Source organism: Alligator mississippiensis, chromosome 2, assembly GCF_030867095.1.
Source record: "Alligator mississippiensis isolate rAllMis1 chromosome 2, rAllMis1, whole genome shotgun sequence".
NCBI lineage: Eukaryota > Metazoa > Chordata > Crocodylia > Alligatoridae > Alligator > Alligator mississippiensis.
Window position 1 is genome coordinate 102,437,891 of NC_081825.1, and position 214,061 is coordinate 102,651,951.

Here is a 214,061-nt window from a genome sequence, read left to right on the forward strand (position 1 = left end):
CCCCATGATGAACTTATAGGCAGCCACAAGGTCGCCTCTCAACCTTCTCTTGCGGAGGCTGAAAAGGTCCAGTTTCTCTAGTCTCTCCTCGTAGGGCTTGGTCTGCAGGCCCTTGACCATACAAGTTGCCCTTCTCTGGACCCTCTCCAGGTTATCCGCATCCTTCTTGAAGTGTGGCGCCCAGAATTGCACGCAGTACTCCAACTGCGGTCTGACCAGCGCCCGATAGAGGGGAAGTATCACCTCCTTGGACCTATTTGTCATGCATCTGCTGATGCACGATAAAGTGCCATTGGCTTTTCTGATGGCTTCGTCACACTGCCGACTCATGTTCATCTTGGAGTCCACTAGGACTCCAAGATCCCTTTCCACCTCTGTGCCACCCAGCAGGTCATTTCCTAGGCTGTAGGTGTGCTGGACATTTTTCCTCCCTAGGTGCAGCACTTTGCATTTCTCCTTGTTGAACTGCATCCTGTTGTTTTCTGCCCACTTGTCCAACCTATCCAGGTCTGCCTGCAGCTGTTCCCTGCCCTCCTGCGTGTCCACTTCTCCCCATAGCTTTGTGTCATCTGCAAACTTGGACAGAGTACATTCGACTCCCTCGTCCAAGTCACTGATGAAGACATTAAAGAGTATCGGTCCAAGGACCGAGCCCTGCGGGACCCCACTGCCCACACCCTTCCAGGTCGAGACCGACCCATCTACCACGACTCTTTGGGTGCGACCCTCCAGCCAATTCACCACCCACTGGACTGTGTAGTCATCCAAGTCACAGCCTCTTAACTTGTTCACCAGTATGGGGTGGGATACCGTATCGAAGGCCTTCCTGAAGTCTAAGTATACGACATCCACCCCTCCTCCTGTGTCCAGGCGTTTCGTAACCTGGTCATAGAAAGAGACTAGATTGGTCAGGCACGATCTGCCTGCCACGAACCCGTGCTGGTTTCCCCTCAGCATAATTTGCCCTGCCAGTCTCTCACAAATGTGAGCCTTGAAGCAGTTATTATCAGTAGCAGTAGCAGTTATTATAAGAATACCCTCTTGTGGGGGCTTCAGGCGTTCTTATTGGGTAGGTGGTATTAAAGGGCTATCAATGGCTTCTTGTGTTTCTATGGAAGTCCCAAGTGAGGAGAGGAGAAGCTGGGAAAGGTTGTTGATGGACTCTGTCCACAAAGATCCTGGCTTTTTCTCTGTACCTATGATCATGTTGGCTGCCCATCACAGGACACTGGGAGCTCTTCAGGAGGTGTTAGCTCTGGGACAGGAAGTCTTCCTGGGTACCATTGGATCTAGGGAAGGGACAAGGAGGGAAAGGACAGAACATGAGAGGAGAAATGGGCTGGATCCAAGTGCAACCACAGATGAATCCAACTTCAGTGCCTGCATCTAGTTTCTTCCAGAGCACTCATTTGGAGCCAGCTCTTCAAACAGTGCTCAGGTTGCCAAAGCATAACATTATCTGAAGAAGAAGGAGAACTTTTCTGGGGCCTCAGCAGAGATGAGAGCCATGTGATGGTAGATGAGGTGCCCCAAGGGGACAGGGGAAAATCCACCCCCAGGAACAGTAAAAACTAGACCAAATGGAGCAAAGGCTTAGTCCAATGGCAGACAGAAAATGTGGAGAGGTTCTTGCCTTTTCTCAGTTTCTAGTGTCTGTGATTCTGATGGAGATCATCTGCATCCAGACAGCCAGAGGGTTGGATAAGTCAGTGGTACAACCCATGGACTTATGGCTTCAAGGTTGATGCCCAGGCCTTTTACTCATGTCTTCTGCTGCTGCCTAAGCCCAGTGAACAAAGAACTACTTTTAGAAAGTTGTCTTATATCTTAAGTATTCTATGGCAGGGTCTCACCTAGAAAAGCCAACACTGTGCAAGAGTCAGTGTGGGGCAGAGGGTCACCTAGACTGCAAAGAAGAATTTCATGGGAGATGCAGCTGTCCAACACTTTCACAAGATCATAATTTTGATTAGATCATCCTGTGCTAAGGAAAGCCAGTGTTCCTTTGTAAGGCAGAATGTGCACAAGGCCTGCTGGGTGTCAGCATGAGCCATCTTGAAAGTCTCCTGCAGTTTCCATCCTGTGAAGTCACAACATTATGCTCAAGTCCACTTTCAGCTTTGCAGGGCAGGAGAGGGAGGAGGAAGTCAGGAGAACACAGGACAGGTCTTGGTAGGGAGGTCTGAGGCCAGCAAGTCCAGTTCCCTTCTACACGGGTGACCACATCATTCTATTCCCTTTGTAAACATACCATATTCTGTCTGAGATCTGGTTGGATTGCTAGCATTGCAGAAAAATAGACAGGGAACAGTGTCAAAAAAACAATAGGAAGCTGACAAAGGCAATGACTCCTGACTCGTAGAGAGGGCTCATAACTTCTCCTGGGCTCATGCAGTCACTGCATTCCTATCTGACATAAAAAGGACAGCATCCAGGGCCATGTATTTTCCTTCCATGTTTTTTTGGCAGGCAGCTGCAAATCCAGTGGCTCAGCCTGCAGATACTTGGCTAACAGAGTTCTGCAAGGAGCATTTGTGGATGCTGTCTGGAAATGTGGACTGAATGTCCCTGCTTTCCTGTTAATGACATCTGAAGTCGGTGCTTCTCATGCCAATGAGAATCCTTTGTCTAGCAGGCAATCCTGGCTACTGCTATAGCAGCCCTCACCAGAGGGTCTGTACTCATGCTGGCAAAGGATGCTGAAAACAGGATGGGATGGTGGCCTAGGTCCTGCAGATTAGGTGAACCTTAAAGTCCCATCTGGCCTGGAGACCTCTCTTTCCACGACCAGGGGGTAGTGTAACAGTGTGCACCTCTAGAGATAACTATTGTGTTCCTTGGTGGTCCCACCAGCCCCGTTCTCTACTCCAGTTCACCAGTTTGCAGGCCCCACAGAATCAGAGTTTGGTTGTTGGTACTTTGTTCCAGACTGCTCATCATCAGGCTGCCTGAATCCTGACACCTAGCCTGAGCACACCTCTGTCTGCCTTCTCAGCTTGAGGACCTGGCCCCTTCTCACTGATCTGGCCTTCTGCCCCTCCCCAATGTCCACCTTTCTCACTCTCACTGGGCTTCCTTCCCTCTCCCCAGACCTTAGCCCTTCCCAGCTCACCCCAGCCGCAGGCCCCCGTACTGTCTCTGTCCTCTGGTCCCCCTGGCCTAAGCAGCAGGGCTGTGTGAAACGGCACCGTTTCATTTCGCCTTGAGTTTTGAGGTTTCGACGGAATAGTGTTCTGTTCTGAATTTCATTTAGATTCAAAACAGCTGTTCCATTTTGCTTCGTTGAAACAGTGAGGCTGTTTCGACCCTGTTTCAAAGTTTTGCTAGATCAGGCTGGGGGCGTGGAGTCCGCTGGGCTCAGTTCCTTTCCCCAGCTCAATCGCAGCACTGGGGAGGGGAGTTCCCTTCCTCTGCACTGTTATCGGCTTCCCGCAGCCCGGCAGCAGCCGGGAGTGCAGCCCTGGCTCTCCCATGTCTGTCGCCACCTCGCTGCTGGCTGCTTCAAAACCTGAAACGTTTCGAAACTTTTGAAACATTTTGACTAGCCTCATTTTGTTTCAAGGCTGTTCTGAAGCCCTTCATTTCGATTCGATTTCACTGTTTTGAGCTTGAAATGAGTCGAAACAGTGTCAAATCGAAACAGCCAGCAAAATTTCACACAGCCCTACTACGCAGGGCTAAAACACCAAGTGGTGTTTCTCAGGCACCCCCATGTGTGGCCTCCACACCAGCCTCCAGCCACAGTCCAGTCATCCAGTTACTTAAACACAAAATACAAACGTGCCAATGTGGGGCCTATGATCCCTCCCTGACTTGAGTCATACTCTACTCTGCACAATCTCTCCCCCACAGACAGGTTTCTTGGCACAATTTCCTTCTCCAGATTTTTGTCCATGAAGGTCAGAGATTGTAAGGGATCTTGAGGCAGGCATGAAGAGGGGGACATCAGGGTGCAGGAGTTGTCCTTCTGTAGAGTTCTCTGAAGAAGTCCTCTCCCTGTGAGACTTGCGTGTCAGAAAGGTAACAGCAGAGGAGGATGCAAACTTAGCTCATGCACCCAATCCTTTGCTTCCCCTTCCCTTGTGTACTCAGTTCCTGGGAATGACTCTGGAGACCATCGATAATGACAGCTGAGCTTGGAGCTGCAGCAGCAGGTGGCCAGCTACACCAGCCCCTCCCCAGAGAAGGTGCTTAGTCTTGGCAATGCCAGGGTTTCTGCATCTTCTTCATGGGGCTCTGGTAGGAAACTGCATAGGGCTTCTTTCTGGCGCTTGTGGTTTTCTGTTCTGTTTTCCCAATCAAAGGTATTTTCTTTGGTTCCCTCCTGTCTTCACTGAGCCAGATGGAACTGCAGGGAGGGACTGTTTCACTCCCTTTATTGACTGGACAATATAACCAGCTCTAAGCACCTAATCCCCATGCACATGTGTGCTTGCTCACACATGTGCACACGTGCATGAATGCATGCATGCATGCATGCATTCACACATGTGCACACGTGCATGAATGCATGCATGCATGCATGCAAGTGGCAGCACATGTACACACATACCTGCCTCCCTTTTGAGGGTCCAGAGAGCCCAATGGAACCTATGTTTACTGGGAAATGTCCAGAGGAGCCTATGGCTCTGCACCAGGGCAGGTCTAGTCCACAAGTGCTACCACTGTGGCTGAGCTGAGCATCTCAGCACCCTCAGCTGTTTGAGCCCAGCAGGTGCACTCACAACAAGCCGAATGTCTGCTGGGAGCTTCAGCTTCAGCCCAAAGCACAGGAGCTAGGGCCATCTCCCTTCCCATGCACAGCTTTGCAGGGGGCTCATTATGGCCAAATGCATGAGAACACCCAGGAGCAGAGAGCAGAATCCAGAACTCCCTTCCCTCTGAGGCCTCCTGCCCACCCACTTTAGGGATTGAGAGATTCCCTCAGGTCTGATGCAGCCCCAGTTCCTGTCAGTCACAAACCCCACCTGACTTCCATGGCACAGGGTGGCACGGCAGCTCTCTCTGCCGCAGTTATTGATGATGGAGGACTCATGATGAGGCCTCTCCGAGGTGGTGCGCGTCTAAAACAAAGCCCCAGTGCTAGGGTTCTGAGAGCTCTGGGTCTCTTGTGATTGTCAGGGCCGAGCTGCTATTACTGCTGGCATAGCTACTTGGTCACCTGCAATTCCTGCTTTGGGGGCAAAGTGTATCGGCAGCAAGGGTGACCACCCATCCCTAATTGGGTGGGACACTCCTGGAATGTGAACCTCAAGTCCTGGTCCCAGGCTGCATAACTCCGGGACAGCATTTGTTCTGGATTCACACCATCATGCAGGGATCTGTGGGAAACACTAGGTTTCCCCTTGCAGGTTGGCAGTGTTCCAGCCTGCAAGGGGCTGCTAGTAGTTGGAGGAAGGGGGTGCCATGTGCATGTGCACGCTCATACGCAGGCACATGGGCAGTAACATTGCCAAGCAGCCTGGAGAGCAGCTCCCTGCAGGTAAGTCTATGGATCGGGGAGAGGGTATGGGAGGAGCAGAAGGCATAATAAGGGAGTGGGACAGGTGCTGGGAGTGCTGTACAGCCAGGGCAGTACATGGGGCTGGGACATGGTGTGGAATGGAGCCATGGGCAGCTTGTCCAGGGGGCAGGGGGCATGGGCAGCTGCAGGCTCGAGGCTCCCCACCCTGTTGCTCTGCTTCAGTAGGCCCTGCACTGGCCACGCTGCCATGGTGAGGCACCCCCTGCCCACCCAGTAGTGGTGGGGGCAGCAGCAGCGGCATGGAGTTGTGCCCCCTGCTGTTGCCAGGTGGGCAGGGGTCACGTGGCCAGCACAGGTCTCCTGGGGGAAAGGCAGCAAGGCAGGGAGCCCTGAGACCTCAGTGAGCAGCCTGCACTCACACCACACTTGGCTCTAGTCCACCTGTGCTGCCGCCAGCAGCACGGGGGTGGGCGCAAGGTGGGCATGACCAGACAATAGTCTCTTGCTGGGAGCCAGGGCTGAAAGGGTGTAGAACCTGAATTCCATCCAGTTGTGCTCTCTGACACCCTTAGTGTCTCTGTAGTTGGTGGGGTTTAACTGGTGTCATTATGGTGCAGAAGTGGGAACCTTGGGGTCTCTAAGACACCCTGGAATGTAGCCAGGGTGGCTGGATCAGATGAAATCCTGAATGCTCCATGAATGGGAAAGCCCAGAAGTGAGAAGTGTAAGCACTGATCAGTGTGTAATGTCTCCTGTGTGTACAGCTGAAAAAACACGGGAGGGTGCTCCTTGATGTGCTGTTCCAGGTCTCATGTCTACCTTCTAGTCACCAGCTCATTCAGGAAGGCATGAAGACATTGGTCAAAGTCCTCAGGCACCTAAGGATGGATGTGGGGCCTGTGGTCTTGGATGTGAGCACGCATATCAGGGCATTCTCTGAACATGTGATTGAGAAGAACTCCCCATTCCCCTATTCTAGTGATCTTCCTTCAGGGCCATTCCAGAGGTGCAAGGTGCCCTCACTGCTTATTGTTTCTGTCTGAACTGGAGGGGTTTTTTTACATGAAAGAGAGAAGTTTTCAGGAAGGAAAGAAAATTAAGAGAATGGGGTTACAGGGATGCCCCTGCCTTTTGCTCCTGCCCTTTATACTTCATCTTGGAAACACAGAGAAACTTTCAGGAGACTGGGCTAGGCTGCAGCTGCTGTCACAGGGCTCTGCAGAGTTCTGGGACTCTTCCCTGCCAGTTTGACTCCTCCGAATTGCAAGCAGAGCTGGGCAGAGATGAGCGATCAGGGGTGCTGAGGGATTTGGTTTTGTTTGGCTTCAGAACTGGGCCCCCCAGCAACAACACATTAAGTGAATTACACTTATGGTTGTTGCCCCAGCTCTGCTGAATGTCCTGGCTCCTGGGCAGCCCATGTAAAGGAGGGACCATGGGAGCCCTGACTCCTTAGCAGACCACAAAGCTGGGCCCTGGAAGCCTTGGAAACCAGAAGTTCCTGCTGGGAGCTGTGCTGGGTCCAGGAAAAGGACTGGTTATGACCAAGCTATGGGGTTTCCTGGTTGCAGGAGGATGACACCCTTTGGTTATTAGCTTTCTCCTTCCTTGGCATCCTGGCAGGCTATGTTGGGAGAAGATGGAAGGGGCACTGCAAGAGCCAGGTGAGGCAATGCCTGATGCCATGGATCCTTCACCTGGAGAACCTGAACCCTCAGATTGCCAAGGTAAAAACCAGAAACCCTGATTTCCTCAGCCCAGTCCCAGGGCTCTGCCATTCCTGCCTGCAATAATTGCAGGAGTTGGGTCCAGAACAGATCAACCTGGCCCAGATGCCAAGATTACTTCTTCTAGTCCCTCAGTAGTCCTATTTCCTCCTGATTGGTACCAGTGTGTGGTGTGAAAACAATTCTCACCAAGAAGAACTCACTTATCCCTGGTTCTCTCTAGGCCAAGGAGAAACCTGCCATCCTAGAGGGTCTCTGCTATGTGGCCAGGAGGTACTTGAACAGTATGTGGCTGGAGATGAGGGCAGCAGCCATCAAGTTCACAGGTGAGAGAAGATACCTGGTGAAAACTCTCTCTGACCTATAATTAGCCTGTGCCTCAGGTTCCTCAGAAAGGAACTGGAAAGAATGATGTTTCCAACTTGCCAAAGCTGGTGTTGAGAGGGATTCAACTGCTGATAGTGCAGCTAGGGGTTCAGGATAGCTCAGGATTGGTTAGTGCCTCTTCGTGGGAATGTCAACTGGGAAGCAGGGGCTTCTGGGGCCACAGGGTGGAAGGTCTTGCTCCTCTGAGCAGCCCTGTCAGAGTTCCCCACATATCGTTATTGAGCCTGTTGTGGAACTCTTTGTGCTTCTCTTCCTTCTGGAAGAGAAAAGGTGAATGCAGTTTTGGGATGCATCAGTAGAAGCATTACGTGCAAGACAATGGAGGTGATAGTGCTTCTCTATTCGGCATTGGTTAGGCCTCATCTGAAGTAGTGTGTGCAGTTCTGAACTTCACATTTTAGAAAAGGATGTGAAGTTAGGGGTACACTGTTTTGGAAGGACAGGATTGGGAGAAAAGGCAGTGGTGCTACCTTGTATGTCAAAAACACACAGAACTTGTTCCCTGGTTCAGAAGGAAGATGATGATAAAGCAGAATGCATTTGGGTGAAGATGAAAAGTCAAAGACGTGGCACTGATATAATAGTGAGAATTTATTATAGGCCACTGTAACAGGGAACCTTGGGCTAGCCCTGACACTAGAAAGCCGGCCCGCTCCTTTAAAGCCCAAACCTTCTGGGCCCGAAGAACTGGTGCGGAAGAGGTTAACAGCTGGGGCAGGACTATAAGAACCCAGGGTAGAACAGCAGTAGGGAAGCAGGCAGCTGAAGGGGAGGGGGTGCATCCCAGAGCTCCAGGGAGAGGCTTGGTGAGCAGTCCAAAAGTTGGAAGAGGGGACCGTGGAAACCCTCAGAGACAGCAGACGCCCTGGAAGCCAACAGATGGGATCCGAAACACGAACCCAGCGTAAACTTAAGATGATACGATCACGTGTATTTTTATTATTATTTTATTGAGGGCAGTTATTGCACCCAGATGGGACTGTCCATATTTCTTTTGGTTATTGAGAACCAGAGGTTTGGGAGAGGCTATTAGGAAACGGAGGAGGCCTTATTTTGGGGACCCTCTATGGAGTGGGTACCCTGGCACCACTGAGGGCGCACAGACCCTGGTGCCAGTGAGGGCACAGTTTTTTGGGGGGGACACAAACTCCGGTACTTGAAGGACTATCTTAAAAAGGCCAGGAAGGTCTGTTGCACCTGAGTGCAGTTATATTTTGTCTTTTTTCATTTGGACTGGCAGAGGGAGGTTTGGGGTTGCACCCGGGTTTTGAGCCCATGACCCTCTGGTTGTGGGGCCAGCTTCTGTGCCTCTGGGCCAGGGAGTTCTGGGCTCCATAAAGGAGCAGGAAAGGGGGCCCCGAGCCTCCAGGCAGTGGAAGGAAAAAAAAGCTAGAGCCTCAGAGTCAAGCCTTGTTTAGTGGGTTCAGACAGGGAGGCCTAGCCAGAGAAAACAGGGGTCAAGCCTTAATAGGAGAGACCCCAACATACCCAAAATAATAGGCAGTCTCCCGCGCAAAAAATAAAAAACCCAACCCCCCCACCCCCCCTTATCAAGATGTGGCAGGCAAGATTAGGGCGGGACTAAAGAATTACAAAGCAGACCCCAAGGGCGCCCCACGTAAGGCATGGATAACCAGAAACATGGTGCCGGGGAGGGCAACCTGTTAGAGCCACCTAATCAGGAAGAGGTGGTGGATGAGGCACTCTTCAAGAAGGTGACAAATATATCCAAAAGGTATGGGGTAGTACAGTTTTCCAGACATCTGCTAGAAGAACAATGTAGCCAAATATAAAATGTCAAGCCAGTTCCTAACTTGTATGGAGGACAACTTTCTTTTCCAGAAGATGGAGGATACAACTAGGCTATCATTTATCTTGGAACCTGAACAAACAGGAACTGGTGGAGGATGTGAAGGTAATGGATAACTCGGGAGGAAGCAATCACGATATGACAAAATTCCGGATCCTGAGAGGGGAAGAATGAGGTCAGCAAAATTAGGATGCTAGGTTTCAAAAAAGCAGATTTCATTTGACTCATTGAGTAAATAGGCAGGGTGTTATGGGAGGACGGATTGAAGGATAAAGGTACCCAGGGTGGCTCGGAGCTTCTAAAGGGTACAGTACTGGAAGACCAACAAGAAACTAGCCTGGCATGACGGAAGTACAGGAATGGCAAGAGATTAAATGTGGCGGAACAAGGGTCTTCTAAAATGCCTCAAATGCAAAAGGAAAGCATACAGACAATGGAAAAATTGGCAGGTCACCAAAGATGTATACCAGGAAGTATCAAGAACCTGTAGGGACAAAATCAGGAAGGCAAAGATAAAGAATGAGCTGCACCTGGCAAAGAAGGTCAAAGACAACAAGAAGAGGTTCTATAAGCAAAGAAGGATGAAAGAAGCTGTGGGTCTTCTGTTAACAAGCCAGGGGGAACTCCTGACCAAAGATGCAAAGAAGATGGATCTACTCAACAGCTACTTTGCCTCAGTTTTCACAAAAAATTTAAGCTGCAGCCAGATAATAGGGATTAGCTGGATAAAAACGGGGGCATGTCGAGGGAGGAGGTAAAAGAGACAGTTAGAGAGCTTTTGTTGGGTCATAATGAATTCAAGTCAGCAGGGCCAGATCAGCTTCCTCCCAGGGTCCTGAAGGAACTGGCTGAAGAAATCTCGGAGCCCTAAATAATTATCTTCATGAAGTCATGGAAGACAGGCCATGTACCAGAGGAGTGTAAAAGGGCTAATGTAGTGCTCCTCTTTAACAAAGGCAAGAAGGGGGACCCGGGGAGCTAAAAACCAATTAGCCTCACCTCAATACCTGTGAAGTTACTAGAGAATATCCTAAGGAAGGCCATTTCCAAACATCTGGAGGAGGAAAAGCTGATCACATGCAACCAGAACAGATTTATGAAAAATAAATCATGTCAAATACACTTTGATCTCCTCCTCTGACAAAGTAACTAGTTGGGTGGATGAAAGCAATGCTGTATCTGGCCTTCAGCAAGGCTTTTGGCAAGGGCCCACATAACCTTCTCATAAACAAATTGATGAAATGTTGGCTAGATAAAACTACTATAAGGTGGATAGATAACTGGCTCAATAGCCACATACAATAGGTAATTATTAACAGGTCCATGTCAGAATGGCAGGAGGTTTCAAGTGGAGTCTCACAGGGGTCTGTCCTGGGCCCAGTGATGTTCAACATGGTTATTAACAATTTGGATGCTAGCATAGAAAGCTTCTTGAGCAACTTTGTGGATAACATGAAACAGGCTGGAATGTTGAGCTAGAGATAACAGGATGAAGTTCAATGGAGACAAATGCAAGGTGCTACACTTCAGGAGGAATAATCAAAAACAGAAATATAAAGTGGGTAGCACCTGGCTGAATGGCAGCTCTATAGAAAAGTACTCGGGAGTCTTGTTAGACCACAGACTCAGTATGAGTCTGCAACGTGATGCAGCTGCACAAAAGGTGAATGCAGTTTTGGATGCTTCAATGGAAACATTAGGTGCAAGACACCAGAGGTAATAGTGCCTCTCTACTTGGCACTGGTTAGGCCTCGTCTGGAGTAGTGGGTACAGTTCTGGTCTCCACACTTTAAAAAAGGACATGGAGAAGTTAGAGAGGGTCCAGAAGCAGGCAACAAGAATGATCAAGAGCTGGGAAAGCAAATCATACAAGGAAAGGCTGAAGGAACATGTTCAGCTTGCGGAAAAGGTGCTTAAGAGGGGATATGATAGCAGTCTTCAAATACTTGAGGGGCTGCCATAAAGAAGAGGGAAAGCATATTTTCTTTCTTGCTGCAGACAGAAGGATGTGGACCAATGGCTTGAAGACGCAGCAAAGTTTGGATTGGATCTCCAGGGAAAAACTACTTCACTGTTAGAACATTGAGGCAGTAGAATAAACTGCCTAGGGAAGTTGTGAACTCTCCCTCATGGGAGGTGTTCAAGAAGGTGGGGATGATCTAGGTGTAGCTATACCTATGTTCTACTGTCAGTATTTCCCTTGTTTCTGGACTTTGCTGGCTATGCTCCCCACAGCCCTTTTCTGCTACATGTGTCGGGGTGTTTTTAAGCCTTCCCAGAACCATTGGGTTTTGGCTATAGTTAAGGCTGGGGACTTTGACTGGGATGTGCCAATATTCCTGCTGGGACCAAAGCTAGAGGGTCCCGGCTCGAGGGTCTTGCCATTCTGCTCAGGGTCAGACCGATCACTATATTTGAAGTCCGGAAGGAATTTAACCAAATGGTCAGACTGGTAGACTGTAGGGTTTTTTGCCTTCCTCTGTAGCAGGTGTCATGGCCCTCTACCTCTCTTTAGTGTATCTTGACATGTTATAGAAGCAGGATGTTGCCTACTGTGGTTCCCCTGCTTTACCTGTGGCAGGTTAGGATGTTAGGTCTATGTTGTTAGGGTTAATGGTAGTCTAAGAGTTTAGATTATGGCTGTATGGGATGGCTTGGATAGGGATGATCCTGCCTCAGGCAGGAGGTTAGACTAGATGACCTCTGGAGATACCTTACAGCTCTACCTTTCTATGACTTTATGAATCTATAACTCTTCTTGCACAACACAGGGACCTCTTACAGGACGCTCATATTACTAGGCCTCCAGAGTGTAAAGATGCCATGCCAAACCCTAGGTCTTGGCCTGTACTTCAGTTGGTGCCCTGCAAGCATTTCTAAGCATTTCGATTTATTTTTGTTGGTTTTTTTGTTCTGGTGGCGTGATGTGGTGTGTGCTTGCAGTCTGGCCATTCATACTATATGAAAGAGGGTGTCTGTGGCTCAGGAGCCTATGTGCCAAGTTATTAAACAAAAAGGAAGTGAGTTCAGGGCTCGGTATGGGCCTCAATGTCAACGTTAGAGGAGGCTTAAGAGTTTTTTTCCAGCCGACATGACAAACTCACATGGGCTCCAGAGCCCACCTGATCAGGAGAGGGGGAGGAAGGGGCTAAGTGGGGCCCACAGGGGGCTAAATATAGCCCAGTGCTGGGGGTGGACAGGTTGTAGGAAAAGCGCAGCCTTGGGGCTGGGGTTAGCAGCTGGACTGAAAACTATACATATGTTCAGTTAGATCAGTCTCATCTGACCTCATGTAAATTAGATTACCTCCAAGGTACAGCTAACTTGGATTGGGCCTGCCATTTTCAGACTGATCTGAACTTCCTGAACTTGTTTAGCTTTTGCACTTTGATCTCTAGTTAGGTCAATCTAAGTGTGAGGTCTGCACCTGGGCAAACTAAGCTAGATCGGGTAGTTTTTTTTAATGCCATCTAAGATCCTTCTAACTGCCCCAAATGTCTGTACCTAGCCTAAATGAAGTAGTTGACTGGCCGACACTTTTCAAATGTGTGTCTATTCAACTTAACTCCAGGCCAGAGAGCCAAGAAGCAACTTTCCCTTTGAATTATATCTCCTCATTATAGCAAAAACTCTGCAAAACTTGAGAACCTCTTCACATGCAAAAACTAAATTTAGGAAAACTGGTTCCAGAACAGCAAAAGTGTGGTATTAATTATGTGAACAGTCTCCTGTTTTGCCAATTTGATTCTAGCAACAATGGAAATAGGAAGACTATCTTTCAGCTAAATGGTTAGCATTCTGTCAACTTTCAGCAGCAATGCTCAGTGTTTTGGACATCAGACCCTTTTCTGAAGCGATTTTAAAATAGAAGGCTGAACTTGAAGACACTTTTAAAGGAATGTCCTTACACTGGAGTTATTGCTAGCTGTGGAAGTATAGACCCCAATATGGGCTCATTTATGCTACTAAGGTAGATTCTGCAGTCCATGATATGTTCCAGGCTGCCATGGTTAGACTGCTACCAGTTTCCAGGGTAGTTGGTTTCTAACTAACTCAGTGATGTATACAGTATACCAGAGTGACTCTAGACACCCTTAGGTAAAAGTATTACATATTTATTAAAGTACTAAATAAATAATAAATATTAATACTTAAATAAGTCTTTATATGAGCCTTTCCCCCCAATTAAAACATTTACATTTTTTCATTTAAAAAAAAAGTAAAATAATTTGTAACACTAGTAACACATTGAGAAGTCTGATTTTATTTGACATTGTATCTCTTTTATAGGTGAAGAACTTTGGCTTTCTACATCACATCAAGTCATCTGGGTAAGTGATATAAAACTGCACTTTCTCTCCACACCCACACAACACCCAAGGGCAATTGGAAAACAGCTCAGACAGCATGTATAAAAATTTTTATTTAATTACATTTACATAGATCCTTTTCAACTTGAATATATAGCAAGTTCTCACTTCTTTTACTGCAGACATATTTTACCAAGAAAATGCTTGGAAAGAGTGATGAGTGCTATAAAAATCTTAAAGAAATATAGAAAATGTGCTGATTAGCTTCAGCTAAACTTCTTACACTTGAAAGAAAATTAACTTTGACAGACTTAATTTTACCAGCTTTGATTTCCAAACATTGAGTCTCTGTTAAAGTCTTGATTTTACCTTACACCAACACGGTCAAGTAAATTACCTTCCTAATAAAAGGGTTTTTTTGTAAGGTGCAAGTTCATGCTTTGTGGTTTAGAAAGAGGAAAATTGTTCTTTTGGTGCTCGGATTCTGCACTGTGTCAAATAATAGCTTATTTATTTGACTTTAGCAAAGTGTCTACTGTTTATTGAGTTTTAGGTGTTATGTATTATTGCAAAATTACAAAATACAAGGAAATATTTTTAAATCATTAAAAGAAGTCAACCAAACCAAAGCAGGCAGTAAATTTTCCCATATTATATATTTTAATCTGCTGCTTCTGTAAGAAAATTTCTCAATGAAATCTTGAGATCTATTAAGCATTTCCTAAAAGGAGTTCTAGAAGTGTATCCTTTTTCTGATGACAAACTCTCAGAATGTCTCATTGTCCAAACAGCTACTGTCATCCTACCATTTTATTACAAATTAATGTAATAAAATTGAATAATAAAAAATAGATTGTGGGAAACAATTCATATAAAAAGAATTAATCACACAACATCTCAAGTTTCCTTCCTTTGTTTTTATTGTGTTCCACCCTTCGGGCCTGACAGGTTGAGCTCCACACCCAGAGACACTAAATTACTTGTTCAGTTAAAAAAAACCCCAAAACCTCAGCTTGTTCTATATTTCATGCATGTCAGTCAACAAACCTATCTACAAACGTGTAATGCTTGATCATGCCTTCCAAAACGCACTTTCTAGATCTTCTACATTCTACACTATTAATATTTTCACATGTTAAGTAAGAAAGAACTAGAAGGAAACCCTCATAAAAACTGATCCATATTCACGCAGAAACCAGAAAGCAGTAGAGAAAGGCTGCACTTCAAAACCCAGATTGGGTTTGGATACTAATTAGCTGACCTGATTTAGGAAAAAAATCCCAGACAGATTAAATGGTAATACTACAAAATTATATTAACTCAGTCATAATAATAACTAATTTTTGATGGGCTAGTATCTTTCATTCTTCATGACAGTTTTTTTCCATAGAAAAAGTTGATTTGTTCCTGGGTTGGTAAATTTCCAGAACAGTGTTGCAAGAGTACAATTTAACATTAACTGCTGGTGGCTTTACTTAAGAGTCAGCAATACTTTCCACCCAATTGTCTACTGCAATCGGTAATAGCTAAGCTTAAATTTAATTGTGATAAAAATCTCACTTAGCTCATAGTGCAGTACAAGGGCTTTAGACTTTCCTATGGTTCCCATGTAGCTAAATGGAGCAATGAGATTTAAATTACATAATTAGAATGGTCAGATTTGTCTATAAGCTACACATGTGGCACTGTGTCAAAACTGCCAGTGTACAGAACTGAAAAAGCCCAATTTAAAATGTTTACAAAAGAAATGTTTACAAAGAAAATCAGCTTTCCCACTAAAGAGAGACATCCCAATTTTGGAAGGTTGGGAAAAATGGCTTGTGTGGTATGTAGGTAAATATGGCACGTCAAGAACATCTCAAGCAAGGGGAAAGTTATGAGGAAGTTTCACGTTGAAGTGTCAAATTTTAATTGCTGAGAAGGAACCAAGTCTTGGATGACTGATGCATCTTACCTTGAAATAGAATCCCATTTCTGAGTCACTCAGGAGATTCAAATTGCATTTACTTTAAAGTCACTGATGCATATTTAATAGATAGTTTTGTGCCTTATATTATCTTTGTTCAATGTGGCTAATGTGATGAACAATGGATCCATGATTCACAATGTACTATGCTAATGGAAGCAAGCTAGAGCTTACCTGTTCTTTGAATAAAGAGCACTCAACCCGCCTTGTGGACAAATTCTTTTGCATCAACATTTATTGTCATCTCCTAGTGAAATCCATCATTGGACTATCCACATGCCTCCATAAAGTTAATAACAATAGATCTGTGGGCCCAAGCTTTACCTATACTTTCTCCAAAGCTAGAGTTCAGCACTTTTTAAATATCAGATTAACAAAATGCATTAGCATGATTAAAAATAGGCAGCACACAACCCTACCTCATCTGTGTTACTTCAAATGAGATGCTATTAATACCTCTTTTCTCTCTTTGGATGTCCTTGGGACAAGGCAACTGATAAAAATAAAAATCAATCAAAATCCAAAACAGTTGAAAAAATTACTATACTATGAAATTTAAAAGCACTATGTCTACAATTTCTGCAGTGTCTAGAAACTGGTGCTTGACAAGTTTCTTTTTTAAAAAATACCAAAAAAATATACTTACTCAATTTTTTTCCTAATTGAAACTATGATTACTTAATAAATAAAAAAATAAACTAAAACATATTCTGTAACTCCAGTGGTGACACCAATAAGCACTTACCAGATACATCAGGCACCAGTGTGATAACTTGGAAACCTAAAGAGATGCGTCAAGGTCAAAAGGAATTGCTGGTACTCAGGACCTCTGAAAAAGGAGGCAGAAGAAAAGAGGTGGAAACACATATGTATATTAGGTATATAAATATGAATACAGGTGCCTAAATCTGGGGAAACCCCTTGGGTTTCAAACATGAATGACTGAATGACTTAAGTAGTTAAAAGGTTCAAAGAAATCTTCAGATTCTTATTTGTGTATTAAGCAGCGCAGCAGAATAAAACTGTCAGTCTGATAATTTTGCTCAAACACAATTCAAATTAAAAAGTCATGTGAAGGACAGATGAGCAGGACCCAGCGGGAATGAAAGATTCCCTTTCATAGACACCTCTGCTTCCTCTCCAATTCTTCTGAACTCTCCCCACCTGTTGGGTAAATAAGGAAACTCCATGTCTCAAGGCCATTTCAATCCCTCCCTGTGTAGATCTTTGTGTGAGGGTATGCTATATTTACCTGAATCCAAGATGAGGTGGGGGGAAGCTCCACATCCTGGATTTGAGTACAAATGGGGTGGGGGGAGGGGGAGCAAATAGGGAGCAGGCAGCTGCTGCAGTTCTAACCTCAGCTCAGGATCAGAGCTGGAGCCACTGCTGCTGCCTCCACCACCTTCCCCTCTGCTCTTGCCTCCTGCTGCCTGTCCCATTCCCACCCTGACCCCACTGCTGCTTACCCTCCAGCATAGGCAGAGGGAGAAAATTTTTTTTGCGGGGTGGGGAGCACTGAGCCTGTGTGCCCTGCCCAACAGGAAAGTCTCCAAGGGAAGGGGTGGGAAGAGGGGAAAGAGCCCGGGAGACCAGAGCTAGGCCTAGGGTCGGGGATGTGGCCCGCTGCACCCACCCCTTTACCTGTGCCTGGGGGTCATTACCTGGCACTGGTGGCCCCTGCAAATTCACCGTTACCCAGCTCCGCAGTGGCCCCAGCTGCCTCCCTGCACTGGCCCTACGCTGCCTGGGGGTGGCCTGGAGCCGGGGGCCTTGCACTGCCAGGCCAAAGGAGATGGAGCCCACAGGACCCCTGCGCCTACCTCACATCATCCCTGGGAAGAGCCTGATGTAGCCCAGTGGCTCCTCCAGAGGTACGGTGTTGGGGAGCCAAGGAGGGGGCACATAGCCCCCCCCCCCGATTTTTGCACAGGGCAAGGGCAGGCTGCAGCTGCAGGTTGGGTTCTGCCTGCTCCCTGCATGTGTGCCTTGCTGCTACCTTGAAAAGCGGTGTGGCTTCACGAGCAGCGAGGCATAAGGTGCCATGCCGTGCCGCTTTCAAAGGCAGTGAGGCGCACAGGGAGCAGGCAGATCCCAGCCCACAGCTGCAGCCCGCCCTTGACCCATGCACAGATCAGGGGGCCACGTGTCCCCTCCTTGGCTTCCCCCCTTGGCATTCACTGTGAATGGAGCCCCAGCTGGGCCAAGTTGTGGGGCAATCAGAGCCCGGAAGATCGTCCAGAGGCATGGCGCAAGGGAGCCAAGGGTGGGGGGCATCCTGTGAATAGGGCCCTGGCCAGGCCGGGTCATGGGGCAATCTTCACAGTGCAGCAAGGGAGTGAGGTATGGGCGAATCATTCGCCTCACTCCCTCCTACACTGTGGGGGGTTCTCTATCTGCCCCCCCTCCCCCAAGCCCAAGTAGAAAGGAGACTGAAAGAAACTTACCTGCCTGCTGAGCCGGCTGTGATCCTGGCTGCGCAGTGTATGAGTGTGCATGCCCCTCCCCCCCTCCGCTGCAACAGCCTGCAGCTAGGCTGCCATGGGGACCCTACCTGCTGCCCTATGTTTGGGGGCCTAAGCCCAGTTAGCCCCCCCGCCCCCCTTCCACTGCCTATGCCCTCCAGCTCTGGCTCTGGCCTAGGACACAGAGAACATGGTACTCTGGCCCTGCCAGACCATGCAACAGCAGTGATAGTGGCAGCAACTGCAGTTGCAGCTTTGACTCCAACCTGGGGCCAAGGTCAGGACTCAAGGAGGACCAAACCCAGAACCGGGATGGAAGGTAAATGATGGTAAGGTGTGCGGGAGAGGGGGTGGGAGGGAAGACACGGTGAGGGGGGAGGACAAGTGGTAAAGGGCAAGGTGCAGGTGTGGGCGCAGGAACCATGAGGGGAGCAGAGAGGGCATTCAGGCACTGGTGGGGGGCAGGCACCAGGGAAGGCAAGTGTTGGGGGGCAGACAGCAGTGGGTGGACAGAAGGCAGTAAGCAAGGGGCAGAGGTCAGGCCACTTGATCCCTGCACTGCCTGCCCCTTACCACCTGCCCTCCCTGCTGCTGCTTGCCCTGCTGCAGTGGTGGAGGGGACAAATCTAAGATGATCCTCTAAAAATTAGATTCTATACACGGAAAAATAAAATAAATTAAATACATTTTCCATATATATAGAACTTACTTATTGATCGTCTTAAATTATCTTCTTGAATTTAGGTTAATACAGTAATTTGTTTCCATTCTCAACAATGTCTGATAAGCACCAGCCATTATTCAGGAAAAACTTGAGGTGCAATTCCAGTTTAAAAAGGAGGAACTCCACTGAAGCCAGTGGAGGGATGCTTGTATAAAGACTGGCACAGGAGGAAAAAAAGCTCACCAGCCCTGCTGCAATAGTACAATTGAAACTTTTGGAACTAATATGCCAAAATAAGACTACTCTTTTACTGACCACCAAATGCTATACTTAAGGAAATTTCAGTTGTAGTGCTGGTAAAGGAACATTTGCTAACATTGAATAAGAATGATAAATAAGAATGCTTCAATTCTTCAAATTATTTCCTATTTGATGTATCTGCTCCTATTTCTATAAAGACATGCTGGTTTAGTAATAAGGGCAGCCTCTACATGTGCAATTAATGTGATGCAGTAAACTCTTGGGGCATATTGCACTGGAGTTTATTGCTGCTGGGTGCTGCGTTTACACGTGTGCTCGGGACTGCAGCACATTAAGCCAGGTTGGAGCAGCCCTGGCTGGCAGCGGACCCGGTGGGGGTCAGCCTGTCAGTCCGGGGCTGCTCCCACCCAGGTCAATGTGCTGCAAAGAGGCTGGCTGTGACATGATGATGCTCTAGTGTTGGGCTAAGCAGCAAACACCTCCCGCACTGAAGCACCCTCATGCCCTAGCCAGTCCCGTCAGCGTTTACATGTGCATTGCTGCACGCTAAATGATGCTACTGTAGGACAGTACTTGTGTTGACAAGTACTAACCTACAGCATCATTTATTAGTTTACTGCTGCCTAATAGGGCCACACGTGTAGATGCTGAGACTTTACTGTGGAGCTAATTAGGCAACTCCTCAGTACACATCTTATGTAGATATACCCAAACAGTCCAATCTTAGTTTGAATATATTCCATTGCAGCACTCCCGTTCAATTCAAAATGAGAAAGATTTGGCCTAACTTTTGCTGTTCAGAGATTTTTCTCTGCGATTCACTTTTGAAAACATTTTGGACTCAGATGTTTATAAGAGCCGTGTACTGTACCCACAGTCTGGCCGTTTTATAGAAGAAAACTGTATTTTATAATTTATGCACTTTGCCATATATTTTTTATATTTATGGGTCTGTGGCTTCACTGGATAGAGCATACACATTGAAACTGAGCAATCTGATTTATTTAAAATTCACCTCAAAATGCATTGTGTTTAGTTGTTTTTTTAAAAAAAACACAAACATTCAAAGCATCAAAATATTGCTAATTTAAAAAGAACCCTTATTAAGAATAAGACAATTTACATACTGTAGATTGGGGGAAAATATTGTAAGTTAGGCACCGTACTGAGGCCAGCATGCCAGAAAAAAACAACACATCTGTATGTTCATTCAACATTTTAAAAGTCTGGACCAAAAACAAAGAAAACAAAACAAAATCCATCAAGGAGTTACTCAAGGGTATTTGTGTAAAAAAGTGTTAGTAAATTTTCAACCCAGACATAATAAATTTAACAAATCATCTACATAATTAAAGACCTCTATTTGCTTCTTGACAGCTAAGTTAATTCTAAACCAAGGCAGACCATTATTTGAAACTGGCATAGTGAAAATGAAAGGATCACAGTACATAAAGCTTTAAATCCTGTACCAGGAAAGAGCAACACATGGTGTATGAGGGGATCAGGTATAGTATCTATTTTTAGAAAAACACAGATATAAAATATCAGTTGCATAGGGATTTAAATATAAGGCCAAGCAGGAGATTAAGTAAAATAAAGATCATAGGAAGGGCACTATGGTGTCAATACATAGTATTTCCATTTGAATTACTATCTAATTCAAAATCACAGTATCTTGCTAGTACTACGAACAGTGAATGTCAAACTGTCCTGTTAATCTCAAACTGAAAACCAAAAGTAGGACTTCTAAATAGTACAAAACTAAAGCTCATCGTCTAAACCTGATCAGTGTATTAGCACAACAGTGCTTGGTACGTACCTGATTATTTATATATTCTACCTTCTGTAAATAATATAAAGGTTATTTCTGTTAATTAGTATGAGATCACAACATTACTGCATGCCGTCAGTGGTTTGCAGGCTTACTTGATATTTAATTATTTAGTCTTTAAAAGTGTAAGATCCTACCCTGCAGAATCTTCACCCAATGAACACAGAACACTGTCATTAATAAAATACAATAGAAGTTCTACCACTAACAACTAACGTATAAGCCAAAATTCTAGGTCTAAAACCAATAACGTTCATTATTATTAACTCACAGCAATTTTTGTTAGGAAGGTAACCTGTAGACTTCCAAAGATTCCTTGCATGTATTAAATATAAAACAGTATGTAACTAATGGTCGTCTCTTGCCATTTCAAGTAGATTATTAAATTGTGAAACTATTTCTGCTAAATCAATTTTAAACTGTTAAAATCAAGTTCAAACATTAATTTCCCATATCTACAAGTAGCTTAATTAACCTAGAATTGTAATGCATAGTAGTGTAAGAAAAAAATCTCAAAATGAATTAGGCATTACGGTACACTAATTAGGAATACCTGAACCAACACTGTAACTGAAAAAGTGCATAAACTTAATAATACTACAAATGTGTTAAGTACAGGACAAAAAGTTTCTGGGAGCTCAGGAATACTATTTTACAAGCTATTTACATTTTGTGAGTTATCCAGATGCCACAGAGCACAATACAGGATCTTAACATTTTTGCTGTATTTGAAGAGTCCTTTAGCTCCCATCCTGTTCAGGTAGGAAGCTGTACACCGGTGAACTGTCAAGTACTGTACAGTCAAGCAACATTGCAGTTGTGGTTCAGTGTTTCTTCAAAATGCAGAATGACAAATGACACTTTTTTTGTTCTATGAAGAAAAAGCTGTATTTTCATTTTACATTTTTACTTGGTGTTTCAGATTCTGTAGACTGCCTCCCATCAGTCCATGCTTCTCGTGTACTCTTCAGTGCTAGTGTTTTCTGCTGGTCAACCACAACATAATCCACTCTTTCATCAGCCACACTGCTACCAGAACCACTGCTTTTTTTCTGGAAAAGAAATGGAGAGTGAAAAAGGAGGAAAATTAAAGATAAATACACAATAAATTATAGCCAGTTTAATTTTTAATGAAGCTATGCATTTAATAAGGGCTAATCAGTCTTTTTAAAAGGAAGTAACACTGTATTACAAACAGTGAAAGTATTTTTATTTTTTTTTAAATAATCTCACCTATCCAAATGGACAGTTAAGTGCTGAAAGTCCTTGCATATAAAAACCTGGGCTTTGTAACAAGATAGCAGGCAACACATAGAACAGCTCACAATTTTTGTTTATATTGGAAAAACATATAGTTGAGATTTGAAAGATGTGAGGACAGCCAGCATTGGGATGGTATGTGTTTAATGCCTGATAACTAAAATCTTAAAAAGGTTATATTTGGTTTTGGGGGTTTTTTTGCAGGAAAGGAGAGACAGCCTGTATATAATATTTAAAAGCTATGGGGAAGAACCCTCCAAAAGGATGCTTTGCTTAGTTAAACTTGCTCCAGGAGATGAAGAAACTTAGCTACCTGGACATGTGGAAATCTTATGCCCTCACAGACCAGTAAAATCCCAAGAGGGATCTGGAACAAGAATATCTCATATACATTCCACAAGTCAGCATCTGTGGTCATGGAGAAGCACTCATTTCTAACAGCACAAATTTCTGTGAAATTTTGCACAGCAGGGTCCCTATGGGGCTCTCTGACAGCTCACTCCTTAGTAGACTATCAGGGGACCGGTGTTTTACTGCCCTCCATCTATACTGGAGGCAGGGAAGGAAGAAGAACAGAAGACTGTCGAATATTCCTGGATATTAGAATAGCTCTAACTTCCTCATGGGAGAGTCAATTCTCTTCCACAAAAAATCCCTTGAATGGCGGCACACTCTCTTTCTCTGCCAGGAGAAAGGCTTTTCTCCCAGCATAAATACAAAGCCTGTCAATGGCCTATGACTGACCACAAGCAGAGGTGAAGCTGCTGAGTAGGCTTCCTTTCTGAGACATGAGGAGTGAGTAGAAGAATCGTACCTAATCTAGCAAACCTTAAGACACCTTCATTTTGAATATCAGAGCAACTTAAAAAAAAAAAACATTTAAAGTTTTAAATTTTGTGTACCTTACGAGGTGGAGTAGATTTTCCAGAATCTAGATCCAAATCTAAATATTCTACTTGTTTATCTCCTTTAGGTTTTACCATAGGACTGCTTCCTCCATCAAGGCTGTTGCTAGCAAACAGAATCTGAAATTATAATACAAATACAAATCAGCAACCATGAAAATGCTAAGTAGTTCATGTACATGGAAGTAGTATGTCCATGCCTGTTAAAAACTGCCTTGACAGACAAGATTTGGGAACTGCTCAAAGAGCTGGTAAGCAATGCAGATTTTATAACTTGCCATTAATGAACTAGTATACTAAACAGAAGTTAGGCTTAATTAATGTTAAGCCTGAGACACAGAATCAAAAGACCAGTTTAAGGCAGATGCTCCAAAACAGCTGTGCCTTCTACCTACGCTACACATCCCTTTCAACAGTGTGAGTTAAAGACATAGTAAGGATTTTTGGACTGGCATACCGTGTCTCAAGTTTAACATTACTTAAAGGAAGACTCTTATATTTTATTATATTAGTAATACAAATCATTTAAGGAACACCTGGCCTTTTAAAATTGTTAAATTTTGAAAGATGCTTTTGCATTTCATTCAAAAACTATCATGGTTAATTTAAAAATCAAAAGGAATTATTATTCAGTTTATAAAACTTCAGGATTAAGATAACCAGGGAAACTTTGGGAAAGGCTACCTGACATGAACTAAATCATATGGCATGTACCTAGTTTTCAGTCAGCCCAGATTTTTACCACCTCACCTCCTCTGTCCTCTCCCATTCTGATCCCTCCCTCTTAACAGGTGTTATAGGAACAGTACAATAGAAGGACTCTTCTCTAAAAGATAAAGAAAAAAAGGAAGACAGAGGGCAGCAGTCAGCAAAAAATGAAGAGCAAGGCAGAAGGAAAGACAGAAAGGGTACGGCTGACAGCAACTTGAAAGAAAAACCTGAACATTGCTCATTTTACGAAATCAAACTGAAATATGACAGGTGGGAGCAGTATATTTAAGACGATGACAGAAAAGGATGAGAAAGTTAACACAACTATTTCCCAAACCTCCAAGAAAATATTAGTGCAGTTTAGAATAATGATCCTGAAACTTGATAGATATTACATGATCACTAGGAAATAAAATGCTTAATGGATTAAATGCAGTTTTTATGTTTGCATGTTTGTTTTGAATTTCATTTTATTCCAGTATCATCAACTCTTTTTTTTCCACTGTTGGGACAACATAAACAAAACATACAAATGGGTGGGATTTAAAACAAAAAACAAGAAAACCCGAGTTAATTAATATTGGATTTCTTTGTCAGGATATTCTTTGAAAATTGTTTTTCTTTTAAGTTTCTGGTATTGTATATTTCATATTTAAATTATTAATGCTGTAGTTATATCACTGTTTGGGGAATGAGTGAAAAGATATTACTCTGAATACAGAAAAGGACCTATACATATGATCAGACAAGCAGGAAATGTCTATTAAAAACAAAAACTTAAAATTTAGTTAAATGAAAACAAAAATGTATTTTTGTACCACACTCAAGGAAAATTAAAAATGCAAGAAAGCAGAAAATATGCATAAATGGCTAGTACATCTAGATATGGTATTAAAACAAATCATTTAAGGATTAACATTAATCTTCTTAAGTGGCATTTTAAGAACACGGACGGTGCATCTACAAGTGCAATTTACTGTGGAGTAGAATCATTAGCTCCGCAGTAAAGTGTCAGCGTCTACATGTGCATCGCTATTAAGGTGCAGTAAACTAATTAACTCTCCCATAAGATAAGTACTGTCGGGTACAGTACTGTTTTATGGCAGAGTAATTAACTGCACTGGAATGCACCTGTAGACACTGACCAGGGGCATAAATTGAGTATGGTCAGCCCAATCAGCCAGGGGCCTAGTCTGCTCTGGCTCAATAGCTGCTGTCTTGGGTTCACGTGTAGACACTGGGCCCAGGAGCAGTTTACTCCAACTTGAACTGCTCTGGAGTTTATTGTTTGCATTATTCGCATGTGTAGATGCACCCAGTAATACTAATTCTCAATTTCTAATTCTGCTAATTATTTACTTGTTGCCATAGTCAATTCATAATCTCAGTATTTCAATTTTTTCACCTGTAAAATGGAATATTATTTCTTACTTACCCGTATCTCCCTCATGGGACTGCTAGAATTAGTTAATTTTATAGTGCTATGAAGATGAAAAATGTTTGGAATTTTTTTTTTTTACTATAAATCTCCACTAAATAGGGTTCTAAACAGTAAAAACTTGTAACAGCTAAACAGAGACAAGCCTAGGCTGAAAGTTTATGGCTACAGCTATGAACTTTTCCAAAGTGGAGGGCCATTCTGAACTAGGTTTTTGTTTAAGAAATGGGATGTTTTTATTACTATGATGTTATTTTAAAATACTATTGCAAATTCTTGTTTCTGTTTGTGAGACTCATGCATTATTCAGATACATTTCAAAGAATATTTATAAAGTAACATACCAAGAGCTAATAGAGTCAACACTCTAAGTAAAATTAAACTAATTTTACTTTTCCCAACATGTTCTTGAATGTCTATACTGTAACTAATTCTTAAAAACAATGTCCTATCAGAAATAAAAGATAGAAAATTTGAACATGAAATATTAATAAAGATTTCCTATGATTCTCATTCTTTCCATTTTTCTTTGAAATACGTTAACTTGTAAATTAAATTTTAAAAAGCCTGTAAATGTAGTTGAAGAACACTGGCATAATTTTTTCCCTTCTGATAATGTGCAACTGTCCTGACACAGTTTAGAAGCAAAGATGACAGAAAGAAGAAAGTCCTTGGGAAAGAATATATTTTAAACACTTCGAGCAAAAGGTCTTCAGATTTGTTCCATGCACATGAACCTGGCCTTTTACTAAATGAGCAATTCTAGCTTTAAATTGCTTAATAATACCATATTAAAATAAAGAAAGCATTCTAATTCATTGAAGTATGTATCTAGAAAAAAGAAAAGAAAGGGCTGTTGGTTGACAAAAAGGATTTTTGTTTGCATGTTTTAAAAGTAAGGACTGCACCGGAAGAGTAGTTAAGATGTAGATATTACATACTGGGTCTTCACTGGACTGATTGGGATTCATGGAAACATAATTCTCTTCACTGTCGTGCGAGTCACTGCTGGAAGTTGTGCTATGAACTGAATCCGGTCTGGGAGACATAGGAAACCTGGAGGAGCTAATTACCAGGAATTATTTTACAAACAATAAAACTTGAATATTTTAAAACTCCTGGTAAACAAAAAAGAAATAAGTATATTAGAGTTTAAATTCTTACATCAGGTTTACCAGAGTTGCATTTTCCAGTTATACACTGCTCTTTATATTCAAAACACTTCACTGTACAACAAACACACATACAGCTGACATGTTTATGGGCACACATGCATACATACTTCAAAAGGAAATAGTCTCTGCTACAGAAGCTAAGAAAAAGGAAAGATCATACAGATGTTCATTAACACACTGTTCAAAGAAAACAAATAATCTAAAATAAGAAAAGTTATGAGACTTACTCTCGTGCAAAACTTCTGGTGATAGGAGATCTAACGGGGGCTTGTAATTCCTCCCACTCGGGCAGAGGTTTTATTTCTAGTGGAGCTGGTTTTACTATATAAGAAAAAGACAATTTTAAAGTATAGAATATTTCAAAACAAATTCAAGTTCATCAGTTTTTGAAATATTAAGTTGTCTAGACGTAAATATGTTTTATAATTTGCCAGTGAGTAAGATTTCTCAATTAGACCCAAAATACCCACACTTATCACTAAAAGTTGTTTGGTTCTCAAAGAGATTTCTGAGCCACTGTATGTTGTCCATATTTTTAAGTTTTCCCAAATAATTAATTAGAGTCCTGCTAATAACAAGAGCTACTATAATTTAAGAATTTGGAAGTAGCACGTTTATATGCAGTTCTATTCTGAAAAGAGAACTTGAATATGACACGGGAATGTTTTACATATATTGTGCTACGTTACTGTATGGGCTCAGTTCACAAGTAAAAAGGTGGGGTTGGTTGGTTGTCTTTTCTTAAAGTACCAGTATGCATCTCTAGGTCTGAAATATTCTCTCATGGACTTTTGGTACTGAAAATATTTTGCAGACCCAGTTGTGCCCTCATGCAGGTGAAAGTGATGGCAGAACCAAGCTCTGAAATTGGAATTTAGTTAAAGAATTCGAGGTGCGAGTCAGAGATGTTCTGGCTCTCTTCAGTGCTTAACTGAAAAGAAGAAGGAACATGTCTGCCTCAGTAGTATCAGATGAAAGGATTCTTAAAAAGATGTAATTGTTAATATATTTTTCAGGGTAGGACCACACCTTCCTAATGACAAGTTAAATTAAGCATAATTGAATTCAAAATAGGAAAAAGGCCTCCAAACATTGTACAAGTATTTGTATTAATTTCAAAAACTCAATTTCACTCTTGCAAGACTCTTAGGGAAGTACGTATAGTCAGACTTGAGAAGGTAATTATTCTAAAGTATCTAATGCTTTTCCTCCCCACAAAATACACAACATTCAATATAAACTACAAAAGAATTGATGCAGCTGATCAATTTCTATAGATCAAAATGTTTACTGGGAACAAATTTCAGACAGATAAAAATTAGTTCATACACAGTAAAATCCATAGTAAATGACCATATAAGGGAAAGACAAAAATGTTGATTAAAAAAGGTAGTTTTCTTCCAAGGGAGAAAAACTTGTACTTGATATATCTGTCAATACTGTGAGGTAGTCTTTTAAGATATAGGACTAATCTTAACAGGTTTCTTACATTTCAGTGTAACTATTTATTTAAATTAAATTTTATGGACCACATCATTGGAATTAATCACACTGAACTACTCTTCAGTGCAACTGAAATGCTGTAGGAGTGGCCAATTTGAAACACAAGATGCACTAGTATACTTGAGTAATTTATGGTGAAACAGATTTTGCCACCTTAACTCACATGTCCTGGTGCCTTATTCATCAGGTAGTCCTACCGATTTTTTAAAAAGGTTCTCAAATAATTTATTTCCAAAGGACTAAACAAGGAATGGGGTGTTATTCCACAGGAGTTAGGGTGACAGAAGTGGAGTTTATGCAAGTCATGCCATGATATGGATGAGTGGCATTAGAAGATACTAGAACAGCTCATGTGCTTTATAAAGGGACAGTGAACCAGCACTTGTGGCAGAGGTGGTATCTTTTATTAGACCAACTAGATATTTGCAAAAAACATCTTTATAAAGGGACATCACGGCAACTGCACTCAATAGCCCAAGTACAACTCTGTAGTAGAAATGAGTATGGGCTGGATCCAATGCCAGGTGAAGCTAGTTTTTGCATAAGCTTCAGAGGTTTTTAGATTAGCTGTAAGTGCATCTTATAAAGTGATCAAATGTGCCGTTATAAAATGCTTGACAATTTAAAATTTCTCATTATCCATATGATTGTGACGGGGACCAGCTCTGTTAGTACATACAATAAGCCAGTCAAACTCTACAACTGTAATGATTATTTTTAAAGTATAAAACAAATCACTGTACTAATATACAGGATCAATTTCTTTGGCTGCACTTCAATGTTTAGTCAATGGCAAGAGAACATTAAACTGCAATATCAGCATTAGCTCTTAACCATAAATTATTTGAAGTGATACATAGGTAGGCCATATAGACTTACTTCTAAAGAAACAGATACAAAACTAAATCCAAAATATGAGCAGATCAAAGCTTGTATATTACTGTATTTACTTGAATCCAAGAGGCGGGGAGAATTCCCTCACCTTGGATTCCAGTACAAAGCGGGATGTAGTCAGCTGCTGCAGCTCATGCTCTGGCCTAGAGTCAGAGTCTCCAACCCCTCTGTCACTTGCCTCCTACCTCCTCTGTCCCACCACCTGCCCCTTTTCCTCTGCCATTGCTTACCCTCAGTCACGTCTCCAGCTCTGGCCCTGCTCTGGCCCAGGGCATCGAACACGTGGTGGTTCTGGTCCCTGCCTGGCCAAGCAACCATGGCAGTGGTGTGACAGCTCCAGCCCTAGCTCCAGCTCCACCCAGGGCCGGGGCCAGAACCAGCATGTGTTCCGTGCCTCAGGCCAGAGCCAGAGTGGTGGGAAGTGGTGCAAGGATTGGAAGGGGGTAAGCCAGGAGCTGGGAGGTGCAGGCACCAGGGGTTAGGCAGCAGGAAGGGGAAATGGCAGGGGGCACAGTGGCAAGTGGCCAGGGGGGCAAGGGGCATAGATCAAGCCACTCTGACTTTGACTTCCCAGCCACTTGCCCCCCTACCGCCTTCCCCTTAACATTGCTTGCCACCCTGCAGTGATGGCAGGTGGGGGGAGAATTTAAGCTTGATCCTACAATAATTAGGTTCTAAACATGAAAAATTATAACAAATTTATACATTTTTCATGCACAGAATCTAATTATTGGGGGTCATCTTACATTTGAAGTTACCTTGGTTTGGGTAAATACAGTAATTTCTGGTACCGCTTTAAATACACTATTTAGGATATAAGGATGTTTTCCCTTGCATAGGAAAAAAAAAAGTTTTCAAGAAAAATGTGTCCATGGTCTCAGCTTATAACAGTAGTCATGATAATGCCTTATGAGAGCTTAACCTATAGAAAAACATTCTTACAAAGCTCCGTACAACATGCAATGCTAAAGTACATACCCTTTCTTCTTGTAGTAAAGTCACCTATGGTTTGTGAATCAGTTCGCTCTAAACCATGTGGTTTAGGTCTTAAAATTTTAGGACTTTGACCTAATTGGTAAAAAGAAGACTCGCTTAATATAATGTTATTTTTATAACTGGAAAAACGGAATTCTTTAAATAGGCAGCAGAACCCCTTGCAGAAAGGTTAACTTTGGAAGCATAAGCAAGCTGCTGAGGGAGAGTTTTACAGCCTGGCTAGGTCTCATGCTAGCACTTAAGCACCACACTTGAAAGGAGCAAAACATTGCATGCAAGAAGCTCATCTGAAGTAAGCAAGATTTATGTACCAGGTACTTAGGCAGTTTAGTTATTTCTGTGTTAATTAGGATTTTCAAAAGTAGAATATTTTTTAAAATATCATGTTAGACAAATATCTAACATGATGTGAAGAATGGTTATCCTTCATATACAGCAGAAGAAATAGTTATGGCTAATTTAAATTACTTTAAACTATATTAAAAACTTCTTAGCCTGTGATATTCTTCTTAGCATAGATATTCCTTTAGAGACCCTATGGAGGTCCTATTATATTTCGTCTAGAAGATGATATCCTTTAGTAGTCCTTTCACATATTGTATCTGTTGACTCTGTTCTCAAAGCCCTGTATTCTGTCCGGGCCACTGGCTGTGTATAAGTGGCACACTACTGCAGATCCATTGAAAATCTCCCCTGAGGTCAATGGGAGATTTGCATAAAGGTGAGTCTTTATGTAGTAAATAAAAACAAATTTCTGAAGTCTGGGTGTCTAAAATTAAGAAACCCAAATGTTAGGTGCTAATTTTCAGACAGCTAATTTTAAGCACCCAGGTTTGAACAATTTTGACAGAAACTTTTAGCTATGTATTAATTATTCTGTACCTCACTGATATTCATCTTTTATTGTTATGCCGAGACACAGCAAGCATATGTTTACTGGTCATCTTAAGGACCATGTGTTTTCTACCTTTCTTATTCTTATCCTTCTTTTCTCCCTTTAAGTTCTCTTTCCCTTCCTTGTCTTTGTGATTTAAGAAAATCTCAATATTGTTCTTTTTTTGCCTGGGGGCAATCATTACAACCTCATTCACTGTCCTATCTGCAATACTAATAATCAGCAATAAAATAGTTACTTCTTAAGTTTAAAGCATCACCACCAGCAATTTAAGTGAATTAGATTAGTAGAGGGCAGTAAGGCATTCACAGCTTTTGTTCTAGGCTGTCTGCACACCCAGGAAGAACAGCACTGCCTTGGTGCATTTTTGGTTCATGTATAAAACGTTCAGTTTTAACCCTGAAACTGGGTATAGCTTATTTAATTTAAAGCTTGAGATTCAGTATAATTCCAGATGTCCCACAGGACACAAATAGATGCAGTCAATGATGCACATTATATACATCCAGGCACCAGCTGGACTTTTGGCTTAATGTAAGCACTGGACTTTAAAACATGTCAAATAATAGGTGCTGTTTTTGGTGTTTCACATGGATAGAATTACTACAAAACTAACTATAATATTACCTAGCTCCAGGGGTGGTGCCAGCCTCTTTCTGGTGGGGGGGGCTGAGCTGGGAGCACCACGCCTCTGCGGACAGGAACGGGGTGGGCTCAGCTGCATGGGGCTAGTGGGCAGCAATGGTGGCACTAGAAGGGGGGGACTATGGGGCAGGGGGCTAAGGTGAATTTTGGGGTGGCTATAGCCCTTCCCAACCACACCCCCTCCCAGGCCACCCCTGCCTAGCTCTCATACTGCACTTTTCATTTACAGATCTCAAGCAGTTTTGAAGGCAGTCATTATCATAAGAATCTGTAAAATAGGAGAACTATGACAAAAATTACTTTCCAAAGATCATCTAGTAGTTCACTGGTAAATTGCTTCATAAATATAAAAGAATTCCTCCCAGTTCTGCAGGGCTGGGCCAAAGCATCCCCAGTCTTTTCAACTCCTGTGACTGAAAGAGTTTGGGGCCAAAGCAATGGTTTAAGGAACATATTGAGCTGTAATCAAATTGCCAGAGTGATGCAGTCTCTCCATGTTAGTACATTAAACATTTAAAGTTTTTGTACAACTTTTTGCAATGAAAATCATATTGGACCCCATCCTACTTTGCCTCTAAGACATCTGAGTGGCGCTTAAACCCCTCTTAGGCACTTAAGTCACTTAAAACAATCCAGATTCACTCAGCACTACAGCCTGAATTTCAATGAGCAAACAAATGGTGAAAAATTTCTTTTTAATAACACACAGTATTAGTAATCCTGTTTAATATAATTTTAAGTTGGTTTTACACCATTCCACAAAGATTCCATTCAATCTATGTATCAAATATTTTGGAATATTAATATTTGCAATGGGGCTTTTGGGATATTAATACTTGCAATATGATTTTAAAGCAGGAGTGTAAATAATGAAGTTTAGTTTTCTGAAAAAGGATGTTAAAACTGTCAAAAAGAAAGAGTACTCATGGGTCTGGTGTCAGAGTATACCCAAAGATGCATGATTTCTTCCCATGGCATTTCAGACTGAGTATCAATGCTCCTTTTGTCTGAGAAATTGTCAGGCCCTACCCTATTTGGCACAGTCTATTTCTATATCCAACAATGATTTAAATTAAAAAACAGAAGCCTTCCTCATGTGTTTCTCTTCCTTAGTTTTCTGTAGTAAACACAGAGGGAAAGTTAGTATTCAAAAGTACAACTGTACATTCTTAAATTGAAACAGTTGTAACCTAACATTTTTAGTTTTATAACATAAGCTCTTTGGGGTAAATGGCCAGTCGTCCAGGGGTAAACTTCAGGGGACAGTCCCAGACACTCCAAAGACCTTCAAAACTAGAGGTCCATTTATATCACTACTGTTTCCAGTTAGTGATAGCTACCTCCCAAGCCAGAAACAGTATAACTGTGTCCACACAACACTGTACAGTTCTTCTGAGGCAGAACTGCCTAGTCTAGGTTCAGCCTCACATTCATACAGCTATGCTGTTTCCAGTTCAGGAAATAACCTGTGGCTACCTTTTGAAGCCTGAAGTAGTATAGCTGCAGCCATGCGGCATTTAGCGGCATTGTGTTGTGCCCTCTCCACAGATGCAGCCTGGCACTCATCTTGGACCAGTTTTTCAAATTCATGACAATGGCAGAGAGAAACTGCAACCTTTAAAACTAGGGAAGTTTTGGAAGGTTTAGGATGGTCACTTCATCTTTTTGTTTTTGGGTATAGTTTGAAGCACAGTGGGCTACATGAGATGCTAATAGCACTGTGTAGTCGAGTGCTAGGCAAAAACTGTGCTAACACACTACTACACAGTAGTATTAGACTACTGCACAGTGTCACTAAAAACCCCAGCATCAGCGCTACTGTGCAGTAGCGTGAGTCACCGCACATTAATTTAGTACTTGGTTATCCAAGTACTAAACTTAATGTGCCGTAACTACGGTGCATTAAAGAACATGCAGACATGCCCACTGACACTTAAACAAAATAAAACAAATAAAGAGTAAAAATCAATGAATTTTGTTAAAGGAGGACATTTTCTGTTTAGATATTATTGAATGTTCTGACACAGCCATTGCCTACAATGGATTTCATATCAGGAACAAGGACCTGTACATGCTATTTAAGTTGCCAGTTATTTGGAACTTAAATTAAAAAGTTAATCTAACAGTATGATATAAAATATAACAAATACACAATTTGATAACAGTTTCCTGGCCAAAAGGGCTCCCTTTCTCCCAAACCGATAAGGAGATTGCAAGCAGAATGCTATGGAACTGCTTTATTTGGAATGGGACTGCAGGGAAGAAAGCTTGTATTCAGCAATATAGGCATGCCAAACAACTGGTAATTTGTCTCTCAATGTTTTCAGGGGAAAACTGCATTCTCAGAAGATACAGGAATTCAGAGTCTCTATTTGAAAAAAATGAAAAAAACAAAAATATATATAAGGGAAACTGCAATTTGCACTTGGGGGTCTTGGCATTCCAGCACAGCATTCTGAATTTTCTACTGCTCTTTGACTTTAAAACATAGTTCAAGGTCTTTATTCTATAGATTTTATGATCTAGTATCTATTCTGTGAAGTCCTCTCATAAGAAGTGTCAGATCCTGGGCACATGGTCCTAAATAAAGAACTAAAAATATTCCAAAGCTGGCTTCCTCTACAGCAATATCCTGCCAAGGTGGATACAATTAATAGCAGGTATTGGCCCTCTGTACCACCAAACTAATAACCATTTTCTTAATAGGATCAGACACCAAATGGAGGTAGAATTATGATGTCTGGGCAACAGTCTTAGATGGATCCCATTTTCTGTTTGCCTTAAAGACAGCCAGAAAAGCTAGAAATCAGTCATCAACAACCCAAGCAGATGGAACCAACTAAAGTAAGTTATCTAAAGACAAAAAATGTATGTCACTTCCAGGATCTCTATTTTATTTGTCTAAAATTTCTCAAAATACTTTCCTTCACAGCATCAGCTACTTTTAGATATTCCAGAAATGAAGAAGAATGAGTTTGGAATGGAAGACTCTGAATCTAAATAAGCCTATTCACAGAAACTTGTATCTAAAGTTCATTGGTATTCATAAAGTATTTGTTAAATGCCACAAAAACTATTCAGTGAATACCAATGCATTTAATCATGAAGTTTCCTAATCTGCTAGTAATTCTACGTATGTCCATATTTAAGTAAGCCTCAAAACTGTAGTGTTCATTGGTCAAGAGTACTGGAGCTTCACATCAGGTTCATAAAGCATGTGGGATATTACTTTGAGATAGCTCCTCACGTTCTATACAACTGTGTGGAATGGTTGATTTGCTAGGAAACAGTTCTGTTTTTTTAAATGTTTTTAATGAAACACTGTGTTAAGGGTATATAAAACCTGAGGGCAAACATGCTAACTTGCAGGCTAGGAATATTACCTAGCCTGTTTCATGCTAAAGAAAAGGAACCCACTTATCTAAATACATGAGAGGAAAATCCTATCAAAGGAAGCGTTATCAGTATTCTTTCATTCCTTCTCTCCCTGATACTTTAAAGTTATACGTTTGTATCTTTAAAAACAATTAGTAAAACAAGGTCTAAAGGGCTTGTAGATTTTGTTTAGTCTGTTTAAGCCACATTTTCTTTATTTGATACCTTTTGTCTCTATCCATCTAACTTCACTTGCATCTGGAATTCATTTAACTGTGATGTAAAAAAATCTCTTGGAACTGTTTAATCTTTAGGATTAAACTTTTCGTAAGAGCAACTCATAGCTGTAGGTAAAGAATTGCTTGACCACAGCAAGGAGCTATGCAAACTACAGAGAAATTACCTTTAAATCTTATTTCCTAGAAAACAGTCTACTGCAAGTAACCTTAAACTGCCATGGGAGAAGCCTGGATTCACTTCTAAATATTTGCTGTTGGGCCCACAGACTAGTTAAAAAGGGCTGGCCCACTCAGGGACTGGGAGGAGGCACTAAATATGCATCTTTTTATCTCTAAACAGAAAAAAAGCAGTACCTTGACTGGAAAAGTATCATTTGAAAATGCTAGATACTTTTCTTAAAAAACAAACAAACAAAAAAGATAAAAATTAACTGCATCCTACTGTGAAAAATAACAGCAACACTAAAAGCTTCATACTTCAAATCTGCAATTCAAATTAGCTTTGCTAATTAACATTAACGTTTACTGCAGTTTTACTTCTGCTGTGTTCTACCCTAGAACATGCATTGTTTTCAATTCTGTAGGTTAGAATCCAGAATTCTGCATTCTTGCAGTGTTGCCAAATCTCAATGATTTTACTGAAGTTTTCCTAAAGTCCCAGCATCTTGTATCACACTATGTAAGAGCTTCAACTTTGATCCCTTTAAAAAAAAGTGAGGCACTATTATATGGAAGGCTCAACAATCCAACATAAAAAATAAAAAAACCTATTTTTTAAAGTTCTCATTAACTGAGAATACTTAGTTGCTAAAACTGTTGTTTGTGATGCAGAGGCAACAAAAGAATGTAGTTTTGAGTACTCTGCAAAATGTTAAGTTATGAAATCAAAACAACCACCACCACCAAATCATTTATATATACTGAAAACATAATTTTGACTGCTATTTGTACAGTCATTTTTCAGACTAACACCCCCCATTTAAAGATGTATTTTAGTGATGCATTAGCACACTGACTTGGGCAAGAAAAAAAATACTATGTTGGCATCTTTGACTTTTTTAGAATGCTGCTTCTGACACCAAAATAGTCATACTGTATAAAACTGGATGCAAGTATGTAATGTGAAAACTGTACAATGGGATGCTTATAACAACATTTCATGACTGATCGGGGTTCCAAAATGCATCATAGTCGATATTTTTCTTGTGTGCTTTTCAAAAAATACATGTACTGTAAAAATTAACAACTATCCACAAATGAGGAAGACTGTTATTACAACAGGATCAAGTGTAGTACTTCTAAACAATACCAATACTTCTAGTTGGCATGTATAAGAGATTTCATTTAAAATTCCTTCTTTAAATGGTGGTTATAACCTAAATTACATTTTAAAATATTGGCAACTTCTACAGAATGAAATCCAATGAGAAGACATCAGTGAATAGACATAAAAAAGAAACAGCTACATTTTAAAGGAAGTCCTCATATTTGTGGCCTGACCAGATATGAATTGTGTCAAATAACAGCTTAGACAAGAAAAATACATAAAGAAAGAACCAGCTTTAGCATCCCTGTTTTAAAATTACCCAGAAGCAAGCCACACTTGAAAAAGCAACCACAAGAACCAACTCAAAAAGAAAAGTCTGTTTCATCTTTTTCTCCATAGGTACAACTGGGTAGGTTTTCCTTTCTAGGAACAGAAATATGTTTAGCACTGCCTCTAAATGTGGCAAGGCAAAATTCTGCATCAAATTCTGTTGTCCACAAGTCACTATTGCAACATTAGGATCTATACTGGGGGAAACTCAGAGCAAAATTTGGCCTCATACTTTTTTAGGTGGCCTTTTTGAAAACCAAATAAATCACAGTCTTCTTTGCATGCGTCTTTATATTTACATATGCTACATAAGTAGGGACCTACTTAACTCAAAGCCATTGTAGCACCTTGCTCACAGAAAGAAAGGTTGATTTTGCGGGCATTTCCCAGTGGGCCTACCCCTCACTGTTGACTGGTGGAGAGGCCATGCCATCAACCACAGATGGTTGGAGAGGTCCCACTATCAACACAGACAGTCAGTGCCAGATTTAGGCTTAAGATACTTAAGCTACAGCATAGGACCTCACAATATGAGGGGCGTCTAACTAAGAAAAAACCCCCACTGGATGTTTTCATTCTAACATGATAAAAATATACATATATTGGCTCCACAGTTACTATATATATTGAGTTCACAAATTTGTGCAAAAGAACAATAATTCATCTTAAAATTTCACGAAAATCCATTTTTGTGGATTTCATGGATTATTTTTATCGTATGGGGCCTCTTAAACTGGATATAGTTTAGGGTCTCAGCATGTCAATCTGGCACTGCAGGCAGTCACTAAATCTCAAACATGCAAGACAATGCATTGTCTAAGTACTGCAGTAAGTATTGGGAGATTCTAAAATAGTTTATTATATGAACGATACGCTTTTTTTTTCTGGGTTGATTTCACAGGAAATCGCAGCTGATGGAATGATCCTGGATACCACCAGTTTTTAGATGTCTACCTGGCCATTTTTAGCCCTGCCCATACTCAGTGGATGTGTGAGTATGCAAATATGTGCAGTAGATCTACTGAATGGATGGGCATGTTCATGGCTACATGGACAAGTCCCAGAAAAAGAAAGGAGGGTGGAGAAGGGGGAGCTGTCCCCTGTTGCTAAAGCAGTTATGGCACTTGCTCAAGAAGCTGGAAGTCCAAGGTTCAGACTCTAGGCCTCTCTCACCCAAACAGGATTTGAACCTATATTTATCAGACTTTCCTGCATAAATGCTCCATCCACAACACCACAGACTAGGCATTAACTAGATGCTTCTCAAACACCCCATTAGTCATGGGTTTGTGGCTGGCTACATTTTTGTGACTTAGATGTATGTATACATGCAGAATCAGCGCTTGTGTAGCCACATAATTGCCCAGCCAGTGCGTGCTTAGGCTATGTGACATGTTTACATTGCCACTTTGCAAAGAGAAGTAGAATTGTTACCTGCAAATAAGTGCTACAACTGCCACTGATGAGGTTAGAAAACTGCCATTTAGGCCCCTGACAAATATTAAAGTAACGCCATGATAGGATTTGATGTGGAATCCCAACAATCATGCTTCCTGCCATGCCAGACATGCATTGCAGGAGGTACAACTATGGCATCACACATCAGATCTCATTGGACCATATTGCCAGTACAAAGACAGCCCAATCCCAGGCTCCCCCTGCACCAGCAAGTAGCAAGCTTGGCTCCTTGCACTTCCAGCTGAAGGGCAATCCCAGCCTCTAGGGCACATGGGAGTCTTGAAAGGCTCTCATGCGCTCCAAAGGCTGAGCAGTGGCCATAAGTGCAATTGAAGGAGTGATAGGAACCAGGCACAAAGTTATTACACATATTTTGTGTAATAAATTTGTCGCTTATTCCTCATTTTATCATGCCCTTAATTGATTGAACATGTGGCCAAGTCACTACATAAGATGTGATTAACCTGTTAATCACATCTAAAGTGCAACATATGTCAGGGGCCTTAGACCCACAAAGGGTACAGAATTCAATCCTTTGGGTTCTACCTCTATTTCTGCCACTGACTTAAACCATTCACGTTACTTGCTATCTCCATGCCAGAGTTTTACTATATCTGAAGTGGGAATAGGGAGACCATTTATAAAGAACTTTGACGGGAAGTACTATGCATGCTATACTGCACTTACATAATTTCTGTAGTTGAGTCCTTGATCATCTTTGAAAAATCATGCCTTTTTATGAGGGTTTTTTTATTGATTTTTTTGATCATGTTGAAAGATCATGCAAGTTTGTTTTTTTTTAAATAAATTGCTTATCACTTAGTATGGATTTTAATATCAAGTTTGTATGCTCCTCCAGGTAACAGACCTCCAGTAAAAATCCTGTCCTTCTTCAGGGTAACAGAGGTACTGCCACTGACTTCAGAAGAGTCAAGTTTCCACCCACAAACCATGTAGCTGGCGCATAGAAGCTATGCACACTTACATTACTATGGAAATCATAACTATTTTTCCCAGCAGTTAAAACTTCCCTGTTCCCTGGCCTACATAACTTTATTCCAGTGGTTCTCAACCCATCCACCATAGTGGACCACACTTGCAGCTCTCAATGTGTTACATGGGCCGCACTCATGCAACTTACTTCCTATGTATCCATTTTAAAATGTTTTGTATCTGTTATCTGACAGGAATACAATACAAATCAATATTCTGTAATGCCTCTCATTTCTACACTGTCAAATGTCTTTACTTTTTTTTTTTTTTTAAACAGGATGTCACATGGGCTACAGCAGTGTGCTGATTGGGCCTCTGGTTGAGAACCACTGCTCTAATCCATCACCAAAGCCCACTGTGGTCTATTCAGCTGTGCTGAAGAGAAAAAGAAAACAGAAAAGTATGGTTGTTCATCAGAGGAGTCCCTGTTTTCATCTCTAGGGGAACCTAAATATGAGCAGCAAGCCTGCTCCAACGTGCTATAATTACAGCGCATCGGAGCAGGCTCGATTAATCGACTCTGCTGAAGCATGGAAATCACCACGGTCCAGCAGACTCCAGCATCTCATGTATCAGCATCCCAGCACAGAAAAATGGTGATGGCAGTGGCACTTTAACTAAAGCTCATTCAACAAGCTTTATTAAAGTGCCCGCACTGCCATTTTTCAGAGCAGGGATGCTGATACACAACATGCTCCAGGGACTTTAATTGCAGTGGTTCCCAGAGTTGCTCTAATTAAAAACAAGCCCCCCCCCCCCCCCCCACTAACTCCCTGCTGTCTCCTAAATTAGGGTACATTTCCTTCTGTTTTTGTTTTTCTTTAATAAACAGTAGCTCAAGGAAGGAATAATTTATGGATCCAGAGAACAAGAGGCTCTGGTATAGCTTGAGGCAGAACTAGTCAAATATCTTTTGATTCAGAGGAACACTACCCAGTTGTGCTGAGGGAAACAGATATTTCTTCAAGGTGAAACCCTTTTGCTAGCAATAGTGCTTCTAACTTAGCATCACCACTACATGCAAACATAGCAGGCTACAGCAGCAAAAAGCATAAACACAAAACTATGAAAATGAGAAAGATTCTTTAAAAAACCCCTGCATATACAAAATATACATTTAACACTCAATTCAGATAAGTACAGAAAAACTACAGCTGGCTGAACACATTGGATTTTGGTCCAAAGAGCAGAGCACTTACCTAAAGGAAATAACATGCATTGATTCAGGCTGTTGGGGCATGAGGCCTCCAGCCATGCTTCAAAAGGGTTCTCAAAGCTTCAAGAAATTACTGAAAGCTCCCTCATTTTTGGAAGCAGCTGTGAGCCAGGAGAGGGAGTGAGGTGACACAGAATGCATTATAACCTCAAACTATTTGATCTTCCTTGACTCAAAACTAAAGTAAATCCTTGTTATAAAACAGAGGGATGAGGTATAAGTCCCATCTCTCTCCCATCTTAGGGATGCCTCTTCAAATAAGAAATCTGCAGCCTGCTAAGTGGTCAACTATCAGGAAGGAAGAGTGTGAATGTCTACATAAAAGTCTGTGTGGTGGGTCTTTTTGTATGTGTGTGGGAGAACTAATATCAATTAAATATCAAACACATAACATGAATGTTACCACCCACAATTTGCCCTTTTTTAACATATTAAACCTATTTCTATATTTCTGTCCCCATTCCCCAAAACTAGTATTGAGAGAATTTTAGAGGATAAGAAATATCCACAAGTCAAGATGTTTTTACCTGAGTTTCATACATTCTCCTTTTTAGCTGTGACAATGAATCATGGTTCAGAAGGCCAGGTCTCTGTCAGCTAACTTGCTGTTCTCCAGAGATGGGATAACCACAGGAGGCATTAAAAATACACTTCAAACCTCATTTTCACCAAGAAGATTTCTTTTTGAGGGGAAAAGTTATCTGGAATTAGTGGATCGAACTTCTGCCCCATTGAATTTTATGGCAGAACTCTCACAGTCTTCATTGAACCTAGAATTATGGCTCATTCTGAAATTACTATCCTGTAAAAGCTTTCTGGTTCTCCCTTAAACTAAACAAAAGGAAAGGGATCTGTTGCCAGAAGAACTAAACCTTCAACAGCACACAGCATCTTATCTATGAACTTCCATATCACTTATTGTTAGCACTGTAAAGATGCTAACTTAAGTAAATGGTGTTTACAATATTATTTTGTTTGCACATTACATTCTTTTAACTTGAAGTAAATTTTTATGTACATGTGCATCCAGAACAGCTGGAGAGCAGGTGTACTGAAACTCCAGCAGTCTTCCAGTTTTGGTCACCCTTCAGAATACAAGCAAATCAGAACACAGAGCTTAGGGTATCCTTTAAAAAATTAAATCTTCATCAGATTTCAGATGCCCTTCTCCCCAGCCCCACAAATTTTCCTTAGCTAGGACCATACATAAGAAGTTTCAGCAAAATACACTGTTAACAGTGATTTTAAAAACGCATTAGAAACAGAGGTTTACCCTATTAAGATGAAACTACCTTAGGCATGGCTCATCAATGGGTCTACTAACACAGATTCCTATGCCTTTGTACAGTCCATCTAAGGCCAGACTGTACATGGCTGCATAAATCTATGCTAAACATCACTCCCAGAACTTCTACAAATGTATATATACAACTACTGTAAAAGGTATCCAAGGGAACAACAGATCTCCATAAGCAAGACATTTTATCACCCGTACCAAAGAGGAAGATTCGGATAGTTGGGTACTTAGATACAAAGATTACGTCTCAGAAAATGTATGCATGTGTATGTATGGGTATTTATGTATAAAATCAACACCTATATACATAGATATAGATGTATCTCTACATATATATGTGCATGGATAAAATAAAGGCTCACAGCTGCTTCCTCAGACAGTGGAGGGTGTGGTTCAGACATTTATGGAGGCCTTATAGCACAACATTGTGGATCTCTGCACCAGTACTTTATTTTAAATAAACAACAGTACTTTCCAAAACAAACTCTTAATGCAACCACAGATAGTGTATTGAATTTCACTTCTAATTAAGAGAACAACTATCAGTAGTTAGATATTTTACATTTTACATAGTCATCACATTCCCCCACCTCCCCCATCACCCAAATTCTGGCAGGATCTTTTGAAATGTTTGCATTATTTATTAAGTTCTAGCTACCTGAAGTAATTTAAAATGGATTATTGTCATAATATTTTTAAATTACCCACGAAGAAACAGTGAAACAGTAGTTGCTACAATAATTTGAAAGCTCAAAAAGCACCCTTCATAGCAAAACTTTGTACCGTATGCTCACTTAAGTTAAAGGGCCCCTAAAATGTATAGATTTATTTTATGTTCATTAATAGAAATTCTAATGCCTTAAATGTTTTTCATCTGTTTACCACTGAACATGAAAAAACGGAGTCATCTGATGTTTTACCATGTTAACCTTTCACAATAGGATATGACAACTTAATGTTGAATATAGGTTCAGAATACAAAGTTTGTAAGGACTCATATTTAAAAGCAATGGAGACAACTCGTTTATTTGACCAAAGTTGTATTTTTTATGATTTATCCAATAAGGTGTTTTATAGTGGTAAATAAGGTATAATATTGTCCTTGATTGCTGACGTCAGATTTCTTTAAAAAACAAACAAAACAACATATTTCTTATTTTCTTCCATTTCCTTCAACACATAAAAAAATACTTTTAATAGATATTTATAAAAAGAATAGGAAGTATTTGACTTTCTATATATTTTATAATAAAAAAACATTTATTTAAAAAAAAAATCTCTTTTCAAAATACGTTATAGTCAATCTGACAGCAAAAATGCGCAGAGCCAATTAATATGGGCACTGCTGTATACAGCACTTTTGCTTACAATTCATTTTCATTAGTAAGCCTGATAGTCATCCTTTTCTATTCACTGAAGTTAATGGGACTTTTAACATGCTTTAAAAATTTATATGCTTTGTTTCCTTGGGAGGCTGGTATCACTTTTCAGAATGTTGAGCTTAACCCAGTTTCATGAAGACATATATATATAAGAAAAGTCATTTTTTCAAGAAAAGGGTATACCACTGTGGCTAACTTTTTGGTGTAATCAATTTATCTTTAACATCTTTAACTCTCATTAGAGTTTAGATTTTATATATAAATGCGAAAACTGTCGAGCAAGAAATAAATAAACCATTTGCCTGCAATTCCTATATGCCATTTCACATTACTGAAAATCAGCAGTTAGTTCTGTTTCTTTTTGCAAGCATCTCACATTACAACAGAGTTTCTGTTTATTCTTAGAAAGTCAAGCATTTGAGCCCCCAAAATATACATTTTTAAGTGGTAAGTAAATCTAGTTCATTCAAAGGGTAATAAGTGTTTGGGCCCCCTTACATTTTGCTTTGTTCAAATACTTTGTCACTGAAGTTGTAATGTCATCAAACTCTAATTAGAGTTCTTCATACAATAAATAGTTTTTAAAATCAAAATACAAATGGAGATGTTTTCCTGTAGAAAATTAGGTAAGACCTAGCCAACTCCATAACAGGATGGAAATTCAGAATCAAGGCCAATATTACATCCTAACCCTGTACATTTTACATACATTACAAGTGTTAGGGCCAGATTCTAGCACCACTTTTTATATGGGGTAAATTCAGTACGAGAGCAACGGGCTGGCCTGATTTACCGTATTTACTCAAATATAAGGCTCTGAGTAGAAGACAATTCCATTAATTAGATAGATCTTACATGGAAAATTTATAAATTATAAAATGGATGGTGGTCTACTGGCTGACATCATCTGAACAAGACCTGGGGGTCACGAATCGACTGGAAGGTGAATATGACCCAACAGTGTAACGAGGCTACAAAAAGGGCCAATAAAACTCTGGCATGCATCAGCCGCTGTACTCCTCCCTCTCTGTTCAGTGCTGGTGATGCCTCAGCTGGAGTGCTGTGTCCAGTTCTTGGCCCTGCACTTCAAGAAGGACATGGATAAACTTGAGATTATGGGCATGGAGGGTAAGCCCTACAATAAGAGATTCTGGAAAGTGGGCCTGTTCAGCCTGAGGAAGAGAAGGTTGAGAGGTGACTTGACAGCTGCCTACAAGTACCTCAGGGGGAGCATCAAGAACTAGGAGAGCAACTATTCAGGACAGCGTCTCAAGAGAGGATGAGGACCAATGGGCATAAACTAACAGAGGGTAAATTCAAATTGGATACAAGGAAAAACTTCTCTGCAAGGGTCACCAGAATTTGGAACACGCTTCTAGCAGAAGTGGTGCAGTCGCCCTCCTTGGAGGTGTTCAAGACGAGGCTGAAAAGGCACCTTGCTGAACTCATCTGAGCCCAATACTTGCTGCCCAGGGCAGGGGACTGGACTTGGTAATTGTACAATTGACTTGGACGAGGGGGTGGAAAGCACGCTGTCCAAGTTTGCTGATGACACTAAGATGTGGGGCGAGGTGGACATACTTGAAGGGAGAGAGAGGCTGCAAATAGATTTAGACAAACTACAAAAGTGGGCAGATGAGAATAGGATGGGGTTCAACGTAGATAAATGCAGGGTGCTGCACCTTGGGAGAAGGAATCCACAGCATACATACAGGCTGGGGAGTTCCCTTCTTGAAAGCACAGAGGTGGAAAGGGATCTTGGAGTCATTGTTGACTCCAAGATGAACATGAGCCACCAATGCCAGACCGCAGCCAGCAAGGCCAGCCATACCTTGTCATGCATCCAAAGGTGCATCTCAAGCCAGTCCAGAGAGGTGATACTCCCCCTCTGTGAGACTTTGGTCAGGCCGCAGTTGGAGTACTGCGTCCAGTACTGGGCACCGCACTTCAAAAGGGATGTGGCCAGCCTGGAGAGGGTTCAGAGGAGGGCCACCTGCTTGGTGAGAGGGCAGCAGGACAGGCCCTACCAGGAGAGACTGAGGGAGCTGAACCTGTTCAGCCTCAGCAAGAGGAGGCTGAGGGGAAGCCTGGTGGCTGGCTACAAACTCATCAGGGGAGATCAACAGCAAATAGATAGAGCCCTTTTCTCCCCAGCACCACCTGGGGTGACAAGGAACATAGTAATAAGCTGATGGAGAATAGTTTTAGGTTAGAGACCAGAAGGCAATATTTTACAGTTAGCGTGACCAAAATCTGGAACCAACTTCCCGGGGAAGTGTTCCTCACCCCTACCTTGGGCAAATTCAAGAGGAGGTTGGACGATCACCTGTCTCGGGTCTTGTGAACCCAGCATTCATTCCTGCCTGTGGCAGGGGGTCAGGCTAGGTGATCTGTTCAGGTCCCTCTTGACACTAGCTACTATGAAACAGGTCCCTTCCGGTTCTATGATTCTATAATTTTCCAGGTATAGAATCTAGTTTTTGGAGATTTGCCTTAAATTTGTCCCCTTCCCACTGCTACAGAAAGGAACCTAAATCTGAGAGGTCAGTTAGCCCCCTTGCCCTGCGCAACTTCTTCCCCCACCCCTTCCTGTCAGATCTTGCTCTCCCTGAGCACCTGGAAATGAGGGAAAAATGTAAAAACATGGACTTAGAAGTAAACATGCCTGTATTAATTTAGCTCATTTGGAACTGATGCACTTTACCTTTTTTAAAAGACCTGCACGTTTTAGCACAGGTACTCCATAAATGTTTAAGCAACACTTTTGTACCTATTTATACAGAGTATAAACTATGCATGATATTAGGCCAAAACCAAAAAGCTCATGATTTACCACATAGTTTACTGGGCTATGCCCCACCAAAGTTAACAGTATTTAAAGCCATGGTGACCCCACAGATCAACACTGCTCAGTACATGCATATAAGGATCCAGGGGTGTAGGTTGTAGCTGTATTGGTCTAAGGACATAGGCAGACAAGGTTCTTTGGGTGAATCTAATATCTTTTATTAGACCAACTTAAATAGTTGGAAAATATTTTAGCAAGCTTTTGGGTTTAAAAACCCTTCATCAGGCTGAAGATGTCTCTGCAGTTGGTGTATGCTCTTCCTGGATAGAATGAATAGAAAAGAAGCCAGAGGCTGGTCTGCATGCAAGAAAGCCAGTCATCGAAGATGTAAATCGAGGAGTCAGTGGGTGAGAGACAGGCTGGGTGTGGGGCAGAAGGGGTGTGAATGTAGCACTTAACCAGTGGAAAGGTACCACTCCTCTCCACTATTTAACTGGATCTAGGTGCAAATCAGCTCTCACTCATGACTTGAACCAGGTGTTCTTGTCACAAGTCCTGAGATCTTCTAAAAAAATTATATGCAGATGAGGTGCAGGGCAACTTGGTTCAACTCCACCTCATGAAGGGCAGGGCCACACTAACCATGTGACAGGCTGAGAGGGGGTGGCAGAGGGATTCAGGGTGAACTGTTTGGGGCCCCATTTGGTGATTTTTGCCAAATATTTAAGATTGGTTAAGAAACAAGAATCAGTGGAAATGGAAAAGAAAGGCACAGATCAGCTGTGGGAGTGAAGAGGAAGTTGAAATGTACTCAGTATAGTGGTCACCATGACTTAAAAAACTTGGCACTGAGAGGGACTACACAGAATGGGCACTACCCTGTATCTTATTCAGATGGGTTGCACTAACTTATCTTTCTGGTAGGTTACCATTAGCATATTAAAAAAAATTGTCCAATATAAGCTATGTGTTTTAATCATGCTTAGTGTTGGCTGCATTTAAATCAACTTCATACTTGATTTTTATTAGTTAGCACACTGCTTTTGACAGCAGCTTAATGACAGACAGTGTATTTAATGAGCTTTTTCCCCCCATGCTGATTGAAGGTGGAGGTAGGGGGAAGACCTTGTCTTATATTTGAGTAAATACTGTAGTAGTCTCCAAGTCCTATTTGGATTCCAAGGGAGGATTGTATTGTAACTCTGTGCCAGCAAATAATCATCTTCTTGGTTGTGATTTTTATGACCCTGCCACCTGAAGGCACTGATCTTAAACAGTCCCAATTAATCCCCAGACCTAATTTCCTTGCTTTTACAGACTGAATTAAGGCCTTAAAATATTTATTTATTTAATATTGTTGGATTCAATCTAACAAATTATTGTTTTTGTTTTATAAAGGAACATTTAAAGAAGAAATGTTTTATAATTGCAGTACACTTTAAATGGCATTGTTTTTAAAAAAGAAAACAGTGTGATGTACGATCCATCCTCTGTGGTACAATTAATTTCTATCACACTGCAACAATATTAACTATAACTTGTATATCTGAAATTATTTTAAAAGTTAAAAGCATTTTAAGCATTAAATTATACAAAAAAAGCTTTTATTATATTCTTTATTATTAACTAGGAAAATGCTAGTTTTACAAATATACCCGTATTCATGTGCTCTCCCTTCACCATGAGCTGGCCATCTATATTACATGCATAAGACCTAAATCACAGTTTTAGTCTATTTAGAGTAACTTTGTAAGTTATGGTGTACCTTCTTTCTATTAATGTATGCTGTAACTTCTAACCCTATAGATACATTCTGTTCTATTTACATATTTTAAAATGTGTCAAGGCTTGCTTTTAAAATTCTTAGGAAACTATTAGAATTCTTAGAAAATAATACTTTTATACTATCTACCTCAATCTTGTTAAGAAAAACAGAAACATTTAAGTCATTATACTGGAAAATATGAGCAACTTCTACTGCATATTTTGCTCACCTTTTCTGTCTGGCTTGAGATTCCGATCCACTGGTGGTGGTTCACATTCTGCAACAGGTACTGACCTTCTGGGAGGCGTCTTTGGACTGGACCTGAAACCCATGTGAGCAGGAGGCGGCACTTGCATTCCAAATAATGAAAAATCAAATGTGCCTGGGGTCATTGGTACATAGTTTGTTTCTTGAATGGGTTCAGTGAAGCTGCTGGAATGCTGCCGTGGTGGAGAGTTGGGATTCATTGGGACATAATTTTCATCCAGTTCTTCACTTGAAACACTTCCCACTGTTAACATGCTTCTGTTCTTCTAGAAATAACATACATTTCCTTTCATAAAGCAATCATTTATGTTATCTGCTGTAAATTAATTAATCTTTTAGCATCATATATTCAGTGTAATTTATTTTAAGATGCATCACTCCACATCATTGCTTTGTAAAAGGGAACAAAGACTGTGCAAGTGCTTTCCCATTCCCTAGTCCCACATGAGATCAAATCATACTTACAAAGTGATTGTGGAAACCTTCCAATGAGCTAGATCTGTCATTTGGAAATGTTCGTGGAATATCATAGCAGTCTTGAGAACTAATGTCTAAAGAAGTAGAAGGAGACAAAGTAAACATTTATTTCCTCAGCTCAGCTGCTGTTACATAAATGTGCTGCACCAAATATTTACTATCTGTTATTTTAAATCTATAATCAAATGCAGTTGGGAAGATGCACATGCTCTACATGACAGTGCAGTATAGTCTAAAAGATTTTATCAATATACATTTGGGATGAATGCATTATTTTTTGAGCAGACAAGGTTCTTTGGATAAATGTGATATCTTTTATTAGACCAACTAAATAGACAGAAAAAGTGTTCTTTGCAAGCTTTCAGGTACAAACACTTCTTTGTATTACAAGTCATGATTTTAAGATTTGCCATTGGCATTTTCTAGGGTGAGAAACTGAAGGAATGTTGATGCTGCTCGTTTACTGTGCAAGACAGCAGTGCCCTTAAAAACACTGCTGCTCCACACAACTGCCTTCTAACTGGAAGTAACATGGAATCATTTGAGTTGCACTGCAAACAGCCTAGTTAGAGCATTCCCTGAGCCTGGCATAGTATATTTGCAGTATAAATATACCCAAAGTAGTGTACCTTATTGAACACTTGAAAATTTCCATAATCGCATAAAACACCCATGTCTGTAAAGAGTGGATTTTAAGACACTGGGCCTTAAACTTTAATTCTACTCCAGAAAGTGACTTAAGAATAGAATTGCCTAGTAGAGTTAGTCAGAAGTTTTCTGACAGAACAGTTTTCTATTGACACCCTGATCTAGTGGACTGCCCGAAAACCAGGGTTCCTAGGACTTCCAGGCTCACTTTTCATTCTGCTCACCTAGTGCTCTTTGGACTGTCCAGCTGGTAGGGTCCTGACTGGCTTGATGAGGGTCATCAAGCCAGTCAGACAGCCAGAGAGCTAGCCTAGAAAACATTTAAACATTTTTCCATTTCCTTTTTTCAGAGCTGCCTGTTTTGAAAAATTCTATTCCACAGGAAAAGCTGTATTTTTGAGTTTATGGATCTTTAATTAATCTAAGCTCAGAAGAAAAAAAAATACCGGCAGAAAAACTAAAAAGTAAAATGTAAAAACAGGTTCTTGTATGTAGTGTGTACAAATGCAGAAACATCCAGGAACACAAAAAGGCTTGCTGGAGAAATATACCAAAAAGTTCAGGAATACATAACTATTACAATAATTAAAAAGAATATTTCCACTTTTATGCTGCAATCCATATACACTTGATCAGAATGCACTGCACTGTATTACCAGAGAGAAGATCCAAGTTTATCTAGCAACACCTGGCCTAACACAGCTACCATAGAAATCACAGGACTCTCTTAATTGAATTCAGCATGACTGGGCCACTTATACTGGTGGTTCTAAAAGACTGGCACTGGAACTCTTGAACTCTTCTAACAAGCTTAATGGCAGCAAAAAGAATTATCCACAAAACAAAGACAAATCCAATATTTGAAGTTGTAAAATTGAGTGATACAGATTGATACATTGCACATAGACATACCTTCAAATGCCCTACCTTTTGCTGCACTAAGGCCATGTACAGGTATTACAATTCTACTGGGAGAAATTGCCACTACCCTAGTAGAAACTAGGAGCATACAAATGTTTGTTCAGTATTTCCTGAAGGAAACATGCCCTCTCTGGAAGAAAGATCCTCCAGGTTGACATGAGTTTCTCTCGCTAAAATGAACACCTGTACACTTCTGCTCAACTCCTCTGTGATCAGGAAGAGACAAGCAGTAGCTCTAGCAGCTCCCCCTGTGCCTTCCCCAGACCAGGGTGACTTTGGTCTGGAGGGGTGGTATTTCCCCACAGCTCAACTCCTCCCAGTCATGGAGGACTTGAGCTGCTATTACCCCTTGATCCTTCCCAAGACTGGGGACACCCTGATTTGGAAAAGGCACTGGTGTGGGGTGGGGAGCATCGCCCCACTGCTCCCTCTCCTCCCACGCACTACCTGCTGTTCCCCACACTTTCCCCAGACTCACGTCCCCATTCTGGGGAATGGGCAGGGAGCATTGCCCTGCTGCTCCCTCTTCTGTGCTCTCAGAGACCGGAAACAGAGCAGAGAAGCACCCTCTTCATGTATCAGGGGATGTCTCTAGTCTGAACATTGCCCTGGCTGCTTCCTTTCCTCCCTCCATGCTTCCCCAGACCAGCACAGTCCCAGTTTGGGGAAAGTACAGGGAGTCTTTTGCTGTCACTGCTCCAGTCTGGAAGGTACAGGGAGCAAGATAGTGGGAATTTCTGAGAAAATTCTAGTGCTATGAAAAAACACCCTAAATGATCTGTGATGTCCTTTCTGACACCACAATTTGATTCTATTTGATGACTAGATTCTAGTCACCACCCCTGAAAGAACATCATCCCAATATGCCCTGTATATAGAAGGACTATGTGAGAGGACTCACATGAGGCTGACTCCTCTAAACTGAATGCTACCCAAGTCTTTCCCTGTCAGAGGGATTTTGTAGATAGCACTTTGAGACAGCTTTCTAGCTGTATACTGACAAAGCATTCAATGATTCAGCCCACAAGCTTTTTATTCACTAGTCAGAGGCTGTAACTCCTCCTGCTGTTAGACCATTACTCATATTTTTCTATTAATCAATCTTGTAAACATTCTGAAAAGTCAAGCTGAAATATTTTTCCTTCTTGTGTAAAAGAGCGTGCAAGAGAAATTATATTGAAACTATACTCGTGCAAATAGTGTCTGCCTTGAGTTATAGCTGCCGCATTCTACAAATGACTTGGCCAACTGGATCTTTATTACTGGTGATGATGCATAAAGAAAAATTGACAAGCTGGAAGGACTTTCAGAAACTAAAGTAACTTTAACAAGTAGAGAAAAAAAGCATGTGAGTTTTAGTACATTTGACGTGGTACCACTGAAACTCAAATAAACATGGAGCATGTTATTTTTTCCAGAAACATTCTGAAACTGACTTTACACTTGTCAGTGGTGCAGAACAGAGTATTGCTAGTGCTGACCATAGGGACCACTGGACAGGTATGGAGATCTTTGCCTGCAAGGGGAAGAGGATAAACTTTCTTCAGTGGTTTGGCCTGAAAACTGTTTGAAGCTGCTACCTGTTGGTATGGAACACGGATGGATCAACAGGGGAGGTGGTGCAATGGAAATTCTATGAAAAATGCAAGTTTTCATGGGGTTCTCATTATCACATGAGGGGGCATGAAACGTGACTGAAACATAACATATAAAATGCAAAGAAATACTAATAACTCATATCAGAACATAATTTGATTGACTATACACAAAAGCTGTCCTAGACAATTTTAACAAATTCCTGACACACGGTCAGGCCAGCAAAAGCTAACAGAACAGCCATGGTGTAGAAGCAGTTTCTCTACAACACATAAAAAAAAAAAAGTGTTATTAGTCATTTAAAATGAACAACATTTATACAGCCTTCCTTTTATACCATCACCTTTTATACTCTTTGTTTTGGTTGAGAATTTCAAAGAATGAAGGGAATTAAGCCTCTTATTCTCAGCAGAAAGTGGAAGCACAACTCCTTTCAATTCCTTTGAAAATCCAAGCCTTCACCACTTATTGCACACGATAATTTAAACAAAAGAGTTCTTTAAAAGCAGGCTGAGACATAAATACTAACCTTTTCGAAATATATTCAAATCTACAGTGGAAACGGTATTACTGCGTGAAGGTGGCATTCCCATTGTAGGAATGCAATAACTACTGTCAGTGTCTGACGCAGTACGAGTAATGCTACAGGTTTCCACAGGAGATCGATCTGAAGAGTGATGAGGTTTTGGAGGCCGAGGCGGAGGAATATCTGGAATAGTCTCTAGCTTTGAAGTCTGAGCCAATATTCCTTCTGGAAAAGTTCGTGGAATCTGATAAGTACCTCCAGGTGTTGGGGGAATGTCATAACTAATGGAGATATGTCTCATCTGCACATCTAATGATGTTGCTGATGGGGCACTGAAAATGTGCTGCTCTCCTTCTGCGTCAGTCCCGGATGGAGATGCTGCCTTTGGTAAAACATCCTGTGAGTAACTTCTAGGCAGATTATAAAGGCTGCAGTCTACAGACACCATTGTAGATCGAGGTGGTGGAGAGTCATAGACACTTTGCTGCTGAAAAAAACCATTCACGGCATGCTTGCTTACCGATGGAGCAGGATTTTTATGAGAGGGTACATTATCATTGCAGTCTGTTTCAGAAGAGGTGGATTTTGCTGAGTCAGCTTGAGATCTACACATAAAATAATAAAATTGGCATAGGGATTTTTATGTATGGTTATAAGACAAACGTTAACAATTAAGGAACAACATAACATTCAAATGTAAGCAACTGAAAGTCATTTAATCCATTAATTCTGAGAGAAAATCAAGGAACTTTGTTACTAAACAAAAGATCTTAAAAAAAATCTCAAGTACTGTCTCAACTACACGCACTGGTGTGTGTATATTTATCACAAGAGCTCAGCAACATGGGGTTTTCATAAGCAAGTCACTTCTAACAAGACACAATACCAGTTTGGATCTCCTCTTTGTTTGTATTTTAAACTACATATCACACTGTAAGTGAACTCTGTTAAGCAGGGGTTTAGGTTGTAGCCGTGTTGGTCTAAGGATATAGGCAGACAAGGTTCCTTGGGTGAATTAGACATATTTTATTAGACCAACCCAAATGGTTGGAGAATAGTTATTAAGCAAGCTTTCGGGTTCAAAAACCCTTTGTCAGGCTAAGGAAGCTGCAGCAGTTGAAACACTGTGGTGCAAATACGGACCTATACCTGGGTTTATGGTACTTGCTTCCCCTCATGAATATGGAAGAAATAAAATTTTAAAATAAAACTTTTTGGAACTTGCAGTATTGGAGGTGCATGCCTAAAGATATACACTGGGTGTGTGTACACATTCATTATGTGCTTTAACTAATGTGCATTAAATCTAGTACCTCCATTGTGAGGTACTACAAAAATGCACGTTAGCCTATTTTAATGCGCATTAGCTAAAGAGCATGTTTTTGCAACACTTTAATGCACATTAATATAGGCTAATATGCATTCAAGCACATGTGTAGATGCACCCACTGTCAACAAACACAGGCCTTAAAAGAAAAGGATACAAGAGACAACACATATAAATAAAAGCAGAAACTGAAAGCAGAAATGTTCAACTAATTATTGTGGAGAAAAAATTTACAGAACATGTGGAACAAACTAATTTTTGTCTTGATCCAGACTACTTTACAAGTACACAGTAGGTTCCACATGGCTGCTCTGGAAATTATGTCTCTGGTGAAAGGAACAATCAATCAATTGTTACCAACAATACACATAAAAAGAAGAGTACAGCCATGGCATTCTCTCACTTGGCAAAGAAATTTTCTTGATAATATGACTATTTTAACACAAATCAAAATGACTGAAAATAGCAACAGATAAATTAAACGGATAGCATTAAAACCTTACCATGGCATCCACACACTGGTATCAATCATCCCATGGTATTCCTACTTTAAGTATCACATGAATGTACCATTGCACAGAAGGTACACACTACACTGTTACAGTTATACATCTATCTTTTTCTTTCTTCAAAATAACTATAAAAAAAATCACATAAACTTACACACAATCAAACTTTAATCAGGCCCCATTCAGTCCTGACTTTTGTACTTGCTATTTTTATTGCATGCACAAAAATATTGCAAATTAGAACTTATTTTAGCATTGTTAGTGCATTTAACCCTTTAGATGCTTCCATTGGTTATTTGATTATTTTGTAAGGGTAATAGCAAGCAGGATTTTGTAAAGGACAATAACAATTCAACATCTTTATCTGTAGTTATCTACTTAAATTTTGGAAAAGGCGTTTTTTCCTAAAATTGAACCTGAGAACATAAAGCCAATTTACATGCAGGATCAACTTATAACTGGAATGATGCAGTAATTTCAAAATGTATATATGTCACTCCAAACAATACTTCTATTGCCCTTATTATTCCATTATGTAACAGATTAAGGGCAGTTTATGATACTGTTGGAATAAGTATTCCCTAAAAAGATAAAACAATATTTAAAAAAGGCAATGGTTCTTAGAGGTTGTTACACCCTTGCTAATATGCATCCTGAGTCTAAACAGCTTACTCAAACCGCGTGCCAAATGAAAGCAATAAATGTAAAGATGAGTAAGAATGACAAGAAACTGTCCCTTAATTACATATGCTACACCAGTGCGAGAAAAAGGTATCAATCTGATACTTTTCTACATTGTAGACAGCATTCCACCCACACAAATAAAGGTAATGTTAATTGTGCCTAATGACCTTAAGAGATCTCTCTCTCTCTCTCTCTCTCTCACTTAAAAAAAAAATACAAACGGAGTAACAAACCTCGGATCACAGCCAGAACACAAAATAAAGTGCACATAGTGAGAAATGAAGCACTTTTTTCACTTTTCCATATAGTTATGGCAAACACCATCATTTACCTATTTCCCAAAACCTACCTCCCTGGTCTTTGAAATTAGATTCCTTTAAAAGAATGAGACGCCTTCAAAATCTTATGTACCAGCTCTGAGCACTTAATGACCTTTTAACAAGGGCTTCTGAGAGGGCTCAGAAAAAGTCAAATTTTGTTTGAGATGTGCCACATACAGTTAAACCATAAGTGAAATTAGAAGTTTAATGAGAGCATATGAATCCCACTCAACAGAATACTAATAATTCTAATCCAGATAACTCAATGAATTGGCAAGATATTCTTCCTCACTGTTTCTTGGCCGTATGAATTTGTGAAAACTGAAATGAAGTCAAGTCAGCTTTGGACTACCTTGAGGCAGCCTCACCAGTCATTCTTTTAGCTCAGTGGCATCCAACATCCTTAATCCTGATGGTGTTGGAACAAAGAAGAGATTTAACACTATTATTTTTCTATGCTGACCCCAAAAGCAGGATGTCTGAGAGTGGTGACTTTCCAGTAGGTAACTACTTTGCAGAATTTGTTATAATTTTCAAATGCATGGTTAAAGCAAACCATGGAAATGGAAACTGTTTTTTGTCTCCGACAGTGTATCAGAGCATCACTGTTCGTGTTTAGTAGTATACACCTCTAAAGGCAAAGTTAGTATAACAACAACAGGAAAACAATTAGCACATCATAAACTGGAGTATAACTGTGACACCAATCTTTTGGTGTCATGGTCCTATCACACATGCTCCTTAAATTGCTTTATTAACAGTTTCAAGTCCTGGTAAACCTAATCCTTACCCATGCTTAGAGACCCTCTAATATCATGGATATAAATGGTGCTACATCAATCTAGCTGCACAGGGGACAGGGAAATTGGTTCCAGCTCTCCAGATGGCTCATGCACATCCCTGAAAAGCCTCTGAACTACCACATAGATTTGCCACTAAGCTGGCTCATCCTCTATCTCTTGAAAACTAGTTAGTGCCAGAGGACGAGAAGCAAATCAAAATCAAGATAAAAAAAATATTCCATCTCAAAGCTGAAAACTTTGAATTATCATTTCAATAGTACAATCCATTATTGTACTATTTCGTTGTATACCTTACTTTTCCTCTGCAACAAGCCCTACAGGAGGGCAGGACTTGCTAAGTCAGGTGTAGTGCTGGGGCCACACTGCTTCCAGTGCAGAGCTTGCTCTAGATATCTGCATGGTGCTACCTCATGCTACTCAGACATGCACAAAGATGCATATGCATAGATGAGAGATGGCAGCAGCACACTTCTTATGTACCAGCACTCAGGGAGGGTAAAAAGGTGGTGTTGGGAGTAAGTGTGGTAAAAATAAGACAAGGATCATGACAGGTGTTATCACAATCTTATCTTAGTGATAGTTATTTCCAAACAACTAAAGTTGGGTTTACGTTGTTTCTTCTATAGAAAACTCAAAGTTGATCATGCAGGACACATTTGAAAAACACGAAAATCCAGCATTTTCAAGCAGGTTATGCCCTGTGATTAATTTCTCACAAAAATTCAAAAACAACTCTAATACACTCACTGCAATGGAATCTTTTTACTTTCAAAATCTTCCAGTAGTAGGTATTCTTGCCCTTCTTCAGAGATAAAAGATGACCCTTGGCTGATTTATGAACACAGGAAAAATGAAGCAAGGTCAGGCAAGATTCCTGTACCACTGTCAACCAACCAGAAATGTAAACTTTGCAAAGATTTCACATACAATGTTTCTTATAAATGCAAAGATCAACTCTCAGTCTTATTAAATGCTACAGTCAAACTCAATGATGGTTTACTAAGAGATGACTATTAATGTTTAAGTTCAGAAATTATCAGATCATAAAATGTCTTAGAAAAAAGTGTGATGATTAATACAGTCATTACTTTATTATTATGAAATAGAATGCAGTGACTGAAGTAATGTTTTATAAAGAAACATGTTAGGAAAAGAAAAGAAGATATCTTCTGCTCTGATTTTGTTAGGACACAAGTTACTCCTGAATGATGGGGTTCAAAAGCAAATAAACTCAAGTAAAAAAAAAATGAAAACTTAAAACATTTTTATTATACCAAGTTTATTAAAAAATTCCTCTTGTGCAAGGGTGCTCAACCTCTGGCCTGCAAGCTCCCCTCCTCCCTCTGCATGGCCATATGGGGCTCCGCTGGATTTTGGCCCGCAGAGGGATCCAGCACTGTCCATCCAGCCCACCAGCCAAAAAGGTTGAGCACCACTGCTCTAGTGTTATGACGTCTGTCTATTGTAGTATAAGAGCTGGCATGTTGTTGTATTTTGGGGGTTTTACTCTAAAAACATTAAAGCTGAAAGTGTGAATCAATACAACCCACCAATCAGCCAGAGTGGATGTATGCAGGTTACCCTACTTAAAAAAAATTGTAAAAACAATCTGCTAAAATATGAACCCTCTCAATTTTCCCCACCCCCTAATTATTATTATGACCTCTTATAATGTGCATCAATTATAAGAACATATTTCAAAACACTGTGAAGTTCTAGTTTCTTTTTAAAGAGGTTATATCCCATGTACTCTAGTCCAACTTCAGCGAGATGATTATGCTTAATGTTGAACACATGCTTAAGTAACTTCCTGAACTGGAACCAAAATATAAAAATCATTACCTTGTTTGCAATAACATTATTTGATAAAAGTTGCACAGAGATAGTGGCTAAACAGTAAAGGGCCACACCATAACATGTCACCTCACAAGGTCTTCAAATACTCACATCACTTAACCCACCATTGATTTAACACATCCTTTAAATCTAAAGATAAAGCACCAGAGTACCTCAAACCCTTTTTATTTCCTTTACTCTCCCTTCTCCATTCCTTACCGTGTTTAGTCTCCCCACCCAAATACTTTCCATCCTCTTAGACTCCTAATACAATCCAATCCCTCGGTTCCTCCCAACTTTGGCTCACATCACCAGCCAGCATCAGAAAAGGTCAACTTACATATTTAAACATTTCTGTTTCTAAACATGTTCTTCACATGCTTTCACAACTCTCATGAAAACTAGACTCCTAAAAATATGAGGAGATACTTATCAGCTAGGCTAATGGAACAAAACTAAATTGGAATTTCTATGCCAAGGCATTTTGGACATGCAAAAGTCTAAAAAGGATTAAAATACATTTTTAAAGATGTGAATTACAGCTACATCTTAAAACACTAATATTTTACTGCTACTACAAACTTTGCTCATCAAACTGTCCAGGAGAATTCTACCCTGGGAAGAGATCTGACACAAAATTCAATATTGATTGATTTATTCATGGGAAGTTTATCAGAGGACTGTCTAAAGCAGGCTTACCACCATCTGGGTCAACCACAAATTGGAGGACAGGAGGTTTATTTACCTACCCTAGGAAAGACAAGGCACTGGCCTTCACCCTCTGAGTCAGCAACAACCAGACTAAGAAATTCTTCTTTTCTCATGGCCATTTTATCTTAGTTTTTTGTCCTTCCGAATGCTTGATTCAGTAACAGGAAAACTTGGCGTACAGACTAGGTATAGACAGAGAAAGCAGTACCATTGACAAGTCTGGCCCTAGGGGAATGCACTGCAAATTCAGGAAAACACTTTCAACAAAACTTTCCTCAGTCTTTAATATGCCTCCCTGCAATCACGATAATAATGAGCAGGCTTTTCTGGAAATGCACGGGGGGCCATTACTTCTAACTGTTACAGCAAAACATCTCTGCAGAGAGTTTCCTAATGTTTTCCGATGACCATTCTCAGAAACAAAGTGATGGCTCCTGTACATTTGCCACTACATATTTCACCCTCCTAAACAGGAGGCAAATATGTTTCCAGTTAAGCTTAAGTAGTTGTTACTTGAGTATGTAAAAGTTTCCGTAACAAGACATTTTTAATGTTTTTTCTCAGCTTATCTTCCTACTCTTCCAGAGGGATAATACTGTGGCTGATCTCTACTTAATATTAAATTGCACGTAGTTAGACCTTAAAAATAACAACAACATTTTCTATATAGGAAAAAGAATATTGAGAGTTTCTAAGCACTAGAAGGTTCATTAAGACCCCTGGAAAAGCAATCTATCTTTACCCTATATATAATCTTGTTTAAATCTGATTCAAACAGTAATAATCAAAAGATGATTTGTTGGCCTATGGTAAATGATTTAATTGAATTGAGTCCATGTTTTGGTCCACTACTATTGTAACTGGCTTTCCTCTCAGGAGTCATGTTAGAAACGTCAGATAGTGCAGAAGCACAGAGCTGGAAAACAGCTTCTCCTGTTCCTAGACCTGGTTTGATGTACACTGGAAAATGAAGGAAAAAGTATGTCTTGGCTATCCAAGCTGTACCTACGCTGAAAGTTTACAGAGAAGCCCAGGCTCTGGGGCTGTTAATCTGGCAATTTTATTACATAAAGCTATAAGTAGAGCACAAGTTCTGATGTGACAACTTACTATGGCTAACACAAGAAGTTTTGAGTGCAGAAAACAGGCAAAGGAACAGCAGAAGTCTGGGTAAAGATAATCAAGTCTAGTGAATCTGAGTTGTAAATGACTTGAACAAAAAAATACAAGAAAAATGCCTGGCAGCAGTAAAAATTTTTGGCATATACACATGAACAACTATATCACAAGAAGAGAGAGAGAAAGAAACAGAGAGAGAAAGAAAAAAGAGAGAGAAAAATTAAAACAGCCATTTACCTCATAGGTTCTGGCTTCTTGCTTTGACAGTTTATTAGCAATAAGTAGTCCTGAGGATCTTCTTGACTACATGAGGACTCCAAAGAGGGGATATTAATTAGCTGGTATGGAGGAGGTAGGGATGATTCGGCTTGCACAGAAGGTGGTGAAGTATTAACTGCTAAGGGCAAGTCAGCAGATGCTTGTAAAGAACTACCAGGTGGCTTCACAGCATCTGCAAACAGAAACACAATAATGTTAAGTCTTTCTTTTTATATTTTATTGAGCTCTTTACAAATGAATGCTGCTACAGACAGATGAACATTCATTTGAATAAGACAGTAAGCAGATTTAAGATGATCCTGTCATACCAATCATTTCTGACACAAAGACAAAATAAGCCAAGCTTGCAGGACATTAGAAATTGTCTTCTAAACATACATATATGTATTTTTTCAGATGCACATAGGAAACCAGTAAGAGAGTATCCTTCATTCTAGGACACTCAAAAAGGTTTTCAGTTCATTAACTCTTAGATGTTATTAATCCCATGGCTGCTCATGAACCTTAGAAGTCAACCCTTTCTGTTATTTAGTCCAGTGGTGCTCAACCTTTTTGGCCAGTGGGCCAGATGGGCAGTGTCCGATTCTTCCATGGGCCAAATCTGACAGGACCCCATCCAGCCACACAGAGCGGGGAAGGAAGCCCAACCCTGATCCAGCCACATGGTGGAAGGGATCTTGAGCTGGCCCCAACCTGGCCCCGCTGGGTGAAAGGGGTATGGTGTGGACTGGCCCCGATCCCACCGTGCAGGGGAAAGAGGCATGGCCTAGCTCCGCTGGAGGAAGGGGCCATGGCCCAGCCCTATTTGGAGAGAGGGGAGTAGCCTGACTCCAATCTGGCCATGAGGGAGGAGGGTCCTGGCGCAGCTCCACCCTAGCCTGTGGGACTTGGAATTTGGGCAGTAGAGAGAGGTGGCAGTATTGCCCCTGCTCCCCCACAGCCATATTTCCCAAACCATGGGGAGCCCTCCAGACCAGATTCCAAGTCTTTGCTGAAGCATCTGGCCTGCAGGCTGGAGGTGGAGCATCCCTGGTTTAGTCATTTTCTAGTCACAAAATGAGGATGCGGGCTGATGCAGTAGAACCAAGCATACAAATCTGCTGTTTTAAATCAAGATCAGCCAAGGTTTAATGGGTTAAAATTCTGCTGTGGTCACCTAAGTCAGTATTTTTGTGTGTGCATATTTATTGTTTTTCTTAATTCCCACCACTTTGCTATTTGATATTAAAAATAGGGCACAATTATCCACTCACTAAATCTGAAAAGCAACAGAGAAAAGGGGCAAGCAAACAAGAAGACTTTGTTCACGTAATGGAGTATTCACTGCTGAATGCAAGACCTTGCAAGAAGATGTGGTGTATGCCAGGTTCCCAAAGAATCCTCCTTTTGTATCCCAACCCTGATGATCTATCCCAGGGAAGGACTATAAAACTAAGGACAGATTGGTCCCTTGTTGTTTTATCCCTCCCCGTTATAATTTTTTTTTTACCTTCCATTTGTGAATATTTTTCTCTTGAGAAGTTTAACCCTTTGGGCTAGTTTTCCCTCTCTCTCTCTCTATAGGTTAGAGTATGGAGGAATATACACTTGTAGCAGCTTCAAAGGGGGAGTTGTTGTTATGGTGAAACTGTCTGCAAGATTTTGTAGCGAGGCAAGTGTAGCACAACTACTTCAACTTTAACCTTCTTCTAAGGTCAATGCTGGGGTGATTCACTCACTTATACTGGTACAAGATCATGCATGTGCAAAAGTTACAACATAATGGCTGCTGCAAATTCCTGAGAAGCAGCTCCCACCCCGCTTCTGAAGCCACTACAAGTGTGTGTTTGTCCCTACCCCTTTACCTGACAGTCTGGACAATGCTAAGGCCAGAAGATAACAATAAACCTCTACTCTGGTTTTTTAAATTAAGATATTTCATTTTATTACATTATTAGGTCATCCATAATTCATGCCTGGTTGAATATCAAGACTTTTTACATTGCAATTTGTCAGTTGCTGCATTTGTGCATCTTTCCAAGACAATCTGAACAGGAGACTGGTTCTAATTCATTACTTACAACACAACTTAGGAGAAAGTATGCAGCTGCCTAGCAGCCTAACTCACTAAACAGTGTAGCACGAGAGAGTCCCAAAAATAGTAATGCTGTATGCAGCACTCATTCTGTACAGGGTTTGGCTTCTACCATATTAAACAAAACAAACTGGATATGACATGATCACTACTTTCACCTGTTTTCTTCTTGAGAGACTCCAAATAGATTTTAGTTTTCCACAACATGTTATGCAACCAACACCTTAATTCCCTTGATGTTTGTTTTAAGTTGATAACTGCAAAAGCATCCCCACATTCATCTCTGTTGGGGAGAAGGTTTGAGTAGGCTGGTAGGATAGACAGTCCTGTGGCTCTTGACAAAAGGTGGATTGGATCAGCCACTCCAGAGCCTTTCCTCTCCTCTCCCCACAGCACCCCATAATAGACATGGAGATTCTGCCTATGCAAAGAATGAAGCAAGGGAGCAGATAGTATTTTACATACACACACACACACACACACACACACACACACACGCAACTACTCCTCAGCCCTCCTGACATGGAGGAAGAGAAACAACTGATGCCTTTTGTGTTCCCCTATCTTATCCCTAGCTATATACAAAGCCCTCATGAGCATGAGCTACAAGGTCACAGGGTCTTTTTGGTACTAAGTCAGTGACAGGGTTTCCATTTTGGGGTCCTATACAAAGGTTCAGTTTCAAACTCCTACTCCATAACTAAATCATAACCATACCAACCTCTGTCCACCTCACAGCCCTGAGCTTTTTGCATTGTTCACTGGCCCACAGTTTACACTGATCTACCACCCTCTTGCATGAAGTGCAGAGATCACACACAAGAAAATCAAATACAATGACCCTGAACTTTGCAGGGAAGACTGGTGTCACTTAGATACAGGAGAACTTAGTGGATTGAAAGGGGATGGCTAATGGACAATGTGTATTGTGGTGCGGGCATACTTTACCCTAAACTATGTGACCTGAGGTTCACAAACTCAAAAAAATGAGCTCCCAGCAGTAAACACAAGACATCCAAAACATGGATGAGGTGTCCTCTTGGCTGAAGGAAGAAGGGGCATATTTAAGTCTGCAGACCAACGAACCCTTTGCAGGGGTGGACAAAAGAATTCACAGGTGGGCTGAGTCCTTATTAGGCTGAAGGCTGATTATGGTAAAGAGGGACAAGGTTGAAAACTATTTACTCGAAAGAAGCTAGTTAACAAATGCACCAAACACAAATACATGCCTGGTAACTAGGGTGGGTGAAACATCAAACAATTAATATCAATAACATCGCAGCTTTCTGCTTTGAAACCTATTTTTATGTAAGCACTGCATTCTTTTAGTCACCCGAAATAGTTATATATAATCAATACATATAAAATACTGCATTCATATTTTAAATATTCAAATATTCTCTTTAGCCACTAAAATATATTTAGGAAGCTGACACTGGGTTAAAAGTTTAGCCTTGCTGCTTGTTATGCTTTAAAATGAGCTTCAGTGATGATCTTAATTCATTTTGAATTCTCACATTTTGGAGAAAGAGATCATCTGAACGCTTAAAAAAAAAAAAAATCCAAATCTTTATATTTGGTTTCAGAGCTAAGACACCTGGTTGACTGCGAGCTGGAAAAGCATTCCAGATATTTAACATGCAAATGAACATAACAAGAATCCCATTTTTTTTTTAGAATTCTTGTATTCAGGACAGCTAGAACAAGTAGCTTTTTTATAAACTGGACTAGTGTTTTATTATTTTAATTTTTTTTCCTGACTGATTTGGTAACAGCAGACAGATGTGTCACAACATTCAGAGTATGTCAGCCTGCTAAATAGAAGGCCGAGTATGTAAGCAAAATTATCCACAAAATACTTACAAAAATTAACCAGTGGTAAAAAGGACCTTTTACAAGCAAAGCTAACAAATAACAGAGGCTGCCATTCATCCACTTAGTTATTTATATCTTATTTACAATGTTGTTGTGTCTGCACTCTGAGAATGCAAACTCTGAAAAGGACTGAATGTGGGTTTGGGATTGAAACTAAACTATTTTCTACACTGCAGCTGAAGACAGTGGAATCTTCCCTCAACTTTTTTTTTTCTTTTGAGTATGTAAATACTGATGTATAAATTGTTTACACGATGTGAACAGACTATAAAAGCTACAAGAGCCTTTAATGAAATGTCAGCCTCATGCTGACTTAGAGGATGAGAAAGCACTCTTCAGAGAATGTAGGTAGAAGTATTGGAAAGCAAAAATGGAATTTTCCCATTGTATGAATGAATCAGAAACAGCCACGCAATTGCCTGGCTCTGAGATCCTCATTGGTGATGATGAGTCATTCGAGCCATTTGCTACTGTGTGGCTATCCCAATTAAAATAACTTAAAGGCCCAGTAATTACTACAGTAAACAAAACAACAGGCCCATGGTGATGGGGTCATATGAGAACTTAGGTTTCCCATTGTAAACGGCTGTACATAAATTCTGTAGGGAGTCTGTAGGGTTTTGTGTTCCACACACATATATGGTATGCTAGAGGACAAATGAATAATAAAGTAACTTCAAAGCGTATGAAGGGATTACATACATCAAGTATAAAATATTTATCCTTTTAAAGATTTAATGAAGGACACTGCTTCTGCAATATTTAGGCTAACCATGACTATTTTAATATAATGTAAGACTCCCAAAATATGCAGTGCTTTAGTTTCCCCTTTCCTACTCCCAATGCCAATTTCTATCTGTTTTGAAATAATGAGCCTTATTTTAAATAAACAGCTCATAGTAAAAAACTTACACAAATAGTCAAACCTTCCTCTTCCCATCACTCTCTAGGTTCCCTTCCTTGATGGAAGAAACACGCTTTAGTTGATTTCATCTTTAAAACCTCTCCCCGACCCTGTCTACTAGTTTAGAGCATATGAAATAGTTTTAAAAGCACTTTTTGGAATCCGGCCCATCAAACCCAGTTCCATCCCAGATCCTCTCCAAATCATCGTCCACTCCAGGACCTTCCTGATCCAACTCTGTTTGGTAAGAGAGACTTTGATATCTCTAGCAGTTTATTCTTAATCCAGAAACACTGAATGCTCTCTTCAAGCCCATCAGCCACACTCTTTTTGATATTCTGTCACGCTTGGACTTCCATGATTCAGTCCTTTTCTGGTTCTCCAATTACTCCACCAGTGTCATTCTCCTCATTAACTTTTCCTGTTTTCTGGGGGGTTTCACAGAGCTTAGACCTTGTGTCAACTCCTGTTCTGCTCTTACAATTTATTTCTGTGTAAATCTCATCCATAAACCTATCCAATACCACTTCCATGTTGATAACTCACAGAAGTGTGTGTAGTGTAGTGTAGTGTAGTGTGTAAACCTGCCTCCTCCTGTCTAAAGTAAAATCTTTGTCCATCTCTGACAATGCCTGATGAATGTCCAGCTGTTAGCCTATGTCCAAAATGGACAAAGCACTCTTAACCTATTCCCATCCCACATTAACACTCCTCCTCTCTCAACATTGGTGACCACCACCATCCTCCTGGTCAATCATATGAGATCTTGCAGACCTCATATGAGATCTTGCAGACATCTTCAAATCCAGGCTGCATCAAAATCTTGCTAAATTTCTTCTCCATGTCATCTGTAAGATACGTCTTTTCCTAGGTCTCCACATATCTAAAAAAATCTCTCATTCAGGCTTCCATTACCTTGAGCTGCAATAAGTGCAATATCCTAATCTGGAAAAAAATTCATTCACGCCTGTAAATCTCCACTCATATCAGTACATAATGACAAAGGTTATTTTTCTAGGTTATCTATCGTTTTGACCACATCACTCTTTTTTCCATTATTACCAGCTGCTTCTTCTCCATCTGAAAACGGAAGCTACATAGCTTTTCTTTCAAGATCCTTCATGTTCTAACCCATACTACCAAGATACCTGTTCCCAGATCCAATAGGCAAATAAGCTAGTTTCCACTGCCCTCAAGTTAAATTTCTAAAAAAGTACCTTTGTTTTTCCTCCCATGCTACCCCTCCTCAAGCAGTCTCAATGCCTACCATATTGGTCATCCTTTCTTATATCTTTGTTTTTCCAATGCTTACAAAAAACTCGACAGATTAAATAGCTGATGTGCTGAGACCATTGCCTATCATCCTGACCAATGCTGTTTCATTTTCTTATGCTTTCCAGAGTGTCTGTGCCCACATCTTATCTCATGTTATTGTAGGCATTAAGGTCTTAGAGGCAGGGACTGTCTTTTGTTCTCCACTTACATAGTGGCTAAAACAATGGAATCCTGGTCTGTAACTAGGACACAAAAAGGCAATACCAACAAAAAGTAATAATAAAGTCTTGTTTAATCCAGTTGACACCACAGAAGCAGGTATAACTAGAGAAAGTTTCAGGAGGACCAGCATTCCTCTACTGCCAGTAACTGATTCTTCCCCAGAGCTATAAGCAGGATATTTCATCACAAAAATGGTGCAAAAATGGTAGGTAAGAGAAGAAAAATGAAATTGCTAAATTAGAGTTTGTACCAAATATCAGGCTTTGAAAAGTCTGCTTGTGTGTGTAACAAGTTGTAATTTTAATCAACTTGTAAACACCTTGCTTGTGTGTGAAACAAGTTGCAATTCCTTTGAAGAAATGTGATCAACATTTTTAGAATTTATAGTTTAAATGGGACAAGGAAAATACAACCATGGACTACTGGGCATAATAAAGGATGGGAAATTTTACTATTTTCTGCTGCCTTTCTCTTGTCTTCTTCTCTACTTCCTACACTTTTCCTGGTCCTTTTTTCCCCTATCACCTTTACTCAGCAGGTGACCATATTAATCCTTTATATCATGGTTATTAGCAAACCTATTATCACTAATCATGGAAATCACAGAAATGTAAGACACGAGGTACTCCGCTCAATGCCGAGGCAAGATATGAAACAATACTGACAGATGTTTTTTCAAATCTGCAATGTTCCTGCACTTAACTACCCTTATATTAGAAACTTTTTCCTAATACCTAACCTAACTCTCCCTCACTGCAAATTAAGCCAATTACTTTTGGTCCAACTCACGGTGAGCATGGGTTGGACCAACAAAAAATATTATTTATTACAATAACTTACAATAAATTACAGTGTTATTGTAATTTATTGTAAATTATTATAATTTTCCAAATAGAACTTTGATAATGTGCATAAATTATTGATTTTTGGTTGGAAGATGTGTTCTGGAACACCACACTGCAAGATGTGTGTGGAAGTTAATTAAAAGAAAATACCTGCAAGCATCATACAATTTCTAAGAGCATCACCAATTAGCATAGAAAAAACAGCATAGTGCTAGCCTGAGCTGATGTTTCCTCCACTCTCCAAATTAATCTTTACATACACACATTTCCACTACAAAGCAATCTAATGGCAGCACTAAGCAACCCCACTCCCTTTCAAATCAATAGAAGCACTTATCATTAACTTGAAGAAGACCAGGAGTAAAATCCTGGCACTGCTCCTCTAGTCTTACTCTAGTAGAGTCTGGTAATAGAGTCATTTGGTCATAGCTGAGGTACAGAGCTGCCAAACTTTGAAGGGAACAAGCTATAACAAGGAGGAAGATTGCAACTCTCACAACCCTTACATCTCATCCTATAAAGGAACAAAGCATGGATACTTTTGTTTTCAAAAGCAGATTTAAGCTATCTTCAGTTTGAATCCCCAAAATAATTCATAAATTAGCAAAGAAATAAAGGTATAAAGTGTAAAAACTTGAAGTTGTTCTTTAATGTGCGAGTCTTGGTGTACTAACGTATGAGGAAGCCCAGTGGTTGATTTGCCAGTATTCTAAAATTATGTAGGATCTAGGCAGGATTAAGATCAGAAAACATACAAACAATATCTCAATTCACAACTAGAAAAGCCATGAATGAAATCTGAGTATAGATAGCTGATCCAGGGCTTGCTATAATCTAATCTGTGTCTCAGACAAATAATCTTCCCCAACTGTGCTCTTTATTGAAACGGTTAACCAGAGGAAAGGAAGTCAAATCAAAACATTTCACCAGAATGTCCCAGAATAAGAACTAAGAAGGAAAAGCATCCTTGTTTCAGGTGGCAAGTTCTTAAAGTTAATCACTCCTAGTGAACATGATGGAATAGGCTGTGCGAGTCCACATCCCAATAAAACAAACAGAAGTTTGGCTCTCAATAGCCCACTAACCAGATATACTTTATCAGACATGTATAATTTAATTTTCTCTTAGGGCTATAAACAGGGCTGTAGTAAATACTGCTGCCTACACAGACCCAACAGGATTCTGGGTTACGAGATTCAGGATAAGGAAAAATTATTCAAAAAGGGTGTGTCCAGATGAGTGCAAATGTGCAGGGGCATGCGTTTCCCATGGCACAAATAGCAGCGGCCCATATTGACCTGGGTGGGTACAGGAGGCTGAGGCCAGCACCTGTGCTAGCCTCAAAAGCCTTACCTGGGGTTCTGGGGGCCTCCTGAGACAGCAGAGGCATAGATCCAGCCACACAGATCCTGGCTGGCAGCCAGAGTATGGCCCTTCATGGCCAGGCTCCGTTTCTGTCAGTGCATGCTGCTGCTGCATGCACTGAACCACTTTTAGTGGCAATTTTTTTTGACGCTGGGATCTCCCAGTGTCAAATTCTAACACTGCGGTGCAAATTAGCAGTGCGGCGAATGGGTGCACGTGTGCAGTTTGCGGTGCCTCAAACAGCTCACCTGGATGCACCCAAAAGTCTTTACTTGAATTTGCCCCAGTGCCCCAGTGACTCCATTACTATCCAAGCTGTTCTGTGAAAAGGTCTACTGGCAGAATTTGGGTTTGAGGCGCAGGGCAGAAGTAAAGGAAAGGATGGAGTTAAAGCTCTTGAATTTCACAGTAGTACTCCGGTTTCCACTGCTTGTGCAAACATGGATTTTACAAACTGTACAAAACTTCTTAGATAGGAATATATTTCAGTCATGAACATAAGAGTTTATTTTCATATATGAGAAATGGTAAAACAGACTAGGTCTGAAGTTCTAGAAAAAAAATCATTAAGCTAAACCATTAGAACAAAATCATTTCAGCATATTACTAATTTCCTTATTTGCCACAGATCATAAAAATTCAACTCCAAAGATATCTTCTGCTATCCTATTTGCATGTTTGCATGCATGTACAGCAAAAAAACCTATATAGCTGTACACAAGTTTTGTACTGAATTCTACTGACAGCTCTTTGCTCTTTAAAGATTCCCTTGTGTAGGGACAAAGGAGTTCTCAGAAACAGGCAAAATGTTAAACTTACCTTCATCTGTAGGGTTGAACCCACAGATATCACAAATACATCGAACCCACTTATTCATCTCCTCCTCGCTGTCTGCAACCAAGTAGAAAACTCTGTCTATAGTGTTGATGTCAAAAATATAGCTATTTTCAAACTCTTTCTTGTTAAATGTCAATCCAGCATCTACTTGTTGACATAAGTTTAAGTCAATAATGCGGATAGGCTTTTTAGCATGGTCATTTTTGTAATATTCCAATACATCCGGATCTCCTGTTAGACGGCCGCTACGAAGCACGAACCATCTCCTCTTCCATGCCTGAAAATTCAGAAAAGTCAAAAAAGTAAAATTAAACATGTGATTGAAGGTATATTGAAAGAAAGTAATACCTGATCTCCATAATTCAAACTGTGTAATAACAAAGGTTGAATACAATACATATGTCAAATTGTTTTAAAAAGGCTGCATAACAAATACAAACTTAGGAGGGTGAAGTTACCAACTGATGGAAATGGATTTCTGTGTTGGAAACTTTTTTTTTTTTTTTTAATTCAAAAGAAGTTCTTTCCTATATTTAAGACTAGAGAACACATAATCAAAATCAGGCATATATATTTGCCAAAAATTAATTCAGTAGGGAAAGAAACTAAAGCTAGTAGATGTTATTACAGCCAAGGGAACAAAAAAACATAACATAATAAGTACTTCAAAGTTGTTTATTCAGTCTGAGCACTGACACGCTTCAGGAGTCACTTGCATTTATAGCACAGACAATGCTCATACATGTGTACTTCTCTGGATCTTAGGACTATAAAAAGTTCATGACCTAGCAGTATTTTAAGGAACTGTTTTTACAGAAAGAGAGCTACATTATGAGTTGGCAAAGCTTTACATGAAAAAATACATTTCACTTGGTTACAAAACAATAGGACAACACTTTGCGTTTTCTGCATTTCCCTCCTTTTACTTTAGAAACAGGAAGAAACCCTTGTGCATTTAAGGTACATTCTTGAAAGAAATCTATTTGTGTTCCACCAGGCATTTCAGCCAAATCTTACACCAACCCTGATAGATGCCAATACAAGCGATATGGCTAGGGAAGGGGGTCGGCCTAAATATTGTATACCCCATCTCTGAGCCTGGACTATTATTCAGTATAATTCATATCAGAGCACTCTCTGATTGTCATATTTCAAGCCAAGGAAGCAAACCTTGCACAGGGCTGGTTTAGGAGTTAGGAGCCCACGGTTATCTTCGCAGTCCTGGTCTTTCACTCTCAGCCCCTCAATTGTAGCTAAAGATGTGGGCTATTCCCTTAAAGAGAAGCAGCATCCTCAAACATGCTCCAACTCTGCCACCTGAACTTAAAGGCTAGGGGCAGGCATTACACATAAACCGGCTTAAGTGATCAGAAACTGGTTTGAACCTGTAACAGAACAGATTTTCAAACTGGTTTATATGCACTGAACATGGTTGAAACCAGTTTGAGATAAACCTGGCTGAATGCAGTATCAGACGTAACTAATTTGGCTCAAACCAGTTTATGTAATGTCTGTCCCAGACCCTTGTGCTCAGACACCCGAGTCAATAGAAGCAGGCAACCGCAGATCCTTCTGGATCATAGTGTATGTGTGAGAGGTCACTAGGACCTTCAACATTTACACCTAGGCACGAGTATGGAGGAGTGGAGATGCCCAGACCTTCCATCCTCTCTTTAGACTATTGAGACAGTATCCAAAGGCCAGACTGAGTGTAATGTAAATGGCATTAAAAAAACCCTGAAAACAAAACAAAAAAACCCAAGACAGTTTACTACTTTCACACCTAGAACTTTTGCTCAAAGGCAGGGGTGATGCATGGGGGGGCACCCCCTGAGTGTGGTGGTGTACCCCCTACAAAAAGGACACTGCTAGCAGCACCTGTGAGTGGTCGCTGACCCCTGGTCACCACTCTCCACCCCATCCCCCCGCCACTGACAGCGCCAGCGGCTTCTGCAGGAGCTCTGTGCTTAGCGCTGCCGTGCTCCTGCTGCTGCCAGCGCAACCGTCCCCTGCAGCTGCTGGGAGCAAGCATCATTCATGCTCAAAGGCACTGGGCCAGATTCTATTCCCCCATCATGAATCTAAGTGGACTTGATCACCTAAGTGTGATTGTATTCCACTGGTTTTAAGTTCCTTAAAATACATTAATAGATCTCCTTTTGTAATACGTCACCATCTTACCCTTACGATTACATCACAAAAAAGCAGCAAGGAGGAGGAAATTAACTGATCTCACAATGACATTACCCCTGAACTTTTTCCTCCTTTTTAAGCAAGGAAGGTGACTCTAGTCTAACCTTAAGAGTCAAAACCAATATCTGTTATCAATGTATTTTCTGAAATTTGCATTTATGTTGTTTAAAATAAGGATGCGAGTAAGTCCAAGATGGAGCAAAAAATCCAGCCATGTTCTGTACGTGGTACACAGCCAGAAAGGCTGAACCACGTTCTAACAGAAAAAATAATTAAAAAAAATGAGAGAAAGGGGAAGTGCAAGACATTCTAGCTAGGAGTGGTGGATATGAGTAGCAATTAAGTACTAAAGCACATCAAAGCTTTACACAATACTTGTAATTACAAGCATTGTGCCTTTAATATATTTAATCTAATTTGCCTTTAAATACAGAAAAGTACAATCCAAGTCAGTTTTAAGTCACTTTTCTTACTGAATTAACAAGTTAGTCATTCTCCTAAATACAATACGTACAGAAGCACTGAAGAAAAACAAACATGCAAACAAATAATAATAAATAAATTAGCAGAAACTAAAAATAGTAATTATAATATTGCACTACTCAGAAAAATCTAACCAATTTTATTTTGCTTCCTACCAAAGTATCACCTACTCGTAAACAAACAGTTTAGATACTAGTATGACATCAACTTAGATATTTTCCACACAGAATGCCTCGGGGTTGATAATTCACTGATAATTAATCAGTCCTGAAACACAAGAGTGAAAACTTTAGCTGTTTCAGAAACTGGAATTTTCTTCCCCTGAGCTTCTATTTCTTCAGATGAGATTTTTTCCCCCAAAAAACTGTGGATGAAAATAAAAAGCATCTCTAATATCCAAATGTATGTGCCTCAGGAATCATGCAATGCAAGTAAGATCAGTACACATGAAATTTAGTAACTTGGGGGTTTATTTCTAATTTCATGTTAATGGATGGGTTAATGTTCTTCACAGTGTCAGTGCTAACACAAATCCTATTCAATATTTAAGAGTGAAATATGACTCTTAGTCCAATTTCATATAGTCATCATCAAAACAGAATTTCTTTCAGACTTTCACACTGCAAAATACCAACAATTAAGTACTTAAAACATTGCATTTAGCCTACCAGCACCTGCTAGCATTTTTAAAAGAATTTTTGCATGGTGAATATGTGAATGTTTATTTCAGGCATATAATGAGTCACTCTCACTGAAATTGGCACAGATTAAACTCAAAAACAAAAGCAATTCCATAAACTACACAGTAATAAGGCAGATACAAAGGTTCTCTGGAGTATAGTACAAAGCACAATTTAACAGCAGAATAAAGCTTGAAGCTAGACAAGAGAACTGACATCAGCACCCTTGCTAATCATAGCACAAAAGCTCCTCTATGTTTTGTCACAGTGCAAAATGAGCCCACATAAATCACTCTTTGTTATCTGAAAATATCTGGGATTCTTAAAGCTTGTTCTATTTTTAACATTTCAGTTTTTGTTGCCCAATTGAAAGCTGTATGTTGCCTCACTGAGCCCACAGAATACTGCACTATATAACGAATTAAGAGAGCTTCTTCAGTAATTGCTTTCTAAAACTTAAGTCTCTGAAGAACTGTGTGTGTATGTGTGCATATAAGTGAGTGAGCAAGCAAGTATTTATGCAAATGCATCCGCCTTTATTTTTCCCCTTTTGGGTATTTTTGTTTGAAGAATTTTTATCTTACTTGACAGCTGTATGGTCTGTAACATGTTGTATCCCACAAAAATCACCAAAAATGTGAAGCTGAGTTATGCTTCAGTGATGTTACCAGAACAAACAAGCTGTGTCATTTCAATGATTTTATCAACAATGCATTTTAAGCAATTTGATGTGTGCTGTATTAATAAAGGTGAATCAGACACAGCTGAAGTTTAGCTGGAAATCAGATGAGAAAAGATTAATATTTAATAAATTATTGGTTTTCAAACTCATTCTCCCAAATATTAACCAATAAGACAAGCAGATTAATAAAACAGTGTTTGAACCCCCTCCTCCCCCCCCCACAAATATAATAAAAATGCCCTTCTCTAGAATAATCTTTTTTCTAGATGAAATGTCCTTTATGTCTGGTTCCAAAATAGTCTACAAATCAAGCATTGATTAAGCACAGAAAATACAGTTTTTACTATTAAAATAATAGGTAGCACTTTATATCAAGAGAATATAATTGTGCAAAAACCCTGCTGAGCTTTTAAATGCAGTTATTAGAAAAGATAATAAAAAGATAAAGGAGGTATTTAAAGTAAATCAAAGATATAAGTTGGTATGCAGCAGCTAAAGACAACTTGTGCACAGGAGTGTTTATAAAACAAAAAATCATTAAAAAGTTAAGTACTTTGCCCTTTATTTCTTGTTAGGGTGGGAAAGGAAGGAGAGAAAAAAAGCACCATGAGTTATTTCAGCAGTTGTAAATTTTATGGAATATGAGTAATTCTGATTTCAAGGTAAGCAATTCAGCAGAGTGCTAGGAAAATGGAGGGCAGCATTATATTCCTGCTGAAAACCTGCATGTGACACAGGAGAATTTGCAGTACAAGTTTTAGTAGTGTTGAGGTGATGTTGTTGCCATCATGATAGTCCAGGAGATATGTGAAAGGTAAGAATTCTTGGACGTGTTATCTTTTATTGGACCAACTATATAGCTGCTATGGACCAGTGGTTCTCAACGTCTTCAGATTCGAGACATCTCTCATTAGGCTTGAGGTACCCCTCATTAGACTTGAGCCACTGCTTGGAAAATACTAGCTCTTAGTTTTCACTCATTTTTTGATTGTGGAAAAAAATGCTAGAACAGTTTTTCTTTGCAAGGAACTCAGAAAGACCACAACAGGTCATAAGGTTTTTAATGCTATGGATTCCTATCTGAAATGTCTGGGTTTATCTTGTGAATCATGTTTGCAGACCTAACAGTGCTAATACTGTGTAGCAGCCTGGGACAACCTCAAAAGGATCTCAAGTCACCCCAGAGTACCATGGCACCCTGGTTGAGAATCACTGGTACAGACATAGGCAAGCTTTTGGGTATCACAGTTCCCTTCCTCAGGCCTAAAAGAAAGAAGCAGTCACAGCTGAGAAGTTTGCTTTTTGACAAAAGTTGTCAAACCTAGGTTAGCAGTCCAGGTACATGTGCATTTTTTGACTATCCAAAATTTAACTTATCCAGCCATCAGCTAAGGTTTAAGAATACACTTCAAAATGTTTAATCAAAAATGTCTTATACAACACCCTACTGTTGTTACTGAAAGACTCATATAGTCTTTTTAGGAAGTTAATAATCTTTAAACCTGTAGGAGATAAATAAAATGAAGAAAAAGGCAGGTTCCTCTGTGTAATATTTAAGAGGATTTCCTCTCACAAGTCTACTTTGTTTGGCATGCTGTTAATTATCTTTGTATACTACAGACACACACTACACACAATTTCCTGCAATCCACAAGTATCTGACCAGCATCCAACACAATCATTGCTTATCTCCCTTTGGTAGGATCCCTTCAAGAATGCAGGCTGTAGATGGGCTTGGAGGTTAATTATATCTCCCTATACTATTTAGAGCAGTGATTCTCAATCCGGGTGCTGCAACGTTAGCACTTTGAAGAGTAAAAATGTGATTCACACGATAAACCCAGAGATTTCAAATAGGAATTCATAGCATCGAAAACATTTGGACCTGTTGTGGTCTGTGTCCTCTGCAGCAGAAGAATTACTCTGTAGTCAAAAAACGAGTGAAAACTAAGCTGACATTTTCTGGGAGGTGCCTTGAGTGTGATGAGGAGTGCCTCAAGTCTAACGTGGTTGAGAATCACTGATCTAGAGCAAGATTGTCCCTGTGAATGACAAACAGGGTTCATCTACACGTGGCCCTATGGCACCGCTGTTACTGCACCATCATTTAGCACTTCCTTTTGGAAGTACTAAATGACAGCGCAGTAACAGCCTGTACTGTGCTGTACCAGTAGCGCACGGTTATTTTTAGCCACTACACCATCGTAGCAATGCACTATACTGAGGGAACGCATTCCTATGACAGCGTAGCTGTGGCATTATGGTTTGTGCCCGCTGATGCTATGTTGCCATAGCGCGTTGCTACAGTGACATAGCGTCACATGTAGACATGTCCAGAATCAGAATAAAACCCATGACTCCTTGATCCTTCCGTCAGTCTATAGATATGCGGCTATTATTTAAAAGTTTTAAGTTATACCAATTAGGGATGACAAACAATAAAAAAAAAAAATAATAATAATTGCAACTGATTGTGAGATTTTAAAAAATAGTCACAATTAATTGCAATTTTAATCACATAGTTAAACAATAATCAGCACCCCCCCACCCAACAGCCTGGGCGGCCCAGAGGCAGCAGTGACAGCAGCAGAGAGAAGCCGCAGAGCAGCCCAGGTATGGGCTCTGGGCAACTGCAACAAGAAGGCCCTGGCAGCAGTGAGGGAGACGGACCGCTTTTCCCCTCCATGCTGAATAGAATAGCAGCTTCTGCCTGGCCATTGCCACTGCTCAGCATGGGTGGGTGTGCTTGCAGCAGACAGGCTGGCAAAGGGTGGGGCTGCATGCATGGGTTCCAGCCAGTCCAGAGCTGGTCTGTTCCACTGTTCAAAATGATGTGCGTGATTAACACAATTAAAAAAAAAAATGTATTAATTTGTTTTTGCATGAATTGTGTAAGTTAACTGCAATTAACTGACAGCCCTAATACCAATATGTTCCAATGCTCTTTATGCACAAAAGAGCAATTGTTACAATCATCCTATCACAGACATGGAAACTGAGGCACAAAGTGTTTAAGTGACTTGCCCAATGTTACTTGGCAGTTTCCACAAGTGCACTAGAGGTGTCAGACATGCAGCAAGACATATCCTTACCCTTATACTTGAAACGGAAAACTGGCAAAAATGACAGCTGAGAGTGTGGCAGGAGACACTGCACAAGGTGTTTTTTTAAATCTTTCACGTATGGACCCTATACCCTAAGCTAATCACCAGTTCTTAGACTTGTGACAATTTATCCTTTTTATAGTTCCTTGAATATTTCCGTTGATATTTGCTATTCTATTTACAACTGGTAATTGTATCATATTTCCCATTTGATTTTACTCCTGCCTATTTCCTTCCATTTAACCTATAGGGTTATTTGGCTACTTCACTGTTTGTTATTTAGTTTTGATCCAAACAGCAGGAAGAACAACGGAATTTAATACTTATCCGCTTCTTTTTTTTCCATCTTTTGATCCTCCAAGTGCTCAGTTAATCAAACAGCCAAATCCATTCCTGGTGTCACCCCGTTGGTCTGGAGTTACACCAGGGCAGGACTGGGTCTAAGATATCTTAGCAAAACAACACAATGAAACATGGTTCTCTACAATATGCTTTTTTTTTTTTTAAACCCTTTTTTTCTTAAAGCACAGAACCAGTTTCATTGTCACCATTAAACTTCATATCGCAAGGTAGAAATGGGAAAACCATCCATTAGGAAGGCATTTAGAAAGGTCACAAAGTAATTTGAAGTAATTAACTTTTTTCAAAAGGTCATAACAGTAAAAGTCTCTCAGAGGTGAACAGTGATTTTGAAAGATGAAATCGAAATACTTTAACAGTTCTGATTCTCAGAAGCTAGAAACTCAACAAGTGTTGGACATTTTGAAGTGTCAGGTTAAATATCCAAAAGCTAAAATACCTAAAAATTACTGGTCATTTCTAAAAAAAAGTCTTGGCTACAACAGCTCCTTGCACCCACTACCCACTTCCTTTTAAAAGTTGTTTTCTACCTGTTTTCTGATGTGTTCCATTACACTTTTAACTTTTTTACATTTTTAAAACAGATGACAATGTGGATAAAAGTAAATATAACACATGGTGTTTAACCACCTTAATAATAATAATTAATGATGCACCCATATTAGTCACAAAGCTATATTTTTAAATAACATTTCAAAAAACAAACAAACATATTTATACAATAGGAGTAAAGTAAATGTGAAATGAGGTTAAACACTGGATGCACTGCTGCTTTCTTTAAAATACTTAAGACTTGTTTTCCAGGAAGCACCATCTTTTCTCACTGAGCAAAATAAGGAAAAAACAGTCTCAGTGGAAGTTTCCACTATACTGGCTATCATCCTGATCATCTGTTCCAAATACACACAAGGCTAAAATTTCCTGTTTTCAAACTATTGTCACCATTTTCTAGTCTTGTGCTGTCGGTTCTAACTTTAGCTTTGTTAAATAAACAAAAGAAAAAACATTGAAAATAAAACAGAACAATACTTCCATGCAGATTTACTACAAGCCATATTTCAGAACTTATATTTAACCATTTAAACTTAAAATCAATTTAGCAGCAATGTGCGTTTAAATAATGCCTTGAAAAATGCAGAGGTTAAAATAAAACTGCCAACAATTTATCACAGTGTAAGGGTCTCTGCCATTTTAACACATCAAAAACCACTAGTTCAACAGTCTAGTTCTTACACTGCATTTTTTATGGTCCCATCTTTCTACTAGTCCAACTGTGTTAATCATTCTTTATCCATCACCCCTGCTCAGACTGATAGTGTCATTTACACTCTCCTAAAAATCTTGCCATCTTTTTGCTTCCCTGGTGTTGCTCTCTCCTAGTTCTGCCCCCATCTCTGAGGCTATTACTTCAGCACATCTTTATTCTTCTTTCTACCACTCTTCTTTGGGATTTTGCAGGGCTTCTTAGGGCAGAAGTGTCAAACATACAGCCTGTGGGCCAGATCTGGCCCGCAGAACCCTTCCATCTACCCCTGGGTCTGATTAGACCAGGGGCAAGCAATTATTTTGGGCGGAGGGCCACTTACCCAGTTTTGGCAGGCTGTTGAAGGCCCATGGGTAGCCCTGCCCCCTGACAGGTGCCTCACCCCTTGACAGGTGCCCTGGCCCCTGGTCACCATCTTAGGACCAATGTCCCAGGGCCAGCACCGGTGGGGCCTAAAGCAGGGTGCAGGCTGGCAGGAGTCCGTGGAGCTGCACTGGGCTGCACCAGCAGGGAGGGGGGAGCTGGCCCAGCTCCATAGAGCCCCTGCCAGCTGGGACCTCTGTACTCCTGCCGCCCTGCTCTGGGCCCTGCCAGCACTGGCCCTGGGGCACCGGTGCGGGCCCCGTGCTCCCACTGGCTTCCCACCCACTCACACCCAGTGCCCCCCAGCCCCGCGGTACAGGCGGGGGGTAGCGCACAGCCCCAACCCCCTGCTCGCCAGCAGGGAAGAAGCTGGTGCTGAGCACAGGGAAAAGTGGCCCCTCGCCTGCCCCATGGCTGGCACCCTGTGCTGCAGGTGCTTGCAGCCCAAGGGGCTGTCCAGAGCAGGCCCAAGCAGCCCCAGGCAGGCTGCAAGCAGCTGCACTGGCCATGGGGCAGGCGAGGGGCCACTTTTCCCCACGCTCAGCACCAGCTTGTAACCTGCCCCACTGCCAGCCTGGCAGTGGGGCCAGGTTACAAGGTGATGCTGAGACCAGGGGGAGAAAGCAGCCCCTCGCCCGCCCCATGCCTGGCGCCCCACGCTGCAGCTGCTCGCAACCCGTCTGAGGGTGCCTGTGCCTGCTCTGGACAGCCCTGCACAGGCTGCGAGTGCCTGCAACGTGGGTCACCAGGCATGAGGCAGGCAAGGGGCCGCTTTTTTCCACACAGAGAAGGAGCCCGGGGAAAAGCTGAGCGGGGGGGGGGAGCAGCCCCTCCCTGGCCCCATGCCCAGTGCCCCACGCTGCAGGCGCTCGCAGCCTGCCTGGGGCTGTCCAGAGCGGGCACAGGCAGCCCCATGCGGGCTATAAGCAGCTGCAGTGCAGGGCACCAGGCATGGGGCAGGAAGGGGCAGCTCCCCCCCGTGCTCCTTCCTTGCCCGGGGTCCCCCCTCCCACCCCCACTTACCTGAGCTTCCTGCGCTGAGGCAGCCACGTGCTTCCAGACCAGAAACGCCAGCTGGGGATTCTGGCTGGGGGGCGGGGCCAGGCAGGTCCCGCTGTTGTGGGAACCCACCAGGCTTCCCCTGGGTCCTACTGCCCTTGGTTCCTGTCATTTTTGACAGGAACCAAGGGCAGAGAAATATTAATTTTCCAAACCTTTTTAGAGGCCCCGCAGGCTGGACAGAATGGCCTCATTGGCTGGATGCATCCCATGAGCCATATTTTGCCCACCCCTGGATTAGACCCACATGGGGCACAGCATGCATCCATGGTGCAGGGCTCATCCACAGGCTGGACCCCTCCCCCAACATACTTGATCTAGTGGTTGCTCCAGCCAGTCTGGGACCCACACTGCGTGTGACCTGTATCCCAGAGCGGCCAAAACAGATACTGCATATGACTCAATCTGGCCAGAGGAGCAGTTGCACTTGTTCCAGCTGGTCCATGCAGCATGGATCCCCAGCTGGCTGGAGCACACAGCACATTCAGTGCAGTCCCAGAGCTGCCAGAATAGGCGCTGCATGTGGTGCAGTTCTGCCAGGCTACCCACTGCATACAGCACAGCTGCCACTCTGGCCAGACTGAGTTGCATGTGGCACCCATTTCAGCTGCTCCAGGACCCCTGAAACATGCAGCACAGGTTCCAGACTGGCTGGAGCAGCTGGCAGATCAGATATGTTGGGGGAGAGGGAGCAGGAGATGGTCCACAGACTGGCCTCATGCCACTCATCCAGCCCACAGGGCCAGGGGTTGTGCAGGCCTCTCTGCCTCCATCAACATCATCACAACAGCTCAGTACCATGTAAGCATTAATTCCTTTATCCTCACAACCCTTTTGCATGGTACAGAAGTGATGCCATCTCTATACAATTGGGGCACTGAACCAGAGACTGAAAAATTTAACCAAAAGTCACAAAATAAAATCTGTAGCACAACCAGGAATTGAATCCTTATCTCCCGCTTTCTAGACTCTCACCACAAGACCATCCCTTCTCTTAAGCGATTTTATATTTTTGAGTGAACTTACCCACTCACCAACCTTCAGTCATCATGGTTCTCCTTATCACTTGTAAATTTATCTTTTCACTCATGGCATCTCTCTATCAATCTCAGTTCCATGTCTTGACCTAAAAACCCAAGATCTCTTCCTGACAATCATGTCAACAACAAATGTAACCAGGTTGAAAGTGATATTTGTCATCTGCCCTCTCCTCCCTTTTCTGTTATTGCTGAAAACAGCCCCATTGTCCCTATCACTTTTGCTCATAACCAGGAAGATGGGAGTAACATAAAAGGTGACTAACCCTTTTCCTTTCTTCCCACACATCCAGGCCCTGTTGATGTTTTGCTGCTCCTTCCTCTGCAAGATTTCCAAAACTTGATTTTTGCTCTCTGCACACACTTCCAAACCTTAGTGCAAATCCTCATCCCCACCTCTCAAGTCTCTTCATCTCCCATTACAGCTATTCTGCAGCTGCTAAGACTGCCTTTCTGTCTGATCACATCACTCCCCTTGACTCGTTCAACCAGCACCCTGATTCGCCACAATTTTAAGCCTCATCCCCACTCTTACAGCTTTTCTTATCTATACGCCTCCCTACTTTCTTGCTTCTCTTTTGTCTTTCTCTTTGCTCTACGAACAATGCAAACATCATCTGTCCATATCCACCCACATATGTCTGCATTTCTCCTGTCCTTGAAAAGCCCTTCCTGCATCAATATGTATGGCATCTACTTGCTTCTGATGCCCTTTCACAATATAGTTCTGCTGTAATGCTTACAGGCCCATCAGCCAAGCAATTACACTTTGTACAATTTAGTTTCAAATAGTTTTGTGCTTTCAAAAACCTCAGGTTATGCAAGACAGCTGTATGACTCTGGTTCAATTCCTGTTGCCATTCAGTGCCTTCTTCTGGCATGCTCTCTTGTGTGATGTCCCAAATAAACATTTTTTTTATTAAGCTATTAAATGTTTTTATTAAGACAGGAAGCTGCCCAGGGCAGGGTCTTTCCCTAGCTATGTGACTACATTATCTAGACCAGGAATGCCCCAATGGGACCTCAAAGAAAGACAGGCTATACCACAAAAAGCCAGCAACAGCGGTTCTTGGCAAGAGTACCACAGTTTTTACTGAATGTACAGGAATTAAGAATGTGGAAAACGATGAAAAAATGATTTACAAAAAAAAAAAAAAAAAAAAATCAAAGTCTGGGAGTTACAGAGATGTGCTCAACTTGAAACTTATAGGTGAAACTGTGGCTCCAGATACCAATGGGATTTTGACACTGACTTCAGTGGACCTAGAATTTCTCTACACATTTTTGTATGAACATTTATTACTTCATTAGAGTTACTCTACCCTCAAGCATTGTTTGCAATGGAGAGCTGGCTGGGAAAAGGGAGGGAAGAATCTTTCTTTTCCTTCCAGTCCATTTATTTTGTGCATTTTACAACATCTTGCATCTTATTTGATTTTACTACTTGCCTGGTTCAATATCAATATCAACTGGCTGTGCAAGACTAGGAAAAAAAAAAACAACAACAAACAACTATCTGAGAAAACCAAGACAAAAATTCATTTAAAATGTGCGAAGAAGATCACAGGTACCAGCAGGGACACACAAAAAACCTTGCACTAGCTGAAAGTTTAGATTTTAACTCATCAATACCCTTTAAAAAAAGAAAAAAAGGAAGGAGAGAGGTTACTCCAAACTTTAATCTGCTTGGCATGTTTGTGATGCATTAAAATACTTCCACAGATGAAAACAAAGGTCAGACATTTTCACTTTTTTTTTCTTTTTTTTTTTTTTTTTTTAAGTAGTGGCTTAGTTAATATGCTGTGTACTATTCCACAGGAGAGAAAGGTTTGATCTGTAGAAGCAACAAAAGTGGTTTTGTCCCTACTTCAGTGGAGTATATTGCAGATAAGAAGGAGATGATGAAGTTGCAAAGGTGCCCACAATCTTCAGTAATGGCTTATCCAACCAATGGTTTTGCTAAGCTCAGCTAGGTATGTGCATGATGGGAGAATTCACTTGCACTCAATTAAGGAATACAAAGAAGGAGAATTCAAAACACATAAAAAATAAAGTCCTGATGGAATTAAATTTAAAACACTCGCCATGCAGGTCTTCTCTCCTCTTGAGATAATGCACATTGGCCTTCTGTAAATTCAACAGCACACGCAGACTCGTGCTCCCATGCAGTCTCACAGAAATCCATGGGACTCCATGTGTGAGCAAAGCTATATATATGCTAACGTTTAGAAAAACAAAGACCTAAATCTTTAAATGTACCCACAGGTCTAAGGCATTAGTGTTAATAGGAACTGCCTGTGTGAAAAACAACAAAATACTACTGCTAAATTCCTCCAATGATGGAAAAACTGATGCTTGCTTGAGCTGCTTTACCTAGATACAGAGGAGGGAAAACAGAAGGGTTTCTATTGTTCTGCCAAAGCAAAACAATGAAAATCTAACACAGTATATCTTTAATACTGTGGGAGAAGTATAAGCAACTCTTTATTCCAGTAAGAGTGGAAATTGGGCTAAATGCATTCAGACAGCAGTGAATGCATTTTAATACTCCAATTATTAGCATTTACACTGCAAGATTCCATTTCTACAGTCTACATAAACTGAGCTTTGAGGGGGAGAGACAAAGAATGGAGCAAAAACGGTATTATTTATATTCAACTAAAATTCACTGAGAATAGGTAGGAACCATGCCTCAGTATAACATTTCCAAATAAATAAAAAACAGTTAGTGAACTCCAGTGCAGATAAATGTAGTTCCAAATGAAACAGAACAAAGTCTCAAATTATTTGTAATGTATTTGTAATGTGAAAATTGCCTTTTCCTGGTTAGAGGACCTGTTCTGCAGGAGCTGCAATTATAATAAAAACACCAAGACCACTATAGTTTTTCCAGCATTATAAGGTATAAACCCTCTCTTTTAGAAGCAAGCAAACTACTGAAAAGAAGTGCAAATTGATAAAAGAACATTTTACAAAATCAAGATCAAACACCACTGACATTTAAAGTTTTCAGGCATACTTATAAAATATAAAATATGTTTCCATGTAATTTCGGTTCATTTAACAAAACTTAATTTATAAAATGCTCTTTATTACAACATCCACCAGTTCAAGTAGCAAAGCACTGCTATTTTTTCCATCCAGGAAGAGCACATACCAACTGCTGAAGCTTCCTTAGCCTGACGAAGGATTTTTGAACCCGAAAGCTTGCTTAATAACTATTCTCCAACCATTTGGGTTGGTCTAATAAAAGATACCAAATTCACCCAAGGAACCTTGTCTGCCTATGTCCTTAGACCAACACGGCTACAACCTAAACCCCTGCTACTTTTTCCTACACTCTTTAAGAATACAGTCAAGTAATATGTTAGATGAACAGCCTGCAGAACCAAATCACTATATCTTACTTCGTTGTCACCTTTTCCTTTCATGCACACGAATCCTATGAATCAATGTTTACTAAGCCTTTGAATAACTGTCACAGCAACCTGACACAGAAGTTAATGATCATGCCACTGAAAAGCCTGAAAGAAAACAAAATCAATCCCTCAGATTTTAAGCATTTGCTTAAAAGTATTCAATATAAATTTGTCTATTTTACTATAAATACCATATTTTATTTGAACAACCAAACTTCAACCCTGATATACCTTCTATACTAGGACACATTATATAGTTTAGAACAGTGCTATATTAAAACACATATCTAAATTCACACTTATACATTTACAGAAGCATGCACACCCAGAGATGCATTCAAAAAAGGACTCTAAAAAAGATGATTTGTACTTTGTGATATTAACTCTTTGAAACGTTACAACTGTTTTCTAAACAATCCTATAAGTTACCAAATTGGCTGAATATGTATTTAGTGTTTAAGAAAATACCCCAAATACCAAATTAAAATTATCTCTCTTTTTAGACCATGGTAAGCGTTCTAAAGAAAACAAAGAAGTGCTTCCTCAAATAATGTATTTGCTTCATCTAATCAATTTTCCATACGAAGAGATTAAAAACAGAGGAGTGAATATAATGAAGAACAGTTAATTTCCAGGTTACCTTTTTATGTCTTCAGCAAAGACATGCAATGTCCTGGTCATGTCTGAAGTTGTATCTACCCCACAATAAGTACAGCTTTCTTTTTCCTGTCAGCTTTCCATCTCACTATACACCACCCTATCCTTATAACCTTTGACCAACAGGAAGTAGACACAATGGACTGAAAATAACAGCAATTGTAAGATTTAGAATGATTTAATACATAAGGGGTGGGATTACTACATGAAAAAAACCCTAAAAACCTCACTTGCTATTTCTTGGTTTCTAAACAATTTGCTTGGAAAGCATCTTATTTCCAACATACTCATGGCATCAATCAGAGATTCTAGACTGTATGCTACTCTAAATACGTGAAATACACACTAGTAATATAGTGCATACTTTTGCCAGGGGTTTTCTGTGCATCAAAATTCCTGAAAAGAAGTCATTTGCCTGTGCTAGAGCATCTAATTTAATTCCTCAGATCTGTGGATAGTGCAATGGTAAAAAGGCAATGGAAGCTTCCTTATTACACACACAAGTTATTTTTTAATTGCCTAGAATTGGAAATATTTTTTCCTAAAAAAAAATCTGGAAATTATTTCTCAACTGAAGCTACAAACCAGGGAAAACACTCATTTATGGTTATATACATGGAGCATAGGACCAATTATACCAGTTAAGACGAGTGATCTGGCTAGTTTGACATGCAATTAACAATAATGGTGCATATAAAATGCTTCAGCAAAAAGGCACAAAAATGACAACCATAGAAAAATCTGTTCATAGGAGATGGTTCATTCAAACATAAGGAACTCAGAAACTGCTTTATGTCCTGAATCCTGACAGCTTGTATAACTTCATCATTTTAAAACCCTAGGTAACTCATCTGCTGAAGTCCTTATTATCCATAAAAAATGCTAAGGATGTACACCCCCTTCTTCCCCACTTAGTTTTACTAAGGTCTTGCACTTAGTAAAGGTCAGCACTTGAAGGCAGTGACTTCCAAAGATCAGCTACATGTTTTTAAACAAAATCATTTTTACTTGTTTTAAGTTTTGCTGCCTTTTATGTTTAAAAAGGTTGCTTTGTTCGTGTATTAGGAGAAAAGATAAACATGAACCTCCAACTCTCCTTTTTGATACCAACTGCTGCTTTGTACAATTTTAACATAATCTCTGACACTCTGAAGTCAACAAACCTAATCTTTTCAGTCTCTCTCAAATCTTCTGAATATTTCTATTTACCTTTACCAATCAAAAGAACTCGCATAATGGAAGTAATCTATTTAGATTGATTTCTCACAATGTCCAGTACCAAATGGTTCAGAAGGTGCAAGCATTGACATGCAGTAAGTTTCACTCCCCCTACCTCCACCACCATTAAAATTTGCTCTCCTCCTGTTGCCTAATACAATGAGATTGGCTTGAACCCTTCAGCAAAAAGATGGGGGCAGGGAGGAGGAAGCCAAGCCTAGTCTACTTGTGGGATGTCTAAGTAGACCTCCTTGCTTAAGTCCTTGAAATAAGTTAATATGAAAGGTAGGTAGGCAGGGTCTTTATGCTGCTTCCTGCCTTTTATGACTTAATTTTAAAGGAAACAGGATGGCATGTTACAAAAGTAAGAGGATTCAACTTTTTTTTCAGAGACTAGTAGGATGCAATAAGATCTGGTCCAGGGTCACCAGATCAAAAAATGACATTCCAGAGGAGAGCCTTATGATCTATACTTAATATTTTCAGGATTGGGGAACCACTAGTTACATCTGCCCTCTATCATTCCCTTTCCCCTTAAGTACAACTTGGCCAGACAAAAATGATTCTGCACTTAAGTCTTAAAGTTGATAAACACCCCTTCAGTAAAAAGCTACCCTGGCAATGAAAACAGAAATTTCATTCCAAAATGTGCATGTCAGAAGGTTGTGAGCAGGCCAAAAGAGGTGGTAATAACTATTACTTCAACATGACCTTTAGAGTGTTCACTATCCTTTCCTCCCCACACATACTCTTAATCCTAGAAAACCACAGCCTATTTACTTTAGAACATCTGCAGTCTTAGTAGGACAGTACGAGAGGCCACAAAAACCATATTAAAAAAAAAAAAAAGACTCAAGATTCAAAAATCAGGTATTATAAACTGAGATTGGATCTAGCTTGCCAAAACAGTCATTCAGGAAGATCTAGGGAAGCTAAAAATAACTACATAAAGAAGATACTAATGACACAAAGAATCTACTGTAACTTGTAATTATAAACTTTTATAGTTTCATACTGCATTTTCCAGGGCCGGCAGAAGAACCCGCTGCTTCTTTGTACCACTCACGTGCATTTTTCACGTCAAAATTTCTACCGTCTTTTGAAGTATAATTAATTCAACATGAAGGAGAGACCTTCTTCATCTCCATAATCTGGGAGCCAGCTGAAACCACGCGCCTGTTACTACTACAAACACTGCTTCCCCTGCCCCCAATCCTAAGAAAACCTTGATGCCGTAACACCAAGGAATAACAGAAAAAGGATATCCTGCTTAGATTTTCTATTTTACAAATCATATCATCAATCCGAAGGGTTCTTAGCTTACACAGAGGATAAAAGAAGATGCTTCCAACTGATAAACTCTGAAAGGAAACAAGATTGGCTCCACAGCCATTCTTAAGTGATTAGTGTTCACACAATAGTTTAAAATTAATGGCTGATCAGCCATAATTTGCACATTTCTGGGTAAGTACAGACATTAAAAAAGCCGAATCCTGAATTGATTCACTCTTTGCAGGTTAGTCTAACCTGCACAGATTGAACCAATAAGCAAGTGAACAGACATTCACTTTTGATTCTGGAAATAAAGGCACATGCCTGCAGTGGCTCAGGCTAGAAGCTGGGGGAGGCTACAGAGAGCCCTCCCTTCCTTTCGCAGTGGCCAAAAGGCTGAAGGGAAGCTGAGTTGTGAGGGGGAGGAGGTGTGGCCAGGCCCTGCCAGACCTGAGTAAGATTGGGGAGGGTTTTACATCCCCACCCTAGTCCGCAGGGTCCCCAGCTAGGATATGCCTGGAGGGGGAGGGGGAAAGCAGCCCCTGCCAGGGGTCCTCAGTCCCCCCTCCCCACCTGCTCCATCAGCAGAAGCATGGACACCAATAGGCTCTACTTGTGCACCCAGGGCCATGGTGGCAAGATGCTGGTAGCCTGAGGGAAAGGGGGAAGTGGTGCAGGCACCGACATGGTGCTAGTTTCGTCCCATGCTAAAGATGCTGTCAGGCAGGGTCCGTGCTGCAGCACCTGGGCCAAGTCCCTCAAAGGAGCAGCGAGCAGCGCCCCATGCCAATGTGGGTCCAGCCACGGGGAGAGGGCGGAAGGGGACATGTGACCTGGCTGCAGGTGCGGGTGTAGGGGGCAGCTGTGGCTAATCACAGAACCTGACTCACCACTGTCTCCTGCTGCAGCAGCGCAGCTCAGGCTGGGACATCCCTAGCGGATGGGGGTAAGCACCCACCACCTCCAGCCCTGCATGGGGGCCACGGTTTGCAGGCAGACTACAGCTGGAGCACAGCCCCCTGCCCTCTTGCGGCAGCAGAGCAAAGCATTGCAGAAGGCATTGAGGCACCCATTGACTGCTCGCAGCTGCCATGGGCTAGTCACTGCCCATGTCCCTGGGCCACAGGGCCAGGCTGGACCAGGCTGCAGTGGTCCATTACCTCCTTCCACTGCTTCCCATGTCCCTGGCCCATGGCAGCCTGCCCTGAACACCCAGCAAGTGACAGGTTCCTCACCTCTGCCTGCCTGCAACAGTTCACTCTGCCACCACCGCCAGGAGAGGGAAGAGGGCATGGAGCTGTGCTCCAGCTGCATTATGCCTGCAAACCATGGTTCCCCCACAGAGCTTGAGGCAGTGGCCTCTGACCCTCACCCCCTAGGGCCACCCCAGCCCAAGCTGCGCTGTTACAGCAGGAGGTAAGTGGTGAGTCAGGCTCTGCGATTAGCCCCAAATCCACCCCACCCCCCACGCCTGCAGCCAGGTCACATCCCTCCTCCCCACCTCCGCCCTGAAGCTGGATCCACATCGGCATCAGAAGCCGCTCACCACTCCTTCGATGGACTTGGCCCAGGCACTGCAGCGCGGGCACTGCCCAACAGGATCTTCAGCGTGGGATGGATCCAGCACTGTGTCAGTGCTTGTGTTCCTGCTGTCTGCAATAGGGGGATTAAACCCACCCTTCCCCTCAGGCTACCCGTGTCTGGCCGCTGTGGCCCTAGTGGATGAGCAGAGACTATTGGTGCCCACCCCCGCCATGGGGGGATTAAATCCCCCCCTTCCCCTTAGGCTCTAGTGTCTGGCCATGCCCCTGCTCCTACCACTGGAGCAGCAAGGTGGGGTGGGGGACTGGGGATGCTTGACAAAGGCTGCTGTCCTCTTGCCAGGCAGACCTGGCTACACTCCAGAACAGGGTTTTGCACACCCACCCCCTTCTCCTCCAGCTGGGGAAGTGATAGTGCTCCAGCTAGGTAGGAGAGGGGTGGATCCAACTATGATTGGCTGGAACAGGCAACACAGCCCAGCCCAGGGCTGTAAAGCATGCTAGGATGCTGGGGGACTGAGTTAACTTAAACCAGGAAGAGGTCTGGGATAGAAGTTCTATAACCTAAATCAGTCAAGTCTGATACTACATTCAACCAGATTCATCTTAAACAGGTTTCAATCATTTTGAATCTGGTTTATGTACACTGAACTTCTGTTCTATTACACATTTAAACCAGTTAACTTAAACTGGTTTATGTGTAACTTCTGTCCTAAACCCTTAAGCGGAAATCATACAGAATCATAGTCTTTTCACAAACTCTAAAAAAATAGAAGATGAAGGGTAAAACCCATGCATCTTCCCAGAATCACTTGATATAAACTACATTCACAGATTCAGAGCAGACAGACCTCAGCCTTGCATTCACAGCTTTAATAAGCAAAACATCATGAAGTTACAGGATGCGTTCTCTAGTGTGAAATACCTTCCCAGAGAAAACAGCTACTTCTAACTCAGATAAATTTCACAGGCTATATGACAAAAATAGAGACAGACCGAACGAGCTGCATATCTTTGCACTGGTATGACATATACAGAAGAGAAGTTTGCCTACTATCCTTTCCTATTTAATGGAAAAAAGGCTCTATATCCAGGGTGACCAAACTGGCTCAAAAACCTCATGAGGCTCCAGGGCAGTTTAAATGTGGTTTTTCTTTACCTGTTCACTTTTTCTATTTTTAAATTTTCTTCAATTCTTGCTTATTATTTATTATAGAAAATTATTTAACAACAAATAATTTGAGATGGGCTGGTAAGGGCAGATCACTGATTCTAGGACATTTGTACCTCAAATGCAATGCGTCTTCTGCCTTTTGGCCATGTTGAGATTTTGGCTTTCAGCTAGAGGTGTTAGAAAGTTTGGCAGTCCCAGCTCTATATCACAGCTAGGGTAGATAATAATCTTTTTTTTATTATTTAAATCAGGTTTTTTTATTTAAATCAAAACAATGGAAACAATCTTTTCAATACCAAGTATTTCTTCTAGATATATGACTGAAGGTGAAGCATATGGCTGGAGTAAAAAACATTTCCGTCTAGTCACTGCATCCCAAGAAACACTTCAAAGTTCTAAGTACTTGTAAAACATCAAACATTTTAACACTATTAACATTTTGTCCTACTTATTTATCATGCATTATTTATTTCCTTTTAAAAAAAAAGAAAGAGGTTGTTTTATGAGTCATTCATGCTAATAAATACTAAAGGGCTTTATACAAATCAAAAACACCACCAAATTGTTGCTGTTATCACTCAAGACTACTATAACAGAGAAAAATAACTGTGTTTTTTCATCCTATTCACAAAGTGCTGTCAAATGGATAAAATTAAACAATTAGTTGTTTTGTTTTCCCGGTACAGTCAGATATTTCTCCTTAAATGTCTTTTAAATGACAAAAGGAAAGGAAAAAAAATGCTAAAAACTAGAAAATGTGATTCTAAAACACCACCACAAGTAAAAGGACTTTGGGTTGGTTAGGCTTTCAAGATGATGGTGTCTTTCATTTTATTTAGCTTGCAACTACAGTACATTTTCAGCTTTTTTCACTTGATACTAAAAGCAAGCATTGCTACTTTATTACCCAACTCCTTTTCACGCCTTGTAGGAGTTTCATAACAAGTTTCAGCATTACTGGACAGGTTACAAGGGTGGGCGGATGACAATAGGATGGGTTTCAATACTGACAAGTGCAAGGTACTGCACCTGGGGAGGAAATACCAGCAGCATACCTACAGGCTGGGGAACTCCCTTCTTGTCAGCACAGAGGAAGAAAAGAATCTTGGAGACATTGTTTCCAAAATGATCGTGAGCTGCCAATACGAGGACGCAGTCAATAAGGCTAACCGCACCTTGTCACGAATGCACAGGTGCATCTCAAGCAGGTCCAAGGAGGTGATCCTCCCCCTCTATGCGACATTAGTCAGGCCACAGTTAGAGTACTGCATTCAGTTCTGGGCACCACACTTCAGGAGGGTTATGGACAGCACTGAGAGGGTCCAAAGGACGGCCACTCACATGATCGGGGGTAGCAGGGCAGACCCTATGAGGAGAGGCTACGGGACCTGAACCTGTTCAGCCTCCACAAGAAAAAGGCTGAGAGGGGATCTGGCGGCCGTCTATAAACTTAACAAGGGGGATCAGCAGGGAACAGGAGAGACCCTGTTCCCCTGAGCACTACCAGGAATAATGGCCACAAGTTGATTGAGAGTAGGTTCAGGCTAGACATCAGAAGGCACTACTTCACAGTCAGGGCATCTAAGATCTGGAACCAACTTCCAAGAGAAGTGGTGCTGGCTCCTACCCTGGGGGTCTTCAGAAGGAGGCTGGATAATCACCTAGCTGGGGTCATTTGACCCCAGCATTCTTTCCTGCCCAGGGCAGTGGGTCGGACTTGATGATCTGCTCAGGTCCCTTCCGACCCTGCCAACTATGAAATTATGAAACTATTACAAAAATTAGCAATTCTTAATTTTTTAATTGTAGACAACAGAAGACCTTTAAAAGATAGGCATTTGTTTCCTTGTTCATCTGCCTCCTATACATGTGATTTGTTTAAATACTGAACGTTTTCGCTACTTTCAGCACCTGAACCTGGAGCTACACTGTTCTCAGTGGTGGAATTTCTCCAAAATTCTTACTAGTAGAAAAACAGTCCAGGATCTGAAGTGTACATACATTTCAGCTTCCTGACTGGAGAACTATACAGTTGCCTATACAAGCAAGCTCTCAAGCCAATGGGCACTAGAAATGTGTTATGTGGGCCACCAGGGAGTCAGGGCAAAGCAGTTGCTGTTCTCCTTTCCCAGACCAGATGGGGAAGGAAGCATACAAGTGTTTACCCCTGTAAGAGAAATTCTCTCACAAGAGATCTTCCAGGTTGAGACCTGGAAGAGCTCCTGGAAGGGGCATTTACTTTCACTTACATTCTCCCAGGGAGAAAACAAGTGAATGCTTGTACGCTTTTCATTTCTACAAGAAGAATGGCAATTTTCCCAGTAGAAATGTAATACTTTTGCCTGGTCAAGGTTACCATTTACACTCTAGATTGCCAGTATAGCAAACATCCTCTTGTTTAGAAACACTGAAGAGACGAAGCAGTTAACACACAAGCTAGATCAGGGTCAGGCAATTATTTTGGGTGGAGGGCCGCCTACTGAGTTTTGGCAAGCTATTGAGGGCCACATAGTTATCAAGGGATGAGGCTACCCGTCTCACACCCAGGTCACCATCTTGTGAAGTCCCGCCCCCGAACACCTGACCTTTGCCACCAGAAGTCCCTCCCCTTGCCCCCACAAGTACTCCTTTCAGCAAGGGGTTTTGCCATCTCAGAACCAGAAAAAATACCAAATTATATTCTAAAAAGTGAACATCTACAACATTCATTAATTTGGTTTAAAAAAATATTTTTGTCCCGATTTACATGCATTTGTGTAGTGTACACAGAGGTGATTGTATATAACAGCTTAAAATTAAGTCTTACTCTCATATATTGTGGGGAGAGAGCATGGGGTGTTGGTATAGGTTTGTGGGAGGCTGTGGGTGTGGGGTGTGGGGGATGAAAATGTGTGAGGGGTGTGGGGTGAGGGAGCATGTGGTGTATGTGTAGATATGTGGGATGTGGGTAGGTAGGTATGGAGTTTGTAGGGGGCTGTGTGGGGGGAGTGTGGCTGGGATGTGTGAGGGGGTGTAGGTCTGTGTGTATGGCAGTGCGAGGGGGTGTGTGGGTGCCTGTGTATGGTGGGGTGCGAGTGTGGGACTCACCCTAGGAACACACACGCACACACCTCCCGCTCCTGGCCCGGTACCTGGAGAGGCCAGCAGCCAGCATGGTAGTGGGGAAATGGCAGCTACAGATTGGAGAGGTGGGAGGGGGAGCGGGAGCAAGCAGGCCCAGGGGAGAATAACGACAGCTGGGCTGGAACACAGGGCCCATGCCAGTGTCCTGGGACCAGTGCTGGCAGGGCCCAGAGCAGGGTGGCAGGAGCACAGGACCCTGGTACCAACCTTACTTCTAAGTCAGTTTTCAACCATTCTTCTAGATCAACGTTCCTCAACCCACGGGTAGCAACCCAAAAGTGGGTTGCAAGAATATATGAAAGGGTCATTGTGAGAGGGGCAGTGATAGCCCCTCTAAGGGGTACCGGACCCCCACCTCATTAACCCCGGTACTCACCACAGGGATCCTGAAAAGCAGCAGCCGGGAGGAATTGCTGGCATTGGCCCCGCAATTCCAGAGCTCCCTACAGCTGCAGATCGGCAAGGGATGTGGGCGGAACCTCCGGAAACCGCGGGCTGCTCAAATAGCAGCCAGAAAAACAGCTGGCGGTTGGTAAACAGCGGGAGGAAGGGATGCCAACCCAGAGACGTCGGGGGAAGAAGAAGAGGACGCCGACCCAGAGATGCAGGTGGAGGAAAAATAAGATGCTGACCCAGAGACGCTGGTAGAAGGAGAAGAGGACGTCAACCCAGAGAAGCCGATAGTGAGGAGGAAGGTTGCCCAGCTGAAGGCAAGAGAGGGGGAGCTGAGGGCCCTGACACAGGAGGCAGGAAGTTCTAATCAGGGGAGACAGGCATCTCCCAGGGACGACACCACAGCCTCTTCAGGGAACCCAGGTACGGTGGTGGGAGGCACTGACAGAGAGCAGTTACCCCACGCGGGGGGCACGGCGGGAAGGCATGAACAACTCAGCATGGGAACCACACACCCTTCCAAGCCGAGGAAGACCAGGAGCGACTCCAGGTCAGCTGGGGGCCAGTGCTGGCCAAACTGAGAAGCCAGACCAGAGTGAGGCACGGGACAGTGGCCTGCCCCCATAGTCACCTGGGGTGCAGGGACAAGTGGGTCCCTTGTCCAGTCCATCAAGTTTCTTTGTTTCTTTGGACTATAAAAAGGGCACTGGGGCGCTCCGGCAGAGATCCGGGTGTTGATTTCTGTTGAGTTCAACAAAAGCCCCAGCTAGCCCGAGACAGGGCCGGCTTATATGTCTTAACTGGCCTAAAGTCAAGGAACTGGCTACGGTGAAGGACAAACTGACTGGGAATGCCCGACCGGCTCGGAAGTGGGTGAGCCGAGCGAAGAGGGAAAGTTGTCCAAGGGGATGCCTGCAGAGGGTAGTATCCATCCTGGCCATGGACGTGGTAAGGGTGGGGAAAAGGGGAGGTTTGGAGCCCCACAAAGCAAGAACAGGGATTGAGGCATCTTCATCCTCTGGGGGGCCACCTGAGGGGAACTGCTTCCCCAACAAAAACAAAGTCATGGCAGGCAAGTAAGGGCAGCACCAACACCACTCAGGTGGCATCCAAGCTCAAACTTCACCCTGACGTCCCTTGGGGGCAAGGTGCCCAGCAAGAGAAGGCCAAAGCCTTACATCACCTTCCAGTGACAGTCATGAACAAACTTTAAAAACTGATCAACAAATTTTAAAAATGGATTCTCCTTTAAAAGAGAAAAACGTAAGAAACCATGGCTTTTTCTTTTCAGGTCCTCAGAGTTCCCACCTGCAAGGGGCTGCTTGGGGCTCCCCCTGCCCCAAACATGCCTCCCTGCCCCACACACTGGGGAGCTGGGGTCTGGGGGTAGGGTGTCAGGAGTGAGGGGCACTGGTTGGGACTGGCTATCAATGTTTACAAAAAAGGATGAGAACCACTACTGTAGATTGAGCTCAACTGGTATAACTATGGGGCTTGTAACCTCACTTCTTATGTGCTACAACCCTATTTAGAACCGACTCCCATCTTGGAACCACTGCTGCAAGGTTTGAAGAAATTGGGACTTGTCATCCTAATTTTGGACTGATGCCATCCAAGTCATGCAGACTTGAAGAAGACAAGTTTAGGTGATTTTACAAAGCTCAAACAAGATGACTTTAAACCCCATTCTAATCTCTTTGTGTAGGTCCTTAAAACAAAAGAAATAAATAGAACAATAAAAGTATACATTCCAAACCCCTTGAACCTTTAAAAACTATATCAATAAACCAAACCAACAAAATCATGCAAGAATACCTTGGGCTAATTAAAAGCACCCAGAGCATCATGTGCATCAGCATCCCCACACTGAAAAATGGCAGTGGCGCGTTTTGAACCAAAGCTTGTTGAACAAGGTTTAAAGTGCCCCGCTGACATTTTTCAATGCAGGGACACTGATACATGTGACACTGGTGTCTGCTGGAGGACAGTAATTATCATGCTGCAGCAGACTCAATTAACCGAGTCTGCTCCAACACACTGTAATTAGTGTGTCGCAGGGAGAGACAAAAGGGAGGACCCAAAAGAGCAAGGGGGGAACCCCGGGAACAGGAGTCCAGGGAAGAACATGAAGGAAAAAACAAAAGGAAAAGGGAACACTCACCTGCAACGACACCCACGACGAAGCTGGAACACCCGGAGGAGCCCGCGCAAATCATCAGCCGCGCCTTCATACAGCTGCGGCCAGCCGGTGACATCAGCAGCGATCACCGGTCGGCGGAAATAAAGCGGGTCGCCAGCAAAGAGGTGCGGGGACAGATGCCGGCAGAAACCCCAGCCGGAGGGGTCGCCATCAAGCTCCGAATGGAGCGAATGGGGCCGGAAGCGGTGTTCCCCAGCAGGGAAGGATCCGGGTCCTTGTGCTGCGAGCCAGAAGCCGCCGGCTGAGGCAAAGACAACACCACACTAGGAGCAGGAACTCCTGTGCAAAGACCAGAAGAACAGGACGGAAGAGCCTGGAGGGACCCTGATTCCAGTGACCACCATGGAGGAGGGGGAGGCGCTGACCCAGCACCCAATCAGGTGGGACTGTGGAGGGCACCAGGGGGCCCGAAGATATAGGAGCCAGAGCGGCGAGGGAGAGGAAGTCCGTGGAAAGCCACAGGATCCCACAACCATGTGGGGAGCCTAAGATAGCCCCATAAAAGTCATGGGGAGTGGGCTGTGTGTGATTGGGCCTTAGGGGCCGGATGTGGGTACAGAGGGGTCCTTCTGGGTGTGTCAGGAATGCTCTTTTCTTTTAGGGTTTTTTTGTGATCTAGTTTGCGTTTCCCTCTTCTGAAGGGGTTGAGTATCAGGGCACAGGGGGAGGCCCAATTGTGGTGTGAGCCTCAGGATTGGGGTTAACATTAAGGAAAGTCAGCGGGCACGAAAACTGAGGAGACGCTAGGGGTCCGTCGCTCGGGAGTTTGGCCACAAAAACAGCAGGTGACCCGCCACGCTGGGTATAAGGGCGAGGTAGAAGGGAGGTGGAGCCTCGCAGAAGACCGCCCAAAAGACAGTGCACCCTCGAGGGAATCCGAGTGGTCCCACCCCCCCACTGTATTAAGATTCAAAGTCGTGGCAGGCAAGATAGGGGAGGACCACGTCAGGAGCAAACATCTACTCGACGGGCCACCCGGGGTAACAAGGCAGACACCATCGTCTATCCGGACCAAAGCCGCCCGGGACAAGATGTTCGAGGCCAGGCGGGTGCACAGTGCATTGGAGCAGCCTCCCTGCATGTGTATAGGAGCCCCTTACGTTAACTACTTACTCACTACCTTTATAATTGTGATCAAATGCTATAGTAATTCCACAGCAAAATGTTTATAATTTCTCTAGATAAACAGTATTACTGCAACATGCAACTGTACTTCACATATAAGGGTCACAGAGCTTGCAGAAACATTAATTTGACACTGCATATTTGAAATACAACAACTGAACTTGTACTTAAAAATATTTTAAAAAGCTGGTATGTGTCTCATGTTATTTCTAAACTGATACAAGTCCTTTAAAAAGTAAAGCCATTTCTGTTATTTAATCAGATACAATCTAAAAGCTCTGTTAAAGAAGATGCATAGATACAAATGCCTACTGTTTCTTTAACTCACAACATTTATATTGTAATTTCCAACCCAAGTCAAAACACATTTGGTATTATGATACCATTGTTAGATTACACACAAACATGCTCTAACATTCCTGGAACCACTCCAAGTAACATAACAAACATGTTACAAAAGAAACAAAAACAGTTACAAAGCAGAACATTTCACCTCTGCCCCCCTCAGATTTATACAAAGTTATGTTCAATAAAAATCATCTCTGCATAAAAAAGTTACCTTAAAAAAAACACCCTATGAACATTAAAACAAATCGGTTTCTCTGTTGCACTACAAGTATGTCATTTGAAGTGTTAAAAAAAAAATAAATGAGAACTCAATCATATTAAAGAACATATTTCTGAACATTTTACAAACTCAAGATATATGGACTAAAAACTTAAATTTATTAAATGAAAGAAAACAGCGAAGTAGGACACAATTGATCTGTAGTAGGATCTACATTCGAACTATGAATAATAGTTCAACATGACATTGCTTTACAGAGCAATTTTTCTTTTTCCTTCGTAGACTCAGAGTAGGCCAGAAAATACTATCTGGGTCATTAAAAAATGACCTACTTTTTCTGCTGACCAATTTTGTCTTTCAAATCTCCAGTATTGGTGGCTCAACCACTTCTTCCTACACTCCATGTTAAAAACTCATAATCTTCTACCTAACCATATCAAGAAAAGATTGTGTGATCTGCAAAATCTTCCACTTAAGACAAAAAAAAAAGTGAAGAGTTCTGAGACTGGATGGATAACTACAATAGCTCAGCAGAAACACCACTGAAAGTGGATGAGAGTTGAATGCTTGTAGCACTTACAAACTAGACATTTTACAAATGGCATACACATACTGATGTCGCTCAAAGAATGCAAGCTTCTCAGACAGGAGACAAAAATTTAAATTAGGAATTATAAGCTAGATATTACTATCATTTGGAAAAGATTCCTTTAAATGTATAAAAATATCTACAAGTACATATCCAATAAATTAGGGTTTCTAGTAAACTAAGATAGGAGGCACATATTAAATGCAAGTGTATACTGAATTCAAAGAGAAGTTGTAAGCTGGACACAGAAGCTTTAAAATTAACAAATGTCAATGATAAGTAATAACTTTCTATTTGTAAAATAAAATTTAGCTTGGCTAGAAAAATAAATTAGTACCTTTAAGATACAAAGTTGTATGCTGGAACCAAAAATCATTTTACTAGGTTACCATGGAATTATATAAGTGTATCACTTCGTGAGAAAACTTATGTTCCAATAAATGAATTGTTTCTAGATGCACTTTAAATATCCTTCTAATATATGTATTCACTATCCATTTATTTCCGTATTTCATGGTGTACAAGTCGAGGTTTGAAGGCCAATTTTTTACTCTTAAAATTCAACCTTGACTTATACACCATACCCTGCAAGCAGTGCCAGGCTTGGGGCACCAATAGGAGCTGACCTATACACCTTGTTGAATCTATATACTGTGAAATATGGTATTTAAGATATTCTAAACAGTAACACATTTCCATCCATTTTATTTCTGTAATCTCTTATATCATTTTAAAATTTCTATTTTGAACAGTAAAACTGGCATAAGAATCCACTGGTCTGAATCTTAGCCAGAGCAATGCAAAATAAAACAAATTTGTCAGAATCATGGAATGGGAAAGTGGTTAACAAGTGTACATGTCACTGTCTTTCTCAATGTTCTCACACCTCTCCTATCCAGATGTCCAGGTTTTTCCAAAAGCTCCTAAGTAGTAGAGTAGACAATAGTCTCAAAAGCTGAACAAGTAAATTAGGAAAGTAAAAGCTCTTTATTTTCTTGCCAGTATTTTTATTACTAGTGTAAATGAACTAATATCACAATACTATGCTGTAGAAACTGCAGTGATTCAGGACAAGTGGCATCCATGGTCTGGCAAATGGCTCTGTGGTTTTCCACTGGCCCAGAGGCGATGCAAGTCTCTGAATAAAGCAGCAGTATTTTCTCCCTTACGTGAACTTGTTTGCAAGCTTTATATATATTTGTGCAGCAAAGAGGCACTCACTAGAGTGTCTGGTTTGTAATCATTAAAATGGGTTGATTTACAACTAAATATAGCTTTTACAGTAAATTATATACTTCTTTTAATTTACCAGGAAGCTATTCTATGCACCCATTTTTCTAAGTGAGTATGCATCTTTACATTTTATATTCTTAAATTTTTACTTTTTATTACATTAGAACTTACATGATACCTTTTACTTATGCTTTTAATCAAACTACTTTTATATGGAGATTGAAATTCAATTCCAAATTCATAAAAATAGCATTCTATTTTAAGTTACATAAAAATACCCTTTAAGTTTTTTAAGTTACATAAAAATAGTTAAATGTCCAGGATATATAAGAGAAGACAAGTTTATGTAAACATCTTTTGCATTAACGTGCAAATTAACAAGCTAATTTGATTTATTAAGCAAAGAAGTATTACCTGTAAAGAGGGAAGTATTATTTCCAGTCACCATGACCTTTAAGATTATTAAAAAAAAAAAATAGACCTCATCCTCTTACACTTCATTTCACAGATAAGAGGAGGATAACACATGTTTCTGATTTTTCAACACCTTCTTGGTTTCTCAACTTAGAATGAACTAGGCACTAAAGGTAGGGGAATAAACTGAAAAGAAGAAAACATTCCCTCTGCACCTGAAGAGGCTACTGCCATCAAAAGTTAGTTTAGCACTTCAGTAAACACTGTTGTCAAGTGTTTAACCAGTAGGTGGCTTAATTTTCTCTAATACATGCCAATGAAATTTTAGATTATAGAAAGGTTAGATCTTAATTTTTAATACAGAATCACCCCCTTTTACCTACCCTAGTCTGGGTCCCTGAACATATTCTCACAAGACAGTATTCATTATCTCATGGGTAAAAACTTGCTTTTTAAAAATTAATAGCCCAAATGCTGTACTCCCTCTTCCTTTTCCAAGTGCAAAAGCAGGAGCTCTTTTGTGATGCATCTGGGGCCTTTTGACTGCTGCAACAGAAGTGAAGGACTAGAGGTATCCTCTCAGGGTATATAAAAATCAACCATTAAAAAAAATTTTTTTTAATGGATTTTTGAAAAATTTAAATCATATTTTTATTTTGTTAAGATGCTTTTAAAAAATAAATGTATATATAGTTTTAATTATAAGATATGTTAAAGCTCAAAGATATCATCATGGAATAGGGATCATAACTTCTAATTATATACTATTTGCTACAATATATTCATGTAACCTTTTTTAGAAGTTTTATAAATAGGTCACAACAGACTATGAACTATATTAGGGGCCCAATCTTATCCCCATAAAATTCTCAGAGGCTCCACTATAGGTTAGTAAAGATTAAAGAAAACCACTCTACCCAGTGGGACTCAGTGCTCAGTCTCAAACAGTGGTTCTCAACCTTTTTTGCATCAGGACCCATTTATAAACATCAATGACCAGTCCCGACCTGGATCCCCTCACTCCCGATCCACTGCCCCCCAGTGTGTGGGGCAAGGGGTGGGTGTGTGGGGCATAGGGGGTCCCAAGCAGCCCCTTGCAGGCTAGAACTCTGTCAGCCTGCAAGGCAAAAGCCACGGTTTCCCACATTTTTCCTTTAAAGGAGAATCCATTTTTAAAAAGTTTGTTCATGACCCTTTCATATATTTTCTTGCAACCCACTTTTGGGTCGCGACCCACAGGTTGAGAAATGCTGGTCTAGAAAATCCCATTAAGCATCTCTGTGATGCTTATTTTCAGTTCTCAAACTGAATTTGTCTCTCCAGAGATAATAGGCAGACAAGGTGCTTTGGGTAGACATGATATCTTATTAGACCAACTAAATAGTTGGAAAAATTGTTTTTTGCAAGCTTTTGGGAACAAACACCGTTCTTCAGGCATAGGGAGAGCTTGTCGTTTCCAGAGATAACATCCCCGTTAACAGCAGTATATGGAGATGAGAGATAACAGACCTGGTTAACCCACTTGTCAGCCCCACTCCCTCTGCAAGTTTGTATACACAGAGTATACAAGGTAAGAAGCTCTTACCTTCTCTAAAAGTGCAGTTTCAAGAAGTTAAATGAATAAAGGATATAAAACAACAAGAATGCACCTTTTGTAGAAAACAATGATTAAATTGAGGCTTTCTGACCAAAGATTTCAACCATGATTTAAGTCATGATTTAAATCTATCCGATTTAAATCAAAGCCACCATGAATCCTTCTTTTACACTAAGGTATAGCCCAACCTCCGCATGAGCCTCTTTCAGGTAGAGAACAAAATGGAGGGAAAAAGGGAAAAACACTGCTCTGGGAATAAAATTGGATGTACTTCCCATAGGAAAAACTTCATGCAAAAATTTCTCCTACAGGGAGCAAAAGAGGAAATAACTGCTCATCGTCTACTACTCTGAAACTACAAAGACAGATGCACTGAACAAGAGCAAGGTTGTTTCAGCAAATAAACAGAATAGGGAACTTTCTCTTTTAACAAGGAAATGGTATTAGCTGTACAGAAATGCCCAAGTGTCTTACCCAGAGCAGATCTACAACAGGAAAAATTAAGATGGTCATTCAAGGTCAGGATCAGATCAAAGAGCAGGTGCAGCGGTGCAGTCACACCCCGTTTTTGGACCACGCTGTAAGAGCAGCAGCCAGTGACTTTAAGTCCTTGAAGCAAATAAGAAACCTCCCTTGCCTACTTGCAGAACCCCCTCCTTACCCTTACGTTCTCAGTGGCATTTCCTCTTTCCTCCCATGACCACCACAGCCGGTGCCCCTGGCTGAACCAGGAGTAAGAGGGAGTCACTTCTACCCTGCTCCAGCTAAGCTGCAGGGAAATCAGGCTTGGCTGGGGACTGTGTCAGCAGGAGGCAGGTTCCTCCTCCCTGCCTCCAGGTGTTCCCCACCAGCCTGGGAGCAGGCATAGGGAGAGGAGAACCCACCACCACAACTGCTGCTGCTGCTGTCCTTAGCCAAGCACAGCTCCCCATGCAGCTGCTTTCCATAGTCCCAGATGGAGCAGGGCGGATGAGGCTGGGACAGCGGCAGCAGTAGAAGGCAGATCTCCCTGGCCCTTTCCTGCACCCAGAGGACTAAGTAGAGAGGGTGAAGGGGGGGACTTGGGAGGGCAAAGGAGGTGATGCTGAGCATGAAGAGGTAGGGAGGGGGTGCTGAGAGTGGAAGGTTGGAGGGAGAAAGAGATTCTTACCTGATTTTGTAACTTTAAAAAGTCCCTGGCTGCTGCTCCCATGGTGTGGTCTGCCTTCCCCGGGGGTGCTGGGAGGGCCGGGTGGAGAAAAGATGACCATGACCACCCCTGCAGCATCAGTCATTACTCCCCCACCACCCTTCTGAAAATCCTGGATCCACTCACATTCAAGGCATTGCTTTCCCTATGCAGTAACAGGTATCCAAGTTGGCCTGGGAACTTCAAAGATTTTTGATTTAACACACTTAGGAAATTATGCAAAATAGTCATAACTCATGTCTCTATAAATGATAGATAGTCTATGGCTATGTCATTCACTTTTATTCACTGTGTGCAATAGAACAGTCAGACACTGATGAACCAATGTACAGCATTTAAAATGTCATAATTTTCATAAATTTCATAGAATTTCTTCAAAAGGAGGCTAGACAGACACCTTGCCGGGGTTGTTTGACCCCAGCATCCTTTCCTGTCCATGGCAGGGGGTCGGACTTGATGATCTGCTCAGGTCCCTTCCGACCCTACCAACTATGAAACTATAAAACAAGAACCTTTTGTTTACTCACAAAAAAGTCTTGAATTCATCTACTTTCTTATCCACCAGTACCTGAAAAAATTCAATTTGATTTTGCTATTACATTCTCTATACATCTCTGCCTCTTGTCTGCAGGTTGTTCATGTCCAGTAGAACTTCATTATTTTCTGATGATTTTATCATTTCTCTCTCACCAGTCTTGGTTTTGTTTTTTTTATACAACTTAAAGCTTAAGCTAAATTTCTACTGCTCCCCATTATATTCTTATGACAAGAAGTCTACAGTTTCTTAACATGCACTTGCACATGTTTTTCATCTGGCTTTTTTGTCAAACATAAGAATAATTGTTTATTTTTTGTTTGACTTTCTTGCAAATTATCTTAAGAAAAACAGACACTGGTTAGGTGATCAGCATTTGTATAAGTGCTTTACAAATCTCTCAGACATGATGTTAATCTCTCTGACATTTCATTGACAGAGTAGAGAATATCTGTGCTGTCTCACTACTGTTACTCATTGTAAGTACATATGTGCTTACTAAGTGTTACATTGGATTTATTCTTAATCAGCAGTTTAAGCAGACATCAACCTGCTGTTCCCCATATTAAGTAGACGTTCCGTATGTTGTTACTAGTGAATTCTGAATAGTAAAACCAACACTTATCTCATGTTTTCCTGACCATCTTATACCAGCCTCAGAAAGTTGGCCTTTCACTGCTTAACATGTTTAACAAAGTTTGCTATATCAATACCATGGAATGCAAGTTTCTCTAGTGCAAGTAGTTTTTCTCCATTTGTCTTACTGAGCTGTTCCAGGCAGCAATGTAAATAAATATCTTATTATTTTTTATTTATATTCACAAGTTTGAATTCACTCTCTATGGACTCCTTTCAGCAACAGTGTATATCGCATTAAGTGGACTTTCTGTAAATCAGTCTTTCTGGGCACCCCATACACGTGCCTGGAGCCTGTTCTGATGTGTTCTACCTAGAACATATCGGAGCAGACTCGCCTAAACGAGTCTGCTGGAGCACTCCAGGTAAAATGTTCCAGCAGCCTTGACGTCATGTATATTCAGTATCCCCGCATTTCAAAATGGCAGTGGGGGTGCTTTAACTAAGGATCATCAAACAAGCTTTAGTTAGAGAGCCCCCACCACCATTTTGAAGTGTAGGATGCTGAGTACGCAAGCTGCTGCGGGAGTTTTAATTAGAGCTGCTCTAATTAAAACACTGTCCCCCGAAACACGTGTAAAGACGTCCTCGAGGCACAGGAAAAATAGTACACCCATCTGCACTATTCCTAAATAGCGCAGCTGGTTTATTCAGTGTTGCTTATAAAAGGCTATGTCTTTTATCAATATGAAACAGTCCTTCAACAAATTGCTTACCTCCTGGATTGAGATTACCACTACCAATTATGCTACACCTGTTGCTTCTCCCCTTATAAACAAATACATGATCCAAGCAAACACATGGTCTATAAGGGTAATACCACGCAACCCTAACACAGAAGTGACTAAAGCAACATAAACCATTCTGATGCTGAATGGAAAGCCAAATTCATTCCATTATTCTGAGCCTTATTTGAAAATAAGATAAAATGGTCTATTCTGTATGGGCCTTCTGCAGTTGTAACTTTTCTCCAAAACAAAAACAAAATAATCGTGTCAGCATCATCCCAAGGAAAATGAAAGTGCTACGCTCTTAGCATCAGTTCCCAACTGCAATACAACTGAAAGCTCTGCAATCTTGTAGACTCAATGAAGGTTTCAATCATCTAATGAGATGAGGTCATCTCTGTGTGGTTTCACAGTACAGTCTCAATGGCAGCCCATTATGTCAGTCCCCTGGCAGGCTGAAGTATCAATCACAACACTAATCAGTTTATTATTCACCATAGAACTAAACTACTGCAGAACAAAGAAGAAAAAACAAAAGGATAGAGACATGGGATTATAGTCCATTTCTAAAATAAATTCACAAGAGAGCTCATAAGATTTTAAATTCAGTAATATTAGTACAGAAAAAAATTCTAAGTCATACGATCAAAGGAGGAACTTGAAGTTATATTCACATTGAGCTACTTAGTAGATTTCACATTTTATTAATCCATTCTCTATCTTAACCATGTAATATGCAAACACCTACCTATATACCTATAGAATCTTAAATTAATAGATTTCCACTTACATTATCTTTAGAATGTATATATGATTTATAATATGCAGATTTAAAAGTTGTTAAATTACAGTTTGAAGTCTCTATATACTTATGCTTCTTCATGAATGTCCATAGACATCAGCAAAAAGGTCACACAGCGCTGGCTATCTTAGTATCATCAACATTAAACATGTTATAGTTACTAATTTTACTAATCTGTCAAATCAAAACATGCACATGTTCCCATCTCACAAATGTTTAAATACACTTTAAATCAGCTCATTTTTTAAGAACAGGACTGTCTTGAACATACAAAAAACAGGGCTATAAATAGCAAATCCTGTACATATTAAATATATGATAGTCTTAAGAGATCTGAAAATAACTGTAAGCTTAAAGGAAAGGATTTTACTTGCCAAGTCCAGAAGTTGTCTGTCTATTCAATCAACACAGAAGCTGCATCTCGGGTACTTTAAAAGATTTATCCTTTCCATATATCCAAAGGGCAAGGTAGTACTATCACCATCATTTTAAAGGTGCTGAACTGAAATTGGGAGATTAAAATGACTTGTCCAAAGTAACATAAAATTTATCACCAAGAATCTAAGGCAGATTCCTGAACCCTGTGCTACTGCCTTAACTAAAAGATCAGCTTCCTCGCCTTTCCAGAAGCACTTGAAAAAGATAACTAATCCCAGGGGGTTTATGAGTTTTCATTCACTATGCTGCTGAAAGGTTCACTCAACTGCTGAAAAATTCAAGCATAGGTTCAGGTTTGGAGATATAAAAATGTTTTTATAAAGCATGTATTTTTAATGCTGCACTCATTTTTCCAGATTTGGGTCTGTGAAAGTGTCCCCCTGTAGCCCCAAGACAAAAGCTTTTTCAATGCACCTTTGTTGCTGAGGTTTCAATGCCTTTTCTGAGCCAAGCATAAATTAGTTATTTTTTCCAGAAGAAAAGATGAGATGGATAGAGGTCAGGACAGTACAGGTGAAATCAGTAGCTTTCTAATGTGCTTAAGAATGAAATAGGTCATCTCATCTGAAACTGAAAAGCCTGAAAACAGTGACAACAAAAAATAAAAGAAATTCAACAGATTTGGACCTTACTGCACAAGATAAGCCCATTTTGCTGGGCCAAGCAATTCCAAATTTCTCCTAAAGAGTACCTCAAACCACAGCCATGAAGTTAAATTAAAAAATGAATGGATAAGGAGAGAAAAAAAAACATCAACTTCCAATGACAAATTCAAATGGTTTTTCTCTAAATTAAACTGCTTTGGAGATCTCTGACTTGGCTGGTACAATCCAAGCCAAGACCTGACTCTGGACCTTTGCCTTACTGAAAAATCCTCCCATTATAAAACATACCTTGACCAAAAAGGTAGTTTTCTGGCATCTGACATTTCAGCTAAAAGACATCATTTTGAAAAACTGATGAGATTATCCTCTGGACTTTTACACCAATATAACTACTTAATTCAATGCAAATCAAGTGCTAAGCATTTATTTAGGTTTTCTATGGATTTTCAACTCGAGCATAACTATCCCCAGATGGGAAAACTGAGGCCCTGAAACAATTTAGCCACATAGCAGAAAGGTGGCAAACCTGGGAACAGAATGCAAAAGGGGATAAAACTGTCACAGAAAAACTACTAGAGTGGAATCATTAGTCTGCAGAGAGCCTTAAGATATGATTCCTTTTACTAATCGGTTACCAGCCTTGATAAACCAAATACTAGACAGTTAATATATAAACACTCAAGATCTTGGCAGCTAATATGTTATTTACTTGCAAGCATTAAGAAATATGTACGCGAGTCAAGACAATGGGCAAGGTTTGTACATAAAGGCTATAGGGCTGGTCACTCAGGCCTTTCTGCTCTAAAGAACAGGATCTCCACCCTGGTAGAATGACCACCAGTGGTTTGATGAGCCTTTTTTCACTGGCCCCAAAGGTCACCAGAATAAGAGATGAAGGTGGAGCTTCTCTAAGGGGAGACTGGTAGGTGCTTAACAAGTAGCCTCTCTTCTAAAGCAGTCATAATGAAAAAATTCTACTATACGACAGAAAACCAAAATGCGTCTTAATAGATGTTTTGGTGCCTCTAAAATGAGTTAACAATTAAAAGAGAAACACTGGCCTGGGACTCCAGAGACCCAATTTCTATTTTCACATTTGCCAGGTCATCTTGGACAACTCAGCCATTTCATGCCTCGGCTTTCCCATTGGTAAAATGGGAAAAATTATACCCGACTCCTTTCTAAAGAACTTCGAAATCTACTCCTGCAGTGTCATAAAGTAGCTAATTACTATTATTATTACATTATGACCATTTCGTATGGATACTCTAAGGTCAATCTCACAGTAATAACTGAGAGGTAGAGAACAGAATGTCAGTAATTTTGGAATTGTTTGGAATTTGTTTGGAATGGAAACAGGCCCTAACCAACTATGAACATGTAATCATATTTTCCCTACCCCTGTAACTCTGCCAATTTTGTATTTCTTTTTTTTTTTTTTTTTTTTTTTTTTTTTAGGGGACAGCAAGTCACCTTTATCCCTTGCCAAATTTCACACATGCTCTTTAAAGCGTGAAAATGCTAGGACTTCTCAGTGAAACTGTGCTAAAGATTTAATATGGCCAAAACAACATATTTTTCTCCTAATGTTTTAGGAAGGAGTTGATCACTTGCTGAATCTCAGGGGGGGGGGGGGGGGGTATGCTTGAGGCTTCAGCACAATCAATTAACATTTGGCTAAAATATATGTAAGTAAATGCAGCTTTGTAATGGAAAATGTTAGGCAATTTTAACTATAGAACATGCTGCTGGCTTCATCCTGTAGCCTTCATTTTATCATGCTAAAAACACCATAGAAACTTCAATAAAAATAACTATAAATGTTAGATTTGAATTATTTTTATAAAGTGATTTAATATTGGGGGCCCCTGTAGAAGGACATGTCCCACTTTCCAATAAATAGCCTGGCTTTACAATACAAACTAAATTCTTCTAAAGCATCTGATAATATTAAGAACTGTTTACAGAAAATTCCCGTGTTGTTTTTAAAGATATTTCTTTGGTTATGTTTGTTCTGTGCTAACCAGGTGATGGCACTCGAGGCAGTCTATTACAAGACTTTTTATAGGGTCTTGCCTGTGTAGCATGTTTTGCATGCCTCAAATTTTTCCTTAGGTTAAAGGAATTATAAGTCTCTGCGGCAGTTATGGATGTTTTTAAGTGTGCCTCCCTTCATTTCTAGCTGCAGAGTACAAACTTGTATTTACCTTCTGTGATCCAGCTGCCTACACTACCAACTGCTTCCCAAATAACCTTTTTTTTGTTATTTATATATTAGCAAACACAAACATTCAGAATGTTAATTGCATTACGTTCAAGCCAGGTTTAGCGAGCAAAAAATCACGTCAATTTGCAACCAACTGCATGTTTCACTGATAGATTTCTATACAAGCTCAATGGTTGCTTTTAGTTATAAAAAGACAACCCAGACTAGACTATGTTTAGTGCTGTAAAGTAAAAACTATTTATTAAGTTCTTTATTGCTATTCCATTTGACAGAACATACTTAGTGCTTCAGAGTTTCAAAGAATACAAATGTTAGTATCTTTTACTAAGCACTTTAGTTTCATGTGTAGGAAAATGTAGAAGAAAATAGAAAATAATTTTAATACCAAGATATATTCATTTCATTGTATGCTTTTTTGCTGCTAATTAGAGCTTTCCTCACATATGGATACTGACTTATCCATCAGCAAATTTCAAAGAAACATTTTTCTTATTAGCCAAAACTAAGTGATGTTTTCATGCAGATCTTGAATTTATTATTTCCTTCTGGAATTTTCATAGTGCCAACAATGTGGTAGGCACTTCCCAGATATTGAAAAAGTCAGGATTCTTCTCAAAGACCTTACTTTTGAGGTATGTAGCATACAAATGAAGTAAAGGAGAAGAAACAATTAAAAAAAAAAAATCACCGTGTATGACAATGAAGTACATACAGCATGCTCAGTAAGTTCTGTGATGTTAATATTGCACTGAGGAAGGAATCAGTTTGTAGGAAGAATTTGCCAAGTGACAATTGAAAAGGATGAATTTCAAGATCAGCACATAAAAATCTCATTTCAATTACCAGTTTAATCAAAAAACAAAAGAAACAAATCATTTTCTGCTGCAAAAATATGCCCTTTCTGCCTGTTAGAACTTGTGGAGTGCACATTTTTCCAATCAGTACAATGCAATAGACTGAAATGTTGAAAGGGGATTGTAAGGAACATCTACCCACCCAACTCCATTACACCGAGACAGACTGATTGAGATTATGGTGGTGTGTGAAACAGCACCCTTCCGTTTTGACTTGAGTTTCAAGGTTTCAATGGAAGAGTGGTTCATTTCGAATTTCATTTTGATTAGAAACAGCTGTTTCGTTTCGCTTTGTCGAAACAGCGATGCTGTTTCAATGTTTCACCCATTCACTATAATGGGGAAGCTCAAAACAGCCTCCCTCATCTGGCAGGCAGATGGGGGCCCGCAACTCTGGGAGGGCTGTGGGGCTGTGCCAGTCCTCCTGGGGTGGCGAGCCCTAATCTGCCTGCCAAATGAGGGAGAGAAGCCGGGTGCTGCCGCCTGGGACCAGGGAGCTGGGAAAGGGAACTGAGCCTGATCGCTCAGTTCCCCTTCCCAGCGCTACAATTGGGCTAGAGATAGGAATTCAGCCCAGCTAGCTAAGTTCCCATCTCCAGCCCAATCATAGTGCTGGGGAGGGGAACTGGGTTCAGTTCCCTTCCCCTGCACTGTGATCGGCTTCCCGCAGCCTGGCCACGGGAGACAGGGAGAGCCAGGGCTGTGCTCCCAACTGAGCCACATGGGGCTGCGGAGCCCCCGGAGCGCAGCCCTGGTTCTCCCACCCATCTCCCACCACCTGGCTGCTTCAAAACTCAAAATGTTTTGACAGTTTTGAAACGTTTTGACTATTCTCGTTTTGTTTTGAGGCTGTTTCAAAGCCCTTGGTTTCAATTTGATTTCGCTGTTTTGAGCTCGACATGAGTCGAAGCAGCTGGCAAAATTTCACACAGACCTAGTGTTTACACCCTTAGACCAGTTACAGAACAGGAAAAAGTTTTGGGCATTTGCTCCTGTAATGATCAAATCTGTTATATGAATTGTGGGGAAAAGGTGGGAGATGAATCTAGATTTATGCATTAGGAGACTCCCTGGGGAAAATGAAGGAGCTCCTCTGGCTAGTACTTCACTTGTGGGATTTACAGGTTATGCAGCTCAGAACTACAAATATCACTCACAAATATCAATGAGTGTAGCTTACAGCACCACCAAGACCACACCTGCAGAATGGCATATCTCAGCCTTCCTCTTCAGTTCTTGTCTAGAATTAAGCGGGCAGGAAAGAAACCTATGTAAACAGCCATGGATAAAGAGAAGGTATCGGTCAATAAAAGCAACAGAACAGCAGCTTAGTACAAGGAACCCACATAGCCTTCACTAATACTGTGTCCAGAGGTTCCTACTCCTTCAGAATGGCAAGCAGCAAGCAATCGTTATCAGCATAAAATGCTAATAAACTCCATGGTCCCGCCTAACAAAGAGCTGACACAAGCCTTTAGAGACACCACAGCTCTAGCAAATGGACCTTAGACTTGGGCTACTGGCCCTACCATAATAACTTTCAAAGCTTTGTACTTCACCGCCAGATCTCAAAACAAAGAGCCATATCTCCTTTGGACTCCCCTCTGCTCCCAAATTCAGTTAAATATCATTATATCCATGCTATAAAAGTATTTCTGACACTGCACAGTGATTGATCTATGCCACACAGATATGAGTCTTAAATATCTTGTTCAGTCCACAAGCACAAGAGAGCACAATACTGCACAATTCAATAAAGGACAGAGTGTGATAAGAGACAGATAACTGGAATGCTTCACAGAATAGATGAGGTTTTAGAAGCACGTGAAAGGACATGGGAACAGAACTTTCTATTCCTGGCACAGGAGGCAGCATGGAAGAAGGGAACTGAGTAGGAGGCAAAAATAAGTAGCCTTGAAAGCAGCTTTTATGAGATGCTTTCACATCATCAAGCAGAACACATTCAATACCTCGTTTGTGATGAAAGATGACTGCACTACAGAATTATTGGGCTGGATCACCAGGTGTGCCAGAGCAGTACTCAGCATGCCTGCTGTCCTCTACCATCTGTGATTACCAGAGCACAGTCTGTTCTGGAATACCAACCAACAGTGGGCAGGTGGGGGATGGCAGCACAGTGCTGGGCATGCCAGCTGAGGGTTCTCCTACTGTTCAGGGATGCTTCAGCAGATGTCTTGAGGCAGGTTTAAGTCCAATTTTTGTCTCTCTGTCCCTCAACTACGTAGCGACCTGTGCTGTAAGACTTCAGGGACCTCATGCAATTAAACACTAACCCAGAAGTTATGGAAAATTGTTTCTGATTCACAATTCTGTCTAACAAATAAAAGTCCCAACCCCTTCTTTGTGCAGTCTCACTTACCTTGGATCATGCACACACTTACCAGATTAGGCCTGAGAAAGGAAACAAAAACAATCTTTGACCATGCACTAAGTAATTACAGCTGGCTGCATGTGTGCATGTGCACACGTGCTTAAAGGATAAAGGGACAAGGAGAACCACAGTTTTGTGCCTTCAAGGGTAATGTCTTGTTTTTTTTGTCATGATGGTTTGGAAAATTATCACCATCCCAGATGTTGGCAAACATCAGAGATCACAGGCGGGAGTAGATAGTTTACAGCTGAAGTTATTTCTGGTTTTAGATTAAGCCTGGAATTTTTCTATAGAGGCTATGAAATCAAAGTCCTGGAATTCCAAGTCTTTCAACATTACAAATGTTCATTTGATTTTCCAGTCAATTCAAGTGCTGTCTTTGAGGCAAAATACTTTTACTATAGTATTTTTAGACTTCCTGCAAACTGCCCTCCCCACATTGCTCCGCATGACCCACACATTGTAGGAATTAGTCATTTTTGCCATCATATTCTCTAATCAGTTTTTTAAATTTTCAAAACTGGTCAGCATGGGCAGACTAAGTACCACTGTAACCATCCTGAAGCTGAACCAGGAATCTTTTTGTGAACTCTAGGCTTCTGTTTGTCCCTGAATTTATTCTACGTATTCTTTTTCTCCAGTTAGAGTGTTACTGAAAGGACTGAACTCAAGGCTGGACATCCTGAGTTGGATTATGTTAAAGATTTTTGTTTGCCAACTTGCATTATGAGGACAGCACTGAGGTGGTGAGTACAAGAGAAAAGACAGAGTACACTTACACAGCAAGCAGTCCCGTGCCTTGCCTCAGTCTGGATGGACTCAACCTGGAAGATGAGCAAAGACCATTTCTCTTCAACAAATGGTCACACAGGGGACCGCAAAGGATATTCACAGAATCTGGAATCTTATGTATGGGATATCGGGGAAACTCGACTCCTGAAGCCCTACAAAGTATTTGAGAAGCCTTTATATTTTCAATTAGGGCGGTCCAAGTTCAGAGAGACTGGAGGATGCACACTGCATGGGCTAAATGCCACGTGGGCCACTTGCTACGCTGGTAGCGCAAACACACACACACACCCCAACGTGCTGTGCTGTACTATACAGGCACCCCCCACAATGCATTTTGACATATGGGTGCACCCCTGCCACTCCACCCCACCCCACCCCAGGTGGAACCTGGAGGGCAGGAGCCTGGAGACTGTGGGGGCGGCAACAGCCAGAGCAGTGGGAGGAAGTTGAAAGGGAGGCTAGCACCTGGGTGGGAGACCATGGGCCATAAATTAACTTTTCACAGCCCACGAGTTGGACAGTCCTGTTTTAAATGAATATTTAATTCTGTAGCACACAAACCAAGCACACAATTCCATTACTACTTCCTATGGTGTGAACAGACACAAATTAGACTGAGCTAAAATTGGGGGCAGGAGAGAAGGACGTACTACCCATCAATTTGTCTGCTTTTAACTCTTTGGCGTGTCTGCTCCACTCCACTTATGCCCATAAGGTGACTAGACTGGCACAACTGCTAAGTTGCTACAGTTCAGCTTCCACTTTCTGAAGGCTAGAGCAATGTACTTACTATGGATGATATAGGGTAAGTCCCCCCCCAACTTCATTTCAACATTATTTTTGTCTGAAACAAGTTCATTCTACTGAGAGATCAGTAACTCTAGACTTAAAAACAGGCTAAACAAATCAGGAGTTGAATGCTACAGATGTTAGAGTCACCGAGACCTTTTTCTGTAGTTTTATTATTGGAGAGTAGGGCACATGTTCTCCAGAGTCAGAATAACTGATTTTAAAGGGGAATGGGTACATCTCCGCCATTTGGGTTTTTGAATCTCCCTCCCTCTCGCTGTCTGTGAGGTGTGCTGCACAGACACTAAGAGCAGAATCTCCCAAAACAGGTTTCACAATTGAAAATAGTCGTATATGCTAGAGAAACTCAGACAATTCAAAGTACAGTAATCTTATACGCAGAAGTTCACCAGAACAGGAAAATCCTTTTTTCCTCTTGCCTATGGTATTTCCATTCTTTTCACATAAAACACCAGGACTTTTTTATGAACTGTTTTCTAAAGGCAAGACATCTTCAAAAGTAAAATACCAACAAGAAAAACGGTTAGCTGGATAATAAAGGTAGAATTCTGTTTCATGTAAGAACATTTATTACTATAGTTTTGAACTTAAATGTACTATAAGTTAGTTAGGAAGCCAAACGGTCTAGAAAACTAGTCATAAAATATGAGCTCATCAACTCCATAGCAACGATTCAAATACAGCCAGAACTAGCAGCTATCAGAAGTTTCTGCGGTCTAACAACTGCTCCTCCACTAATGTGAACTTAGGTGGTGGTCTCAGTTCCGTTCTAAAGGAATGTGCATCCACATCATCTTACCCTTGCTCCTTTTTTTCTACACTTAAACTATGCAAAGGAACTCTGCAAACTATACAAAGACTCAGAGTTGGAAGGAGCCATCTAGTCCAGTGATTCTCAACCTTTTTAGACTCAAGGCACCCCTCAAAAATAACAGCTCTTAGTTTTCACCTTTTTTAACTACAAAGCAATTTTGTTACAAAAAACTTGGATAGACCACAACAAGGCATACTGTTTATGACGCTCTGGATTCCTATTTGAAATCTCTGGGTTTCTTTTATGAGTCATGTTGGCATACCTAACAGTACTAACACCCTGTGGCACCCTTGAAAAAATCTCAGTGCACACTGGTTGATAATCCCTTACGTAGTCTAACCCTTTGAACAGATGCAGCAAGTCCCATTTCTAAACTGCACCAGGCAGATACCCACCCAGCCTGTTCCTGAAAATCTCCAATGAAGGAGACTCCACAACTTCCCCAAGCAGCTTGCGCTACAGTCTTACTCTACTTACAGTTAAGAAGTTTATCCTCCATCTGCTTTGCTGCAATGGAAACCTCAGGTCCTGCCCTCTGAGGCAAGGAAGAACAGTTATTTTCCCTCTTCCTCATGGCAGCCTTTCAAATATTTGGAAATTGCCATCATATCTCTTGATCTTCTGTTTCTGCAGACTAAACATAACCTAGTTCTCTCAACTTTTCCTTATACAGTGCATATTCCCTTTATCATCTTTGTCACTTTTTTTGTATCCTCTCTGGCTTTTCTGCATCGGTGGTTCTCAACTGGAATGCTGCAAGACCCCTCCAGGGATGTCACAGCAACCAGATAAAAGTACCCTGAGCAACAGAAAGGGCTGCAGCATGCAGCCCGATGTCTTGCCTCATTAGGGTTAGCTGATAAGCCTAATGCAGAAGAGTCAGTTTGCCCTGCAGCCATTCCCCATCCCGCACCCCCGTCATGCTCCTCCTGGCAAAATAGGTATGAGGGACAGTTCCATATGCCCGTGGTCCCTGTTTTTTGGAGAGGCCATGCAGGGTCAGACCAAGAAGGGTAACAATGCAAGCTGGCTTTCCTTCCTATTTTAGACTTGACAGAAAACCCTAACGGGGCAGGAGACAAAGCTGGCTGTGCACAAGGTACAAAGCACTTTTATCTGGCAGCACTGACAGCAGCTGAGCCAGCTGAGAACCACTGAGAGACATTAAGGCAGCACCAACAGTGTTCTCAACTGGGGGATACTGACAAATTCAAAAAAGTTTGGGAGGGTGCCATAACGCTAAGGAAGTTGAAAGTCACTGCTCTACACCCTTCTTAAAAAATGGTGCCCAGAATAGGTCACCGTTCTCCAGCTGAAGACTAACCTGCCCAAATAAAGTGGTGTTAACACCTCCCGCATCTCACATATGCTGCAGCAAAAACTCAGCATGCTTCCTTTTTGGCACTCTTGTTGCCAAGCCATTTATCACCCATTCCGTACATGTACACTTGCTTTCACTCCTGTGTCACACTTTACACCTGTCTTTGTTGAACTGCATTTTGTTGTCTGTACTCTGAAGCTCTCTAATACCTTGAGATCTTTTTGAATTGTAATCCTGTCTACAATACTTGCTGAGTATGCAGAAGACAGAATATAATCTAGTTTACTAGTTTTTCCTATAGCTGGGCTGGGATTGCAGTATTAACAACAATAAAACATTCCCTTTTTGGCAAAAAATACGACACAAAAGTAGTCAATATGTGGATCAAGAAGGTGCCAAACCAAACAGTATTCAACTAACTTCTGCTTTAGATAAGCAGAAACGAGGAGAAGCTTAGTCAGAACATACATATTACACAGAAAAATTATAAAGAAAAATGTTTTCCATAATTTCTGTTATTAATGAAATAGGCAGCTATCGTAAGGCCTACCATTCTGAAAAACAGTGCCTAACCGAAACAAACTGATGACCAATGAAGATGGCAAGGCTAGTGCTGAAATCAGTAGGACTGGGTATATTTGTGATAAAGCTAAAAGTGTATTTGTTAATACTCCTAGATTTATGGATCTAACAGAAGTGTTCACATACCCACACATGGTCTCTCTTTCTAAATCTCTGCCTCTATCACACAAGAGTTAACTATTCTATTCTATTACTCCAAGAACAAGCTCCCCAGCCACAAAACAACCATCAGAGGAACAACACCAACACCTTACAACATTCCAACCTCAGACTCGATAAAACTGAAAGCAGCAACCAACCCACAAATATTATCAATCTCTCCACACACACGCTTACCAAAACTGAAAAAACTGTCCTTTCTAAAGGCCTAAATTTCTGTCCAGAAAAATACCCTAATAAAATACTTCAGACCAGCCTCTGGCTTCTTTACTTTTCATTCCATCCAGGAAGAGCACACACCAACTGCTGAAACTTCCTTAGCCTAACAAAGGGTATTTGAACCCAAAAGCTTGCTTAATAATTGTTTTCCAACTATTTAAGTTGGTCTAATAAAAGATATCAGATTCACCCAAAGAACCTTGTCTGTCTATCACACATGCACACACAAAAGCAACTTTACCCTATCTGGAGAGAGACATATGCTGGTGACAGTAGCTATGCAAGCTGACAGGAAGAACAAGCTGTGGAAACCTCCTAACATTCCCTGGCTCTCTCGTTGCTTCATTGCTTCAGATTTAACTTTTCCTTTTTAAACATTCAGAGCTTTGAAAAGAACTAATTGCTAGAGATTTATTCATACACTATGTTATAACACGAGTCTGGAAATGTTTTTTCCACTGCCATTTTCCTTTTAAATTAAGATGCCCCTGCAGAAGAAATCTGAATGGTATTTGATATGCATTACATACATATCTTCGTAAAGAAATAAGTGTATTTGCTATGTAAAATCTACGTTTTAGATTAGCCTACAGCTGTACACTCATGACTTTAAAATGGGCTGTTCTACTAACTTAGAGTTTTTCTATGGAATTTGCAAATATATATGTTTTTAAAGAAAACAGTTGCATGCAATTTTAAACCTGAGAGAGGGTGAATCAAACACCTGCCATGAAACTAGTCTAACTCAGATAGGGGTCTGTAAAGCTACCAATATGCACACACTGGGTACATCTATATATGCAATTAATGTGACACAATAAACTTCAACACACTTTGCACCACAGTTTATTGCTCCCAGGCGCAGGATCCTCATATACACATGGGGGCCACAGAATATTGAACCAGGTCGGAGCAGCCCCAGATGGCAGACGGCCTGGGAGATCAGCCTGCCAGCCTGGGGCTGCTTCAACCCAGCTCAACATGCTGCAGAGGGGCTGGCTGGGACACAAGGGTGCTCTAGCATGGGGCTAGCTAGCAGGCAGCCCCCACACTGAAGCACCCTTGTGCCCCAGCCAGCCCCATCAGCATCTACACATGCATTGCTGCACGCTACATAATACCGCTGTAAGATAGTACTTGTGTTTACAAGTACTAACCTATGGCAGAGTTAATTAGTTGCCTGCAGCTTAACACAGATGCACGTGTAGACCCTGAGACTTTACTGAGGCGCTAATTAGGCAGCTCAGCAGTACAAGTCTCATGCAGATGCACCCACTATGTAGTGACTAGCCATTTACCATATCTGCAGATATTTTAACTGTATAACTAAACATAAAAATGCTTGTAACTACTTGCAGGACTAAGGTTTTGCTCCTATGCAATTAGTTCAATGGATTTCAATAGGCAGACAGTGAAGAGAGGTGCTACGTCTTTAGTGAGAGTTATGGTGCTGAATCATACTGATACAGGGCACATTGGCTAGGGACAGAAGTTACACATAAACCGGTTTAAGTGATCAGAAACTGGTTTAAACTTGTAACAGAGCATAACTACAGGGCATATAAATCAGTTTCAAAATGGCCAAAACCAGTTTGAGATAAACTTGGCTGAATGTAGTATCGGACTTAGGCGATTAAGGTCAACCCAATTTATGGAACTTGTGTCACCGACCCCTTCCTAGTTTAAGTTAAATCACAGTCATCCAGCATCCCAGCATGCTCTGAAGCCCTGGGCTGGGCTGTCTATTCCAGCCAAGCAGGGTTAGCCACACCCCTCTCCTCCATAGCCAGAGCACTATATCACAGCTCTGGCTGGCTGAGAAAGGGGTGGGGGTGCGAAACCCTGCTTTGGAGTGCTCAAGGTGTCCCCAGCCCCCCACCCCCTTCACTGCTCCAGCAGCAGAAGCAGGGGCCGGGCTAGACCCCCTGGTAACCTTAGGGGAAGCAGAGATTTATTCCCCCATTGCAGGGGGGGAGGGCGCATGGGCATCAATAAGCTCTACTCGTGCACTTGGGGCTGTGCACCCAGGCCCAAGGTGGCGAGATGCCAGTAGACTGAGGGAAGGGCGGGTGTTTAATCCCCACACTGCAGACAACAGCAGCAGAGGCACCAACATGGTACCCTGAGCCAAGTCCCTCTGAGGAGTGATAAGCCAGCTGCGGGGAGGGGGATGTGACCTGGCTTCGGGGGGGGAGAGGGGGGTGAGGGGAGAGCCGAGGATAGTTGTGGAACCTGACTCACTGCTGCCTCCTGCTGCAGTAGCGTGGCCCAGGCTGGGGCAGTGCCCACTGCCTCCTGTCCCATGCAGGGGCCACAGGTTGCAGGTGGGCTGGAGCTGTAGCACAACTCCCGCCCCCCTCCCCGCAGCGGTGGAGCGAACTTACGCAGCGGGCAGAGGTGACACACCTGTTGCTTGCCACCTGCTCATGGTGGCGCTAGGAGCTCAAGACATGCTGCTGCAGGCCAGGGACATGGGCAGTGGTGAAGGGAGGCAATGGACTGCCATCCCAGCCCAGCTGCACAGCCCAGGAGTGCAGCCCAATCCAGCACAGCCCAGTTCCACCCCAGGGCCCAGGGGCATAGGCAGCGAGTGTCCCGTGGCAGCCTGCCCCAAGCACCCAGTGCCTCACCTCTGCCTGCTGCAATGGTTCGCTCCGCCACCAGCAGGACCTAACCAGTCCTGTCACCCGGCCCCGCAGCTCAGGGGTGTATGCAGTGACAGGCCTGTGGTAGCCAGCCCCTGCTCCTCTCCCATTGCGGTGGTGGAACAAACTGTCACGGCAGGTAGAAGTGAGGCAGCTGTCACCTGCTGCCTGCTTGCAGCGATGCCAGGCACTCAGGGCAGGCTGCCACAGGCTAGTCACTACCTACATCCCATGGGATAGGGCCAGACTGGTCTGAGTTGCACACCTGGGCCACAGTGCTGGTCTAGGCCGGGCCGCAATCCTGAGCTGCAGGGCTGGGCCACACCAGATTGGGCTGCAGCAGTCCATTGCCTCCCCCCACCGCTGCCCATGTCCTTGGCCTGCAGCAGCCCACCCCAAGCTCCCAGCACCACTACAAGCAGGCGGCAGGTGACTGGTGCTTCACCTCCACCCTCCACAATAGTTCACTCCACCACCACCACTGGGAGAGGGAGGGAGGCACGGAGCCATGCTGCAGCTGCAACCCACTTGCAAACCGCAGCCCCCCCGCATGGGGCTAGAGGCAGCATGCACTGACGCCTGTCCCCTGAGGCCACCCCAGCCCAGGCCGCTCTACTGCAGCAGAAGGCAGCAGTGAATTAGACTCCTTAAGTAGCCCTAACAACCCCCACCCTGTAGCCAGGTCACATACCCCGTCTCCACCCCTTCCCCACAGCTGGCTGGCTACTCCTCAGAGGGACTCGACACAGGGCGCTGTGTCGGTGCCCCTGCCACTGCTGCCTGCAATGGGAGGATTATAAACTCCCCTGCTTCCCCTCAGGCTACTGGCATCTGGCCACCACAGCCCTGGTCCCAGGTGCACAAGTGGAACCCATCAGTGCCTGCACCATCCCTCCCTGCAATGGGGGGGATTAAACCCTCGCTTCTCCTCAGGCTACCTGGGTTTGGCCCCATTCCTGCTCCTCCTGCCAGCCAACATGTGAGCAGGGTAGTGGGGGGCTGGGAACCCCTGGCAGTGGCTGCTTCCCCTCTCCCCCTCCAGGCAGACCCCAGCTGGGGTCCCTGCAGGCCAGGGTGGGGGTTTAAACCTCTCCCCAATCATACTCAGGCCTACCAGGGTCTGGCCATGCCCCTTCTCAGCTTAGTTTCCTTTTAGCCCAGGACTCGCTCTAGTACCCACAGCTTCTGGCCTGAGCCACTGCAGGCATGTGCCTGCATTTCCGCAGTCAAAAGTGAATGTCCATTCACTTGCAAATTGGTTCAATCTACACAAGTTAGACTAACCTGCAAAAATTGAATTAATTCAGGCTCTGGCTTTTTGAATGTCTGTCTCTAGCCATTGGCTAAGCATATTTTCTAACTCTGACTATACCAATGACTTGAAAAATGTAGTAGAATTCAACTTGCAAAATGTTCTTTGGTATACAGTGCTAGCTCTTACCATTAATCATGTGAGGAGATATCTAAAAACGAAGTATTTCTTGGAGAACACACTGCTTCACAGTTACTTCTACAACACTGATGAAGAGAAGGAAGAAAAAAGGAAAACTCCTACAGGGTATTAACTTGAGGTCAAAGTTGTATAAATAGCAGCAAAGATGCATTTTTTCTAGTTACCTATGGCAACATTTTTCTTAAATGAATTAGGAAACATTTCATTTGTAAAAGGTATCAGAGATCATTTTTCTGCCTTATTAGAAGTACTTCTAATAATGGCAAGACCTTTCTGAAACAAGCCTTACTAACCTGTACCTAATAAAAGTGCAAAAACAAACACATCAACCAAGATTTACATCAATTCATACAGTCGTTGCTATTAATAAATAATGGAAAACCCATAAAACACTGAAAATTGAGAAGTAAGGAATCAATTAGTAAACAGCCAAAAAAAGCATGAGAAGAGTTTTTGTATTAGAAATGCAAAACTTCCCGTACATTTTTAGCGCAACACAAAAAATTCCTACCAAACTATTTGAAGTATGTTTCAAAACAACTTGGGTACCCTTTTTTGCTTTTACTATTTTTATTCTTCCATAGGAAAGCGTACAGCCATGAAAAAAAAAGTTCTTTGAAAGAGGATCAACCTAATATTCTAAAAGTAAAATGCTAGGAGATATTATCTAATCTAGTTATTTTTTTTCCTCTTGCCACCAGCTGAAAATTTTATGAACCTTATTGTAAGTCTCCAGACAACAGGATTCGAAGATGAAACTTCATTCTATGTTTGTAAACATTAATTATAATATATTAAGACATAAAATTTACAGAGCTGGTTTTAATGTTACTATGATTCATCACCGCAGTTTAATCACTTACAGAATTTTAGAAAAAAGGTTGGCGATTGAAGTTCAAAAGAAAACATACACAAATGTAAATGTAGACACTGATGAGGTTAATGTAAGTTAATATATTTCTATTTTATATCAGTAATTGTAATGTATAATTTAACTGTGGTTAAAAAAAAAATCTTGGCATAAAAAAAAAAAAAAATCTTGAAAACAACACACCTGCCTTTATATTATAGAGATACTCTGCTGACCTTAAATGCCAAATCTGTTGAACAAGACTTTCATCAATGAAACAGTGTTACTTAATGGTTTAATGGAGACAGACCATTAGCTTACAAAACAGCGTCGGTCTGTCTAACCAGAAAGCAAGCAAAGTTATCCCGGTGGGATAAAACGGAGGCTGGCGGGGAAAGAAGAGAGGAAACATCAAGTACATAAGCAGGACTGTGACATATTGAAGAAAGCAAGGCAAAAGAAGAAAACATACCTTTCATCTGAACTAGCTTTCTCCATATCGCAAAATCACATCATCACACTGTTCATTAGAGAGTGGTCATCACAGAAGCTACACACAGCACAAACTGGCCTACATCCAAGTTAGTGACTTCAACTGCTCCATATTAATACAGTGCAGAAGCAATGCACAGGGGACAAAGATAGAAAATGGAGTATATCAGATAGCCTGGTCAAGCATCCCACTGCTAAAAAGATAATGAAGCTGCAGCACAGAAATCCAAGAAACCACACAGAATGGATCAGCACCAGTACCTCATTTAGCATACTAGTCAATGTTAAAAGACTATCAAGGAAAAAGTTCTCTTCTCTTACACTTACGAACACTGACAAGTATACAGCAAGATTTTATCCTATTTTAAGAAGAGTAACACCAAAAGGCACAATCTAGTCACAATAAGAATCTCAAGATATACTGAACTGAGTCATTACCATCTTCCTAATAATATAGCTGACAAACTTTAAAATTAAGAAAAATTAAAATGATAATTTTTAAAAGGTGGAATACAACACACAATTTGAAAAGTTTCTGAAAGTGATAGTAAGTTTCTTGCAGGAACTCTCTTGTGCATTCAGCACTATTTCCTAATACATTAGCTGTTCATTCAAAAATCTTAAAAGGTCAAATTTGCATTGATAGTCTTGCCAAGAACTTTTCAAGAAAGAAGGAAGGGAGACAGAAGCAGACAAGACCAAAAATAATTTCTATATTTACATAAAAGATAAAAATCAATGAGCATTGCAAACACATCTTAAAAAATAAGATACGGACAACACTAACTAACCAAATTATTTTTTTCCCCAATTAATTTTAAAAAACACACAACCAACACAGTAAAAAAAAAAAAAAAATAGTCTCTCCTATATAGTTTGGGAAGTCATATTTTCCCAAATCAATATAATCTGCCAAAACAAATTTTCCAAACCCTAATACTTCCTCACATGCAAAGACAGAGAATATGCTTTCATTAAGGACAACCCATAAGAAATGTTATTCCTTTTTTTCAGCATATAAATTACACAGAACTATACATCCCACTTTTTAACAAATTCAAGCAGTGCCTAGTCTTAACTCTGACACTACTGCTGTTAGATGACCTCAGAACATACACGTTAAAGTACTGTGCTAAGTCATCCAGACAAATGAAAACACCAAGTATGATTTCTTATCTGTAGACCTTGTTACACACTATCCAGAGGTGGGCAATTATTTCGGGCAGAGGGCTGCTTACCGAGTTTTGGCAAGCCACTGAGGGCCACATTTCCCTCTCTGGCACAGAGAAGCAGGAACAGCCCCATGGTCCCAGGCCAGAAACCTCTGCTAGGCAGGGGTTTCTAGTTGGGGGAGGGCTGGGCAGGCTTTGCTGCTGGGTCCTGCCACCAGTTTCCTCTGGGCCCTACTGCCCCTGGCTCCTGTCATCTTTGATAGTCAGCTAGGAGCAAATAAATATTTATCTTCTAAATTTTTTAGGGGCCCTGTGAGCTAGATAGAATGGCCCCCAGGGCCGTATTTTACCCATCCCTATGTTATACTGTGCGCTGCAAAAATGGTGATCGGCTTAGTGCTAGTTTGCAGTCACACCTTCAACTTGAGCAGCACATCTGTAGGGAATGACCCCACCTTAATGGAACAGGAGCTAAAATGTGCAGATCAAGAGATAATCCTGCCCTGGAGTGGGGTAACTTCGAGCTGCACAATGAATACTTTAAGCCACTTAAAAGTGGTAAAATACACACAATCCAGGGGTTAAGAGCTCCAGGATCTACTCAGAATTAATGTACAGCAAGGCCCTATATTACTTCCCAAACTACTGAGTCAGAGTGGATTTATTATGCTGTCTCTGTCAGAAGAAAGTACACCCATGTTATGTGACTGACAATGCAAAAATTGAAAAGCTTAAGAACATTTTTTATTTTCCTCCTAAACAAGACCATGTGACATTAAAAGTTCTAAACCTCCATTCTGGTTTCCCCACTTCTCCAGATAAGGAGTAAACCACGCAGTCTGCTGTATCCAGAATAGCTCAGGCCTGCCAATGAACCTGTGCAGCTTTGATAACTGGAACATTAAGGACAATTCCTGCATCTATCCCTTCCCAGTCTGTGCTTTTTTATCTACCTGTGTAAAGGATTGGGAAGCATGCTGCCTCTTCCACACTGCTACTAAGATGGGGGTTCCTGGCACAGGGATATATCCTGTTACCTGGCCCTTAGCTCTATAAAGAACTGCTATGTGCTAGAAAGTGCAGCTGAAATTCCCTGCAGCAACATAACTGGGGGGGAATCCAGCAGGGTACCAGCCCCAGGCACCAACTTAGTAGAGATGTCAGAATGGCACACTCACCCCAGGAGAGTCAAGGATCCAAATCATCAGAAGACCAGTGCTACCAATGTGGTAGCAGCTGGATGCACGGGCACTGTACTGCTGATATAGGAGCAATAACAGGGGCATGCAGACCATACCATGGCAGCAGCAGCTGGGAACTGTTTTTTGAATCCCTGGAATAGGTAAGACCCCCCCCCCCCCCAAACATACATACACCCAACAGGCCTTGTTCTTGGTACTCCCTCCCCTCTAGCACTCCGCTTTCCCCACCTTTCCCACACCGTTTGTCCAGGGCACAAATCCTGCTTTTCATTGCCTCTGGTTCCTCCAGCGAATAGATTGAGGACATTTACTGTAATTTTCAGGTAACCATTTAAAAGCTGAATCAACTGAATGAACTTAAGACTAGAAAACTAAAGCTATGGTTTAATCAGCAAGCTCCACTCCAGTTTTTTAAAAGATCAGATTTTTAAAGGGCAAATTTAACAGTCAATTGCTACATTGAGTAAGATAAAAAGCAAAATTGCACCCCAAATAACTACTACTTTGTGACAGTTCCATGATTTTATAATATTCTTACACTAGTCTGGAGCTCTTTAGATGGGGGCAGGTGGAAACTGGTGAGCTTCCCTTTGGCAGAAGGATATAATTTAAAAACCATTTTTCTTATTCCTTAAGCTTAAATGATTCCATCAGCCCCTCCCCACCAGGTGCAGGCTCATTTCTGAAGCTTGCCGCCAAGACCTCCCCTCAAGCACACAGTCACAAGCCAAATGTTCTTTAAATCAATAGAAATTTCACATTCACAAAGCAGCAGGAGACACCAGACAACAGTATGAAGTGGGTCACAGCCATCAAGCTAAGAGAATCCATTCCAAGAGGGTTAGAGGTAAGAAGTGGTAAGAGGTAATCCAGTTAAAAAGAAAGAGTCATTATTGCACAAAAAGTCCAAAAAGAGTCAGCCAGTGCAGGAGTGATCTGTGTTCCTGCTGTAGAGGACAGAACACATCTGAGCAGTGAAATAAACCACCACCTGAAAAGAGGATCATTTTAACTAGAGTCTAGAACAGCCGTTCCCAATGTGTGGTATGGGTACCAGCAGTGGTACACAGATGACTTGTCAGTGGTAAACATTAACAGATTCATTATAATTACTTTATATGACAAAAGTGTGCTGGTGGTACTTAAGGTTGTATTGTTTTAAATTGGTGGTGCGCAATCTGTCAGTTTGGGAACCACAGGTCTAGAAGGAAGAGGAGGAATTTGGGAACAAACTGCATTAGCATCGCCTTTTCAATCCTAAACTATTTTTGATGACTGGAAAGGCAGCATCAACTGAGGACATGTAATCAACTTCTCAGTATACATGGAGGCTCCTCAGTACAGGTACAGAGGACTACATATCCAGATTATCATATGTGTCAGTCTATTGAGTGGATTTCAGATTGAGAATTCTCCTATTTTTAACTGAGATTCCCCCAATCTAACTCTGGTTTGGATTTTGCCCAAGAGAATATATGTTGTGATAGTGAAATATCTCAGAGGGGGTCATGGTGCTGTTACTTTAAAGAAAGTCATCCATAGAGGCCTGAAAAGCCTTACTTCAGTCTTGCATTTTGTAACTGTAATTCAGTGTCTAATGTTTTTTTGCTGAAATCCTAAACAACACTGACAGTAAAGTTCCACAACTTAAAGTTGGGGCTTGATTCACTGCAGGACAATGATTAATAGCAATGGATAAAGAAGGCCTAGTTTGTTGCCTATATTGGATTCATTGTTAGATTCTCCATCTCCAGTTGCTATCATATACAGTTAATGCCAAACCCCAATAACTGGAATAAGTCTGCCATGGGATCCTACAAAACTCCAGTGGGCAGTCAGCAATGGAGGAAACTGGTTCAATAAAGACAAGTGCAAAGTCCTGCACTTAGCAAAGAACAATCCCATGCACCAGTACAGGCTGGGGCCAGACTGGCTAAGCAGCAGCTCTGCAGAAAAAGACCTGGAGGTTACAGTGTACAATAAGCTGAGCCAAGTGTGCCCTTGTTGTGAAGAAGGCTACCAGCATACTGGGGTTCATTAGTAGGAGTGTTGCCAGCAGATCAAGGGAAGTGATTATTCCCCGCTATATGCTACTGATAAGGTCACATCTGGAGTACTGTGTCCAGCTTTGGGCTATCCACTACAGAAAGGATATAGACACACTGGAGAAAGTCCATCAGAGGGCAATGAAAATGGTTAGGGACTTGGGGCACAAAACTTATGAGAAGCTGAAAAAAACGGGGCTTATTTAGTCTGGAGAAGAGAAGACTGAGACAGGATTTGATAACAGCTGTCAGCTACCTAAAGGGGGGGATCCTAAGAGGATGGAGCCAGTTGGTTTTCAGTAGTGGCAGGTAACAGAATAGTCTCAAGTTGCAGCAAGGTAAATTTAAGCTAGATGTAAGAAAAACCTCTCACAAGGAGGGTAGTAAAGCACTGGAACAGGTTACCCAGAGAGATTGTGGAAACTCCATCCTCGGAGGTTTTTAAGACCTGGGTAGACAAAGCCTTGGATGGGATGATATAGTTGGGGATGGTCCTATTTTGAGAAGGAGGGGTTGGACTAGATGACCTCCTAAGATCCCTTCCAACCCTCATTTTCTAGGATTCCATAAAACCTCCACTTTCTCAAATACTGCAGTCTGTCCCAAATGCAAAATTTCTTTGAAAGACAACAAGTTGGAATAGTAAAAGGAGTGGAAGAAGAGAATGCTAATTCTATGTACCCTCTCCCTCCCCCAATATACCCTAACCCATAATGCTGAGAGTAAACCTATAAAAATGCCAATCTGGAGTCCTATACTACAGCCTAATATATGTGTGAAATAAAAAAGGGAATAATTTCCCAAGAGAGATGAATCTCTTCCAAAAAATTATATTGCAGAGAGCAGAAGAGGATGCACGTGTGTGCTCTCTTCCAAATATACTGAGAGACTGAGGAAGCAGTGGTTAGGTCAGAAAGCATGTCAGCAGGAAAAGTTTCATATTTCAGCATAAAAACAAAAAAAAGGAATGATCCTTCCATTCATCTGGACTAAGCAGGAATATTCATTATTAAACTAAGCTTCTGTCTCAAGGTGTAGCTTCAACAGAAGAGAAGAGAAGTCTTCACAAGTTAGTTTTTTTGAGTACTCCCTCAGAAAGGGCTTGCTGTTTACATTTAGGTCAAAATTAAGAAAATCCTTCAAAGAGCCTACCTTTCCCTCCATGCCAAAAGTTCACAAATCTTAGGTTCTGGCCACATCTCGGATTAACAATTTACTACTTCGTTAACAAGTCATATTGTGCATTGGCCTGATTGTATCTGTAGCAAGAATGTCTATAAATCCTCAGGCTGCTAAGACCTTTTCTGATACTAAAGCTGCACCCATTTAAACTAACAAAGACTTCCAGCACAGGCTGAAGGCAAAGATACACAACTCTACCGATCCGATAACTGCCAAGAGCCCTGATATTTTTCTACTTCTGCTACAGAATTGCCCCTTCTTACCAAGCAGAGTTGGTGAGGCTGAGAGTTTCATGACATATCAGTAAGTCTGAAAAGAGCTGCTTTTAAAATGGTCACTTAAACCAAACAGGAACGGAGCCAACAAGTGGCTTATGTGGGTTTTGAATCAATAAAATCTTAGGTCTCATTCTGCCCTTTCCCCACAATGCAAGGTTGATAGAAAGAGAAGCCATTACCTGCAACTCTCACCCAAGAATGCATTATATTTTGCATATTGCTTGTGCAAAAACCCCTGTGGCAGGTTTGGCATGGATACCAACAGAGAGAAATCACTCTCAAAAGCACGGCACTTTGGATTACTGCATAAGTGCTTTATACAATGCACGGAGTGGCTAATTTTTGTTTGTTCCTTTTGAAAACATTTTATAAGATTTGTTCCCTTAGATAATGCAAACTGCTCAACTTTTGGCCTTCATGCACATTGAAAAAACTATGAAAATGTTACAAACAGTTATTTTGTTACCTATAAAAGTTAAAGTATTGGACAGCACGTGTACTCCAAAGATTTTAAGTTGGAGCATTCATTTTTATAGAAATCCTAATTGCTTTTTTATGAAAATATGAATTTCCAAGATGAAGTGCTCTAGATGGTTACAGGAAGCACAGCTCTTAGGAAACAACATGACAAAGGAAGTATATTTATAGGTTTGCAAAGCGGGGGAAGAAAAATCACTGGTAACAGCTGTGTAGTTCTTATGTAGATGACAAAAACAACCTAAAAAAAAAAAAAAAAAAAACAACACAGGGGAAAGAAAAAACTGAGAAAAAAGAATTTTGTTAACAAATGTGATAACTTTTCCCTATCTCTGATATTATGGAAAACAAATTTTCTGTTTTTTAAAACTAGTTTCTCTCTTTAATTGATCCAGTTTTCATAAAATGCCTTTCCCAGGTTTCATAATTAAACCTATTAAATAAATAATTATGTGGCTATGACGCATGTTGCTATGGCAAGGATTTCAGCAGCGAAGATTCAAGCTTTTATGACTTCACTGCAAGGTCACATAGAAGATAGACTCCAAGCAAAAAAAACCTGCGACTAAAAAGCCTGATTTCATTCATATCAATTGCTAGGAGAGGCATTAAGACAAAGTAAGGATTCTGTAGGTTGGAAAGTTTTCTAAAGTACAAGAGCAGAGGTGGGCAATTATTTGGGCTGAAGGGCCACTTAACGAGTTTTGGAGAGCTGCTGAGGGGTGCACACATAAAATGAATGCTGTTTAACAACAGCTATACTTAAAAATAGTTATGGCATTTGTAGTATAAACTTTATACTACAAATGCCATAACCAGTTTTCTGCACAGCATCACTATATTTCCACACACAATCCCAGAAAAATTTCCCAAATTATTCTACAAAATTACCAGTTTTCCACATAAAAAACCTCAACATTTCTAGAAAAGGCTCCCAAATTACCATATCATTTTCCAAATATCAGATTTTCATAAACATTTCCACAAAACTACTCCCAAATCATCCCAGACCATCATGTTGCCATCGTTTCCACACACACACCTCCTGTGCGGTGGCAGTGCTCAGCATCGGGTCCTGCCTGTGGCCCCTGGAGCCCCCACCTGGACCGTGCTGCCACTGACCTGGTGCAGGCCATGCTGTGCTCCCTGCTGGAGAGCAAGGCTGGGTGGTGCCAGGCTGCGCCAGGCGTGCCATGTCTGCCACCACCTGGAGCCCAGCCCAGCCTCTGTGGGCTCCCCAAGAGCGGCAAATCCACATGGACGTAGGCAAGCAGCAGAGCCGGGGTGGACGGCATGGAATGGCGTTCCACTGGCATCGGCTCCACGGAGAAGTCGCCCATGTCCGCCTGCTGCTCAGCCATGACCCTCAGCACTCAGGGGAGCTCAGGGAAGGGAGTGGTGTAGCGGGGTTGCCACGTTTTCCTTGGCAGGACATTTTTGGGCTGCTTTGCCACCTCCGTCCACACACAAAAGTCCCCTGGGTGCAGGCTGCTGCTCTCCCTGCCACTGCACGGGGCTGCTGCAGACCACGTCTGATGAGCTGCTGCCCTCCTGTGGGCAAGGGCAGGGATGAAGCATTGGGCCCTGCTGCCCTCTAGTGGACAAGTGCGGGCATAGCTGCCAGAAGGGCCATACGCAGCAGCGGTTCTCCATCCTTCGTCGTTTCCATACTTAATCAAAGTAACATTAATTAACATGCCAACGAATGTGATACAGGTCTACCCAAAATTTATCTGCAGGCCTGACAGAATCAACTGGTGGGCCAGATATGGCCCACAGGTAGGGTGGCCATCATAGAGGGCATTCTGGTTTTCTGCTACTCTGTCCTCTACTGATACGAAACCCAATGCCTTTACGTCCTCTATTTTTCTCATCAAGAGAAAAACAGAGGGCATAAAGGTGTCCGGTTTCGTATCAATAGAGGACAGAGGACAACCAGACCATCCTCTACGATGGCCACCCTACCTGCAGGCCATATTTTGCCCACCCCTGCACAAGAGTTCTAATTTTTATTGCTACCTTTGCAGCAAACTGTATAAGGATGGAAGCCTAATGTCTCTTTCTCACCCATCTTTTTGGTTTAGTCCAATAGTGTTCAACCTTTGTGGCTGGTGGGCCAGATGGACAGTGGCCAGGCCATCCACGGGCTGGACTGAGTTGATGATTCTGATCTGGCATTTGGGGGGGGGGGGGGGGGTTGCAGCAGGGCGCCACCGAATCATGCGGTGTGGGGCAGGGGGCATCCCAGCTCCAACCCGGCCTCTCAGGGGGAAGAGGGGCTTGAGCCAGCCCTGTAGAGGTGGGGAAAGGGGGCTTGAGCAAGCCCCACAGGGGAAAGGAGATGTGACCCACCTCCCACAAAGCTGCGGGGGCAGGAGAGAGGAGGTGTAGCCTGGCTCCAACCTACCACGCAGGTCTCAGGGTTTAGGAAGTTGGCAGCATTTACTGCTACCGCTTCCCCACCAGCAAATTTCCCAAACCACAGGCTCAAGGTTCAGCACCCCTGGCCTAGTCTCGTTAAGCTGTGCTTTGGTACAGTGATTCAGGGAACATTACAGTAAGTGGTCTGATGTCCACTTGGATTGCATCTACCCCATGCCTTGCCTTCCAAAATACCCATACTAGAGAAAAAACCTCCTTCAATTGCTCAGTTATTCTTAAAGAGGTGCTCACTAGTAATACAGACGATAATTTTCTCTCCCACAGGTTTATGAACTTCTTTTAGATGACACAACCAGTGAGCAATGACTTAGAGTGGAAAAAGCTAGCATTTTACAGATCTGTGAAGCGTGGAATGTTGCATAACCAGGCAAGACATCCTGTTGTCATCAACTTTTCTACAGACGCTGACAACTCTGAGAATGACAATAATGCCATGCTCAAATACAGTGAAACTAAGCAAAGAATGGCAGGTATAACCCACATGAGAAAAATCCTTTGCTTGTCTTAAGGTTCCTTCATGTAAGCCTTTAAAAACTAAAGTTTATCTAGTAGTTTGACTTGTAATCTTGTCCTAAATATTTCAGGACAGCAGCTTTCTAAAAAGTTTTCAAAAATAAAGGACAATCAAGCATGTGTTTCTACTCAAATACATGAATTTGCTTCAAGACAGCCATGGAGCAACTTCAAAGCCATTTAGCTAAGGCTGTAATTTGCTAGAACTGTCTATATAAACTTTCAAATTAAGAAAAGTGAAAGATTTAAACTTGGAAATACAAAAAACAAAATGAATATATTCAGGCTGAACTTTCAAACAAATTATTTTAGTTTAACATTTTGCTTCCTGAATTCAGGTTCTATAAACAAAATATGATAAAATTAAAGTAACGCAAAGTTTATCCTGAGGCATGAAGGTAGAAGTACTATAATGATGTTGTTTGCTAATTTTAGACATTTCAAAATGTGGAAGAAAGATCACATTATTCTAAAAACAATATAGGTCTAACATACATAGACAATTAAATTAGTTCCCAAGCCCTCCAATCATTAAGACACCACTCCCAACCTCATTCTCTCGGATCCCTCCCTGCTCCTTGAAATTCAGGCAGTGAGAATAGCGAGAAATTCCTGCCGCCACCTCCATCTTGCCAGATGATTGAATCCATTCCACTTGGATGAAGGAAAAGTGTAGGTAAAGGGGTACAATCACAGATGTTTGAAAAAGGAAAGTTTCAAAAGGGGAGTAGCTGATCCGTTCTAATAGTTACTTGCGGACAAGCCAGGATACAAATGTAGCAAGGCCGTTCCAAGTTTGAGCCTGGAGGAACCAGAGTTAAAGTTGAAGTAGTTTTGCTACATTTGTGTCTCCCGGCTTGTCCACATATAACAATGAGAATGTAATACTTGCGGGCCTTTTGTAACATTTCCCTTTTGAAACAGCTCCAAGCATATATACATGCATGGAAATGCAAAGAATTTTCTGTGAAAATTGTGATGAATTCAGTATATTCCTGAAAAATGTTTTGATTTCACCAAGTCAGCATCCTCTACATGGAAAACTGTTCTGTCAGAAAGTCGGAGCAATTCTAGCTTCTGACATTAATATGTACGTGCACCTATATTCAACAGAAAAAGAACAAGAGAACAAGAGTTTTTAAACATAAAACAAAAATATATGAGTCTTTTACTCAGGGCAAAACAGCAACCTTTACTCAGAGCAAACACAAAACATTTGGAAGTGTGGCCCCAAATAAAACTGCAAAATTAAGAAGCAGATCTAGATTTATCTTACTTTATATAAAGAAACCAAACAGACAGAAAAATTCTCATGCCGTTAGCGGTTCTGAATTATCGGTTTAGGTAAAAAAAAGAATTACCTAAATCCCACTAAATTTAATTGATTTATTTGATGCTAAAATAAGAATTTAAAATCAGGACAATTTCCTCTACTAGTGAAAATGTTATGCTGACTGAATACTAGTTTCCTCTAAAATAGGACTTTTTGGTAAACTAATTTGCTCATAGTAATCACTGCAGCAAATATTTAATTAACAGATAGCAAAAACCTACCAGTAAGCACAGGAAGAAAGTAACAGACTTGGTAGGTCCATTTAAAAAAACAAAGGAAAGGAAAACTAGATGTTGTAAGATTAAAGAGCTCACTTGAAATAATTTTCAGCCAACACTTAAAATCTCTCTTAAACCATATAAAACAGTAATAAGGACTGTAACTTCTATTCAGTTGACTTAAGAGCATCAATTTTTATGTTATAGGAAGTGGCAGTGATAACATACTATGAACATATTTCCCACAATACGTTGAGAATTGTAATATCACCTTTGTGAGGTGTGTCTCATAAGCATATGGATTTGCTGTGCTATCGATGTGTCATGCTGTAAGAGCATTTTTTGCTAATGTTCTTTAAAATATTACAGTACACTTCCTTAGCTTTGCAGCCTTTCTTTAAAACACGCTCACCTAACAAGATGGGCAAGTTTGGATCATACCATACATAAACAAGCCTTAGAGCAAACATGTAGTAGGGCATGTTGGAACATTGGTTAAATTAGTTAAACCTCACTATGCCTGAGTAACCTCTTTATAACCGTTTTTACCACAAAGACTGCATCATAAGTTATGTTAAGACCTAATCAGGTACCAGCATCTTTTTCTGGGGTATCTTACTTAGACAGCTGTCACAGAACTGCTATAGCAATATATAGAGTTCTCAGATTTTCTGAATCCCTTTCAACTTTGTTTTATGCCTTGCTATGGCCTGGTTGTGGTATATAGATGGCCCTACTTTTGTTGGCCGCAGACTTGCTGCTGATGATGGCAGAAGTCAAGCAGTACAATTCAGTTTGAAGGGACCTCACAGGTCATGTAGACCTATCCCCTCCCAAGAGGCAGGTTTTATTTTATTGATCATTTTATCTGGATTGGCAACCTTTGCTATCCTGGATTGTGTTTACAGACATGTGGATCCTCTAACATGTATATTAAGGATGAAATTCAATTTTCCCTCGTGCATTTAAATGGCAGCATCTAGCCATGGAAGTGGCACTTACCATCAATGCCTGCCTGTATTCCCCTGCAGTGTGGACACAGAGATAACAGACCTATAAGTGTGCATGCCCAGTAGCTGCACAATGGCTGGGCAGGTATGCAGCTATATACTCACACCCATCCTAGACATGCACCTGCATCTAAGTCACGAAAACGTAACTGGCCAGAAACCCATAAATACTAAGTGTTAGACAACAGGGGAGGAAGAAGATATTCCTACATTTCAGTCCCAACAGCTGAGTAGGAAACCAAGGAACTGAATCCTCCCTAGCCCACAGAGAATTTGAACCTCTCCGATTTCTCTACACGGTACTCTAACCACCACACCAAAGGTCTGGCATTATCCAAATACCTCTCCAGCTGTGCTACCTTCCCTCCACTCCCACCACAGCCAAGAGAAGGAGACGTGTGAGGCCAGGAGGAAGAGAACAAGCTCAGCAAAATGGGTGCTGCCCTAGAAGGAAGCAGGTCTGGGATTTTAGCCCTGGTCCTTGCAATCACTTCTACAATGCACTATTCTCCATCTATGTTATGGCAATCTGAAGTTGGTGTATGTTCCCTCAAGGCAAGCGGTTTCCCTCCCAGGTGTTATCAAATTGTGGTATCTGGAGAATCTACTGGATTCAGTTATACTGAGCGTTAGGTTATCATCGATTGTGAGGAAACTGCTTCCAGCATCCCCCTTATCCATGTTTGGCTAGGATCTTGTGCCATGTCCTTTCAAACACTGATGTCCACAGCGCCATTACCCCCTCTTGACTAGATTACTGGCATGAACTCTCTTTGAGGCTTTATCTGAGGATAACCAGGAAGAAACTTTATAACTGATCGAGAATATGGCAACTGATATTAACAAGATTCCCCACAGGGACCAGATGGCTGCTTTGCGCCATGGCCTGTACTTGCTGGCCATTAACTTCCAGATACAATAAAAGTTGTTCTGTTTGACTTATAAAATGCATCTCCTTAGATTTTTAGCTATGGGAGAATCCACTTCTCTGTATGTTAGTGAGGTAATTGATATAACTACTAAAAAGTGTACTAAGTGCTTTCTAGGCAAAGAGGCAATCAAAGCCATGTTCAAAAATCTCAATATCTTTGAAAATATTATGCTTAGTCCCTGCCCTGAAAATTGTAAATACAGGGGGAATGATGAATAAATATTAAATGTACACACACAAAAGAGCTACAGCAATGAGAGGGAGTTGTCTTACGACATACAAGTATGAAATGTTACAACACTGCAATACCCCCGATCAACAACAGGGTCCCAATATCCTTCCTGAATAACTCTGGGCCTCTTCCCTCCAAAACCATTGTCACTTGACCCATAAGATAAATAAACAAAATGGATAAAACAACAAGCTAGCCAGTCGCTGGTATATGCCACCAAAAAGTCCTAATGAGGGGCTTAAAAGAGAAGGTGAGGCTTTGCAACCAGCTCAGAAAGTCATTCTATATTTAGGTGGCAGCATAAAGGGGAAAAAATTGCTGGAGCAGAGAAGGAAAACAGTAAGGTACACATTTGGATAAGTAGTCAGAAACATTATGAAAAGCCTTGAACATTACTGTAAGAAGATTAAAGTCAATGTAATGGAGAAGGAGGGCCCCAGTGATTTGATTCAAAGAGGAGATCTATGACATATTTAGCAGGACTGGTTAGACAGATAATCTTAGCAGCTGTATTTTATATTTACTGGAGAGGGGCAATGTGGGTCTCAGGAAGACCATCAAGGATGGTACAGTAATTAAGGAGGGAGATGACAACCCAAATGAAAAATATAGCAGTATCCAGAGAGGAAAAGACAGGTCTTAAAGGAAATTGTGAAAAGGCTACATGGCAAAATTCACACTGACTCTTCAAGAGAGGAATCTGGGGATTTGGGCCTGAGGAACAGGGAAGCTGTTTGGTCATGTAAGAAGGGCAGAGAAAAGAGACAGCAAAAAAGACTAAGGGAAAGACTACGATAAGTAATTTTGTTGGTAAAGCCTTTGTGACAGCAGGTCACAGATGACAACTCAGATGTGGAAAAGGCCAGGGTCAGGAACAGTGGCAGATTTGTTCTCCATCAGCAAAGAGATTGCAGCTGAAGTCATATAAGAAGATGAAGTCAGATAGATGTGGACTGGGGAGAGAAAGAAAGAGAAGGGGACAGATGGAGCCTAACAGAGAGTGTGTGAAACCCAAAAGGAAAGGGAGAAAATGTCAGAAGATGACCCATGGAAAGAGTAAATAAATGAGTAATCAAGGAAGTAAGAGAGGACAGTGGCACAAAATCCAAGGAATATCAATAATTTCACAGAAAAAAAGTCTAGGGGCAGGGGAGTGGGAAGGGAAAAGATGAAGCAGAGACAGAAATTTGCTAGGAAGCCACTGAGGACAATTACAACAGACTGAAAGGGGCAAAAATTAAGATGCTAAATCTGAGAGCCTTCAAATGAAAATGAGGGGCAAGCGACCAGCAGACAGCTTTCAGGGAAGGCCCCAAGTTCTCAAATCCCACCCCTACTGTTCCACTGCTCTGAGCAGATGACAGATCTGCAGACCTCCTGGGCACACTGCAAGGCCTGTTTATGTGTTTAGGCTTTTGCCTGAAGAATAAGGGAACAGGTTTGAGATTTTCTCTTTTAGGAGAGCAGTCAGATCCCTTTGTTGGCATGATGCTAACATATGCATTGCTTGGTAATTGTTTCTATTATCTTACACTCAACAAGAGAGTATTTTAATAAGAGCAAGTATGTTGCCTCTGGACTCTAAAGGGCGTTCTAATTTGAGTTTTAACAGGACATTGAAAGGTGTCATTTATCAGGAGGGAGCAATAAAAATTGCCTAATTTTAACAACAGGACTCAAGTTCTGAGCTACCCACCCTTTGTGCTTTTTACAATTTCCCCACAATGTCCTTAACACAGAAAAGCTACATAGCATGCCACACTAAAAGCAAGCTCTAGCAGTATTTAAAATAAAAAATAGCCCAAAGAAAATTCTGAATTATGCCTTTAAAGTCTTAAAAATGTGTTGGCTTAATCCTAAAACTGCAAGATGTGCCCTTGAACAAGTTTCTGAGTTTACCCTTCAAAAACAAGGGCCAGAGTCCTGCAATGATGAGATCTGCACACAAGTACTTTATTCTTGGAAGCCTACAAAAACACAGTCTATCTTTAAAGTTTTGAAGGTGGATAATTACAGGTCAGAAAGGTAAGAACATGTCTGGTGTTCCTTCACTATGTCCAAGTTTGTTTGGGGGTTTTTTGGCCTTATTCTTTTTTACTACCATTACAGTAGTTTTGGGATCAACTTAGAAAACAAATTCGGTTTAGGGATTTTCACTTCTTTCAGAAGAGCCAGGAACTTCATATGGGGTAAGTAACTTCTACCCTAAAACAGCTGTATTCTCTAGCTGGGTGACTGTTTCCCTCAAAAGATGCAAACGGGTATCTATCATTGTTATGCAAGAGGATTCAGAAATTAATATTATTTGTTCCACTGCTCCAGGCTGATTCTGACATGAGCCTACCATTTTGTTTAGTTGTAGAGACCTTATAGCCACATTTATGGGAACTTGTGACATCTCTATTTTTCTTTGTAGACTTTATGGCTCCACCACCTTGGCTATTTTTCTGATCTGTACCCATTCTTTGACCAACAAAGTTCGACAGTAAGTTTGGCCAGTAATTTTTAGACAGCTTTATAAAAACTATAAAAAGCTTAAATTAAATAGGGAACCAAAATTAGTACTTGAAATGGAAATCTTAAAATGATCTGACAGGGAGCTTATGGAGACACTACTTAGTTGCTAGCCTGAACCAATGACCCCTCTATATGGTTCTATTTTAATGCTGTTTATGATTCATTTAAAAAACAAAAAACTTTCTAAGAAAGGCAAGTTCTGTCATTCGTCTTACTAGATCATATAATATAATCACTGAAATTCCATGCAAGCTTGCTATAACTTAATAATTTCAATTTGAAACAGAAAATTAAATTTACATGCTAATGTGATATTTATTAACTAGAACTGATGAACTATTACCATGACACACTGTGGCACGATATTAGATAGCGTGAAAAAAAATTGATCAAACAAAGCATAATGACATCAATACCGTCTTTATTCTAGTTACAGAGCCTTCATAATAGAAACTAAAATTGAAAGGCACATGTAATAATACTATAATTAAAGGACTCAACCCATTCATTTTTGTTTCTGATTCAGCAAGAATCTCAACGTACAATTTAAGAAGGAGATGTAAGTAAGTAGTTTATGGATTCTTTAATAGGGTACTTATTTTAAAGCATTCTGTTTGTAACGTCATCTTTAGACAACTCAGGACTAAAGAGGACATCTTTAAGGACAAAAAATCTCTCTCATATTGCACTGGTTCCTTTGCACTGCCATTGTATTCAAAACCCAGTTGCTAGCCTTTTAAACTAGTATTTATAAGCACATCTAACTGGTCACTAGTGAGACTGGCAGCGATGAGACACAGGCAAGGACTTTAAAGTTCAAGTATTAGGAAAGGAAAGACTGCTAGCTCATAACTATTTGCAGACAGCCTCTAAAGTTGCTAACAGTTACAGGGACTGGCTTCCAGAGGTAAATGCAGCCTGGGATATTTGCTGGACAAAGTCCCACTTGATACTTTCCAGTCTCCTGACAGGATGAAAGCAAAGAGTATTCAAAAGTGAGTGGCTACTCAGGAATGGGCCGAGGAGGGCCTATTCCAAATTACTGGTTATATAATGAAAGCCCTGTACCCTTCCTATGAACCCAGTTTTGACTGCAAGGGTGAACATGCAACATCTCTCCCCTGTGCTGACCCATTGTTTATATGCCACCCTTTGTCATGTGCTGTTTACTGGCCTGTGTAGTCCTGACAATAAAGCACTATGTTAATTTAGAAGAAAAGCAAGGAACTGAATTGGCCATAGAAAAGTGTGTGTGTTAGTAATCTCACTAGCCAGTTGGGAGGCTTTATGTGCATGTATTTTTAAGAAGTAATTTCCACATTTTCATAGACAACCTTTCATAAAGCCAACTTCAACTTACAGAAAAAAGGGAAAGTTATACTCAGGCTAGGGACAGACAAACACCCAAAGTGCTCCAATTCTTTCTCAACAGATGGGCATCCCCTCCAATGCCCCACTCCCCCGATGTGGGGGGACGTGCAACCCCCCACTGCCCCACTCCAGTGCATTAGGGGCTGCGCTCCTCCCACCCCAACCACAGCAAGCCAAGAGATCAGAGACCCTGCACACCCATGATGGAACCATGAGATCCCGCATGCCCCAACTGCAATTGGGAAGCCGGAGGTGGAGGAGAAGCATGATGGGATTCCTGCTTTCCAGCCCTGGGGCTCAGAGATTTCCTGCAGAGCTCTCAGGCTCTGGAGATTGTTAAGGACAAACGAGCACAGTGGAAAGTACTCACTGGTCGCCTGCCCACTCTTCACTACATCCGTGTGTATGTGTGTGCATGTGTGTGTGCGCGCACGCACATGCGTCTCTTCCCTCCACCCCGGGGGGGGGGGGAGGGGGGAAGTATGCATTGGTTGCCTGCCCACTCTTCCCTCCATCCCGGTGTGCACGTGTGCGAGCAACCCCCCCCGTCACATTCTGTGGACTTCAGAAGTTGTATCTGCCCAGGGCCTCAGAAACAAAACAGCAGCACTTGTTTACTGCATGCAGAAAGATCTACAAGTTATTATTCAGGCACTGGACAGTGGCAGGAAGGGCTAAATTACCTAACCTTAGGTGGGAAAATGAACACAAAATATTTAAAATAAATAGGGAAAGGAGAAATGGACAAAACTGTACTCAGAGCGTTCACCAAGGTGGTTCTTGCTTATGCACAGGGCAAGGCTGACTGTCAAATCTGGTGACCTTCAGCATTTTTCCATGCTTTGCCCCTTCCCCACATGGTATGTGGCCAGGGACCTTCCCCTGGTGTACTGAGCAGGGTACATCTGTCCAGATGAATCCCACAGTTAGAAAAGGTGCATCATGGTGTTTCCTATCTTCTGCTTTTGCAAAAGTGCATACTTGTTGTATCCAATTTTCAACAAGAGAAGCCTCCTGCCTTCCCCCCTCTCCAACATCCTTTACCTAGTTTTGAGATTCAAAATATTCCAAAAACTATGCTCCTTCCTTTTGAGACCACTCTTTCTCCTTCTCCACATTAAAGCTAATGTTTACTTGGAGCACTCAACTTCAAGACCATAAGATCCACAATCACAGACTTTCACTGTCACAAAGGTATTGTCAAACAGGAAATGTATACTTTGGAGGTAAGGGGAGAGGAGGAGAGAAAGAATAGAAGGAAAGAGAAATTCATGAACAGAAATCCTTGACAATTTCCCTGCATTAAAGTCATAAAAGCAAAGGAATTCAGTGACACCTTTCACTATATTCAGTGTGTCAGGCTGTGATACTTCAATGTCCAGCACCTCAACCAACCTGAACAATGCTTTCTGCTTTCCTACATAGAGTCTGAAAGAAATGGAAAAACAGGCTAATTTACATTAACCTGTACCATTACACCATTTGATATATATTAAAAAGGCATCAATCTTCTATTCCACTTATGCTACTGCCACCCCTTTTTTGAAGGTAGATGCTGAAAGTTTACAAAAATGTATGATTCAAAGTGAATGGCTTCTGCCAGAGGAACTTTATTTCCAGCTCAGTTTCTAGATCATAAGAAAGATAGTCATCTCAGGGAAATAATAAATTAAAAAGCAGACAGTTATAATCATTATTATATGGGAGCTATAGGGCTAGAAAAATCCACTCAGTGACAAAAAAGACACACATTTCTGGAAAAAATGTAAAAAACAAAAAAAACCTGGATTTTTTCATGCACAGAACAGATTTCCATATCTGAGGGCAGTGATCTCAAACAGATCCACTAAATCCAGCAACTTTTACTTTACCAGGTAATAACAGAGTGAAATTAAAAACATAAAATACAATACAACCTCATTATAAACAAACCCCACTTTTGCAAATCCAAACAACAGAAACCTTTTTCCCCCCCATTATTATGATGCAGTAATGTATTAGGTACCTTGCGGTAGTGACCCCAGTAAAGGAAATACCCTTTTTAATGAGCTCTTCTCTCAGTCCCCTGAGGGTTCATTATAATGAAGCTGTACTGTAATTTTTTTAAGTGATTTCACAGCAATGACACTGACAAAAATTCTGTTGATTTCACTCTTCTGCTATTATCCAGCAACAGTAGCCACAGTGGATACTTACAGGAACATTTCCCATAAACCCCTCCACCACTCAGTCCCACTCTCCTCCTAAAAAATAAAGGAGGTGGGAGCCTGCTGAGAAGCAAATAAACATACACACGTGCCCCTGCAGTAGCTGGAGAACGGTAATGTACCAGAGACTTAAATGCCTAAGAGCTAGGCTCCGGAGTAGAAAATGAAGAGGTAGAGACACCTTATTTTCCTTTCTAGGACCCAAAGAAGAGGGGTAGGGATGCTTCAGACAACAGTCAAAGAGAGATGGGTACAAAAGACACGGTCCATGAGCAAAGTCCAGGAACAGCACACTGGAAGGTACCGCATTGCTATCTGTCCTATAGTAGCTGTTGAAAGCAGCAAGGCTTCTCACCAGGGTGTTACTAAATGCTTTTCCTCATCCTTTCTCCTACCCTCTCTTCCTCACACAGGGTGCAATTAATGCAAATGCAATGCAATTAATGAGAAGCAATAAACTCCGGAGAAGTTTGAGCTAGAGTAAACTACTCCTGGGCGCAGCATCTACATGTGCACCCAGGACAGCAGCAACTGGAGCTGGGGTGGATCAGTTTATACCAGGGCCCTGCTCTGCCCTGGGCTCTGGGCAGTAGCATCAAAAGGGCTGGCTGGGGCATGAGGGTGTTGAAAGTGCAAAGCTGTATAACTAGGTGGCAGGCAGGAGTCTGGCCCCCTGCTGGCTGAGCTGACCAGGAGCAATTTACACTCGTGGTCAGCATCTACACATATGTTTAATTACAGTTATTTATTCTCCCATAAGGTAGTACTTTCCCCGGTGGTGTTAATTTACTGCAGCCTAATACCTCCACATGTGTAGATGGTGATGCTTTACTCCATCTAATATTTGTCTCTGGCCCATAAGCACATGGTAAAGTTTTTCAAGCTTTGCTTAAACAGAATACTATTTCATTAAAATAATTCCAGGAGCAAATTCCAGTATTCTGGACGGAGATTATTAAAATTAAACTGGCCAATTGGAAGACTTAACTTGTTTTATGGATTAGAGTCAGACATGACTATACCCTAGTACAGCAGTGTCATCACACAATATTCTCTAAAATTATACATTGTGGTCCTTCCTTTTCTCAAAAATTAAGGAGTCCTTATGCTGCTCTCACTTGTAAAATGTAATTGTTTGATAATTCAGTCACAATTCTTGTAAATTCTGGGAATCCTTCTGATCTCAGAGCATTAAAAACTATACCAGTTAAGTAAACCAGCCATGTTAGAAGAGGGCACAAAACATATTGGAAAGCAGCTGGCGAATCACTGGGGTACAGAGATGCACACGCACTCTGGTCCAGAGTTATTTGCCCAGAGACATTATCCCGACTAGGATCAGGGAAAAATATCCCCAATTTACACTGATTTAATAAGCTGTCATGTGGATGCTCCACACACACACACACACACACACACACACACACACACACACACACACACCCCCCCAGAACAGGGAATCCTAGCATAATCTATTCCTGTAGACCAGTGGTTCTCAATCAGGTGACCTGGCACTCAGGGGTGCACAGAGATCCTTTCAAAGATGCCACACAACGGTAGTACTATTAGATGTACAAATATGATTCACAAGATAAACTCAGAGGTCACGTCCACACAAGTGTGGATGTTTGGCTCCCCGGGGGCAACCAGCAGTGGGATACCTTGTGCCACTGCTAGTTGTCTCCAGGGAATGCCTGTGCCACATGCCCTCTAGTGCGCAACAGTTTATCCTGGGTAGGGGAGGCTGGGGCTAACACTTGGCTGGTGTCAGCAGCCTTACCTGGGACCCTGGGGACCTTCTGGGGCTGCAGCAGCAGCAATCCTGATGCTCAGAGCCTGGCTGGCAGCCAGAACGTGGCTTCAGCTGGCCAGGCTTCATTTTGAGCAGCGCGTGCTGCCCCCGTGTGCACCGCTACACTTTCTTTTTTTTTTTGCGCAGGGTTTTTTTTTTGACCCCAAGATATAATATACATAAAACTGCAGGATAAATTGCTACCATTTTGTTATTTAAATTCAAATTAAACAAACACCACTTTTAGGAACATAAGAACTGCCAGACTGGATTATACCTAGGGTCCTCCTAATCCAGGATCCTGTCTCTGATACAGCTTCATAGGCATTAAAATAAACCCAGGCTAACCAGAATGTTTTAAGCATGAAATTGTAAATACCTCAACTTTTTCCATGTATTTATCATAATCTCTTTGTCCATATAAATGTTGAATTCTTCTTTGACTCCTACTAAATCTTGATTTCACTGTCTTCATGAGATAGCAAACTCTACAGCCTAATTATCTCTTTTGCGAAAGACAGCTTGGACTGCTTTTCAATTTTACAGATTGTCCTCTTTTTATTCTGTGACTAGGTGGACAGAAGTTTACAATCCACCTTACCAATTCCATTTATCCTACACACTTTTACCAGGTGCTGTTTTATTCATCTACTTTCCAAAATAAACAATCCTAGTCTTTCCAATCTCTCTTCAGAGGTGTTTCCCCCCCCCCCCCATGAGCTTGATCAATAACATCCATCCCTGAACAGCGTCTTACTCTGAAATAAGTCTTTGAAATGTGTACAACAAATGAAAATGAACTATTAGTTTCTAGGCAGACAAGGTTCCTTGGGTGAATCTGATATCTTTTATTAGACCAACCCAAATGGTTGGAGAATAGTTATTAAGCAAGCTTTCAGGTTCAAAAACCCTTCGTCAGGCTAAGGAAGTTTCAGCAATTGGTGCGTGCTCTTCCTGGATGTACATACAGTATTTCTATATTATACTCAGTCCCATATTTTATACATTCTAGCAGTCTGAACTTTTGACCACAGCTAGAATTTAACACCTATATGACTCAGCACTAAATCAAGAAGAGCCTTTGCTGCATGTGCTCTAAAATTAGCTGTTCCAACAAGTGATCATTTAAAGTATGAAGGAATCACTCGCTTCTTTACACTTTGTCCGACTTAAAAATCTGCATGCCAATCCAAACATTCTAAAGGCACAGAAGAAACAGGCATTAAATTTTAATAGCAACTTTCATCTTGTACGGTAAATGAGTCAGTGATGCAATTTCTTTCAGCAGACAATATAAAAGATGAAGGCCACTGTTTAAAGTTTTATGCACAGTTAAGACATACCTTCAAAAATCTGAAAGTTAAAAATCTTTTCTGCTCATTCCACATTCAGTGGTATCCGCTCATTTAATCATTAACCCAGCCGAAAAACAACACACAAAGTCACAACATGTCAGAGATTCGTTTGTGAGTGGCAATTGTAATTGAATAACTTCCTGCATTCTTATCTCATCCCCAAAAACCACGCACAGGAATTCTTACTGTCAGTAATAAACTCTTACATGAAGCCAATTTAAAAAAAAAAAAAAATGCTAGGCAATATACAGGGATAGATCTCAGACTTTGAATTGTGTGGCGATAGAAAAAAAGAATAAAAGTTGGTAAACTAGTTCCATTCTAGCTGCACCAAACGTATTTCCTTGAGTCACTGAGACCCACTGCATTCCATTAGGGGTGGAGACAATTTTACCCTCAAGGAAGGCAGGCAGCTATTCCACCATCGCCCTGCCCGGAGGGCTGTGTTTGGAGGTGGGTGTGGAGAGGTAGCTTTAGCTTGTGACAATAGCTGTCTTCACTGACATAAGGGTCTGCTGTTGGCTGCTTTCATAAAGCAAGATAACTGACCTGCAATAGTTACCCCTCTGTAAAATCCTACTGGAGACAATGTACGAGGAAACAAGGTCACTTTTTTACCCCCAAGTAGCTAAGCAAGTTCAATACTATACCACTCCCTCCAACAGCTGACCACACAGAAAAAAAATCACACTGCTCTGTCTCCAGTGAATTTTATAGCAGGATAGCTGTGTGTTAGCTACCTGCTATAAAACACACCTTTTTAAGCAGTGAAGACAAAGAGTCCACAGAAGGCCCATCAGGAAAATGTGCTGAAGAGAAGTGCACTGACTTCCTAAACCATTTTCATTTCTGACCAAACACAGTAGTTGAACCCAGATTTCCAGACCTGAAAAGGCTCACTTATCATACTATTTAGGAGAAGTACTGTGATCTCCTCATTACTATGCCATTTTTGTTTTATATAACCATTTACATTATAATGTACATGTATTTCTATGGGCTGCATGGATGGCTAATTCTATGGAACTATAATTCACACTATAATGCCCAAATTGTAGCTGGACACAACTGACATTAAAATAAATGGTTATTCCAGTAGCTCCTGGTGAACTGACCACTAATTTTCATATATTCAGAGAAGTTACCTTCACCTGGCACGAGTTGAGGCAGTAAAAAGAAAAACATGCCCTACCAACTGTTAAGAGGTGTTGGTTAGGGAATGATACTTATGTTAAGTCTTCACGATGCAATTAGATGCATTCTTTCATATATTAACATCTATCAAATCTCACTGAATACATATTCAGACAGGATCATTAGGGGACTTCATGGTTAATTCAATCATATGGATTCAGTTGAAAATTAGTCCACTGTTTTAGCCACATACAGTTATGCTGCATCATATTAAATTATTCCTTACCTAAAAATATTCTGAGGTACTCCAAAAAGATTTCCAAAGCTAATCAAGATAACAAAAAACTAGTCATCATTTGAAGAAGTGTAAAAAACAGCTGTGAAAGTCAGATAATATTATACTAGAAGCCAAAAAATTTACAACCAGAGGAGCACACTGAGCAATACTGACCCAGTTAGCTCTGTCTGCAATCATGATCAAACTGTACACTGAAGGAAACAAATAATCCAAAAGTTTTGTGGGGGAAAAAAAAGGAACTGCAGTAATCCAGCCAGGAATTAATAAAAAAAAGCCTGAATTAAGAATGAATCAGCATAAGCAATTATGGATGAATCAGCGTCCTCCTGAGACACCACTGTTTGTGTTTTGCTTGGCTGAAGGATGACAGACAATTTTTTTTCCTACAGAAAATGCTATCTTAGAAATAAAAGCTTGTACATTTTAGCAGTTAGATTCCCACTGAAAGTCCTTAATCAAGCCAAAAAACTCTTCTATAATAATAATTTTCAACTGTATATATACACACATGCACTTTGATAATCTTTTCTCTTCCTGTCCAATCTCCCTCTGTGCCAGTCTTGATTAAGTAACCTGCATGGAATAAAGTAATTCACTCTTAACAAAGCCCTACAATCAGACTGTGATAGACTACATTGCTTCTCTTTAACAATTAGAAGGCTATTCATGGTATTAAACAGGCTCAAAGGGCCAATTTTTTAAAAGAAAATTGCTTGATTTCTTTAACACTCCACCAACCTTTTACATTACTAGGAATGAAAAGTTTAGAGGAAAAATATTTCGCTTTGTTTTTAAGTGCGTTTGCTGTCTACACTTGACTGCAATTTTGTGTAGTCTGTTCCATTGCTTTCCCTGCCTTGACAGTATTGCACACAACAGAGAAGGAAAACTACATTAAACAAGAATATGTGATAGCAAAACTAAAAGAAATACAAGCTGTCTAGCAAAAGCAAAGGACAGCTGTAGTACATGAAATTGCTTGCCTTTTTTTAGATGACTACATTTGAACTATACTGTGTTCCTTTAATCTGTACCACTGGCTTTTCTCAAAGCAAAAACAGTGAGAGAGAAAGAGAGACATGTTATGGGGCTAGGCTGAGGAAGAGACTATATTTCACTCTAATCATCAGAGCAAAGAAATGACTGCAAAGAAATACTTTAAAGGCACCATCAAAGCTAGAAAACAAAGCAAAATGTGTCCAAGCAACCACTCCAATATATAAATTTTAATTAGAAAGAGTACATTGTAAACAACTTGCTGGCTTCTTTTAGCAGAAGGCTAACAAATGAAGCAGAAAAAAACCTAAGGTAAAAAAAAAAGGATCATACCCCTTCTCTGATAGTCTGCTAGCTATCTGATGAAATAACATTACTGGCTATTGATGCAATCTGGCTGTCTAGGAGCAGTAAGCATTCCAGAGGACTCAAAATTGCAGCTCACTTTGATAATCAAGGGCTGCATAATACAGAACAATATAAGGCTTTATCCAGTCCTCCAAACCATTTTTCTCTTACAGTTAAGTCAGCTGCTTCCTTCACTCATGTCCTGGAAAACACAGGTGATAAGGTTCTCTTACAATTGACAAAAAAGGAATGAAAAACAAGACGTCTGCACATAACCAAAATTTCACAATCTCATCTGATTATACATGTAAATATGACATTTAGTGATATTCATTAATATTCAAAGAATCTGGCTAGGGACTCTGGCTTACTGGCTGGTGAATTTTTGCCACCGGCATAGGTCACGAATGGAATCCATATTTCTAAATATCTATCCCTCTTTTGTCTCTTTTCTATTAATCCAGCTAAAGAAAATTCCACTCTCTCAGATGAAGCCTCGCCAACATTCTTATAAGCTGTTTATTAGCACCAATGATAGTAACAAATATATTAGCTGAAACTGCCTTCACTTCTTTACAATATAAGAAATAAAGCATATTTAGGTTACATCTAGTCAATATGCCTATATTACATTTTTGGGTCATATGTATTCTCTTATACATTGTAGACCTAAAATTAATTTTAACTTTACTTACTAAAACCCTCACCCACCCTCTCCCTGAACCCTACTTACCAGTATTTAGCCAATCCAATTTCTCTCCCATTTGGCTCTCCAAACATCCCTTACTGTTATACCCCTTGTCCTTTTTCCAAAATATGGGCATTCACCCTAACCCTCAAATGGAAAGTGATGTTTAACCCCACTATCCCTACCTAAGATGTTAACGCCTTCCTGGAAGGTCCCCAGGGGAGTCATGGTACTGTAATATAATTTGTCAGATACTGTTTTCTGAAGGGAGTCGCATAAAGCCCTATTTCAGGCATTTCTTCCAGTCTCTTCCCATGTTACATTATATTTATACCCATCCTCTACCCCCCATAATCTCTTCTAATGGCTCAACACCTATGGTGAACAGGATGGGAGACTTAATGTTCACGTAGTCCTACACGGAAGAAAAGCTGCTGTTCAGTATCTCAGAGTGTGGAGACACGTTAACAACTGAACTGTTCCCAAATGTCATGGGTTAACTGGTTCACAACTGCTGAAGGCCAGAAGTATCTACAAGTACAGTGCTCTAGCATTTCAGGAAGAAGTCACCTTTTAGGCACTGAAGTGCTGTGGTTCCAACATGATGGGGTGAGAGTGAGCAACCAGCCTAGGCAAGCACCAGGGACTGTGCCTTGCAGCAGGCAAAAGGCAGGAACTGTGTTTGCACTCACAGTCTGCAGGTCCTAGGAAGTGGGCTACCTGTGGCTGGAAGCATTTTCACTTTTCTTCTTTCCCTTTCCTCCTAAACACAAGGTCAGTAAAGTTCACTAGCCTGCACTTGACCAAACTACAAACACCCTTCTTCAAGCACAGGGATAGCGATACACTCTCCCTGTGCCTGAAGAAAGGTATTTGTACCCAAAAGCTTGCAAAGAACAATTTTTCCAACTATGTAGTTGGGCTAATAAAAGATATCACATTTACCCAAAGAACCTTGTCTGCCTATGTCCTCAGACCAACACAGCTACAACCAACAACCCTGAACCACAAATCTGTATTTATAATTTGCAGTGGGAGGAAAGTTTGGACTTATATTTCTGGACTTCCAGAGGCTGGCAGAAACTTGATGGAGAACCATGGTCACATAGGGAATGAGAACATGGCTGGCCATTAGTAAGATGGCTTTTATTGAGCAATCAGTGCAAGGGAGCTATTTGATTTTTTTTAAAGTTCTAACAAAAGAGGAAAAACAGGGGCAGTTCTGGCCATATTCCAGAGTGGCCAGTTTCAGCAGTGGGGGCTTGAGGTGCAAGGCAGTGTGGGATGCCTGGAGGACCAACCTGGCCCATGTCACATAATGCTTGGTCTCCACACTCAGCATGTACCCAGTTCACAGTGAACTAGTTCAAAGGCTATCTGATTTCCCAGGAGGCCTCAAGTCACTTTAACCAGCTTATATGCCTGTCAATTCCAGGTTTAAACTACATTTAAACCAATCTAAGCATTACAGGTGTCAATCTCTAGAAAGAGGAGAGCCAGGGGCACTAACCACTGCTAGGTTCTAAGTGACCTAGTAGTCTCTCATGATCAGCTGTATAATACATTTCCAACAGACCTAGCAAAAAGGAGGGTGGCAACTTCTCCTCTTAAAAGGAGATGCCAGACCATCAAAGAAGCAGCCAGTGCCATGTCCCAGTCTAAAGTCTGATGAGTGGTCTCATGTTGAAAGAGGGCAGAGGGTTTGAAGAAATCTCTTCTTCCCAACCACATTGCCAAAGAATGGAAAGTTAATGGTTACTGATGGATATCTAAGACCACAGTCTCTCCCCTATACTACCTCACTAGCTTGAACACAGGTAGCAATCTAGACACAGCAGCACAAAACTTACTGTTGGCTGCAAAATGCATCCAAATTGCTGGGTAAATAAAAGGAATATAATCCTATGCTGAGCTCCATGATAGATGCCTACCAGTATAGCAGTGACTGCAGAGAAGGCATAACCTCAGTCCTTTACTTTATGTCAGCATTTTGAAACCAGCAGCTACAACTTTAACTAGGATCATGAGTCTCACAATAACCCAGACTTGTTCTAAGGGAGCCCAAAAACTATGGGGACCACTACCTTTTGTGACACTGTATCTTCACTTCGTGCACAAAACAATATTAACTCTGTTTTTATGAACAAAGGGGATAAGGAACAAGTTATGTTTACCCGTGCTTTCAAGTGCAAAGTTTGGGGTCCATCTAGTTTACACGTTCTTCAGGAGTATCAAAATGCAGCAGGCTGACTTCCCTAAAGCACACAGAGAAAGGGGAGGGAATGAATACATATTGTGCCGATTCTAGCTGAAACATGAAAACGAGAATATTTGCTAAATTGCATAAGTACTAGTGCTTTGCCATATAAGAAGAACAATAAATCTGTAATATTTACTGAAGAAAGACAAGCATAGAGTCATACACTGATTAAATTAAGCAGCAATTAACACGGTCTACCACCTGATGACCTCTGCCATACCCAGATGCAACTTAGCATGGTAAGTCAGCATTAGCCTCAGTTTAAAAATGTATTTATTTGTTTTTGTCACTTTGTATCACAATGTTAAGTAACTGCAATTTATTTTTGTTTAAAAAACAGGTCAACCAAAAAATAAAAAGTGAAATACACATCTGGGAGAACAATCACAGTTCATCTACTCAACTGCTATAGCTTGTTGGTCCCATGTTGCCTTCATTTTCGATCCCCAGTTATTTTTTTGAAACCCTCTTTTTAACTTAAGTTTAACATAGGAAGAAACTAAGAAAAGGCAAAGATGTTTGTACAGATTACTGCCATTTTTTAAGTTAAATTAAGGCTCTAAGATAGAGAAGGAAAACATTTTTAGATATATTTCTCTAAAGTCTTGGAAGAAGCATCTAAAGTGTAGCAAAATATATGAAGGGAGGTTTATTTGAAGAGCTCTAGGTAACAGCCACTTCCCACAACCTACATCATCAAAAGCATGATAAACAACATAAAAAGCCTACCTTCAGAAACCAGTCATCTCCTACAGAGATGTATGTTCATGTTTATATAGAAAACATGAATATTTAAACAAACAAACATTTCTTTTTTCTATCCTGACAGTTCCCAGCTGAAGTCTGCCCAGAATCTATAAATACCGATTTGTGGTTCAGGGTTGTTGGCTGTAGACGCGTTAGTCTAAGGACATAGGCAGACAATTCTTTGGGTAAATGTGATATCTTTTATTAAACCAACTAAAATAGTTGGAAAATTTGTGGTTTGCAAGCTTTTGGATACCAACACCCTTCTTCAGGCACAGGGAGAGTGTGCCTCTCTCCCTGTACCTGAAGAATGGTGCTGGTATCCGAAAGCTTGCAAAGCACAATTTTTCCAACTATTTAGTTGGTCTAATAAAAGATATCACCTTTACCCAAAGATTTGTGGTTCATGCATTCAGAGCACACATTCATTCTGTAGACTAAATTTCATAGGAAAAATTACAGGCTGTACTGTAAAGCCCTACAGTAAAGAGACAAGTTAGCTTCCAAGTTGCACTGTATTAATGATGTTCAACCTACGTACTCAATATCTAGAAGAGCGTAGGTAGGATCAAGTCCAAAATATCAAGGCATCTCACAGGATTACTAGACTATGCTTATTCATTTTGAGGTATTTGACATCACTGACTTTAATACCACCATGATATCCTTAAAGTTTATTGTGATCTTGCACTAATTTTACACAGGTATAAGTCAACTGATGCTAGTGGACTTGCTCAAAATTTGTGGTGCTGCAAGATCATGACAGTTCTTCACAACTAATAGATGCTTTGCAAAAAGGTTCTCTCAGCCACTTCACTTTGTACCTCATCACAATTATTCTGATGAAGAAAGGCTTCTTTGATCTATTTCTGAGCATCAAAATACTATTTAAGACATATAATTAATACTGATGAAACAGAGTTACCTGAGGAGTAACTTCTGACTATGTTACTAAAATAGTCCACTTCTACTGCTTTCAATACCTAGAGTATCTAAGAATGGAATCCACAGCACTAATAGATCGTGAATAAGATAATTTTTAATCACAGGCCTGAGCTGCCTAAAATACATATTTTAACATGTAATACTGCAATATGTTTTGAGTTGTGAAATTTAACTATTTAAAAATATTTTCAGGATTGTCCTATGTTGCCTAGACTTCTCCTTGCTACATATATAGTGCAATTCATGACCAACAGCACTCAAAAAGTGCTTACTACTCTTCTACTATAAATTATTTGGTCTTCCTGGCAAAACTTTCATGCACTACAAAACAAGCATTTCACACAAACTAGGCTGTTTTACAAAAACAAAAACAAGGCTGGATTGCTATTTCTGACTTTAAAACAAACAACTCCATGTGATAAAACAGTCCGTGTGATACTTACAATTTTTATTTTTTGTTATTATGTACCAGAAGTACCAAATACTGTACTTTATGATGCACCCACTGGAGAACCATCTATGCACAAAGCAAGTGTTGAAAAATACAAGACAAGGATGCAATTTTCAGCAGATATAATGCAGGAGTTGTCACACAACCCTAAATTTAGGAGCAATGAAAAGTAAAATTGAATATTTTGCCATTAGACTAATAAAAAACATAGTAGTGATGAGTTCTGCTAAGGACTCATAGCTGTCCTTCTCACTCCCTGCCAAGATTCCCTTCCCAAAGCAGAAAGGACTGCATCTGCTACTTGGTTAACATACGGATTGTAAAAATCCTCTATGCTATGCTTCTCCCACAAAGATCATCTGATGTTTGAACTGGCAAAGGCAGAGCAGAACTGCAACATGGCAATAAATGATCCAAGCAGTTATTTTTAGTATATTTTTAAGACAGATTGGATACTTCTTTGTGTTTTAAAAATGGAGAACATGAAGCAGAGAAGCATGAAGTGAATGACAGAAGGTACAGTCAAACTGTAAAACTTTTACCAAAATAAGGAAGACTAGATGAAACAAGAAAGTGGCACAAAGGCAAACAGAAAAAAAGGCTCAGTTTTGAGTCCATCTGAAACCAGGAGTTAATTCTACACACCTTCCTCCTGATAACCCAGGGGTGGGCAAAGTCTGGCCCATGGGCCAGATTCAGCCCACAACAGATGCCATTTCCCAGGACCCTCTGCCTGTATCGCGGCAGCAGCGCAGGGCTGGGGTTTCCATGGAGATCAGCCCAAGCAGCACTGGCAGGGCACGTGGCTGGGCGAGGAGCTGCTTCGGGGCTGGGATTTTGCAGCAGTGACAGCCTGGTCTGGAGCCGGGGCAGAGCCATAGTACTCCCTGCCTGGGCTATGCATGCAGTGGATCTTGGATCTGGCCCAGCTCTGGACCACATGGTCACCATTGCAAAATCCTAGCCCCAGCTCCCCACCAAGCCACACACTCTGCCAGCACTGCTTGGGCTGGTCTCCATGGAAACCTTGGCCCCGTGCTGTCACGGCCCCAACCCTCCTGGGGCCTCCATGGAAACCAGTTGCAGGGCCGCAGGCAGGGGCTGCTGGGAAATGGAGTTGGGCTGCAGCCCGGATGTGCCATTTTGCCCACCCCTGCGATAACCTGTGCAGAGTACAGACCCAATTTTCCCCCTTCTCTTGCTTCCTCCACACCCTTTAACCCACCAAACCCTTCACAGAGCTGAAGCAGATGACTCAAGAGGGATTCTTCCATGTTTTCAACACAGATCCTCCTGAATAAGCAATCACAATCTCTGTCATGCTGCTGAAAGTAACCAATGCCGTCAACTAAACCGCTTGCAATACCAGCCTGAGTGAACTCACTGCAATTACTGGTAAACACGCTAACTCCACACAAACATGCATAAAAAAAACCCAAGGAAACCGTTCTGCCTCTTAAAGGGAAAAGGTATGCATGTGCTTCTTTAAGAAATACATCCAAACAACAGTGATTTTCCATTCCCAAAATGCTTGCTTCTTATTATAGCTTCACATGGCTTGTAATTTGACTTCAATACTGTGTCAAACAGTTTACAAAATGAAAATCCCCATGGAACAGATGCTTGTCCCCTAGTTTCGAAGTGTTCTTCTTCATTCTCCTTCAGCACTGAAACTGGATTTAGCCATCATTTCAGGCTTCCTAGCTCCCTTCCCAGATGGATTGGGGCAAATCCAGGATCCTCGAATGCATTAACTAATCGAGCATGAAGTTACAGTTTTCCATATATGTGTACAAAGCACGTGCTGCAAAAAGTACTTTCCACTGAAAATATATTCCCTTCTTGTGAGACCCTTCTGCGACGTCACCAGTACAAAACTCAGCTTTATATAACTCCTTTCTTACAGTATTATAGAAGTGTGATACTGATAATACAGAGCATAGGCCAATGTATCAATAGCGTGCCGAGTAGAAACTCCCTGCTCACACCTTCACTGTTTTGGATCCTGACCACTGATCAAGAAATCAAGGTTACCTTCATGTTCCTCTTTGAAATGAACAACAATCTTCAGTCTATTACTTGCCAAACATCATTCCCTCTAGACATCGCCTTCCCTTCCCAGTGTAGTGTCAGCAAGTAACAGTCTGCAGCTATGAGTAGGATTTAAACTCATGACCTTTTGCCTTCAGTGCAAAGTGGTAGCAAATGAGTCACTCGGGCACGAATGTATATTTGCTTGTACCCCCCATTCTCATCCTGGTATGATACATCCGCAAAAGGCAGATTTTCACTTTCAACACAAAGGCATTAAAGAAACACTGCGGTGGAATACAGAAGTTATCTTAGCGCCACATAAAGAGTATAAAAATGCCTTCTTTTCAGTCACTTTATTTAAAAGCAAAAACAGTTACATCAACCTGAATTTTAAGAAGCGATCTGGAATTTGCATTAACTCTGAAAGTCTGATTTATGATTTGTAGTGCCAAAGGAAGTTATAGCACTCCTACTTGATATCACCTAACAGAGATCTTCCTGGAGAGCAGCATTAAGATGTCTGTCTCACAGATCTACTGACAGTCCCACTGACTGGAGTCCAGAGTGTATATATGCTGACGTATATCATACTTTAAATAGCTAAATAAATATTAGTTGGCCACTGGAGCTTTCTTGTATTGGAACATTATTTTTTTTATTAAAGTTGGTTATGTAGACACCTTTGCCTTCAGAAAAAGCTAAACAACATGGACACATCTAATACTACTGGAGGGGTTAACTGTGATTTATAGTTTTGAACTTTTTACTGTTGAAAGCACCTTCCATCAAGGAACAGCAGAGCTGTGTATATCTTACAATTCCGGACTCCAGAGGTCAGCTAAGTCAAACCTAAAACTTTAGCTCACTTGATGCGTCATCACCAATGTTATGCTACACATTTACCAATAATGAAGGAACCCTAAAAGTGGCTGTAGAGGAAGACATGGATATCTGTCCAGCCCACGTCCAATTCAGCAGGAGAGGTACAGCAATCGATCTCTCATTTAAACACCACTAGAGCAAATGAGATTTCTGACATTCACTTCAAAGTGAACAGAAGTGGGGCCTTTAGTGCCTTTGATTTTCAAAAGAAAGAAGAGTTCCATTTGTGACATTTAACAACTCAATAATAGCAACACAACGCTGCTTTTCCCTTTTTCCCCTCTCACTAAAGTGGTCACAGAACGCCAATAAATAATACTACCATCTGAAGTGGTTCATCTGCCTCTGTAAGACTAGCACCTCAGCAAAAACTATTCTCTGCTGGAGCGATACCTAAAATGGCCAATTTAAACAAACAAACAAACCCCAAAACATCTTGCATCAATTACACAGATACCAGGAAAGTCACTTTGGTGCCATGGGAAAGGACCTCAGCAAAGAGGAGTTCTGGCACCCTCCATCCCTCCTACGTGACTTGACAGCGTCTCAGAGAGCGCTGAAGAGCTCCCAGAGCACAAGAGCTGAGCCGTTCCTGCGTCCAGAGATCTGCGCTCTCAGTCAACAAGCCCCATTTTCATGCCACTTTCACATCACCCTTGCTGCCACCTGGTAAAATATGTACCTCTGAGCAAGAGCAAAGGGCTGGGGGGTGAAAGTGGGAAACCCCTCTTGCCCAGTAGCTTTTTCCTTCCCGATTTGGAAGCTCCCCGGGCCTGAACAGCACCAAGCAAGGAGGGAGCGGGCGTCTCAGATGTCTGGAGGAAAGATCATGGAATCCTGTTGCAGCAACTTGAGCGATTCTCTTGCTGGGAAAAGAACTTGGGATTTCTGACACCGGCGAAGAGGGAAATGATCATCCTCCTGCCCATTCCCCTTGCCTCTGAGCTGCTGGGGTGGGGGCAGGGCTGACAATTTAAAATACAGATATAGATGATATAGATATCAAAGTGGAACTACAAGGGAGCTGGGGGTAGGGGAGGAGGCCTGGAAGGGGCAGGAACCGCAGAGCCAGGATCTGCAGCACCAGAGGCACGAGCCCCTGAGCTGCATGCCTGGCGATGGGGGAAAGGAAAGTTGTTGGGTGTCAGTGGCAGCGATCCCCCCGTGCCCCAGCAGCAGAGAAGCCGAGGGAGGAGGAGGATCGGGGGGAAGAAGGGCCAGGGCTGGGAGGGGAAGGAGAAGCGGAGCGGCGAGAGCACTCACGTAGCGTTTCAACTTCTTCTCCGGCGGGGACTTTCGGAGCCAGCCCGAGCAAACCACCTCCCCGCCGCTCATGGCTCCGGCGACTTCCCGCAGGGGAGCGAGTCCTCCTCGTCCAACAGCAGCAGCAGCAGCGCGGCCGAGCCGAGCCGGGCCGGACCGCGACAACCCCAGGCTCCGGCCTCCTGGCGCGGGAGAAAGGGCACGGGAGTGAGGCGGGGGGCGTGTGCGCCTCGCACACAAACAAACAGCCCAAGCTGGGAGGGGGGCGGGGGGGAGAGGCGGCAGCCGGCCCGAGCCGCCAGGCGCTGCCCCCTCCCCGCCGGCTCACGCAAACATCAGGCAGGCGGAGCGCGGCCGCCGCCCCGCCCGGGCCCGGCAACTTCCAACTCCTGCGTCCCAGGCAGCAGCGCTGGGAAGGGGTGGTGAGGAGGCTTTCCCTGCCCTCCCTCTGCCGCCGGCTTGGCAAATCTCAGCGCGGCTGCAGCCGCCAGCGCCGCTCCTTCCCCTTCCTCCGACAGCGGGAGGAGGGGAGCGGGCGGCAGGGGTGTCCCCTGGCCTCCACCTCCCGCCGGCGCTGGCAGGGCGGAGCGCGCCGAAGTTGGCAGATCGCCGCCGGGGCTGCGCCAGCCAGAGTTCGACAGATCGAACTTTGCGCTCGCCGGAGTTCGACGGATCGAACGCTGAGACTTTAACGGGGCGCCAGAGTGGGGGGGATCCCAGGCTCGGAGTCCCGTGCAGGGGCGGGGGGGTCGCTCCTTCTTAGCCAATGCGGGAGGGACCTGCGCTATGCAAATGCCCTGCCCCGCCAGCCCCCATCGGCCCCGGCCGCTGTCAATTCCCCGCACTGTCCCCACCCCTTACCCCTCTCCCTCTTCCCCAGCGATGGCCTCTGTGGCTCACACTCTCCGGCCAAACCGGAGGAGCCCGAGACTTGCTCTGAAACTCAGCCCAGAGCTTTTCCAAACAAGGTCAAGGAGGGGAGGGGAGGGGAAAGGGCTTGGAGAGGGATCCTGGGATCTGTAGTTCGCAGGACGGTGCGTTGTAGGGCTGCTCTACGGACGGGCTGGCTCAGGAGAACTACAGGGGTAGGTGCCCCACCGAAGGGAGGTGAAGTTGAAAGAGGCCTGAGAGACGGAGAGAGAAACCCAGGCAAGAGAGTGAGAGTTTCTATATGAAGAAGTCTCCTGCCTGAATCTTGCCAGCTTGAGAGGAAAAACAACAGATTTTCTAGAAACATGGGTTTTATAGTTCTTTCATTCTAGAGGCCAAGAAGCAGCTAGAAATTCAAGGTATCCAGGATGTAGCTGGATTTATCTAGAGGCAAAAGGAATCAGAACTTGTGGTAGAGGTGGTATCTTTTATTAGACCAAGAAATTTAAATTAATTAAAAATATATATTTAAAGATTTTTTGTTGTTGCAAAAATCTAGTTGGTCTAATAAAAGATATCACCTGTACCATGAGTTCTGATTTCCTAGCAATTCAAGGAAACTCGTAGCTTTGCTTTGGAAAGCGCAAACCTCACAGCTGAGTGCAGGGCCGTCACACTTTTATAGTTTGAATACAAGGTATTCAAAAGTATGGGTGAGCTTTGCATGGAAACAAGACAGCAAAGTCCTTCACTGGTAGATTGGGATGAGAAATAAACCAAGAAAGCGGAATTAAAGTTGACACAGCAGGAGTGATCCTAACAAAAGCCAGAACTGTAAAAAGTTCAGTGACTTGCTAAGAAAAATTAAGTACTAGGTTTACATCTTCCAAAGAAGTCACTGGGGCTGAGGATTGGTGTGGCTTGTGGTAAGAAAGGTGTAACTAAAAGTTGGTACGTGGCAGTATAACTAAAACAAGGTGGCAGAGCATCTGAAAGATTTAAAACATCTCACTAAAATAAAACCATACAAACACTTAATTGAAAATAGCAGCTAAAGAGAAAAAATATTTTAAAAAAAGCCTCAACCTCTTGAGGGTGTTTCTGCTGCAAGAGCAAGGTTTGGCAGTCCTACTGTTTTATTCATACATGGCATTTTTAACAATGACTTGTTTTTTAAAAAGCAATATCAATTGGTGAAGTGATTGCTCTGGCCAATATCATCACATTTCTTTTTACTCCCCCAGCTCTCCATCTGTTATCTCTTGGCTTATATTAGATAGTAAAGGGAGCCCCTGGCACAACAGGAACTCACAACCAAGGTTCCTGGCCACCATAGTAATAAACAGAATCAATAATAACATGAATAATTAGATTGAGGCAGCTCTATCAGTTGTAAAATGAATAAGGGGTGACTAAACAGGTTTAACTGGTTCTTTTTGGTATACTACTACCAAGGCTTGTATACATGGGGTGGGGGGAGAGAATCACATGTGTTTTAGGTGTCTTAGATGTCATGGACTGCAGTCGTCCTGGTATGCCTCTGCAGTAGGAAATGTTGTGATTCATCGAGGCATATTGCGTTTTAAAATTACAAAATACTGTCTATGACATTTCAGCAGTGCCGCAGAAGCAACAGAAATGCTAATGGTGAAACGCTGACCCTGTTGAAATCAACTTGCCTTCAACAGAGCCAGGATGTTCCCTATATCTTTACATCTTTATTGGATATATTCTAAATTGCTTGCTGTTCTCATTTTAAATTGCCAAAGGTCTGCTACAGAGCTCCAACTTTTCCCTCACCTTGATTTGCACTGCAGTGGGACTATCTGAGAGGGCAATGTTAGCAATGGCACATCATTTTACATAACATTTATACAGAAAAAATTCAATCATAATTTTGGGTTTAAGCTTCAAAACTTTTGAAGGTCAAGATTGCTGCTTTCATTCAATTCATTAAAAGTCGCTCAAGTATCTTAAAATTATGACATAACTTTCTACTCACACTTAATGCAATCTTAACAATATTTAAACTTCCTTAACCTTAGGCATCAAACAAGACAATTCGGTATCATCATAAGGCCAACACATAAATCCCAAATGTATTTCAGTGAGTTTACTTAGAGGACAGGTAAACTACCTGGGAAGACACAAGAGGATAGTCTTACTAGGGGTGAAATATATTTATCCCTCTGAATAGAAACAAAATAGTGCCCATGTTTCACAAAACCACACTGAAGCACTAATTTAAGAACAAGATTTTAAATAGCTCCAAACTTCACGGATCAAGCAATTTCTTTGCAGTTTTTTTTAATGAAGCAAGTTATTTGCCTCTAAAGTAACCCTGATTTCAAACTGCAACTGCTACTAAAAGCATGATATTTGCATTAATAAACATATACATTTTCTACATTGATTTGCCCTAATATTTCTGACGCAATACATTTTCTTCAAAACAACCATCTAAAAAAGTGCTGTGTGTTCAGTTTTATGTCCATCATAAAATGATTAAATAAAGACATAGAAGGATATTGGAAAATACTAGAGGTGCACCGATATATTGGTCGCATATCGGATTTATACCAATAAAAGGAAAATTGACATTATTGGCAATCGGGTTTTTTGCCTGGTGTAGCCAATAATGTCACCTATAAATGCCGCATGCATGTGCACAGCTGCAGCACACACGTGGCCATGAATGCAGCTTGGCAGTTTGGAGAGCAGCATTTGGCCAGTAAGTCTGTGATGGAGAAGGGGCATGGGGTGGTGGGGAGCAGATGGAGGCCCCTATGATGAGGGACGGAATGGGGCTGGGGCAGGAGTAGGGGAAAGTGCTGCCTAGCTGGGGCAGGGTGGGATGAGGGACCCACAGGTGGCATGTCCACGGGGCACAGAGGAGGAGGGCGGCTCCCTGCTGGCCTCTTCCCAGTGTGGGAGGGATGGGGGGCTATGCTCAGGGCAGGCTGGGTGGCGGCAGCACCCAGCTATGGGGTGGCTATGGGTGACTATGGGGAATTTTGGGTGGCTGTAGCCAACCTTGTAGCCACCCCTCCCAGCACTGTGACCGCCCCACCACCCCACCCGCACCTAGCACAGCCCCAGCCTAGTGCCCCTGGCCCCAAGCTCACAGCAGGCAGCCCGCCCTTGCCCCATGCACAAATCTGGGGAGCACATGCCCCCTATGTCTCCCCCAGGTGTGTGCGCAGTGGTGGGGAGCTGCCTCCCCTCCCCACCCTCCTGCACATCCCCTGGATGAGCCGCCCATGAGTTCATCCCATGCCCCCCCCGGCTGGGCAGCACCTGCCCCTGCTCCACTCCCTGTCTCACCATGGGGACCTCGATCTGTCCCCCATACTCCTTCCCTCCCCCATGCTCCTTCCCCCCACACCCCCATACACACATACTTACCAGCCAGACACTGGTCTCCAAGCTGCCAGGCTGAGTATTGGCTATCAGATCAGTATCAACCAATATGGTTGGTTAATAATTGGCTATCGGTATTGGCCAAAAAAATCTTTATCAAGGCACACCTAGAAAATACGTTAAAGTTAATTCAGAGGACAGCAAGAAAATATTCTTATTACATAATTTACTCTGTATGATTGTATGAATACATCTAAACTCTTGACACAAAAGCTATTAAATGGATTATTGTATTCAAGAAAATATAAGTATTAAACCAGAGATTCTCAAACATTTCCATTAGGTAAGTCGCATCTTATTAGAGATCCTCTTCCTTCTCACTTCCCCAAGAAGACAAGCCCCTACATGCACGTAAAATAGGCCTTCATACCCTTAAGTTAACATTGAGTTTTACAAAGATTTACAGTATATAAAACTTGTCTAATTTCAACAAGAGGAAAAAACTTGAATTTTTAATTAGCTGTCATTCCACAACTAGTTGTGCTTTGAAAATGTAAACAGTTAAAAAAAATCCCTTAACATATGGCCTGCCCTTTGAAACCTAAAATCATGATACAGAATCTTCTCACAAGGTTATCATTCAGCCATTGGGTCACACAGTCATTGTTTCAAATAACTAGTGTAACCATTAACATATGTATATGATCAGTGGTACATGGCCAGTGAGAATTTAGGCTTAAACTACTTAAGCTACAGTTTAGGGCCTCACAATATAAGGAGCCTCTAAATAAGAAAAAAAAAACCCTGGACATTTTCATTCTAATATGACCAAAATATACATATATATGTCTCTACAGTTTTTCATATTGAGTTCATAAATTTTTGCAGAAATAACAATAATTCATCTTAAAATTTCATGAAAATTCATTTTTGTGGATTTTGTGGTTTATTTTTATCGTACGTGTCCTCTTAAAATGGGCATAGTTTAGGGCCTCAGCATGTCATAATCCAGCACTGCACATGGCCACCTTCTTTGCTTACTTTGTCCTTGCAAGTTATTAGAGTATTACAGTATACCTGGCTTTTGTTAGGAGGATCACTTCTGCTGTGTTAACTTTAATACTGGTTTCTTGGTTTATCACCATTGGTGAGAACAGGAAGGTAAGAGAAAAAAAAAGTTTGACTGATTGTGTTTCTGTGCAGTCTTTAAAGGAAGGAGCGTTTTCCTTGTTTTGGCCATGGCATTGGTGATATCCCCATTGGGATAGGCTTTATTGGGACTGTTTAATTTATCTGACTCCAGCTGGGCTTTGTGAGAGCTGGGCTGTGAGGAACCTTCCCTGCCTGGTCCCACCCCCAGGTGTTGTCCCCAGTCTGGGAGTCAGCACAGAGGGGGTAAGACACCTGCTGCTGCCACTGTCCCTGGCTGAGCTCAGTTCATTGTGCAGCCACTCCCTGCAGCCAGTGCTGGAGCAAAGCATGACCAGTTGTAACAGCAATGGTGTCAGGGTCTGCCCTTCCTGTGCCCAGAGGCATAAGTGGAGAGAGGGAGGGATGGACTAGGAGCAGCAGGGTGGTGGTAATAGAGGGAAGGGAGAGGTTGCAAAGTAGGGGAAAGGGAGGGATTCTTAGCTGATTCAGGGACTTAAAAAACCCCATCCTCACTTGTTGTTCCTATGATGTGATCTACCTGTCCTTTGGGGGAGGAGGCTGAGAGGCAGGGTACAGCCACCCCTCCAATGCCAGTCACTACTCCAGCTGTACCTTCTTTAAAAATCCTGAATCTGCCTATGGCACTGGATAACAATAAAACCACCTAAAGTGAGTTAAGACAGAATTTCCATTAACTGATGATTTTGCTGAAGTAATTTATAATCTTGGCATTCAGCTGCATCCATCACAACTTATAGATTCTCAGGGAGCTGTGCAAACCACTAGCTCATTTCATTTTGTGCTGAAATATCACAATGATAGATGCAATATATAAACCTGACTAGCATAGAATATGTGATTGCCTAACCAGCAACTATCCTTTGACATAGATGTAACGATCACATGGCTATCATGTTTTTTGTCACCTTCCAGCTAATTGATTGTACTGTGTTTGCATTTGGAGCTGTACTGACAGTTGAATAGTCTCAGTTGGTGCAGAGTCTTCTTAAATGGGGTAGACTATTACGAGCACAAAACAGGATATTCTAGTTTTTCCACTGACTTTCTGTTCCTTTGTGAGTGCAATCAAAGTTATGTTAAGAATGTTCTCCTAAATTTGGGCCAGAATACATGCATGTGTAACCATATAAACTAGATCAAACCTAAATCCAAGGACAGTTTATCTAGTCTTTCAGGTCTTTTTTTTTCCAGGGGAACTGGAAGATGCTGAGCCAAAGGGGAGATTAAGTTCACAAAGGGTTTATTTCTTATTTTTTCAGTTCATCCTTTATACAAATGACTTAGCAATCTGTCTGTTGCATAACAGGACATTCCTCACCACAGATCTTGAGGTCAGCATTTATGCTATCACATGAGATGCTGTGTCTCTTTACAGCTTCATACTGCAAGCAGTAAAGTTCTTCATTCTGAACTTTAAAGCATTTGTATGTTTTATTTATATTTAAAAACCAGTCAGTAAGGAATGTTAAAAAAAAAGCTTGCAAATTATACCACATTTACCCAAATCCAAGATGACTTTGAACTTAAGACGACTCCCCGATAATTAGATTCTAGACATGGAAAATTCATACATTTGTTATAGTTTTCCATGCCTAGAATCTAATTTTGGAGGGTCACCTTAAAGCCATCCTCCCCTGTTGCTGTAGTGGGGAAAGTAATGGGTAGGCAGGCATCATGGGGAGTCAAGTGGCTTGACTTCTGCTCCTTGCCACCTGTTCCCCCACCACACTACTCACCCCCATGGCTTCCTGCCCCCAGTGCCTGTTTGTCCCAGTGCCTGCTGCCTCCCATGTGCCAGCAGCCCTTGCCACCTATCTCCACACCACTTGCCTCCCCTTTTGCCTGCTCCCAAGTGTATGCACCCCCTGGCACCCACCCTCTCTTGCACCCCCTGCTTTTTGCCTCCCTCCCTCCTGCTCCACTGCTGCCTGCACCCCCTGCTTGCCCCTCCACCAGTTCCCCCTGTTGCCTGCACCCCCAAAACTGCCTCTGCCCCCAAACCACTGCCACTTACTTTCTGCTCACAGCTCCAACTCGAGCTGGAGCCTGCTCTGGCCTGGGACACGAAACACAGAGCACACTCTCTCTTCAGCCCCAGCCTGGGCAAACAGCACCTGTTGTAAGGGCAACAACTCCAGTCCTGGTCCTGGATCAGGGGCCAGAACTGTTGCTGCTGCTGCGTAACCAGGCTACCCTCAGGCAGCAGGTGCTCCGTGCTTTCTGGCCCAGGCTGGAGCAGGGTCCCAACTGGAGCTGCAAGCAGGTGAGTGGCAGTGGGGGGAAAGCAACAGAGATGGCAGGGAGGTGGCTGCAAGGAGCAAAGGTGGTGGGGGAGCAAAGGCTGTGGCTCTGCTCTGATCCAGGGCTTAGAGTCAGAATGGGAGCTGCAACCCCTGTCCCTCCCTCTGCTTGTACTTGAATCTAAGACACACTTTCTCCCCACCTTTACTGGTGGGGAAAAACCTCACCTTGAATTCAAGTAAATACAATATTAAAACCATGTTTTGCATGTCAAACAATATCCACATATTGTTTAGGTAATTATTTATATGTTTGTAATAAACCAATGCAAATACTTTGTTTTAAGCATGACAAGAAAAGAAAAAAAAGAAAACTGAAAAGCAGTAGAAGTATATTTGTTCTTACCTCAGATATATTTTTCCTTCAAACTGGAAAATCCTCCTCCAATTAAGTTTAGGTAGCTATCTTAAAGTTCCTTGAGTTAACTTTTGGAGGACTTAACCTAGATTTTTCACATACCAAATATTTAAAATCATCTGACAAAGAGGATGAACAAAGAATAATACAAAACAGACTTTTAAATGAGACATGACTTCATGCTCAAGGACTTCAGGGTTATTTACTGGTTATTCATTTACATTTTGTCCTTTTATCTAATTCATTTTACTGTGTTGGATTGGTGTTTGGGGCAAATAAAAAAATTACATTGTAGCACTTAGACAAAACAGGTACACTTTTATTTTCAGCATTGATGAAATATGTCAAGGTTTTCTTTGTGATTTTTATAGGAAACACTCCTTCCAGTGGTGGAGTGGAAATGAACAGGTAAATACTTGTTCTCTGATTTTTGCCAAGAGAATCTGGTTTATAGTCTCATTTCACAAAAGGGAATTCCCCTTTGTTTCCAAACAGATCACCGAAGAAGAAGAAAAAAGTTGGTTGGATAGCCATGCAGAAACTCCCTCAGGTCTATACATTTCAGATATAAATCAGCAGGCTTCTCCCCCCTCCCCAAACAGAACTGTGTACCTGTTTAAATCTAGCAGATGTAGCTAAGGTGTTTTTTTTTTCTTTTCTTTCTCACATTGTAGACATTTATAAATATAACACAGTGGAAACTGTAATCCAAACAATGGTGAAATACATACTGGAATGTTGATTTGGCCACATGACTCAAATTAAAATTAGTATAGAGATCTTGTATATGAGCTCGTGTCCTAGTCGTGGTGAAATGCACTGTCATATAAATGATCAGTATCTAGAGTTCAGTGCTTGGTCAAGGTAATATGTTCTGAGAGAGAGAAAGAGAGCACTTTATTGCTCTTTAGAGACACCAGCTGGCAAGTGAATGGAGCAGTCTGAAGAGAAACAAGTGTAGACCCAAGAGAAGTTATTGCAGGATAATGCACTGGGCTAGGAGTAAAAAGGACAAGCAGTAGCACACAGTTTTGTCATGACCCAAAGGTCTGATTTTTGTGTGTGCTTCGGCACTAAGAATTATCCCCGTGGGTTTGCAACTTCATTGCACGGAGGAGTTCTGCTGCGCAGAGAACCCGCGTGCAAAGGAGAGTTCCTGCCACTTTGCAGCTGTCTTTGCAGGGTGCATTTTCTTTACAACACAGAAATGCACAGTGCAAAGGAGTTCCTACTCGTCGTATGCAAATTCGTGCCCCGCAATTGTCTAGTGCTAAATTATTCACATGTGGCAGCTAGCGATTGGCCTGCTAGCCGTATAAGAGGCTTGAGCAGTTTCCGCCCAAGCCGAAGAGGACTCCGCATCCATCTCGTGGGGACTCTGGGTGTACGCAGCAGGGTAATAGAAACCCTGTGTGTTGCTCAGAGGAGTTTGGCGGCCTGATCCACCGCCCACCTCTTCCCATCTTCGAACGGAGCCTACTATAAGACGTACCGACGAGTTTTATGCGCGCTTGTCCTGGACATCCGGAGTTCTGTCTGCGTGGTGCCTAGCAAACTCCACGTGTGTTCGTGTTTTCTGTTGTAACCGCAACTCAAGCAAGTTCTCAGCCTGCACAACGACCATCTCGGTGTAAGTAAACAATCTTAAAATCAACCGTTAAGTGTCTGTGCCTAATTCTAGCTCGGCGACCTCCCTCTCCGACCCGGCCTGCCCGGGCTGCCAGCCACAGCCCGCGTGCAGAGCGACGAAAAGGGCCCGGGGCCTGACCCGGCCCGCACATGGCGACGAGGATGGGATCAGGAGAGGGCTCGCTAGAGTTAGAATTAGTTGAGAACTGCCCTTGGAGAAGTGGGAGACGCAGAGTAGCAAGCGTCGCAGAACTGGAGGCACACGTCGTGTACCACCAGGTGGGCGGAACAGGCAGGAGATGTGTCCGTGGACATCTTTCGCTAAGGGGAGAAGAAGGAACTTCCAAAGTCGGAGCCCTAGAACGGAAAGGAGTGTGTCTGCACCCCGCGGCATTCGGGTGTATCATGGGTGATGAGTGGGTCCTGTACAGGCCCCTCGATGCTGTAACCCTTGCCAAAGTCGACCCGGCGAGCGCAGTAAGCCCAACCCCCACCCGGGAGTGTGTCCGTTGTTCACTGTGTGCCCGAGAGATGGGAGAGACGATGCCAATCGGCTAGTTCTCCCCTTGCATGGTGGTGCCTAGACTAAGGGGTCGTGAGCGTCTGTCTGAGCTCCGCGAAGACCCGGAGATGGAGGACCGCGCCGTAAATGAGTGAGTGGTCCTACGGTGCGACAAGCGGGGAAAACTAAATGCAACCTTTCAAACTATGACTGATCTGATGAGTGAAACTTTAAGCTTGGAGACCCAGCTGCGTATGGCCGTTCGGGCGGTCAGAGAAGCGGCTGAGAAAGGGGATCTTAAACTGCCCCGACAAGATGGCGCCAAGCAGAGGGAAGACCGCGTGGAGAAGCTGGAAGAGAGGGATGGAGCTTCGGGAGAGCCCGCGAGGGTTCGGCCAGTGACTCCGCCCAGCGACGCAGCGTCGGTTCCACCGACCACACGCCTTTGCCGAAGGGAGGGGGAGTCAAGCGGAGGAGTGCATCCGCCCCTCCCGCCTGAAACAACAACAACCCCCACTGTAACAATGACTACAGCTCCGACAGAAACAGTAACAGCAACGACAACTCGCGAAGAAATTGATCAGCCTGCAGTATCAAACAGCCCAGTCATCGGTCCTCAGAGTGCAGTTCAAGCTACCACCTATTACGCTCGTTCCAGAGCCGAACTGCAGAATTTATGTAGAGAATCCAGGATCCGACCCGAAGAAACTCTGGCTGTGTGGTTGGGACGTCTAGTCGTGGAACTTGGGTCCGACCTCCTGGACCAGGAAGAAGCAAGCTTCTTGGTGAGACAAGCTTCATGGAGTGGGGGACATGTCACCGACATCGACATGGTGGCGTTTAGCGTCCACTGGCCTATTCTGATTCCAGTGCTTGTGGCAGGAGTGATTGAACAGAAGGCCCACGCATGGCATGACGGCCGACCAGAGCACACCGGTGCAGAACAGCTTGTACTGGCTATTATCGGAGTTTCGTATTGCGCCTGGAGCCCAAGAGAATGCACGTTGGGACTAACACCGCTCCAGCGAATGCGACCGTGGCCTCACCGTCACCTGCGAGACCCTGGAACCATTCCAGTGACTCTCGACAGCATAGATCGTTGTCTTAAGGTTTACGGGCAAAGAAACATCATGGTTTTGCAGATTGTGCTGAACCCACTGGTCGATCATCCTGTGAGTAGTCTCCTTCATCAGTTGTCTAGACTGCGCGTCCTCATGGAGCCAAGACTATCCAGTGATCGGGAGTATCAACGCCCGACTGAGGCTCAGAACACGAAACACCGCGAATCCGAGCATCCAGTATTACGCCAGAGAACGCAAGAGGAGCGATACATGTTTGGATTCCTCCTACAGCGCTCTGGACTTAATAAGAGACAGCTTCGGATTTTAGGAGACACGGGACAATGGCAGCTAGCCTACGAGTTAGGTTTTCACTATCTAGAAGAAGGCGATGATGACTCTTCGACGATTTCGTCGAGTTGCTGAGTGTGAAGAAAGAGAGAGAGCTGTCCAGTATAAAATCGTGTTTACATATTTGTATTTAATAGCGATGATAAGTTTAATCGACTGCATTATCATGCGGTCCTGTGTGATTTTATAAATAGTAGTGAATAACCATTTTAAGAGAGTTCTTTTACAGATCAGGGATTCGGAGTGTGTGGTGGAGAGAGGCCCCGAGAGGGACAACATCACCGAAAGGAACGAAGGCCTGACGCGCGATTCCACCATGATGCCCACCGAAGTCATGATCGTTCAGTTTTTTGTTATGAATGTGATTTTATGTATATGTGTGTGTGCGCCGGCTATTATTTGATTCGATCCCTTGAGGACGAACTTTTATTGTTGACTGATTTTGTTTTTGCTCGTTTAGTTTCGCGAACCATTGACAGAACTATGAATAACCAGGATGATAGGTTTGAAGTATAATTCTATTGTGCCTTCAGCAAGGGGGGATGTCATGACCCAAAGGTCTGATTTTTTGTGTGTGCTTCGGCACTAAGAATTATCCCCGTGCGTTTACAGCTTCATTGCATGGAGGAGTTCTGCTGCGCAGAGAACCCGCGTGCAAAGGAGAGAGTTCCCGCCACTTTGCAGCTGTCTTTGCAGGGTGCATTTTCTTTACAACACAGAAATGCACGGTGCAAAGGAGTTCCCGCTCGTTGTATGCAAATTCGTGCCCCGCAATTGGCTACTGCTAAATTATTCACACGTGGCGGTTAGCGATTAGCCTGCTAGCCGTATAAGAGGCTTGAGCAGTTTCCGCCCAAGCCGAAGAGGACTCCACATCCATCTCGTGGGGACTCTGGGTGTACACAGCAGGGTAATAGAAACCCTGTGTGTTGCTCAGAGGAGTTTGGCGGCCTGATCCACCCCCCACCTCTTCCCGTCTTCGAACGGAGCCTACTATAAGACGTACCGACGAGTTTTACGCGCACTTGTCCTGGACATCCAGAGTTCTGTCTGCGTGGAGCCTAGCAAACTCCACGTGTGTTCATGTTTTCTGTTGTAACCGCAACTCAAGCAAGTTCTCAGCCTGCACCACGACCATCTCGGTGTAAGTAAACTATCTTAAAATCAACCGTTAAGTGTCTGTGCCTAATTCTAGCTCAGCAACCTCCCTCTCCGACCCAGCCTGCCCGGGCTGCCAGCCACAGCCTGTGTGCAGAGCGACGAAAAGGGCCCGGGGCCTGACCCGGCCCGCACAAGTTTGACATCTTTTCTAGTATGAAAAGCCAAATAAATTTAAGAGAGGATTGGTCGCAAAGGCTTTTCAAATAATACAGTCATTTTGATAACTGAAATTACAATGTAATTTTATTAACCTATTTCGCCAACTAGGATTTTTTTTTAATTTCTTTTTCTACCTCATAAGCCCCCAAGCTTTAGTTATAGTTTTTAAAGGGTATTTTGAAATAAAAGAATGAAAAAAAATCTTAAAATGCCTAAAGCAAAACAGAAAGGTGTTTGAATGCTAGGATGGGACATGTGCTTAGTTGAGATTTCTGTCCCTGGCTAATAGATTCCTCCAGAAAACAAAGTACCAAATCACCATCAAGAAGCCTGGGTGGGGGGCATAGGAAAGGATCCCCTGCCTCACCTCACAGGCCTGGCCCAGCTGTCTCCAATACCCCATCTGGGGTAGCTGGGGGGGGTCCAAAAAGTGAGGGGACTCTGCACCCATCCTGCAGCTCCAGCCAGGCAAAAGCCCACCAGGCAGCTGCCTGCTGCTCCCACATTAACAGCCAGCACAAGCACCAGCCCAGCCCCACAAAGGGGCTAAAAATTAAGCCTCAAGGGAACACAAATTCCTTAAGGTGCTCTTTATTATAGCACCCTCAGCTGGTAGCTGATTTATTGAGGTTTAATTTTCCATGCAATCAGCCATTTTAAAAGCACTCTGCAGCCATGTACATGTATTATATCACAGCTGTAGAGCACTTTCAACAGCTCCATCACATGAAAAACGTAACTGGTATAAGCGCTCCAAGCGCAATCCTATTCCATGCAATGCAAGCTCCTGAAAAAATGTTAATGTACCAACCTTTGTAACGCATCATTGTCTGAGCCACTGGCTAAGTCACAAAAAAGAACAAGCAAAAGGAGGAGCCCTCAATTTTTTTTCATTAAATGCTTTTCAGAGACTTGAGCAGAATAGAGACACCATCTATATCCAATTTGATGCTAACAGGCAGAATGGGATCTAGTCCATTCTCTCCAGAAAACCATGTTGACTTCCCTTTTATCCATGTGGAACTACCTACTGGTGTCACACCTACTAATAATATAAGGATGTTTCCAGCAAAATCTTTTACTAAAAATGTTTCTGGGCAATGTTTGTGGGTTTGCTGTCAAAACTATCATCCCCATTCTTCAGCAGGAATATAAAGTCTAATGAATTTCCAAATTAGATGGAAATTAGATTAAAGCACATTAAACTAAAGCCCCACAGAGCCATTCTAAGCTTGAACAAGCAAGGGAGATACAACCTAGCTATAGTTGTTTTATACAGTTTATCAGTGTGGTTTGGGACTTTCAAAGCAGCCTAGCAGATGCTAGGCACATCTTCCCTTAAAATGTCTGCTTTTGAAAACTCCAGGGAATTTAAGTGTTGTGAAAAATGTAGAAGTCTCAAAATACGGAGCAAGAAAGTGTGTTTCTCTCTCTCCATTTCTGAGAATAGCATGAATTTCTATTCTTTTATTTCATTTAATTTGAAGTGCATCAGTAAACCTTTAAAAAAAGTTCAGGTTAATACATTGCTTTGAACTCTATCAGTCTTGGGGTATATATGTGCTAGATACAAGATGCCAAGAACAGGAATAAACTGGGAATTTTCAACTTGGTTAAGGCTGTCAGAGGTGCCAGCTCATATGCCTTTGAACTGTAGGTTCCAAATGCCTCCCTGTTTCTCAGATCAAGAAAAGCAAATTAAAACTGACAGTGTGCAAGGAATGTGAGCCACTGACCAGAAAAGAGAGAACACCAAAGTGGTCATCAGCTGTTAGAGTGAAGAATGCATACATTCATAGACAAAATATAGATTTCATAGAAGGGACCGCAGTAGATCGTTGAGTCCGACCCCCTGCCCTGAACAGGAAAGAGCACTGGTGTCAGATGACCCCAGCCAGGTGTTTGTTGAGTCTCCTCTTAAAGACCCCCAAGGTAGGGGAAAGCACCACTTCCCTTGGAAGCCCATTCCAGACCCTGGTAACTCTGTAAATAAATTCTTTCTAACATACCTAGTCTAAATCTACTCTCTGTCAGTTTGTGGCCGTTGTTTCTAGTTACTCCAAGGGGTACCCTGGTAAACAGAGCATCTCCTATTTCTTGCCCCACCCTGACGAATTCGTAGATGGCCACCAGATCCCCCTCAGCCTTCTCTTACAGAGGCTGAAGAGATCCAGGTCTCTCAATCTCTCTTCGTAGGGCCTTTCCTGCAGGCCCCTAACCATATGAGTGGCCCTCCTTGGAACCCTCTCAAGGTTGTCCACATCCCTCTTGAAGTGTGGTGCCCAAAACTGGATGCAGTACTCCAGCTATGGCCTTAGCAGTGACACAGAGGGGAAGTATCACCTCCTTAGACCTGTTCATGATGCACCTGTTAATGCATTGAGTACGGTTAGCTCTATTGATCACTTTTTCACATTGTTAACTCATGTTCATTGTTGTGTCACCTATGACTCCAAGATCTCTTTCTGCTGCTGTGCTGCTTACAAAGTCATTTCCCAATCTGTATGTGTGCTGGTGATTCCTTCTCCCCAGGTGCAGTACTCTGTACTTACCCTTGTTAAACTGCATCCTATTTTGTTCTGCCTACTTTTCCAGCCTGTCCAAATCTGCTTGAATCTGTTCCCTGCCCTCCAGTGTCTGCCTTGCCCTGTAATTTGCTGTTATCTGCAAATTTGGACGGTGTGCTCACCACACCCTTGTCCAAATCACTGATGAAGATGTTGAACAGCACTGGCCTGAGGACTGAGCCTTGGGGGACACCACTGCCCATATCTTTCCAGGTCAAGACTAACTTGTCCACCACCACTCTGTGGGTAAGTCCCGTTAGCCAATTCACCACCCACCTGACCATGTAATCATCTAAGTCGCAGTCGCTTATTTTTTTTATGAGAATGGGATGTGACACTGTGTCAGAGGCTTTTTTAAAATCCAAGTATATGACATCCACCTCCACTCCTGCATCTAAACAGTTTGTGACCTGGTTGTAAAAAGAAATGTAACCCTGGGCATGACACTACATGCACCCTCACCTGAATAATGGGATCCTGGGGTACCCGGTAGCCAGTAGCCCTGCCCAGCCCCACCTGGGAAGCTGCTGCAGTGCTCCGAGCAGAGCCTCCCCTTACAATCAAGCACCCTTGCAGACAGTTCTCAAACTATTTACAAATTTAATTATTTACATCATAACAAATAATCATTAAATAAGCACATGGCTATACTGTCTACTAAACCCTCAAGGACTTATTTACACAGCCTCTCCCTTGTACATGGTGTACTGGGGATCCCGTGTGCACTGCCCCTGGTGGGGTATCTCAGGGAGCGGGACTGTCTGTGTCCCTGCACGTGGTCTGTGCACACTCCCTGGCACTGGTGTCCGATTCCATGCTCCTGGGGTCTCTGCGCAGCAAGCAGCAGCTCCTCTGCAGTTCCTGCAAGACAGCCTTCCCCTGCCTTTGCCCCGCTTCCCTCAGGGAAACTAGGGCAGACTCCAGCAGTCCCCACCTGGCTCTGCTGTGCTCACCCAGCCACACCGGCTGCAGTCAGGTCTCTTCAGACTTGGGTTCTCCGCACCAGCAGTCCCTGCCTGCTCCTGCCGCGGCACCTTCTCCCCTCTGCTCCTGCAGGCCTCTCTCCGGGGCTGTCCGAGGGACCGCTGCGCTGAGACTCTCAAGCCGGTCTCCAGCCTGTCCCTCAGCCCCCTCTCCCTCTCTCTCTTGTTCCCCCCCGCGGGAAAAACTGCTCCCCCTTTTATCCAAGCCTCTCAGCCAATCCCAGCTCAGGGCCCTTCCAGGGCTTTTGTTAAGGGCTCTCTTTCAAACTGTGCTGGGGTTACATCACCCCTCCCACTTCCAACAGGGCTGCTCCCAAACAGCTTCACTCGCCCTCCGAGCCTACAGTGTCCCCTCGGGGACAAACTCTGTCTCTGCCAGGCAGCCCTTCCCACTCTGTTCAGGTGGGTCCATTTTTTAAAGGCTGCTACAGAAACAAGGTTTGTCAGGCAGGATCTACCTGCTATGAATCCATGTTGGTTGCCCTTCAGCATTATTTTTCCTCCTGGACTCCCACAAATGTAGTCCCTAATCATTTTTTCAAAGCTTTTCCCAAGTATAGAGGTGTGATTTACCGGTCTATAGTTACCCAGATCCTCCTTCCTCCCCTTTTTGAAAATAGGGACCACACTGACCCTTTTCCAGTCCTCTCGGACCTGTCATGAGCGCTATGAGTGCTCAAACAGTCTTGCCAGTGGTTCTGCTATGACACTGGCTAATTATCTCAGCACTCTGGGATGAAGATCCATTGGGCCTGCTGGCTTGAACACCTTTGTTGTCCTTAAGTCTTGTTGCTAGCCTGAGTTCCATTGCTGCCTTGGCTCTTCTAACTGACTCCCTGCAAGTGGAAGCCAAGTAGGTATATTCCTCCTTGATGGCTACCCCCTGCTTCCACAGTCTGTATGCCTCTTTTTTCATCCCTAGACTTTCCTGGATTTCCCTGTTCAGCCAAGAGGGTTTCTTGGCTCCCTTGCCCCCTTTTATGTGCAATGGGACTGTCTCCTTCTGTGCCCGAAGAATTGTTCCCTTGAGGAATTACCACCCTTCCTGGACCCCCAATCTCACCAAGGCTCTTGGCCTTGAACCTCACTTACTAAACTCTTGAGCTCATTGAAGTTAGCCTTTGTGAAGTCTAGCACTTCTGCCCTACTGGTTATTTTTCCCATCTTATGACGGATAGTGAATTCCAACAATTGGTGGTCACTATCTCCTAGATAGCCCTGTATCTGCAGATCCCTCACCAGGTCATCCCTTGTAGCAAACACCAAATCAAATAAGGCATTTCCCCAAGTGGAACCATATACTTCCTGCGTTAGGTGAAGGTCCTGTATGAAGGTTAAGAACCTATGTGAACGGTCGGATCTAGCTGACTGCTCTTTCCAGCAGATGTCAGGGTAGTTAAGGTCACTCATGATAACCATGTCCCTTGAGTGTATTGCCTCTGAGAGCTGCCTTGAGATTTCCAGGTCTAGCTTATCCCCCTGGTGTGGCGGTCTGTAACAGACTCCCACCACCAAGTCCCTTTCACCCTGATCCCTTGTATTCTGACCCACAGTACCTCATTTGGCCCCTCTGCTGACCCCATCTTAATGCGGATGTGTATTGCTCCTTAACATAGAGAGCAATGCCCCCTCCCCCCTCCCTTTTCCCACTCTGTCACATCTATACAGCCTGTAGCCCTCAATGCCTACTGCCCAATCTTGGGTAGGGTCCCACCAGGTTTCAGTTAATCCAACCATGTCAAAGTCTTTGTTTGCAAACAGGAGCACGAGTTCCTCCTGTTTGTTCCCCATACTCCTAGCATTAATATAGAGACACTTAAGCCCCCTGATGGGTGCCCTTGGTAACCCCCTGTCCTGGTGCCTATTGGGCCCCGCAGTACTTACTTGGATTTTTCCAGTGCGTGGCTCGTTGGTCATTGTTTCTGGGTTCTCTCTGTCTTCTGCATCCCCATCCCCTGGCAAACCTAGTTTAAAGCCCTGTGTATGAGATCAGCCAACCTGTAAGAGAACAGACTCTTACCTTTCAAAGAGAGATGGAGACCAGCACATCCCAGCATGCCTCTTTCATGGAACTGCAGAACATTGTTGAAGAAGTCGAAACCTGCATGGTGGCACCAACTCTAGCACCGCAAGTTGACTTCCCTAATACAGCTGTCTCGAGGCTGACCACGACTAGTTCCTCTTAAGATAATTTAAGAGGAAATATACAACTAGAATGTAATGGAGTTAAATGTTATGCGTTTAATGATTTGTTATACCAACTCCAAGAGAAAGCAAAAGTGTATTGCAGTGAAAGACAGTATCATGGAAAAGGGCTTAAAGATTTCCTGTATCCCACAATTTAAAAATTTTCCCTGGAAAGAATAGTCTAATGTAACAAGTCACCCTAATGATCAGTTTGATTATTTAGAGGTATGTTCTGCCTCTGTGCTCTTAAATCTCTGTTGCTCTGGAAAACTATTAAAGTTCTCCATGGTCACAAAATACACATGAACTTGTGGTAGAGTGGTAGGAAAGAGAAACCCCCAAAGAAGAGATGGCAAACATAAACTTGTTGGTACTGGGTGCATCTACATGTGCAATTACAGCATATGAATAAACTGCAGCATATGAATAAACTGCAATTTATTGCTCCCAGGAAGCTCCCAGGCACACCATTTACACATGCACCTGGGCTACAGCACACTGAGCAAGGGAAGAGTAGCCCCAGCTGGGAGGGGGCCCCAGGGGTCAGCCTGCCAGGCCAGGACTGCTACAACCCAGCTCAGTGTGCTGCAGAGGGGCTGGCTGGGACACATTTGCTTTAGTGCAGAGCTAGCCAGCGGGCAGCCCCTGCACTGAAGCACCTTTGTGCCCTAACCAGTAGGGGTATACAAAGCAGGAAGTATTTGATTTGGATTCGGATTCAGCCCAATTCGGGGGACAGTGATTTGATTAATTGATTTGGATCGCTGTCCCAATTTGATTCAGCTGAATCTCAAGATTCGATTCTGATTTGGAGAATCAGTGATTTGGCCATAGACACAGCTTTATGTTTTTTCTACATACCTTGAGGTACCAGGCATGGCTCGTGATGGCTGAGCTGGTGGGGCACATGGAGCATCCCACAGGAGTTCCGGGGGGGGGGGGGGGGGGGGGGCATGTGCTCAGTGGTGGACCTGGAAGTGGACTGGAAGTAGTTCTGGTCTACTTCTGGGTCCACCGCCAAGCGCACGGGGACTCTCCCCACAGCTCTCCTCCGGCTTGGCAATTGGCTGCACAGGGGACCCCGGGTGCCCCCCCAGACCCAGGAGGCACCAGTTACCAAGCCGGGGAGTGTGGGTGGGGTCCCCCGCATGCTCTGTGGTGGACCTGGAAGTGGAGCAGAACTGCTTCTGGTCCACTTCCAGGTCTGCCACCAAGCACACTGTGGACCCCTCCCATACGCCTATGAGATGCTCCATCTGCCCCACCATTTCAGCTTTCACAAGCTGCCTAGTACCTTGAGGTATGTAGAAAAAACATATAAAACTGTATCTATGTCTGAATCATTGAATCTCTCCAAATCAAATTGAAGGCTTCTGATTCGATTTGGAGAGATTAATGGATCTCCTGATTCAGTTCAGATTCGGAGATTCGGCCGCAGATTCAGACTAAATCTCTGCCGAATGGAATCAGCAACTGAAGCTCCACACAGCCCTACAAACCAGATGGCTCAGTGTGTATATGTGCACTGCTGCACACAGAAGACTACCCAGCAGAGTAGGACTTGTATTTACAAGTCCTACCCTGCCGCCAAGTTTATTAGTTTTGTGCACCCTAAAAGGAGCACGTGTAAATGCTGAGATGTTTACTGTGCAGTTAATTAGTTAATTGCGCAGTAAATATCTCACGTAGATGTGTCTACTGACACGTCCATTACAGCTGAAGAGCCTAATAAAGTTAATTGAGGTAGAGTACAGAGCATTTTCTTCTCTTCCTTCACCACATCATAGTGTTCCTGTTGCCACAAGCAGCAATTTCTGGTGACTGAAGAGCAATTGTGAGTACCTCTTCTCATACTGTGCCATGCACAAATATTTCTTCAATCAAAGTTAAAGAGAAAGTTGTCATGACCCAAAGGTCTGATTTTTTTTTGTGTGTGCTTCGGCACTAAGAATTATCCCCGTGGGTGTACAGCTTCGTTGCACGGAGGAGTTCTGCTGCGCAGAGAACCCGCGTGCAGGGAAGTGTTCCCGCCACTTTGCAGCGATCTTTGCAGGGTGCATTTCCTTTGCAGCACAGAAATGCACGGTGCAAAGGTTTCCCGCTCGTCGTATGCAAATTCGTGCCCCGCAATTGGCTAGTTCTAAATTATTCACACGTGGCGGTTAGCGATTGGCCTGCTAGCCGTATAAGAGGCTTGAGCAGTTTCCGCCCAAGCCGAAGAGGACTCCGCATCCATCTCGTGGGGACTCTGGGTGTGCAAGGCAGGGTAATAGAAACCCTGTGTGTCGCTCAGAGGAGTTTGGCGGCCTGATCCACCGCCCACCTCTTCCCGTCTTCGAACGGAGCCTATTATAAGACGTAACGACGAGTTTAATGCGCGCTTGTCCTGGACATCCGGAGTTTGTCTGCGTGGAGCCTAGCAACCTCCACGTGATTGTTCGTGTTCTGTCTGCGTGGAGCCTTGCAACCTCCACGTGTGTTCGTGTTTTCTGTTGTAACCGCAACTCAAGCAAGTTCTCAGCCTACACCACGACCATCTCGGTGTAAGTAAAATAATCTTAAAATCAACCGTTACATGTCTGTGCCTAATTCTAGCTCGGCGCCCGCCCTCTCCGATCCGGCCTGCCCGGGCTGCTGGCCACAGCTCGTGTGCAGAGCGACGTAAGCGACCCGGGGTCAGACCCGGCGCGCACAAAAGTCAGGTACAGGTAGCCCTCGACTTACGACTTTTTGATTTATGACCTTTGTAACTTGACACCATGTTTCAAGGTTCCGATGCAGGTTTCAACTTTACAATGCTCAATACAGCTGCATCCAGATGATAAGTCTGGAAGGGAAGTGGGGGAGGGAAGGGGCATGGGGGGGGTCAAATCAATGCCCCCACAGCAAAGGAGAGATTGGGGCTGGGACAGGGGCTGAAGCAAACGCTGTCCAGCTGGGGCAGGGGTGGCATGGGACAAAGGTGCAGTGCATCCGAGGAGCAAGGGGGGGGCATGGCGACTCCCACTGCTGTGCCCCCCCTGGATCAGCATGAGACAGGCGGGGCTGGGGCTGCACTGTGCTGCACTCCAGGTGGGTGCGGTAGCACTGGGAGCAGGGACTATGCCTTGCCAGCGCTCGCCCAGCCGGGGCAGGGTGGGCACGGGATGGAACTGCTGCTCTACCTCTGGACAAGTATCATGCAGTGGCTGGAGCTGCCTCCCCCGTGTACCTCAGATGAAATACGCCTTTGTCCTGTGCCCCCCTACCCCACCCCGGCTGGGCAAGCGGTGGGATGAATGTGGGGGAGGCGTGTGGCCCCAGATCAGGGCAGGGCTGGCAGTGGACGCTATGAGGGAGCTACCCAAAAATATGTTATATCCCCACCCCATAGCCCCTGCTGCCCACCCAGAGTGCAGTGCGGTGCAGCCCCGGACTCGCCCACCCTGCGCAGATCTGGGGGCATCCCCCTATACCCTGCTGGATGAGTGGCCTGAGCAGTGGCAGGAGCCACTGGATGAGCAGCTCCTGAACCAGTGGTGTGCAGCAGCAGGAGCCCCCCTCCGTGCTTCCTGGGCGAGTTGCATCTTTGTTCTGCAGCCCACTGCCCCAATTGGGCAGCAGTTGCCCCAGCCCCTGTCCCAGCACCAGCCTCAATTCGTCCTTTGCTGTGGGGATGTTGATTTTCCCCCTCCATGTCCCTTCCATCCCGCCTCCCCTTCCACCACAACAGACTTGCCAGCTGGACACAGCTGTATCGAGCATTGTAAAGGAACCAATCACCCAATTTTAACATTGTTCCTACGAGAAAATTGGTTCCGAGTTATGACATTTTGACTTAAGGCGTGGTTTTCAGGAACCAATTGCGTCGTAAGTCTGAGGACTGCCTGTATCCTTAAATTTCAGGAATCCAAATATACTGTTTTTCCTGTAGTTAAGAGAAGCATTTAAAATATCAAAAAATCCTTAAGCCTACTTCCCTCCAAAGAGTTTCTTCACTAGAGTCTTATACATTAAAGAACCCTTCACCTCGTAAAGGTTTGGTCATCCAACAAGGTCAGTTTATAATGTATAAAATTCAGGTGTGCAGATCAAATATAGAATATTGACTATGTGAATAAATAATCATAGCCATCCATAGGTTAAAATTTGTTTGAACAAAATAATTTTCAAATTATTCTAAACAACAAAGAAATAAATGGAGCTAAGTGCAGACACTGGGGCAAGGGTTTAGTGGGAGGTTAATTGGGTTCAAAATGGCTTCCTGATCTAAGGTAAATCTGGATGGGGGGCTAGCAGGGGACTAGTGTGGGGAGCAAACAAGCTTTCAGGGAGGGGAAATCAGGGGTCCATGGGGGGTGGGTGGGGGGCAAGTGGCATCTGTGGAAGTGATCAGTGAGATTGGGGATGTAGGCAGTGTCCATGGATGGTTGTGGAGAGTAAGCATGATCCACAGGAGGGATTGTGGGGCAGGTGGTGTCCATGGGGGGTTGCTGAGGTCTGGAAAAAATTGGTAGAATTGGGGGCCTCACAGGGTCTGCGGGGGAATTTGGGATGGCAGTGCTATTTTTAGTCCCCCTATCCCTCCTGGCAAACCTACACTCCCATCTCTCCTGCCTTCTCCCACCCCCACTGGGACTTACTTGCTCAGCTCCCAGCAATACCAAATGCTGATTCAACCAGTAGCACCCGGAGCAGCATGCAGGATAGGGGAGTTGAGGGGGACTGACTCGTCTGTGGGGAAGGTGAGAGGCTGAGGAGCTAAAAACAGCCTGCTGGGTGGAGGCGGGGCAGGGAGGAACAATGCAGCCCCAGGGCTGATGCCTGCAGCTGGGCTTTCCCAGCCCCAGGGCTGTGCAGGTAATGGTACAGAAGTTCCATGCCCCACTCTAAACCAGACTGAGTGTGATACTACATAGATCCAGGTCTTAGACTGCATTCCACAATTTTTAGACTGGTCTGTATGCATGGAACGTCTGTACAGTCAGTGCCATAGCAAGAGGGGGGCGAGCAGGCCCCACTCTGGACACCAAAGTGAAGGGGCGTGGGATTGAGCTGCAAGCAGCTCATCTGGAGAGGGGCGTGGGGGATGGGGGAAAGGCGGCTCCTGCCACTGTGTGCACTCGCAGGCAAGCATGGGGGGTGTCCCCCGGATCTGTGCGCAGGGCGAGGGTGGGCTGCTGCTGCTGCAGGCTTTGCCCTGGGCACCAAAACTTCATTTCTATGGCACTGTGTACAGTTACAGGTTTAGATTGATGATCACTGAGAGTGGGTCTGAGTGTAAGGTCCACAATGTGGCAAACTAAGTTACGTCAGGTGGCCATTCTGAACCTGATTTAACCTCCCTCTAACTTCCCGTGAATGTCTGTACCTAGCCTAAAAGTCCTAATCTGTTCATAATTTGTGAACAGATAAAAGAGCTAAGTTTGGCAAATAAACAGTTTCTACAGATTTATTTATTCAGTTCTACCATTTATTCGACCATTATTCCTGTCCATGAAGGGTTTAATTTCACCATGTGTTCTGAGATGTAAGATCTGCACTTAGTTGAATTTTATACTTACTTACTGGGGGCATATACACCAGATGCTTACTGTGGAGTTGCCTAATTAGCTTTGCAGTAAAGCATTACCATCTACATGAGTACTACTATTAGGCCGGAGTAAACTTATTCACTCTGCCATAAGATGGTACTGCCCAACACAAGTACTATTCTACGTCAGAGTTATTTACTCTGCCATAACACGTGTGGACAGTGACCAGGGCTGGCTGGGCCATGAGGGTGCTACAGTGTGGTGGGTGGCTGCCTGCCGGCTAACCCTGCACTGTAGCGCCCTCTTGCTCCAGGCAAACCATCCAAAGCACACTGAGCCATGGGGGAGCAGCTCTGGGCTTGCAATGTGACCCCCTGAGGCCCCTGTGCCACCACCCCAGCTCAGTGTGCTGCAGCCTCGAGCGCATGTGTAAATGCTGCACCCGGAAACAATAAACTCCAGTATGAACTTCGCCGGAGTTTATTACATTACATTAATATCACATGTAGATGCGCCTACTGTGTACTTTTACCTATAGCTGTCTATGGTAAGGCTTGTTGCATATTTGTGCATAGCTTAGATATGCTAATGATGGAATTTGTATTGTTTTTTATTTTATGCCCTTCATGCACTAGAAAAAAACCTCCTAGATAAGAGGCAAAGGAGAATATAACTTTAGTAGGGATCCATAACTATCCAGAAAAGTGTATGTATTGTACCCACAAATAGTTGTGTTGTATATGTAAGTTATGTTCAGTGTAACATTCAGGTGTAGTTAATGCATATCCCACAGTGACATGAACTCTCACAGGGTTTTCTCATTCTTAGTATAGAAAATAGACATATTTCAGTAAACTTAGATAGGAAGTCAAATGTCTACCAGAGACAAACAGCACATAAAGCTAGTTCCTGTCACAACCCAAGGGTGTGATTTTGTGTGTGCGCGCTTCGGCACTGCTAAATTATTTCCCACCACGAGGAGCTTTCTTTGCAGGGTGCATTTCTCAGTTGCAAAGAGAAAACCCCGGTGCAAAGGAGTTCCCGCCACCCGCATGCAAATTTGCGTCCCACTATTGGCCAGTTCTAAATTATTCCCACGTGGCGGCTAGCAATTGGCTTGCTAGCCGTATAAGAGGCTTGAGCGGTTTCCGCCCAAGTTGGACAACCATCTCGTGGAGGAGGAGGACTTCACGTCTCGTGAAGAACTCTAAGCGCTGCAGAGCCTAACGGACCTATCGTACACCTTAAGAAGGCTATAGGGGTCTGATCAACCTCTGACCTCTCCCCGTCGCCGCCTGATCCCTCAATGAACCCCTTCCCTGCGCGCCTATTCCACGGAGCCTAGCAAACTTCATGAGTGTGTGTATCCAGAGCTCTTCTCCGAGTTGTTTTCTTCGGTTGACACAACAGGCTCGCGGTTTTAGAGCCTTCAGCCGGATTGGGCTAGAGTTTGCGACTTTAGAACTCTTGTCTGCTCTTCTTTCCTATCTGTAACTGCAACCCAAGCAAGTTTTCCTGCCTGCACCGCGACCATCTACGGTGTAAGTAAAATAATCTTTAATCAACCGCTACGCGTCCGTGCCTAATTCTAGTCCGCTGGCCTGCATTCCCTGACCCGCGTGCCAGGGCTGCTGGCCACAGCCTGCCACGCGTGCCCGAGGGCCTCGGACCGCTCCCGGCCCGCACAGTTTCTATAGCTAAAAAGGAAGTGATAATTCCTTAACCTGAATGACCTATTTAAGCTGTGGGTTCACTAGGTACAGCCTTCAGCATGTGTCCAGAGTGAGACAAACTCACTGGAGCCAGAGCAAGACATCTTCACTGTTCTACTCTGCTACCCCACCTCAGCAAATTCCAATACCACTGCATGATAAATGTTAACTTTCTAAAAGCATCCATTGTAAGACTGTTTTTGCATACACAGGTCATTTTAAGATTATATTCTACTTGTACACTGGTCAGCAACAGGAGAGTGATCTGCTTTTGTGCCTTGTAAGAATTTTATTCTATATGCAAGTGTAACTGGGCCTATACTTTCTCATGTTCTCTCCAACCCACAGATGGTAGTGCTTTATTATTGCTCTCGGTGTTTTGCCTTTTGCTTCAGATACACTCTATGCTCCCTTTACCATGAAGTTGCCCCCATTGTTGGAATCCAATTTACTAAAGTTATTTGATGAACAAGAGAGTTTGGGGTTTACCTTGCAATTGACCCATGGATCATCTATTGGGTTAGCTTTGAGAAAGGAAATTTGGAGATGAAAAAGGAGATCACAGTGTCTGCAGCACAATAATATATTCTTTTCTCTCTCCTGTTCTCTTGTATCCTCTCTCTTGCTAGTGTGCAGAAAAGTAAATATAAAGATCTAAAACAGCATTTTATTTTTTTGGCCAGGTACAATCAAATGAAATTATATTTTCATATTTTAACATAATTGCCTCAAAACTTGCAGAAAAATGTCATTCCAGAAGCATAAAGTGCTGACAATTTGAGAGAAACTTCAATGGCTGTAGAATTAAATTATTATGCAGTGAGTAGACATATTATGAAACTATTAGAAAGGACTCCGATGTTTAGTGTGGAATTTAAAAGCTTCTGTCCAGCTATGCATTGCTTTCCTTCTAAATGAGGCATTGCTAGAATAAATTGTATTGTGATTACTATTTTGAAGCTGAAAGGAAAAATTAGATACAATTCCTCCTCTCCATCCTCCCTGAACACTAGGGAAGAGTTTGGGGAGACAAAGTAGTAAAAAAAAAAAAAGCGGGGTGGGGAGGGACAGGAATAAGAAAGAATAAGATGGGGCAACCTTATAAGTTCTTCTTTCAGTTTTGAGCAAGGATTTCTAATTATTTAGAAACACATTTCTTTAACTAGCCTTTGGAGCCTGGCTGAGACTATACATAATGAACAGGCATTTTTTTCTTACAAAACTGTTCCGTAAGCCACGTTCTGAAGAAGCCACAGGCCAATGTCACTTATTAACCCTGACTGCCAATTATTAGCAAACATTTTAGGTGCCACACTCCAAAAAGTACCGTCTAAACTAGTGTATTTGGTCCAAATTCGTTTCCTTGATTTAATTGCTTGCTGCCTGACAATAACAAGATTATGCTAAGTAATTCAAAAAGCAAAAATCATTTATATCCTTATCTCAGGTTTCTCCAGCAACACAGGGAACGTTTTTGGCATGGCAGAATAGGTCTTCTTATGAGCTTCATCTTGTCAGTATTGCACATTCCCATTTCATAGATTCATAGATGTTAGGGTCAGAAGGGACCTCAATAGATCATCGAGTCCGACCCCCTGCATAAGCAGGAAAGAGTGCTGGGTCTAGATGACCCCAGCTAGATACTCATCTAACCTCCTCTTGAAGACCCCCAGGGTAGGGGAGAGCACCACCTCCCTTGGGAGCCCGTTCCAGACCTTGGCCACTCTAGCTAAAGTGAGAGATAAAGACATTGAGCCACTCACAGGATTTAGGCCCCGGTAATATTAGGCAACTTTGGAATCAGGAGTGGGTGTGTCTACACGTGACACTATACTGTGCATTTAGACTAATCTAATGCATAGTAAAGCATCACCATCTACGCATGCACGCTAATTACTACACATTAGTCTAATGTACCATTTGCTAGTACCAATACATACAGGTACTAGGAAAGTGGCGCATTAACGAATGCTTATTACAGGAATAAGTGAGTTGCAAGACTTCTTGTAGGTGGTATCTTTTATTGAACTAACTGAATACTTGGGATAGACATAGGCAAGTTTTTGGATACCACATTACCCTTCGTCAGGCCTATGGAAAGGCATTATGATACCTGAAAGGTTGCCTCTGTCTAATCCCAACCCTCTATTTGGTCCAATAAAAGATATCACCCACAAGAATTCTTACCTTTTGCATATTTCTTGGACCATCATGACAACAATATCACCTCAACATTATCAAATTGTGGGAATAAGCCACTTTAGAAGGTGCATAGTGGGCAACTGGTATTCACTTAGATGTCTTGTGAGATACAATGTGTTTTGCCTCATGCTTTCAGGCACTCACAAAGTGTTCCAATAACTTACATCCTGCAGAGACTTATTACTTTAGAGCATGAACCTTTTTTTAAAAACATAAGACTCCAAGTGAATGGTTTTGAGAGGCCTTATGTCCTTCCACTGGGAAGAATAGTTTGCAGTACAAGCATAAAAGAAAACATTTAGGAAAGATCAGTGACTTTTTCTGCCTGGTAGGTACATCTACACAATACACTGACTGCACAGTAGCTTGATACTACTGTGCAATAGCATCTCATGGCAAAAACCATGATGCGACACTGTGTCACAAACAAGGTGTTCGCCACTGCTACTGTACTGCAATCTGGGTTACTGCGCATTTATTTAGTACTTATATAAACAAGTACTAAATAAATGCACAGAAAACACTGTGCAGTAGTGTCTTGTGTAGATGTGGCCTGTGTACCTTAACTCTTTGCTCTATTTCTCATTTACTCATTTTTTCTAAATCTCCCTGTCCCAACTGTTTTCTATACTATTTGAACCTCCTCCTCTACGTACTTCCATGTTCCTGGGTGTCTGATGAGCAAGAGATTGTTCCTTAGTAGCAATTTCAACTCATTTTCTTTCATAGAAATTCCATTTCATTTAATACAATTCTAGAAAAAGAGTTAAGAGTGGGTAAGAAGGGTGAACATCTGTTAAAATGGCACCTGAGTAGGGAAAATTTCCGAAGGAGAACAAGTTTTAGTAAAAATTTGTAGGTGGTTTTGAAAATCTCCCAAGACACTTCTTCATTTTTAGCCAGTGATTTTTGACTGTTCTTAACTTCATGGATATAGGGATCCCTGTCATCATTGGCCTCATGGCCAGCAGTTTCCTTTACATCATAGGGGTATTTGGAGTGTAAGGTCCTGAATGCATTTCAATACGGGGCTGGCTGGAAAACAAAAATTCTGGTTTATGAAAAGTTTAGAGGCCTGGGATTTGTTTCCCCGCACCCACATTGGAATGACATCAGAACCTTATGATATAATCTCTGAAAAAACTGAAGGAGAAAACTGCATATAGAAAAGTAGCCAATGGCTCAGTGATGAAGGCAGTCACCTGATCCTGGATCAGGGACTTAAATCTAGCTCTCTTACTTGTCAAATCAGCTTCCTAACTACTTTACTGGTGGATATTTTAACATTCTCTCATGTTTTGACCAGATATTCTGTTTTACAACTAGGAAACCAGTTTGTATGAATCAGCAGTTTTCAATGAAAAAACATTTAGTTGGAAAGTTGCTCATAAGCTCTGTTTCAATGATTAGGTCCCAGCTGTGCACTATTGGGAGTTGGTGCACAGCTGTGATACCATGAAAGAGATGCAAACCATCTACTTGGAACATGCCTTTTGATAATCAGTGTTTTTAGCCAGATTCTGACAGTAAGCAAAACACTTCCTGTGCCAATTTCTACACTGTTGCTTTATGTGACTAGCAAACAACAGCAGATACACTGGAAAACATTTTGGGGGGTTTAAACATATTTTCTTCCACCATTCTTCGATCCTAAGCACTTTATGAACCTACACTCCTGGAAAAGGATAGAATGAACATTTCAGATTATGTATTTCAGATAATAATGGAAAATGGCTCAAACACAAAGTTGCATATGCAAGCTTGGGTATTGTAGTCTAGGTGGAAGTAAACTTTCTACTGAAATTAATTAAAAATATGTCTATTTATTCTGAACAGCTTACTTTCATAGGGTACATTGTTAGTAATAAAACTATTTTGTCACTTTTGTTGGTACAAACAGATTCTAAGGTATTAACAGTCAGTACTGTAGCAAGAGTGATGCTATCCATGTAGCACTGGGCCTCTTTGCACATGGGATTACCAAATCAAATGGAAGTCATTATATAGTAGTGCAGAAAGGTGCTCTATACATTACCTGCACTGAGTGCCAAAATGCATGGTTACAGTTTCCAAGGTTGGATCTTTGTAAGTTGTTTGTCTTTCATATTGTACCTATTAAATAGTAAATATGATCCTTTCTCATAGGGTGCCATCTCCTTAGACCCCAAAGGCAGAGGCAACTGTGCAGGAGACCAGTACCATATGACCCACTACATAGGAAAGCTAAATGAACATAGCTGGTTACACTAATTGCAGTGGATCAGTCCCTGTCCTCCAACACACAATGCTGCAGGAGAAACAAGTGTTAAGACACAGGGTAGGGGGTCAGCACATTCTCTCTGCATCATTCCCCAAAGTGGAACAGTTTTGGCAGCCACTAGTTATCGTGGGCCTCTGACCTTGCTGGTGACCCGGATCCATGGATAACTCCCATGAGTTTCAGGTATAAAGAGGCGGTAAGATCATCCAGTATATACCCAAGCCCACTCCTTTGGGTTCACAGAAGGAAGGCACTCAAAGAAGTAATTTTCTTTTTGTATGCCTTGACCAAAATCCATTTTCAGAGAAAGTGCATTTTGGGAGCCCAGTAAGTACATCATTCACCCCCCTGCATGTGCTGGTAAAGGCATGATGGGATATCTAACATGCAAGTCACACAGTCATACCTCCTGCCTTGCCACACTTGCAAGGCAGGAGGCATGATTGTGAGATCACATATTAGATCCCATCATGCCTTCTTGCAAGTCCAGGGGAGCCCAGGATTGGGCTCTGGCAAGAAGCAAGCTCTTGTGGCTGGAAGCTCCACACACCACAACTGAGCGGCTTTGAGCTGTGGGAATGCCCCAAGCACCCATAGCTCACATGGATGAAACCCTTGGGGTGGGAGGATAACCATTGCAACGATCACCCCACCCCAGGGGTGTGGGAAAGGGGAAGATTGCTGCAGGGCAATTCCCCACATCAGGGATGTGAGACCCCAGGGACTTCCTGTACCCCATAGTCCTAAGGATCATGACAGCTGTGATCCCTAGGGCCCAGGGGCTTCACACACCCCCAAGCTCTAGGGATCAGGGCAGCCATGATCCCCAGGGCCTGGGGTTTTCATGCACCCCAGAACCCTGGGAATCAAGGCTGCCTTGATTCCCAGAACCCGAACCTGGGAGTTTTACGCTGTGCATCCCTGCAGCTGGGCGTCCTGTCAGCTGACAGGGCTCCCAGCTGCAGGGGAGACCCTGCTACATGTGCAAATTAAAGCTTGATAGCAACCAGCTATAAAGTTGGTACACATTTTTGCAGTCTAACTTTATAGCTGGTTGGAGCTTTTTATTGTGTGATAGCTACTTTGCATGTGTAGCTGTCTCTAGATAATTGGACAATTAAACAGTTAATTGTACAATACCTGTAACATGTAGAGGAGGCCATTCATTCTCCACTGATCTTAATCCACAGGCTTGTTTTTCCTGCTTATCCATGTTCCCACAGAATCTGCAGAGTCCTGATTGCACAGTTTGGCCTCAGTGTGGCAAATGTGTGCTGGTGCAGAGCTTTACTGTTCGATCAATGGGATTCCACATCAGTGTAAATCTCCACATGAATGCAGCTATTACTATAGTTAAAATCACAGTGAGGAAGGCCTTCCATGGGGAAAAAATCATGATACAATTTTGTCTAACAGCTCCATCCTCAGGTAGATTTTTACATTTTTGAGCATCTCTGTTGACCCTTTCATTACTAGCACAGCTGAAATCCTAGGAGATTCCACATAGCCATTTGTCTGTAAGACTGTCAGCTCCTTGACACCAAGGGGATCACAGTCCTGTATCAAAAAGTACCCAACTTCCTTTAAGCAGTACCTGAAATAGTAACAGATGGTAGACTGTATATAAGGGGCCAGCTAGGAACTGGGGCAAGAGCTCCTAACAATAGGAATTTTAAGATTTCCACAAGCCTCCTTACCTGTGAAGGGATTCAGTCATGTATAGCAATCTTGCCCAGTATAAAATCTACCTCTCATTCTGCCTCTCACACCCCAGTGAATACATATCATCTTATTACTATGTGAGTATAACTGAGGGCATAATTTAACCTAGTGAGTTTTTCCCAAATAACTTTCATTTTTAGAAAGAGATTGTTCTGTTCCTGGCAATACAATTAATCTCCATGAGTGTAATGAAATGTTTGTCTGATGTACAGTACAGGATATGTCTTCCTTTGAAAGTGATAGAGCTTTTACTCCCAAGTTTCTTGTTAACTTAAAAAGAAGACATAAGCCATGAATATTTAATTTCCTCCTATGAATGCATAATGGCAGGCCCAAATGAGATCCTAGCTTCTGAGAGTTGAGCTGGTACTTGTTGCTAATAGTAACTTCAAACACCAAGCATTACAGCAACGACTCACTTCTAATAGGTGCAATGTGCTGGAGTAGTTTTAATGAGATCATACCATCTTTATCGTTAATCAAAAACAAAAGAGGGAAGGAGAAGGAGCTACAAAAGTGGATGGAGAAAGTTACCTGTTGGTGAGGTAGTTAAGAGCTTTATACTGTGAAATAAAGAAAAATCCCAACTTATTTTCTTATTTAAGAGACCATATTGTTCTGCAGAATTAATATTGGAGTACTTCAGCCTTAACACGGTAACAACACTTTTTAAAAATGGAATTTCCCCAGTTTAAAGACATTGTAAAAGAAAACAACATCAACAACAAAGATAGCTGTGGCTGCTGTTTCCTGGTCAAATTGACCAGATAGCAACAGGAAGGCAGAACTGAAAGTTCATGGTTTTCTTCTCTTTATGTTGAAAGTACTGTGTACCAGAGGCATAACTCATGAAAGTTCAAACTCCAGCTAGATGAGTGTCACTTGGTGGACCTAAACCCTGTCTTTGCGGTTTTAATAAAATCTCTGTATTACACAAGTTTTGCACTTGCACTTTTTATGGAGTGAATTTCATCCCAACTGCAAAACTGTCAACAGATACAGGTTACCAGTGCACGGTAAGTGTAAAAGGTGACAATGACAAACGGTCCTTCCTCATACACTGGAATGTACTTTCCCTTAGTAAAAAAGATGTCCTTGAGTTCAAGGCAGAATATCTCTGACAAGAATTCCATTCAAACATGAGGAAACCAATCTGTAAGAACCCCCCACCACATACACACACACACATGTGCACACACACACACTCACTCATCCATGGTCTAACTGCATGGAATTTGTGACCTTGAACTCCAGAAACATGGGCCACGTAAGATAAAAAGGGCAGAGAGCATCCATAGTTAGGAACCTGATAAACACTTGACACACCATTTAGGACAGTGCTAGTATGTGCATAAACACAATTTAGGGATATTCTACACTATAACTTTCACTACCTCTAATGGCAACTATGGACCAAAGCCGACGTGAGAATAAACCCTCATATACATACAGAACTATTTCCATGAGCCACCATCATCTGCAAAAGAACTTCCAGACTGGAATTATCCATATTTAATGGGAACTGGCAAAATAATATGTACATGATGCCAGCCAACTTTTTAAATGATTGTCTTAAATGGAGGTAGCTTTGATTTGTAAGGCATCACAACCATAGCAAATGCCATTTGGGGGTGTGTGGGGGGGAAATCAATAATGGTATTCCTGTAATCCTCTAATGCATTACAGCAATAAGGCCATCTTCCATAATCTTATGTGCTTAAAAGCATTTTCAACATCCATAGTTGTCTGGAATTTCTCAAACTGTTTACTGAATGGTGTTCTCATATATTCAAAATATTAATGTAGCTTTGCAAAGCCTTTCCAGCCATGCTTTTGTACAGAGACAAAGGTTTGTAACTACTGCCAAGACAGCACAACTTGTGGGAGATGGGCTGAATGCACCTCTAGATTCATCCCCCAACATAGCTGAATGGTCCCAATTTATTTTAGCCCCAAATACTCCTGATAATGCCCATGAAAGGTTATTTCAGTAACATGGCTCATAGTGTGAGGAAGCCTCAGCTGCATTCCTGTTGCCACAGCAGCACCCTACTAAAAATTGCCATACGATGGGAGTTAGCTTAGGAAATGTAACACTTCTGTTGATGTAATTGCAATGAGGTCATGGAAGATTGATGACTTGCATCAGGGGTGGCCAATGTGCTGTACATACAACAAGTGGCAGAGGCAGCTTGTGTATGTGGCACATGGCACACCAAGGAGGAAACAGGTGGCACAATGGCAGATAGGGCAGGGAGCAGAAAGAAGAGCAGCAAATTGGGCAGGGGAAGGAGATTGGAGTGGCACTCAGGGAGCAAGTGGGGCCAATTTCTGACACACCTGCCAAAAAGGTTGACCCTTACTAAGACTAGGGGTCAGCAACATACGACTCAAAAGCCAAATCTGGCCTGTGGAGCCAGGGGGCTTGGCATCCCAGTGGCAGGGGCCTTCATCTGCACTGCAGACAGGTGCTGGGGAGCTTTGCCCATGCTGGAGCTGGGCACTTGGGAGCAGTACTGGGGGGCTTTGTCCATACTGCAGCTGGGCACTTGGGAGCTTCACCTATGCCAAAGCAGCACAAGTAACTGGATCAGATGCATCAGCCTGCCTCTAAAATGATCCGAGTTGCTCTGGACTGCTGCTTCAAAAAGCTGCTGATCGCTGATTAAAACTGTAAGCTCTGTGGGCTAGCAATTATCTTTGTATATTGGCTTTGTATAGCACTCAGCAGAATGAGGTCCTAGCCTGTGGCTAGGGCTCCAAGGCACAGCATTAACACAAACGAATAATAATACCTGGTGTAACAGGGAAGCATTTGGCTCTCATTGTGCAACTTACACATATTTAATTTCACTTAGCTTCTTCCATCTTGGACATCACCATCTATATCAGAATTCAGGTGTGGGCCAGGATCAGAGATGTACATTGCCTTCCTGCCAGGCACCTGCCACTGATCCAGCACTATCCCCAGGATGAACCTGCCACTGTCCAGCTCTGTTTCTTAGGGGAGGAGGAGGCTTCACTCCTTTCTTTTTAAAGCAGTTATCTAACAAATATCTACCCTCTTTAGAGCTGCCTCTTAATGAGCCGCACTGAAATCCCTGCCTTCCATGCCTGACAACTGAGGCAGGTCAAGATTTTTTCTTCCACCTCCATAAAGGGATCTAATTCCTTTATTTTCCAGCAAGACGCAGAGTACGTAAGTCCTGTCACAGGCTAAAATACTAAACGAACCATATCATACCAATTGTTCAACTCAGAACAATAACTATGGCTTTATGGATGTACCACATTATGCCCTTTGTTCTTCTCATTTAGTTTTGTGTAGCCAATATAGTATGTGAAGTTCACAAAAAATGAAAAAACATGACATCCTTAAAATTAAATTTTAATGGACATAAATCATTTGTGTCCTTGCTGGGAAAAAACAAACACGCCAGCAATAATTTCTTAGGATAATGTTATAAATGCTGGCTCTTCTGATATCAATGTGTTTAATTTGCTAAGGATACAGCAATTTCAGGGTTCATCGAATGATCCCATTTCTGTTTCACTGCTTACTACATTTACTTCTTGACTGATCCTTCTCATATTGAAGCCAGTCACTAATGAAGTGAAAAAGATCTGGAATTGGGCACTTTGCCATTTCAAGAAAAAAAACCCAACAACAACAATCCTCCAATCTTGCATGGGTCTTCCAAAGCATCTGGCATCATATAATCTAAGGAATAAGTGCAGCTACACCATTATGTCCCAGTTAGGAAGTCTGATATTTTTTTCAGAAAAAGATAGTGTACAGAAAAGTATTTTGTCTAAACCGGTAGTTCATAAGCTTTTTTAGATTCAGGGCATCCATCAGAAAATGCCAACTCTTTCCTTTCACTCATTTTTTTACTTCATAAAAATAAAAGAACAGTTCTCAGAACTCAAAGAACTCATAAAGACCAAAACAGGTCAGAAGGTCTTTGACACTATGAATCCCTATTTTTGGGTTTACTTTGTGAATCATATGTATGTGCTTATATACCTAACATTGCTAATGGTACCTCTGGCCCACTTAAAAGGATCTCACAGCATGTCAGGGTGCCATGGTTTCCTGGTTGGGAATCGCTGGTCTAAAACATCATGTTTTTCTTTAGGTAAGCACCATAACAAACTTCTGAGCTAAGTCCTCTAACTCTATGAAAGCTTGCCCTGATTTGTCTGTTACTTACAGGTTTCTACTGTGAATTTGTATTATGTTAGAGCTAAAAATTCAGGATTGCCGAAAAAACCACAGCACAGTGACTGCCGCTAGCATGGACTGTCTCAGTTCTAATTCATTATACTTCATGTATGTCAAATGCAATGGCTCATCTCCTTCCTGCTTTGCAATGGGAAACACATCAATCTCCTCAAGCAGTTCCAAGCTTCTCAAGCACCTCTTGAGTTCTGTCTTCTTATCTGTTTCTCATTCCTATACAAACGTTGCTTTCCCACAAGCTGCCCTAGACACTTGCACCACTACTGCTGTTTTCTGATCACATCTCATTTTTTGTACTGTCAATTACTAAGAATGTGGAATATTAGATTTATCTGACTTTAGATGGTGATACCAGAGATTCTTTTCTCCTGACTTAGCTTCATCATCTGAGTTAGTCAAGAAAAAATAGGTCACTGTAGAAGGATTAGGCCCCAGGAGTGGCCATCTCACCCTCTGGTTGCTGCACAGCTCCTGCACCCACTGTGGCTCCTTGGGTCTCCTTCCTTCCCCCTGGTCTGCCATGCCTTCTTGTAGTTAGCTAATTGATGGAAAGGAAGGATGCCCTAAGGTCCCAGAGTGAGCCCTCATCTGTGCTCAGAACCAGCAAGTCTCTCCTAGATTCCACTGGTCTCAAACTTGTCCCTGACCCGTTAGTGCTCCAGCATACTAGGTGCCTTAAGGGCTAATTCCGTGGCTCTGACCTACCCTACAGTCATGCCATGCCTCAAGTCTTACTGGTTATTGCTCAGGTGATTGCACTTTGCCCCAAGTCAATATCAGGACACATCATGCCTCTGTTCCCTTGGCCTTCTTGGCCTCCACCCTTTTTCTCTAGCCCAGGGATGGGAAAAATGCGGCCCGCGGGCCGCATGCAGCCTGCCAGGCCATTGTATCCGGCCTGCGGGTCCCCTAAAAAAATTAGAAAATTAATATTTATCTGCTTCTGGCTGCCTGTCATGTGGCCCTCTATGGCTTGCCAAAACTCAGTAAGCAGCCCTCCACCTGAAATAATTGCCTGCCCTGCTCTAGCGAGACTGTTTTGCTTTAGGCAACTATGCCAGACTGGGCTTCTAGACTCTAGCCCCTAGTCTGGCTTCCACTTGTCCTAGGTTTCAGCCTCCTTTCCAGGCTTTGGTTCTGGCCCTTAGGCCTACTACTGCCCCACTCAAGCTCATGTTTCAGTCCTCTTGGCCTCAGGCTCACTATTGCTTCTCTCAGGCTTGTGCGCTAGCCCTCTCGGGCTCAGGCCACTATTAGGCACTGGGTGTTCAGCCTCATCTCTGCCCTGCTAAATGCACCCCTGGGACCTCTGCTTTCCTAAATCCCACCAAGCCACCAGACTAAACTGAAACAAGAGTAAGCTTGCAGGCTATAACAAACTGTCTCTGGACTGGGTCCAAACATAAACCCCAGCTCACTAGCTCTATCACAAGGCTTCCCCCTATCTGGGTCGTATTGCCCTTTATGCCCTCAACCTGACTGGTAATTCCAAGTAGCTCATCTACCAGCCAGGCACTCCTCCCCAGTCTGCCCCAGCAGGAGCTCTTTACCGTGCTACCTGCAAGCCCAGCGCTTCATCCTAGCTCAGGCCCTAGGCTTAAGTGATCCCTAAGCCCTGCCCCACCCGTCAGGTGGCTTCCTTGAGGTGGCCACAGGTGTGCCCCTTTACCCTGCTAGACAACTCATTGCTTAGGCAGCCAAGGTTCTTTGGGTGACTCTGGTATCTTTTATTAGACCAACTTAAATAGTTGGAAAACAATTATTAAGCAAGCTTTCAGGTTCAAAAACCCTTCGTCAGGCTAAGGAAGTTTCAGCAGTTGGTGTGTGCTCTTCCTGGATGGAATGACAAGTAAAGAAGCCAGAGGCTGGGCTGGTATGCATACAAGACAGGTAGTCAGTGAAAATGTAGATTGAGGCTTCAATGGGTGAGACACAGGCTGGGGGGGGGAAGAGAGAGAAGGGGGATGAATAGTGGAGAGATACCTGGGGAGTCAGATGTCAGGCAGGTTATAATGTGTCATAAATCCAATGTCTATATTTAGTCCATGATTTTTAGTATCCAGGAGGTTGATGAAGTGGAGTTCATAGGCTCGTCTCTGGGAAGTGTTGTGTAAGTTTCCCTTGAGGATCAGGACTGAGAGATTGGAGAGACAGTGGTTTTCTTGTGAGAAATGTGCCCCCACCGGTAATTGGGTATTTCTGTCTTTGATAGAGTTCCGGTGTGCGTTCATTCTGGTGCGCAGTTGTTGTTTGGTCTCTCCTACATATTTTCCATCAGGGCATTTGGTGCATTGGATGAGATATATTACATTTCTGGAGGTGCAGCTGTAAGATGCAGGGATGCTGATGGCTCTGTTGTGGGGTGTAGTAATTGTGGGGGTGGTGGAGATGTGGGGGCAGGTTTTGCATTTCTTGTCATGGCACTGTCTGGATCCTTTTGGTGTGTTCTGGGCTTGAGGAAGTTTGCTTCTGGTGATGAGGTTGGCGAGGTTCAGTGCTTGTTTGAAGGCTAGGATGAGTGGCTCTGGGAAGATCTTTTTAAGAATAGGGTCTCTTTCTAGTATGGGTTGCAATTGTTTGAGGATTTTCCGTACAGGTTCAAGGGAGGGGTGATACGTCATAACCAGCGATGTGCGATTTGTGGGGGGTTTTGTTCTGTACTGCAGCAGTTTTTCACGTGGTATCCGGGTGGCTCTTTCAAACGTGCGATCTACCTCTCTGGACGAGTGTCCTTGTTGGGTGAAAGCCTTTTTGAGATTGCTGAGGTGGTAATCCCGGGTGTTCTCTTCAGTTAAATGCAGTGGTATCTGAGGGCTTGGCTGTATATCACAGCTTTTTTGGTGTGGTTAGGGTGATTGCTGGTTCTGTACAGATATGTATGTTGGTCTGTGGGTTTCTTGTATAACGTAGTCTGTATTTTATCATTCTGGATACTGATCATTGTGTCTAAAAAGGAGACGTTGGTGCTGGAGTATTCTAGAGAAAGTTGGATGGAGGGATGGTGATTGTTGAATTTCTGATGGAACTCAATCAGAGATTGCAGGTTTTCAGTCCAAATGATGAAGATGTCATCGATGTATCTTAAGTATAGCAAGGGTTTGATGGTGCAGTTCTTGAGGAAGTCTTCTTCCAGGTGGCTCATAAAAAGGTTGGCATACTGTGGGGCCATTTTAGTGCCCATAGCTGTTCCCATCATCTGGAGGAAGTGTTGATTATTAAAAGTGAAATTGTTGTGTGTGAGGATGAAGTGTATAAGCTCAGTAATATCTTTGGGCCTGTAGTCTGAGTTGTAATCTTGTTCCTGTAGATATGTAAGGCAGGTTTGGATGCCATCCTGGTGTGGGATGTTGGTATATAGGCTGGTAACGTCCATGGTGGCTAGGAGGGTGTTGCTGGGAAGGTGGTCTATGTTTTTAAGTTTCTGTAGAAAATCTGTAGTGTCTTGTACAAAACTTGCTCTGTGGGTGACAAGCGGTTTTAGGATCGATTCAACAAAACCTGATATTTCCTCAGTTAGGGTCCCATGGTTGGATATGATAGGTCTGCCAAGGTTCCCTTGTTTGTGGATTTTAGGGAGCATGTAAAAAGTCCCCGAGTTAGGTAGCAGGGGGCATCAAGGTCTGCAGTTTTTCTTGTAGTCTTGATGGAAATGATTTGATGGTATTATTGAGTTTCTTGGTGAAAAGAGGAGTAGGATCTTCTTGTAGTTCTTTGTAGCAGGTGGGGTCAGAGAGCTGTCTGTTGGCTTCCTTTACGTAGTCTTCACGGTTTAGGATGACTATGGCTTCTCCTTTATCTGCTGGTTTTATTACTATTTGGTGGTTAGATCTTAGAGATTCTATGGCCTTTTTCTCTGGTAGAGAGAGGTTGTTGTGGTGGCGCGTGTTGCTGATTATTTCATTGTTCATTCTTTCCATGAAGCAGTCAATGTAGTGGTCAAGGTTAGGGTTTTGTCCACTGTGAGGTGTCCAATCTGATGTTTTGGGGGGTTTTTTTGACATTGATCTTTTCCTGAATGTTGTCAGAGGATGAGTTGTTGTTGGGAGTGGGTTCAGTTTGGTCGTGGAAATATTCTTGGAGGCGCAGGCGTAGGAAGAATTCTTCTAGTTCTCCACATTGAAATATTTTATTAGGGTATTTTTCTGGACAGAAATTTAGGCCTTTAGAAAGGACAGATTTTTCAGTTTTGGTAAGCGTGTGTGTGGAGAGATTGATAATGTTTGTGGGTTGGTTGCTGCTTTCAGTTTTAATAAGTCTGAGGTTGGAAAGTTGCTGCTTAGGCAGCAGCTTTTCCTTGCTGCCCATCTTCTCACAGCTGGCTCCTGTTTATCTGCCTGCAGCTATTTGCCTCTAGGCTGCCCAGATGCCTGTCCTCATGCAGTCTATTATTTTGCAACTCTTTCCTAAGAGAAACCCTTCTCCCAGGGGTAGCCTCTTCTGAGTGGCTATTATTCTGCTTATTTGCTAGCAAACAGCTCCCTAGAATATAGCCTGCTCCCAAGCTGCCAGCCCCCATACAGCCAGCTCAGCCTGCTACAGCTTCCTTTTAAAACAACAGGAGCCTTCTGGCTCCGTTATAGTCATATACATAATTCTTTTTACCCTAGATCCTCCAAGTTTTTGCATAATTATCATTCCCATTTTCTAGGGGAGGAAACTGATGCACAAAATGTGTCTTATGGTGTTTTGGGGATTTGCAAGTGATATGCCAAAGTAAAAGTGATATAAGGACTTCTATGGTGTCATCAAGGTCACATTGAGGAGGTGTCCCATCACCTGCACCAGAGATGGTTGACATGAAGCAAGACTATATTCACACTGGAGTCCCCAGTACAACCCCCTACGCATCACCTCTCATCAATTTGTTTTATGTGTGTGTCTCATGGACAAGAGACACTTAGGAAATAACCCTAGAATGGAATTTCTTGCATCCAGGATTCTGTGTTCACCAAACTATGGGATAACAATTGCAGTTATTTATCTCTCTCCAGTGGAAAAAGCTAAAAATTAAATTAAATTTAAAAATTACAGCGTGAATGCTCAGGCACTGGAAAGATCATAAAACTGTGGCACCTGCAATTTTCTTACCCCAAGTTTTCCACTAGCCTACTCAGCATTTTATATAAATAAAATACTATCAGAAGTCACAGAAGCAAGAAATTGTTCAGTGAATTGTGTGGTGGACAAAACGGTTGGTTTTGTCCAGCCCACATGTGATACAATGACATGCCACATGTGACAGTTCCTTTGGATATGACAAACTTTTTGACTCATATGTTTCTTGATAACAGACGGGGAGAGACTATACAGATTCGGCTCTAAAAAGAATTGCAGAGACACCGTTCTTTGTTATATCTTCTTCTCTTCCAGATATTGTTTTTCTTTTCTTGTGAGAAAAACTAGAGATGGGATACAAAGCAATGGAAACTTGAAGGGTGTGTCACAGTCCATGGCTGGCTGAAGAATTCTGAGGTGTTTTCTATTTAAACTTCTGGATACATTACAGATTAAAAAGAAAGTTGGTCCTATTTCAGTTACTGAGATAATATTGAAACAGCTGGACTATCTTTGTGACCCTTGTGAGTGGCACAGTCTAACCAGATCAACTGAAAACATTCAGATACGCATCCTAGTTTAGAATTATGAGAGCAAAATTATATCAGCACAAGCAAAACTGATCAGACAGAATAAAAGGCAGGCTGCATCATTATAACAAAAGGGGAAGGCTGTGTCAGCATGGACAAAACAAAATGATTTGCATATGGAAAGACATACATTTCCTTTAAAATACATCTTTGTTTCTGACTCTGAAGTCATTTTCATGCAGAAACTAGAGTTATCATGTCAACCTTCAGACAACGCTTGAATTCATTTAACTTGGGTTACTTGCAAAGGCCAAACATGCTGACTACAGCAAAACCTCTGCAATTCCTGCTACAACCCATATTTTCACCTCCTGCAAAAGTTGTAAGTGATAAATTACTGGATAATTCATCATCCCTTTGCAAGAAAAATAATTTAATAAATACATATTAAGCAGAGATGTCCTGGTGTGGAGGGAGAACAACTTTATAGGTCAAGTTTTCTTTGCATCTCCTTTTCTATCACATGCAAGTCTGGCCAGTTCTACTAGCCGGTACACAGATTTCAACTAACAAAATTGCTTGCTCTCCTGTTATCTAGTGTTTTCTCAGGAAGTTCTAGCTCCTGGAAACATGTGAATATGTGAGACTGCCAACCCTAATTTAAAAAAAAAAAAAAAATATATATATATATATATATATATGGCTTTTTTTGGGGTGGAGAAAGACTTTAAAACATAACCTTTAAAAGTTAAAAAATCATAAAGCAAACGTGAAGGACATATACTTTATTATTATTTAAGTCTCATGATTTTTACACTAATCTTGTGATTTTTGACTGTTCATGGTTAGCAATACCTAGCAAAGCCAGGGGCTTGCCTTTACTTCATTCATCCTCTGATCCTTGCAGTGTCCCCCCAGGGCAATATGGAGACAGCAAGGCACAAAGACTGCGTTTCTACATAGCCTATATACGGCCTGTGTAATAGTTAGGGATTGCTGCTTCTGCCTCCTTTTTTCCTCGCTGTGTTCTTTCACAATTGGGTCAGGTACAATCTAGCAAATGCAGTCACCACAGCACTTATAATTTATATGTAATTGACAGGTTCTGACATAAAATCTTTAGAGCTGACACAGCTTCTGAGTTCCAGAATTCATTAAAGAATATGTTTTAATTCATCCAGCTCCAGCAGTGTTAACTCAGAGGCTTTCTGTTCTCCAGAAATACCACACCATTAGCAAGAAATCACTAGGCAGATAGAAAGAAAGACTCCACTTGCCACTGTGGAGTGACCTCAGCACCAGCTATTGGACACCAGGACATTGATGGTTCTGCTGTCCCTTGACACATTTCTGATGACCTCCCTACTGCTGTGAGTAAATTTAATAGCTAGTTTGGAATCTTTAAAAGATATAAGGGGAATGAACAAACAGAAACCCCAAAAGAAACTGGATAAAGCAAACCAAAGCAGGGTTATGAAATCTTGTTTTCCGAATAGAGAGCCAGATGTGAAGTCAGTGGAGCAGCTTTGGATTAACACTGGCAGAGCTGAGGGCAGGATTTGGCCCTTAGCGCGCTCTGCATAATCCTACATTGTAGATTTAGAACAAACTGGAAATGTTTGAAGTTCAATTTCCATTTGGCTCTGGCAAAATCTGAGCTCTGAACATGTTCCCAACTGGGCAAGAATTAGTTTTAAACAATAAAACAATAACCTTTTTTTGTTTGCACAGCACAGGTTTTCCACTTAGTTATAAATACAAATTTTAATTTTAAAACAATAGCTTAAGCACAAAGTGGTTTGCTGAACTCAATACATGTTGTGTGAAACCTAAAACTTTGGGTGCTAGAGTGGTGTTTTAAAGTTCAAATCAAAACTACATTATGCCATGACAACAAGGTTGATCTCTGTCTCACATGGTAGCCGTTGATTTTCTGATTTCCTGGGCTCTTCCTGTAACCAGAAAGAAAAGACTGCAATTTTATGGTCAGCAGTGGCATTGGTTCTCTTCTCTTTCTCTCTTGGCTCTCTCTCCTCAGTCAAACAGGGCAGGCAAACCCTGTTTTTCAAAACACATCAACTGTGGACCACACACAAAGCCGGAGGTTAACGCTATTATAACTCCTGTGTCAGGCCTTTTCTTTTCTGGAATGCCAAGCCTATTGCTTATTTCTTTATTAAATAAGATTTTCTTTTTGGTTGTTATGTTGTCTCAGCCTCAGCAAAAAACCCTTCCTTAGAGGGAAAAGGTCAACCATGTATTCTCTCTCCTTGATAAAATAGCAGAATTTCAATCAAGGGAAACTGAAGAGTAGATCTTCACTCTCCGCCTTACAGGAAAGGCAAAAAAAGGAAATACATTTCTCCTTCCTCCTTTCATTCTGTAGCTGAAGAGAGAGCACACAACTCTTGAGCACTTTCAGCTCTGACAACTTTAAGCTAGGCCCAAACACATAAGATATTTCCAAATGCACATCAAAATAAGGTTTTTCTATGAAAAGCAAAGTCTTCTTACTCCAAAATGTGTTCCTGAGATGCGCAAGAGCCTTCCTACCATTGAATGAGCAGCAATCTGGGTGGTATTGCCTCAAGCACAGCAACTCTCTCTCTCTCAATAAAAAAGTAAGGAAAGAAAAAAGAAACCCTGTCCATGTGCTTGGAGCAGCTCTCACTTTGCTTGCTCTTTGCCATCACAGTATTATCTACATTTCAAAGGGTACCTGCAGTGCAGAAGGTCCCCTAAAATACCTACTCAATTATCTTTACTTATGCTGAGCAGTTTCAGCTCACGGCCCTTCCAGTTTTCTTCCAGGCAGAGCTGTGAAGAGATTTATTGAGCTCAGGGGATCCAGCTCTCATTCTGACTCTTTGTACACTGATTTTTCCCTCTTGGGAAGTCCTTCTTCCCCATTCTTTCTGTTTTCTTTGTCTTCCTCCAGTTACTCCCTCCTTCATTCACTTCCCCTAACCCTCTTAGTATTTCATCTTGCTCATATCTCCTCACTTTTTTGTCATCTCCATCTGAAAGTTATTTTAACTCTTATTTTGACATGTCTCTCCTCCTACTGCCTTTCCTCTCATCACAATTTAGGGAATTATATTATTAAAGGAATATAGATTTGGAGAGCTTTTCTATTTGTTCTAACCCTAGGAAGAGACATGTAACCCTAGCCACGGTGCTACCTGTGGCCACATTCGGATTCAGGGTCATGGGGTGTCAAACAGCCTTGGTCAACCTCCCAGCCCTTAAGGCTGGGGCCACCTCTCCGTGGAGCGCTTTCCCCACACACTGGAGTACATACAGTCTATTTATGCAGTTTATTATTTACAATACAGTCAACATATGAATGAGGCTAACAGCAGAGCAGGATATCATTAATCTAATTGTCAAGGGCAGGTATCAATGAACTAAAACACTGTACAAATTGAATCAAAGACACCCTCAGTACCACTCCCCAGGTTAAACCTTGAGACTGCAGTGAATTTCAGCAGAAGGACATGGGGTTAACAAGACATCAGCTCTACTTCACAGTGGCAGCACAATACCTATGGCTGGTGCTGCTGCTTCAGAAAGCCCTGCTCTCTGCTAGAGCCTCATGGGGAAAAGCAGCTCTCCTCTGCTCCAGCTGGCTGTGGTATCTGCAAAGAAACACACACTGTCCACCCTCCCCAAAAACACCTTTCTTCAATTCCCAGACACAGCCCCCTTTGCTGATAACTAAAACATCCCTGGGTTTATCACCCACCCAGCCCCAGGCTGGTTCTCAGTTAACTCTCTCCAGAGCTTTCTCAGATCAACCCTGCCCTCCTAGGTAAGTCTACCTTACCACCCCTTTTGTCCTCCACATGGGTGCCTCTGCGTCAGGGGGGGAAAAAAAAGGATATCAGGTTGTCTTCTCCCCATCACTAAGGGCAGGTTTACTTCACAGGCAGGCTGCAGGGTGGTTCCTCCCCAAGCTCTGTGGTCCCAGGGCTCCTTCCCTTCTCTGAGCCTGGCTGAGTCTCCAGGGCTGAGTTCCCTCCTCTCTTCTGCCTCAGGAGCCAGTCAAAAATATGCATGTGCTCTTGCAAGCAACAACTTTCTGCAAACTTTCCTGCTCTGCCTTTGCAGGGATCCAGAGCCCTGCTGCAAATCCAGTAGCAGCTGGTACAGACACAATGACCTCATTCCAACCATGGCCTGGACAGAGATTAGAACGAACATTTCAGAAGCACATTATCTAGCACTGTAGGAAATGAAAGTACACTGTTCCAGGGTGGAATGGCTCTTAGTGGTGTGCACCTGAAAGTATGGGTGCAATGAAAATAACCCTGGATGTTAGCTTAATTTTTCCCTATTTTCAGTAACTTGCTCAGAAGAACTAGTTAAATGCTAGAATATCCAGAAGAAGACAGGATCTAGGTAGTTTATTCCTTGGATAACTGGCTAGTCAGAGTAAAAGGTCAGAGTAAAATATTCTCTTAAGGCCCACTAGACTAGCATGATTAAGACAGGCCAGTTTCTACAGTTAACAGCACGCAAGGGAGAGGCAAGGCTAGTGTCAAGTACAGTTATTTTTCATGAGCTAGCCTGAGTGATCAGGTACCCATTCACTGCTGAGTGGACTAGGGGCAGCCTTTGAGATGAGTCCTGAGCAGGGCTCAGTCTTATACCTCTGCCACTATGCCCCTTATCTCTTTTACTGATTCTCAAAGTAGATATTGCCTGGAACCTGTTTTATTTTTTTTTCCTCAAAAAGGATGACCAAATATAAAAGTTAATGAACTAAAGGATCCCAAATTACATCAGCTTTATTACTTATTGTGGTTTATTATGTTGTGCTTCAGAGCATTTCCTATAGGCCACGGTTATCTAATATATGACCCGTGGGCCAGATCCAGTCTGTAGAGTTGTATGATCTAGCCTGTGGGTCTCTGGACCAACCCCACATGCTGGCCCCAGCCCTGTGTGCTGCATGCTTTAGGTCTGGTTCAGAGCCAGCATGCAGAGACAGGCCAGCAGGGTGCCTCATGCAGCAGATACCCCATGCTGGCACCATGTGCTGTGTGCAACACATGCAGCCAGTCCAACCACTCATGCCAATTTGGGCCATGGGCCTTATCACAAATCCGGCAAAAGAAGGACTCAGCTGTACAGAAACCAAATATTTGGGATACACTTTAGACAATGGGGAGATTAAACCCCTCACTGATAAGGCAGAGGTCTTAATGGACTTCCAAATACCCAAAAGGTAATTGAAGTCCTTCCTTGGATTGGCTTTATCCTGCATGTCTCATCAGTAACCAGTCCACTAACACACAAATCAAGCAATATAGCCTCCCAATTTGTGCAGTGGTCTCCAGCATGTGCGGGGACAGTTGGAGAAATAAAACAGATACTCTATATTGCTCCAGTGTTGCACAGTCTGGACTTCGACCACAGGTTTATTTTACAAATGGATGTTTTAGAGTGAGGCCTTGAAGTCATTCTTGCTTAGGACTTTGAAGATGGAGAACCCCCGATTCCAAACTAAAAGGAAACTTTTTCCCAGTGAGTAAAACTACTCTGGGACTAGGGAGTGCTGTGCCATGAAGTGAGCAATTGAGGACCTCTGGTACTAGCTCCTCATTACCAATCATGCCCCTTTAACATGGTTGAAAGCAATTGAAGAAGCCAACCAGATTGACATATTGGTACCTGGTACTGTAACCTTATTTTTTTGAGGTTTGCCATTAATCAAGATCTGCATACACCAATGAAGATTTCTTTTCACAAGAAGAATGGGACCTAAATTTGGAACAGTGAATCTCAGATTCCACTTCGGGTGGGGGGGAAGGGTAACAGTGTGGTCTATCCCCTTAAGAATTGCCAGTCAGCCCTGTTAAGGATGTGCAGCTGTGGGGCCTTCTGCAAGTGAAGGAGTCCCCCACAGGGAGCTTAAAATCCAGAGAGAAGAACAGAAAGGAAAGCCTGTGCGGGAACAACCTGCAAGGAGAAGAAGCCAGGCGGCTTTATTGGGGGACAGCCAATGGTGAAAGTGGCTATTCTCTTAATATCTGGAAAGGACAGAGGATTTTTGCTTTGTTCTGTTTTCTGATGGTTTTTCAAGAAATGAAGAATTCAAAAATAACAATGAATTCAGTTTCTTTACAAAACTTGGGGGTACCCCCCTGCCACCAACTCCTACCATTTCACTACCATAAATTAAGAATGCTAGGAAATAACAGACAAATATGGGAAACTTGCCTTTTTTTACTATAAAAACCTGGAAAAAGCAGATCTTCTGAATTTAATTTTTTTAAACATTATGGGCCAGATGCCATTTCAGATATTAAATATCAAAGTAGATCTAGATCCCTATTCCACCCTATTCAAATTAATGTGCCTACTTTTGCAACCAACCATCACCTTACCCTTAAGACTAAATCACAAAAAGCAGCAAGCAGGAGGGCCCATCCACTCTTTGCATTAACTGTTTTACAGTGACTTGAGCAGGATGGAATCAGATCACACTGACACCCTATGCTTAATAAGTAGTACATCTCCAAATCAGAAGAATCATTGATCATGGAAAGCCTTTGTTCAAAGATAAGACTAACAAGTTGGATTCCACATCCCCTGCCGCTGTTATTTTTTTATAGATTTTTCTTGTTTATGATGGTAACAATGTTAGTAACATAACATAACAGTAGTGAATGTCACTTTTTGAATGTCAAACTGATTTAAAATGAGCTTTGCAGCTGTATACTACAAACAAGGCTGAATTATTTGTTCCTGGTGAGTCTGGAATCTGATGTTCTTCAAGAAATAAGAGTTTTTAGTTATGATTCATGATTTCACTGCCCAAAAACTGAGGAAGCAATTTTTCTAAATTAGTCAAGTAAACAAGCATGCTACGATATTATCTATAAGCACTGATGTTTTGAGTTGCAATAACACTTTGGACACAAAATGACTAAGCACTCTATTCTATTTCTTTCATTTGATAGAGGCTCTGCCAGGGTTTCAACCCAAGTGTCCACTTGCTTTGTTTGTGCTCAAAACCTAATTTAGGAAACTGGCCATGTCATAAGACGAAGAGAAAGACGATTACTTACAACACAGTAAACAGAGATGAAAAAAAATGCTTCAGACAGATGCTAGCAGAGCCTACATGATAAGAGAAGAGCAAGACACAGATGTATATCAGCAATTTAGGGCAAGGTCAGCAACTTTTTCATACTAGTGGCCAAAATAACATGGTTCAGCCCTAAGGCAGGCTGCTGCTTGCAACTTGGTTACATCCCTTGTCCTTCCAGTGCCTTCCACCAAATGTTGTCAGCTCTTGCCACGTGCCTCCAGCACCCCATCCCTGCTGCCCCTGGCCCACCAATTTCCCCCCAGTCACTGATCATGGCCACACCTTACTGATTCTCTCTGCCACCAATCGCTGTCATGGGCTGGATCAAATCTTTGCAGGTGAGATCAAGCCTCTTCATGAATTATATCTATCCATAGGGTGTTCATCCCTGCCTCAGGGTGAATATCATCAAGCCAAACTGACTTGAAAACACCTAGCATATGTATGTAGTCTCTAACATGTTCTTCCCTTATTCTATCCTGAGTCCTTACCATCTTGCCATTGATGCTAATTATGGTAGTCATCTGATCACAGTTAACCCCTTTCAAACAACATACAAAATAGAGAAGGGACCTTAAGTCTTCCATTTCTTAAAGATAATCTAAGATAGATTATCTTTTACTAAACCAATCCAGACAAATGCTTGTCTAATGGACAAGCAGGTGTGTGCAAAATATGGCCTGCGGGCCAGATATGACCCACCAATTGATTGGATCTGGCCTGTGGCTTCCCCCACAGTGCTCTGCATAGGGCCAAGACCCACCCCCTCTGGCCTGGGGCAGCCCATGCCACACTCCCACCTGCACCCACCCATGGCCACGGCCCCAGCCCCGGCCCCAGCCCCAGCCAGCACACAGTTTCCTGGTAGAGCTGCAACTGCTTAGTTCTCCACTCCAAGAGCTCCTCCTTCTCCTTCTGCCTCTGCTGTGCTGCTCCAGGTGGGAGGGAAGCTTCCACTGGGTGGCTCCTGCCCCAGCGCGCTCCAGCTTCCTTCTGCGCACTCTGCCCATCTGTACAACGAGCAACCGCCTGTGGGCAGCTGAGTGCTAGAAGGCGGCTGGGAGCTGGAACCCCACACGCTGGGGCAGGAACCACCCCCTACCCAGCTGCAGCTTTCCCCACACCTAGAGTGGCATAGCTGGGGCAGGAGGAGGAGGAGCTGCTGGAGGTGAGGAGAGCCAAGCAGTACCCAGGTGGCTGCAACCCTACCGAGAGCAACCCTACTGGAAAAGTGTGCGCACTGGCTGGGGCAAGCAGGAGTATGGCAGGGGCTACCCAGGGTGGGAGTGGCCCCATGCAGAATGGCGTAAGGTCAGCTGCAGCAGGTGGCAGGGGGTGAACCACACCTGCACTGAAGAGCTCTGCTGCACACACCCCTCAGTCCCTCCTCTTACTCCTGGCCAGCTCCCTGGACCTAGCATGCAAGCAGGCCCCCTGCATACACCGCCCCCCCAATCCTCCCACACACCATCCCCACACTGCTCCCCACCCACAATATACAAGAGTAAGACTTTATTTTGAGCTATTATGCAATTGCCTCTATACATGCTACTCAAAAAACCCCATAAATCAGGACAAAAATGATTTTTTGAAATAAAATTAAATGTTGTTATAGTAGATGTTTGATTTTTAGTACATGATTTGTTTTTATCTATAATTTGTTAAAATGATATCTTCTATAAGATGATGTATGCACAGCACTCGGCAGCTCACCAAAACTCATTAAGTGGCCCTCCGGCCGAAATCATTGCCCACCCCGATCTAACCTGTACTTAAAAACTTCCAGTGACAGGTTTCTACAGTCTCCTGAGGTAATCTGTTCCAGTGCTTAACCACCCACTTAGAAAGCTCTTCTGAATACTTAACATAAAATCTCCTTCGTTGCAACTTAAGCTTCTTGTCCTATCCCTTGTGGGCACAGAGAACATTTTTTTCATGATCCTCTTTATTAACAATCCTTTGTGTATTTGAAGGCTGTTATCAAATCATCCTGCAGTCTTCTGTTTCCTAGACAAAGTAATCCCCATTCCAACCTTTCCTCATAAGTCATGCTTTCTAGACCTCTAATTAACAGACTCCTGGGGAACTGTACTTGATACTGTCTCAGTTTGACATAGGGCTGTTGATGAGTGTTCTTCAAGTATGATTGTCCAGCCACCTTAGATTAGCTTCATCTAGACCATATTTCTTTGCCTTCCTTATAAAAATGTCAAAGACTTGCAAATGTAGAGACACATAACATCTATTAATGCCCCCCCTAGGCACAAGGCCTGCTGGCTTCACATAAATGAAATAAGGTTGGTTAGGCATGATTTTCTCCTGACAAATACATGCTGGCTTTTACATGTCACCTTGTCAGCCTTTAGGTGTTTACAAATTGATTGATGAAAAATATGCCCCCATATATTTCCATATTCTAGTGTTAGCCTGACTGATCTAGAATTCTTTGTGTCCTCTTTTTCCCATTTTTTAAAGATGGGCACTATCCTTAAACAGTAGCCAATGGCTCTGCAGTTACTTCAGCCAGTCCCTGTAGTACTTTAATCAGGACCCGATGATTTGAAAACCTCTGTCTTATCTAAGTAAACTCTAATCTTTTTCTATCTCTACTGTCAGCAAAATATGTATCCCCATCCTTTATACTAATTGAATTATTTTGTGAAAACTGGAGCGAAACAGGCATTATACACTTCAGCCTTACATTATTAGCTTCCCCTCCCCATTCAGGAAGGTTCCTACATTTTTCTTCGGCGGCCTCTTATTTCTAACTTATTTATAGAATGATTTTTTTTGTTATTTTTTTGTACCTTAAAAGCTAAATCTCAAATTGTGATCTAGTCTTTCATATTTTGCCCCTACATACTTGTACTATATTGGTATCCTTAGTAATAGGTTTAAAATTTGACTTTTTGTAATATTCCCTTTAATTTTCAAGTAACTGAAGAACTTTTGGTTTAGCTAAGGATTTCTCTTTCTGTTCTTCCTACTTCCTTTTCATTGGGGTAACATCTGTCATACCCTTAACATTGTTCATGCATAGGCATTACTGGGGGGGGGGAGAATCACAACTCTCCAGATAGAAATCACAGCCATATGTGTTCACACAGTTTCTTCTCAAACAAAAATGGCAGTTCCAAGAGAAAAATAACCCACATTTAACCCAATAGAAATTGCTCCCAGGAGATTTTTTCCCTGTAGACTTGCCCACTGCTTTTCTTTTCCTGGGGAGCAGGAGTTAAGTTGAGGGGAAATGCTCCCTGCACCTTCCCAAAACCAGGGCCACTTTGGTCTGGGAAGGGCATAGAGAACAGCTGCTCCTGCCCCTCTCATAGACTGGGAGGAGAGGGAAGGAGCATCCTCTCACTGTTCCCAACCCACTGCCCAGACTGGAGTCCCCAGTCTGAGGGGTGGTCACGGGGCTTGCCAGACTGTTCCTCCACTTGGCTCCCAGGCACTGGGAGCTGAGTGGTGGAGCACTTGCTCCTTGCTCCCTACTCACTCCTCAGACCAGAGTACTTGGTCTGAGTAGTGGGCAGTAAACAAATAAAGAAACAACAACATTTAACTTAAAAATAATGCCTCTGGTTGTAGACATACAGAACTGGCATAGTTTGAGTTCCCAATTATTAGTACAAGAACAAGGTGTGTTGTTACTCTACTTGTAGACTCACCCCAGACTGAGTGAGAAAATAGCAAGTTATGAAGAGAAGTTCATAAGACAACTTGTACTGCTATCTAATTTGTTCAGAAGGAGAGTTTACTTTTGGGAGATGTTCTTTAGAATCTTCTTGCCTTCAGAAGATACCCAATGGATTTTGCCTGGTGAGCCTTTATCTGTCCATGTTAGTCAGGCTACATGCATGTGTGATTCTCTCTCTCTCTGAAGACTCATTTTACTGATGCTTTGCAAAACAGCTGTTGCATTGTAGTCTAGTCTAAAGGAATACTTAATTCACAGCATGCACATGTGAGCAAACTGAATGCATGCAAACACATGTGTTCCTACTGGCCTGAAGTTCTTGGAACCTATAAGCTGAAAAGCAATGTGCTGGCTCCAAAAGTTGATGAGTCCAGCTTTTTTCTGAATTTCTCACTCAGTAGAAAATTTTTCCAAAGAAGTGAACCAAATAGAACCTTTCCAGGAAAATAAAATGCTGTTTAAAATCCAGCAGTTACATATGAAGACTGATTACAGGAAAACAGATTATGTGTTAAGACATATTAGCAAACATACTTTATTAACTAAAACATTTAAAAATATTTACATAGCATTTAGCATGGATAATGATACTGGAGTTTAAAAATATAAATATGCCCCAAGATTTAAAAAGTGTTAGCTGTCCATAGAAAAAAATAAGCAGGCCCTGACTACATGAGGTTCTAAATCCTATTTAAAAAACTTGTTACATGCTTTATCTGATACATTTTAAAAACAGTCCTTATTTACTCAGTCTAGATAAACTGTTCAAAACCTATGTTGTTTTACCAATACTCAACTCCTTTGCTGTGAATTACTAAAGTTCTGATACTATACATTACTCAAAATGGAGATTCCCTTGTCCATTCATAATCACAAAGGTACAAATAATAAAAATGGAATGCAATGGAAGTATTATCTTTGAAAAATCTAAATTTTTCAATCTTCTGTTTCCTGTCATCCCTTTTATTTAGTTAGTGTTTGCTGTTGTCTTGACACAGGATCCTTACTGGACACTAGGTGGATAAATTCTCACACAGTGAGAAGATGTTAAACCCCAAGGATTTGGAGAAGATATGCAAATCTGAATCTGATAAGGCTGGCTTTTGTGATCACAAAATACTGAATTTACTGGGAGGCAAATCTTAACATATAGAGAAACTGGACTCTGTAACTAAGATATCCTGCCATAATTTTTTTCAGTGCAGAGATACAATCAGTATATCAACCACATCTGGAAGGTGCTTCCACTAGTTCTGGAGGAGACATTGGAAAGTGAATGTAAACTGGGTTGTGCTAAAATAAACTTTGAAAATGTAAATTGAGAGCATTTACAAAAATCTGTTATCACATTTTTTCCTCCAGAAACTAGATGGAAATATTTCTTGCAGGGTAAAGCCAAATGAATCTTTAAGTATTAATGGACTTATGCTAGGGATGACTTTGACCCAGTGTTCTCAATATTATAAGAATAACTATATAGTATGCCATGACAATGACATTTCATTTATGTATTTTGATGTTTGGCTGATATTTAATTTTGGATGAGGTTATAATGGGGAGGAGACGTACTCAGACTGGCATGGGGAGAAGAAGTACTCAGACCACCAGTCTTATGAGCTCATCCCAGAGAAAGCAGTATGAAGGATCTCCAGGTCTAGACCCCTATTCCAAGTGAAGGGAAAGGGGGAGGGGGAATGACAGTCTGGGCACTATGTACAACAGGATGCAAAAACCAGCCTGTGCTTCAAATCAGTTGAGCGAAAGACCAGAAAACACTACAAAAGGGAAAAGGGGAATAGTGAGGTCTCCCAGTATTGAATATGGTCTGGCTTGCCGTTTGATCAGGCAGAGACTATTCACCTTGTTTGCTGAGTCTACTGAAGACAAATTATGAAGCATAAGATGGGTATATTTATCCAAAGATATGTGGATGGCTCAGCTTCATGGATTCATAGATTGTAAGGCTGGAAGGGACCTCAGAAGATCATTGGGTCCAGCCCCCTGCAAAGACAACTGGGGTCAAGTGACCCCAGCAAGGTGACCATCCAGTATCCTTTTGAAGATTGCCACTGTAGGTGATTGCACCACCTCTGGAGGGAGTTTATTCCAGTCTGAACACCCTGACTGTAAATACGTTTTTCCTAATGTTGAGTCTGAAATGGTCTTCCAGGAGTTTATGGCCATTATTCCTGGTTTTCTCCAAGGGTGCCCTGGTGAACAGCTGTTCACTGAGCCCTTGATATACTCCCCTAATGTAGCGGTAAGCTGCTACCAAGTCACCTCTCAGCCTTCTCTTTTTCAGGATGGAGAGTCCCAGGTCCCAAGGCCTTTCCTCGTATGGCTTGCCGTGCAAGTCTCTGATCATACACTCTTTGCTGTACTCTCTCAAGCTTGTCCATTACCTTGTTAAAGTACAGTGCCCAGAACTGGATGCTGTACTCCAGCTTTGGTCTCACCAATGCCAAGTAGAGCGGAAGAATCACTTCCTTGGTTTTGCTGGAGATGCATCAATTGACATATGGCAGTGTATTATTTGCCCTGCTGGCTACAGCGTCGCACTGCCAGCTCATATTCATACTGTGGTCTATTATAACCCCCAAGTCCCTTTCATTCGTGGTGCTCATTAGTGTGGCACCACCAAGCCTGTAGGTGTGCAGGGGGTTGTTCATCCCAAGGTGGAGCATTTTACATTTCTCAATGTTGAAATTCATCTGGTTCCAATCTGCCCAACTTGCTAGCCTGTCTAAGTCTGCCTGTATCTGTAGCCTATCTTCAAGCGTAACCACGCTCCCCCATAACTTGGTGTCATCCACAAACCTGGCCAGTGCGCTCTTCACCCCCACATCCAAATCATTGATAAAGATGTTGAAAAGTACTGAGCCAAGCACTGACCCCTGTGAGACACCGCTGGCCACTTCTTGCCAGGATGACATAGATCTGTTCATTAGGACTCTCTGGGTTGTATCCTGCAGCCAGTTTCCTACCCACCTGACTGTCTCAGAGTCAAGCCCACAATCCTCCAATTTTCTCACGGGGACATCATGGGATACCAGATCAAAGGCTTTTTGGAAGTCAAGGTATACAATGACGATCTCCTCTCTCTTGTCCAGGTGGTGAGTTACCTGGTTATAAAAGGAGATGAGGTTGGTAAGGCAAGACCTACCCGCAATTAATTCATGCTGGCTGTCATTCAGGATCCTACCTTCTGCAAGCTTATCACAGATGGACTTCTTGATGATTTTTTCCAGGATTCTCCCTAGGATGGAAGTTAGGCTAATTGACCTATAGTTACCCAGGTCCTCCCTGCAGCCCTTCTTGTGGATTGGAAACTGTCATTTCCCCCACTCTTTTCCCTTCCATAGGAATAGGAGTTTAGGCATGGAGATCCTTCATTAGACTTTCTCTGTGGGATGAGTGCACAAGACTAGTCCAAGCCTGAGTAATTCTCCTCCATTAAGTTCCTTTCTCACTACCTGATGGCAAGATGGGTAAGGATATAGCCCACAGAGTTGCAAGTTCTACAGAATGATTTTTGTTGAACTTTTTGATCAGGTTTATAGGAGGCTGTTGCAGCAAAGATCGCACTGCCAGCTCAGGGGAGAGAATAAGAAGAAACCCTGAGGAGAATAATAAGTGCTGGGGTGGGTGCCAGAAAACCCAATGGACACAGGAGAACCGGGCGCGTGGAAGAATGGAATGCCCCGATTTATTAGTTCCTGCTGGTTCTGGTTGGCTGGGTGTGGGATGGGGAATACTCAAGAACTGTGCCCCACAGCAACCAGAAGGGAGGGAAGGAGAGAGAGAGAGAAAGTGAAAGTGAGTGATGAAGAGATGAACGGATGCAGAGGGAACTCCGCAAGAAAATCCTTTAAACTGAAGAGGAGTGTGTAACAACACCCTGGGAGGGATAAAGGGATGAGGGCACGATGCTCTCCCCTTTTGAGACTCAGAGGAGTCTCCATATTTACCTGAAAGAAGCTGAGATGACCACTGGGATCTGCAAAACAGCTAATCATCCCCAAGGGAGGAAAGTGGATCTGGCAAACTTCAAGAAAGGGAGAAAAGTGGATCTGGCAAACTACAGGCCCTTATAGGCTCAGCAGTGCTACGCTGGCTAGCACTACAGAAAAGGGACTTGGGGGTCATGATTGACTACAAGATGAACATGAGCCTTCAATGCGATGCTGCAGCTAGTAAAGCAAGCAGAATGTTGGCTTGCATCCATAGATGCTTCTTGAGCAAATCCCAGGATGTCATTCTCCCTTTGTACTCGGCCTTGGCGAGGCTGCAGCTGGAGTACTTCATCCAGTTTTGGACTGCACAATTCAAAAAGGATGTGGAGAAGCTTGAGAGAATCCAGAGAAGAGCCATGCACATGATCAGAGGTCAGGAAAACAGTTCTTATGATGAGAGCCTGAGAGCCATAGAACTCTTCAGCTTGGAAAAGTGCAGGCTCAGGGGCGATCTGAAAGTTTATAAGGGGTGTTCACCAGGATCTGGGGGAACGTTTGTTCACCAGAGCACCCCAAGGGATGACAAGGTTGAACAGTTATAAACTCCTGCAAGACAGTTTCAGGCTGGACGTAAGGAAGAACTTCTTTACTGTCCAAGCCCCCAAGGTCTGGAATAACCTGCCATCGAAGGTGGTTCAAGCACCTACTTTGAATGCCTTCAAGAGAAATTAGGATGTTTATTGTGCTGGGATCCTATGACCCCAGCTGACTTCCTGCCCCTGGGGCAGGGGGCTGGACTCGATGATCTTCCAAGGTCCCTTCTAGCCCTAATGTCTATGAAATCCCAACACTGAGCCTGTAATCAGAAGAAGACATCAAACCGTGAGTGAGGGTCCTGCTGGTAAGAGCGTTTGTGAAAACAGATGCTCAGAGTCCTGCAACCCTCTGAGAACCATATTTATGCTAAGAAAGGGGTAATTTGACCGTACCCAGCCAGCAAGATTCAGCTTATTGGGCAAATTAAACTAGGGCCAAAGCTGCGTAGAAAAAAATAATGAAAAAATAAAAAAAAAAAAATCAGGAAAAATTCTAGCTAAAGGAAAAGATAACAGCCAGTAGGATCACTAGCCTCCCTCCTTCTTTTTCTTTATTACACCAAGTCATGGGAGGCGAGATCAGGTGGATAATCTAATAAAAAGGAACCTATAACAAATGTCAGCTGTAAATCCTAGAGATATGCAAGCTCCTGGTAGCACAAACCCCATATCACATGAGGAGGGAGCCCTTAGAGTAAGGATTTCTCTCACAGAGGCCCAAATATCTGAGGGAACCGTGTAGATGCAGGAAATCCCTGCTTCCTTTAGAGTATCAAGAAGGAAAAAAAAAAAAAATCACTGTCTTTTTAATCAGGTTATTGTATAAGCCTGGGAGCCCAATAAGCTTTAGACTCTCGGGATTTTTCAGCAAATGAAGGAAGTGGCTGGGCGCAAAACAAATGCTTCAGCTTCAATATTCATATGTGATTTTGAATTGGGCAGAGCTGTAATTCCAGCCTGGTACTTATTGACTGAAAATATTAAGTAGTTATATGTTTTCATGTTCCTATTTGGTTCTAAATAAAAAGCATAACACTAGAAAAGATTTTTTAGCCTGTACTTTGTAGTTTTTGACCAAATGGTCTGAGAACTATTTTGATGTTGAAGAATGTGTGTGATACTTAGGGTGTGGGGAAGGAAAGAAAAGGAGTAACCTATTTTAAAAGGCAATTATCTTGTTCCCAGGTGGATGGAATGCAAGATCAGAGAACTCATAAGTAATGTGGGTGGTCTGGGCTACTTTGTATTGAAGCTAAAGGCTGAACTTAGTGCAAGGGAGTGGACTGCACAATGGGAAAAAGAAAAGAAGTTGAGTCTATTACATTTTACTTTATTTATATTAGCAATTATTCATGAAAATACCAGTG

General features: G+C 42.4%; 2 protein-coding genes across 3 annotated transcripts; one reads left to right on the forward strand and one right to left on the reverse strand.

Annotated features, from left to right (window-relative positions):
* Positions 1-20,034: 20,034 nt before the first annotated feature.
* GAB1 (GRB2 associated binding protein 1) lies at positions 20,035-156,170 on the reverse strand. Of its 2 annotated transcripts, XM_014603533.3 has the most exons (11): positions 155,452-156,170; positions 68,820-69,114; positions 59,399-59,612; positions 51,856-52,457; positions 48,150-48,235; positions 47,647-47,950; positions 29,750-29,839; positions 26,602-26,695; positions 26,141-26,264; positions 23,048-23,170; positions 20,035-21,937 (listed from the first exon to the last, which is right to left on the reverse strand). In XM_014603533.3, the coding sequence occupies exons 1-11, from the start codon at positions 155,521-155,523 to the stop codon at positions 21,779-21,781; spliced, it is 2,163 nt and encodes a 720-aa protein (XP_014459019.1). In that variant the 5' UTR covers positions 155,524-156,170; the 3' UTR covers positions 20,035-21,778. The 2 variants fall into 2 exon arrangements, with proteins under 2 accessions (XP_014459019.1, XP_014459021.1); XM_014603535.3 differs by lacking the exon at positions 29,750-29,839 and having other exon boundaries at positions 155,452-156,168.
* A 7,711-nt stretch (positions 156,171-163,881) lies between these two features.
* On the forward strand, positions 163,882-168,220 carry LOC109280852 (uncharacterized). The gene is made up of 2 exons (XM_059722029.1): positions 163,882-163,920; positions 164,008-168,220. Exon 2 carries the CDS (start codon positions 165,850-165,852, stop codon positions 167,125-167,127), a length of 1,278 nt encoding a protein of 425 aa, XP_059578012.1. The 5' UTR covers positions 163,882-163,920; positions 164,008-165,849; the 3' UTR covers positions 167,128-168,220.
* Positions 168,221-214,061: the final 45,841 nt, after the last annotated feature.

Coding starts and splice junctions, on each gene's coding strand:
- LOC109280852 (XM_059722029.1), top strand. CDS start 165,850: ATGACTGATCTGATGAGTGAAACTTTAAGCTTGGAGACCCAGCTGCGT.
- GAB1 (XM_014603533.3), bottom strand. CDS start 155,523: ATGAGCGGCGGGGAGGTGGTTTGCTCGGGCTGGCTCCGAAAGTCCCCG. Junction 69,115..155,451: donor AGAAGAAGTTGAAACGCTAC/GTGAGTGCTCTC, acceptor CTGAATTTTCAG/GCATGGAAGAGGAGATGGTT. Junction 29,840..47,646: donor TCTCAAGCCAGACAGAAAAG/GTGAGCAAAATA, acceptor TTTACCAATTAG/GTCAAAGTCCTAAAATTTTA.